The sequence below is a fragment of the Vidua macroura genome, chromosome 3, assembly GCF_024509145.1.
Source record: "Vidua macroura isolate BioBank_ID:100142 chromosome 3, ASM2450914v1, whole genome shotgun sequence".
In the NCBI taxonomy this organism is placed as follows: Eukaryota; Metazoa; Chordata; class Aves; order Passeriformes; family Viduidae; genus Vidua; species Vidua macroura.
Genome location: NC_071573.1, coordinates 70,628,352 through 70,872,144, shown reverse-complemented (window position 1 = coordinate 70,872,144; position 243,793 = coordinate 70,628,352). Strand labels below are relative to the sequence as shown.

Here is a 243,793-nt window from a genome sequence, read left to right as displayed (position 1 = left end):
CAATTGAAATCCCTCCATTTCAGCAAGCTGAGTATGAACACGAGTAGACAAGTGTGCAGCTTGATAACGCGCCCCCTTCATAGAGTCGGTTTTTTCACCTCGCCACCCAATTTCCATTGTAAGAGTCTCTCAGACCATCTCCTCTGATGGACAGTGCTCCACTCAGGGGAATTTGGACAGATACTCAGAACAGCAACGTTTTGGAGCGGAGTAATCTACAATAGAAGGAAGAGGAAGATAAGCGCATTGTTAGTTTCTGCTCATACGCAATCAAAGCAGACAAAGCATCCATCATCCTGTACAATATTAGTCTTTAAATATTCAGCTTTATCAGTTCCCCCATTCCTAATCCATCATTAACCACTCCATGAAGTCTCAGCTGATTAGCCCCACCTCTGCAGCTCAGCAAACCATTAACTATTTATTATTTGTATTTAATTGAACATCAGTAGCAGTAGAAAACTCCAATCAGACACATTTCAGAACCAGAACAAAGGAGATGGTCCCCTGCCTAAGGAATTCATGTTTTGGACAAGAATGAAGTGCAGCAAAGAGGAAGTGACAGCCATGTTGAACAAAGGCTTACCAATGTACCCTCTGTTAAATTCCGCACCCCACAGATTTCTAGATATTTTATGGATTTATTTTCAATGAGTTCCATCTCCTTATCCCTTAAAATCGGAGAAAATTATGTGATTTGGGAGGGTCCTGCAAGAAAAAAATGGTATTTTTTATGTTAGGTGAAAAATGGTTTAAAAAACTCTACCTAAATCATGGAACAGTTATCAGGTAGTGATAGAAACTACCGATTATAATCATAGGAAACTGGCAAACATACACAACATGCACATTTTATGGGGACTTAAATAAATAAATGGAAATGGATTTCTCAGTTAAAATGCTTACTTTTTGGGGATTAAATATATGTAATTTATAAGGTATTATTTATATTTTGCTGCTTTCTATTCACATGCATAATCAAAACATAGGTACAATTCTAAATGTTTTTTTTTTTCTGCTGGTAGTCCTGGGTATGGACACCTTTTTCTGTCTTTCTCTTTTTATTACTTAGACTGGAGGTGAAGGCTGGCTGCACATTTCCTCTGAAGTAAACTTTGTAGAAGAAATCAGTGTCTTTGTTACCTCCGCCTGGGTGGGTTTCTGTACCTTTCTATTTGTGAGTTCCCTTTGAAACATGCCTGAAAGATCGAGTTCCCAAGAAAGTCACTGCCCACTCCCCGAGCAGAGCTGCACAGCACGAGCACTCCGCACCAGAAACTCAGCACTGGCTTGTTGTTTACTGATCAACTTTAAAGCCCAGAGCACTGGAGGAAACAGTTATCTAAGGGACATCTCTACCTCTGTGCCCACGCTGCCTTCCTACCAGGTAGAGAGTAATGCCAGTCTGGGAACCAAACTCAATATGTGAAAGTGAACATGGATAATACAGAAAATGTTTTTTCAATTTGAGCTGGAAAACTCAAGTTAAAACCATTTGAATCCATCCTTGTAATTCAGTGTCTGAAGAAAATAATGCATTTTAAGTAGCACTGACTAAATGGCTTTGAGGAAATGAAAAAGCTATCCACCTATAATATACTGTGCGATCTATATGTTTTACCCCAGTCTAGGTAAACACTTCTGTTAAAAATAGGTATTTTCCAGTACTGTTCCCTCTGCCTTTGAATTTATCCTGATGTCAATCTGTTTGGAGACAAAGAATGATGACTCTCAGGGTACAAGGGGTGATGCATTTATATTTACTTAGCACTCAACTCACTTGCATCTGTTCTCCTTTTAATCCCTGTAATTAAAATGCCTGCCTGCCTCTTCAGTACACTCTAAAATAGTTCATATTTGGACATCACAGTAATCATAGTTACTGCTGCAGGAGGACAAGCACAGTTAAGTAACCTATGGAAGGGAAAACATAAGCTACTAATGCAAAATAGAATATGAGAGCATTGAGTCAGATGAAAGGAACATTTAAAGTAGTACAGCCTTCTCCCATAGAGCCAGAATGAAATTATTAAGGCAATAGGTGAGAAATGACGCAAATATGGAGAAATAAGTTCTGTGGTATGTCCACCCAACTTCCACCTGACTGCACTTTGAAGACTTCTTGATCCAGATGCTCTGTTGAGTCTATCATGTTTTATAAATGAAAATGGAGTGATTTCTCAGATCTCCCAAGTCTGGCATTTCCAAGCTCTTCTTTGAATCTGTTTGGACCTATTTCCCTCCAAACATCCTGTGGACACTGTGTTCCCCAGTTTTTTAAAATGTGTTATGTGGAAGAACTCCATTTAATTTATTTTAAGCTTCCTATTTGCAGTCAGAACCAATGAGGAATGCCCAAACTAGTCTAAAATAATCTTGAACAACATCTCCATCCATTTCTGTTTTATTAATTCCCCTCATCTACCTTCTTTCCTCTATAATGCCCTCTTTTTTTTTCCTAATTTCTGGAGGGTGTCACAAGCTCTAAAGGCATCTAATTTACAAATGCATGCCTATCACATACCAAAATTCAAATGATTGAAAGTACAGCAGTCCTTCAGAGGCAGAGTCTTCTGCAATGATGTCGCTTACTTGTAAGTTTAGTCTTAAACTTTGGCACCTCAGTTGCTTTCTGAGCTCTTGAATGACAGTGACCTGATTTTCAGAGGTGCTTAGCACCCACCAGGTCTTCAGGGGAGCTGCAGGCACTCCACAAACACAAAAGAACACTTTTATGCAAAGCATCTCCCTGACTCTGGGCACTCAAGTATTAAATTGTTACTCTAGATTCAGCTTCACAGTGTAGTGACACAGGAAATCACCAGCCCTGGAGTGAAATTAAGAGCCTTAGGACTGGCAGTACAACCCTTCTGGTGATTTAAGGTAAGTAGTACTCTTTATTTAAATATTACTAAATGTGAATCTTCCCATTTTTTTTTCAGGATCAGTGGCAAATGCTACAGAGGAGAATCATCCTACAGGTTTCATGTACTATAAATGTACCTATTTGCTATATCAGGAGTCCTGCTGGACCATCTGATTTTCAGCTTTGTATCTGTTTCCATAGTAAAGCACCAAAACTTCAACTTACATTTTCAGCTGCACAATCATCTAATAGATACACTTTCCATCTACCCTATAATTTTTTTTTCTTTCTCTGTTCCTGTCTTGGAACTTGTTCAGACCTATTCTCTAGCCAAAAGTGGGTGGGTTTTTTTCTCTTCAGTGTACTCCTCTTTGCATTTCTCTTTGCTTTCTCGCCACCTTTCTATGTGTCAGCCTTGTTCCACTTCTTCTCCCTGGTGGCATTCAGAACTCCTGCTACTTTCATACACTCTCACCATTTTAAGCTGCTTTCCCACATGCTGCCTTTCACGGAACACCTTCCATCCACTGATTTCCAAAGCACAGATGCTTGTTCGCTTTCCATGATGGCAACAACAGCTCTAAAGGAAACATATCGTTTCCCCTCCTGCAATTCACGCACAAATGCCTGGCATGTGCTGCCTGGAGAAAGCCTTTCAACTTTGAATTTCCTTGCTTTTGTGGAATCTGTGAAAAAGTCTGATAAATTAAAGCTTTGGCAGTTATTTCAAATAACTTTATTTGCAGCCAGCTGAGGTAAAATATGCCAAGGGTGCCATCCCCGTGTTCTTTCAAAGGTTATTGGTGTTTCATGAGGGAGCTCAAAGTCAAGCTGGTTCAAAGGGAGGCTCACATTTCATTTTTTTCCAAGAAGGGTAGCTTACATGTTCTAATGGTGACAGGACTGTCTTACAAGACATAAGAGCTGAGTTCTAGTTGAGGCCATGAGTCTCTTCCAATACATGTGTTTTGTCACTTTATCTCTCGCCTGATGATTTCTCATCTGTGAAGCAGCTGTAATATTAACTGTTAGTTGTAATATTAGTTAACAACAGACAAGAAGACCCCAACTAATCATATGAGTGGCAAGGTTTTGGTGTTGGCTTTGGACCTGGTTTTAGTGTTGTCAGTTTGGGCAAAGCCAGTGAACCTCAGTCTACAGCTCCTCTCAGCAGGGCTCAAGAGACACCAGCTGTGACACACAGCGTGCAGCAGGCAACTTCTCACATTGTCCCGAAGGCCGAAAGGAAGAAATAATACAGAGCCTTGGCTTTGCAAGCCGCTGCTGCCTGAGCTTGCAGGAACCACCGTGCACCTGGGGACCTCCAGTGATACTCAGAATAAACACCAGCATGGCAGGGTTTGCCGTGTGCGTGAGCAGGATTTCAGTGCATGCCAATGAAAATAAGCATGGCATTCCTGACCCTCTACATCCAGAAGCTGCCCAAAGCCGAAGTCTCATGGCACGCCTTTGCTGAGCTGTCTAGGTGGATGGAAGCTGTATGTAATTGTCTCCCATCTACACCTTCTGGTGACCTGAAAATGAATGGTGAGAACATGTCAATTCTGCTTTAACCAGTAGCACTGTGTAAAGAAATTGATAACTACACTTGACTTCAAGAATCTTGGTTGAAGAAGGATACAAATGCTGATCATATTTTAAGGCAAAAGATCCTGCCTATGTAGAGAAGGATTCTCAGGACTGTCTTTGAGCAAAATCTACTTATGGTAAGAGACATAGATTATTATCATTAATGTTACATGCATGATTTAATTAGGAAAAGCCACACAGTTCATGAAAACAAAATATTTCCAGCTAATAGTATTACTAATTACCTAAAAGATCATAAATCAAAACAAATTTAATAAGATGCAGGAGAAAAGGCTGACAAGAATCTCATGAATTTCAGCAAAGAAACATGAAATCCTGCACACAGATCAGACCAATATTTGTGGTAACAAAGCTGGGGAAGCAGCTAAAAAGCAGCTTTGCAGGGAAAGCCCTGGGGACCCTGGTATTCAACAATCTGAATATGAGCCAGCAGTGCAGCCTTGCAGCAAAGATTGCTGGGGTGCACTAGGAAAAGCACTGCTGGCAGGTTAATGGATGTGATCCTTCCTCTCTACTCAACTCTGGTGAGACACATCTGGACTGCTGGGCCAACATCTGAGCTCCACAATATAAGAGAGACATGGACACACTGGAACAAGGACAGTGGAAGGCCATGGAGATGATAAAGGGACTGAAGCATCTATGTTTGAGAGGCTGAGAGATTTGGGATTGTTTAGCAAGGAGAAAGCCCAGGGATACGGGGCCTATACATATATGATCAATGTGTATAAATACCCAAATGGAAGGAGGCAAGTAGAAAAGACAGAACCAGGCTTTTCTCAGTGAGAGGACAAGAGGCACAAATCAAAGTACACCAAATTCCATGTAAACATAAGAAAAAGCTTTTTTTTTTTTTACTATGAATGTGGTCAAACACTGGAAGAGGCAGCCCAGAGATGCTACGGAGCCTCCATACTTACTCAAGACATGACTGGACACAGCACCAACCTGTGAACAGGGAGGTTGGACTGTATGATCTCCAGAGGTCTCTTCCAATCCCAGCAAAAATTCTTTGATTTGCTAAATACATGCCCCATTCTAGTCCTGAATATATCTCTGTTATGCACGCCGAAGATACATTTGGATTTTTGACAGACTTTTCACCACATCAATGTGAAGGCATTGCCATTGTATATTAGGATGTGTAAAATTAATGTAAATATAACTGAGAAGACCAAGAGATTGAATCACGTGTCATGTAGGATTCTAGGGGACGCTGGCAGGAAAACAAGCATTGCAGTAGAAGAGTAATTGTCAAATAATGGTATGTCAAAGCTCAACTTTTACCAACTCTAAATCATTTAGTGTATATCAGTGTAGTTCCCTTGACATGTTTCTTTGGGTCCTGGAAAGAAATGAATAGCCCACTGTATCTTGTATATGCAATGCAGGGGATAATTTGGACAAAATTATGTAATGTTTTTGAAAACATGACAAGAAAATTAAGGATGAAGAAACTCCAGAATGACTTTATGAATGAAAAGAACCCGCAATTGCTTTCCATCCCTTGACAGATGTTACTTAAACTGACATACTATATCATACAACAAAGCTTACAGGGGATATACAGGATTATGAGAAAATGTATAAACCACTATCATTACTGTAAAAAAGTCTTTTATTCTACACAGAGAGACAAAAAGAGTAGGGATACTTTTTAGGAAGAACTTGATGTAGAGTATTGTACCAGTATTTTCAGGAATTAGCAAAATTAATCTATTAAAAAAGAAAAGAGTGAAGTTAAAAAGAAAGGAGAACTTTCTGCTGTATCCCAATCCCACACAATCTTTCCCCCTCTTCTCCTGCCTTTGTAGCATCTGGGAGACTTACCTATTTTTTAAAGTAAAACCAGGAAGACTCTCTCCTGCCTTCTTTGGTACAGAGAAGTAAAATAATTGGAAGGGGAGGAAACAGTCATTGTCAAGAAATGGTAGGTGAAGAAATGAATATGCCTTGGCTATAAACATTCTCAGTTCATCTTAGAGGGAGGTTTACAGCTTAGGATTGCTGCAGAGAGCACAAGCCTCCACCCCTCACTGGTTTTGCTTCTGACTTTGACAGTTCCCTGCATTTGATGTGTGTAAAAAACAGAGGCACTGCACACAGAGAGTTAGGAGGATGCCTCAGTACCTCAGTCCTTCTCCAAAGCAGCCTTTGGAGATCAGAATTTTAGGTGTCAACCCCAATGAAAGAAGAAACCCTCAAGAAAGTAGGGCTTAGTATATGCTCTTACCAACCTGTGTGACAAAGCAAGTAGAGCACAATTTTGGACCAGATGAAACTTCAAAAATTCACAAAATCTCTTTTTAAAAGATTAATTTCATTCTGAGGTACAGACCTTAGCTGTAATGAAGCTGCAAACCCATAGTTTGTCACAGCCAAGTTCAAGTCTGGTGTAATGTGTCTAAGTTTTTTGCACATCCATAGGTCCTTTATTTTTTTCTACTTGATTTTTGGCATTGCATTCAATATGAAAACATCACAGAAGGGTCACTGAATAACCAGAGTGGATAGATAGAGTATAGCAGTAGACAGATGATAAAGATTTTTCCCCACAGTCAATACTGGTGTCCGGGACATATTTTTTACTAATTTGTTTTTTAATGCATTGCTACCTTATAAAAAGGTTTAATATTGATTGATTTTTAATAGCATGGGTGTTCTCTTGTGCTAAAGACTTCTTCTTGCTTACTTTTGTTGTAAGGAACATGAGAAAATAAACAAGAAACAAAAAGGCATTTTAACAGGACACTTGGAAGTATTTAACAAAGAATCATAGAAACAAGTTAACTTTTCTTTCTGTTTATCAAATTATATGAGGATTCAGGCCAAAAGAGCAATTGTTATTAATAATTTAATAAGTTAAATAAAGTTTCTTCTTTTTTGCCAGAAGCTTCAAAAAGCATTAACAGTGTTAAAGCACTCTCTTGCCATTAATTCATACAGATTTGACACTGATACCCTAAAAAAAAAAAAAATTCATCAATATTAAAATATCTCCAAACATTTCCAGATCTTTGTATTTGGAAAGCTGCCACTACTCCCATTTCAACTGCCATACTGAGTCTGCTTTGCAAAAGCTACCTCTTGACATTTTGCAGAACAGCCTCTAATCGTCTAAGGAAGCTCTGGATTGAGATTAGTATCCACAGCAGAAAGGAATCTACAGACACTACTGTGTGCGAGTAATGCTGTGGGCGTTCGTCCAAGCTCAGGAACGAGTGGAATGTACCCCTTCTCCAAGGTATGGGTGAAAAAACATCACTGAAGTGGAAGTGGGGTTTGGGTGGAACTGAAGCAAGAGAGAAGCTCATATATATGTTTTCCATCTGTATGAAAATGACTGTCTACTTATTAAAAAATATATTGGGAGCCAATATTTTAATTATTCACTGCATTTATTTGCTTCTGATGGCATAAATAATCTATCATCTTAGCGTGCCAAACAAAAAGTTGGAGGAACATTTCCACTTCAAGTCAAAAAAAAAAAAAAAAAAAAAAAAAAAAAATAAACCAACGTAATGGAACTTTTCTGTGAACTCACATAATGAATTTCTTTGTTTAATTAAACACTTCAGCAAACCAAATACCTGAATTTAAATTGCTGTTTATTATGGCTTCCCCTCGGATACAGGTGAAAGACTGCATAGACATATGTTTTCCACGGTGACTGGCATTACCAAGCAACCTGATGGAGAGCTGACAACACCTGGCAAGCAGGGAATAATAAGGTAAATAAATTATCGGCAATATTAAGAGAACCCAGTTACGAGCCTCACCTTTACTTTGGCCTGAGACGTCTGGGGCTTTTACTTGGGGAAAAAAATAGAGACAACAGCATCCCTTTTTACCTTCAGCTTTCCTCCTGTGTGTGTGGGTGGGCGTGTGGGTTTATACGTGCATAATCGCACGCAGACTGGTGCTTAAACACATTTCTGTGTCCGAGGCTCCATGATGCGCTTCCCACCGTGCTGGGAAGGAGCGGGACAGGAGGGGGAGCTCTCGCCGCAGCCGCCGGGCGGGGATGCCGCTCCTCGGGCCGGGGGTGGCGGGGCCGCGGCCCCTTCGACCGCCCGCCGTCCCCGCCTCCCGCCGGGCAGCACCGTGGCTCCGGGGATGATCCCGCTTGTCCCGATTTTGCCTCTGAAAACCGGCACGATGTCTACAGAGTGCCCCCAGAGCGCCGTTCGCTTGTTGCTGCTGCCTTCTAAAACCTTTCGCTTTGAAGCCGTCGTGCTGCTTTACATATTTAGCAGCTGGAAAAATCAGGCCTGCTTGTTTATCTCATCCTCCCCAGCAGGAAAAAACAGAGAAGAAATAGCTCATTAATAATATTAAAGAGACTTCTGCATTAATAAAGGCCAAAATGAAGAACTTGAAGCAAAGTGTTTCCTTTGTGTTACCTAAGAAGCAGCTCTGGTATGTGGATACCTTTAAAAACATTTAAACATTAGTAAATAGGAGTATGAACAATAGAATATAAATTAAATCTGGGGTGATTTATTTTAGGCAACTCATTTATACATGTAATTTTATGAACGATACATATTTTTCAGAAGTCCAAATTACTGTGCTTGCAAAAAACCCAAGTGCAAATTCAGAGCTGGAAAAAAAATCTGTGATAGAACAAAAATAAGGAGCTTGGTAAAATGTGGAGCCTTGGGTATAGAGCATGTGCTTGAGCAACGGAAGGAAAAGCTCATGTTCTTGCCACAACTTAGAGACCACCCAAAGGCAAAATCCCATAGTTTCGTCCCAGTTTTAAAAGTGACCAAAAAACCAACCAGCTTCAAACCCTTGAACCATCATGACAGCAAGAGACTTTCTCTACTGCACTGTAGTTAGAGCACACTCTAAGAGATTGATTTTAAATCACCTTGGAAATTTCACAAGGAATTTGGTCTCATTAAACTCAGGAGTAAAATCTTCATGGATTCCCACACGATCAGGGTTTCATCTTTGGCTGCAAACTGCTCACAGGTACCACATGCCCCGGTATCTCTGTTTCCTAAAATAAATCTGAGCAGTTCTATCGATCCAATATGTCACCTTTATTCACCTGTTTAAGATGTTTGCAGAATCCATACTGAGAACTACAGAACCAGGATTCTTTACCAAAAATTCAGGTTTTTATACAAAAAATATGTGGTGCTGCCAGAGTTCAGTAAATGTGTTCAATGTTAGAGTGCCTGTAATGTAAATAGCAGATTTATTTTCTCCTAACTTTTTGGAGATGTTCAGATCAATGCCATTGTATGGCTGACAAATATGTGGCTTCCATAGATTCTGATATTCTGCCTCCCCTTATGAATTCACGAGTTACCACTAAAACCTGAAAGTGTTCCTTTTTGTTAGTCATTTCCCCACACTTAGTAACAAGCGGAATAATTAGATGGTTTCCAAAACTTATTTCGGTACCTCTGATGTGTGTCAGATAACATCTGAGCACTCTAAATGCATGAACTTCTGTGTTGACAGTTGATGGTCCTCCATATGCTGCCACTAGAACAACTTCCCAAGAATATGCAGTGTAATAACATGCAACATATAAAGGTAATAACAGCTCTAGAAGAGTAGGAATCATGACAGTTGCAGAAATAACCTGCTGTCAGATGGAGATATTATTATTAGGGCACAGAGAGGTAGAACTTTTGTATCCGTCCCAGTCCTACATTAAATACTGAGAAAAACAGGGTATGTTTTAAGACTGTGGCTTTCATCTGGTGGTTGACAAGGTACTAGGGGACTGGAGGTTCTTTTTAAAGAGCTTACCAGAAGTAGCTGAGAAAACGAGCCTACTGTCAGGAGAAATAAGTTCACATCTCCATTCAAAAGTATTCAGAAAAATACTGTGAAAAAACCCCAGCTGAATGCTTTTGGTGATCAAGAAGTGAGAATCAGCATTCAGAACTGGTAGCAAAAGGGGTGGGAAGTGCTTCAATTTGCAGCCAAACCTTCAGATGCTAGTCAGGGAAACCGGAATGACAGACTTGATCCTGAAGAAAATTCATTCTGGTCTACTCACTGTAACCTGCTGTAGTCACATCACCTAGGCTTGCAAATACTTTCTGCAAAGTATCTTCCAATATTAAAGGAAGTTCTGTTTATGCTGGGAGTTTGAGATTAATCTTTTTGTCAGATTGTCAACTCAAACCTGTTAAATTTATGCAGTGCTTAATGAAACAGTGTCAGGGCTTTATTACAATACACATAGTAAGTGTTGAGAAGTAGTCCTCTGATGTTTCACTGAACAAGAACCATTTAAGGCAATACTCTGTTTAGCAAGAAATTTTAAGGTTTTCCTTAAAACTCTTCCATCCTCTCTACAGAGGAACTAGCCATATGTCTAATACAAGAGCTAGTTTTGCCTTTTTCATTAGAATGACAATGTATCAGCAAGGTGGTGGCTGCTCAAAGCAGAATAGTTGTCTGAGGTTGGCTGGCTTTTTCTAGCCAAAGGTTTCAAAGAGCCATGTGAGGCTGTGTTTAAAAGAAACTTCCCCTTGTGCTGTCTGTCTTATTGTGTGAAAGAATACACTGAGATTCTGGGACTATCTCCTGTACTTAATGAGAGCTCAACTGTACTGATTTGTTTGTAATAGAATATGGTAAGGAAAACACAGAGGTGAGGTTGCTGCTGGTGGTAGTAGTGGTGAGGCACAGGAGGAGGGAAACCTCCCTACTAGGCACCATCCTTTGAAGGTTATCTGTAGTCAAAAGTTAGTTTCCACAAGTTTGAGAAATCACTGTATTTTAAATTCTACAAGCAAGAAAAAAAAAAAAAGTAAACCTTGCTTTCTTCTCATGCTTGCTGCTTGGTGGGTTTGAGCCCAGACCTTGTGCTCCTGGGGTGCGCAGAATGGACCAAGCCCACAGCATGAGCCCTGCTACAGCTGAACTCCTGCAACTTTTTGCTGTCAGCAGAGCCTTCTCGAGGTTCTCTGCGAGGTCCTGCTGCTCTGCGAAAAACAAACGACCAGGGCTGGGTTTTTTCCAATATCTATCTGCCTGATTCTTTTAGGCAGCGAGGGGAGTGGCAGCACCTTCGCCCGGCAGCGGCCGTGACCTTACCACTGCGGATGTGCTCTAGGATTTTACAGGCTCAGTCTGGTTGCTATCTCATCTTTTGATGCTCGATGCTCTAACAGCTGAGACTGTGCAAAATCCCCATTTCTTCTTATTCTTAAAGTCACGGAGGAAAATGTGCACCGTGTCTCTAGAAATCACTCTGACAGGCAGGCAGGCAAGGCTCATTTTAGTAACGAAACGAACAAAGTTGTGCTCAACTTTTCATGTAAAAAGTGCCAGTGATTTAAAGCTTCGGAAACAGAGAATGTAAATTAAATATTGTTGCACGCAAACCGAACTTGTCTTTGACAGGCTAAACAGAGATTTTTATGGGGAGCCTACTCATGCCCACACGGAACGCAGTTTATCTTTTCACTGTGGGTTTGGGTGTTTTTATAAAAACACGTATCATTTTAAGGTGTACCGCCGTTGTAATGAGAAACTCCGTACGATTACAATTTTGACTATCGGAACAATGGACACCCCCGTGCCGTAATGTGTTGTATCGGGTAATCAGGGACTGCCAGGAAAAGAGGGAAAGCAGAGCCTAGGAATAATCAATGTATCGCCCACAGTGTGTGCTGTAATCCGGCACCTCCTCGCTGAAGCGCGTCCCACCAAACCATTCATCCGCACCTCCCCGCTGCAGATAAAGGGAAAACCAGGAGTGATCAGGGGAAGAGCCTCGGCTGAAAGCGGCGGGGACGGGACGGGAGCGGACGGGACGGGAGCGCTCGGGACGGGACGGGACGGGACGGGTCGGCTGCGTAGGGGGCACAGGCCGGGCGGACCCCTCGGATGTTCGTGGGGGGCACCGGGCCCCCCTCCCCATCCCGGGCTGGGGGCGGGGGCGGGTGCGCACCGCCCCCTCCTCTCCGCCGCGCTCCGCTCCGCCCGGTGCTCGGCGCCTCCCCCCTCCCCGGCTCCCATGGCGGGCAGCGGCGGCCGATTCGGTGCCGGCAAGCCCCGCCCGCCGGCGGTCCGGGGCCGGCCTCCCCCTTCCCTCCGCCGCCCCCTCCGCGGCAGCCCGCCAGCAGCGCCACAGCAGGCGCGGGGCCGGCTCGCTCCGCGCTGCCTCCCGCCCGCCCGCCCCGCCGCTCCCATGCGGGCCGGCGGCGAGGCAGAAGATGGCTGACTCGCCGGGGCACCCGCGCCCCTGCCCGCCCGCGCCCCCCGCCCGCCCGCCGCCGCCGCCGCCGCCGCGCTCCCCCCGGGCCCTCCGCGGCGCCGCCTGCCACCACTGAGAGCCGCCGCCGCCGCCCCCCCGCGCCCCTCCCGGCCCCCCCAGAGCACCAGCAGCCATTTCATCTCCACCACCACCACCACCAAGTAGGCGCAAAAAATGGCAGAAATGGAGAAAGAAGGGAGACCTCCCGAAAATAAAAGGAGTAGGAAGCCGGCTCACCCGGTGAAGCGGGAGATCAACGAGGAGATGAAGGTAGGTGCCTGTGATAGGGACGGGACCGGGGTCCCCCCCCGCACCCCCCGCCTCCGAGCATGGAGATGAAATAAGAAAGGATCTCTTGTCATTTTTTTTTTTTTTGTAGGATGCACTGAATGTGTCTCAACTCCGCCTCCTGGGCTGCAAACAGAGACGAATTCACAGGCTGCAAATCCTGTTCATTGACCAGCTTTATTTATTTTTTAAAAATAACTCTCTCGTTGGGCTTTTAAGCTCCTCGGGTGCCAATGATGAGCCTCTTTTTTTTTTCCCCCTCTTTCTTTCTATAGCCACCCGCTCAGGTAGCTGCGAAGCCCTTAAAGTTAGGAAAGAAAGGGATCTCTTTTGAACGCTGTATTTCTGTCCTTTTTCAGTAGCCAGCTGCAACTGTGTAATTAAATTGTCAAAGTGAAACGTTGCGGTCTGAGCCGTGCATCAGTCAGGCGCTTCAGCGCGGAGACCCCTTTTCTCTCCTTGCCCCTTTCGCCTCCTCCTCTGCTGCACCGCTTCGCTCCGCGGCTCGCGGCAGCGCAGAGGTGTCGCTGGAAGGTGGCTTGTCCGAGGCTGCTTTTGATGGAAGTGTATTTACGCGCGGAGGGCTGTCCTGCTTGATAGGAACCGGTGCCGCTCCAGCTGTGCTCTGGCGGCCGCTCCAGATGTTGGGATGGCTGCGATGGCACAAACCCGCTATTTTGGAACTTCTTTTATCATTAGGTCGCTGTTACAGGCTGGACCGGTCCTATTTTTTGCGGCTGTGTTCCATGTCTGTTCCCTGTCTGTTTGTTTGATGTCTCTAATTCCCCAAAGTTGGTAACAATGTATTGCTAGACTTCAGCTGAACTTGTTGTTAAATGCGCAGATAAAGTGACTAAAACAGCATAGTCTGGCTGAGATAAAGCTGCCGAGATTTAATTTGAATATGTCATTTATTAAAAGGCTGTTTTTAAGTGGAAGACTGCCTGGAAAATGTCACTCGTTCACATAGTATGTATACTATATAGGCGAGTGTATAAATAAGCATGATGCGTAGTGAAAATATCTTTGCTTTCCGGAACATTGATCTCCCCATATAAAATTAAACGGGAATGCGCCATCCCCTCCCATCTCCCCTCTTTTGCACACCACTAATTTCGGTTAGGTGCCCTTTCCTGCCCAAGGCAGGCGTTCTTGCTCTTGCTGCCTGTGTAATGAGTGTGTACATGGTTCTGTGTGCACTTCAAGTGTAAATGTGGACAAGAGTAGTATTAGGGGCACAAATAAAATAATGTGTTGGTGCATCTCTTTGGAAACAAACTGTAGTAGCTTCAAGTCCAGAGGAGCTCCCGCTTTTTTTGTGAGATATGTGACACATCCTATTTTCGGAGAGGGCTCTGTGCAGCCACCGGAGAGTCATTGCTCATTGTAATCCCACATAGTTTTGAGGACTGCAGAGGTCTGTAGTACAGGGCATTGGCCCCTCAGAGCATCGCCTAATGTGATCTATATGGATTGCAGCTTTTAAGTTTCATAGGTTCTAGAATTACAAATTAGCTAATTTTAATCAAAACATGTGAAATGTTATCCTGGCTGGATATAAAGGCTGACTGTGCTGGATCCTCTGGGTTTGTTTTGTTTACTTTGGCTGCAGGCACACTCAGCGGTTTGGGAGATAGTTGTTCTTCTACAGTATAACAGATGTTTGTCTGAAAGGGTGAGGAAGAAACAAAAACAACATTGTGTGAAGGAGAAAAATTACACAATTTTAAACTAATGCTTTGGTATTAAGCACTAGCATTAGCCTTCATGTAGAAAGTTTCTCTTTTTTAATCATGGCTAACTGCTTAAGGTTAGGAACCTCAAGATTTCAGCTGACTTAAAAACTAAGAGTGTGTAGAAAGGACATTTTGAACCCATGTAATTTCTGGTTGAGAGTGAGACAGCTGATGGCAGAACCTTCCATAGCCCACCTTTCAGCATAAACTATGCTCTATGTGCTATGCATTTTTAGTAGGGCTGTTGGTTGCTATCATCTAAGAAGGGAAAAAAGAGGGAGGAGGCAAAAGAAGTAGTTTGAATTTTTGACTGGTTGAGAAAGTTAAAATCCTGTGGTGATCATTTACCCTTTTTCTTTACTGCTGAACTAAGACGTCTAGTTGTTCTTAATAAACCCGGAGAATACAATAATGTAACAAATTGGTTACAGTGTGCAAAATGTTTGCAGTGAAATGACAGAGGGAGCACAATGTGCCCTTGTGTAGGTTTGTATCTATAATGTTCAAACAGGCTGGCTGTTTCCCTTCATCTGAACTGCTTTCATCTGGACCAGTGTAAAATAAGCTCTGGTAAGTAATCACAGCAGAGCAGAAAGAAAGGAATGTATACAGCAATAGACAGCCTAAGCTGTAAAAACTGTAACCTGAGTATCAGCAGCAGATCAGATATCAAGGCTTTAAGGTAGGGGAAATGAAAGAGATGAAGGGGAGGAAAAGACGAGAGAGGGAATGGAAAAGTCAGCTTGGAAAGTAAAGGAGAAGTAGGAGGGCCCCCTCAGGGAAATTTGGCTCAGGGGTTAGGGAATTTTATCATGGTGTACAGTGACCTACTCAGGTTTCAGCCCACGTTGGATCAAATTGCGTCCCTTTGCTAGCAGAAAGAAAAAGGACTGGTGTATATGTGATTTCTTCCCCCCCCCCCCCCCCACTTTGGATAATAAAAAGGCCATTGGTACAAGTGTCTATTTTAAGTACAGTAAATTCAAGGCACTATGAATGAGCAATAATATTACCTCATCACAGAGACTTTCTTTGAGATTTGCTGTTTGATACAGTCAGATATTTACTCGAGAAGGATCACAACACCTAACTGCTTGCTTTAGTGTTTTCCAACAGTAGTGTCACAGCTTGGTTTTAACATGACTGGATGGATATTCAGGTTGCTCGCTCTTTCCTTATGCCAGATATTGAGTTACGTTTTTGTTATCTCTAACCTAATGTACACGATGGTAATAACAAATTTTAATTTGATACAATGTTGTGTGCAAAAAGTACATGACTCTGCACAGTTTTCTGATATTACGTTTCAATGAAAAATATATTCACGAGGAACTGTTTTGTTACACTGTGACCTTTACAGCCACTCTTTCGTATTTTCTAGTTGTATTTTCTTTTGTCCTCCTTCGGATGAGACTTTCCAGTTTTTCTTCCAGAGGTAGCATTCGCCTTGTGCCTTGGAGGAAAAGCAGATGGTTATTCTGAAATTCAGTTTGGTGCCATTTTCACTTGCTGATGAACAACAGAACACCTCATAAACCCAAACCTTTTGTCATCAGGGAACCTACTACTGTTTTAAGACCAAAATATCTGCAAAAGTTTAATTGATGAAAGCAGTTGTCTAGGCACAGTGGTGGATTCCCCCATCCATCCCTCCTTGCCTTATTTCCATTTGCCATCCTGCTGCCAGGAAGCAGTGCTGCTCAGGAGGAATAGCTAGGTGCTCTGCAATGCTGTGAGGTGAGGTTACATCCAGTACTGAATTGCACTGGAAGTTCTCCTGCACAGATGAGGCAATGTATCCATGTGTCTCTAGCAGTTGAAAGGTAAGCAATTAATTTGCGTTGTAATTTCACAGGGCTGCTCCATGTGCCCAAGGAGTTTGCTGTCCATAAATATTCTCAATAACTAATTTGTATCTAAAACTGGGCTTTGTTCCTGGTGCCTAGAGCTTAGGGCAGCCCCATCTGTTATCATTGAATAGTAAACTCATCAGAATATCTTTCAGTTTAGTGTTTAAATAGTCCCTGTTTGGCATTTGAAAGTACTACTGTCAGAAGGAGGAAAGCGGTGAAGCAGGCGTAGCAGCCCTGTGCCTGGAGCGAGCCAGTTTGCTCAGAGCGCTCGGAAGATTCCAAGGAAACTCCTCCCTTCTCTCCTGAAAAGCAAAAAATATCTTTGGGAAAGTAGAAAAACAGACAGACTTTATCAATTGCATTATTTCAGGAGACCAAGGTTTTTCTGTGGAGTATGTATGGAAGTTTTGTGGGATGGCTGCAGAGGGGTTGCCTGTCTGCACAGGGAGCCTCACCTGGCAGGGCATTGCAGAAATATGCTTCCCCAAACAAAGTGGGTTGTACAGAGCCAAACGTACATGGGAGGACAAAGGAAAGCAAAGCATAATGGAATTGCGCTTTCTGATAGTGTAAAGGTCTAATCACAGAATTCAGTATGGTGACAGCATAAACAAGCAAAGAATGTGAGGGCTGGGAAAAAAGATACAAGTTTGTATAGTGCCCCTAGAAACATTTTTATTTCCTTGATGCAGTGAAAGTGAAAAGTGAGTTTGTGGGGCTCTGCGCTGAGTAGGTTATGCAGGCAAGGAAATGGAGTGGAGCCACTATGCTTCCTCCCAGATCTGAAATAAACATTCAGCAGTAAAACCTAGAAGAAAATGAGTCTGACAGACTCATGCTCCCCTGTGTTTCCTGCCTCCATGTTTGCCAGGCCTCATTCGGTGAAGCCAGGTCTTGCCCCCTGTGAATAAGGTTCATAGAGAAGGAAAGTCAAGAGATCTAAGATGGAAAGACATGCATGGCATAGCTTGAGAATGTATTAATTAGCAAAGATTTGGAGAAATGATGCCTTGTAATGTAAAAAATCAAACTGTACGTGTACTGTTACGATGAAATGAATCCTGAAGTGGGAATAAACGTGATTATATTTTTACTGCCTAGCATATAAGTCAGACTCAGAAAGGAGGGAAACTGCAGTCTAGCGAGTCAACACACTCTTCTTCATCTTTCAGGGGAATAGGGAGCAAATTCAAGTAGAAATACCAATGAGCATAACAGTTAGTTATCCTGGCTCTTCCAGGAGGGAAGTAGTACAAGAATAGAGAAATCATACAGTTAAAACACACAAATTACACATTGCCCCACAGTGATGATAAGTGTTTTGGGATGTAGCAGTGGGCAAAAGCTGAATTGCCATCTATTGGGAAGGAAGGGCTTTGGCTGTGGTGTGTGACTGGGGCCACTGGAGCGTTTTCGGGCTGATTTCTTTGGCAGACATGAGCTGGTTGTGCCGCAGCCGTAGTGAGTGCTCAGGCAGTCAGCAGCTGTAATGGTGCTCTGTCAGCTAGGGAAGAGCAGGAGGTTTGGCTCCTGTGGGATGTTAACCAACTGCCTGGGTGCACTGGCAGCTGCAGAGGGGACTGGTGTTTCCACTGTGGTCTCAAAAGCTTGTCTGCTTGGTGCATGGTGTGACAGAATGAGCATGGAAGGACGTGGAACAGGATTTCTGTGGTTTTCTTCTCAGCTCTCATGCTGACCCATGCTGTGGGTGGCACCAGGGCTCCGTCTCTGTTTTCGTGCTGGGGACTGAGCATTGTCTCTGCACCTGGCTGAAGTTGGGCTCCATGCTGTACATTTGCAATGAAATCTATGGGTCCCTGCAGGGGGGCTCCTGTTGGGCTAAGGGTCCCAGCTTAGCAGTGTAATTGCTGACCTGAGATGTTATTGATTATGAGTAAGGTTTTCTCTCTATGCTAGTCTTTCACATCATCCCTTTGGCACATCTGTGGGGTTGGGGTGGCAGCCTCATCCTGCAGACACTCCACATCCTTTTGGGGAATGAGTCTGAAAGTAGGCATGGACTACCTTAATGCCTCTGCTGTCCTGTTCCTGCTGAAGCTTTGAATTGCAGCTCCTTGCACATCCTCCATCTGGTCATCCACACCTGCCTTCACATCTCCTCCGTGGTCTTTGGCAGCAGGTCTATTATCTTGCAATTCCTCTGGCTTCTGTCTGTCAGTGCTGCTTCTGCTTTCCTGCTCCAATGTTGAGTCCACATTCCTGCTTTTCTCAAGCCTCAGTGTTACAATCATCACCATTCCTTTCACTAAGCCTTTGACACTTGTATATCTTTCAGTGATGTTCTGTTCTGCATGTACAGGTTGTGTATTAACATGCTTTCTTCCTTTTCTTAGCTTCACCAAGGACTGGTCATTGTCTCTCTTATTTTTTTCTTTTTCTTCTTTCCCCCCTTCCCTGCATGCACACAGAGAAAAATTATCTAATCATTTGTGTTTTGGCTATTGCCACCAAACTGGTCTTTACAAATCCCGTCTTGTTACCATGTCTTGAATCCATGTGTTTTGTGTCTATCATTGAAATGGAAGAAGGGGAAATACATGAAAACAATGAATTAATAGTGGTGAGCTTCAGGGCAGTGGCTTCAGCATGATCTCAACTGTCAGGGTGTTAGACATCTCTGCAAATGGGTGTTGTAGTCAGGAGTCTGAGGGAAGGTGATGTTCTTTGGATACCCATCTATGCAATAGAGTCAGTGTGGAAAAAAAACATTTCTCAGGTTTGACACTCAGCTTGCTAAGGATGGGGTCATGCTTTCCGTTTGCTGTGAATAAAGTGTGGTGTAATGGAGCTCTGGCTGTTAGTCACTGAGAGAATGGTATTAAGGGTGACTTGCATCATTGTAGTAGGTAAGAAATTATGGAAGAAAATGGCTTAACTGTTTTCTTCTTTTATAATTTTTTTTAGATCCAAGCCACCCTTTTTTGGGAAATCGGTGTAAAAGGTGCTTACCTTTGTTATTGCTGGCATGCAACCTCATTGTACTCTCATTGAAGTTAGTAGAAAAGACTCCATTGATTTACTATTTTATAAAAGAGTCAGATCTCTGTGATGAGTGATTTTGAAATCCAGTGTATTTTTTGTCAGTATAACTTTTCATTTTGGTACATCACTTATCATGGATAGTTTAAATGAGACATGGCTTAAACTTGGTGCTATCACAAACCCAACCATCATTTTGACTACATTTCAAAGGGACAGATGCATGTATGAATTTTCAGGAAAAAACAAACATATGTACAACCTTGCTTATGTATTCCTTGACAAGTAATTAGAAATTATTCATTATCTGAGTTGATCAGCAGTGCAAATAGAACACAAAGCATCCACAGGAGGCAAATTTAGAGCTACTCAATTAATTTGGTTGCATGGGGTTTAAATCGGTAAGATTTTGTCTGTTGGTCTCTACCTTGCTAGATTAGTCTCTAGGGCTGTGTCTCCATAGTTGAAATTTAGCAAAGCAAGGGAAGCTGGCAGATCTTGCCTTTGGGACTCCATGGGCCCTTTCAGGTCATTTTGAGTGTGTTGCAGTGGTGAGATCTGACTCCCCAGGTCCAGGTCATTTTGTTATTGGTTTCCCATGGGTTACAAACAGGGTTGGTGCCTTTGGCCTCTTGAATGCTGGGAGAAAAGTTTTCTAAAAAGCTAAAAAAAAAACCCAAACCAAAACACTAATGAAGAACAACTTTCAGAAATTTTTTTCATTTTGCTAGTATTTAAAACACAACACTGCATCATTCAAATCACCTAAGTAGTTGTTAGCCACATTTGCACTGCATTGTACTCATTGAAAAGTGTAGTAGTGGCCTAATTCACGTATTATACTTATAATGCTGAGTCTAGAAGCAGAGTTGGGATGATGGAATATTTTTGAACAATCTGGGGCTGCACAGGACAGCCACAGAATTGTGACTTCCATCAGATGGTAAGGTGAAAATGCAGAGGGGAAAAAAGAAAAGGAAATGGATGCTTTAGGGGTCTGCTCTGGGGTTTTGTTTTGGGTTTTCTTTTCCTGAAATGTGTTTGTAGCATAATTGCACAGATGATACTCTTGGAAGAGTACAAATTGCTTGTGTTTATTGCTTATAGCTGCTTTAGAGCGCTCCTTGAGTGACAGGAACACCTATGTAATCTGGTGTGATGAATGAGCCAGGAGCAGTGCAGCGCTCCGAGGTTCTGGGACACAGCGCCTGCTGTAGCTTTGAATTCAAAAGCAATTATCATCTGATTAATTTTATTTATTTGTTTAAATGACTGGAGAATTGCTGTGTTCTATCATTAGACTTTCTACCACTCAAAAATTAAGCTAGAGCAGTTACTAGACAAAATCTGGCAACCTGCAAATTTGACATTCACCATTTGCTTTGAATTGGTGTTGTATTCTCCTTATTCCTTTGCCAGAGTCCTGGGAGGCAGTGCTTATCAGAAGCATTAATTTAGATGTCAAGATCTTGGAGGAATATGAAGTTTGGAATTTGTTCTAGAAGAGTGTTAATAAAAAAAATTGCAAAAACCAAATAGAAGGGCTCTGTGTGTGGCTTTTTTGTTTCAACTTATAGTTGTCATACTATAAACTGATCTTTGCCATTGCAATAATTTGTTAGCCGTTTTCCTTTGGTAGTTTCCTAAATCCATAATCTGTGGAGCTCTGTGGTGCTATTTGGTTTCAGAAAGCTTTGTTGCCTGGCTGCAGATTTCTTAACTTACTCCATTAAATCTCCTGGCCCAGTAATGAGCATTTTCTACAGAAATATTTTTGCCTCATGACCTAGAGGACATATTTTTAATAGAAATTGAGGGTTATGACAGTCATGTTCCATACTCTATATTTCCATACAAACATAAAATGTAACCACTCAGCCGCTTGGAAATTGCTTTGAAAATAAATATGGCAAAATTGAGAAAGGTTTTCTTAAACAAATATAAGAAACATTTGTATGAAAAATGATGGTAGAATGCTTTCACAGTGAAGAATCTTTAAGTGCTTCGACTATGCAAGGGCTTATAGCTGAGAAAAAACGTCTGCTGTGATTTTATTTGATTTGGTTCATGGGCACCTCAAGGAACTGTAATTGTGTCAGTGACCTGCTCCAGCTGAAAAGACTGTAACGCAGTAAGATTGATTAACTGCTGGCTGGAAAAAAAAAAATCCTGGTTTTCTGTTATTCTCTTGCTGCAGTCTTAAATGTTTTATGGCAACACAGACAAGTTTGTGTGAGGAATGTATGTTAAAATATTTCTGACATTGAATGTCAGAGCAAAAGTCATAAATAACTCTCCTTTTCATTTTCTTTAAATTACAGACATATGAGTCTCTGTCATAATTACATGTGCCAGTCGGAGATTTAAATGCGTTTCACTTTATGCACTTGAGTTATGAAATGAACATTAGTCTTTGAGGAGGTGGGCCAAACCTGACACTTCCTCATGTAGCACAGATATGGTTCGATTTATGCAGTCCTCCCTTCCTTCCAAATGGTTATTGATTACATAAATAAGTAGGTAATTTTTCTCTTTCAGAACTTTGCTGAAAACACTATGAATGAGCTCCTTGGCTGGTATGGTTATGATAAGGTAGAACTGAAAGATGGAGAAGATATTGAATTCAGGAACTACTCAGCAGATGGGGAAAGCCGCCAGCACATTTCTGTTCTCAAAGGTAACGAGACTTCATGTTTCTGTGTTCATGTAAAGAAGGATTAATAGCTCGACCTGTCTGATTGGTGTTGATTGCAAAGCATGTTCTGCTGCTTGTGTCTTGGTTGCTTTACATAAAAATACCTGAGAGTACCTTGTGGTACAGGGAAGCCCATAGGCTATGAGGAAAGTCACATAACAAATTAGCTGTTGGTCTATTGATATACTGTTATATATTCATATATATCTTCACAAATAATGCCTTTCATGTGTCAGTTGAAAGCCATGTGCCTGTGGTATCAATAAACTACTCACAACTGGAGAAAGGAAGGAGTACTTAGCAGGGTGGCCTTAAGGAACCCTTTTGCTTCCCATACTAAGGCTGGTTGGTCTACAACTTTTTAAAGTATTGAAAGATTTTAAACTGGAATAGTCACACATGTAGGAACAAGTGTGAATGCTCACAGAAGGCTTCTCATCCATGTTTGTACTATACTGTCTTCTGCACTGTGGTAGAAATTTTCCATAGATGAAATTTCTTTGAGACATTGCTGAATCTTTGTGATTCAAAATGTAAAGGGTGAGAGCCTTTTGGTTTGTTCGGTCATTCAGGTTTTGCCTTCTGACTCCTCAGTCTCAGGGAGTGGATAGGGGCTTGTCATCAGAGTAAGGAGAAAAGCAGAAAATTGCTGCATCTTTACTTATCCAACAGGAATTCCTCAAAGGTGAGGTAAAGAGAGGAGATCCCAACAGCTTTTATCCACTTGGAGTGCTACTTTTCACTGTGTTCGTGGGCAGCAATGTTTGGGTTTTCTTCCTGATAGCTAGCAGCAGCACTGTGTTCAGTGAGTGTTGCAATGAGTACTGACACCAGAGAGACCAGTGCTGAGGGACAGATGGCTAGAAAAAGGGGAAGAAATTAGAGGTAAGGTGAAACAACCTAACTGTGTTAAAATTGAATGTTTTCAGCTTGTTAGTACTATAACAACATTGGTGATCAATATTTATTTTTCATTGAAAACGTAATGTCATTAAGCTACCTTTGAAGAAACTTGTGCCTGTGTAGTAATGTACTTAATTTATTTCTGTTTTAATAAATACATCTTTTACTGAATGATTACTGACTCCAGCCTATGCTTGATGAAATTTGTGACATACTTTTTTAATAGGCACATGATACAAATCATACGTTTTATGTACCATAGATATTGAATGCCTGTGATAGGTAGAAATTTTTGGTGTGTGCTGTTTTTGGGAGGGGAAAAAGCACATTTCTTGTTCTGAGAGATGGGAGAAGAGGGAGTCCCATGGCTGAGATATATTAGAGAAATTCCTACAAATAAGAATCCTGAGGGGATTTGGAATTAAAGAATGAGAATAATAACTGTCATCATTTTATGCACACTTTACTGTGATTTCAATATTTTGTTCCTTTCTTTAAATTCCTGTCATTATTACTACTCATATTATTTATAGAGAATAGGAATTCTTTTATTCTTCAGTTTATGCTTCTTGTATTGGTGAAGTCACAGCACACTGAGTATGATCATGCAAACAGTAGAAATGAAGTACAAGAATAGGATGCCATTGACTAAATCAGGCATACTAAGGCTAAGCATGACAAAATAATCCTACCTTTTACCTTCTGCAAAAAGAAAGTGTGAGTTTGATTTTGAAAAAAGAATGGAGCACTTCTGAAGATTACTGGAAAGTATCAATTTCTTTAAAAGGGAAAATACTTGCGATTTTTGTGCACTATTCTTGTATTAGGGTTAGTAATTTAATGAAGAGATTGGTGAAAGTATGTAGGGCCATTTAAGAAATTTGTGTCATACTGTACAATGTGTTCTTTGTCTTTTACAGAAAATTCTTTGCCAAAACCAAAATTACCTGAGGACAGTGTTATTTCACCGTACAATATAAACCCAAGCTACCCAGGGCTTGCCACAGGAAATGGACTATCAGACTCACCAGCAGGGTCGAAGGATCATGGGAATGTACCTATTATTGTCCCATTAATTCCACCACCTTTCATAAAGCCACCAGCAGGTAAATCCTAATGAACATGTAAAAATGGTTACTGTTACTGAAAACATCCTGAGATCACTGGATCACAATGTCTTAGCAAGAGGGCTGATTTCAAAATGATTAAAATCCAGTCACAGATTACTTTAAAAATGAGTGGGAGAGTGGCTTTAATCACTTTAGTATTCTGGAAAAACTCCTACAAATGCAATGACAACAAACTTGCATTGCTTGTGACACTTCTTATGCTGGATTATGCTCTCAGCATTTGCTTTTAGAAAAAAATAATAAAGATTTTGTTCTGGTGAATAAAGCCTTTAACTAAATTAATGAAAGATTATTAAATTAAAAATAGTCTGCATGAAGGAAACAGTGAAAGAGACAAAGCCATCAAATCAGTATCGTGTCTTTATATCAGGTTAACAAGCTCATACTGGGAAAACTGTCTCTTGATTCCCATTGAAATCCCTGACCGCTGTCTCTCAAGGGTTTAATATGATTTTGACTCTACCCAGGAGACTGCACTGAGATGTTTTACATTTTCATTAGATTTTTATCAGGAGAGGTTTTCTAACATGCCATTCCTCAGAGTTTGCATGAAAAATGATTTATTCCCCTCTGCATGCTGCTTACTGTAATCTGTGGAAGGAGCTCTTACAGCTACACCAGGGTGATTAATTGTTCTGTTATTGTTTACTGCTCCACACAGTGTGAAAATTGGTGCATCCAGATAGGAGCAGGCTGAGTCCTGCTTCCGTGGACATCCCTGGGTGTTGTTGTGGTTGTTCTTGAGTGACCAAGGCACTGAGGAATACAGGGTGACATGCAACTCCTAGCCAAGAACATCAGTTCTCCACACACGGGGCTAAAGACGTGCCAGTGGGTGCCAGGGTGCTTCTGCAGATGCAGAACTGCTTGTAGGATCAGGTCCCAGGTCACCTCTGCCCTTCGTAACATTGTCTAAAGGTAGCTGCAATATATTGATTGATCCCAGAAAGTGTTTGCCTGTTGTTGGTTGTGTAATAGACTACAGTTGCCCCTCCTAAATTATTGTTATGCCATTGAGTTTTATCTCTAAAGAAGTATATAATATGCTATGAATAATTTTCAAATGTTACTCAATATGTGGTCCTTGCCAAAGACTTTCAATCTATTTTATACGATAGTTGCTAATTACCAAAGCTATTTGGGTCCATTCCTGCAGCCTTTACACAGCTAAAGATCTCAGGCCATATGGGCTGGATCCTCAGCTGTTGTTGATTTGGCCCTAAAGCTTTAATCAAGGGCTTGTGCCATCCCAAGCTATTTTCCCCTCCAATCTGAGTCACGAATGAATCCAGAATGCAGAATTTGTGGTATGTGAACACAAGGCTATAGCATGCATTGTGCAAATTGCCACAGTTGCTGGATTTTTATGACACCAAATAAGCAGGAGAAGATTGAACTATGAAGTAGAAAAACAAATTACTGCAACAGTAGTTAAGTGGACGCAAGGGAATTTTGGCCAAGTCAACTGCCTTCTGTTCTTTGCCTGTCCACCTACAACATATGATCCTGTGTTCAAGTGTACCCCTAAGGGTAATGTGTAGAGAGAGCTTATCATAAGTCTTTTCCACCTTTAGGTTTTTAATTAATTCATCAACAATGAATAATGTTGTTGTACCTGCACAGGAGATATGAATGTATAATCTCTGCCTCCTCCGACATGATTGGTAATGAGCACTAGATTACCATGACTTCTGAGCAGATGAATGTGTTTATCTCACCTTTGTTTTAGAGACCAAAGCTTGGGAGGATTAGAGGGGGAGGAGAATCACCACCTTTGTGGGATTTGCAATAAGCAAGGGTAGTAATGGTTTTGTTTTATCTTAGGGTGTTGGTGCCCTAGCCATGATCACCCTGAAGAGCCTGGCAAGAAACAACTGGTAGGAAAGGGAGTACAAAGGCTTCAGGAGAGCCAGTGTGCGAGGCAGTGGTCTTGGCACTGCACTTTGAGACCGTTTTGTGGGCACTACATCAAAGCAGAAAACTTCAGAGTGATACAAGGCCAGATAAGAGTAACTCTGGGGATGTGTTCTTGGAGTTCCTTGCAAGCATAGGGGGGATGACTTTGGAAACAGCACAAAGGTGCTTCTTTGACTTGAGCAGGCAAATGATTAGACTCACATCATTAATTAATAAGGTGAAGGTTGACATTTTCAGCATGGGGGACAGACAGGCTATGACTGATCTGCCACTAACACCAAAGTATTTATCCATGTTTGAGTAGATAAATGAAGTAAGGGGACAGAAGAGAGAGGCAGAAAGAGGTCAAGAGAAAGTTTCAAGGTTAAAATGCTGGGCAGAAAAAGGGATCTTTGCAGCATGTTTTGTGTGGACACACAAAGGGCAAAGCTACATTACAGGCCAGAGAGAACACCAGGTAGCAATGCACTGTAGTGACTGGGAGGCTAAGAATTAGGATGTGCCCAGAGCTTGTGAGTGGTGAGAAAAGGTTTTAGATATCGTACAGGAGTAAAATCTACAAGACTTCAATATAGCTCGAAAGGGAGTGCCCACAGGTGAAAATGATACCTAAATCATGAACCTGAAGGATGGGAAAAATGGTGCAGTCCATCCTTATTGAGCGAATAATATGGAGTGAGCACTCAGGGAGAAATTATTAAGACTTTAATTCTTGCTGTATTGATCTTGAACAGAAGGGTCAGCATGAGTAAAGAGGTGTCAGAGAGACAGGCTGAGGTATTCATTTGGACAGGAGTGTAATGGTCTGAAGAGGATAGCAGATCCATTGAATTATTAGTTGAATAATTTTGCTGATAAGATTCAATACAGGTAAGAGGAACAAGAGCAGAGCATGAGGGATGCTCACAAACCTGGAGAGAAACAAGAAGGATACTCTGCAACGTGCACTGACATAGCAATTGCAGAGGTAGAAAAGACACAGTCAGGAAGCCAAGGGAAACAAGATTTCTAGGAAGGCAAATACGATTCTTTATCAGAAACACATATCAGTTTGAAAAAGAGGAGGAAGGAGTGCTGATCCTAAACTGTCTAGGAAGCTGTCATTGAAGATTTCAGCAGATTAGGTTTCCTTGAGCATGCTGGAAAGCTTTGGACAAGTGTTCTGCTTGCATTCATATTTTGTATGACCAGGCTAAAACTTAATATAATAAAATTACCTTTTTTCTTCTCATACCTATTGGTTTGTTTTTTGGTTTTTTTTGTTTTTTTTTTTTTTTTTTAATTTGAAAACCAAATAATTTTGAGCAGTCTGGCTAAAATTTTATCTTCAAGCTGTTCAGATTTCTGATTTTGGAAAACATTAGGGTTCTACTAACCAAATAGAAACAGCTCCAATAAAGGCACTCTCTCCTTGCTATACCTCATAATTAAACCCAAAAAAGGTTGAGTTAAATGCATGAGCCCTATGTGGTGCACTGAGTATCTACAGGCTCAGGTTATGCTGTGTCACTGGAGGATGCTAAATCCAGTCATGGGAAGTGTCCACCAGGAGAATGCAAGTTACTCAGATGTGGAGGCTGTCTGCAAGAGCACTCCCCTGATCTGCAGCACCAGGCAGATAGACCACACTGGAACAGTGCCCAAATCAAACATCACTTTATAAGTCAGCATCGGCCATCCAACCTGCATCTAGAGGCATATAAGTAGTCAATGCAGCTTCCAGAGAATTGCTGTAAAGAGTCTCCTTGTGCCTAGTAAGAGTCCATCTTGCCCAGCCAGCTGGAAACTACATTTAGACTTCACTGCAGGTTCTGAGTGATCTTCAGGGTTAGTCTTGAGTACAGCCTATTGCAACAAAGTGATCCTAAGATTAGTTCTGCTTGCTGTTAGAAGGTTCTTATTTTCTGCACAGCAATGTAAAGAAGGCTGGTGGGGTTTTTTTTAATTTGCTTGTTTGTTTGTTTATTTTCCCAATTTAAAAGTTGCATAGAAATAGCGAGGAACAGAAATGCAATAGCCTGGAATGACCCAGAACTAAAAATCTCACCACAGTTGTGTGGGGTATATGGCCTTAGTATGTAGCATGCAAGCCTTCTGTTATTCTGCAGCCTTTAATGATAGAGTAAATTTGAGAGAGCACTTTGGGTGACTCTGCCCTTTTGCTCAGGCAAGTTTGGACAACTCTTGTTACCTGGGATGAAGGAAGGCTGAAATCAAGAGTAATCAAAGAAGAATGCAAAAAATTCTTGCAATGCAGGTGAGAACAAGCTGCCTCCTTCCCCTGGCACCTGCTGGAGGCTATGGTGTGTCAGTTTTCCCATTTCTTTGAGTGCTCTTTGATTTGTTTTATCTTGTGAGCCCCATGGCAGTGCCTTGGTAGGGGGGTACAGCTGCTGGTTGGTCTGTCCTTTGAGCATGAGGGTTGACAAAATCCTTCCCTTTCCTGCCTCCTCCTGTGATGCACGTGGTGCAAGTGATGCACAGAGTGTGCCGGCTGCTCTGAGCATCCCAAACAAGAACCGGCTTCCTGCGATGCTGTGCTGTGAAGGGAGGTCACTGCCAAGGGACACAGTAGAAGGGGAGGCAGAGAGCATGATGACATGCAGTTGACTGAGCTTTCCACAGAGAAATAAAGTACAAGGGAAAAATAATGCTCCCTCCCAAGGTTTTCAGAAGATACTGAGTACATTTGGAGAAGGAAAGGGGATGCAAATCCTACAACCCACAGATGAGTGTCTTAACATAATATTAAGTTCCAAATGATGACTGGAGTTGTACCAGAAGTTATCAGAAACTTGTGAAGCTAAAGGAGGACTAGGCTGGAGGAATGGTATCTGATGAGGCAAAATGTCTTAAAGGAGAAACATTTCCAGTGCTGACTTGTAAAATCAGCCTGTGACCTAGGCTGGCAAAGAAATATCAGATTCAAATACTAAAGTACATATTTAGTTATTTTATAGAAAGAAACCAGTGATTTTCTGTGTTACGGTTTAGCATCACTTTAGAATTAAAGTTTATAGGAGATTTTGTAAATACAAGTGCAGATGAGTAACTTTGTGCAACATATGTGAATAAGCAGAGTTCCTGCCCTACAAACATTCTGGAAGAGCGTGCTGTAACCTCTCTCAATATTTAAATTGCATTGGAGGAATCTGAAAGCATAAACAATGTTTTAAATGGCATTTAGCAGGCCACTAAAAATGAATTCCAAGATCATCTGTCAAAATTCACTGAGGAATTGGATCTGTGGCTACAGTAGCAAGAAGTTTGATTCCAGGCAGAACCAACTAGCAGTTTTCCTTAAGTGAAGACCACATTATTAGATCTAGTTAGCTCTGTATATGGAGGAGACTTTCATTTTACTGTGCTCTGGATCCCTCTTCAGTATTTCACAGATATCTTCTGGTTGCTGAACAGTGTTGCTATTTCTCTAACTGTAGGCTTTGCCCCCTGGTAAAGACCACTGCAACAAATCCCATAGTCACTACTCTTCAAATTATTTCTCTTGTTCTCAGTTTGAAACATCATCAAATTTACAGTGGTTATAGGGTTATTGCTGCCTGGGTTTTTAAATGCTGGTGGTTGCCAGGATGCCTGCCCTATCTAGCCCACTGTTGATGTCTTTTGCTCTCTGTGGAGGGCCAAGTGTTTCCTTTATGCTAAAAAGAAAATAATAATGTCCATGTATGCACCTTAATAACATGTATTCAAGTGTACAGGGAGTTCCCCCTCTGTTAGCTGAAATAGGTGCTTTTTTTGTTTGCATGTTTAAAACCTGCCTAAATGCCAGCTTTTGTGTTGTGCATTCAGTCCCTACTGAACTCTGCATAAGAATGTGCCTCAGCTCATGTATAGAAAACGTAGGCAGGCCGTGGTTCCCCAAAATGACTTTTGAAAAAGGGGCTGGGACATTTTGCTTTATTGGCAGAGTAATGAACTTGAAGAGACTGGTCCTTAAAAGGAAATGCATTGTAGAGGCTATGATATTTCCATAGTGATGGCTGCAGCAAGCTTTCTATTGTCTGGCCTATATTTTAATCTTCCTCTGGTAGTTATTTTTTTAAGGTGCTTTTTCTGCCTTAAGTTTGTCACGTGCCCTATTTGTTTAGGGGATCAGTGCTTAAGGTGATATCACAAGAGGATCTGCAGCAATGTCTCAGGAGTTTTGTTTCTTCACCTTTTTTAGTTTGAGATTAATTTGATAAGCATTTTGGGTGTAAGAAAATTGACAGCAATGGTGCTTCTGCCTTGCTTGGGATTAACAACCTCAGGAACTACTTGGGGATGAAAAATCTGAATACATGCTACTTGGTTTTCTTCAGTGGTGATCTGGGATTTCAGGAGCAGCAGGAGAGTAACTCAGAATTATCCAATTCTGAAATCCTGGCAGGTCCCAGTGGAAGCAGTGAGCCCTTACTGTTACTGCTGCAGATGCTCAAGTCAAGATCTTAAGTCTTTAAAAAGGAAGTTTTGCAGCTTTTCATTAGAAAGTAATAGTGAAAGCAGCTAAAATATTTAAAGATATATGTACACCAGTGGATTGAGCACAGTTCCCAGCTCAAAATAAAAGGGCTATTATAGCTTCCTACCCAAAAAACCTGAGATTGAAGCTGCCTGTTTGAGGGGGTGGGATGCAGCAAAGAGAAAAAGAGAAGAAAGTATTAGTGGAGAGACATGGCTTCTGATAGTGTGATAGAAGGAAACTCATGCCAGAGATGAGTTGGTTGGCTGGTAGACATGGAGGAGAGGTGGGATTCCAAAATATTTTTTTGTATCAGCTCATGGATATGACCACAGTCAAGGTACAGGTTTCAAAAAGGCTCACTCAGTCCGGGTGCCATACTTGAGATCTCAATCCCAAACGCTCCGTCCTCCTTGTCCTCCTTCTGCATAGCAGTACTGTGGTTGGGCAGCTTTGGGACAGATGTTATCTTCTTGCCAGAAGAGTTGACTATCTCCTGCTGTATTTTTATGCAAGGAAATATGGAAAATAAGGTTTTGAAGTACCTGCTGTTGAATCATCATAATAGGCAAGATTAGAGCTGTAGCTGCATTTCGTTTCACCCAGCTTTTTGAAGCTGGAGTTAAAATTGAAAATGCATCACAGTTCAAAACAGTAGAGTGTTGCAACCTAAAACTTAGTAAACTGATCAGGATTTAACTCCAGAATTGTAGGGATTTTAGGAACATTGTGCTAAACATCACAGATCATGCTGGTTTGCTTAGATGAAAAGACAGGATAGATTTACTCCATTGTACTCATTGCATTCCTTTGCTTCCCCCCACCTCTTTAAATTATGGCTCCATATAAGATCGATTAGTGTAAACTGCTGCTCATTGGGTTTAAGAGGAACAATTTTCTGCAGCTCCTTCACATGGGTTTGAAAGGAAAAAAATACCAAACATTCTGCTTAATTAAGACCTAAAGAGGCGGTGCAAACTTTTGATGATTAATTGAAGCATGCTTTAGACTGATGCATATTTAGTTATTATAATGTGATAATTTTATCTTGTTATACAAACTACTCCCTTTGGGAACATTATTTAACACCGCAAACACTCCGTGTTTATTGCATTGTTCATTATGAAAAATACACAGGATAAAAACCACAAGGAGATGTAACTGAACAGTATCTGTGTGGTGGGTGCAGGGAGTACTTCTTACACCTGTAATGACACAACCCAGAGGCAGAAAATCACAATATTGTAACTCCCACAATATCTCTCCCTGTGAAGAGTTGAGAACTCAGAGAAGTGGAGGCTGGAAATTTAGGTCTTGTGCAGTATGTAGAAAGAATTTATCTTTTTATCACCTGGACTAATTAGAGAGGACAGCAATATGCATGTTCTGCTGAAAGTCCTCCTGTTACTATTTAGTTGTGTCAGTCTCAGCTCCTCTTTGTCTCACCTGTAAGAGTGCCCATGCTACCTGTCATAAGTGTGAGAGATCTGAGAGCATGCTAAACACTTTGCAAAAGTAGGTGATAAAGTTGCAGGCCCAGATGGAGGGGGGAAAAAAAGCAATTATTAAGAAGTATTTTCTTTCGCTTCAATATTATCTGTGCCAGGACTTGCAAATGATATTTTTGTACTTTACAAACATGTGTCAGCATAGCTGTATGTGTCCTAAAAGTGATGGTGAATGATCTTAATCAGAAGAGCTGCTCCAGTGAGAGCTCACATGATGGATGTAGGCATGGTGTCAGGATGAGCTCATGTTACTTTAAGCAGATATGCTAAACTAAACTATCAGCAAAAGATTGACTATGAACAAAGGAGACCACTGCCGATGTAATAAACTGGTACAATTATTGTGGAGAAGCTTTCTTAGTGCAGTTCTAATCAGGAAAAGATTAGAATAAAGATTGAAGACAGATAACCAGTCTTAAACTACTGGATTTGAAATTTCCTGCTTCCTCTTATCTCCTAGCAGCAAGTTCTTCTAGCTGAGCGCTCTAGGAATAGGGATTTGATACATTTTCCTGGAAGCAGGGCAGGAATCTGGTAAAGTGATTTTTCAAAGAATTTGGCCTTGAAAAACAAAGGTCTGTGAAAAAGTGAGAGGAATTTTATCTTGAATGGAATGCAAGATACGAATTTCTGGTTTCAGATTATTCCAGCTTGTGTTTAGCAGATGACAGCACTTAAATCCCAAGACTGTGTCTTTTCTTATTTCACAAAGTCTTAATATATTGAGGCTATATTATTGCTTCTCACTGCTGCTAGAAATACATGAAGTAATACTTTCTGCCAATGCTGAAGTCCTGAATTTTGGTTGTTAAGCTTAATACACTGTAAGAAAACATGCCTATTAGTTCTTTTCACAAGGTCTGCTCAGATCCCTACCACAACCGGTATGAAGAAGGAAATCACACAGTCAGGTCTGGACCTTTATCAGTGTCCCCAGCTGTCATCCACGCCCATAGGGCACAGCTCTGTACTCTCCCAGGTACCAAGCATGGCTTCCTTTCTCTGCTGTTCTTAGCATCACTTGTAGCTGAAAGAAAGGATTTGATTTTAGACCAAGTTTTTCCTCCCACTGGGCTTGACCTGGTTGATGGTCCACAGAAATGTGATACTGGATGTTTTCTATTTCACCTGATGAACTGCATTACAAAAAGTTAAAGTTGCATCAAAAATTGACTTGGGCAAATGTACACCTGAGGGAGCAAAGATGACTTGAAAAGTGATGTATTAGTGTCCTGTCCCAGGAAATGTGTACTCTGAACCCCCTTCTAAAGTATTGTTATTTCCTGGCTGCTTCACATGACAATACTCAGTTAATCCTTTTGTAGCAGTGTTCCTGAGTCTATTAAATTGAAGAGGCATCTAGTTTTATTATTGCTGTTACCATGAAATGAAAAGAATTACGTTGTTTGATGACTAGAATGAGAAAGGAGTAGAATAGAGAAATAGTTTGAGTTCTTTGTATATAGCTAGACTATTTCCTTTCCTTTCCCCTTTCCTTCTTTCAAAATGATGACCATTTTGACTAATATTGATGATGCCTCCTGGATATTGCATATCACTTCCTGGAAGTGCATACAGTGGCTGGAAGTAGTAGTTTGTAGACCATTCTCTGCTATTTTTCTGACCATCAGATTTGTGGACCACAAGTGAAGCTATACTGCTTCAAAGGATTCTCTGTGAGGTGGTTGTGAAGTTCTGCTGGACGGGGCATGGCAAGACAGCAACCTGACACAGAAGGTCCCTCTCCTCTCCTCTCCTCTCCTCTCCTCTCCTCTCCTCTCCTCTCCTCTCCTCTCCTCTCCTCTCCTCTCCTCTCCTCTCCTCTCCTCTCCTCTCCTCTCCTCTCCTCTCCTCTCCTCTCCTCTCCTCTCCTCTCCTCTCCTCTCCTCTCCTCTCCTCTCCTCTCCTCTCCTCTCCTCTCCTCTCCTCTCCTCTCCTCTCCTCTCCTCTCCTCTCCTCTCCTCTCCTCTCCTCTCCTCTCCTCTCCTCTCCTCTCCTCTCCTCTCCTCTCCTCTCCTCTCCTCTCCTCTCCTCTCCTCTCCTCTCCTCTCCTCTCCTCTCCTCTCCTCTCCTCTCCTCTCCTCTCCTCTCCTCTCCTCTCCTCTCCTCTCCTCTCCTCTCCTCTCCTCTCCTCTCCTCTCCTCTCCTCTCCTCTCCAGGATGTATCTTAGAGGGTAGAAGGAGGTGGACTGAACCTGACTGTCCTGCATAACTGCCTGCAGAGAAGTGAATAATGTGGCTTTTCCATGTAAACAGCTGCTGCTGGTTGCCTGTGTAATTAGAAATAAGCAATTGTGTGGGTCTTTCTCATCATCTGTGGGAGACCGTTCATGCAAATTAGTGAACAGGAATTGAATGACAGCTGAGGTGTTTCCCCTGTCAATCACTCATGAAAGTCCCTGAGAATCCCAGTGGTGCATCTGTGTTTCCCCTTAAAAACTGTGCCCCAGACAAGCCAGCCTGCTTCAAAAAGAGCTACTTCAGCACCTACTTTGCCAATGAACTCTCTTTCAGCTGTGTAATATTCTTTTTTCATTTATGAGAGTTTCTCTCACCAGAAATGAAGGCTATTAGAAAGGTATCACTGGTAGATCTTCTCTTTTCTAGAGATAAAATGCTTCTTATCAGTAGGGGAATATATGTTACTGTTATCTGAAACAAGAGTCTGCTGTCTGGTTCCTTTGATTCAGAGGATCTTCTGTTGTCCTGGTACATTCAAAGGGGCAGGTTCAGACTGTAAGGAATTGGTTTATTATGGTGCAAAAGTAGCTGAATCAGGGTGCCTTTGTAAAAGATAAGTGCTTCAAATGACTCAGGACAAGAATGAGGGGAAGAGCTCTAGGTCAGTGCTAGAGTAGTTGGCACCCTGGACAAGGCCAGTTTGCAGAGAAAGCGGCGATGACCCCATGCAAAACCACCACAGCAGCACCCTGTGTGCCAGGCTGATGTTACAGCCAGCTCAGGGCAGGCTTTTTGACCCCAGAGATGGCTAGTGATAATTTTGGCCAAATTGTTTTGATTTCCCTTTGTGTTCAGTATATGAAGGTGCCTATAATACTGACAAATCCCACTCTAAAGGGTAAGTGATACAATACATTAAACACAAATCTGTGCTATAACTTGGCCTTAAATGTAGGTTTAAAGGTAGACAGTCTGATTAAAACTAAAAGGTCATTATTTTACATTGTAGAATTTTATTTGTAGCTGTAAATCATAACACAGTTTGTGGAAGGAAAAAAGTTATTAAACTGGCAGTATTTATTCCAATAAGGTGAGTAAAATGCAGCACATAGTTCTGAGTTATGATAGTCAGGGAAAGGAGCCAAATCACTCTGCTAAAAATTAGTTTGCCAATAATTTTACTGAACGATGACAGCGTAGCTTCAAAAACAAATCCTTTATAGGGAAATAGGATGGCTGCATGACAGAATCTCTAAGCTATGAATTCTCCACAGCTCATGGACCAGGAACTGCTTTAACAATTAGTCTCCAGAGATATTTTTTCCCAGAAGTTAGACAATGGCTGCTGTCTGTAACTGAAAGGTCACTGAGTATCATAAACTGGACATAAGAACTGAAGAATTCTGAATTTTAAGCCGGAAAGATTCCTGCTAACTTATTGACTTGATCTGTTTAGTAGGCTTAACTATTCACTGCTGTTGTCTGTGAAGCTGAGGTGGGAATGATGACCACAAAAGAATATTTACGTTTGTAAATAAGCTCTGTGGTATTTTTACATGGCAGAAGGCACACATGCCACATTTGTAACACATGTTAGAGAAGAGCTTGAAAGAGGCTTGCAAACTCTGCCTGAATTAAAATTTGACCAATGAGTATAATGATTGAAAAGCAACCTGGCAAATTTTGCCACAGTGCTGCGACTTCTGCCTTGTTCAAGTCTGTGTTTCTGTGACTGCTGAATTCATAAAAAAGCTCCCTGTTTTGTATGCTAGTCATTTCAAAATAATACAGAAAAGGGGTGTTTTATATTCCTTCTTATTTAGAAGAGGGCTCGTGTTAGAGACCTGCCTTGGTGCAGCATCTTCTGGCTGTGTTCTATCACCAGCTTGCTGAGCAGAGCATCTCAGGGACTCACTACAGCAGACTGTAAGTAACAAGAACATAACAGCAATAGCCACTAAACCTTCAGTCTTGGTTACTCATTTAATAAAGAGTTGTGCACTCTTAAGCGTGCTAAAAAAGTTCTTGAGATTTCCAGACATTTTCAGCAGTGCACAATTTTTGAAGCTAATAATCTTTTCCAGCCATTTTAGAAGCTTTGCCAGTCTGCTGAGTCTGGCTGGCACAGGTCAGCGGCTGCCTGAGGACAAAGCTGGTGATCACAGGCAGGCACAGTTCTGCTCTATGACAGTGAGGGAGTTAGCAATAAGATGAGCTGGTGCTGCTTGTATCTAAGAGTAAGTGTGCAGATGTCTGAGGAAGGTGTTTGCATCTCATGTAAACATTGTTCTTATATTTTTGTTGTAGAAGATGATGTGTCAAATGTACAAATAATGTGTGCCTGGTGCCAGAAAGTTGGAATCAAGCGCTATTCCCTGAGTATGGGAAGTGAAGTGAAATGCTTCTGCAGCGAGAAGTGCTTTGCAGCTTGCCGAAGAGCATATTTCAAGAGAAACAAGGTAAGAGAAATAAGGAAAGATGTAACCTACATAGACGTGGCTTTAATCAGGCCCAGCCTGAGTCTCATTTAGCATCTAATAGAAACTCTTTTCTTTTGTTTTCTCTGTTTCATCTAGTTCCACCACTCTCCATCTGTATTGTCTGTTGGACTGTCAGCCCTTTACTAACCTTCTTTCTTTCAGTTTCTCTCAGCTTGATACTTGGGTTTTGTGAGGGTCAGGAAATTTAAATACTAATAAGCATTAACATAAGACTCTGAATTTGGCCTTAGAGTCTCAGGATACTTCCTACACATACACAACTAAGAGGAATTATCAGAGAAATAGAGTAAGGTGGTGTATGACAGTGCCACCAAGTCCCATGGCACTGGGATCATGGCCAGTGGGTAAACACTTTTAGGGCCTAAGTCTCAGTCCTGTCACAATACTGGACATCTTTTCACTACTGCTAGTGAGCTCTAGTTTCATTCTTTAAAAGTATATAATTTTTAATAACTTGTCATTGCTACAAAATTCAGACCCTATACAGTTTTTGGGTTGGGGTAAGCAATGTTAGAACATCTAGAGTAACTTGAACACCCCTCCTACTCAATTTAAATTTAACTCCATCTAAAATTAGAAGCAATCCTAATATTGAATGTCTACAAAAATTGCTGTAATCACTGAAGCACAGTGCCTGAAGATGCCCTCTAGGTTACTTCAGCAGCTGTTTTTCTGCAGCAGAATTTGTAACATGTCATTTAAAGAAAAATAGAGCAGAAACACCTCAAATTTTTAGTTGTTAAAAAAGTAACTGTGTCCTTTTGGTGCTTAATAGTGTGAGCCTCTGGGTAACTTTATTGTCTTAGAAATGTTTATCATTCATAAAACTCTTTACATTTTGGCTTCCTAAATGATGCCATTTACCCTTATGCTTCAGGACATTCCAAGCCTGTCAAGTTCAAACTGACTTCAGAGCTCTAAATCTTGTCTTTTACATCTGTCATAATAATAAATAAGTACATATGGGTTCTAGACTCAGGATGCAATGTTATAGCAAATTAACCTCCTTTATAAGTTTGGGTCACATCATCCTGTCAAAAAAAAACCCAAAAAACAAAACAAAACTAAAAAAGCCCTGAAGAATTAGGTTGCAAAAATCAGTAGAGTGGAATTTTAGTGGCAGTCTTGGCGAATCAAGCTCATAGTGTCTACTGGAGCAGACAGGCAAGTAAAAGTCACATGAGTATTCTGTGAAGAGTGTTGTTTACATTCTTCTTGTCTAGAAAAAGTGTAGAGAAGGGAAATACATGCTCCTTAGATGCTCCCCATTTGAAAATAAATCTGCACAAATGTATGTGCATGTGCACATGTGCACTTCTGTCACATGCAGTTCTGTGTGCCTTACAATGTGCAAGGCACAGTCCAGGCCCTGTGGGCTGACAGGACACAGATCTCTGTCAGCTGGTGCTCCTGTGACTTCCAGTCATTAATTTACATGGATAAGATACTTCCTAGTAATGGAGGCATTGTCAGTGATCCTGGTTAGGTGGTCCTGTGTGTCCAGAACTGATGAGTAGCAGATAATTTGGGAAACTTTGGAGAGGCAGATGAAAGGACTTAGTGTATTCTTTCTCACCTACAGCTTAGATCCTGAAATAAGAGATTTAGATCTCCACTAAATGAAAATAAATGCATGTTAACATAATGTATAGGTGTACTTCAACCTTCCAGTAACCCATCAGTAGTAGAATTCAGTAATAGTTTATGACCATGAATTCAATCAGTGAGGCAGTATAAGAAAAAGTTCCCTTTTACCTGACTTGCTATTTATTACCCTTGTGCTTTATTGGAGGCCTCCTTGTCCTTGTATTATGAGAAAGGATGAATTAGAGCTTCACATTCTCCTTGGTTCCCTTTCCTACACCTCTGTGAACTACTTCTGGATATTTCCATCCAGAAAACTCTCTGTATTCATTATTTTGTATGTGTGTATAGACAGACAGACACACATATACGTATACAAATATATACACATATACATATACACATATATGTATAGAAACACAATAGATATTTCTAATATTTTCATATACCAGCATATCCCAGTGAAATGTCCTATTATTCACTAAAGAGGTTTCAAACTAACAAAATGTCATGTGGGAGGACTTGGCAAAACATGGTGAGAAAACATTATCATGTTGATTGGCTCTGCTTCAAAGCTAAGCCAGTGAGTTAAATTTTCTTTCTCTTTGGACCTGTGCAACTTGGAATTTCACAGGATCTGACTGAGCAGAGGAAATCTGTAGCTGCCCCTTGCATGTATGTTGATGGCATGAGATGATTCGGGACAGAATATTTAGGAAGTGCTGTCGTTAAATGAAGACAAGCACAGTAGAACTCAGCAGACCCTCACGCTTCTGGTTTTGCACTTCACCTGTTAGTAAAAGAGTGGAGTCTTGAGGAACAAGATCAAAAGAACCAGGATGCAATAGTTTCAGATTTAACTGCTGACCTTTGCTCTGTTACTGTTATTCCAACATCGTACCTGTCTTCTCGATGACTCTAATGCTTATTTATGTATTTTAAGGAGTTATGCCACTCTACACGTTCTCATTTTTCAAACAGAGGAGCAAAACAGTCACGTTTCACCTGCCTTATGCATGTTTTAAACAGCAGATCTCTGCCACAATATAGTGTTGTATTACATTAAATATGTACAGCTGCTGCATTTCTGGGAGCTGATAGGACTTTGTGGTCACTTTATTTAAAGCTTGAGTTTCCTAATGGATCACGTTAAGCAGTCTTCCCTCCCTCCACTAGATAAGAAGTGCTGTAATAAGTGCTTGCCTCGGATGATAGGAGTGTTTAAGCAGTAAAGAATTAGTCATCACTAATGCCTCAAAACAGCACTAAGTAATGCTGTGAATTATCCATCCCTGAATGACAGTTGCTGTGTTCAGAATGAGTACTTTTGTAATCATTCTAATAAAAAGATATTTTCCCATACACAGGGCAAATGCACACTACAGTGCTGCATGCCACAGATTCCCAACTTGGGGGAGGCTTGGCATGAGCCCACACTGAAGTGCCCTGAAAGTGCTCCACAAAGCCCCAGTTCAGCTGGGCACTGGCTGCTCCCAACTTCTAACTCCTTCTCAGTCCTTTCCTGCACTAGGTTTAGCAAGAGTAGCAACACACTGGAATAAGCTGGTGCCTTCCTGGCTTTGGGAGCTTTGAACCCAAGGAGTTAAGTCAGAGGTGCCCATCAGACTTTCCTGCTTTTTGTCCTGCTGGAATCTTGTCTATTTGTGCTCTGGAAGCTGGGCCTCTGTGTCCTCTGCATGCATGCATAGCCAGGTTTGTCAGGGAGCTTCATGCCTGGAATGGGAAGTTTGTAAGGAAGAAGTCTGGTGCAACCTTAAGTTGCTTTTCTTATAAGAAATGCAAATTTTGCTCCAGGTATTTTAAAGTCACGACCGTTTAAAATTATATGAGCTAGCAGCCATGCCTTGCAAGAATAGAAATATATGTGTTTTGAAATTATAAAGGCTCCCCCAACAGAATAAGCTTATCTAAATTATTAGTGATAAATGAACAAAAAATTGAGGCTTTTACCCCATTAAGCAAACCCCAAAGTATTTAGACGAGATCCAATTTAGAAAGAAACCTAAAAATAACATCACTGCCAACCCCAAACAAAAATAACCCAAATCTGCATTCCTGCTCCTGTTTGTCCAGTCAAATGCACATAATGAATATTGTATAATGACAACCTGTTGTGTATAAAAATACTGATTAAAAGGAACCATTTTCGGAAAAACTAGCATTTGGGACTAATGTTAGTACCCAAAGATATAAGATTTGGATGCTTCCTTCTTAGATTTAATTTTGTAGGCCAACTAATACAAAGTTAAGTACCAAAGAGTCATGTAAGGGCAAAAAGCACTAGACCACCAAGTTTCAGAATACGAAATTTAAAGGGAACGGTTGGACTCATAATTGGATCCAGTGAGTCTGAAGCTTGAAAAGATTAATTTTGAAATTAAGTTGTTTGACTCACTGGGTCAGAAAACAAATTTATTATGACCAAATAGCCAAACATAGAACTAGAACTGACTTCAAAGAGGCTATAAACTCTGTTCACAGATATATTAAAGAATAATTTACTTGATTTGACTAAGACTTTGGAGACATAGTGACTGCAAGGTTCTCAGGCAGTATTTTGTACCTGACCTTGTCCCTGCTTTGCACTGCATCCCAATTAGGAAGAAAGATAGATATTTTTGTTTACAGAGCAGTCCAATTTCATTCATACTAATAAACAAAAAGGCATAAATCAAAAAGTAAAAGTAAGCTATTCTTTAGCACCATGAAGATGTAAACAAGGATGACCCTTTTCTCCCTTTATAGTGATGAGCAACACTGTGTGTTAGTAGTGCAGACAAGGAGTGTGGTTTAGGGTCCTTTATCTCTGTGTGGCAAAAATGAATGTGAACTATCAAATGGAGCTGTAAGAAGTCATACACATTTATTTAGTTCTGAGTTCTGTTGCATTAGACAACTCCTCACATTTTCAAGCTATATTTAATGATGATAAAGAGCATGCAGTATCATATAGCTTTAGTGCTCTTGCTGCATAATTTTTTGGTTAATTAATATCTATCACGAAGCGATGATATGGACATTTAGATACAAACGCATACTATAAACTGGGAGTAAACAGCAGCTATCATTCCCCAGAATTATTACTGAGGATTGTCAGAGAAAGTTCTCTTGATTTCAAGCCTAATTGTGCAGCCTAACAGTGCATGAGAGATATTTAACAATCTCACTGTTAAGTCAATGAGTAATGGCAAAAAAAAAAAAATCTACTTTCATCTCTTTCTTATGCATCTGCAAAATTTAATTTGTAAAGTGATCATTATTCATTGAGATTCGGAAAATTGCTTAGAGCAACTTGATGCAAATAATGCCCTGACCAAAAAAAAAAAAAAAAAAGAAAAAAAAAAAAAAAAAAAGAAAGCTTAGCTGTTCCTTTAGATTCCCTTTCCATAGTTGAAACACATGGGGCTCTGAATAGAAAATCTATTTCTCCTAGAGATTTAACTTGCATTAGTCAGGTGTTCAGAAAGGTCAGTGCAGAGCAGGTGTCCCACCATCTTTGCATGCAGTTGCCCATATTTGGTTCCGTGGAGCTGTAGAGAAAAGCAGGATTCAATAAATGGTTCACAAAGTTGCTTCTGCTGCTGTGGGTTTGCGTAGAACGTGCGTGCGTGTATTTGTGTGTGCACATCTGCGTGTGTGCGCGCGCCTATTTGCCACAGCAGCCAATTGAAAAGGTTTCTTGCAAATGCTTGAAGGTAGAGGGGAAAAAGACAACAAACATCTCCATAGCTGTGATTGCTTTGTTGAGATATAAATGAGTGCTGATGAGTGAATGTAGATGAGACGCTGAGTCTGCAGGGGAAACAGCTCAAGCGTGGGGCACAATTGCAAACTTCTTTGAGGAACTGGCTGGAAAAGGAGGGATAAGGAAAATAACCTCATTCAGAAGATGTTTTTAAAGTTTGTGGAGGGTTGAAGGCTGCAGATAGTGACCAAGAATCTGGAACAGAGACTGAAATATTAAGAAAATCCTGAGCTGTGGCATTGGTCAGAAAGAAGATTGGCATCATTGTCTTGCTGTCATCAGTTGGCCTTGTTATTTACAGGATGCTAAACCCAGAGATCTCATAGAACTGCTTCCTTAAACCAGAGCTAGGATTTTTTTTGTGATTAGAAGAGGCAAATGAAATTCCAGATTAACCTACTGAGGCCATCAGTCAGAATATCTCACTGCTAACCCACAACAAAGCAAAATGTATTGCCATTGCTAACAATGAAATGGGCAGCAGCACCTGACTTATGCCACCAGTGACTTAATGAAGGGATCTGGCAGACCCAGCGTGCTTGTCAGTTTGCAAACTCAATGGACATTTTAATGTCCATCTGCTGCCGTTTAATACTATAAATTTGAATCAAATTCCCATTGTCTGAATTACTAGCAGGTATCCAATCCAATTAAAAGGCGTGTTCACTTTTAATTTTAACCACCGTGTCACATAACATCAGTCATGTTGCATTCTGGCTGCTTTGGTTATATCAAGATGAATATGCTAATTACAGCTGCCTCTTGTGGGGCAGGCATTTGATTCAAACAAAGCTACCAGTTTATGCATGGTGTCCTCACATCAGTTTTGGACAGCTTTAACGATTGCGCTTTTCCTTTTTCCCAGAAGCAAGTTTTGTTTACATACAGATGGTACAACAAAAACCACTAATTGTGTTAGGACTTGACTGGAAATGCTTTTAAGTTTCTTGCACACTGGGTGAATGCCGTTTAGAGCAGTGATTTGGATTTAAATAGATGTTCTGTCACCTTGGTATTGGAGAAGTGAAAGAAGTTTCTACCTGCAGAATGACTGCGGGAGAAATATGACCAGTAGCCATTTTTCTGGAGGTTACTAAAAAGCTTTTCTGAGGCTTTAAATCACTTAGGGTGAATTTTTGAAGGGGAGAGGAGGACACTAGAAGATAACAGACATTTTGCTCCTTTAAAATGTTTGGCAAGGTAGACTTCATCATCTGCATCCATGACATTTTTATATCACCAAGGGATTTTTGATTAAAGAGTTTAAATGAGTAACAACGATGTGTTCAGAAAATGAGCAGATATAATACACACCGGTGCTTACTTTACCTCTGAACCCCTTTGGTTCCAACCTATGTGAGCTAGCCAATTGCTCAAAAAAACATTGCTCTCCTCTGTTTCATGTCTCAGCTCCGGTTGCCTCAGATTAACCTTGGCTTTGTATGAAATTAGGCACCTTTCAGCTTCGTTTTTACATGCTCAACACAGAATGAGCATCAAGAACAGTCCTTGTTCTGACAAAAGCTTAGGGTAGATCTCCAAAGTGAATCTAATTTGCACAGACTATATTTGGTGCCACTCTTCCTTTTCCTAATGAACACATCAATCATTAATACTAATATGAGCTGGGCAAATAAAGAAATGCATATTAAATGTTTGTTCAAAAATATCATGACATTTGAATAAATGATTGCCTTAATGGCATCTGTTCATTTATCAGTCAGCTCATTAACTTAGGGAAATATTGAAAAGGAGGTTGAGTATTTTTTCACTCTATATATTTTTATTTGAAAACCAAAATTAAGCAAATATGGTTTTCAAAAATGTGTTTGGATTAGGAACAATGTTGTGAGCAACACCATTCGTACACACTTCTGAAAGGGTGTGTGGAATACAGAAATTGGAATTAACGGCATAGTTTAATGAGGCAAAATTCCACCCAGGCAGGATAGCATGGTGGGAAGTCTAATGTAAAAAACCTGAGGTGTCCAGCTGATGGTGGAAGGTAATTTCTAGTCCTAAAGTGTCTCAGATGACATTGCTGTCACATTTCGCAAGTGGCAAAGTAATTTGTGCAGGTGAGGCAGCAATTTGGTGGTGTTGTGACATTTCTTGTCAGCTGACAGTCTGTATTTAATCACTCTATTACACTCCCAGTGTGGCGACTTTCCTCTCCATCAGCCATAGAAATCTTGCAATAAATTCAAGGATGAAACTGAGTCAGACCAAGGGAGTAAATCATGTTGTCTATCTTTTTGGCCCCTTCTAGCCGGGAAAGTTTCATCCCTTTTAGCTTTGTTTGGAAATGTCTGCTGGTTTATGGGAAGACTGAAGAAACCCTTACACCCATTAACCTTGAGTCTGGCCTTGTGAGTTTAAATGAGGCTAGGAGAGGCCAAATGGATATAACTTATAATCTGCTGGATGAACAGGAAAATGTACTACTGGGGATTGTTAGTTGAAGTCAGTTTCTTGCCATAAATCAAGTTGTGCTCACTGTGCAGGCGTTAAACTTGATGGAAGAATGAGGTGGGTTTTATAGAGCAAAAGTCTGAAAATGTAAAATGTCTTTCCAGTAGAAAATTGTTTCTCCAGTAATATTTGATCATTTGATGACCAGATAAATTCAGTGACTGGCTGTGCTTTGTCAAAACTCCAAGCATTTACAGCTCACCTATTTGAATTTAAGTTGAAAGTAAACATATGTTGTGAGTTGTCAGACTTGATGAAACTTTGTATCTAAAATAAATGTACTCATCTGTTTAGTAATACTTAGAAACAGACATTTGATGGGTTCGGAGGTGGGGAGAATGTGTCTTCAGAGGTTTTTGGTTTATTTACTTTCCAGCCTAAGAAGCAGGAGGCCAGACCCTGTCTCTGTCACGCAGAGGGGCTGGTGGAGATGCTCAGGCAGGAGCCATTCCTTGGCTGGCATGCACAGGACGAGGGGGAGACGTGGCTCTGTTGCTGCCCATTTACTTCAGAAGCAGAGCAGAGCACCTCTCCAGCCTTTCTCTGGGCTTTGTGAGTGCAGGGCTGTTAGTGGGGCATGGTAGCCTGGTGCAGCTTTCCTGGGGAGCGTGGGAAACCACCGAGGACTCAGCATCTCCATTAGACTGGCCGAGTGCAGTGATTTCCCTCTTACCACATGGATGGATGCAGCACTGCAGTGTCCTGTGTGCCTGTGGCCCTTTGTTCCCTTGGAATTCAGAGTCTCAAATAAAAAGGGAAACCTGTTGAGTTAGAAATCAAACAACAACTCAGTCTCAATAATTCTTATTATTTTTAATTTAGCCCCAGGCTTTCAGAGTTGTGGTGCACAGTGCTACTAAAAATGAGGTGGAAGAGAGCTCCTAGAACTAGAAATATAAGTCCTAAAAGATTAATCTAGAGATTAAAACAGTGCACCAACATTTAAATATTTATGGGGAGAAAGGTTTGAATTATTTCATTGTGTAGTATTAATATAGTGGTTGACTTTGGCTATTGCTGAATGGTCCAGTCCCATGCCTCCTTTTGCAGAAGCAATTTATCAATATCACTGCCTTGATAAGGCAAGTCCCTATGAGTTTTAACTAATGTACAAGCATTAAAAGAACAAGTAGTTGCACTACTGACTTCAGTGTGTGAATGTGATAACTTCATCCTGAGGAAGAAGAACCAGGAGCTCTGAAAGAGGAGGTTCTAAAATACTGAGGAAAAGGGTTAAACAAGAGAAAGTTTAAAAGGGAAAAAAGAAGCATTGAATCTCTCTGGAGGCTATTTAAGAACACCATATTAGATGCACAGATGGTATGTATACCTCTGAGCAAGGAAAAGTAGAAAGGGGAGAGTAAATCTGGCATAGTTAAGTGAAGTGCATAAGCTTAAAGGGACACTGTCAACTTAAAAATCACACTTTTACTGGAAAATTTGCTACCTACTACTGTTACAAACAACACCTATGATTACTGTAACTGAAAGATGAGACAAAAAACTCCCTCTCCTTTTTTGTGTACTTTCTTTGGGCCTGATCCATATTCCATTGGCATCAGTGGGTGACATCCCACTGCTTGTAATTAGCTTTAGATCAGGCCCTCTGCATATTTGCCCTGTACATTGTGTACATGCAATTCAATTATTTTGCATCTGGTCTGTTTTCCTATTGTTTCTGTGGTTTTTCACACAGCAAGAGAGGAAAAAACCATTTTTTTCCAAATTGACAGTGTGATTGTTAAATGATGGAAATGCCACCAGGGTCCTAGGCATGCATGTAGCGAAAATACCAAATGTTTTGCCTTTTTAAGACAAAACACTTCCTTCAAAATATTCGAAAACATGGTCAATCAGTTATAGCTAAAGGTTCCTGAGGTGGAGTGCAGAAATTATCTGAAAGGTGCAGGTACCAGGCAGTATAGGAAGTATAGAAAAAGTGGCTCTGTAGAAAACAAAAAGGCACCTGTAAATCCTCTGTGCCTGTAAGCCATCCAGCCATGGCTCTGACCACTTCTGAAAAAGTGGAACAGCAGAGAAACTAAATTAAATTTCCTGTGTCCATCTTCACCACAGAGGATGATGAGGAAATTCCTGTCCCAAGGACACGATGCACAAGAAATCAGAATGTGGCCTTTTAACAGAAATTGAAGTCTCTTAGGATGAAGTTATGGAGCAACTTCAGCAACTCGAGAGCAGTAAATCACCAGGAGCAGATGGTGCTCAGCTGAGTGTTCCTAAGGAAATAAAAGTGTGAAGCAGCAGAGATATTGACAAGGATCTGCAATATATCATTAAAACCAGCAACTGTTCCTGAAAATTTGGAAGTCTTTTGTATGGTGCTTAAAAAAAACCAAAACAAAAACAAAAAAAGAAAAGGAGACATAAGGTTACTTTCTTCTTGAGCACAGGAAATGAGAGTTCCTAAATAATTTTTATTTATTTTGCTTAACAGCAGAATAAAGTAACTTCAGCTAGGCATGACCTGGCAGGCAGTAACACTGTAAAGAACAGCTGGGATATAATTTTTACACATAACAGCTTTTAGACAGAGATCTTTAGGTAGTTGTTTGGACTCGGGATCGTGTTTGCTGGATTAGATTAGTTGGTTTTGATGTGTTATTTGATGTCTATGGATAGGTTCATGCCCTCCATGGAAGCAGTGAATGCAGCATACCTCAGTCCACGTTTTCATAGGAAGCTGGACATTTAAATAAGAAACTGCTTGCATTGAAAAGGACTCAAGTTTCCTGCCAAAAGAAGAATTACTTTATAATGCTGAGGAGTGTTTTTATATGTGCTACACAAAATTTCAATTCCATTTTCTTGAGAAAAACGAATTGTTTTTTAGGAAAAAAATTGGATTTTCCAACAAAAGGCAGATACTCAATGCAAAAACCCCCTCAACCACATTCCTGTTTTCTGCAGTTATACCACATGGACAAGGAGTAGCAGACAAGTACAGAGGTTTTGCTCAGCAAACATGGCTAGTGTGTACACACGCACAGAAATCAGCTGAGGGAGGCAAATTAGAAGTTCTAATGGATTTGAAATTTAGTAAAGCACTTGAAATGGCATCTCATGAAATCTTACCCTCAGATTAATTCAAATTACTTTGGATATGAGCACAGTCAAGTGGCCTGAAAACAGGCTCAAGGAATAAAGTAAAGGGTGGTGATAAAGAGCAGCATATCAGGTTGTGGATAGAGAAGTGCCAGGGGGACTTTTGTGAGGTTGGTCTTGTTTCATATTTCATTAATGATCTCCAGGAGAGAACAGAGAACAAGTTCACAAACTCTGCAGCTGATACAGAGCTAGGAGGAGTTGCAGATACCAGACAGGACAGGAAATAATTCTCTGGAGGAATTCGAAATAATGAAAAAATCCAACTTGTACTTTTCCAAACATGAGATGTTATGTCTAGGGGGGCAAAAAAAAACAACATGAAAAAAATGTCTTAGGGGAATGAGTGAAGCTAGAGAACAGCCTGAAGCTGAGGATAGGAGAATTGGAGAAAGGCAGTAAGTTGGATGATGTGGATATAATGGTAGTTAAATGGGCAAGTGTCTGGGGTGGTGGAGTGTTGGGGAGGATAGTTGGGTGATTGCTGTAATGTGGATAGAGGAAGGAGTGGCAAGATTTAGAGAGAGTTTGGATATGCAGAGTTCAGTGATCAGAAGAGTCAAAGATGCTTTAGGGAAAATGTTAAGCCTGTAGAGAAGGAAGAGAGGGCTGGACCAGAGGTTCATCTTTTGCAGTTTTGATGTATAATACTTTGAGGTGTTAACACTTGTAACTGGGGCCTGAAATGAGTTTGCTAGGGACTGACTAAGCTGGGAAAAGCAAACACTAGTAAGCACAGTGGCTGGCACTGACAGGGAGATACATACACCATCCTCTGTGTATTTTCTGTCTCCTGCAGAAATGAAAGGATAGCATGCTCAGATTCAGCAGGAGCTATTACTTCCCAAAAGTACACGCCCCATTTTTAGACTCAACTGTTACAATTAAAGACCTGAGTGACAAGCCACTGAAATAAACATGAGTATTCTGTTTGGAGTAGCAGTTGAACTGGTACTAAAATTAAATGGTGTAGTTGCAGAGGTTTGATAAAACTGATCACTATTAGCAAAGTGTATAGCTAAACCAAGTGAAAGAGCAATAGGAACCAATATCATTCATGAGAGATGTTGCCTGCTGTGTCAGCCCCAGATGCATCCTATAACTGTGTAGGTTATAGGATATTTTTCATTCCTTCCTTCAGGTATTGGCTGTTGTCAGCTGCAATTTGCCAGATGAGATGAACAAATGGGCTGATCACTATGGCGAGACCCATCTTCCTAATCAGAGTTGTTGCACTGCTGGCATAGCAAGCATGAAGGGCTCTGTGACATAATCCAGATCCAAATTGATGTGTCCCATTTGGTTGGGCAAATACATAGCTGGTGTAAACAGGCATAGCTTTATTAAAATAAATGGGGCTGCTTGGATCAGCAGCAATTTTGGCCCAATGTAGGAATTGTAATAGCTCCATTTAGTTCTTACTGGGTCTGCAGGAGCAGTAGGTTTGGTATAGTCTTACTAGGGAGTTTTTTGTTAATATCACTCAAATGAAAATGTTTTGTCTCACTTTCAGTTATTCTCAAGCCTCTCTTAAAAATTTTCAGCCTTCATAATGCAGTTGTCAGGGTCACCACACTGCTCTTTTGGAGTATTTTGAAAATGTCAATATTTTCTAGTATTTGCTGTTGGTGAAAATATGGAAAGTGTAAAAGACTTCTTATAAAAAGACTAAAGCAGTATGTGAGGTTGTGTTCAATCTCACACAATAAAGGCTGTTTTTAAAGAGGGGTCATGTAGAGCTCTAATTCATTATATCTGGACATTTCAGCAAAAAATAATGTGTGGCAGCTTCACTATGCCTGACTTTTCCAAAGAACACAGTAGAGATATTACAGCATTTCACCTAGTTTGTAAGTTGTTTCCTAGAACTGATTTGTTATAGACAGCTTACAGCAAATGTGGTTATTTTGAGCTTTTAATTTCTTCAGCCTTGAATTTAAGTGTGAATAACTCAATACCAATTGCAGAGCAGAATATGCAATAGCTTGCTGAACACCAGTTTAAAAACAAAGGAAGTATTTTGGTCTTGTGAATGTCAGGGGCAATATTTCCACTAATGTCAGTAAGATGAGAACTGAATCACAAACTTCAAGCCAGTGGTGGCATTACAACAGGAAAAATGAGGAACTTGATATTTATGCTCTACAACTATAACTTTTTGCTGATAAAGCTGTATAAGTATTTTAAATTTAACCTAATTTATACGAAATAAAATAAAGCTCAGGTCTGCTGCAGTTAGGCTGGATAGCTCTTTATCCTCCAGTAGCCCAGGGCAGGGAGGTAATGCACATTTTTCTTCCTTTACCATTCTGCCTTATCCTTTCCCTTGCTTTATTAAATGGAACCTTTCTAGCCTTCACAATACAGCTACCAAACTTTCAACCTCTCTCTGGCTATGTCTTCCTACATTTCCTATTCTCTTTCTGCATTTTCATTGGTGAGGTTAGGATAAGGTATGGCATTTTCTGTTCCCTATTGTGTTCTCTATTTGCAGCATGTCTTATATTGTCTTAAGGATATTTTCTTAGGTTGCTTTTTTTCCATTGAAAGGTACTGAGGAGAGGAGATTCTCAGTTGTTTTTTTCTCTGTGCCCTTAATGGGGTTTAACTTACCACCCCATTAAACAGTCATTTATGTGCAATTGTGATTGCTGGAATGTAGGTTGCTATTATTAATCATCTTTCCATTCTTGCTGTTACGTTAATCATGTGAGGAGACATGGGCGTAAGTTTGGATCCAACAGGATGACAACTTCTCGTTCGTGGTGATCTGAAATTCAACCCGTGAAGCAAAGAATGACTTTTACAAGTCATTTTCATGTTTGCCAATTTTGAAAGCAGCTCTGTGCCATTTTGCAGTACTCCATGCTAATTATGACCCGTGTGGATTTAGGGATTTCATGAATAATACAAGAGAAGCAGGAGCAGTTGGGGAAAAAAAAAAAAAACCCACCCGGTTTCACATGTTGTTTGTGTCAGGGCTTGGTAATGGATTTACCCTCGAACACAGTCAGCACTAAGAAGACATTCTGGTTTGCAGGGCCTCACACTGTGCACGCAGGAGTCATTTCAGTTTTGCACGTGCGGCGCTCTGGCTGCTCTCCCTTTGTTTCCAAATCGCGCGTGCTCTGCCGCATACATGTGCCCTCCCATATTCCTACAGGAAATCTACTTTCACGCCCAGGAGGGAAAATGTCTAGCATGTTTTCTGCATGTTCCTTCGGGAAGCAGACGAGCAAAGAGGACAGTACAGCTGTAGACATTCTGCACGGAGATAATCAGTGCCCCAGCAGGAGCACCTTCTCCACACAGCTGTACAATTCCCTTTGCTCCCTAGAAGGCACTGCACCCTACGTGCAGTTTCCAAGCTACATTTAACACAATTGCCCATCAGCACTTAGGAAGCAGTTACCACAGAAACCCAGCAGAGACCAATTAGTCACATGATTAAATTAATTAAAATAACCCAGGGTATCTGCCATCTTGCTTCTTTCTGCTATGCATAGCACATGACCCAGGCAGAGATGTAATTGGGTAGCATTATTGTGCCTTTTAATCCTAGAATCATCTTCATACTGTACTGTAGGTGGTCTTTGATTTTTCCTTTTCCATGGGTCTACATAAATCCCCTCCCAGAGATCCGTCTTATTCCCCTGCTGCAGAGACGCTTTATTCGTTTTCTGGAAATCTGTGTTATTACACAAAAAAAATTCTCCAGCCCCCTCAATAAGCCAAGTAGTATCGAATTTACAAAACATCAGATTTAACAACAGCAAGATTTGTTATGTTTGGGATAAGAGGATTTGGAAACATTTTGAATTGCACAGCTAAGACTTTTGGAGGTCTTTAATGACAGCTCTAACAATACTTGCCAGGGAGAGCTCTGTAATATGTATTAGCACTTGACCTGAGAATTGTAAAGCACTAAGAAAAGACTGTATGTTGTGTCTTCATTTCACAAGTAATACTGTTACTGCAGTGGGGCGCATTTAAGTGGAACAAGCTGTCTGCCTTGTAATACTGCTTCCTGGGAAAGGCAGGCAGTTTGGTTTCCTCCCTCGTTTTTGAAACCTAGAAGTGCACAGTCATTTTCTAGCTTAGTAAATCGGTGCTTTGTCCTTGGTCGTTTGGCTGCCCTGATAATGGCATCCCCCGAATACCCATGTCAACTAGGGTTTTCTTCTATTGTGTCAGTGTCATACTTCTGCATGCACACAAATCATCTCTACCTGAAGCGGCATAAAACATAGAACATTGCAATTTCCATCTCATCAGAGATTTGCTGGTGGCTGCTCTGAAGTTACCTTGATCCATAGCACCAAAAGAAAAGAAAAATTAATACTATTTCTGGCCCCAGAGTAGAGAGCAGCTTGCCTCTCCAAAGCAGATTCCGTACAAACAGACTTGACAAAATAGCATGCATAAATTACACGGCTCTGATGCATTAATTCGTGCCTAACAGAGCAAGTGGCAACAACACTACATCTACAATGGGTGGGTATAAGATGGAAGAAATGAAGTCTGTGGGTTAATGTATAAATAATCAACTGTTACGGAATTTGCAAATATTATGGAAGAAAACTAGCAGGTTTTGCGTGTGCTGTATTGCTAAAGTGCCGTGCACAAACACATTTGCCAGGCTTAACTGGCTCTGAGTAGCCTGTCAGGAAGGATGTACACGTTTGGCAGTGCTTGGGCACAGATGCTCCAATATGAGATAGGGCCTGGTTGTGAGATGAGGTCTCTGTCTACCAGAGTAATGTCAGTGGCAAAAGTGAGCCTCCACTAAGTCATAGCAAACTTCCTGAGGTGAAACAAGCCTTGTGCCAGGTATAATGTGGGTCTGTGGCTTTATAGACATTTTCCCTAGCTGGCCAATCTCCCCTGAATCCAGGACACATGCATGCACAGACACAAATTACCAGGCATAAGTGACACCAGTGCTCTGAGTGTTTCCATTTTTCTTGTGTTTTACTTGTCATCATTTACATCATGCATCATGGGCTGCTGCAGTGTGCACAATACCTGTGGAAAAGTCGCTGTGTTTGATCTTGCCATTTTTGCAGTAAGTGACAATAGGAACTCTGGGAAAGAAATTCTTCATGGGATCACCGTTTTACACTGTAGTAGTCCCTCAGAAATTGGTTTAATTAGGTTTCCATAAAACTGAGGTTAGCTAGAGGCAAATCTGGTTGAAAGACTGTAGATGCTGCAGCCATGTGGTCTTGTTTCCAGAATTAAAAAAATGTCCCATAAATAAACTCATGAAAAGAATCATAATAAGAAAGCTTTCTGCTCTGTATTTAAAGTGCTTTTTCAAACAAATCTGCCTGCGAAGTTCTCAAAGCTTTTATTCCTTTATAATACAGAAGAAAAGTGGTTTTTTTTCAGACTAGAGTGAGGAAAAGTTTTGACTGTGTTTTCTTGTCATGCTACATAAAATACACATGTCTGAGAGCAGAAAACAGGCTCTCCTGCAACAGCTAAAGTGACAGCAAAGGCTGAGGTGGCTGTTTTGAAGTCTCCAATATAAATAGGAAGGGAAGGGGTTTTCTTTGATGTGCAGGAGCTCTGTGTTCTTAATACAATTTTCATGGTATGGTTTCTAGCTTTTCTCAGGGAACAGACAGGCCTCCTTACTCCTCTGAGTATTACAGAGGAGTGAGTAGTGATGGAAGTATGGGTCCCTCTCCCAGTTGTCCTTGGAGTGGGGTTCATAAATGAGAGAGCAGGGACTGAAGTGGGTCAGTACATATCTCTGTGCCATAGCTGCATTTGGGAGGGATGTGTTGACCTCTTCCTGAACCAGGAGACGGAGCAGTTCATAGGGACCTTTCTGAGGTACAGCCACTGCTGCTGGAATGGTCCCTCCAGGAGCAGACAGAGGTAGGGATTGCAGAAAAACAGAAGTACTGGAGACTAAAGGTCATATTGTTTTGATTGTGGAGGTATTGGGCAGGATCAGCAGGATTCCAGGCTTCCTTTGTAAAAAGGTGAAAAAAAATTATATTTGGCCTCCTTGAAATAAGAAAAAGGGAGGATATAAAAGGAAACTTGATAAAGTGCAAGCAATTTTGGAATAACTCTTGTGAGTGAATGGTCCAAACACACAGTGAATTGCATGTGAAAATAAATGAGAGCAAATCAAGATAGCAAAAGAATTTTGGTAAAATATTTTCTGCTTACCACAATAAGCAAAACAAAGAATAAAGAGCTGTATCATAACAATTTGATTTTCCTAGATGTTGTAAACACCTCATCTTCCAGGAAGTGTGATGGGGTTTACAGCTAGACATTCACATCTGGGAAAGTCAGGCCATCTTGAGCCTTTAGTTTGAAGGCAGGCTGAAGCGAGTAGGAAGCTTGAGCTGAGTGGCAGTAAGTGATAAGCATTTGGCTTACATGTTTTTAAACAGGAGGAATGGATAAAGCATGTACTCCTGAATAATTTATGTATGGATTTTTTTGTGTGGTAGAGGACACATAAGGTAGTCTTCAGAGCCTAAGTAAATAGTCTAATGGATTGCATGAGAAGGAGTGCCAATGGAAGAGAAATTCAGTGTTCTCTCAGTCAGGAAGAAGGTAATCTAGGTGACAGGAGGTTAATTTTGGGAGATTCCTTTTTGAAAGAAATCACTGCTGCTAGCTCAGAAAGAGCTGGTGAACCCACAGCAGTCCAGTATTCCAGAATTCATCTATTCCTAATCTCTCCACTCATTTGTATTCCTAAAATGGCTCTGACATTGAACTAGTTAGGGCAGAAATAACCTCCTGGAGGTCATCCAGGCATTTCCCTACAATGCAAGAGGGTTTGTTTAATTTAGTCGTAGTCTATGATCATAGTGTTACTAGATAAAAGCATATAAAAAGTAGTCTGAGAGACTGTAAGGAGGTACTTCTCTTTTGGTATGTTTCAATAGATTTCCTCAACTCCTTGACATTCAGAAAGTTTAAAAGAATAATGAAAAGTTCACAAACTTTCCCAGATTGTGTATAGAATTGTGGGGTTGAATTCTGGTCATTCTCATCAGTTTGTCTCGAGTGATTTCAATAGAGTAAGTTTGGGTTTTTTTTTGGAGCAGCTGTATTCACAAGTGGACCATGGCTTTAAGCATGTTAGTATGAAGGATGTTGCTGGTATTCTTGATTAGAAACAGCATACAATTTTGGATAAATGTCAGGTGAGAACTATCTAACTAAAAGCTGGGAACAGATTCCTAGTCATCTGGGATAAAGGAAGGTCCAGGTGATTCCAGTTTAGACATATTCAGCTTGTTCTGAGGCCATTTGGATAGGATCCAGTTTCCATATCCTCTATGGCTTGTATTATCATTCAAGCTTTATTTGAACTGGAGGAGGAGTCATTCTGCTGTGGTCTGTTTCTCAAGAATTGCTTTGTCTTAAGGCCCAACACTTTTTGCTTCTCTCAGAAGCATTTCCATTTGTCTTTATTTCCTGTACCCATCCATGTCTCCCTCCTGCCAACAGCTTCTGATTACTCCTTGGACTTTCCCTGTCTGTCATACCTGCTCTCTGTACCTGCCCTTATGGACCCCAGCACTTCTTACATGCCACAGACACCTACTGTGAATTCCACAGGAAATCACAGGAAAACTGTTTCTAAATCCCATATAACTAAGGCTTTCCCCCCCGCCTGGAAGCACTACCTTGTTTTTTAACCTGTATTTATACAAATTCCTTGTGCTAGGAAGCTATAGTAGCTGCGTACCTGTTATTGCCCTGATATTGCCAGTAGATTCCTAATACGATGGCAGCACAACATGGCTCTGCCTCAGGAGCTGACAGCCACTGCAGGTGGCAAGGGCCAAATGCCAAATAGGTAGTGCTTTTATATATGTGCTTTCAACAGATTCTTAGTGGTGTTATTGTTTTCTGTAGAAAAACAACTGGTCCCTGTGAGGAATAAATAGTCACTCATGGGAAAAGTTTATTTTATGAATGTGGTCTGTAGATTGTCATGCCCCTTTTGCTCTCCAGCTGTCCCTTTTGCTTCCCTCTGGTGCCAAGCACCATGGCTGTCCCTTTCACAACTTCTCCAGTCTAAATCCTGGCCCTTTGAAAGTCAAAGTTGAAACTCAGTTGGTTGCAGAAGGGCAGGACTTTAGCCCAGCCACTGAGCAGATGCCAGTCCCATGTTGCAGAGGGTGTGTGTGGCTCTCTCCTGGGATGAGGCAGCAGCATAAGCAGGCTGAGTTAAAGGAGAGCGTGCCAGCAAGAGCCAGAGGAGAGGCTGCGGACACTAAACCAGGATGTGTCTATGTTGTTATTGCTGCCTTTCTGAGCTGCTTACAACACTGCATGCTCCTCTGTCAATTCCACTCAGATTAAAAACCATGATGGAATGTTCCTTTTTGTGCTTCTGAATGGGAAATCAGAGATTACTTAGACACCTAATATGTATCTGAAAAGATAAGTGGTTTTTTTTTTCCCTCCTTTGAAGAGTATTGCAAAAAGAAACAGTTGTCATGAACTATCAATAAAATTGTTTCCTTCTCAAGAGAGTTTATTACCCTTCATCTTTCATTATCCTAAGATATTTACAGGTAGCATCTTCATTGAACATTCCTGCATGCTTATACAGGCACACAGTGCACAGATGCTTAGGAGACAGTCTCCTTAGTGCCCAAAAACAGGGTATTCTCATTTACTGTTTTCATTTCACTGCACCAAGCTGTGGAGCTGCAGCATAAGCAGCTTTGGACTTACTCAGACTGCGATATTCAGCGACACAGAGTTTTGACTGGTCACATTACGTGTCATGTTAAGAGCCTTTTGTCTCCATTCAAGCTTTCTGAAACAAGACAAATTATGATATTTTCCTGTTAATTTCTGTTAATTTCTTTCCTTAATGAGTTTCATTAAAATCAAAGCTTCTGGAAGACTGAGCCATGACAGCTGTCTAAAGACTGTTTCACTTGCTATGGGCTGTTTGGGCTGAATAATTATTTCAGCTTTGTGAGGATTATTTCTTTAAATAAGAACAATGATGCTCTGTTTGGGAAGAGGAAGAAATGCTTGGAGTGGTGCAGTATAATTTCATAGCTCTGTCTTGTAGTACTCGATGGCTTTAGGAATACCTGGGAAAATCACATCTCTCTCTGTCTGACATGTTTCTTAATGATTTCACTTAAGGATACAAAGGCAGCTATTTCAGCTGGCAAGAGAAAGAGGGTTTTGGCTTTTAATGAAGCAAATAAATTCTGCAAAAGAGAGAAGGGCTTATTCTTTGCTCTTGCATTGCTGTGAATGTGATCCAAGAAAGAAAGAAAAATCAAGTCTTTCTGGCTTACCATTCATAAAATATTCCTGTAAGTTGCAGGCAGGCCTGATATTTTGATAAGACAATGGCAAATATTTCAGTTCTTTTATATTACCAGCACTGTAAAATCTTAAAGATGCATAGTTCAGTCTCTTCGCTGAGCCTACCTTCTTTTTTTTTTTTTTTTTTGACATAGAAAATCTTAATTCAAGGGGTGGGAAGATGGGAATTTTACAGTAGTACACTACTTCCTGGTTTGAACTGGACACTCACCACCTGTTTTCATGAGCTGTTGCACCAAATTCCTTGTCAGAGTTGCAGAAAACCCGGCTGGTTTGACGGAGCTCGTGTTCCTATTGCGAATCTCAAATTTCAACACCCAAATAGTAGATTTTTGTTTAGGGAAAGTGAGCATATTCTGAGATTTAGGGACACCTTCTCAACTTCCTAAGTCCTTGTTCCCTGACCCCAGTTTCTAATCCTCTGTCCTTCCTGGTGCTGATTTTATCACATTACTCTTATTCCTTGAAGAATAGAGGCCAGTGACCTCTGCTTAAAATGAGATTGTAGTTAAGAAAGTGGTTATTTAGAAAAACAGCACCTTCTTGTTTAACAAAGAAATTCTGCGTGCTCTATGTGCTTCCTGTGTTGACCCAGATGGATTTTGTCCCTGTCAGTGTGCCTGGAGAATGACCAGATGCCTTCCCACCTCAGTAAGAATCATCAGGGTAATAATGGTCAAGAAAGCCTGACACACAGATTTTTTATTACCAGGAGTGAAAATCTTTGAAAGGACACAACATAATTTTTGAGTTATAGGTTGATTTTATAAGACAGACAGCAAAGCACAACCCTATCTGGCCTGAGAAAGCCACTGCCATAATGGAAAACAAAGCTGAGCGTATCTGATGTAGTAACTGTCAAAGGGGGAGTCTTTTGGAACTGGTCTGAGACGGCAGTCACTGCCTGATGGATACTCAGGACACAGTAGGGGTCAAAGTGTTTAAGGTAATTGTGAACTGGCCAGCTGACAGCTGAAGATCTGCAGTGAATTTGCAGCTTGGACAGTTTCACAGGGAGGAGCCTTTCCCACCAACAAACAGCTGCATATCAAGCAAAGGTGGGCTTCTGCCACTTTGTTTTCCTTTCTGATGGACAGCTGTAGCAGTCAGAGAGATGCATGCTCTCATCAGGGAAGGAAAGACACCCACAAGGGCACATGAAAGCCAGGTGGGTAGTCCTGCACCACATGAGCCCTTCCTCCATGGAACACCCATGAAGGGAGCCACCCCACAGGAACACCACATCTAGGCAGCCCTGATGCAGCTGGGCATTTGTAACCTATCATCATCACAGCTCTGGAATGAGGGAAAGTGTTTCCTTTGCTCCTTTTGCCAAGCCTGAAATTTCTGAAAGCACAGGACGAAATTAAGCAACTGATTTCCCTGAAAAAAAAAAAAAAACAACCAAAAATGGACCTTGCTTGCTTAACTTATACCAGGTCTTCTAAAATCCAAGCCCTGGTGACTTTCTTAGAGGTAATTGCATGAGCTCTTGACTCCAACACTGTTGTATAAATTCAGAACCACATCATAACCTTGTTCTGTCATGTTTTAATTACTGTTGGGACATACAGTATGGGAAATTTCAGCATGAAATTTCAGTTCCTCTTAAAACTTTCCTCTAATGAAAAATGTGAAATAAATGAAAGGAATGAATGAAAAATATTAGCATCATAAAATCAATCACAATTAAACACTTTTCCCAAGAGACATGCTGTCTTTCTAGTTAGTTGTTGGTTTGTTTTGCTTCAATTCAGTTCTTTGCCTCTCTGCCTTTACTGTTTCATGACATTTTACTGCAGAGACTTGATCTCCAACCATGAAAGCTATTTCAGATTTGCTGAGAACCCCACAGCTTCTGGGCCCTGGGAGCCTCTGGAATGAAAGCCTTTGAGTGCGTGATGGGCTTGGCTCTGCCGCTTTCTGCTCTGTGGCTAAAAGTAGCTGGCATAAAAATTTGCTGCTTTTCTTATTGAGTGGCAGCTTTTAGAAATCAGCCCTTCTCCTGCATGTTGCATGGAACAAACATAAAGGAGCTGGGTGCTTTGTTATCAGTGAATTGTAGTATGGTTTGTTTTGGAAAGAAATTTCAAGAACATCCAGTTCCAGCTCCCCTGCCATAGGCAGGGACACCTCCCACTAGACCAGGTTGCTCAGGGTCCAACTCCAACCTGGCCTTGAACACTTATGGTGATGGGGCATCAGTAGCTTCTCTGGGAAACCTGTGCCAGTGTCTCATCACTCTCATAGTGAAGAATTTCTTCCTAATACCCAATAAAAACCTCTCCTCTTTCAGTTTAAAGACAATCTCTCTTCGCATATGGAGAGGGGATACCCTTGGAGGGATGTTTCGAGTTTACAAAAGTGTTGGTCACTTTTTCACATTAATTGCCACTGTCCAATACCCAGCCTGGCAGACAAACTCCAGATTTCTGTGCTTTCAGCCTCAGTGGGTGAATCTGGAACCTAGTTAGTTTTAGCAGATATTGTGCATGGATGTCTATCTGCCTCTCAGTGATGCGAAAGCACTTAATTGAATGTAATCCATGAAAGATTTATTCTCCTGATCAGATTACTTGTGATTTTTGACTCATCAGATGCCAGCTGTTGCTTAAATCCATTCAGCCATCAAGCCTGTCAATTTTATTGTGAGTATTCCAGGTCTCTTCCCTGCCATGGCCTAGATATCTGTCTCCTATTAGTCTCTTTTGCATTTCAGTCAATCTAGAATAACATAGGTTTCCTGGTGTGTATGGGGATGAGCAAGGATGTGGGAAAAAAAAAGCAAGTTCATCTGATCTAGTTGATCCATCAAGGGTGGTTTAGAAACTCCTTTTCTGTAGAACTTCTGCTTCCTGAAGTGATCTGTCTACAGCAACAAGCACCTGGTGACCAAGAGGGATGAAAAATGATAGGAAAAGGAAATAAAAACCACATTGGTTTCTGTGAGCTCTTGCAACATTTGACACTGCTATGTGTGGCAGCTCCACCCTTTGTGAAGCAACTGTTGTAGCTGCTTCACAACAGTTGTAGTTTTAGGATGTTTAGGATGTTAATTAACTTTAAAGTTTCTAATTACTTCCTGTGAGTGATGGAACTAAATCTAGAGATTCATGTTCATACATGCATTTATGCACATAGTGAGGCTGTTGTATCTTTTCCTCAGAACTAGCTAAAAAGAAATGGCATATCTTGGCACAGCCAAGGTTTTTTCTTCTTTTCCATTACTACATTCTCCTTTCCATGTCCCAGAACTACATAAATGTTGCCACGTTCCACCTGTTACCAGGCAAGTGACTGACAGTAGCAAGAGACTGTGGTTTTGGGTTTATTATATTATATCATTATATTATTGAAGGTAATTTTGAAAGTCCTTTACAACTAGTAAAACTGTAGTATTAAAGTTTATAAAAAATGTGTCCAAGGCTAGTATTTTTTTTTTATCCCATTTTTAGTGAAGCATGTTTTAAAGGTCCTGCTCAGGATCTAGGCAAATTCATTTCTTAGTATCTCCAGCTGCCCTTTCCTTTCCTGTTCATATGTTTTAGGGAAAGTCTCTTAGTAGTTGGTAATATTCTAGCAAGCTCTCAGTCCAGAAGTGGTGTTTTCTAGGATACTCATTTGTAATTGTCTGAATTCCTCTGAGCAACACCGCATTCCTTAGATTGAGAGAGAAAGATTTAAACCCCTGCTGAAAGCCATCACAAGAGTGATGACATTTCTGGTTACTTCACGTATCTCTAGGAGTGCAATCTAAGTTGATTTCCTGGATGACCATGTAATTGAACTCAGAAATGCAGGTAAAACTGAAGAAAACTGGAAGTCAGAGTGAAATTTATTTCTGTTGTACTCATTATATGTGCACATTTTCCTGTGGATATTTGTGTGTTTCAAATCTAGTTGTCTCTTTTTGGCTCAAGTCAGGATATTCAAAGTTGTTGAATTTCAAGAGTGCTGAACTTCCTCACAACAGGCATAGATTCCTAGAATTTTTTTTGTGGTATGTACAGACAGCTGGAAGGCCAGAAAAGCTGTGACCTCCTGGCTTTCAAAAGCCCTTCAATGACAAACCTTTCCTAGAGCATGTATAAGAAGAAAAGCTAGTCTGTGTCCAGTACCATCAGGAGATAAACACCTGTGTTTTACCCTTCCTCCTCTCAGCCAAAGTGTGGCTGTGTTTGCTGTAAAAGTTAAATACAGCTCCCATCTCTGAAATCTCTTGCCATTCTCAGAAGCAATTTAATTACCCTTTTCTGGAGGGAGAAATGATAGCCCCAATTTCCATGGGTTACTTTCAAGGTTTGAAAACAGATCCAGAGTTCCTATTTCCAAAACCAATTCCTAGAGTTTGACTGCAGGGAGGCCTAAGTGTCTGAAACCTCCAGCTGAGGTCACCCTGCAGGCCAAACTCCTGGCTCCTTGCATTGAGGCCATGTCTGCTGGTTCCTTGGAGCTACTCTCATGTGGGAGTGCTTGTGCTGCTGTTGTTAATAGCTGATGAATGTGTCCTTCCAAAAGATATCACACTCCTCCTGGAATAGTGCATGGTTTTGACCTGCACATCACCCAGCTTGGTGACTTGTTCTGCAAAGAGTTATTTTTTTAAAAAAATTTTACCACATTTATTGAACCTCTACTTTTTCACATTGTGAGAAATAGTGGATTGTGAATGGATAGCTACTTTTGCTTGGGTAACAAAAATATGGGAGGTTTCTTTTTTTTTGTACCATAAAAATATAGCATACTACATAGACTACTATCACATCCATTGTCTCTCTTTTTTCTTTTTTTAAGTGGGTAAGTCCTTGTTATTGAATATCTTATGTAAGAGCTGTTCCAAAACTCTGCCTTTCAATGATACTATTTCCTCTAGTGCAGACCATGGCCAGGTTTTAAGGAGCAGTCTGTCATATATTTAAAATAACTTTTGAAAAAGAAAGTGTGGAGATGCAATTAAAGTCAATTGTTGAGAATGAACTAACATCAGCAGCGATTAGAGCTTGAGGCAAGAACTTGTTATTTTTCCCTTCCCTTGCTTCTCTTTTATTTTCATATATTTGATAGGAGGGGTGACAAAATGTCTAACAGGGCCTTAAATTGCTCTTTCTTGTCTGTCTTCCCCCCCAAAAGTGTGACAGTCATGTCCCCCTTCCCCTTTGCTATGGAGTAGCCAGGGTGTCGCTGTCAGGGCTAGGGAAGAAGGCAATGGGCACAGTGCAGTGTAAAAGCCACGGAACTGTGCTCCCACGAGACGAGGCAGACAGGCTAAAGCTGGCTGGGGGTTGTATTTCATCCCCTGTAGGGTCAGCACCTGGCTGCAGGACTCCTACAGTGCCATTTGGGCAGCCCCCAGGGGCAGCTGGGTCATGAGGTGCCATCATGACTGTGTCAGAGGAAGGAAGTCTCCTCACAGCTGAGGGACATGGCAGCAGCTAGATGAAAACTTCCTTTTGGGATGGCTTTCTCCCTCAGCTCCCATTGACAGGAGGGTTAAGCTCCCTTCTCCCTTGGAATCAGGTGGGGTCCTGCCTGAGAAAAAGAAGTTTCTGTGAGGAGCAGAACAGGGTGTGATTCCCCTGGTGAGTGCCTGTGGAATGCCAGTGTGCTCTCCCCACCATAAGGTGCTCTCCACATCCTGTGTCTCTCAAGGAAGCTGCTGGAGCCAGAGGCCCACCTGAGGAGTCAATATCACCCCAGGCAGTGGAGAGGCTGGAACAGGAGGAATTTTTTTCTCTAGCTGGGGAGCCCTCACAGCATCTCTGGGAAGCAACACAGGTCAGCCCTGAGAAATCCAGCACTCAGCTGCGTAAGGAATTCATTCCTATGGGATCAGGAAGCAAGTGTGATATCTCCAGTCATGGCTTTCTTATCAGGGCAGTTCCTCTTCGTCCTAAAAATGCCATCTCACCTGCATTTCCCTTCTCCGTTTTGCTTACTCACCACACTTCCTCTGCCTACACGTACATGCACGTATGGAGTCCGTCAGTAGGTAGGGAAGGAGATGTGCTACGATCTCACCTGACTCAGCACTTCACAGAGATATATGTAAAAAAATCCAGGAACCATGGACACACAGGCCAAACTCACTTATCAAACCTTTTACATGGCCATTCCCACTGCCCTCAGGGCAGGTCTGTACTTCTGGAAGGACTGGTAGCCCATTGCTCCTCAGATTCTCCTCAGGAGAGTGATACTGGTTGCTGCTGGAGACAAGCCTGAGCTAAGGTACCTTAGATTTGACCCAGTGTGGCCATTCTTACTCAGATTTAGATAGAGAGTCCCTGTTTCAAGGCTGTGCTGAAAAAAAGCATACCAGACATCTGCTTCAACCAGCACCTGAGTTTCCTACCCTGTGTTTCCATTACCTTCAGCCCAGTTTGTAGGGGGAGTAGGGAATGCAGGACTGATCCCAGCTTGAAAGCTGCTGTGCTGGGTGAAGAAGAGAGGCACAATTGCTTTTTGGCTCCTGCCCACACCCTGCTTGAATCCCTTCCTATCTCAGGCCGCCTGCAAGCACAGTGGGGCACCAGGGGGATGATTTGCCTGTTTGCTTCAGTCACTATCTGAAGCTGTGCACTGGGATTGGGAATCATTGTCCTAGAACAAACCAGCAATGCTACTTGTGACCCATGGCAGTGAAAGTCCAAAACATGAAGTCAGGGCTGACACTCCCTCTCTAACTTGAGCCACTGTGCTTTTCATCCCGATGCCAGGAGTTGTCAGCTGTAACTCCGTCTTTTTTTGGCTTGTGTCACAACCTAATAAGTTATAGGCCAGCTTCTCCTGTCGATGTTTTTGCTGCACAGAAGGCTTCACATTTTGTAAGCTTTTACAGCACAGCTGTGCTCAGAGATAAAACAGAATGTGTATACAGTACAGTATGCATTCAACTGATGCACTAGATTCTTCCCACCATATGTATGGAGTGGTGTGCATTTCACTCCGATACCTCACTGCCAAAACTGCCAGAAGCAAATAAACAAATGGCGGAAGAGAGACACCATATGAGGCAGTGCCAGGCACATGACCTAGACTTCCAGAAAGAGACCCAGGCTGCTTTTAAAGGATTATAGTGGACCATTTTTTTTAAGCCTCACCTTCCGCTGTGTGAAATGTTCTGCCAGTGTATGCAGGTTGTCAAAGAGCACTCACAGATTTCCCCTTCCTTCTAAGCAGCTGATGTTGCGGCTTCTTGTGCTCAATACTCATTTCACCTTTCTTCGATGCCAGTGATTCCCCATCAAGTTTCTAAACTGAGAGAGGGGAACAATGGAGATGTGCAAAGCACTCTAATTCTGGAAGGAATGCTACTCTAAAAAGACAGAACACATATAATTAGGATAATGAGATTAATAATATTAGTAGCAATTTAACGATTAATATATAAACAATGGGAGACAAATGGTTGTTCCAGCTCGTTCCCCACAAAAAAGTCACTAAGTTGCATTTCACAGCGTCGATGGTGAAGATGCCTGTAATAAACTGACACAAACATTAATTACATAGTTAGATGTAAGTAATTTCGATGGTAATTCTGTTCCTGGAACTCACACTCTGAATATGAAAAGACAATTCCTCAGCTTCTTTTCTCTCTGACCAAGCTGTTGCTAATGAAAAGATGATGGCCACCACCACAGTCCTCCTCCTGCTAGTAATACTGGGAAACACAGACAGATTTTCCTGTCTACTGGCCTCAATCTTATGTTAGGCTGAACATCTGTCACTACCCCAGTGGTTATCTTGCTAGCTCTAGCCTTTGCCTAAGCTTAATTTCACTCATCATTGTGTGAAGGGCAAGTAGGTGCTTTCTTCACTTTAGAGTATCTGTAGGCACAGATGGAAAAAGTGTACTAAGAACAACAGAGGTGAAGACCATTCGTGTGCTTTACAAAACCAATGCAAAGTGGTCTGGATGCAGGCAAGAGGATTGGGCCTTGAATTTTGATGGAATAAATTAGGGAATAGAAAATTATGTGAAGTTTTTCAGATAGCAGCAATATTTAGTAGAGTAAGAGTGTGCTTAAGGTGTTCATTTAGAGCTGGTTCTTCGCTTGATGCATTTGTATTTCCACGTAGAGGTAATAATTAGAGTACCAGTTTCCTCCAAGCCTTGCTGCCTCCTACTGCAATATACGCTGTGACCAAGACAGACACTCCACATCTCAGTCAAACAGTGGGGAACTTGTGGAGCTGTGCCAGTGGATGAGAGACCAAAGGCCACATTTCTGCAGGTTTCTCCAAACTCTTCTTAGGAACATCCTTTCAACTGAGCCCTAAACTGAGATGGATAAGTCTCTGTGCTGGAGACAGAAGAGGCAAGCGTTCAGTTCACAGCCTGGGAGTGCAGAAACATCAGGAGTGCTTTGCTCTCTGAGTATTGCAAAGCCTACCAGGCTGCCTAAATTCCAGCCCTTGAATGGAGGACCCAGGGGCACTCAGGGTGTGGGGGTGTGATTTTGGCAGTTCCCAGCTCTTCAGCTGTGGTACCAGTTTTGCAGAGGAGTGCCTATCTGCATCTTTTTTCTTCCCTGTTGAAGCAGTACCTCGGTTTTTGAGGAAAATGAGACACACCTGTGGCAGCAGACCCATTGCATAGGCCAACAGCTGGATTTCAGCAGGCCCAGCAACATGATGGGTGACACATTTGAGGTGACACTGAATAGTCCACAGAATAGTGAAGAAACATTAAAGAATGTCAGGGCTGTAAGCAAAGTTATTGGCTAAGTATCTGCAATATATATTGGCAAGTAGGAGCTATCTAAGGGGCAATCACATAAGAGCCTGGAATAAACACATGGAAGTTTTGAAAAGCTGACAGTGCCACCATGAAATGGTAGGGGTGGCATGTAAATACTCGTACATATGCCTGACGAGACATCAGTGCTAACTGGGAGTTTGCAGAGTCTGGTGAAGCCCTAAGGGATGCTTTTCAAGACAGGAGCTGAGAGTGAGAAGTTGAAAAGAGAATCATCGAATCATTAAGGTTGGAAAAGACCTTTAATGCCATCAAGTCCAACTGTCAAAATTTATCATCAAGTCCAACCATCAAAATCAGGATTTCAGGATTACATGGCAAAACATGCAGACTTTTGCTGTCTGGTAAGGGGCCAGGTGAGTCAGGGGCAGAGCCATTTGAGTGAATGCAGAAGAGATAAAAATGTGTTTCTTTCTGTTCCTTTTTCGAGTGGAAGCATCCCCATTTTTTAGTCTATCTTTAAAAGTCAAAGTAGTATATTTTTTTTTTTTCTGTAATAGCAATGCACAGAGTTGAAAAAAAAGTGTAGTCTGATAAAACTTGTGACCTGAAGTAAACTGCTGGGAACAGTTAGAATGGATTACTTTAGATTCAGAAACTTGGCCAAGGACCAACTTGCAGCCACTCCCTGTGGAAGATGGTAGTGAAGGAAGCTGGGAGGATGGAGGTGTTTTTCAGCACATTTCGTCTTATTGTCACAGAAAGGAGAACTCAGAATGGGACTTCTCAAATCCCAAGGCAAGTTGGGAAGATAAATTATAGTCAGTTGCTTCCATTGCCTAAAAAGATCTGTGTGCTCTGAGCTTTCTTGTGAATTTGAACAGTTTCCTGGTTTTAGACATGATATATGTTATTGGAATCCCTCCAAATGACAGAGGGTTGCAGTGGGCAGTTGAGAACATAGGCATGCCACTGTGATTAAGGAATGACTTTCTGCCAGTGTTGGGAGCAAGCTCAGAGGTGTTTGGGTTAGGTCCCATTTGTCAGTGGGAGCATGGCATCCCACATGGTCAAGACTTCTTCTTATTTAAAATAGAGTGGGAATCCCGGAAAAGGAGGGGTACCTCATTTGGACTATATCTGCCTAGTACTCTGTGAAATGTCTTTGAAAGTAAAACTTTGAATAAAAGCCTTGAAAAAAGGTGGCGGGAGATGAGGAAGAAGTACTGTACCTGGCGTTAGACTCAAAGGCAGTGGCGATATTGAGACCTCAGTTCCTGACCTCTACCTGAGCTGCTGGGAATTAAAATGAATGGTCCTCACCACTAGGCAGGTTTTGCTTTTTCCCTGCTTGTATGTGCCACTATCCCACCTTTTATTGCAGCCATTCATCATTGGCAGAAAGACTGGGAGATGATATTAAGGTTGTAGAATATGTCATTTGTATCAAAGCTTCCCCTCATTTCTTTTCACCCTCTACTTGCCTGTTCTCTTGCCTATATTCCGTTCCTGTTGGGTTTTGCCCCCCTCTCCGGACCAGTCATCCATTGGCCCAGCTCATAAATGATTGCTTTAATAATATTACAGTCCCTCCATTTTCATGTGTGAATGACCCAAGTGGCATGTGGCTTGTAACCGGACCAGGAAGAGATTTCTATTTTCACCCTTTAAAAGGCCACAGAAAATACAGAGAATAGGATCCTGCCTGTCTTGCAGTGGCCCCAGACAGGCATTTATGGCTGTGCAGTAGCTTGCAGACACTGCCTATTTGAGGGAAATCTTTACCAGCCAGACCTGGCCATTGTTTTTCCTTTTCTGCATTTATTCAAAGCTCGGAGCTGTTTATACACCACGAAGATGGGAATTGAAGAAAAAGAGTACATGTAGAATTCACCAGCTGTTTAAGTCTTATTGTTGCCTTCTGTATTGATCAAATCCCTTGCCTCTTAATTGGATATTGACTGTTGTGAGGCAAATAAGGCAAGCTGTCAGAGGAGGGAGGGATGGGGCACGAGGTTTGACTTAATGGTATGTTGATCATGACTAGTCTATAAAAGCCAGTGGGAGAGGAGTTCATTAAACCAGCCTGCAATTGCTTTAAAAAAATATGCTCTGAGTCAAGATGATTAATCATATATGTGACACTGTAATCAGAGAAAACTCGCATTGTTATTCTGGTATTTACAATGCAAAAACTTGAAATATGCAAATGCATTAACACAAATTCACCAGGGACAGCTATCTGTTTGGTCTGTGAGCCTTAGGTAACCCTACTAATATCTGACTTTTTTTTTTTTTTTCCTGGTGTTTGTTTGGGTTTTTTTCTTTTCTTTTCTTTTCTTTTTTTTTTTTTTTTTTTCCTCCTTGGTCTTGTGTTCTGTTCCCTGCTTCCCTGCTCCTCTGGCAGGCTCATTGGAAATGTGTGCTTGCCCTGAGCCCAAATCTGTCACCTGGACCAGGGAACCCATGTAGAAATGGCAGCAGGATGAGGGACACTTGAGCTTCCTGACAGTGAAACATGCAGAATATTTTGGAAATTGATTTTATCTCACAAATGATAATAATCAGAGAATGGGAAGAGAGGGGGAAAGCTTATGCTGGTGTGAGCTACCTGTTCCACAAATGGAAGCTACCAGCAAGTCTGCTGTGTATTTTCATATCTTTCCTGGCCATATTTTAGGCTGGGTATTGGATATGTTGCAATAACTGTCAGGCACGGTCCATTAGTGTCTCTGGATCAGGCCTGTCATGAATCAGGAGGGAGATTAGCAGGATAGGCTCACGTTTGTGAAGATCCCACACAGCAGTGACTTGTTGAAAAAACGTTCAAAGGGCCAATAAACAAAGTTTATTTCAAATTATTTCAACGTTGTGTGTTTGTTATTGTATTTATTCTTTGAGAATTTGGGAGTGGTTATAAAAAATGTATGATGTAAAGGTTTGTGCAGTTTGAAAAATTAGCTTTTGAGGGAGCCACCTGAACACTTGTCATATATCACCATGCCATGAACTGTCAGAGAAAGGGTAGTGCAGTCCTGTGGAAGGCAGGAATGCTGCCTGGGTATTGGCTGATAGAGAAAGGAAAAGGCCATAAGTCTGGAATGCAGTAGGAATATGAGGTTTAATGCAGAGTTTTCACTTGAGTGCTTTAGGCAGTTCCCTGCTTGAGCAACTGGATCGAGGCTGTACCACCTTCTCTTGCATGTGGGCTTGAGTCAGTTAACATCTCAAACCTTCTATTCCCCTTCCTGCAAAAATTAGAAAAGCAATCCAGGGCCACAGACACTGCTGTTTTTAATTCAGTTGCTCTGTCTGGATGTACTGGGAGACTGAAAGTGATCACCAGTTTTTTCTAGGTATATTATAACTCTGGTAGAAAGGGTCATAAATGTACAGTACGGCAAACTGTATAAAAAGAAAATCCTGGTTTTGCCTGGAAGGATGAAAAGTCCATCAGGAAATCAGGATTCTTCTACAAAGTATATGAAACAAAACTGGCAGAAGGGGAGGAAAAGCTTTATGGAATCCAGAAAGCTGAATGCATTTTTTAGTGGAAGTTTTAAGTGCAGTAGGATGGAAGTTATTACTTTAGCAGGCACTATAGTAGTACTGTTATTAGTAATTCCTTTTGATCCACTTATAATATTCCTTACATTATAATAGACTTTTCAGCTTGCATTTTAAACATAAACTGTAGAGAATTTTATACCATGAAATCCTGAGTGAAAAATTTAATACATGAAGCTGGACCATTCAGAGCCATAGCCTGTGGAAGACAAGCATTTAAAAAAAAGTAGAAGAGATCCTTAAATAACTGTTTTTCAGATTTGCAGGCACATTTGTTTGGATTTTTTAGTGTGCTTCAGTTATGCAAGAAAATGAACGTGACAGTCCTCAGTTGATTTGACAAGGATAATTTCAGAAACACTGCCCTATCATTCCACAGTTTGGCACCTTCTCCTTCTTTGTTGTAATGCATTTTTTCTGAGTTGGCTTTTCTCAGCAAAACTGCTTGTTTGTCAGGAGATTTTACATGTGTTCAGAAATGGATGATGAAGTGGTGTGGGCTGGGTTTGGTTAGAATAGCAGGTTTGACCTGGTGACTGTGTATTTTTGAAGTCAGGGAGTATTTCGTCTGTCAGCACAGTGGAGAGGTTTGCAGGATATTTAGAATTAGATATTTTCTCAGGGCTTAATCACACTGGCCAGACTGCTGCCTCCTGAAGTCTCTTCCACACCAAACCTTCTCCTAAACAGGAGGACTCAAAATGTTTTTCTAATCCCATCTGCCATTAGTGGTTTTGCATTCAGGTTTTGTATTTGCTTTTGAAATGGCAACAAAAATTTGAACAAAGGTTGGAATTTGGGTCTAGATTCATCACTGTCTTCGCTGGACATGTCACAGTGAGGCAAGAGCAGCTGTAAGCAAGAGCTGTGACAGCAACAGGGAGCCTTGTCAAGCTGAGGATACCTGCAGGGGATTGAACCTCAGGCTCTGCTTAGGGACTTGGTAGAGACATCTTTGCTCCTTCTTGGGGCCCATATAACTTCCCTCTGGGAAAGGGACTCCGCAGTTGTGGAGTCTCTACTGTAATGTATGGGAACCAGGAGCAGCTGAGTGCCAGAGAGACTTCAAGGAAGTCTGTGGAGACCCCAGGCAACAAAATGGCAACAAAAGCTGTCTGCTGCAGTACATCCCCTTCTCAGGAGCTGGGGAGAGCTGCATGTGCAGTCCCAAGGTTTGGCTTGTCATGGTGATGTTGTTCTGCTGGTTTCTATCCGCTGGTGCCTTCTTCCAGTATAAACACGGTCTCAGTTCCTAACTTGGGTGGAGATGTGCACGTGTGTGTTGGTACATGTGTTCATGTGGCATGTTTGGAGAGAGAGAAGAGGAGGCAACAAGTCAGCAAAAGCCCTTCTGGTTTTCCTTTGCATACTTAATAAAGAAGTTACAAGAGGGCATATTCCCAATTTCTTTTTAACTTTGTAGATCACCTCCAGTAGACAGATTGTCTCAGACCACTTCCCCTCCCCTTGGCGATCAAATAACATTCCTGTGGTGACTACAGCAGTTGCTTACATGGAAAAATAACATTAGGAAAGTATTTAATGTATTTTTAGCTGTCTTTAAATGCATTTTAGCAGCTGGAAACAAGGGGAGTTAGTAGCACGTGACCTGCAAGCTCTCCATAGACCACCACCAAGTGCACAACAAGTCACTGATGGTAAAGCTAACACAGGCTGGAAAATGTTGGGTAGGGTGGTCACCTCTAACCTTTACTGGTCACCAGAGGTCAGGCTAAAGGGATAACCTCAATTTTTGTGGGCTGTAAATAATAACTTGATAAACAACCAGCGTGATTTTAAGTCCTTTCTTTTGACTGATCTGAGTCTTGGGAGATTTTATGAAACCTTGTTTTGACATGTTTTCAAAATACCTGTGACTTTTCAAAAATCTTGAGAAGATTTTAGAGATTTGGAGTGGTGAAATATTACAACTGTAGAGATTAGTGAATAGAGTGCAGCTGAGAGAGGCAACAAGAAAATAAATACCGCTTATTCCATCAGTCTTTTATTCAGGAAAATCTTGAAATCCTTGTGAAGAGCAAACCTCTCATCAAACGTTAGTGGGAGCTTTTCCTGAGGGGAGACTTTCTCTGAGCTGAGGACTTGCTCATTCCTATAACTATGTGATTGCTGAACCAGGGAACATCCTCTCTGAACTGTCTTCCCTGGCCCTGTTCCATTCCCAGCACAGCACCCCCACCCAGGATCCTGATGTTGGGCTCCCCCACCATCCAGCCCACAGCAAGCATGTTCATATTTCTGGGAAAAATATACCCAGCAGGTGGAAGTTTAGTACTATTTTTACTATTGCTGGTACAGTGAATGTAAAGAGCATGATAATTGATTATCTGGGACAACAGAAATGCACAGGAACTAGAATTTCAAGGATTAGGGTCTCCCCGAGGATTTCCTTCGAGTTTCAGTGAAAGGAGAGATAACCTTTGTGGTGGAAACGGAAACAGAGCTTTCAGTTCCCATCTGCAGCCAGCCTCTGGAGACAATAGTATTAAGGGTGATGTGAATTTCCTCTGTTCATCACCACGGGACAGGAGCCCCGACACAATTATCTGCACTTCTATGGCAACCCTATTCAGCTCCTTGCAGCTTATTCTCTGTCCTACCAGGGACATTCAGCTAATGCCTGCTGCCTTTAACATATCTGGAGGTTAGATTCCCGTGTTTCATCTGTTTAAAAGGACATTTATGGAAATTAGGAGGCAATTTTATCCCAAGTAAGCAGACTAATATTCTGTCACTCTGCCTTACTCAAGTGACTGTTGCTCTTAATGTTAGGTGGTTTTGGTTAAGTGGCATTAAAGTTTTGTGGACTAAGCAGTAGGATTTTGTTGCAAATGCATTGTCCCATTTTAGTGGAAACTTTGCATTAACAAGTTCCATCTTAATAAATAATTTTGTTCAACCTGCCTTGTGACTTATACTATCATAAGATCCTGCCCTTAATATTAAAATGTAAGCACAGATTTCCTCTCCCAAGGCTAAAGCTGTATAAAAAGACTTGCACTGAAGCTAAGAAATCCTCTGTCTGGATCAAGATATATTTTCTCTGAGAATAAGGAGAAACAAATATCCACATATATTTGGAGAGGAGGAAATTCTGCTATAGATTGTTCTTCCTCCGTTGTGTTAAAAAAAGGAATCTTGACTGAATATATAGTCTGTTTCCAAACTATTGGCATCTTTCACAAATATAGGCTGGCTGGCTTACGAACAAATAGCACAGTTTCTGTAGCCAAAGATAGTTGTCATCATGCACTTATTAATGAGTACACATATCTCTGAACATCAAATGCTGTGCTATTTTCAGAGAGATCCTTTCAGATCCTGTTTTCTGGTTTGGGGTTTTTAAAATTTTTTTTCCATAGCCTCCTGCCATTTTCTTTCAAAGCTCAGCAGTAGAAAGCAGAGAAAAAAGGGACCTAGGAAAGGAGATGCTCTCATCTGTCCAGCTTCCCCACGTCAGGAGCTACTCCATGCATGTCATTCCTGGCAGATGTTTGCCTAATCTGCTCTTAAAAAACTCCAGTGATAGGGCTTTGACAGTGTCCTTAGGCAATCTGCTCCAGTGCTTTGCTGTACCTGTCATTAAGAAGGGCTTCCTGATATCTAACCTGCAATTAAAGGCCATGATTTCCCACACAACCCATCATCAGGCTGACCTTACAGCCAAACCACCTCCACCAAGTCAACTGCAGTTTCCTCACTAGATCATCTTTGCCAGCACCGCTCCTTGGGCAGTGTGCTCTACTCTGGCAGTAGTAGTGAGGTGGGGTGTGTGTGTGTGTGCCACTGGTCTTGTCAAGGGTCCAGCCCGGTGTCCCCAGCGGCTGGTGATGGGCCGGTTTCCCTCTTGGATCCCTTGCAGCTGACGGGAAGGCGGCTGTCTGCCAGTAGAGGGTATTGAATTAGGAGATTCGGTAGATCCCGGGAGAGGCACTGCCACTGTGAAGTTGCAGCAGTTTTGCACTGATAAAACTAACAGCGCTAACCATGGTTCCAGGCCTCAGAACATGAGCTGATGCCTTTTCTTGTCCTGGAACAAAATCTGCTGTGAGAGCAGTTGTCCCATATATTACATGTATGCAATCAATCACATCTAGCAGTTAGTACATATGTTTTTTGATGAGTGCATTCCTATAATGATTATAGCAGTATGAAAGCATTTTTTAAAAAGAGTGATCACAGATTTGGCTTGGGTTTTTTTGCAGTTGTTTTCTTTTGAACAATAGCATCCCATGGCAGCCAGGCCTGATGGCAAAGCTGTAGATGCCAACTTGCTGTGAGGGAGATGCTGGGGAGCTGAGGCAGTCACAAGGTGTGCAGCAGTGATTGAGAGTGGGTCAGTGTAGGCACAGATGCATCACAATATTACCATTGCAAGATAAATTCTGAGCCACTTTTTAAATATGCTTAGAATAGTGATGAACATTGTAAAAGTGTTTCCTTCTGCAAATTATTTACAACTGGAAGATGGTAGTAATGAATTAATGGAAAGATACTGGAGAATTAGTCCTGACTGCTCATAATAGATATTTTTTACAATGGAAACCAGCTAGCTAAATTAGGTGTATTTCTGCTGCCTGAGCAAATTATGGCAGTATGTAGCTAAACAGGTTTTGAGACTAGGAAATTTTAGCAACATCCAAAATTAAATAAAGCAAGATTCAGATGAGTAGGAGCAGGAGTATGTTGCTGTCAGCAGGGGTCAATAACCTTTGTGTAACTGGCAATTTTGGTGAGCAGGTCAAGTTCAGTGGGGTTTGTCTCTATATTTTGACAGATGCACTCCAAACACCCTGATATCCATTTCATTTTACAAGGTGTGTGCATGCACCAAGACAACGCTCCAGAGGGTCACTGGCAGGTTGCAATGTGCCAGCCATCACATGCACAATGTATTGCATGGTGCCAAGGTAAAATTTCAGGGGTCTGGGAGCACCAACAGTGTTCAGAACCCCACACAACACCTGTGCCCCACCAGTATCTCCCTAGCTGTCCCTCACTGACATCCCATTGGCATCTGTTTTCCCGAGCTGACAGTTCTGTTTCTATTTGTGCAAGGCATTTTTAAGGCATTCATCCCCTAGTTGTCTTCTAGATGACCTGGAAGAGCTTCAGTGAGTTGCCCATATTCCTTCAAGGAGGAAAGGAAAAGATTTATTTTCAAAATTTTGAGAATTTTGAGGTGTGTTTTTTTTTAGAAAGGCTGGTTAGATTTGAACTTTATATTCCAAGCAGCATGGAGGTAGATTTATTGTGTAAGAGAGCTTTTAGTTTCAAACTAATAATTGGAAGAATACATTTAAACCTTTGTCAATATAAAAGTGACTTCAGATGCTCAGGAATCCTCTTTCTTGTGGTTTTAAAGGAAAAACTTAAACATTTTCCATGCCACAACTATTGAGGGCATTGAAAGAAAATACCCAATAACTGTTAGGAAACATACAGAATAAACTTTTTTCTACTTCCCTGTTCTTGTAATCATCATCCATTTTTTAGGTGCTTCCCAAAATACACCTTTGGACAAATTTTGCACTGTTAAAAATGGCATTTTCTGTTGGGCAAACCAGAGGCCCGAGTCAAAGCCTGCTGGAGTCAAGGGGCTTTCATTGAGGTGCAGACCCTGCATGTTTTCCTAAAAATCGCCAGTGCTGTTAGCCCACGTCTCCCCTTCCCCACCCGTCTCCTCGGGGAGAGGCAGAAGCCTGTTTGAAGACAAACAAGTCGCAGAGCCTGCAAAGGTGTAAATGTCTTTCATAAATGCCAACGCTGAAAAGCCTGAGCGCCGGGCGTGTGACACGCGACGACAGGCAGCTCTCGCTGCGCGAGGGGCGAGCGATGTGCCAGCTCTCGCTGCCACAGGCGCTGAGGTGTGCCCGGATTGCACCTGGGCATCCCTGGGCACCCCTGCCCCGGGAGCACACACGGGCCAGCAGGAGGGACGGGCAGCAGAGCTGCCTGCTACTCGCCCTGCTGCCCCTGCCCGCACCCCTCGCCCCCGATCCGGTCACCCTGCCCCTGCCCTCCTCCTCTCCCCGGCTTCTTTGGGCAGGGGCTGATTTAAATAGGTTGGCAGGGAGCCAGGAGCTCATCATTTTAATGCAGTGTAAAATGGAATGTGCATAATTATATGCAAGCCATATGTGAGGGAGACAGCTCAGCTGTGAATTTTGGGAGGCTGTGAGAGGGAGAGAGTGAACAGTCAGGAATAAGATGAGATGGAGCGGAACGGAGTGCAAGTGTCACTCAAATGAACAGTGTAATGAGCGTATTGCTGACACTCCTCCTTTCACCTGCTTCTCCCTTTTGCTTTAACTCAAAAAGCAGAAAATGTAGAGATGAGAAGGGAAAAATACTATATGCAAGCAGGATTGCTAATGGCTCTGGTAATGTCTCCATTTAAACTTCAGCTTTCTTAATTAACAGTGTAGTTACAAATAACCAGTAACTTCTAATGCATCTTTGTCATTAAATATTTTGACCGCATTTGACTGAAGGATCATTGTTCTCACTCAATGATTACTCCTTTCAAGGCTTCACTTAAACATGGAGGGGGAATCCATTTATTTGTAATAGTATTAATGTAAATTATGAGTATGAAAGCTTTTATTTTTTTTTTTTTTTGGCCTTTCTGTTAAACTGAAAATACAAGTACATCATCTAGGGATTGCTTAAGCATGTCAAAAAGTTTAAATGAGTACATATGTAATGTAATCCTGAAAAATGCCATGGAGTAAATTGAAACCCTGAGTTACTCAGTTTCCAGCTCAAAGATTTCATTTTGGTTTTGTCTTTTGTTGTTCTAATTATTACTCCACAATGAATTTGCATGTTCAATCTAAGCTATGTAAGAAAACAGCATCCCAAGTTCTCATATCTAAAAGGTGTACTGACTATTTAAAGAAACTTTTTAATAATGTTGTATTTTGGGATTCCCGTCTGTTTTAATTATCTGAGCTGTTATGCTTTTAGCTATTTTTTTTCCTTCCATTATTTGTAAGTCCCTAAATAGGCCATTATATTTCCCTTCAGGCTAGAGATGAAGATGGACATGCTGAAAATTTTCCCCAGCAGCACTATGCTAAGGAAACTCCAAGACTTGCCTTCAAGAATAACTGCGAACTACTTGTAAGAATAACATACTTACAACAAGTCTAGATTGTTACTTTAGCACAGTGAAAACCGTTTTTTTTTTAAGGCTTTTGTTCATTATGACATACATTATGAAATATGATAGGTTTTTTTTTTTTTTTTACTGTTTTAGCATTCTAATGCTAGTTCTGCTATCCGTGAACAGTTTAAGATCTCAAATTGCTTGAAAAATATAATATATTTGATGTCAGCACGTGAATGGCCTTGTCTTGCACTGGTAAATCAGGGACAGCCATGCAGGGAATGGCTGGTGATGCACGGAAAGCCCCCCACCCCTTCCCCCAAAGCACCCCAAAACTCACTCTCCCATCCACCTCTTGCTCTGCCTTGTTTTCGGGTGACGGCGCTGCATTTTGTTCTGCTAACAGGCAGTCCTCCCTTCACAGCTTGCCTGTTCCTCCCCTTCATAGCTGCATGCAACCCAAAGCATCCTTTCCTTTCCTCTCCACTCCTCTCCATTCCTCTCCTCTGCTGTGGGGAAAGAGTGAAAGCCAGGAAAGCACTTACGGGGAGCCTGGAGTGTTTACAAGCCATAAGAGAGATGATATCAGCTGTGAAAGAATCTCTGTTCCAAGGCAGGGTTAATTTGCTGTTCATTTTAGCATTTGCAGCTAGACGAGATTAAAAGCAAGCAGGAATGCCTATTATATTTCTATTAAATGAATCTGTTGGGACCTAATGTTCTTGATTAGCTTGAGAAAATTAGTGCTCCACCATGAGTTTTTCTGTTTGCCTAAAGTAAACAGAGGATGAATTGTCATACATTTAAAAGAGATTCATGCATGGCTTTCGAAAAGGGAGGTTTAGATACATCCGTAGATCTCTCCCTTGCATTCCCCTTTCTTTCATCTGCACTTAAGTAAGATGTACCATTTGGCTAAATGGAAGTGTCTATGGAGAATTAGTACACGGGGTTTTACTTTGAAACAACATTTCTTTTTTTTCTCGTTGTAACCAGAGAAGAGGCGGGTGGCAGTGGAGGAGCAAGCTGTGTTTTATCTGCATTAGAGCCCGTGCCTGCCCCTCCCAGGAGGCAAGGCCAAGTGCTACTCTGGATGCCCCAGCTGCAGCAGGCACTGAAAGTCGAGCTGATGAGCCGATAACCCAGTGCCGAAGTTGGCCTCCAGGTTCAGTCAGCTGGCCAGAGAAGCCCGCACAGCTCAGGGCTGGTGGCCAGTCCCTGCTCCCCACGCTGGCCAGAGCGCAGAGCATCTTGGCCACACCTGGCACTACTGGGCTTGCGCTCTCCTACCCCACAAGTGTCCCCTGTGCTGAGCCAACCCTTGGTTAGATAAAGACAATGCTTTTCACAGCCACAGGTGTCACTTGGAAGGTTCAGTTTGTTAGCAGTATAATTGTCCCCAGCCAAAAGCAAGGTGACCTAGGAGATCTGGTCTTGGTTCCTCTTAAACCCTTTGCCAAGTTCCTGGTGGTTTCAGGGTTAGCAGTGTTATATCCTAAGGAGAGGGAACTAGACAAACACAAAGAGTGGTTCCCTGGTGTACTCATAATTCCGGTGCCAAATAAATGAAGCTCTTTCTTCAAGGCCATGCTTAATTACTGTGCTGCTAATCAGGCCTGACAAACAATCAGCACACCAAGATGCTCCCAAAGTCAGTAGGGCTTCTTGGTGCTGGAGAAACTTAGTAATAGAGACAACATGGATGTAATGTAATATTTCCATTGAAAATCTGCTTTATATTTAATGCAAGCCACCAATGAACTAATTAACCCACTTTGTGCTGTTAAAATCAAGCATTCTTTTAATGCCCAGTTGCTTATTCCTCTATTAATACACATTTAAGATTTTGCTTTATTATATCATGACTTTGTCTGGCAAAAGCTCAAGTCATCAAAGTTAGTCTTTCATGTGCTTTTTTGGACAAGTTTCAATTCTTGTTTAAGGAAGTAATAAAAGCAATTTGTTATAGTTTTATTTTTCCTATGCTATTGGAAACAAAATTGGCAGGGATGTAATCTGTACTCAATTAGTATGTGGAAAAAAATAGCAGGCAAATAATGAATATGTACCTCTGCTATCTTTAAAGATGTATTTTAGGAACTTTCAGTGAAAATATGATGTTGAGCCTAGGTGTGGGTGGTGGGGGAGCTAGTGTTATTTGTTGAAGGTTCTGTGTGTTTCACAGAGAAGTAGTGTTATTCCTTCTACATTTTACTTTATGGAAACAATGCTATATTAAAATGTGCTCAAATTTCAAAAGCTAAATTCACCAGAACTGGCCATCAAGAAACCTTCTTTCTCTTAAAGGCTAGTCAGTATTCCTTGAGAGACGAGGAAAAAAACTAAAACAAACATGAAAGAAAGGAGTGGGGACAGCTGATCCTCTAAAAAAATATTTTCCCAATGGTGAAAACTTACCCAGAATCTAACAGCACAAGTCAGATGCCGGCTGAGTGAAAAGACGAGATTTTTTAAATCAAAGAGAAACTGAAACTTGATTATGCTTTTGAGAATGAGGGAATCCTTGGAGTTTTCTTAGGGCAGTTCAGAGTAAATAGAGTAATAGTCTGTCAGGTAAAATTGGAGTTTTCAGCTCAAAAATGCTTTCTTTACTTTAGGGTTTAGCTGCCATTTTCCAGTGAGGCTTGTTTCGGCAAAGGCAGGCTCCTCAGTTTGGGAAATGCTCATGCTGGGAGAGTGCTGCCAGCCAGGATCCAGGGCTGGGTTGCTGCTGCTGGGTCTGCATGCCAGGGCTCTCCCACAGGAGCCAGGCTACACTGGCTGAATCTTAACATCCCAGGTCACAGGCACACACAGCAAGCTTTAACTCTTCAATACGTGGAGAGATTTTAAAGCATGGTAACATAGAGTATTACAAAAGTAACATGGAGTATTACAAATTGTGTGTTTTCTTCATTGCTTACACACCACAAGAACAGATGATTTGATGAGGTACAACTCAGCTTTTCTGTTTGTTTCTGGTCTTTTTGAATGTGAGCAAGTTTGATAAGAAATAGAAGGAAGAAAGGTATAATTTAGGCAGAGGAAATCCCTGAAGTGTGTTCAGTAGTTCTGCTCATTAAGAAAAGCCGTGGCAATTAAATATTTTGGTTAGTATAGAAAGCCATTTTGCAGTTATGGGATTAGAACAGGGTACTCATTTCCCAAGCTAAATCTATATATGTTGTGTCCTGGGATTTGTTGTAGGGCACGAAAACCAAAGTGGTTAAGATGCTCTAATCAATGAGCACATCAGATTTTCCTTGTGGACTTTACAGTATTATTGAGAATCATGTTGTTTTAAGTTTAGCTATCCATGCTAAATATTGGGAACTATATAAAAGAAATCTATTTTTAAAGAGCAAGGTCAGCATGCTGTCTTGGCCAGCCATCCATTCTTCTCCCATAGGCACTGCCTCAGGATTTTAATTTCTTATTCCATGAGTGGCTGGAAGCTTTTCTTTCAGGCACATCTCTTTGTTTCCAGAAGGAAAAGGCAGAATTTAGTCCCTGCTGTAAGCTGATTGTCAAGAAACAGCACAGTCCAGCTAATAGTGGATGGGATTAACTGCAGAGAAAGGGGAGGCTGGAGTGAAAAGGCCAGCAAGAAGCCCACAGCTCCAGCTCTAGCCAGATGAAATTCCTGAGCCATTGCCTAGAGAAAGGAAAAATCCATCTGGCACCTACCCAGGTTAGTCAGGGTAGGAAGAGTCATGCTTGGTTGCCTTTTAACAAAAGTGGGAAAGAAAAACCAGAAGTTCCTCCTTCCTCCCCCCATTTACTCAGAATATTGACTCAAGGTTTCAGATTGGCATGCTGCTGTATGAGGTAAGGAGGGTTTGATGGGTTAAGGAAATTAAACATCAGGTTGCTTTCCAGATAATTTGTTTATGGAGATGATGTGAGTACCACCCACTGCTATGGGATTATATGTAAAGCAAACAAATAACCAAACAAAACATAAATATCCTGGAAAAAAATTCACTTCCAGTCCTACACCCAGCTGAATCCATGATTTTCCTGCAGTAAAATCATGATCTTTTCATCTTTGAAATGAAAAAGTCTGTTCCTAGTAGTTCTGCTCTGAGAGGATAAATTTGTGAATGCAGTAGGAGATGAATTATAAGTCCTGGTGCTTGGAAGCTATTATGTAAAAGACTCAAAATAAAACATGCTTGCTATTGGATTTAATGCAAACTCACCTACGGGCAGTTATCTTTAATCATTGACAAAAAGAGGCAGAGAAAACTCTGAAAACACATCTACAATGGAAGCATGAAATGCAAAATGTTGTCTTATGAGCAAAAGGCCTTTGGGGAGGCTATGGCAAAGCTGTGGTGAGCCAGAGCTACAACTAATGCTTTGCTTGAAGTCGTGTCACTGTGCTCTGCTCCAGCACTAGAGGCAGAGTCAGGACAAATGGCATATGTGGGGCACCCAGACAGGGCAGTGGGGATGCAGGCAGGTTAACTGCACAATTATGGCACTGGAATGTGGGAAAGATTTCCTACCTACCAGACTAACAATGGAAAGTACGGAGAGTATTTGTGATCAGATGTGGCCAATAGGTTTTGCTGTTGTGGATGAGTTAAATGTAAATATGCATATTGGTATCCATTGAAGGCCATGACAGTTTTGGTTTCAGAAAGTGAGGCTTAAATTAATTTTTTTTAAGGTGCCTGACCTGCTTACTGTGCCCCAGTGTCAAGCAAAACCATTCCCTATTAGTGCCTCAGCAGCAGAAGAAAATACCTCTTAGTCCATTTAAAATCACAGTGCCTTCAAAAAAGGACTGAATTAGGGAGAAATAGCTTTGCTCATTCCGTCTCTTGCCTTTCCACCCTTTTTGTCTCTCCTGCTGTCTCCTTATTCCTAGCAGAGTGGAGAGGAAGAAGTGCACTTCCCCCTGTGCTTTTCCTGGCTCTTCCTTCACCCTCTTGGGTGCAAAGCAGCAGAGGGAGAGGGAGGGAAAGCACTTGCTTCATTCTGGCCAAGGACTGGGGATGTGCAGGGCTTTCAGCCTGAAAGCTGGAGCAGGAGGACTGCCCAGCAGCTCTGAGGGGGGCAGAGCCACATCAAGCCTGTCAGGTACAATCCTGTGGTCAGGAGGCAATTCTGCCACCTTGGAGGGGCAGAAGAGGAGAGGGGGAAGAGACCTGTGACACCTTGTGGAGTTCCAGATCGTAGAGCTACTGAACCTGATGAGAGCTTAAAACCTCCACAGCCATGTTTAAATTCTGTTTCAGCATCAATCAATGTTTGTCTCACCTCTGGTACAATTTTTTGGTGGTTTTCTGATGGATTTCATCAGTTTCTTGCTCAGTTTGCCACAGTCTGAGGGCAACTGGTACTCCTGCATCAGTTGCACTGTGGCATATGCAGTGATTCGAGCAGCTGACTGTGCAAAACCCCCAACAGCCATTGGAGAGCCCGCTGTTGGTTTCAGGGTCTTTGGATCAGGCACAGAGAGCTGTCAGAGTGGTGGTTATGGCCCTGGAACAAAAATATGGAGAAAAGCAATTGTAGCAGTGAATTGATATTGATGCTCTTAAAACCTCAGTAATCTTGGCCACATGAAATTCAACCTTTCTTGTGACTGAAATAACAGTGACGCTTAGGTCATATGGTAGATTAATCGCCTATAGTGTTTCATTTTAAAAAACTAAATTGTCCATGAGCAATGGCAGGATATTTTGAAACTAAACTCCCCAAAACCCCACTGAAAACCTTGCACTCTGTTTGTCTTCAAGTAAGGGCAACAAACCAGGAAAAATTATTCTAAATGTTTTTTTGTCCCTGATTGCCGCCAGGCTGAATGAAGGGCTAAGCGGTGCTCGCCTTATATGCATGTTCCTGTTGAGTGCTGTGTAAATGCACTGAAAAAAGGCAGCACTCAGACCATGGCCTATTTGCAGCCTTGGGGAGAGAGAGCCCTGACACCCAGCTCCAGCTGACCCTCCCTGCCTGCTGGCACAGGTAGGCACCACGGGGCACTGGGTGCCTTGGCATCTGTGCCGCGATCGGCATCCCGCTGGGACAACACGGGACCAAACACAGAGCTGCAGCCTGCCAGCCACCCCGCCACATGCTGTCCCCAGAAAATGATAGTCCCTGTGCCTGTCTGCACAGATCTATTTACTGGTTTGAACAAATGCAGCCACTGTCTTGCCCAGCACACAGGCTGTGTCCTTCTTGGCCCTGTTTTTTAATGATATGTTCTTCTATCCCACAATGGATTTGAAACCATTCCTCACATTATGGCAGCATGGACTGGACCTGGGAGGTTTTCTGGGCTGCAAGAGACTTTCTAGGGAGTCCTGAGAGATTGCCTTGGTCTTTCAGGCCTTCTGCTCCCCTTCCCCTGTCCTGCATCACCATGCTACTAAAGTATTAAGCTTTTATTTCTTAACTCACACCATGCTTAGGACTCCACAACCCCAGCAGGCCAGCTAACAGCTAATTTGAAGTGTAGAAAACATGATCTTGATTAATAATATCTAAGCCAAAGGCAGACATCAGAGACCTGTTGTAGGAACTAATAGAAAACAAAGCCCTGTCTTGGCAAGTCTGAGGTAGCAGATTTTCTGCTGGAAATAAGACCCAAACCTTGCTCCTTTTACACCCAGGGTTAGTGAGTGAGCAGGACCTACAGCACTAAGGAGGGCAAGGGATTCCCCATGGCTCCCGCCGAGGTGGGCAGGGGAGCGCCAGTCACCTTGAGAGGAGGGCAAGGCTCTGCCAGTTCCCAGCAGCACATAAAATACAAGGTATAAAATTCACAGGAGCATGAGGAAAGGGAAGAAGGAAGGGAAGGAAAAGAATAAAAGGATAAAATCTCCCCCATGGTCAGAGACGTGGCTTCCTCCCCAAGCAGGCTGGTACCACCAGGAGCTCTACATAATCCCATTTCTTCAATCCAGTGAACTGAATTGAATTAAGGAGGATGATTCAGGGCCCTAAAGAGATGGACTAAAAGCTGTGACAGTGAGAGGGGTGAGCAGCATGGGAACAGGGGCAATGGGAATGGGACAGATTGGGGAAAGACTGTGGCTATAGGCAGTGAGTGTTTGGCCTTCTGGAGCCAAGAGTGAGTCATATCCCCTTTCCCACAGCACCCACTTACATATAGGAAGCAACTTTGCCCCACTGCCTCTAATTTAGCATTTTCCTTCATTCCAATACAGGAGCATTATTTTAAGATGTCGCATTTGACACTTCGTGAGCACAAGCCTGCCTTTCCTCAAAAGGAGGCATGTTTTTTAATTTTTAACACCACTCATTATTATTTTGAAAGAGAAGCAAAATGCATTTGTTAAAAAGGAAAACAATTAAAATCCCATTACAGCTCCAAATCTGTCATCTTCCTTCCCAGGACAAGCATTCAAATTTTCATTAATAAATCTGCACTTACTGATGACCTCTGAATAATTTCTCTTGCCTTAATTTATCCTTACTGCAATACCTTGTTGTATTACTCTAGTTTTACTCTTTACTTTCCTTATCTGATATGTTTACTGAAGTTATAACTTTCATATTAAACCTGTTGTCACTAAAAAAATTGATTTTTCTTGAATATTAAAAAAAAGCCTCTTTCTTTAAACCACAGATTTAAACATGTAAAAAGTTAAAAAACGACTAGATGAAAATAATTAGCAGACTACTTCTTAATAATGATTTAAATAAATTTTGAAGTAAAAAAGCCTGGAAAAATTGTCAGCCATTCCCCCACCCAAACCTCTATAAATAAGGAAAAAAAAAAAGGGAATAAAAAAGAAAAAAAAAAAAAAAAAAGGAGGTTCACATCTCTTGGAAAGAAAACCAGTTGGGAATTGTGGCTTAGCTTTAGGAAACTGGCATTCATAACCTGTGTCAGGCACAGCATCACCAGCCAGGCAAAGGAGGGGATTGTCCTGCTCTTCTCTGCTTTGGTGCAGCCTCATCTCGAGTCTTGTGTGCAGTTTTGGGCACCACAATATTAAACTATCAGAGCGTCCAAAGGAGGCCAACAGAGATGGTGAAGGGCCTTGAGGGGAAGCCGTAGGAGGAGTGGCTGAGGTCACTTGGTCTGTTCAGCCTGGAGGAGACTGAGGGGAGACCTCATTGCAGTCTTCAACATCCTTGTGAGGGGAAGAGGATCAGCAGGCACTGATCTCTGTGGTGGCCAGTGACAGGGCCTGAGGGAATGGCCTAAAGTTGTGTCAGGGGAGGGTTAAGTTGGGTATCAGGAAAGGGCTCTTCCCCCAGAGTGTGGTTGGGCACTGGAACAGGTTCCGCAGGGAAGTTGTCACAGCACCAAGCCCGAGAGAGTTCAAGAACCATTTGGACAGCACTCTCAGGCACAGGGTGTGTTTTCTGGACCTGAGTTGGACTTGATATTCCTTGTGGGGTTCTGCCAACTCATCTTATTCTGTAATTCTGTGAAATTAAATTCAGTCAGTTTGTATAGAATGTTAAAGAATAAAGATATATCTTGTTCTAAAGGAAGTGAAGTGTGATAAATTAAAATTCACTGGAATTCCTTCTATATAAATTTGAAATAGAATTTCCCAAGTCATCACCCAAAGCTATAAATATTTTCTTCTTGGGGTCTGTGCAGGAGATGCAGATGGCTCAGTAGGGCCTGTGGGATACCCTGGCAGCTACCTAGGAGGAACCATCCCTTGCAACACATCTCACCACCACCACACCTGCAGCACGGTGTCAGGCCATAAAACTGGCTTTGGTCTCCAGGCGCTCAAGTTCTTTTTCACCTCTGACCCTGGCTCTCAGTCATGCAAGGTGTTCATTAGAATGGGTTTTACTGAGTCTGAACAGGTGCCTACATTAATGAGTGTGTCTCTGTGTAATGGTGCAGTTGGCTTACGCCTCATCTTGCTCATGTGTTGTCTTCCCCATTGAAAAGTGTTTGAAGGCTTTGATCCCTTGTAGAGCCAACATACAGCAGTAAGAGAGTAAGGTTTTGAAAATCAGGAGACTGTGCTCCTTTTATTTCTCAGAGTTAAGATCCAGCCACTGGGAAGGAGGGTTGAGAAGAGCTTGGCCACCATTCAGGTAGACTGCAGGGAGGTTTGGGGGCGCTCTGGTATATTAAGTGTCTGACTCCATTTCATTGGTAATCCCTGGGGCTGTGCAGAGCTTCCAGGAATGACACCCCAAGAAGGAAGATCAGTGCTACACATTTATCTGGGGAAGATATGAATGCTAGGAGCACATATCTCACAGCCCACTGTCTGTGGCAGACACTTTTTTTTACATCTCCGCAGTGACGTGTATTATATTGCTTTTGGGATGGGAAGAAAAACCCAAAATATAAATCCTGCATTTTATTATAGAAGTTAATACCAACAATTACATAAAATCTAATGAATTTCAGTTCTCACTTAATTGCTTCTGAGTAGTTCACTTAACTTATTATAAAGAAGCAAGGACATATTCATTTAACAAGCAGCAGCAGCCTTGGCCTAGCATCTGCCTACATTCTCTTTTCAATTAATCAATTATAGTCCAATGGTGTGTAATTACACATTAAAAAAGTTATTGGATATCACAGCATGACTGTCCCAGGGGGCTCATGAATACACTAATATAACACACCTGTAATGACCTGTTCTCATATCTGCAAATTGCTCCCATTTCTCTCTCTCTCTCTCTTGTTGCTAAATGAAGATGAAAGCAATTACCATTAACTTTTTGAGTCACATCTAGTCAATGAGAGAGAAAAAAGATCCCTACCAGCATTCATAATAAATCTGTCTGTTGGTACTCAGAATTTTAACTGTACCAGGCACCAGGCTGCAAGGCAGTAAATGTGCATCAGGATTGTAAAGGGCTGTGGGGATCCCAGGTTCATTCTGACCACATGCTACACCTGTAGACAAGAGACACAGGCAAGCAGGAAGGTCTGGTCAGATCACTTCCAGGCATAATTTGCCTGTCTTGGTTGGAATCAAACTGAACTCTGGAACTGATCCCTATGCAGTGGCTCTAAAATCTTTGCATAGCAACTAAGCCATGTTGCTGTTGTGTTGGGGTTTTTTTTTGAATGCGAGAAAGAACAAAATTTACTATGTAATGGCAGAAAGGCTTTGGTTGTGCGAGAGGATGCTGGCACCAGTGCTCTCTTATTAATGCATAGCAAATGAAACCAAGGAGAGACTCTTAATCTGCAGAATGGAGTCTGACAGATTCTGAATTGGTGATTCAGTCAACTAAAGGGTCCAAAAATGCTCTGTGAAAGTGAGCTTTTGATGGCTCCATAAGTCAAAAGGGGGATGATATCTATCAGCATTTTATAAATATTGTCTTGCACAGTGTGAATTTGATGTGCTGTTGTCTCTCACCCAGGAAAGAAGTCTGTTTCCTTACAAGAAGTTTTCTTGTTCTTGCTTTCATTTGCAGACTGGGGTCTTTCAGGTGGGTGTACATGCAGATAAAAGCACATCAGTATTTTAAGCACAGCTTTTTGCTTATAGTAATGTGAAATATTCCTATGCTGTACACCTTTCTCCAGTCTAGCCCTAACAATTTCAGTGAAATCTTCATTATGCCTGAGGTTGCTTCCCTCTTTGAAAACCATGCATGTCTCCTTGTGCCTGATGTCTTTCAGGATAACAGGATAATCCTGTGGGATTCAGGTGATCAGTTGTTGTTTTCAGTTGCATTCACAGTAATGTGATGGATGTTTCAGTCTGAGCTTCAGCTAGGTCAGCATTTCACTCTGGTTTTCACCAGTGCCACATTTCTTCCAGTTCCACAGCATCCTTTGGTTTAGGACATGGTTCCATTCACGTGCCTGGCTGTGGCATCTCAGTATTTGGCATCCGGGCTGGACTCTGTCTCTAGGTCCTGTCGTTAACAGAGGAAGACAAGCACTTGTAGAGTGGGAATTAGGTGTTGATTTAGGATTGGTCAAACCAATGTTTAGATGTGCCTGTATCTGCTCATTAACTAGATAAATGCCTTCCATATGACACCTACATTTTAGGTACTACAGTCATTGGCTGAGCTGCATATTCCTGCATGCTTGCAATGTCAATCTTGCATGTAGAGCCATTTAGAGGGACTGCTTGTATGCTTGGAAGTTAGGAATCTGCTAACTTATGTTTAGATGTCTAGTCTCCAGCTTTGAAATGGGGATGCTGTTATTTAATTCCCTTTGCATGGAGTTTAAAATTGAGATTAAAATGTTAGAAGTGCAAAATTATATCTTATTTAATGTTGTGTTATACTGCAAATAATGAACAACTGCATCCTCGGTATATGAAAAGTTCATTTATTATGAATTATTATCTGATGCAGGAGAAAACGGGTTCCAAGATTTACTTACAGGTATTTAAAAACAATTTGACTGCCCAGACATAGTAACTGAAGTAAGCAGAGCTGTGTGTGGATCCCCAAAAGTGATCAAAGTGTGCATGTGCACAATGTTCTCAAATTCTGCTCAATGCACAGCTTTGTTTATGCTTGGGACCAAAATTAAATTTTGTGGGGTTTTTGTTTTGGTTTTTTGTTTGTTTGTTTTGTTTTGTTTTGTTTTGGTTTTTTTTTGCTTTGCTTTGTTTTGTTTTAAACCAGTGCCTGAATAATCAGCTAAAAATGTTTGAAACAGAGAAAGGAACACAGTTATAGTCTAGAGCTTTAATACACAATACAATATTCAATTGTACAGGCTGGTTAAATATTCAACCTAAAATACCTGTCAGTTGCCTCTCCAGCTGTGTATTTTCTGTGTGTCTGATGGGGAGGAGGGTAGTATTTCACTGAGTTTTAAAAATTTGTTTTTAGCTCTAGTCTCCACAAGAAGCTGTAACTCTTTGCATGTCACTTTCCTAATTGAGCTATAAACTCTATATTGTACTAATACACTTTATTATGAGGAATAAACATACTTCTTCTAGACAGGCAGAGGAATAATTGACCACCTGTGGCCTGTCCCAAATGAACATTACTGCACATGACACTGAAATTAATGCCTCCTTAGTGAAGATGTGAAGCAGTCATTTTCTGCGAGTTTTTTAGTGGTTGGGAAGGTAACACATCCCAATACATTTCTGCTTCATAACAACATAGATTCCTGACTGCCAGGGCTAGAAGCACTTGGTGTTCACCTGGCTACTGCCCCCTCCTCTCCATGTCTTTGGCACTCAAGCAGCAGCTTCATTTGTTCAAAACATTAAGCAAAGAACCAGGTTCTGGCCCAAGCTAGGGATGCCTTTCATCACTCTGGCAATGGAAAGAAGCCTCAAAAGTTGGTGCATATGAAATGTACTTAGGTGGCCCCTTTCAGCTGCCAGAGTGGTGTAAAGGAGTCTCAAAGTTGTTGAGAATCTGTCTCAAACATAGGATTATGTAGTGCTGGAACATAGCACTAGGGACATTGTGCTGGTGTATCATTTTACCAAGCCATAAGGGCCAAAGGATTCTGGAAACTGAAATATTAAAGAGCTAAGAGATTGACTCCATAGATAAAAATGGTAAATGCGTCTCTTATCAGTTATTTTTCACTTTGTATTAATAAATCTCTGGGATGAGGGCTCATGTAAAATCACTGGATCCTTCCGGATCCAGCCTCTTCCTTAAACTGGAAGCATCTCGTGCCATGAGCAAAGCAAGCAGGTGAGGTTCTCAGGTGTGCTTGCACCTGCAGCATACAGGGCTTTTCCCAGAGCATGTGCCCAGGGAGGAATGGGGCCCTCAGCAGGGACAGGGGTTGCACAGGGCCAGGAGAACGTGTTCAGTTTTATCTTACGCGTATCCTATTTCTTCCTTTCCGAGATTGCGGGGGACTGTGTTGAGCAAGCACTGCTCTCCCCAGTGGCTATGCTTGCTGTATTGCCACAGGGCTCTGGCAATTGCCACTGCACTGTGTTCCTTCTTTGTCACCACACCATGCACATTTAATGAGGGGTTATAGCTCGTGTGCTTGCACAGTCCAGCAGTCCAGCTTTAGTTCCCTTTTTCCTCCAGCACAAACAAGGGCTGAAACTCTCCCCAGCAGAAAGGCATGGCCGAGGACCAGAGGAGTGCAAGCTGTCCAAAGTTCAAATGAGATTAGCTCAAGACCACTGTGGTCAGTGAAAGGAAAGGCTGCTGTTGTGCTCCTTGCATAAATGGAGATATTCATTTGCATTCATTATCAAAATCCTTTTGTTGAGATCTTGCTGAAATCTCAGTTGCCCTAAGTCACCAGACAGCTGCAGTGACCTCTGTGTGATGGCTTTTGTCTCTAATGCCACCCTGGTGAGATGTCTTCCTTTGGTATCTCTGAACTGCTGGTGGGAGCTGAGGTAGGGGCTAGGAAAACCACAGCAGCCTGCTTAGGAGCTGCAGTACCTTGCTCATGTATTTGGAAAGCAGGTTGTGCTTGTCTCCATGGAATTTATGATCTCACTACTCTTTGCCTCCAGTTCAGCTGTGTCAGTGTGAATTTTGGGAGAAGCCCCTGCGTAGAGGAGTGTGGCCCAATTTCCCCCCTGTGTTGTTAGAAAAACCTGCTGGAAACAAATCTGATTAACACAGCAGAGAAAATATTTCAGCTGTAAAATGTTGAGGATTGCCACTAGTGCAGGTTGTGTGCAGAAGGCAAAATGCCTTTTTGAAGGTTTGTGGACCAGTAGGAGCTGCAGTTCATGGTCTTTGCTGGCTGTTTTTGGTTCCTACCTGCCCAGCTCACAAAATCATGCGTGGCGTGGGCAACACACTTTTTATTTTCAGAGTGCCTTTCTGAGTGGCAGAGTGACAGCACATCATTTTATCATGGTGCACTGACACAGCAGGAGGTACCACATCCCTGATGTGCAAAGCCCTGGTCCTGCTCCAAAATCCATCCATGAAGGCAGATACAGCAGAAGGATGAGGTGCTGGGGGGATCTCCCAGTGCTCTTGGGGTTTGAAAACTGCAAAAAAGGCAAATCAAAAATAGCCTGGACCTTGTTGAACCTTCAGGAACTCCATGTAGCTCCATCTTAAAAGAAGGGTTTAGAGAGTGCTTGGGCTGTGGCTCTTGGAGGAAACCAGTAGTGTTTAGACTTCACATTTCATGTTTTCTCACTTCTGTTTATTTCCTGGGTGGCATTTGCTCCTTTCCATAGGTGTTAAGACAATGCCCAAATGAGTCCTGGGAGGAGCCCGAGTTAAGGCAGCTCACCCTGAATTTGAGACAGGTGCTTGATCTGAATATCTCTACAGTGAAACCTAGAAATGGAAAGGTTCTGTTAGTTCCTCCGGACGGTGCTTTGATTCTGAAGTGCATCTGTATTGTGCTGTGGGCTGGCACAGGGGCAAGAGAAAATCGCTCACTTTTCTGTAAATGGAGAAGCAATGATTATCATGATCTAGTCTGAGAGAAACCACTCTGCAGTCTCTGTAGTTTGTGCTGCCTTTTAGACCACATCACTCTTCAGTGAAGGCACTGGGGGCATTTTGAAGCTGGTGTCCCTTGCCTGCAAGCATGACAGAGAAAGAGAACAGCTGAGAGGAGATGAGAGAGAAAAGGGCACAGCCTTTTGGTGAGGGCAGGGAAGTGATTTCAGGTGTTTGTGACACCACATGAACCTTGTGTGGTTAGCCTCTTCCTAAGCATGATGTACCCTGGAGAATGGAGGAAATTGTAACAGGTAGAGATATGGTGGAAGGAGTGAGAGCTATCTGCAGATGTGGCATCTAAATAAATCCAAAGACAACACAACTATTTTTAGCAGAAGTGCAAACAGTGATAGATGCCACGGGGCTGCTGTCACTAAAATTTGTCTATAAGCAACATATTCATATTTAAACAAGTCAGCTTTGCACATTGAAATGAGCAAACACTGTCTCTGTGCTTGTTTGTTTGTTGTGCAGAAGCCATCAGCTTTCACTCCTTATCCCTTCACCATGGTGCTGATGCAGAGCCATGCTGAAGGATCATCTGTCTAGCTTATCTGCAAGGCCACAAAACATTTATATCTTTTATGGTATGATAGGCTGTTCTCATGCAGCAGTGGAAAATAGAAATTTGGGGCTGCCCTTGCAAAAGTACCATCTCCTGCACAACACTGCCATTCTGGTAAGCTCACTTGGCACAGTTTGTACAGCTAAGTGCATCCACTGTGAAACCTAACACTGGGATGCACGTGAATAAAATCACACAAAATCAGGAGAGGAGCAAGCATCAGAGAAGCCTTTGAACGCAGGGGGCAAACCAGCAAGGATGGAGTTCCTGCAGCTTCTCTCCTGCTTAGAGGGGGCCTCTGTCACCTCTGGTATAAGGCCTCCAGCTCACACCAACATTATACTTGGCCAATTATCTTATTTAGGTATCTCATATATATTTAGGTCTTGAAAAAGGTCAACCACAGAGCATGTCTGGGCAGGGGTTTTTGAAGCTGTAGAGCTGAAAGCTTTTCTTCTAGCATTGTTAGAAAATAATTGCTTGTGAATGTCCAGGGATTTGAATTTACATGTTGGAGCTCTGAAAAGGAGGGCAGGAAGGTTTAAAACATTATTGAAACAGCTCCTGCTGATGTTACACTCACTGCAGATGCTGAGCAGGGAACAGGTGGAGCTCATTGGTGGGCACGGCTGCTGCCCTTCACCTGCCTGGGTACCCTTGCACTGGGATTCCGTCTCCTGGGTGGCTTCTCTTGTGACTGTTTCCAGCACAGACAGCTCCTCTGCCCAATCTGGTAATTTATTGCAATTAACAGATTGCAATAAAAATGCAAGCTGGTACATTTTTATTGAAAGTGCAGTGAGGCAGGGATTGTCCCTGTCGGCTGAACTTTTCACTTAAGTACACCTGCTATTTTTCTATTTAAAATTATTTTTTACCTTTGTTTTTGGTTTCCTGCTACTTGCAATTTTTTCCTTAGGCTTCTCTTCCTCTACTGAATACCTCTCTTCCTCCATTACTTTATTTTGTTTCTTTCAATTTAACTGGCTTCTTCCAGTTCCATGACAAATCGTGTAACTTTTCTTTAAGCCCCCACTCGTTCCTGTAGTCTTTGGCTTGTAAGTGCTGTTAGCTGTGGAAAGTCCCCATCCCTAAATGTTGTAAGGCCCAGATATTACTAAATGTGAGCTTTGCTATCTAAAAGCCTGTCAGTTACCTGCCACAGCTCACAGCCTGATTTCTCAGTATGACCAAACTAGGTGGGTCTCTGAACACAAGCCCTGAGTTTTTTGCAAGGAAGATTGCCCCAGTACATGGTATTAGATCAGTCCTTAATGAGGTGCCTGTTCTTTCCTCAGCTCTGTTCCAGATATTCCCTGTGACCCCAGACAAGTCATTTTATCTCTCTTTGTCTCTGCTCCCATTCATAAAATGAACATAATTGCACTTCTGAAGCTCATGTGGAATTGCAACAATGAATTCCTCCTGCTTGCTTTGCCTTTACCTCATCCCTTTTGTCTGCACAATTGTCAGAGGGGATAAAACGCCACCGAATCCGGGTTAGCCATAGTTAGCACAAAGCTCCAAGCAGCTGGCCCGGCCACTCACCATATCCCAATAGCACTGACAGCAGAGAGCCAGATTTGTTACTGCACTCTTGTGTGCTTTGAGGAGCTTCCTATGCTCTCTCTGAATAGTGAAAAGAGACATTTCCAAGGCAGGGTGCTCAGGAGTGCATAGTGGTTGTTGCAGGACAAAGGATTAAAATGGCTCCCTTTGAGGGCTTGCTCCACAGGATCCTTAGCAGAAAGCATGGGGCCTTAGAAGAACCAGAAGGAGAGGGAGGGAGGCAAGGTGAACTGTCCAGCCTCTTTCCCTTATCCTCCCCTGTTTAGTTCTGTGACAATAGTAAAATAAAGGAATGCAAGGCAAAGGCATCCTTAAGGCTCTCATTGTTACCAAGTAATCCTAACAGCACTTTCTCTCATACACCTGCCTCTGAAGGCTAATATCATTTAATTATTGTGATGTTGCAAATGAAAGTGCCCACACACAAATTCAATATGGAATGCCAATTAAACACACACCACACTAAAATCAAGTGGTGTATTTTGGATTTGTCATCTGATTTAATGCCATTTAGCTCACATGCCTCAGAGAGTATCACCTGAGTCAGGAGCAGAGAACCAGCCCTGTGTGTGCAAAGCTTGCTCTTAAATCTATACTTCACAAGATAGCAGCAAGTGACATAAAACATCTGTTGTTAAAATACAACTGGGAGTGTAGTTTTGAAGCATTCTCTCCATCTTAGGCACGGAACACAAGGGAGGTATGAGTTTTGGTAGACAGATAGGTATCTCCAAAAGAAAGCAGTGCATGCAATACAATTCACATACGTAACATATGTCAAAAGGCCTTCAATGAAAATCCAAAGTAGGCAGGGAAGAAAACCCAGCCTGCAAAAGTTTAAATATGTTGGCCAAGTCAGCTAAGAACATCTACAAGCTTGGGCTTTTGTATCTGGGGGCATACCTGCCTACCAGGTAATAAATGGGGGGCAGGGAGGGGGGACCGGGGTGTTTCAATTTTTGGTTGCTTCCTAGTATTGCTTTTTTCAGTTCCAGTCAGTCAGCTTTGCATTTTGAGGTGAGCAGCACAGTGCCAGGGAGGCATCCTGCCTTGCTGTGCAGTCTGGACACATTTATCATGTTTTCCTACTCTTCCAACCTGTAAAGTCCTTCTTTGAATACTGTGCACTGCTCACCATGCAAGCAGCTCATTATCCCAGGCATTTCAAGACTAATTTATAGGACATTTGGCTAATTTGCATAAGCCATCCAGTACACAGAACATGTCTCCACAATAAAATAATATGCCAAAATCAGGATTTATGTGAAAACATGAATATGGGGGGGGGTGGGGAAACGGGACAGGAAGGGACACACACAACAACATTTTTAAGAAGCTGTTGTTAGCACTAATCTTTAAATGAATACCCCTGACAAAAAGTCACAGAATCCTGCCTGTCCACCTACTGTATGTGAAGCTCCCATATAATTTTCTGCTTTGAATCTTGCTCATCTTTTTATTAAGTAAGATGGGTTTTGATCCTTAAAACAGCATTGAAATATGAATACTTGGCGCTGTTGGCTTTGTCTAAAAACGAAACAAAATCCCCCAAACTGAATCCAAATTGAGGGCTGCACATTCAGCTATCACTGCAAGGATCCTCACACATCCACTGCTCTGATTATTACCTTGACACTGGAAACAGGAGGACTTGTAATCCTTGAAACAGCTGACATCTGAAACACTGATTCTTCCTGTGCTTTGAGTTAGTCGTTCCTTGATCTCTGTGCCTGGCATGCAAGCCTGGCTTTCACTGAAACCTGACCTCGTGGTCCCTTCTTCTGCAGCCCTGTTTGTCTTCTGCCATTCAGAAATGTGCAGCTTCTGTCCTCAGGACTCTGAATTAGAGCTGCACAGGTCAAAGGAGCAAACAGGAGACTTGTCATTATTGGATCCAACACCTGCCCTTGATTTAGGTGTCCTTGCATTGTTTTTTTATTTTTTAATAGCAATTACTAAGTAAGAAGGTTGCAAGGTACTTTTTAAGCAAACCTTTCCTCTCCAAGGTGACACAGGCATTCCGTGCTCTCTAATGCATGACTGCTTCACCTACACTACAGATGTTTTTGCTCCCTTCCTTGCAAAGCCAGCCTGGGATTTGAAAGTCAAGTTGGATTCTTTCTTCTCTCCCTAATATGTCTTCTGCCATTATGAGGCCTCTGAAGAGCAGATTAAGTCCATATTTAGCCCTGTGCAATCTAATTAACTTACAGAATAACTGTGCAGGTGTAACAGAGATCTCAGTTTGAAGGCAGCTTTGCTTCACTTATTATAATTGAAGGAACTGTTTGGCCATCAGCATTTCTATTAGTAGTAATGCTATTTGAAAAGGAAATAACTTAGTTTTGGGCTGAATTTGTAGGAATACCAGCTAGAATTGCATAAGTGAATGAATATATATCTGCATACTTGCAAATAGAGGCTAAATGGAGCTGGAAATTACACGTGTAATAAATGTGTAATCCTGATGCCATTGCTACAAATTCATTTCCCATAGCAGAGCTATGGTTTCAAGCACCTATTTCAGTGCTGTATTGTTTTGGAGGTTTCAACAATGTTGGTTATTCATTTTGGTGCTTCACATGTAGTTCCAGTTAGGTGAAACCTGCTGGGTGTTGAATGTCTGGTTCAGCTTGAACTAGAAGCAATTAGAAGGAAATAATGTGTTGAGGAAGACAAGGAATCTGGATAAAGATATTTTTTTTTTCCTGTTCTAGAGTCTGTTACTCTATTACATGTGTTATTGTAGGCTTTGAGATTAGTATTTTTCTTGATCAGACTGTACTACAGGTAACATGGAACTGACAGCATAATCTTGAACATAGTGATTATGTTCAATACAAAAAATATATGCAGTTTTTCATTTCACTTAAATCAGTTTTTAAGTTTTAAGTTTTTAAGTTTTTTATTCTAAGATGTAAGAAGCACATTTTTTTCCTCTGGGGATTTACAGTTTCTGTTAGTGTTTTGATTACTTGTGAATAATTTGGTAAAAAACCCCAGTGGTGTACAGCATCTAGGTTGGATTTGGCTTTTGACTGATTCCTAATAGCTGAAGTTACTGTATACAACAAAAACATTTGTAATGCTGTCAGACAGGAACAATCTCTCTTCTGCAACTTGACTCAAATTTGTTATGTGTATAGCTCCGTGAAGTTCACTAGATGTAAATACAGATTAATTATTTAAAAAGTAATAGGAATGAATGAGCTTCCAAACATGTAGTGTTTAATTATTTAAAACCTGTAATGGAATTTCAACCCTCATGCATACCTCAGATCTCTCGCTGTGCCTGGACAAGTGCCTGAGGTTAACTGGCATGTCCCCACCTCTTAGTCACATCCCCTCCAATAGCACAGGGTGATAAATGTGCCTGGTACGTGTGAAGATCAGCCAATATTCTCAGTCATGTCTAATGGTAAATACCCTGTATTAAACTCCATCTTCCTTTCCTTTCCCTGATACTGTGGTGCATCCTGCAATAAGCCACTCCATATACCATTCCATGTAACAGCATGTGTACAGGTGCACAGTTGTAATGAGCCACAGAGAACCAGATCCTAAAGTCAGAGTGTGAGCAAAGCCCCGCTTGATTTCTGATCCCAAAGCGTAGAAGGAACCCCGCAGGGATGCTGCACTTTGGTTGTTTGATGGTGGTGGATCAAGGCACTGGCTCTGTGTGACTGTACTGGACGTTGTACACACATGTGAGAGGACCTGATTCTGATTTCAAAACCCTCCTGCTCCAAGTAGGTTAGTCAGATCTGGGGAAGCCTTCTTCCAGTTGTAAAAGGAGAATCAAAGATACATACTGGAAATGAAGAACACAGATGCCTCCCACAGATGTCTCCCTCCTTTAGAGACTTGCTTGGTGTCCCTTCAGTCCTTTGACAGTGGATGGCCAGAGAGTTCTGCTGGGACCAGTTCAGAGCCTGAGTTAGGTTCCTGCTGTGATCCACCCTCCTGAGAGTCCTACGTCTATTCACAGACCCAAGCTAGGCAATCAAAGTTAATATCTAAAATTCTGCTATTTACATTATTTCACTGCCTGCCCTTTTCCTTGTCCAAAGTTACTCAGCAGTTTTTTCTTTGCAGAGAATGACTAATGCCAACCTGGCAAGTCCTATCTCAATGCTCTAGCTATGTAACCTTCCGTCTCTTACTGCTCAAAGTCACTGGATGAGGAGCACTTGACCCAGGATAGGTGTTAAAATAAATGTAAAGGAAAGCTCTTTAAAGAAAACAAACACTTGAGTTGCATTGAACAAATGCACAGTTAGGAGTCTTTGTATGTGATGGCTGCAGGTCTTCATTTGCCAGCCAGGTCTCAGCTGGTCCGATGGAGAATATTTCGAGTGGTGTTCTATCCTGTGAAATTGTTGTCAGAAGTGGTTTTGTGGGAAGACCTAGAGGAGGAAAAAGGCTGGAGAAAGCAAGACAGACTGGGTCCTCTTTGAGGAGGAATCTAAAGAGCAAATCATTCTTGAGAGCTTTGCAGGGTGATGGTTTAAATATGTTGATTTCTTTTGTCCTAGTGTGCTGCTTCCACATAGCTGCTTTGTCATGCATGTCATGCAAAGAGAAAATCATCTGCATGGTCTTGTAAGTATGAAAGGCTTTGGCATGATGCATTTACATAATAGAATCCGTGCAGTCGCAGTGTGCATCGTGCACCCAGGCAAGGAAGGAGTGCCATCTACAGTAACACAATGCATTGCTAAAGGGTCCTCTGTGATTGTGTTCTTTACTGAACCGTTCATCTGATGCCTTCTGCTGTAATGTACCCTCCTTGGTGAGAAATTAATCCTTTGTGCCAAATTCAACTCTCAGTTACATGATTCAAATTGAAAATCAACACTAGCTTCAGTGGAGTTAGCCCAGATTGATCCCAGGATTACTAAGAATAGATTTGATTTATGTAAATAGCTTAGTGTCAGGTACGTTCTAGTGCCAAACACTTTCCAAACAGAAGGATAAGTAAGACCTTTTCATTGGAATAGGAAGGATCATTTTTTCACTTTGATGCCTTACTTAGAAAGAAAGAGGTATCAATCAGCAAGGAAGAAGACACATTTTGCATTTCTTGAGAACCAGCAAATGTTTTGGGCCTGAGAAAAGCATCACAGTGGTCAAGCAGGGAGTGTGAAGAGCTGGTCCTCCCTCCCTCAGGTGTTGCACATAAGTAAAGCTGGTTGCTGCCCATCACCCTCACAGCTGTTGGCTCCTGTCAAAGGAAGCCTGGCTTCTTTGCAGGAATGTTCTTAGTAAAACAAGAGAGGCATTAGCAGAAGAAGACGACAAGGAAGTTTTCACACACATTAGTTCACCATATGTTTGGCTCTAGGCTGTAGTTTCAGACCTTTGTAACTCCTCATTTATTATTTTCAAGGTTAAAATTCTGAAAAACCATGGTTTCAGATAGCTAGGGACCATAATATTCATGGTAAATCCTACCTACCAGAAACAGAGTAATCTTTTTATTCTCCTCTCCTCTCCTCTCCTCTCCCCTCCTCTCCTCTCCTCTCCTCTCCCCTCCTCTCCTCTCCTCTCCTCTCCTCTCCTCTCCCCTCCTCTCCCCTCCCCTCCCCTCCCCTCCCCTCCCCTCCCCTCCCCTCCCCTCCCCTCCCCTCCCCTCCCCTCCCCTCCCCTCCCCTCCCCTCCCCTCCCCTCCCCTCCCTTTTCCTCTTTTCCCTGTTTGAGGGATGTGCAGACTGTTACAATCCCCATCTCTTCTGTTCCCTGGCCATTATTTCAGTCTTCCTTGCTCTGTATGGGAGTGACCAGGAGTAATACCAACAGTTGCTCAGAATAAGCTTCTCTCCACTGGTGATTTTGTGCTAATTAGGAGGGGGAAGGGGAGCTGGGTCTGTACCAATGGGCTCTGGGTTTCAGCCAGGATCAGTGCCTTGCAGCAAGAGAAAGTAGAGGACTCAGAATGTTTCCTCTGTGTGCGGCAGAGCAATTTGCCTTACTTGGCTTCGTCTTCTCCAGCCCCCAACTCCAGAGGAAATGGGAAAATGAATTCCACTCTCAGTGCCCAATCTGCAAGAGATGTGACATGTCTCAGTCCTGGGCTGAAACTGATGTGACACATGTTTCCCTGATGCAGGCAGGTTTTGGATCTGGCCCAGGGCTGTTCTAATCAAATGTGGTTTCCAGAGAGAGGGCTGCTTTTCAAACTGAGCATACTCTGGGACGCAGGGTGGTGTGTACCATTACCAGCAGCGAAACCAGCAGTTCTCAAAGTGTGAATCACACACATTCAAATCTCAAACACCTTTGACTCCCTTCAGAGTTCTGTAGCCTAAACCCAGCAACACCTCTCTTGGGAAGTTTTGTGGGTTTTTTTCATCCATTTTTACTAAGGGTCAAGTCAGTCTTCCCCTAATCAAGTCAATATTTCCCTATAGTTATCTTTTCAAGTTAGTGGTTGATGCAGTCCCTCTATGATTTTTGTATGTTTGAGAAAGGTGGGGAAACATGTAGGGATCTGTGTCAGGTAGACTGTGAGACCCAGCCAGTTCTGCTGCAGCCCGTGCTACAGTTATGTATGTGTTACAGCACCTACTACAGGGTCCTGGCCTCTAAAAATTATTGCAAGAGAAACATTACCATGTAATAATGAAAACTGAAGATCCCTGAGCTATGTAGATAGAGGGAAAACAAACACATACACAGACACACACACATATATATATGTATATATATGTTTCAAAGCACCCAGAGACTTGAATTCTGTAAGCTTCTTGCCTGTACAAGCGTAAATTGGAAGAAACAGCCCACCAGTCTGAGAGAGTTATGCCACTGTAAAATGGCAATGGTGTGAGGGAGAAATTGGACTTAGAACCCTTCATTACAAATAAGAGGTAATAAATAAAGATTTCCCGAGGTTTCAGATTGCACTCCTGCCTCCTATTCTATGGAATAATGAAATTTCAAATCTGGATTACAGTACTGTTCTCTAGATCCAGTAATATTACATTTAACTCTGAGTGATTTAATGACTGTTCAGTGGTGATTTTGGTTTCAGGTGAAGTAGTATTGGCCCCCAGCAATGCCTTAGGCTAAAAGCATCATATGTTAGCAAAAAACATTAACCTGCCCCTCAAACCTCCTCATTATTGCACTTATAGTTCTGTCAACCAATCTATGAGCTACTGGAGTATTAACAGAGGGGGGTTTATTGTTATTTTTATATTTTATTGAATATAAAAAGAAAATATACTGGGAAAAATACATGCAAGATATTACCAGATATAAATTCTAGCCAGATGGGTAATTTTCCACCTCACAATGTCTGCCATATTATGAGAATAAAGTTTTGATCAGAAAACAAGATGAGTTAACATGTTTATTCAGATACTGAATTAAAAAGTGAATTAATTAGAGAAGTAAATATTCATCTGGCTTCTGAAGTCATCTGCAGACTTGGTTACATGAGATTCCTAAGGGTGCAGATTTCTTATTTGGAAAGATTTTGGTCAATCATTGAGATACTGATTGAGTGTAGTAAAGTGCCCCTTTCATTTTTACCCTTAAGCTTTTCTTTGCTTAACAGCATCTATATTTCTCAAAAGAAGTTGATAGAAGAATTTGTAGTGTCAGTTGCTCCCTTTCTTTTCCCAGTTGCTGGGGCTGGATGCAGGGAATGCTGCAATGCCTAGTGCATACAGGCTCTCTTTCTCACTGCATTTGTTGGCAACTGCTCTGCAGAAGAAACCTTCTGAGGCTGATGTTTAGTCCAGTTCTCAAAAGGAGCAGCCCCTGTGTAGGAGTGAGGAGTTCCTGGCATGACAGAAGTGCCAGCCCTGTTGTCAGCCTGGGCACTGGTGGGACTCTGCAGCTTGGCTGTCTCAAGGATGGAGAAGCTGCTCTGCTGCCTCCTGTAGCTGAACATGCGGGAATGTAGACTATACAGAAAGTTCTCCAAGGTCATGGAGGTGAATGTCCTCTTGAGGAAAGAAATGCATTTCCTCTCTCTGAGGAAGAGAAAGGAGGGTATTTCCTAGTGCAACTTTCCCCAGCTGCCCCAAAGAGACACCAGGGCCTGGACACTCTGAGGAAGTATTTCTAAGCCCCAGAAATGTTTTTCCAGATGCTAGCTCTGATTTCTTTCTTACTGCTTCCTGAATATTCAAAGCCAACATTTCTTGTCCTGTTCTCAAGGTGTTTGCAATGCTTCCCCACTGCTGATATTTTGCACAGCTCTAGTGACAGCAGTTTGATGAAGTTAATTTGTATCATCTTTAGGAAGAAGTGAAGCTCCTGCTGGGGTGCTAACAGCTTAAGGATCATAAAGCAAAACTTCCTGTTGTGGAAAGGCATAGGCTGGAGTTCACCAAGACTCCCGGCTTCACCTACTTGATGTAGTTCTTGTTTCTGGCTGCTGAGTTGTTTCCCACCATCATCTCAGGAGCAGGGGAATTTGGGAATGAACATCATGAGAAGTGTTGGCCTGGAAATCAAGTGTTGAGCATCAAGAAGTCCAATACTTACATAATCCAAATTAAACTTCTTGACTGACCAGCAGATGTTTGCACCATTGCTCTGCCAAGCTGGCTTCTCATGCTGCCACCCATGAGCTTAGGGCCATGAAGAGCATGGTGGAGACACTCAGTTGACTCCACAGATCCCTCAAATTATGCTCACAAGGAAGATGGCTACAGACACAGTTGCATGGTCTCCTGTCAGACTAGATTAAGTCTGGAGGAGCAACTGTTTCTTGATCTTTCTGTGTGATGAGGCCTGATGAGAGTTCAGGATCTGAGTGTAGGACTTAATGGCTTGAACTGTGGTTTGCTGTGCCCCACAGACTCTTGCATGCTCAAAGGCCAATGCACTTGGTGTGGGATGAGGTTTCCAAGTATGGGAAGCCCATGGCATGCCCTTTTGAAAAGGGCATTCAGACTGAGGTGTTCTTTAGATGTTTCTGAAATGTGAGTCTTGGTGAGACAGACTGTCTGACCTATTGAGGGCATTAAACCCCCAGCTCTCTCTCCTGTTCTTACCCTCCATTTATCTTATGCATCACATTCATTTTATTTAGGACTTCTGTCACTGCTGCAGTGGTGGACTTAGCCAGTATTGAAACAGCCATGCAGACATGCCCTTTAATCCACTCTTGTATAGTACCCCTGTAAAAACCTTACATTAAAGATTTTAGATTTAAATGCTGCTATTGTCCCATTCTGTGTTATTTTAGCCAGGAACGTTTCTGGGGAGAAGAACTTCCCTCTTGGCAAGCCCCACCTCACACTACATTCATTTTCCCTAAAGTTTGGCCCACCATATTTTGGTCTTCACCAGTGGTTTTAGATCCAAAGTTCCTTCTGTGGTTTCAAAGCCTCAGACTGAAGGTGAAAACACAGAGCTCAGCTGTTTATATACAAAATCAAATATGTAGGCACTCTGATGAAATAAGACCCAACCTGGATTTCCACTGGGTATTAGCATAACTCACATTCATTCTTTTTGACTGGGAACATTAAAAAGCCCCCCAACACAAAGCAGCCCAAGGGCTTTGAAAAGCCCTATGTTTTAAATACCACAGATGACAACTGCAATGATTCAAAAAAGTGAATCAATTTATCATTAGCCATTAATTACCAAATAACTCTATTTTCTCCTTATGCTTCATGTAGCTTAGACTTTTGCATAATTAGGATGAAAAATGGAGACAGAGTGAGTCCTGCATTTAAATGACATAAAATCAGTATTCACTCAGAAAACTGGTAAAGATTTTTGAAAGGACAAGACGTTTAGCAGGGTAACATCAGGGAAAGAGCAAACAATCAGGCAGGCAAGCTTTGGTATCTTTTTAACAGAGAGAAACTTGTCACAGGACAGTTTTAAGTTGTAGGCAACTGCAGTGTTCTGTTTTGTCAACTGTTTTTACACAAAGCTCCAAACATTGTAAAAATCTGTTTTCCTTCACACCTAGCATCGCTATGAGCTATATTGTAACCACATTCACAGTGTGTTAGAGCCTGCCTCGGGGTTCCTTCGCAGCAGGTTTCAGCTGGAATGATTCTTTTTGTTTTTTATAATAATCACTCCATTCAAATGGAACAATCAGTATAAAAAAATTATCACAAGCCATCTTGGATAGAAAAATCTTGCCACAATAAACATGCTGAATGTTTTACAATAAGACATCAAAAATGGTGATCGAGGCTGGAAAACTGCTTAGAGCCACACTTAGGATTATGCCTGTTACAGTATTGCTTGACATTTGGTAGTGAAAGAGCATCAATTCCCAGTCATGACAGCTGAGGCAGGGACTTAGTCATAGTTGTCTTCAAAGCAGACACTGTGAACTGCCCTCCCCCTTCAGGGACAGTCTGTGTGCCTGCTGGGGACCCCCAGACAAAGCCCCCAGCCCCATGGGCCAGCACACGGCGGCTGCAGTGCTGGACATGCAGACCCTGCGCACTCTGCCCAGGCACTGGCTGTGCCCCAGGCTGCCTGGTCCTTCTCAGGAGGAAGCCTGAGCATGGGTGTTTTGGAGGAGGATCAAGCAGAGAAATGTGGGACACACCGGTGAGCGACAGCAGCTTCTGGCAAGGCTGCACCCACTCTGTCTCTTGGTGCTGGGCGCTGGCAGCTGAATACCTTTTGTGACAACTCAATTAGCTGTGAAAAAAGCACAACAGCATTAGGATATTATGCTGATTATTGCTTACCTCTCAAAGGAGTTTGTCATTTTCCATCATCTCTGGGTGGAACACATTACCCCTCTCTTCTTCATTCTGACTCCATTCTTCTGAGCATGGTTGTGTCCTTCTGCAAATCTTCACCTGCCCACCTTCTCAACTGGCATGGCAGTGTGCCTACCTTGCTCTTTTTCATATTTGTCTTTTTCTGAGTCAGGAAATGCTAAAAGGGAACTTTAATGCCTTGGAACAACCTGTGTGTCAAACAAATCAGTGTGTGTGCCAAGAACTGAGCAATGCCCTCAGAGCCCTCAGGGCTTTGGCTCCTGAGGGGGTGTTCCACAGCAGGTTACCCTCAGAAGGTGAGCAGAAGAGGAGGTGAAGATTGATACAGACCAAAACTGATGTTTGCAGGTCTCAGTCTGACCCAGAGCTCCACTGGGGCCACAGCTTCTCTGTGCTCACAAGTGTTGAAAACATTAACGCTTGAGGTACAGCTCTTGCACCAAAGTTTCTCTGTTCTTAATCAGGCAACAGACTGCAGAAATAGGGCCATTTGCAGGATTAGCATTGCAGGTGGGATCTCTGAGGGGATTACCTTTTAGGTGACCTGCTCTGAAGAGAAGCCTTGTTGATGGATAAATGGAGAAAAGAAGGGAGGCTGCAGATAGCCACATTTCCCAATAAGTTTGGGGAGCTGACAAGGACAGCAGAGAGAGGTTTCACACTCCTTTAAAGACAGTTAGGTATAGTCCTGCAGGACATACAGATGTAGGTTTCTTTCCTCCTAACTGACTGAATTTTCCCCTAGTGTCCTGCCGGGAGTGCTCCCAGCCTTCTGAGGGGGCCTGGGTCTCAAGGTGCCTGCTGCGGCCACTGCTGTGTGTTCTGCAGAGGGTGTGACTGAGCTGTGTGTTAGAACACTAGCTGTGACTCGTTTGGCTGTATACTAGAAACCTCTGTATTTGTGTTTCTAGCCACTTCCTAATTTCTAGATTTTTTCTGTATCCAATGTTTGGCTGGTAGGAGGGTGTGCAGGGGAGAGGCATTGTGTCCTTACCTTGTGGCTTTTGGGATGGAGTGGGAGCCTCTGCCTCCATGCCTTGCACATCCTGCCTGGGTGACAGTACTGGAAACTTCAGGGAACTTCCAAGACCCTTGCAGGACCAGTCTGGGCTAAAAGGAAAGGCAACCAGGGCCAGGACAGGATATAGGAAATGTGCAGTGGTGTTTGTGAAGTCAGAACATATGCCTGAACAGAGAGAGAGACAGCACTTGGATACCACAGTAAGAAAAGGAAGTAGGAACTACTCAGCAAAGTTGAATACATGGTTTTTATGCCAAGTGAGTCTTTGATAATCTTCAGCATCTGTTCAGCATCTTTGATTAAAGCCTGGTCCTCAGATGTGATTCATCCCTCCCTTGTGCAAGGTGTTCCCCAGTGGCATTGTCCTGAGCAAGGAGAGGAGCTTTGTCAGTCACCCTCTGGATCTGGAGAAGCTGAAAGTGGCATGTCTTTGCCTTAGTGACCACTTTCTGTCTTCTTGCTAAGCTTTACCATGGAGCTGTTAGTCGTCCAAAGCTCTGTGTAAGAGGCACAGGGTCTCTTTCATCGCAGAAGTGTTTTTTCCACTGCTACTTGTTCCTGGTTTCTCTAGGGCTGATGTAAATACCTCTACAAACAGGTTTTGCTAAGTGTATTTCTTAATGAAGTAGTGTCTGATACTAGATTATTCTTCAAAGGTTAGTGGTGGACTGCACCAATGTGTGAACTTTGTGCCTGCATTTGGCAGCCAATTGATTTAAGTATTAATTACATGGTGCCTAAAGTCCAAGTGTGGCCCTTTTAGGCACAGCAGGATCCTGTGTTGTGCCTGCAAGGCAGTCTCGTAGCCATGTCTGGACTCCCCTTTGGATGTTTCTATCAAAATAAAGATATGGATGCCAACAGGAATGGCTTTATTCCTGCTCTTTGTATTAGAGACATCTGAGCATTACGGGATCCCTCAGTCCTGGCTTCTTCAGTGTTCCCATATCAGGCACAAGTTGTGTTTCTGCTGATGCAGTGTCTTCTGAGTTGTCTCCTGGTGTAGATTGCTGTGTGTTTCACAGGAAAGCAGATAAATGATACCAAGTCATTGAGCTTATAAGTAGCATGCTGGCAACCCGCCACCAAAATATAAATACATTAAATGTACTGAAGGAATGTTCATTCTGTTGTTTAGCCTTGGATATGCCCCAGTTAGGTAAATTTAATCTTCTTGAGGGTTGTTGTGTTGCAGCTGAATGAGATAGGCCATTATCTTAATACTGATCTTTCTGTCATTCAGTATTCATGTTCTAGCATTCATGGTGTGAAGTGTGCTTGCTGCAGAGCAGTCCTAGAACTGTTTTCCAAAGGAGATGAAGGTGCATAGGGGATCTGTTAGCACCTTGCAAGTTTTGACCCTCTAGGTGTTTCTTCTGCAGCTCCTTCCAAAACCCCCATCTGTGCCTCTGCTGCTGTTGAGGTTGGGACAAAGCTCTTGATGACTCCAGGGTGAGCAGGGGCCAGTGTTAATCAACAGACCCAAAGCGACGGATTGCGTTAAAGATGAGACTCTTCATTGTTTTCCACTGGTGCTGGGTCAGACCCTCCAAATGTGATCCTACAGCATTAATGCTTGTGACTAATCCCACTGAAACCTAGGGAGCTGCTCCCATGTGTAAGCACTACCAAATCCAGTGTGCAGTGTCAATAAGCACTCTGCAACAGTTTAGCTCTTCTCTTGGTTGTACAACGAAAGGAAGGGATGAGGCAAGAAAAGGGAAGGAAAGGGAACACATGAGCAGAGAAATTCTGAGCTGAATTCTGATTGTGAAGAGCAGTGATGTTCCATACAGAATGCAAGTACTTAAAAAAAAATAAGACATCAGCTGTGTGTTCTACACATAAGAAAATGTTATTTTATTGAATGGAGAGATATATATGTTTTACCTATCACATCTGAACTAATCAGTGTAGGCTTTTAGAAGAAATCTGTAATTAGTCTGAGCACATCATTAGTTAGATGTAAAATGAATGATATTGCTCCATTTTATTACCTCTAGTGATATAGCCATTTGTATCATAAATTCATTGACCTCATCTTAAATGATCAATTCTGTAAGACAGACTTGATTCATTAATTCTTAAGTGACATTTTTTTCTCCTCCACTAATTTTCTTGTTGTTGTAGAGACTGTTTTTCTGCCTTTTAGTATGGTATTGTGAGGTGTCATATTACCTGAATATGAATCCCACATTTTTATACCTTTTTTCTTAACTAAGCAGCACAGACTGATTGCTTATGTATGTAAAAAGAATGAGAGAAAAAACAAAAGAAAATTATGAGATACATGAATATAGAAGATGGCCATTTTTCACTGATATTGTAACTTCAACACTTTGAGATATTGCATGAAATCAATGAGATAATTATTGAATATTTGGTCTATGCAGGGTATTCAGAGGAACAGGTTTGCTGCCTTTAATTTTTCTGGCTTTAATTAGTTTTATCTAGTGATAAAATATACAGAAGGGTCTGTGATCAATATGTGAGTGATGCAGAGTTTCTTGTTCCTCAGCAAATTATTGAAAACTGGAGAAATCAGTAGAGAATTTGCAAACAGGATTTCTAAATATTTTACCAAGGAAGAGAAAATATTTGTTTAGCCAGGAGAGACACAGGAGCCCACTGGAGATAAACAAATCAATACAACAATAATACAGTGGAGTGTTTCAGTGAATTTTTCAAATGCTGAGTAATAAAATTAAATTAGTAGAAAAGATGCCACAATTTTTTTGCGGGGCTGTATTTCCCTTTCAGTCCCTTTAATTAAGGTCATGGACGGGGCTCTTCCTAGAAAGATAAGGAGACTCATATTTCTCAGGCACTTCTTTGGCAGCAGGTTTACAAGGTGGTTTACTTCCTTGTCCCAAAGGAAGGGCAAGTCTTCACTGCAGCTGCATCTGGAGTCCTGCTCCATCTCTTTCTGCAGACACCTCTGAGGCCACTCTTCTCCTTGTCTTTCCACTGCAAATAGATGGTGATAGGCCATGGTGGGCTTCATCCTTCCTCAGCCTGCCTCAGGAGCTGTCTGGGAGCTCCTAGTATCTCTTTGTACAGCTCCTGGGGTACCTGTGGAGACCCTCTGCATCTTTGCCAGCCCTTAGGGCAAGAGCATACTCTGCAAGCAGAAGCAGGAGTGTGGTGGAGTGCATCCTGATTCCATACATGCAAAATAGATAGCATTTTGTGGCTACAGCAGTGAGCTCTTGCTCAGAAATTACTTTAAGGTAAATTCAGCAGCTCCACTGAGTTAAACAGTATCCTATTAACCTCATGGTGTAGACTCACAAATTCCTCTTTTGTCTCCTTTGAAAGTAGTGGCAAGCCAGAAAATTTCAGGAGGTTGATTATAGGATGGTTCCATCATATGTGCCGATGTGCCAGGTGGGTGGCAAAACCCACACCCATGCCAAATATACTGGATGGTTCGGTACCACTGCTGTGTGTTTGCAGTATTTGCAGCACAAGCTCCAGGGCTGTCTGTGATGGCCACTGAACCTTCCTGTGGGGAGCAGATGGGAGAGCTGATACCTGATAAAATCCAGGAGCTATTGGAAGTGGGATTGTCCCCTCTGCCCTGCTTGTTGCACTCCTGCTTTCCCATCTGCCCCACGCTTGGAGGGGATGCATGCGTCATGGCAGTGCAGGCATTTATCTCAACAGTTCTGTGTGTTTGACAGCCTTTTTGTGCACCTATTTTAGGGTGTGACACCATCACTGTGTGTTCAATGCAGGGCTAGACTTGTTTGCACCGGGAAATTTCCTTTCTTGCCACGAGGCACCATGCTGGAAATACAGCCTTGCTGATGCCACATGTGCCGAGCAGCGCCAGCAGCCCCTCTGCTTTATCTCATGGAGCACAATGTCTGTATGCCCAAGCTACAAATCTGGGTCCTGCATTCACAAACTTCAGGGCTGACTTAGGGGTTGCTGCTTCTCAACGGATTATTTAGCTTGATTTAAATGCTGGGATAAAAGAGAGGGAGTGTGTGCACATGTGTGTGTGTGAATGGGGAGGGGAGCAGGAAGGAAACAAACAGCGACCTGACAGGATAGCCAAAAGGTCCAGGAGTTAAATGGGCTAATAGCCATAGCACAGAGTTGTGTGTGTCTATACATTAAAGATATATTACTGAAAACTCAAGAATGTTGCCACTGTTTATATTAAAGGAAAGCTGAGAGTTAAATGAGATGGGTAATTAGATGCCCAGCATATGTTGTTTTGAATTGTTTATATGGCCAATAGTTATTAAAATTAATTATCCTTTTAATGCAGTCTTTTCACAACCATAGTCTTCTTTGGGGGTTTTTTGTGTATTTTTTCCTTTGTACAAAAGATAGAGTCATTTCAAAACAAGTTAATATGGGCTATTTGGAAAAGGCAGAGCAAACAATACCAGGATATATTATGACATGGTCATAGGCTCAACATGCTGATAGGAAGCACCAAAAATCTCTGTCAGTGGAGTATTTTGAGAACTAATGTAAATGACAAAAATGGAGGGGGTTTGTGTGTGTAAAATTCTGTCAAAAAAGTGAGGCACTGAAAAATCTGACATCTGTTTATCTGTTTATAGCTATGGCAAGATTACTCATATTAATTCTTGTTTAAAATGCCATATGAAGGAAAGGCATTTGTGCAAACAAGAGTCATATTTGAATTGTAGATCATGTCTTCACCATCTGTGAGAGCTGTTGGTGTTGCAAAATTAATGTGTTAATGAAATCACAATAATTTCTCTGAAGTAATGGATTCTGAAGCCTAGAATGACTATTTTTTGAACTTTGGTGTCTAGTGGTTTACAACTGGGAAAACCTTTCACAGCTTAATTAGTTCTGCGGCCTTATTTAAAAAAAAAAATTGGCTGTGCCCTTACCACACCAATAGCAACACAAAAAAAGGATTAAATGGAAAGCAGAGAAACAAAACAAAATTGAGCCTGCAATGCAAACTTTTTGCTGTAGTATTTGAAAAGTTGCTAAAAAGGTCCTTGCTTGCCAAGAAGTTTTACTCAAAGTGACTCGTACACAAGAGTGGGCAAACAACTCAGAAAATAATTCCAGCTTGCTGAAACATCACAAATTGGGACTATTCGAACCTTACACAAATATCCTGACTTTTTCCAAGATTCAGCTTGGAATGAAGGGCAAAGAATCAATGATGCTTTTTGCTTTGTGATGCCATTTTGAAATATCACACTCTTTCCAACTTATTATTTGATACCCTTAGTAGAATACTAAATGTTACTGTGTGCTGCAGTTTAGCAGAAAATGGTTTGTGTTCATTTCCTGCAATTTTCTGAGTCCTTTTCCAGTTCTCACAGTCCTTGTGTAGTATGGCATCTCAGATGGCACAGGCGTGCTTAGATTACCACCAAGGAGTAATCACAGCCATACTCATATGGACTTTGCATACTTACATATGCGTGTTATAACAGTTTATGCCAGCTGAGGATTCTTCTCTGTGCTTTGGGTTTAAGACATATAAGGCATCATATAAGGTAGAACTGAGATCATGAGAGCCAGAAAAGGGAGTGGCATTCACTTCATTAATATGTTGGAGGAAAAAAAAAAGGTGCAGTTTTCACAAATGTAACTTCTTTTTTTCCTGTTAGAAAAATAATGTATTTAGCAACTGAAAAATTACTTTTAAAATAACACTATGAAGAGAAGATTGCTTTTCTTACCTGATTTGATTTTATTACTGTGTTGTAGGTATGTGACTGGTGTAAGCACATAAGACACACAAAAGAGTATCTGGATTTTGGGGACGGGGAAAGAAGGCTTCAGTTCTGCAGTGCAAAATGTCTCAATCAGTACAAAATGGACATTTTCTACAAAGAGACACAGGCCAATCTTCCAGCTGGACTGTGCAGTACATTACATCCTCCAGTCGAAAATAAAGCAGAAGGCACTGGGGTGCAGCTGCTGACTCCAGATTCTTGGAATATACCGCTAGCAGATGCTCGGAGAAAAGCCCCATCCCCAGCGTCTGCAGCTGGCCAAATTCAAGGCCCTGGACCATCAGCGTCTACCACTGCCTCTCCGTCTGACACTGCCAACTGCTCTGTCACTAAAATCCCCACGCCAGTTCCCAAACCTATTCCCATCAGTGAGAATCCAAATATTCCACCAGTTTCTGTCCAGCCACCTGCTAGCATTGTGCCTCCAATTGGTGTCCCTCCTCGCAGTCCTCCCATGGTGATGACAAACCGTGGGCCAGTTCCTCTGCCCATATTCATGGAACAGCAAATTATGCAGCAAATCCGTCCACCATTTATTCGTGGGCCACCTCACCATGCCTCAAATCCTAACAGCCCTCTGTCCAATCCAATGATTCCTGGAATTGGTCCCCCACCAGGTGGTCCCAGGAATATGGGTCCCACCTCCAGCCCCATGCACAGGCCAATGCTTTCCCCCCATATCCATCCCCCCACAACACCTACCATGCCTGGGAATCCTCCTGGCTTGTTGCCGCCTCCCCCTCCCGGAGCTCCTTTGCCCAGCCTTCCCTTCCCCCCTGTCAGCATGATGCCAAATGGTCCTATGCCTATGCCACAGATGATGAACTTTGGATTGCCATCCCTTGCCCCACTGGTGCCACCCCCAACTCTACTAGTGCCATATCCTGTCATTGTCCCTTTGCCCGTTCCCATCCCCATTCCCATCCCCATCCCTCACATCAACGACTCCAAACCCCCCAATGGCTTCTCCAGCAATGGCGAAAGCTTCATTCCGAGTACCTCCAGCGAGACGCCTGGGGCAAAGCCAACCAATAGCTCTTCATCCCCTCGAGAGTCAAAGCAAGGATCATCCAAATCCTCTGACTCATCACCGAGCTGCTCAGGCCAGTCCCTTAATCAAGCGAAAGTGCTTCAGGAGCACAGTAAAAATGAAGTTGTTGATTTGACTGTCAGACCTAGTAGTCCAGCGAACAGTAAATTTGGTTTCCCCAGTGTGCTACAGGGTCCACAGGACGGTGTGATAGACCTAACAGTAGGCCACCGGTCTAGGCTGCACAATGTCATCCACAGGGCTCTACATGCCCAAGTGAAAGTTGAACGTGAACCTAACAGTGTTGTAAATTTGGCTTTTGGTAGCTCGGACAAAAGGAACTGCAGTGACTGCAGGGACAACTGCAGCCCGGTTGACTCAAAAACGTTACCGTGCAGTGACGGAGCTCACTGCTGTCCCGTCTCCTTGGCCTCTGGCACGCCAGGACTGGAAGCTGGCGCAGCGGTGTGCAACGTCATTGTGAATGGCACAAAGAGCACAGAGGGTTCCAAGAACCCGGAGCCGCCCCAGGAGCCGAAAAAGCCGCAGTCCCCGGAGGAGCTGGCGGTGAGCGAGCTGGAGTCCGTTAAGGAGAACAACTGTGCGTCGAACTGCCACCTTGAGGGAGATGCTGGCAAGAAGACTGGAGAGGAGCCCCTGGCTGGGGGAGACAAACAGGACCCAAACCTTAACAATCCAGCAGACGAGGACCATGCATATGCTTTGAGGATGCTGCCCAAGACAGGTTGCGTGATCCAGCCTGTGCCAAAACCAGCAGAAAAGACTGCTATTGCGCCGTGCATTATCTCAACGCCAATGCTCAGCACAGGGCCAGAGGATCTGGAGCCACCATTGAAAAGGAGGTGTCTCCGAATTCGAAATCAGAATAAGTAAAGGTTTGTGTAATCACTACTGCCTTCTGTGTGAATAGAATTAAGTATTTTCAGGTATGAGGTCAAACTCATCTGGATGTAGCCTTTATGAAACAGAAAGATACAAATTCCATTTATGAGCACTTTCAGAAAACTATTGTTATTTGTGTTGTAGTATTGTTTTTTGTGCTGTATTGCATCTGTACTTGTCAGTACTCCATTCATCAGCAGCCTCATTACACTTTTGCTCACAGAACATATCATGATGGTTCTGGCTGTGAAGTTATTGTGCTGTGTATGTCAAAGTCAGTGGTTTTCTGCCTAGAATATGGTACAGGTCTGGGCCATTAATCTGCTTACTTATTCCAGCTGAGTTACACAGCAACTCAAGCCTTCACGATGACTGAAATTGCCCTGCAGCATAGCATAGAGCTGGATGACCCAGCAGTTTCCTGCTCAGATCAATGGACTTAGCAAATGGCCACCTCCAACCATCTTACTTTGGTCTGCCTCCAGACTGCACCCTGGTTTTCCACTGAGCTGTTCTCTAGAGACTGAACTCCTCTCCATGAGCTTTCCTTTCTGGTGTATTGGTGCTTAGGGACTGCTGTCTATTTGGGACCTGCCCACTATAGCTTGTTGCAGCAAAACCTCTGCCTTGAGGCTTTACTGCCTTACCTGAGGTAAGTCTCCCACCTTAGAAAAGCAGCTGAGATTTGCCCCAGCCCTGTGCTTGCTATATGTTTGTGGCTCCTGGTAGGGCTGCAAAGCAAGGCGGAGATATGGGTAACTTCACCAACCCCCCATGGCTTGTCCAAGGACAGTGCTCCAGATGCAGAAACCTCTCATCCTTCGTTTCCAATTTCCAGCCTACTGAATCCCTCTGATAGTGTAGCATCTTTGTAAAACTTAATTTACTATGTGTCTGATGCTTGTAAAACTCTTAGTTTACTATGTGTCTGATGCTTCAAACCTGTGAGCGAGAAACTCTCTAACGAATCTTTCCTGTCTGACCATGCAAGAACAGCTCTGGCAGCCACTCTCGTACCACCTAAGCTGGGACAAAAGCCCCTCCGCAGCTACACACCCCACACTCACACAATCAGACCGGGTTTCCTCACTGGCTTGACCCCAGGTTTTCCATAGCAGAGTTCTTAGCTATCCCAAGCATTAAAATAATTTCATCATGGTGCAATAAATAAATAACAAAACAACAGCTTGAGCTGATGCCTTTGAGTAGGGATCCAGAACAAAGGAATCCTTGGGCTTTTTTACCTTGTATACCCTCACAGTCTAATCACAGGAAAGTCTGGGGGTTGTTGGGAGTGTCTGGTCCTTTGTCCTTTGTTATGGAAAGGATCAATGTCCATTCCCATCCTCTTGCATGGTGTTCAGGCTTGGGCTCCTGTCCCTCCCTGGAGATCAACCTGCAGCTGGCACTGCAGCTGCACACTGTGCTACCTGCACTGAATATGTTCCTTAACAAAACTAATGTAATGGGATTTATTTAGATTCACAAGCACGGAGAGCTTCTTTCAGGAAAAGGGGAAATGGTGGGTGTTGCAAGAAATCTGTTCGGCAGTAAAATACTGATGCTTTGCCAGATGTGGCTTGGTGACATGCCAGATTTCATTACAATCCGTGGAATATTCTGTAGCCTCCAGTAAATCCCTGTCCTTGGTAGCACAAATAGTGACTGCAGTGGTGTTTGGCACCTACAGCCACAGATAGCAGCAGCAGGCTGTGTAATCTGGGCCATTGCAGTATCTCCCTGCTCCATCAGTGTGGGCTAATTGCACCATCAAAGGTACATAGTGTAGCCAGGACTCCCTTCTCATTTGTTAACACTGTATTCCCTGTGCTGGTTGCAGGGCTGGAAACATCTCTTCCCTTGATCACCAACAGCATTTATTTACTTTCTTTGGTGGAACACAACCATTATTCTTTGCTCTCAGCATGTGCTGACACATATAAAAGATACACTAATAAAAAGAGGACAACTATCACGTTCTCAGTCTAGTAATCAGCATATACAGTAACTTTTAAGTCAAATTAATATTTAAATTCTTTACACACTCGTAGGTCCCATTAGTGGGGATCCCCCTACATGCCCCTGAGGTATGGAATGTATGTCCTCCAGCAGCAGTATCTTTATTGCAAACCCCAGTGTTACCTTTGGAGCTTGAAAGATTCCCTTCATAAATGTATGCATGCTTCTACCTAGGGGTAGTGATTTGATCTAGTGAGAAGGCCACTGTTTAGTTGTATCCTTTTTATTAAATTTTAGGAGAGCCATGGTTAACCCTTCTTTTCCCACCTCGCTGAAGCTCCTCATAGCTGCTTATTTCAAGACAGTGCTAGAAGACTTGCACATTTATGTGTTTACTCCGTAGTCAAAGACAGGCTGGTTCTCAGCATCTATTTCTGCGTGCCTGGACTATCCACGCTGCAGCCATGCTGCCTCTTCAAGGTCCCAGTCCCAAGAGGAGTTTAGTATCATTCAAAGCCAGAGCCTAAACCCTCAGAGAGAGTTCTGGCTTCACCCAGTTGTGTATTTTTGCCTGTTGACATGATTATTCATGACATCACTTCACAGATAGTATTTGAGCAAGAAAGTTGGCAAACTGAACAAGCTGCATTGGAAAGACAAGGATTCTTTATCATTCAGTTACTGTCCTCAGCCCTTTGTATTCTCTAAATGTTAATAACTGCCACTGTGATTATCCTCAGGAATAGCGATTTCCCCTTTCATCCTGAGTTTTTCATATTTCTTTGCCTCAGTGTAAGGGTTGTCTTACAGGAAACTTTTCAGGTTGCCAGGCAAGATTAATCTGACCCAATACAGACATCAGTAACAAAGATGCAGCTGAACTAATTGTCTAAACTCTCTTTAACGTAGAGAAGCAGGCACTTCAAAGAGACAGCTGAGCTCATCCCAGAGTCAACAGCTAAGACAGTTCAGATGAATTGTGCCCTAGGAGTGCCTATTTTTGCCTGTAATGAGGTAAACTTAGGGTGACTGGCACAGACCTAGAAGTCCACATAGACACTGGAAGTTAAGAAGCCCAGCCTAGGTGTCTGCCGTACCCCTGGGGCTTGTGCAGTAGCACAGCACAGCATGGTGATGGTTATTAGTCTTCATCCACCCCACCCCGTTCCTCCAGAAAAAGAAAAGTAGCCTCTGTGCAGAAGATATGGGACACCAGGGTCCTCATGTTCTCCAAGGGAAAGAGGATACTCCAAATCTGCAGAAGTAACCATCTCATTCCAGTGGGTACCTCAGTGAAATGTGGGTGGGTTTTGAGCATCTCAAGGCACGCACGAGTGATTTGTGCAGCTCTGATGATTGATTTGAGGTGAGGACTCTGTGGTTTCATGCAGAGCCCTTCTTTTGCTATTTCAGCATTGCTGGTCACAACCGGTCTAGGGGAGCAAAAGGGCTTTACCTTAGATTTCTGCCCTCCCTGCCTGTGAGAACTGAGCAGGGCTCAGAGCCTCTCTGTCTGTGCAGAGGGGGCAACAGGGAGAGGAGAGCATCAGTGTAGCCTCTTGCACCTGCAGCCCTGACCTCTGCCACGCCCATGGGTTAGTTCCTTCTGCCCAGGTCGGGAAGCAGGGAGATAAAACCCTTCTTCTGCAGTCCAGTTGTGGGGAGGATACCTTAAGAGAGACTCCAACCTCATAGAAATTCTAATAAATTAGAAAGAGGATAGAAGCTGCACGAACAAATGTGTTGATTTGGGCCTTGGAGGTTTGTATTGATAGCACTGGCCACACTAACCTGGGAGAAAAAAAGTCCAGACAGTTGTTTTTTTCTCTCTTGCTTCTCACCTACTTGAATTGGAAAATCTGAACATATTGCCATAATGTGCAACTTTTCCCGGATTTTATTTCCCATCAAATTGTGTGACAAGAAGGAAATTAGCCAAATATTTTTACGCTAGAGTCCTGGACAGACAGATTGAATTCATGTAACAGCAACATGGACTCTCTAAAAAGGAATCAGTGCAAGCGTGACCTTTTTGGGAAAGTTGCCAATTTCTGAATTATTTAATGTACCAATTACTTGATTATTGAAAGTGCTAATCAGCAACATAATCCTTGATGTTAAAGTTTAGTTTCTCCATCAGGATGTGGACTGTCAAGCTGTTCTAACTTGATGCAATTTGAAAAACTATCAAAAGATGTCTCAGTGCCAAAGTCCTGCTATGATAAAGGAATGAAGCTAGGAAGAGTATTCTGTTGAGTGTTATATTTTCAAGTTTGAGCAATGTGAGTTTCTAAAATTAGCAGTGTTAGTGTTGCCTGCCTACATGCTTTATGCCCTGGCGGGATCAGTTTTAACCCGCCAGCTTTGATGTCAATGTTTCCTAAAACAAAGAAATGAAAACACTGAGGTCTGCTTGGATTTAACATGATAGTTATGTTAAACTAAATGAGAAAATGAAGTGGCACATACTAAACCCACAACTAGCTTCTGTGTGTGCATATGTGTGTGTGTTGGGTAATCCTGTGTTGGGGACAGAGGGGTCAGGAAAGGAAGCAGTTCTTCTGCTTGTGAGAGCAGAATTTCTTCCAGAAGTAATGGAAATAATAGGTGTATGGCCACCTACAGAGCCAACCTGTATGTCCCAGGGTCAGCATCTGCTATGTGAAAGGCCCAAACCTTCAGCTGTCTAGTCCATGCATTGTACTCATAAAAATACACAGCATGCAGAACACTCCGTTCAGAGCAGAAGTTATATCCTACTTTGAGCTCCTCTGCCCATAATGGTCCAGCACAAGATTTCCTGCTGTGGTCTGGGTGTTCCTGAGGCAAGGGGCATAGCTATTAAGCTCCTTTTTTTTAACCTTAGAGATTTTATCTCTCATCTGTCACTGTGGTATCTATCTACCAACATCTTTCTTACCTCTGCCCCGCTTGCTATGATCAGGACAAAATTTGACCTTAAAGATATACTTGAATACAGTTTTTCTATATTTGAACACATTTCTATGCTAGTCATCTTTGTTGACATGGTACTACGGGCCAGAGCCTTAGCTAATTTTAACTGGATATAGTTCCACTGGTGCCAAACTAATTTAAATCAGCAGAGTAATTGGACTCATACACTTAACACCTACTCTTCTGCTTCAGAAGTTTTCCTTCACCTGGCTTCTTATGAGCCTACAGAAATTTTCCATTTATCCAGAAGGGGAGAGGAGAGACTTTTAACACCACAAAGCCTTAAACACATTTGCTTGGAACTGAAGCTTTGCCCTTGAGAGCTGCCTGACTCTAGCAGTGTGATCTTATGTTTCAAAATTGCCTGTATACCTTCTCAGGTGCATTAAATCAGAAAAAGGATTTCCCAGGGAAAAAAAAAAAAGGAAAGAAAAGAAAAAAAAAGGTTCTCAAAATAGTGAAGTATAAAATGACATACTTCCAGGGTAGCTTTCAGCTCCCACATCTTGCTGCCGGGGTGTGGGAGTGCTAACTTCCGTCTCAGTGGCAGTAAATAGCAGGCTCGTGGTACGCTGCCATAGATCACTGCACGCTCTTTGAATCAAAGGAGCAAGTGCTGATTTCTGATGGGCTCCTCCTGCTTTTCTATAAAACCTCCTGGGGTGCATGTTTCAAATATGAAATCTGATTCTTGAACTCAGTTTAGAAAATAACTACACCTGGTCTGATTTGTAAAGGTAATACGTATCTAGGACTGTTGGCAAACAAAACACACGACCAGAACTTGACAGCCAAAAAAGGCATAGCTCAATTGACAGACCCACAGAAATCTGAAGAACCTATGACACCTACAGACTGTAGTCTACCTGACAGCTCCCAGGACCTCAGACCACTGATTTCAGAGAAAATTTTGGTGCTTACTTGCCATTTTTAGTTTTAATTGTCTTATGAAATTAAAATAATTTGAACTGAAGTAAGCACCATGCATTCCCTAAGCTGGTACAACCCACATTCATATTGAAACAATGAGTTGCTCATAATTCTTTGCCAGGCTTTAAAGACTGATCAGGCACTGCCATATGTATAAGGTCTAAAATTCTCCCCTTATTTAAGTTGGTTCAAAGTGGGTTTGGCTGCACTGAAAAGTGTTAAGTGTGAAACAGCCCTATGGGGAGACTTGAGCTCTTCATCAGCCTGTCCTTGTGCTGTCAAGCTATCGAAGTCAGTGGTGTAGGGAAATTTTATGGGGGTGGGGAGGAAAGCACAACTCATAATTAAATACAGAGTCCCTAACAACAAAGACCACAGTAAAACAGACTCTTGTAAAAACACTTGTGAAAATATAATCTAGACATCGATTGCCTTGACATGCAGGGGCCAAGATGCTGGACGGTATGTGTCTGATTGCCACTGAAATCTGATGAGGAGCTAAGCACCTCACAGCCTTTGTGAAGCTTGACCCTGAAACACCATGGCCAACCTCAGTGCGGAGCAGTGAGCTCTGAACAACTGTGAGAAGCTTATAACTTACTTAACAGAATTACAAGCAATACCTGAAAGTGGGAAAGAAAGGAGCAAAACACTTCTGAGGACTGTGGTTGTAAAAAAGTTGGACATACACAAGCAATGAGCCATAGCTTTTAAGATAAAATTAAATTATTGTTTAAAAAAAACACAGTGGAAGATTGAAGCACAGTAGAAATAAAGCTCTTTAAGCAAGAAGTCGGGAGGAAATCAGACAGTGGCAAGCAAGACTTTCTGAAGTAATTTTTGTTTCCAGATTACTTGCTGTCTCCTGTTGGTCCCATAAAGGTAAGCATGTTTCTGGGTGCCTCCACTAGTCAAAGCCTCACAGCTGAGACCTACTAATCACGACCTTATTTACATTATTTTGTTAATGAGCTGCAGTGCACTCGCAGGACTGAAAGTTGTCTTTGGAAACATGTGTGATCATCTCGTGAGAGCCATGAATTGGAGTAACCTCTAACATTCTGCAGAACCCTCAACTATTTAATGTTTGCTTCTACCATGAAAATTACAGCTGATTAAATATCTGGGCTTAATCCTGCTCAGTACTGTGTGCACTCAGCGCTTGGTGCCTCTAATGCAAGTTGAAGGCCCTCGGCACGTTACAGATCGAGGTCCTGCCTCCGACTCCTTTGCGTGGCTTTGCTTCCCCAGACACAACTTTGGTATTTGAAGAGAATGGTATTCCTGTACAACATGTGTCTCAATTTGTAATGATATCCGCCCTGCAGCTGGCCTGCTTTTCCAAGTGTTTCTGAAACATTGCTGCCTTAAATTCGAGCCAACCTTCAATAACAAATTATCTAAAGGCAAGGAGGCTGAACTGCATTTGCTGAGAGGACACCCATACTCCCTGCTGTGCTCCATCTTCCAGTCCCAGTTTTGGACTTTCATGCTGTGTAATGTAATCATCTTCTATGAAGGCAGATATTAAAAAAAAAATTAAGAAATAAGGGGGTTTGGGACTGGGTAGTGTTGAGTGACATAACTATGGAATTCTGACCTCTCTGGAAAGATCTGTATCCCATCATCAGGTGATTGATATTGAAACCTATGGTTAAAGCAATTTTCAGCTATTTATTTGGAGCCCACGTGGTTAAGTGCAAAACTTTATGTTGTCTGCTTATGCTCCAAATATTTATAAAGTTTCATGAACCACTTGTGCTGCCACTTCTAAGTTCCTTATTCAAAAAGAGGAGAAAAAAAATCCTTTCCCACAGGAATGCTCCAATTGAGAGAATCTTGAACATGACTAGAAAGGATACATGACAAAGTCACTGAAAATTTGAATTCTGACCCTAAATTTGAAAGATCAGTTAAAATGCCAATTTAGTTTTATTTGAGGCAGTTTGCCAATTATTGCTGAAATGGTCATCTTGGTGGTAAAAGCATTGTTCCTGTCTTCTAGGGTTGAGAAATAGATAAAATCTAAAGCACTGTTTGGGCCCAAAGCAGGCTTTTCAGTGCCCAATTCAGTGCTGAGGATAAGGGAGATGCCCTAAGGTGCCTGACACTGTACTGAGGTCTATGCCAGGTCTCACCCACTTGCTCCTTATGTGTTCTGGATGAGCTTTTCCTCTTCTTTCTCCCACAAGATAATCCACATGACATTTTTGCCACCTGAGCATGCCCCCTTGCTTTTGGATGAGTCTGTATCTGCGCTTGTTTAGACTTGAAAAGAACCAGAACAAGAGCTGTGAAAACCAGGGAGAAACCCCATGAGGACAGTGCCAAGCACACAGTCCTGGATGGTTATGGACAATGGAGTTGTTCATGGGAAAATGTCGATTTCTTCCTGATACAGGATGTTGAAACTTTTCACTAAGAAGGTTCATTGCTGCTTCAGAAAGTTTTGTTATTGTAATTGTTATAATTTTGTGGCCCACAATGACATTTAAGGTTAAAAAGCCAGGCCTAGGTGTAGCCCAGGTGAGGATGAGAACTCTCTTAGGGAGGTACAGACTATGGCTCAGCAAGACACCCATCCTCACCATCCTCCTTACCACTACCAACAGTTAAACTGCCTTTCTCTGGCTATTTAACAAGGAAATTGAGAAGAATCTTAGAATAGTGGTTTAGGCCCACTGCTGAAATACAAGTTACTATTCTGATTCAGACAAAATCGGAGGTTTAAAGAAGGGTTATCACATCACAGTGGTTGCCTGTTTTCAGGAAAGGAGAGTAGAAACTGTCTGGATTTGGTTTACCTTCTATTTCAGTTTTTCAGTTTAGGTTTTTTTTTTGTTGTTGTTTGTTTGTTTGGTTCAGTTTGGTTTTTTGGTTTGGATTTTTTTTTGGGAGGTGTCTTGTGGTTGGGTTTTTTTTTTTGGGGGGGGGGGCAGGTTGGTTGCTTTTTGTTATTTTTTTAAAAAATACCTTGCAAAATGTCAACTTTATCCCCGCTTAGAATGGGAGAATTTGTTGAAAATGTGGCTGTTTTTTTTTCAGAGGAAAATCATATTTTCTGCCACATCAGCACACCAGTGGGGCAAAGCACACTACTTACAAGGCTGGCAAACACATTGATGCTGCACTAACTGGAGGAGACTGGGCTGCTTTGCTGTTGTGGAGATATACTCAATTACAATCAGGACTGGCCCTGGCAGGCTCTCCTGTAGGAGATTTCAATCTTCTGTAGAGATTGAAATCTCTACTTTCAATGTAGAGATTAGAAGTCCAAAACCATGATGGCATTTTCCTCTTTGCATGATCCATGTAGATACCTCAGAATGCCCCAAAATATAAACCAGAGACTGCCCTCCATCAGTAATAGCCTGGAGAAAATGGTGCAACAATTCATAGAGCTGGGAGTGTCTTTACCATTTCTTCTGCCTAGGTATAGAAAGCAAATCCCAGGGCTCTTCCCCAATGCATTCCCTAAAGTCACAATGTTTGCTCAGATTGCAGCTCATGTTTCAGTAGAAGGGAGAGCCTGAGTTCCACAGGTGACCCAAAGCTGAGGAGCATCTTTAGCTAGCAAGGTCAGAGCAGAAGGAAATCACTATCTTTGAAATCCAGCCTTGGTGCTTAAAGGACTTCGCTTGTTTTCCCATTTGAGCTAAATGTCCTCCCTGTCTTTTGCAATGTGGCATCCCTTCCGTTAGCTCATGGAGAGATAAATTATGGAGTATTCAAAGGGGAAGGTTTTAATGAAAAAGCTTGAACTGCTTTAAGAATTGTAAAAAAAAAAAAAAAATTAAAAAATTACAGAACTATTACAAGTAACAGATGATTCCTGAGTGTTTCCAGGGCTGAGCTTGCTCCCATGCTGACTTTAGCTGCACTCTTGTGGTTTATCTTCAGAGCGTTTCCCTGAGAAAATAATTGCAGTGCCTTTACTCTAGGGCCATGCATGTCCCGGATGAACCAGACCTCTTTTAGCACATCAGCATTCATTGTCTGGGTGAATTAAGTGCTACGCTAAATTATGGAAACTCTGCCATGCCAGTCCACATCAATGTTTGTTTCAGCCTTCCCCACCCAGTCTCTAATTTTTCCTGAACAATAAGATGTGAATCTGGAGACAGAAATGTTCAATGGGGCATAGAATGACAGGGAAGCAAACATGGAAAAAACTGTGTGTGTGTGTCTGGATGTGTGTATGAGACCAAAGCCATGTCAATGACATGCAGGACATAACTGGGGAGGACACTGTGGAAAAGCAGCTCTTTGTGGTGGCCATCAGGAGCATGCTGCCATGCTTGGCTCCTGGGGCAGTGCTGGGAGCAGATACACAGGGACCAGTGCTTGGGTGTGGGGGAACAGAAGAAGGACAGCTGAGCCACCTAGCTCCTCAGCATGGAGTGGCAGGGAAGTGGCAGGGAACACTTCCAGCATTTGGCTCTACCAGGGAGGACCAAGATTCCCACTACAGGACAAAGGGCTGTAGCTCTGCAACAGCACCTGGAAAGAGCTGGGTAACTGCAGAGAGGGAGCGAAGACTGGGGAGGCTTTGCCTGAGCTGCCAAATTAACCTGCCATTCTCTAATTCTGTGCTGCTCTGAGCACGGACTTAAATCCTTACATGTCAGGCATCAGCCAAAGAGGAAGCTCTGTGTGGGTGAGTGCAGCCTGTGTCACAGCTGCCGATTGCTCAGGTTTTGACTAACAGCCACACAGGGCACCAGTGCAGCTCTCACCTGTTGCATGGAAGCACTGCATCACTATCTGAGCCCACACAGATGAACCTCCAAACCACCTGCTTGAGCTGGGTCATCATCCAGTTGAGTTATTCTCGATCCCCCGACATTAACCATAGGGCAGAAACCTTCTTACTTGTTCTCTTTCCCTCATCTTTTCCATACTGTTTCCTGGGTTTGAACTACAGCCTGCCTCTAACTTCTAGGTGGTCTTCCAACCCAGGATCAGCCCAGCCCTACTTGACTTTGGAAAGCAAGCAAAACCCAGTGTGCTTACCTCAGCACAACTCACATAAGTTGCTTTACCCTGATGAAAATTCTTTTGTGGTCGATACAATTTTTCTATCTGATCAGCAATATTTGATGTGTGTTGAAGGCAGGTTCAGCTCGGGTGAAGAGCATATGTTGCTCTCCTAAAAAGTAATTTAGGTTTTTTGGGGGGAGATATAAATAGCTGACTTTATTGTGCTGGTCATGCACGCTAGTGTTGGCACGAGGTGTGTAGCATTGAGCTCCGAAGCAGTGATGACTAGCGTGTTCTCATTTCTTTATAGAACTTTGCATGCGATGCCTGATACGGATTTTTATTGTGTAACTTGATTGCTACAAAGATGCATTCATCAAACGCAATTGCTGCCATATGAGCCAGTCAACAGGGAAGGTCCTTCTCGCCGTTCTGCACACCCTGTTACACTGAGTCCATCTGCACCAGGGGAAAATAGACAGAACTTACACAGCTAGATGACTGCTCCAGGCAGAAAGCATCAAGAGCCACTTGAACTTCTTTATGCCTTCCCTCCCAAATCCCTTACTGGTCTGTGCTGTACCATGTACTATGAGATTGGTTAGTGAGGGATGGAAATTCATTTCTGTTGATGTATGGAAAGAGAGAGCAGTGAGAGGCTTCAGACATTACAGGTTTAATTTTCTCTGCTTCCCTTTTTACACTAAGATTTCAAGCCAAAAAATGTGACAGAAAGCAGTTGTGTACTTCACCTTAGTAGGTGGATACATCCCAATTCTCAGTGTAGTTCTTGTTCACAGCTCTCTGTACACACAAAGAAGCTCATCTCACTGGGCGCATTGCCTGAAAGCACAAACATTACTCCTTCACCTAGATATCATGGTCTCTATGCGATGGAAGTTTATGCTGGTCGACATATTCCATGTGCCTTCCAGTCTCTGCTGTAAGGAGGGTGGAGGTTTGGCAAGGGGATACAGGCACGTTGTTGAGAGGGATTGCAGAGGAGCCAGTGTGAAGGGGAGGTCGTGAAGCAGACTGAGAAGGAAAGTGTACCCCAGCATCAAAACTAAGGCTGATAAGTACTGCAGAGTTTCAGTCCAAATCTGTAGGGGACAGCAGATCCCATCCAAGGAGATAAAGTCCAAAGCTCACTGTGTAGGGAGGTGGAATCACTGCTAGGTAACTTACGTGGCCAGCTGACAAGGGACGTAGCAATGGTGAATCTCCCAGAATCCTCTAGAAACACTAAGACTCAGGAGCTTATAACTGCCAGGGTGTTGTTGAGAATTAACTGTAATTATATCAGCTTCCAGCTTTTTATCACAGGAATTCCTCCATGTTCCTTTCCAGGAACCTTGGGGGCTGTTTGTCCCAATGGCCCTTGAGGCACGAGGGGCCGGCGAGGCCGGAGCAGTGGGCTTGTGCCTCAGCCTGGCTGCCTGCCCAGCGTGAGGCTTTGTGGGGCATGAGCTCAGGCCGTGCCCAGCCTGCCTGCAATGAGCCTCCTGCTGCTCTCCCTGACCCCCTCTGCTTGTCTGCTTTGCAGGAGCGCTCACTGACAGGGTACCTTGCATGGAGAAAGGGAGCAGAGCAAACCACGTCACTCCACCGAATGACACCAGCTGGTCCGCTCACCACCCCCTCTGGCTGAAAGTCCAGCAAAGAAAGCAGCTTCCTGTCATGAAGTCCCCGAGGAAGTCTCGGTCCCACGGGTGCCTTTGACCCAGAAGACAGCACATCATAGATCCACACAGTGTGCTCAGCATTCCTGCGACCACCCCTCTTCTCCTCTCGGAATGCTTTTTCCTCTTTGTTTCTTGCTGGGGGGGATTTTTCACCCAGGTTTCAAAAACCGCATGGACCAACATAGGTACTTTTCCCTCACTGACTTTGAAGTTCAGATATTTGGGACTGGACAATGATACGGATTTTTTTTTAATTTTTTTTTCCTTTGAAAAACTGCTGTGGTTTTGCTGCTACACTAAGAATCGTGATTTGCATTGTATGGTTTTGGACCTATTCAAGTTTTGATGGGGGAAAGGGGTAATACTGGAGTAGCAACGCTTCAGAGTCATCTCTGTCCTACCCATGATGCACTTTTAAATGAAGAGTTAGAATATTTTATTGGCTAATATACTTTCCTTGTTATTTTTACAAAGGCCACCTTTATCCTTTCTAATGCCATATTTTCAGTGTTACACTTTTATGGCTTTTAATTTTTGATTTGACAGATGTAAGAAGCAGCATGAATAGTTTATACTGTGGTTTTTCAGAGACTGAATGCCAAGAGAACTCAGTAAATGTTTATTCTTCTCAGCTTTCTCTTTAAATTCCCCTAAATAGCGCCCCATTTGGGAACAGAGCAAGAGTGTTGAACTAAAGACCAAAATTCCCTCAAGGTGTAAAATAATCTGAGGGGAATATTTGCTGGGCGTCACGAAAGACTTGGATGAAATTTCAACCCTGATGGTTTTCAGTGATCCAGGAAGGCAGTGAGACAATCTCTCCATATGCATAGCCCTTTCATGATAATTAGAATGGTATGGACAAACCAATGAAAACAAGGGTAAAGTGAGAAAGATCCCCCATGATTCTGTTTCACTGTTTGCTTTCTCCTGTCATGGTTAAGAGAAATGTGCAATTTGATCCTCAATCAGTGGGTGGAGGATAACAGGGTAGAATTTACTTGTGTGCACTTGTACAGTTGTAGCCAAGAGTCCAAAAGTACACTAGAGCATGTTATACTGGCACTGAATTGGTAAGAGAGTTGTGGAGTATCCCATTCTGACAAATAAAAAGAAAAAAAAAAAAAAAGAAAAGAAAAAAAATACAAAAACCCATAAAAACCCCACAAAAAATCAAAAAGAAAGAAAAAAAAAACCTAAAAAAAAAATTCAGATCACCTTGTGATTCAGTGTAACTGTTTACTAACTCGAATAAAGCAATTGTTCACTCTTGAGTGTTCAGAGTACACCTTTTCTATAAGGCTGCTGCAGGGAAGAGAGGAGCAGTTTGCAGGAGCAGAGTCTCTGTGTCAGCGCTGTTGGGAGCAGGGCAGCAGAGTCAGTTGAACCAGAGCCTTGTAGTGATGGTGCACTATGAGCACTATGTATATACTGTATTTCTATATTTTCCTTTGTACAGATTCACTTAAGTCAAGCTACTGTTTTACAGGTGCTCCTTATTTATTAGAGCTGTGAAAGCTTGGAAATCACACCGGGCGAGTAAGCTCGCTTTTTAAAAAAAAAAACAAACAAACAAACAAAAACAACAAAAAAAAAGGGTGGGTGGGGGGAATCCAACAACTCCTGAGTCTAGGGAGAGAGCTCAAAGACATTTTGATGAAACATCTTCAAGAGAGCAAGAATCTGAAGCACCCTAAGCGTGCTCTGCTTTCCTTTCGTCTTGCAATGCTTTTCTCTCTCCCTGACTGGTGTCAGATTTATTAAAACAAAATAAATCTCCAAGAAAAAAAAATGCACTTAAACGTGCTGTTGTTTTATTTTTCTTTTTTTTCTCCTCTTTGTGCATGCAGTTATTAATTCCTATACCTGCCTGGTCACAGACAAGAAGATCCCTGAGTCTGAAGCCACATAAAAATATGTGTAAGTTGTTCTTGAAAGCTGTATCTATGTCCCTTCTATCTTCATGCCTCCCTTGACACTTCTCAGTTTCTGCAGTGTTTAAGGCATGGGGAGAAAAAACCCTGCACTTAGCACAGTGCAGTTAGGTCCTGATCTTGGAGAAGATCCCTGGATAGATGCAGTGGCTGCAGCTTCATTGATTTCGAGAGGATCTGTGCAAGCACAGTTTTCTCATGCTGCCTCTGGGGCAGTGTACAGAGAGTATTCTGCCTGCCTTTTGTGAGGATGGGGCTTTTCTGTGCATGAGCTCCCCCTGAAATCAGAGGTTCTTCAAAGGACCAAACTCCTCCCAAGTGCCCCCAGATCTCTGCCACAGCTATCTCACACAACAGCATTTGCTTCCCAGCTCTTGGCTAGCACAGCCAGCACTGCTGATGGAGGGCTTGGAAATGTCCGGTGAGTTCTGGAACGGTTTGACTGATTTCATTAACCACCCATGTAAGGCAAACAACAACAGCCTAAGCATGGCTGCTTGGAAGGGCATGTAGAGTAAAGCTTGTCTCCCTAGTAAACAGCTTGCTGCATCTCTATTTATTCATCTGAACTTGGCTGTAAAACGAAGGCCGTGTGTATTGATTTTGCTTTTGTCAGTGGTCCAGAATTGTTAGCACACATTTTCACTCTTCTGAAAAACAACAGACTCTTTAGAGAAATCTTTCTCTCTGGTGAACTGGTTTTCTTTTCCAGAAATGGAATCAGCTTGTCAAAAATCATCAGGGCAGCAGAGGTAGAGAAAGTGATCTAGGCTAGGGTTGGCTTCACATGTTTCCAGTGATCACAAACTTACCTTAGCTTTCCTGAGAATTTGCTCACCTTATACTTTCTTAACATCTTACCCCAAAATTCAGAATGTGAACAACTGCTTTGAACAGCTGAATCAGTTCATTGTTTGCTATTGAAAAAATATCTCCAGCTGCATACATGGGGAGAAATATCCAAGTATACATAAACCTTGAGGAAAATGCAGACCAAATGGTACAATACATTATTCAAGAGAAACCTGCTTTATTTCTGAGGCCAAATCTATCCTGTGTACGATGCCAACAAAATGAATGGAATTACACAAAGGATGTAGAGGTCTTTTGCAATTAGCAGGAACCCAGCAAACACTTGCAGATCGGTGCTCTCCTGCTGCTGACATTATTTATTGAGCACTAAGACCTAATAGCCAAGCCAAGCTCTTTCCTGGGGAACTTGCCATCAAGAAGCCAGACAAAGAAAATCCTGTGCACTGGGAGATACAGGGGAAGGTTCCTGTGTGCAACAGCCATCACTCCAGCTCTTATATGTGGTTTTGGGATGCAGAGACTGTCTCTATCAGCAGAGAGAGGCAGTTTTGCCTCGGGTCTCAGAGCAGCTGGCCGCGCGTGCATCCCTTCACACTGCCGGGGCAGAGGGGGAGTTAGCTGTGATCAAGCTGCATGGGCCCTTCTGCTAGCACTGAATTCTTGCTGTCAGCGAGAATTTTGCCCTTGTGATAAAAGGGGGTCTGCATACTGCAAGCACTCTGCATTAATTTCCTCCCCTGTTGTCTTAGATGATTTTGAGAGCTTTTTTTTTTTTCAGAACTACTACACATGACAGTTTTTTGAGTGGCCCAATTCTGTGAATAAGGATGTCCTTCAGAATGAAAACAATTTGTGCTTTTTTCCATGCTAAATTATAGAAATAAATTTGCTTTGTTCAAATAAGTGCTGTGAGCCAAATTTGCAAGGATGCTTATCCAAGTGAGATATCCCATTCTGAGGTCCATATTTGGACACTCAAATCAACACTCAGCCAAACACATGCATGAGGCATTTCAATGCCATTTGGAGTGTCCATATATAGAACTGGATGCCCAAACTTCATTGCCTTTGTTTTAAAAATAGACCTGGAATATAAAGGCATCATTTAATAATAACAACTATGACAAACATTCTGTGTGCAAACTAAGAGCAAATTTGCTGATGCTGGTTCAGGTTGATTCCCCTAGAATTGCTCTGGATTTACAGAGGTGTAACTCTGAAAAGAAGCAGTCTTTTAAGTTGTTTTGCCTTCCACTGTCACTGGAAGGTGACTTGATATTTGGAATCTGTGAGTAAGGAAAGGTGGTACTCGGTATTCACACGTGTGCAGCAGAGGGAGGGAGAATCCAGAATTGAGTTGAACCTGCTTCATACTGAACATAACATCTGAAATGTTTTTACGTGGGGAGAACAGCTTTTCATAGACTTACACACATTTTAGTTGTCATTTACGTGGTATTAAGCAAAGAAATGCATTGCTACCTTGAACAATACTGGGACATTTTGCACAAAACTTGGGAAGCACCAGCAAAACACAGAGAGCTGTGAAAAAGCACAGCAGAACAGCAGCTTCTGGCTGTTTGCTTACAGGAATGGTGGGAGCATGGCTCCTCAGAGGCGCAGTGGATGCTGACTGCAGGGCACTGCAGCACCCCCAAGGGGGGTAGGGTATCTGATACAGGGGTGCCCCTCAGCCTGACCTGTTGACCAGTCAAGACCTGCTGGGACTTGAAGTTCTGTGACGATATGAAGAACAGACCCGGCCACAAGGAAGAAGAAGAAAACAGTAACTTAGGCCACTGACACTATCTTTTCTCCAAGCTGTTCCCTGGTCTCTAAAGTATTACCTATCTGCTGGAGCAGGTGTGTCCCAGCCACTTCACCCACTGCCCTACTGAAGTAAGTTTTCCAAGGATACTCAAGATGCAGAGAGGCAGCCAAATGCCAAATGCCCAGGACCTTTCCTTACAAATGATGTAAACATCTAAAAGTTTTGTGTCCCTACATCAATAGTCCAGGCACATGACTGTCCCCAAAGAAGGGGCAGCCTCACTGTCGTGGTTTGACACGGAAGTGAATTTTTCAGAAAGTTAGGGTCAAAGCAATCAGTGGTCAGGTTTGGATATTGGCACCTGGAGTGACCACTGAAGGCATGGACACGCCTCTGAGAACACAGGGGGTTAAAAGCAAGAACTCCCAGGGGAACTGTCTCTTTGGTTCCGGTTGTCGGAGAGTGCAGACTCTCCCCTGCCCAGCCATGGGCTGGGTGAGGGAGGGGAAGCTATGTGGCCTGGTCGAGGTAGGCCAGGGGTGAAGGGACTGGAACCGGGCCGGCCCCTGCAGACAGAAGGGTGGAGAGAAACGGAGATGCCTTTGTTCCCCCCCACCCCAGAGGGAAAGAGACAGAGAGCCTGACAGCACCTGGAATTTGCCAGCAGAGGAGAAGGAGAAGTGCGGGTGGAAAGTGCTCAGCTGTGGGAATTGGAGTTCTGGGCAGAGATTTCAGTCTGGGGAGTCTGAGACTTTTAACCCTTTCCTGGGAAATTAAGGCTTTGTAAAATATTACTCCTCCTTGATTTGAAGTAGAAGAGAGACAGTCTTGGATCTGAGATGTTAGAAGTAGGAATTTTTAGGTGGGAGGAGATGATGGAGTGGCTTGTGGCTGGACTTTTCTTGATAGCCATAGACTGAACCAATTTCTCCTGCAACAGAGACTGCATTTTTAGGGGGATGCAATAGTGACCCAAGGAGACCTGCTTCAGCAAGTACCAGCACAGGAATGAGAGAACAGAGAAAAGCTGAGGAGGGTGTAGTGATGCCCTCTGTCCTCAGGAAGAGGATGATCTCTGTTCTTGAGACCCTCAGCCCCAGGGGAGGAGGAAATGGGGGGGACTGTTGTCCCAAAATGAGAAGCTGAACTGTTGTTTCTTTTGGCCCTTGGCAAAGCATCCTTAAAGGAGCCCTATGAGCAGTCTGCCCATGCACAGTGGTGAGAGCACTGTGACATGGAAAGGAGAATGTCACACTGGAAGATTTTCTTCATGTGGTTGCCATGTGTGACATGGAAACACAGAAGGGTAGCAATTGTGTTTCCTGGGGGTCTATGGTGCAAGAGAGACTCCTCTCTCCCTTGATGGAGTGAGTATTGATTATCTGAAGGGTGGCAACTTGATCAGGAATCCCGGGTGGTGTCTTACTGTGGTTTGTTGGAAATGGGTGGGGGGAGGAGGAGTGTTTTGGAGGGTCTTCATCCTGGATTTAGTGTGTGTGTCTTTTATAGCAGAAGTAGCTTAATAAAGTTTTTTTTTTTCCTTTCTTTATAAGCTTGGGCCTGTTCTGCTCTGTTCCCGATCGCATCTCACAGCATTTATTTTGGGAAGGTGTATTTTCATGGGGGGCGCTGGCATTGCGCCAGCATCAAACCATGACACTCACCTGCTCCTTATTGGAGCTCTCTGGCATCTGGGCAGCCCATACTGCAGGTGGAATCCTGCCCCAGATGGGAAAGAAAGCTTGGTTATTATTTGCTGATAAGATAGCTGAGGACAGAGATGTGTTGTGATTCCCAGCTCTCAGCAGGCCTGCTTTTGAAGGAGCTTGCTGGACCTATTTAGTAAAAGAAAAAGGCTTGAGGAAGGAGGAATGCTGCCTTCTTTTTCCAGAAGAGTGTGGTACTCTGGGAGTTTGCTGAAGGACCAGGAGACTCAGCTTCACTCCCCTTCTTCAGCCAAAGGAGTTGAGCCCACACAGGCACATGCAAAAGAAGTTGTTGAGAGAGGCTGTTATCCCTTCCCATGTCCCAAGCCAGAATCTATGTGACACAATCTGTCCTGGCTGGTCTACTGGGGCACAAGTTATGCCAAGAAAGGCAGGAGAGGTTCTCTTCATTTTGCAGGGAAGAGACACGAAGATGACATCCACAGTGCCACAACGAGGAAGCACAGTCCTCCAGTTAGTGCTTGAGGCTCTCTCCTGGAACAAGGGCATCTGCTCCTCCTCCCAAAAGGGCTTTAGAATTGCTGCTCTTACTGACCCATTACAGAGCCCACTTCTGAAGCAAAGGAAGCCTCCCCCAAGCCAGCTCCAGGAGTTCACTTCAGCATGCCACAGCCCTGCTGTCCTCCAGGCTTCCTGGGCCCTCAGCACAGCAGGACAGGGAGGGCAGGCAGCCAAAGAGCTCCCTGGGGCAGCAGCACTGGCAGTATCACCCGGGCAGCTTTGGAGTGGGGGAGTGTGCCAGGCTGGCAGGGCTGCTCTGACATATCTGCCCCACATGTGCTGGGTGACACTGGCCCTTTGCATTACCTGCCCTCTCCTGAGCACCTTGGGACAGAGATGTGGTTTCTCCTTCTTGCCAAAGGAGATTGACTTACTGCATACCAGTTGCTATCATGTCTTTGGCATGACAGGCGTTATGTGAAACGTAATATTTGGGACACACACACACAGGACTCGGGAGCAGCCTGCTGTATAATTCCCAGGTATCTCCCAAAACACACGGCTGAGCAGGCGCCCGAGCGCTGAAGCACAGCTGGATGCTGGGGAAAGCTCCCTGTTGCCTGCACACCTCACTAAAGGTCCAGCAGGATGATTTATGGGCAGGGTCAGGTAGAGGAGCTGACACAGACGGGTCAGAGAGGATGGGTGCCAGCCCACAGGCTTATTGTCAGTCGACATCCAGGGAATGAGGTGGGAAGAGGGGGGAGCATGAGTCGAATTCCTTAATAACATGAATTATAAAATCATTTCCTGTGTTAGGGGTTAGGAAAGAGAGCAGAGGACCCGGAGATCTTCCAAACAGAAAACAGCTTTTGTTAAGGCTTTTGGCCTAAGGAGTTTGAGGAGGATTGGGGGGGCGGTGGGAAGGGAAAGTGCTGGCACATTTTTGGCTGGAAGCCTCAGACAACATATTTTTTATTCTAGTCTTTATTTTTCAAAATAAAATCATGGCAAAGCAGCAACAAAGAGGGGGTAAGAGGGTGAAATTAGGAGGAACAATGTACCCCAAGTATTTCCCACTTCTTTCTGTCCCTGCCATTAAACACACAGGGTGTCCTTTATTATATACAGTAGCGGGATTAAGTCAGCAGCCCAAAGGCTAGGAATGCAACAAGATACTTCTATACTTATTGATCCCTTTTGCTTTTTTAGGGAGATTGTTTTCATGAAAGTTTAATTCACCTTTTCTAGCTTTTGAGTCTAACTGCCACACATTTTATCCCGCTTCTTTGTGAAATGCTAAATCCATCAGTAGGTTTTAGTTTTCCTGGTGTAACTTTTCAGAAACTGTATATCTGCATAGCAACCCCACTGCAGGCAGCTTATGTCACGGTATCACATGTCAGAAAGATGAAAAGAACTCCAAATCTGAGCTGCTCCACAAACTTATGTCCCCCATTCTCGGACATATATCTTCTGTACTTAATATAAGTGTCAGGAAGGCAACTTCAAGGCCAGAGAGGTGCAAAGTTTTATCTCGGAGATGACAAAAACAAAAAAAACCCAACCTCAATTGAGCCTTATGCGGACAGTCAAGTGAGAAACAAAGATTGTCTTTTTCCTCCTCTCCCCACTCCCCCTGACCCCCACCTCCCTGTGTCCCTGTTGTCTGCTTCCAACTGCAACCCGAGCCTGAATCCTGAGCCCAGTGTCCAGATTAGAGATTGTTGACTCAGATTTAGTGGTGAAACTTGAGCCAGGCCCTGTTGATGGCATAGCCTTGAAGGAGCAGGTTTACTTCAAGCCAAAAGAGAGATTACATGTCAGACGAGAGCCTGCCTTTTCTTTATCACAAACTTCCTGATCTCCCTCTGTCTTAATAGTGTGTGTGTGTCTCCCTGCCTTGTGCCCATTTTCAATTCCTTCTATAGGGTGTCATAAATCAGGAAATTAGCAAGTGTGTAGCTGCCCTTTGCCACAGGCAGAGACAATGGGCTTGCTGTGTTTTTAACCAGTGGGTAGCACTTAACATAATCAATGGAGAGCTACGTGCAGAAAGGATGAAAAATTTGGTCTCGGTCTGATCACTTACAGGGTATTTCTCATCACCCAGGCAAGCTGCTTTTATGAGAATATGACATGCCCTGGAAGCTTGCTCTCCATTTTGCAGGAGAGTCATTAAAAGAAATCATTACATGTTTTTTTTTGTTCCTTGGCACACACGCTGCTTTTCCTTGGCTTCTGATTTCATCCATCTTTCAGGCGCTTCGTGCCTTTAGTAATTTATGTGCAAGATTTTTCCAAACCTCCAAATGTTTTTCCATTTGGCAAACTGTGGAAGCCTCCACAGAATGTAACTGTAGAGTTTTCTTGTACTTCAAAACATGAGCCCTGTTAGCACAAAGATGCATCTAATACTTGTAATCCTGTACATAAAAGCTATAAATTCATCTAAGACAATCAAAGACATCATTCCTCCTTGTGAGTCTTTACCAGCCTTGTTGCTGTAACCCCTTACTTGATACATGGAAGGAGAATTTCTCTATGAGCATTGTTGTTTTCTTTAACTATAGTTTTTGGAACCTTTATGGTGCCATATGGAGAACTATTTTATTCTGCTGCTGGTAGCTTTCTCAGTACAGGCTATAAATTAGATAATTTTCCTTGTGTCTGATAGCCACACACTATCAGTCAGACACATTTGCTCTCAGGAAAATCCAGGAGAATTCTAAGGAAAGAGATAATCTTCCCACCATATAGAATCTAATGGAAATTTTTATTCCCTCCTCTAATACTTATAAGAGTTGATTAAAAAAAAGTACCATGTATTTCACTGTCCATTAAGCTCACAGGTTTGTAGACTGCTTTTTACAGAAGCCTCCTCACACTGGTCCTGTCCAGCCCCTGCCTTTTACAGGGATACGTGCTGGTGGATACCCCGGCCAGGCTTTTTAAGGGCTCCTAAGGGGATCAAGGACTCCTATGCATTTGGGGGAGACTTAAGGAGGTCTCTCAGCAGGGTAAGCATGGCCTCATGGAGCAGTTAGGCTGCCATGAGCTGCAATCTGGGCTGCTGTGGCTTTCTTCGGGAATACAAACCCAAAGGGAGATTCATTAAATGTTTTTGATAATGCAGTCCACTGAGTGACATCCCCAAAATAGCAGGGTATGTAACCACGAGAAAAGAGATCTTTTTTCAGCCATCCATGCTCCTGGGAAATTATCAGACACTGAGGAACAGGAACAGTATCCTTGCTTTTATTTGTTTATTTTCAAAATCCTTAAGTAGTTTACAAGGTTGCACTATAAAATACTTTCATTTGCTGGAAGTCCCAATTGGACTAAGTTCCTGAAAAAAGAGTCTGTTTTGCCAGTAGAAATTGGTCCAGTGCAGGCCTAATGTATTATTTACACAGAGTTGTGTTCCATCCTTGCCTTCTCGGCATGTACTGCCCTGCTTGACCTGGAAATAAATTCTCAGTGAGACTATAGAATAACTGTTGAGATAAGTAGCTTCAACAGTCTTTCGCCCAAACTCCTGCATCTAAACTGAATTTACATGGGAAGAACTTTATATGTTTCACTTAAGAAAGGACATCTCTGTTGTCTGCCAGTGCAAATCCTCCAGAATCAGTCTGAATTTACCCTGGCACAGGAGAGAGGTGAATCAGACCAGCAGCAGGGACTTCTTTTTTAAAGAAATGAGGCTGAACACTGAGAGCTTTGACAGTCCATTCCTGTCTTAGTGTCCGTCTGTGTCAATCCAAAGAAAGTGGAGGGAAGGGTCAGTGAAATTCTTCCAGGCAGCACTGCTGGGATGGAGAGCAGAGTTGGTCTCTTCTACGTCATTCCTCAGACTGCCAAACTATGATGACATTTCTCTGAGACACACGTGACATCCGCATTAACAGCTGAAGATGTCATTGCAATCTGAGCTATTACGGTGAATTTATCGCTGTTATATCACTTTAAAATAAACTATTCCCTTATTAAATCAAATTAAGGGTACTTTATCAGTGTGGGTGTGAGGCACATTTTCTTCTTGTAATTTCCTTCCTCTGAAGTGACTCTAGACTTTTGCTTATCTCACTGGGTTGATAAACTAGCATGCTCTATTGTCAACATGCATTAAAAAATACTGTCTAGCTGTTGAGGGAGAGAATGTGTGGAAAAGACCAAGGTCACCTGGGCACAAGTATGTGCTTTGCCCAGGCTATTAAGCTGCAGCATTTTACCATTTTCACAGCTCTTTTTTAAACCTAGTTTTTGTTTTTGACTGGCTGAGTGCTTTTCCTGCTCTCTCAAACTCCTCTGCATTGCATCCAGTTCACTCTTCCAGAACTGATTGACTAGTACAGCAGGTCACCACCCCTGCTGAAATCAGCCAACAAGCCGACCATAACCCCAGCAGATGTTTGTGGTTTATAGGCCAAATGAGAGCCCCACAGACCAGTGAAATACCAGCACCACAGATGTGGAACCTGGCCACTCGACACGAGCAACACAAAGCCCCGTCCTGCCCAGCCGGGCTGGGACTTCCAGAGGAGCAGAAGGTCTGAGAGACTAATTAGCCTGCAGAGCCAACACGCTGGCCTATGCTCCATCATTCTGATCGGCACAAAGTCCTTTAATGAAACGCCACATGAGTGAAGTCAGATGAGGCCCCTCTGTAACTTCACCTCGGAGTCTGGCAATCACCTGGGTTCATGATGTTCCCCAGAATGTGCCAGCCAGCTCTGCCAGGCTCTGCCACTCACCCCAGCTGGGCTGGGGATGGCCAGCCAGCCTCATTACCAGAGTCTGCACTGCTCCTGTACTCCAAATGAAAAGTGGGGACACAGAACCATGACACCTCCGGGAAAAAATGTATGTTGGGGTTTTTTTTCTTTTTTAGTTACAGACGCTGCTGGTAATTACTGAGGAAAAGAAAGACAAGCAGCTCTCAGCAGGATCCCAAAGGGATGAAGGATGGCACAGCCCCTGTTCAACCAACCTCTTTTGTGCAAAGCTTGTGCTATTCCTCTGATGAAAAAGCCAAGCCACGTTCTTGTGCTTTCTGACAGGAGAGACACAAATGATCTTTGTGGTTAATATTACCTCCCGAAATCTCCGAGGCGCCTTGCGGTGCAGATTGCCGCTGGAGCATCGGGAAGGTGTGATTCAAAGAGAAGGTAGGGGAGTAGCAGCAGCGCTGAGACCCACTGCCAGGCAGACACAGAGCCCGAGCCCGTGTCCTGCTGCCGCAACGGGCATTTCTCTACGTCCCAGTTCTGACGCCGAGCGATCTGAGCCAGCACGGAGCGGGGTGGCGGGGCTGCGGGGGCGGCAGGGATGCTCCCTGAGGATGAACGAACGAAGGAACGAAGGAGCGAACGAGCGAACGAAGGAACGAGCGAGCGAACGAGCGGCGTCCGAACGAGCGCGGCTCATCCCCGCCCGCCCCCGCCCGCCGCCCTCCGGCGCCGCCTGCCGGCCGCACCCGGGCACGGCGGGCTCCCGGCGGAGCTGCCCCGGGCGGCGGCGGCGGACCGGGATCGCCCCGCGTCCATCCCGCCGCCGCACCGGCCCCCGCTCCGGAGGGACCCGCGGCCGCCGCCTGGCGCTGCCCGCCGCCCGGGGCCGACGTGCGGGCTGGCAGCCACCAGGTGTCAGCCGCGCTCCGGGCAGGGGGCCCCGCCGCTGGCTGCGCCCGACGGCGGCTCCGCGGGGCGCGCAGCCGGAACCCGGGGACGGGTAGGAGCCCGTCGCCCCCTCCGCCGCTTCTTCCCGTGGAGTGATGGATGGCGAGCGACGCCTCTTGCAGCCTCTGCTCTCAGGATGGCTTGTAAGCCGTCAGATGTCACCCGTGGGTGACGCCCGGGGCTCTGCGGGGTCCTGCGGATATGAAAATCTCGGTGTTTAGGGTAGATCCATCGACGACGAGGAAGAACCTACTTGCATCAAAGGCATTGAGATCTCTGGGAGGTTTCAAGGAAGCGAAGAACTTCAGAAGGAATTAGAGACTCAAATGTTGTCAGAGTGTGAGTGGTTCAAGGGCAGAAGTGCCACCGTAGATCTCTGGGACCAGGACAGCCGTGTTTTGAACTGGCAGCGCCAGTCCACTGGCCCTGAAAAGTCATCACACCGAGGTTTGTGGGGCTGCAGGGTTTTACACCCGCTGCGGGCAGGTGCGTTCCTTGCAGGGCTGCTCTAATGGCACACTTGGTCTCCAAAGGAATGGCATTGTCAAGGTCCCTGCCATGGGACACCTCTCATTCCTGTAGGCAGTCCTGCAGGCTTCTCTTCTCCTTGATTCCCTGCTGGGAAGCCATCACACAGGATCTGGCAGCTCCAATAAACCTGGAGTCAGTGAGCTGGTGGATTTTGCCAACACGATCCAACGGTTCTTTGTAAAAATTGAGTGGCTCTGTTGGAGACCAGTATGCATCATATTTAAAATAAGTCTCCTTTTATTGGTAGGAGACAGGAAACAACAGAGTGATTAACTTATTCCTAATGTATGCATTTAACTCATGGAAACAGAGAAGTTGTTTGGTTGTTTTTTTTCTGCTTTGTGCACAGTTATTTATGACGTCTACTGAGGAGCCAGGTCCCAAAGCAGTGTTCCTTGTCTCCCAGGTAAAGAGCAGGAAACTGATTTCTCACCTGTTCTTCATTATGAACTCTTGAGTTCATTGCAGATTGACATTGGCTTCTACCGTGCATAAACTTACAGCCACCCTTCTGCAGGACTGCGAGCAGTCAAATGATGTCTCAGAAAATGCTTTGTCTGCACCTGGAAATGCAAACTCTGGAAGGGAAAGCAGAGCACATTTAAAAGGAAATGATCCCATTCTGTGATTGTATCTGATCCAAAGAATCCTTTAGACATGAGGATTTCTTGGATTAGCTCTGTTAATCCCACATGATGTCAAGATGATCTCTCCACGGCTCTCCTTTTGAGTTATGCTCGTAGAGCAGAGGATGAAGGCTGCTTCCCCCATGTATGGTCTGTTACAGCTAGAGAGCTGAGATGGTGTTTTTGGCAGGGGATAGCTCTGGACTGTGCTTCCATGTAACTGCTTTTATACTCTGTTCTCTAAAGTATTCAAGCACAGAGAATGCCTCACTGAAGAGGTTTCTTCTTCTCAAATAAAAAGGCATATGCAGATTTCCTGCAAATTATATTCCACAGGAACAAAAAACAAAACCAAAGAGGATATATAAAAATAAGCCTTCTTGTAGGATGCCCTAAGTCAGGTGGGGCGTGCAAGGCACCATAACCTTAAAGAGAGAAACTAATAGAAGAAATTTCACTTCAGGATCAGAATTAGCCTAAATTGGAGGTAGAAAGCAACTTGAAAGATAAAAAGAAACTAAAAATTAATATTTCTTCACGTCCAAAGAGTTATTGCTGTAAATGTGAACAGAAAAAAACAGTTATTTCCATAGTTCTAATAAAATTACAAAGGGGATGTAGATCTTTAAACAGTAGTTCCCACATAGACCTTTGAGATTTTATCTGAAAAAAATTCTGTAAACTGTCTGTAGCTTTAGCTGTACTGTTAATCCCCATCATTAAAATTAATTAACAAAACACTATCTTTAAAAAAAAGAAAAAAATAATTCATGAAATGGGATTCCCAGGCCAAATGGAATACTTTTCTGCACCATTTTTTAAATCCAGGAATCCTTTTTGAAAAAGTAGAGGAAAGATTTAGGGTGAAGAGCAGTGATGCTGTTTCTTTGAAATACTTTGCTGCCCCTGTCCTGCCCATGTCTTTGACAGTCCCTTTATTTTTATGGCTTTCCCCATTTTTCTGACTCAGAGGGGAAACAGACCCGATCTTGTTCAGCAGGCAACACTGGGGAAAATAATGCCGTGACCCCTAGGCCACCTATTTACAGATGTGTGCATCTTTATGGCTGTTTCTAGGGCAGGCTTCATCCCCTATAGAAGAAACCCTTCCTCAGCAGCTGTGGATAGCTTCAGAGTGTTGGAACAGAGCACAGCTAATGAATTGCCTGTTAATGCCCCATCCATGCTTATGACAGTTAGTAAAGGCACTGGTGACAAGGTAATTTTTAATAGGATGAGCAGTGTGTCAGAATACTAATAAGGCACTAAAAGAAGTGATTTCCAGGGCAGTCACCTCATTGCTCAAGTGAAAGAGGGGATAATTCCCTCCGGCCCTTTCCTCAGAGCTCCCAAGGACTGTCACCTATAACGATCCAAATGCCACAGCCTCTTCTGAACTACTACTTAATTGGGAGAGTACTTCAGAGAGAGAAAAAAAAAAAAAGAGACAGTCCTGCAAGACACCAAGTTTCCCAAACCTCACTGAGCTTAACTTAAGCCTTGCTTAAGAGTTCAGCTAGACTTGGAGGTCTCAGCTAGTTAAGGGTTAATTATTTGTATTGTCAAAATAGTCCCTGCCAGTGACTGAGCCCCTCAGGGTCACAGACTGTCTAGAAAATAGGAAAAAAACAATCCAAAGACCTTGTTGGCACAGAATAAGATAAATGCCAGCCCCTACATATAGACTGGCACAGGAACACTATATAATAGTCCATGCTGTGTTTGAGTTGGACCTGCTTTCCTGGACATAACTGTGGGGGAAATAAATGGGTACTGAGGATGGGTGGCAAAAACAGTTGGAAGCATGAAAAGGTTTACATGCAAAGGACAGGTGGATGGGTACATCTATCCTTGCAAGGAGAGAATCACAGAATAATGGCAAAGGAGGGGTAGGTTAAATAGTGCTACTTACCTTTCACAGCATGGAAAGAAATAAAGAAGTCAGTATGAGGATTTCTTAGCATTGCATATTAATCTGAGGATACCATTGCCATAGTACTTCAGAGGCAGAGGAAGTTTTAAAAGTTTACAGAAAGATAAACAGAGTTAGCTTTTCCAGAGCACAAGGCAGCTGTTAGCTGACAGAGACTGGCAAAACACCTGGGTATATCTGTGGGTTTTGCATCTTCTTCTGATGCTTCCACTGAGTGCCAGTCAGAGAGATGCTACACTCTGAAATGGACTTGGAGCTCCTAGACAATTCTGGCTTGGCTAAGGCAACCACTTGCACACGTAAGAACCAGACCAAGTCAATCCTTTGACGATACAATGGTAAACCCTGAAGATACACACGCTCAGTTGTTGGCATTTTGTGAGCTTTGTGCCCTTATTTTTCACCCATTGGTGCAGTAAATGCAGGGGCAAGATAAGATAATATTGGCATGGTTATTCCCTTGTGTGGTAGGGAAACCGTCATATCTTACCTGCTGGCAGGAAATGTATCAAGGACTACTCTGTAGAAAAATGCTGTCTGTTGTAGATCACTGGCTTAATAATGGAAAAGAAACACACTGAGCTCTCAGTCTGGAAAAGTTACTGCATTTTACTGCGAATGTGCCTGAAATACATTGCAAAAAATGTGTCCCGGTCAGATTTCTTTGGAAGAAACATTACAATCTTCACTTCTGCAAGGAACCCCACCAAAATCAATGAAACCATTCACTTTAAAAGCTTATTAATGTGAGAGCACGTTTACTTTACAGGAACCAGTGGCAAGAGTCCTGTCTTACCAAGCAAAGATTTATCTACCTCACAAGGATTTATTGCTCTGAAGCTAAGGTTGAAACATGTATATCTGTATATCCCTGTAATTACAGTATGTGTCCTTTCAATTGCTTCATATATCTTAGAGACTCTGAGTGGCCTGATAGCTGTATGTCAGCGAGATGTGAACTGTTCCTCTGAGAGCCTTTGTGCTTAAATGTAATGTTTTCCAAGCACTTGGCATCACTGATATCCCTGGTTTTAATAATTGTATCATCCTGGTCACAGGTAGGGTTGTTAAACAGTAGCCAGTCTGCCTTTTACAAATGATAACTGCTTTTTATTAATATTTTACATTTTCCTCTAACCTCTGCCAGCAGCCCCAGCTGTTTGTTCCAAAGCTCTCCTGGAAGCTTTTAGCCCTGACTTGGACTAGCTCTGCAAAAATCACTGTTGCTGTTTGGTTCATCCTGGGGGAGGAAGGGATTTGGAGGAGGAGGAGGAGGAAGGGAGGCAGAAATGAGCAGCGAAGCAGGGGAGGCAGCAGCCTTGCGTCAAGCAGCTTCTGACACAAGAGAAACTTTCTCCACCCATAGTAGATTTGCTGTTAGAGGATCCTTTACCCTTTCTTTCCCATACCTCAGTTACATTGGATGCAAAATCAACTGTTTTTCTGGCAATCCTCAAGCTGTGGGGCCAGAAACGTCCCTCTTTTAAGGGGACAGGATGAACAACACACAAACAATCATTGTTTTTTACTATATTCCTCCAAATCAGTGATCAATTGCATTTACAGAACAAAACTGGCAGCTGTCACCACAAGTCTGACATAATCCTGATTGATAGACACCAAAAAATCTGTGTATATCAATATAAACCAATACTCACCTGTCACCACCCAACCTGGCCTTCTATGTTTGCAGGGACAGGGCATTCACTACCTCTCTGGGCAACCTGTTCCAATATTTCACCAGTCTCATTATGAAACATTTTTTCCTTATATCTCATCTAAATCTATCTCTTTTTAGTTAAAAACCATTACTCCATGTCTTATTGCTACAGGCCCTGCTAAACCTGATGACAAAGTTTGTCCCCATCTCTTTCTTATAAGCCCTTTAGGTACTGGAATGTGCTCTAAGGTCTCCCTGGAGCCTTTTCTTCTCTGGCTGAGCAACCCCAAGTTTCTCAGCCCTCTCAGTCTTCATAGAGAAGGTGCTCCAGCACTCTAATAATTTTTGTGGTCCTCCTCTGAACTTGCTCCAATGATTCTATGTCCTTCCTTTGGAGACTTGGATGCAGCAGTCCAGGTGAGAGTCTCACAAGAGCAGAGTAAAGGGGCAGAATCCCCCTCCCCCAACCTCCTGGTCACAACTCTTTTGGTGCAGCTCAGAGCACAGTTGGGTTTCTGGGCTGTGAATGCACTCTGTTAGCTCATGTACTGCTTCTCAGCCACCAGAACCCCCAAGCCTTTCACCACAGGGCTGCTCTCAGTCATTTCCTCCCCCAGCCTGTATTGACACTGGGAGTTTTCCCAGCCCAGGTGCAGGACCTTGCAAAGTAATGAGGAAAACTCTTTCATTTGAATTCTTGAAGTTGAGCAGCACTGTAAAAGTCTGGGCCAAAAATTAATTATTTTAAGTGACAAGTACTAAATCAATATCTTGGTTTTACCTGAATGAGATTCTCACGTAACAGAGTTACAAGTGATGATGAGTAAAGTGCTGGTAGGGTTTTGCTCTCCCTGGAAGCCACTGGGATAGTGCTGTGGAATTTCAAGACCATACAGCTCATGTGGATTGCCAGTGGGGTATAATATGAGTTGGACTTTGATGATCCTTGTGGGATCTAATTCAGGATATTCTATGACTCTGTAACCTAGAACATTTTACTTCTACTTCTACATGTTGCAAACCAGGCAACAATGCAGAACACACCACGAACCTTTTTCAGAAACACCAGCCGGTCATCTAGAGCAAATGCAGAGGGCCAAGGGTGCCTACTCCCTGAACTGGATTGGATGGACATGGTGGAGCTCTGTTTCCTTGTCTGGGACTGCTGTGGACAGGCTGTGGTGGGAGAAGTTTTGGTGCAGCCTTTCCTGCTTGGCTGGGGTGCTGCACTGAGGCTCACGCTCTGACCTTGCAGAGTCAGGGGTGCCCTGTGAGGGAAGGCGAGCCAGGAGCCAAGAACTGTTGGTCTGAGTCTGCTGGGAGTCCAGCAGTTCAGCACACAACATCTCTGTCTCCTGTCAGGAGAGGCTGAGTGTCCTTTCCATGGAAACTTGGCGGGTGGTAGGATGGCAGGTCCAGGGAAGCTGGCCAGAACTGCACTGCTGGTGCTCAGGGATTACCAGACAGGATTTTTTTGCAAACCAGGAATGCAGAAAGCTCTTGTCCTGGGCAAGTCATTCTGGCCTCTCACCCCAAGGTGAAGGGAAATAAATCCTGGGCAGAAATAACATTCTGTTTTACAGATGCAAGCCCCTTCTTCCAATAAGGAACATGGCAGCTTGAGCAGCTCTCTCTGTCTTGGGGGTTCAGCCTGCCTGCAAACCACAGCAAGGTCAGAAAAGGCCCTTTTTGGGTTAATTCATCTATCCCAGCCTCACTTCAGGAAAGTTTTCATTAAGGCTGGAACGTTGGTGACAGCCATAACTAAGGCTGCCAAAGTTTTTTCCATTATGTTATATCTCCCTGTTTTCACTTTCTTGCAACTATCCAAAAGTTTCACCTAGAAGGTTGAAATTTTCCAGGCCTCCTCTCTAGCTGGAGGTGAAGGTTTTTGTGGAAAGTTGGAAAAAAATAAGAAGAGAGAGAAAAAATGGTTCTGCTCTTTTTGAAATGGCAACATCCAGGCAGAGGTCATAATTTAAGAGAACAAAATTTAATAAAAGCAAACAGTGCTATTGTGGACTCAGAAATTACTGACACTTTGAATTTTGGATAAATCTCCAAATATTTTTTTTAATATTAGAAGAATTTTTACTTTCCTTTTTTCCTACATCCTTTGCTTTTAGCTCAAGGCATCTTTAAGCAGTGCTGCCTGCCTTGTGCTGCTCAGCCTCCAGCTCCCTCTTCTCTCTATGCACAGTTCCAGGCTTGACACAGGCTCTGTGACTTGAGGCTCCTCTCAAACCCCTGAGTCAGATCCTGGATGGTTCCTGTGACCAGCAGGGCTCTTGCCTCAGTGCACATTTGCTCATTGCCTGAGGATAGGTCTGGTGAATTTGGGAAACCTCTGTTGTGCTGAACTCTGTGTTGTGGTGAGTGTTTAACTTGCAGAATTCTCTGTGTGGAGCTTTAATTTAAGCATCCGTTCTGAGCCAGAGGTGGGCTGCAGACTGTTAAACCACATGGCCACATAGCATGAAACTGTAGGTAATAAATTTACAATATAAAAATCAATTAACACGAATAGTGTTTTTATTTGCAGCAAATGTAGGTGCTGGATTTCACTGGTAAGCATGCAAAGCAGAGAAATCTGAAGCTAAGTAAAGTGTAGCAATTAATCATGCTTTCTAATTCAGTTTACTTCTTAAACTGGAGAGTCTCTTACTCAGATTGCTCATTTGAAATTGGCTCTGAGCTAAACAAGGGTTGCAGTTCTAGGTCCCTGCAGCTGGTCTGTGGAACTGTGCAGTTGGCTTGAAATGAACCAGTTCACATTTGAAAACCCCTACTTCACAGTTCTCTACAAAAGAAGCAACCAATCACCTCATTAACTACCAAAGGAAGCCCAGAGTGCACCATTTGTTCTAATGGAGGGTTTTTTTCTTCTAATATCACAGATTGCCTTGGAGATTTGCATACTCTTTTGGGTAGTTTTTCTCCGGAGAAGGCAGAAAACCACTGCTGGCCATGGCTACTGTTGATGCTTCTTGTTCACAGGCAGTAATAGGGCAGGGTTTGGCTGTGAAGGACCCTTCTCAGTTCCTGCTGATGAGGGATGGTAGAGCCAACAAAAACAGCCAAGTCAATAAAATCAAGACCAAGTTGAAATACTTCAAATTGGATACATAAAACACAGGAGACAGCTTCATGTGTGGAAATGGAAAATTAAGACCTGGAAATTTAAATAAAAAACACCCCCTTCCTGCCTTCCCCATCCCTGCAGTCAGCTCTGAGTTTGTTGTTTTCAGATGAAGGTTTTTCTTGCAACTCAGCTGGGCTAGTTGACTCTGTTAAATATGCAGGAGGAGATTTGTAAAGCATCCATTTCAGAACAGTACTCAAAACTCTATGATCTGACTTTCATGTTCCTGTCCCTGTACAAGATGCCCCTTCATTTGTGAGTGTGTGAAGGCTGAGATCTTCCTGAAGCTTGCTGAGAAGCATTACAGACTAGGGCTCATCTTCAACTTTATACCCTCATCCCAGAGTGGATGGGCTCTATTTGCTGAAGGAGGTACTTTATTTCAGTTAGGATTCACAGCCTTAAACCTCCTGGAACCAGAGGCAAAAGCATTTTTGTTCAGAAACCCAGAAAAGCCCAGTCCTTCCAAAAGACAATCTGGTAGCATAGAGGCTAGATGGCTTATTGTGGTGTGGAATCATAAATCATCATAAATTTACAGCCCCAGTGAAGGGTGTTATGATTTCTCTGTTTTGCATGCTAAACAGTGAGGTGATTAGAATCTGCACCTCCCAGGAGAAAGCTTTAAAACCCCCTGCCAGGTTACATAAGGCAAAAGGATGCTTATTTTGTGTACTTTGAAAGTAGGAGTAAGGTGGAGATTCTTATTTTAGTGTGGGCTTAGAAACCACTGCCTATGCTCTTAATCAAGTTAGGGTCTCCAGGACACTTTCCTGGTGAAGCATGTGGTCCTTAGGCACCTTTTGGTGGAAGTGACATTAAAAACAGCCCTGAGTATCACAGTTTGGGACATTTGTCCCTGAAATAGAAGTAGCTGTTCATGGCAATGGACACACAAGTCATAGTAACAGTGAGGCTGGCTGCTTCACAGAGAAAGGGTTTTGTGTCAGCATAGGACTTCATGGGTAAAACTTGAAGGATGTCAGCATCCCTGAGCCTCTACCCTCTGGCTGAGCTGTACAAACTAGACAAAGGGCTAGCAGGTAGGAGGTCAAAAGGAGCTAGACAGGGGGATAGTCAGGAAGTCAGGAAGCTGGAAAGAATTTCATGGGCATGGGTCCAACTGAAGCTCTTTCAGTGCAACACATGGAGGTAGCAGTTTGGGAAAGCTGAACATTTTGTCAATCAGGGTGCTTGGGAGAAACTTCAAATAGAAACCAGGTTCATCTCCTATCTCTGGGATGTGCAGTTTGATGTACATGGTGATCACTGCATTCATGTGTGTGTGTGTGTGTGTGTGTGTGTGTGTATAAATGTATGTATATATGTCTCTATATAAGACAACTTATACTACTTCACTGCACCTAATTTTAAGCTTGTGGCAGTTAAAACTTCAGGTGGATGCCAGCACCTGAGAAATACTGTCTAAAAATATTCATTCAGAGAAGAATTGTTGTTAAGTGCTGTGTGCAGGTTGGTGCACTGAGGTAAAACTGAATTAACTTGAAAGAGTTAACTTAATATTGAGCATCCTTGGCAATAGGAAGAGAAAACCTGAGAACTGCAGTGGAGGTCACTGGCCTCCACTGAGGCCACTTACAGCCTTCATGTTGTACAGCTGCAACAGAAAATGAGTTCCCAGCTTTCTAGACCTGTTTCCTGGAACTTGGATTCATGGCTGTCAGCATTTTCCAATTCAAGGCAGAAAACTCCTAGCTGACATTTTGTTTCCTAGACAGTGATATTGAAGGAGAGATCCACCTGGAAGGGGATTTTCTGGTGGAAAATACAAAGTTGTACTAGAAGAACCAAGCTGTTCTAAGTGAGGAGAGCAAGGGACAGGGAAGCAATGATTAATACAAGGTTAGCTGCTAAGTCAAGGAAGGATACAGAGGTGCAAGCAAAAGTGGGAAAATATGTGCAGAAAATGCAGAAAGTAGAGCACAGCCAAAAAATACAGAATTCCACCCAAAAGGAAGCTGTACATAGCTCTAAGAGAAAGCAGAAGATGTGTTAACAGAAATGAAAGTGAAGAGGAAAACACCAGACATCACCAGCCGGCATCATCTTGACTGAGAAATTCACAGGCAAGTTTTTCAGTGCCAAGAAAACACAGTGCCAGGGATTCAAAAGGCACTTTGGTATCAGACTCTGACCCTCTGGTCTTGAGCACTTCTTAACTTCTGACAGGCACTGCTTGCTGCAGTGAGGATATCATAGAGTGCACAACATATTTTGTATTTTCCTGGACCACATATGCTTCTCCTTCAAAACAACTGTTGTCTTTCAGCTTTTTCTCTGTGAGGGAAAAACTTTCCTTGAACCAAAGCACAATATTTTCTGTCTGCTGCCTGTACACTGTTACACCACCTCTCCTTCCCCAGGGGATCATGGCTTTTTTGCATGCTCTGTAGCTGCCCAGCAGCATTGGAAAAAAAGGGGGGTTTGGTTTCAAACACTAATGGGGAAAGAGAGGAGAAGAGGGGAACACCCCCATGAGCACCAACAGTGAGGGCTTCCTGCCTGCACCCACCCAAGCACAGGGGCTGAACATTGTGCTCAGCAGGCCAACCAACATCCACCAACCCTGAGTGGGACCATGCTCACTGCTGTGGGGTTGGCATGTGTCTTCCCTGTATGTGTGCACCCAGTCCTATGCAGAATTAGGAGTGCAGGGCAAAATCCTACTCTTACCAGCAGCCCAGTAAGTCTAAAGCTGCTGCTGAAAGTCATGGAGGGGTGTCAGTCAGTAGACACTTTCTTATGAAATAAGTGGAGAGCAAAAGTGAGGTTGCCGTGTCCCTGCAAACCTCATTTGGCACTGGAGGGAGGAGTTTTGCCTAAAGCAGCTGACTTTTGCATGACTGTCTCTGGAAATGTAGATAAAGAACACTTCACACTGGAAAAAAGCCCTGCTGTCGAGATAGCTATTGGCACTCTTCATCTTCCATTTCCAAGCAACAGGATGGGTTCTGAATTTGGCTGCGTCTGGGACGGGGAAAGCAGTACAAAAGGGACTGGTAATCAAGGAGTGCCTCCAGCTCTCTAACCATAATAAAACACATTTTTGTACTCTTCTTTGGACACTGATGGCAAAAATCCTACTCTCTTAGTAAGAGAGTTGAAATCTGGACTGATGATTGCATCAGTGGAAGGAAGCCAGGCTTGCAACGCTGTAAACGAGCAAAAGATCTGGATGACAATCAAGATGCAGCATTATAATGAAACTTTTCAGGTTGTTTTCTTTTTAATTTTGTCTTGTGACAGGAGCCAGCTCTGATTTCATTTGCATCAGGCTATGTTTGACTTTAGGATGCCTCTCATGCAGCAGCAGCATGCCTGAAATCAAAACTAAGCATCTATGGTTTCCATTCCCCTCCTAAATATAAATTTCAAGGTGGCAATAAATACCAAAACAAAAAAGATATGTAATTTTAGTGACAGTGGAGCAAATTGATGCAGAATGTGTGTGACATTTTTTCAATTTTCCTCTTGCTTTTCCTGATGGTGTTTTGTGCTAAACATTACATTTGCAGACGCAGAATTTAAAGAACACTTTATCTTCAGCACCGAGAAACATAACATGTAATTTGCAGCTTCAGCCAAGAGTGATGTCCTTATTAGTAATGGGAATTTACTGATTAACTGCTGTTAGCAAAACATCATCTTCAAACCCGTTAGTCTCAAACTGGCAGCCGCTCTGTCGGCAGGAGCTTTTTTTATTTCGTCTCGAGGGAGCTCTGTAGAAATATTTCTCATTTAAACAGCTTTAGCCTTGGCCTTTCAGTAATTTTTATGGTCTCCACTAATAGGTTAACAATTGGTTAAGAGCAACTATCAGCTTAATGTCAAGTCATTCACAGGGAAAAGTTCAAGGAGAGAAGTAACACTATTTCAAAAGAGGGCTTATTTTTGAACAAAGAGCTCCCATCAGTTTAAAAAGCCAGAAGGATAAAAATGAATGCAAGAGAGAAATGGAAAAATCAGCACTGGGGAGGAAAAGCCAGGGATGTGAGTGGGACCAGTAGAGGGGTGCCAGGGTTACTGGGTGGGGGGTGGAGGTGCACCAGAGTGCCCTGCGCTCTTCAGTGGCTGGCATGGTGTCACAGGGAGCGTGTGTGTGTTTGTGGGCTGGGGAGAGCTTATGCAGATTCAGTCACTGCTGCTTGCAGTTATTCATGGGTGCTGCAGGTCCCTGCAGTGATACCCTGGTTCAGAGAACCCTAGAAACCAGCACCATCTTCTTACAAACCCTATGGTTTGTAAGAAGAGTTTCTTCTCCCTTTGAGAGAGAAGAGACTTCCTTCACCAACCTGTCCCACTTTTTTTTTTTGTTTGTTTGTTTGTTTGCATGTTTGTTTCAGCATTTTGCTTACAATCCCTGTCTTTCCCATTTTCTCTCAGTCTCAAGCAGTACCACCAATTCCCAGTCTCTCATTTATGTCCAGGCTTTTGGCCATTCTCCTACCAGCTCATGCCTCAGACCCAGCTCTGCAACCCTGCTCAGGATACATCTTTCTCCTTCATGCTCTCTAGGCCCTAAAAGGGCACTGAGCAAGTTTTCAAAGGACATGTATGTTCTTGCTTTTGCTTCTGTGCCAGATGTCAAAGTGGCCTGTTCACAGCTGGGAAGGGAAGGCCTGCTCAGCCGTTGGTGGCACGAGTGCAATCAAGAAGGCATTGGCAGACAGAGTCCCATTGCTGGGGCATGAACAGGGCTTGTTTTTTCCTCCCAGAGCTCTCATACAGACAGATCTTGGAATTATTTACAGTGTTGCAAAAGTGCACAACATTGCCTCCAGAGTAAATCTTTGCTGAACTGGAGCTCTCCGATCCTTCTCCTGGTTGTGCAGAGTGAGGCAAGGGCATGGGAAGCAACTCCCATCCCCCGGCAGTTTTTTCCAGCTTAATAACTCATCTTGTCTGGACATAATTTTTAACCAGAAGTTTTCCTCACAATAGCAGCATATGAAAATCCTTCCCAGATGTGTTAATGTAGATTACCATGGCAAAGGCAGGCTTTCCTTCCAGAGATCTGAAAAACCTGGAACCACCCTGGCATATTGCACTCCCCTTTTGCCTGGTAATACCAGATAAACAGTCTGTGCAAAACATCATCACTTTCCATACCCCAGGTCTTGGACCACAGGTTCCTGACAGATGTGCAAGAGGCAGACAGCTGCATGAGCAAGCGACTCATACGGACTTGTATGGGGAGAGTCCTCATATGGGGAAGGACAGCCAAGCCCCTGTTGCCATCACACCAGGTAATCAGGGGAAGAAAAACAAAATAAAAATTTACATAATTGTTATAGAAAGCATCCAGATCTTTTGTTTGCTTTGCACTACCAGTTTTGTCAAATGGTGTTTTACTCTCTCCATATATATATGTATATATATGTATATATATATATATATATATATATATATATATATATATATATATATTCATCCATAGCCCAAAGTCGAAATCATGGTCTGTTTGCTGTGCAAGGCAGGAATGCTGATGTCTTATTTCCTTGTGTGATTCCTTGTGGAGCTAGGATGTGAGGTCCAGCTGGGATCTTTAGACAGAATAGTAAATGAAAGTGCCTCATGGCCTGTGTTATTCAGTGATCTTCAAGATCAATGCTGGCTTCCTGAAGTCCAGTCTACTCTGTACACTTCTAATAATCAAAGGAAGGAGCTTTCTCCCTCCCCCCACTATTTATTACAGACAGTATCTGAGCTTCAAACTGAGGCCACAGAGCCCTTTGCAGACACATAAACCAGGGATGAAGTTGAATTGCTTCACCTCAGAAACCAGGCTCTAAATGACTTCAGACAGCTTCTAAATATATTCAGTCAGAAGGAAAACTTTCTTATGGCTTTAAAGCCTGGAGATAAAAGAACTGTCTGGTGAAAAAAGCAAATTTCTTCTCGTCAGAAAAGCCAAAACGCTGCACTTGATTGTTTAAGGGCACAAGGGAAATACATGGCTTAGGTCAGGCTTGTTATATGAACTGGGACCTAATTCTGTGACTCACTCAGAATATGAGCATCTGTACCAGGCAGAGGAACCTCTGGCCATCAGCAGGAGTTGGCCCAGGGCCTCCTGTCAAATCTGCCAAGGCCTTTGGCCTCTCAGAACTGGGATATGTACTTTCCTGCTCTTTCTACTGTCCCTGGAACAGAAGCACAGCGACAAGCCACAACTGGGGATGAGCAGCAGCTGGTTTGCTGTATGTCTCACAAACCTTCATTTTGGTCTTAGCATGCAAAGACATAGCATAAGAAGAAACAGCTTTAAAACATTTTTTTAAAGTCTCCCTTAAATTCAGGATTCATAAAGAGAGTCCAGAATCAGTGAAATCAAGGGGTGTCCTGATTCATCTACTTTTTCTGTAACATTAGTTTTTGCACCTGATTTCTATCTGATTAGGGAGAGCAATAAGATAGGACCCAAAGACTATTATCCAGGGTCTGTACTCACTTTCACTGACATGGATGGCAAATTGACTTCAAGGGAAACTTCATCAGGCTGTAGATTTGATAGCATCATGGAGGAAAATGTAATTAAAGGGCAGAAAAGAGGGGAATCATCCAATGCAATGTATTTCTTGGATAGTTAGAGCTGACTCTATATAACAGGGAAAGCATTTCTTATTTTCTAGGGGAAGTTTTTTAATGGTATTTGAGCTGAGATTTTTTTGGCTGTTTTTCAGGCTTTTTATTGAGACATTGCTAGAGTATTCCACTAGCTGCCAGAGTATAAAGGGAGCAGACCAACCTTGAAATATTATGGTCTTGGGACAACTCTTGCTCTTGTTTTCTCCCCAGTGTAAATCCAGAATAACTGTAATGACTTCAGCTGAGCCACCTCAGATTTACATCAACACAAATGAGAGCAAGGCATGCCCATTCAGAGGCAGCCTGAGAGATTAGGCGTCTGCCTGTGTGTTGTACCCCTGCCTCAAATTGACACCCCAGCCTTAATTCAGTGGGGAATGGAAGAAACTGCTTGCCCTGCAAATGAGCATTGATGCTAATGTATCGCAGTGGGGATTTATCAAGAGGCTGGCACCTTAGTATCCATCTCTTATTTGCATAGAAGAGAAAGGTGAATAAATACATGAGATTAGTTCTGCACTGGGCAGGATAGGAGGTAATTCTGGCATTAGGAGAGCTGCAGGCTCAGCCTCAGGGAGTGTGGTAGGTAAAAGTGCTTTGTGTGTTGAACACAATGAACATTGCAGATGCATAAAGACTGAGCCCAGATCCTTATTTAAAAAATAAGGTTTATTGGAGAAAACATACATAGAACCAAGTAAATCCAATTCTTTATTAAAAAATACAGAAATAATTTTGCAATAGTAAAAGAAAGTACTGGCTTTTTCTATGAAACATAAATCTGAATTTTTAGGACCTTTTTACTTTATCACAGCCGGTCCCCTTCCACACTACATTCTTAAACATACTTCATCAAATTATGAAACCCAAGCAAAAGTCCGCTGTACAAAATTAAGAACATTTAAACCAGTAATACTCAGCTTATTTAAGATGCAAAGAGTATATAGCACACAGAACAGGCAATATACAGCTATACATTAAAACATGCCTCTAAATAGTGACAGAGAATCCACTGGTTGGAATAAGTTGCAGTTAATAAAGAACAATGTCTGAAGAAATAGAAAAAGAATCACAGTTTGACACTATATTTGGTAAGTGGCTGCACATGTATGGAAACACTGTACGTACTAAGAATGATTATATTGGACCCACCCATACAGAACATGCTAAAACAAGTTATTATTTGGCTCAGATGCATGAATATGTATGAGGTGTACACATGGTGGGCAGGTGCATATCTGTGTACACACATCAGACCAGTGCATACGTACACATAGAAAGGCACACACCGTCACAGCTGAAGACAAATGACTTCAAAAAAAACCTTTGAGGCAGGGTGAGAGCAATACTAATACACTGTTTGTCATAATCGAGCCACTCCTGGGACTCCAGACATTTAATTTACATGTTATCCCCACTTGTAAGTTCCACATTCATTTTACCTCAGCTCTCCCAGGTTTGCATATTGGCAAAGTGAATACAAAACTATCCAGTATAATGCCATGTTCACTGTTAGAGATGATTTACTGAGGGAAGATTTGATAGCTGAGAAACAGCAACGTATGAAAAGGTTTGTATTGTTTTTCCAGTAAGTGGAACTAAGGGGTAGATATCTTTTCCCTGACAATTGTTAGCATCATATGGTAATCCTGGCATAATTAACAATATATCCTGTATGTCACCTTCAGTAAGACTTTTTGGTCAAAAATGGAGAAAGCTCGTATTAAGAGCTGTAGGCATCAAAATCTACGTAGGCATCTAAGCAACCCAAATTGTTTATTATCTGCTGACAATAAGAGAAAAATAATGTTAAAATATGGTGATAAGTAAAATTAGTGGACAGCAGAGTGAATATTAGGCTTTCCAGAATCAGAAATTACCTATATTCAGCATGTAGTGTATTCAGCTTGAGACAAAGCTCAAGACTTATGGCAATGGTACAAATGCTCATGCTTGGCATTGACTGGCACAGAACTGCATTGCTGCATGGGGGCCTTGAAACTGCTCACAGGCTAAGATGCTTTCTTGTTCCTCATTGAAAGAAGCAAAACAAAACAGCGCTAAGGCAAAGAAGTGTAAAAGATGAATACAGAAACCCTGACTGTTCTCTCATCAGTGAGTGTGCCATGCCTTGCACTAATGCTGGCGGGGATAATCTGGATTTATACCGGCATCAGGAAAGAAGCAGTGAGGAAGATTTACATAGCAGGACATGCTCAAACACCCTGTAAAGCTGTGTGGTGCTATGGACTGGGGATAGGGGTGGGAGAACTCCAAGAGGAATTTCCAAGGGGGTGCTCAGGCAGCATCACTCCTGTCACAGCCCACGGGGCTGCTATTGACAATGCTGTACTGCCAGTATAAATAAAGAAATAAATAAATAAACATCACTGCTTTTTGCCAGCAGGAATAGAGTAGGAACCTGGTGACAGCAGCATAGTAGTGCCAAATAAAACCACACAGGACAATGAAAGGAGGGGGACAATCTGAGCCAAGGACTTTCAAAAGTCCTCAGCCTTATACACACCTCACACTGAGTCACAGAATCATAGAACAGAATCAGAGAATAGTTTGATTGAGTTGTCAGCATCATTCAAGCTCATAATCTTATCATGACAGCATATTTTTAATAAATAGGAAATCTAGTTATTTACATTCTGTTTTTAATATACAGTCTGGCAGGTGAAAGAACCCTGGTAAGCTACTGTATGTAAACTGATTTCTCTGTTATGAGAGCAGTCACTGATGAGAAACCTGTGCCATGTGCTGGACAAGATCCTGTTATCTCCTATGGGATTTGGATGAGAGCAGTCACAAATGTGTTTTTTCTAATGATGTGAGATGTGGAGATGTTGCGTCTATCAATAGTAAGTGGTATAAGCTGTAATAAATTTGGGAGTGTCAGAATGCAAGACTGTGAGTTTGAACTCTTGATTGTAACCAAATTGCTTGTCTAGTCAGGTTTTACTCTCTCTAGCAGATATTATATATGCTTGAAAAAATTAAAATATCATCCCTTGATGTGTGCTGCCTGTTACAAAATATCTACTCCTAAGGTTGTACAGTACCAGGAAAGAGCTGCCATTCAGCTTTCAAGGTTAGTAGATATATAAACAATTCCGGTGTTATAAAATATCTGCAAGATGTGATGAAAGATGCCCTACCTATATAGCTGCTGCAGAAACGGAGGCTTATCTAGCAAATTACAGAACATTAAAAATCAAAGCTAACACACTTTGAGCAATTAGCAATACAAAAACTGATAGCTGTACATACATCAAAAAAGCCCTGTACATGCTTCACTAGCTCTGGAAGCTGATGCTGAGGAGTTGGAAGTGAGCTCAGAGCAGCATTTAAAGAAAAAAATTAAAAAGTGTGAGCAGGAGTTGCTCTGCTTTGTGGCATGATTTAAGGTTGCCACTTTCCAGCTGGATATAAACTGTTCTGCTCTCATCCTTCCCACTGTTTGGAAACAGAGACCCAGAGCCAAGATCTGATCTCAATCCTACTGGTAGAAGTATGCATCCCCACAGAAGCTACAGCCATTACTCTAAACTCACACTTGTGTGCACCCATGCATGCTCTGCCCTGCATTATTGCACATATTTCAGTATGAAGGATGATGCTGTAAATATTGAAATGCCAGGTGCCACACAGATTTTTTCAATATAGGCTTACAAGCATGGCCTTCCCTCACTGCTGATTTTGTCCATCCCACCACCACTGTCCAGCTGGCCAATGTCACTTCTTCATCCAACTGGATGGCTCTTTCCTACCTTCTGTTGTCCTTATCATTGGCAATGAGCACCTCTTCTTTCCAACCAACTTTCTGATGCTGGCTGAAAGCAAACTGGACCTTCTCCAAGCTTGGGGAAGCAAGGCTGGTGGCTCTGTACACATCAGTGCTCACACCTGCCTAATGGTGTGCCATTCACAGGTCCAAGTCTGGTCCATGTGGCCATCAGCAACAGGGTGGGAGCCAGGGATTCATCCCAATGAGCAGTGTAACAGGGACTCTTCAGCACAAGCAGAATTTTAGCAGCTTGAATATCAATAGGCAGCACAGAAAAAGATGGAAGCTAGAGGGAGAAACTGCACTTATCCTTCATTAAAGTGCTGAGCCTTTAATGAGATATTTATTGCAAATAGTCATCAGCCAACTAGTTAAAGACCATTCTCAAGAAGTGCCTTTCATGCTGGTGAATGAAAGCAGCAGAAGAGTTTTTGTATGAGATAAAGAGTGTGTCAAAAAATGTACAGACAACCTAATTCAAAGATGTCAGTGCATGGTAGTCTGTCACAGAAGAACTGGTACAAGATTATCCTGAAAAGGGCACTTGATTGAAAGGAAAGAAAGGGTTGCAGAAAACTAGACAAAAAGAGAGGGAAAACGGAAGAACAGGGAAGAGCCAAAAGGTAGAGAAGGAGTTGTGGCAAGGGTGAAGGAGACACGTGCATAGTTACTGAGAGAGGGAAAGGAAGGAAAAGAAGCAATGCTGCAGGAATAGAACTGGGGAGAAAAAACTGAAACTACAGTGGGAAGATAGGAATGGAAATGGGTGGGAAGCTTCAGGGGAAAAAAACTAGATAACAGAGGAAGACTGAGGTGGAGAAGAATGAGTGCAGGGTGAAGGACTGTGACCTTTAAAGGCCCATTTGGGTGCTATTTTTCAGATTCATAAGGATGTAGTTAAGGGCTGTGTGAGGACACAGATGTGAACAGCACTGGGAGAAAAGCCAGAGGACAATGAGAGCAGAGGGTCTTGTGGGTAAGGCACCGGATTGCACCAGGAGGCTTGGGTTCAGATCCCTGGCTTCACCAAAGGCCAGGCTTAAGAGTGTTGGGAAGGAGGCAATGCTGTTCACCTTCATGGAATTTTTGCTTCATTTTTCTCAGTGTTCTGCCATTTTCCACTCACATCACTGTGGGAAATTCATGCCATTTACTTCTATTTGTTTTCAGCATTTATCTACAATAGGAAATGAAAACTGTCTCCAGGGAACCCTTCTCCTTAGGTTGTCTCTCTTGTCCTACGAAGCTGTCAAGTCTCCAAGGCAGGCTGAGCATCTCACAGTGTCCCTGCACAGCACTGGACACAATCCTGACATGTCATTGTGACACAAATACCGATGGCAAGTTTTGACAGCAGCAGCCAAACCAGCTTGCATTTAAATTTCAGTATTGTCAGAGGACAGGTCTATCAAATGAGATACAGATTTTGTTTACACTGATAAGAATGTGTAACAACTGTACTAAATTTGGAGTGTCAATAACTCTACTATATTTAACACTTCCATTTACAGGGTCAATGGAAGACTAAGAATCTAGGTTGGCTTCTTGTATGTCCATAGACAGAGTAAGCAAAAGATTTTTTACTACTAGGTTTCTGAGAGGCATAAAATTAAAAGCTAGGTATGTTGACCTGCTACACAGTTGTAGCTATAGCTGTTTTCTGAAGTTTTGTGCCACAAGATTAAAAAATAAAAAATTGGAAAAAAAGAGATGTTTGTCTTTAAATACTGACTCCTACCAAGCTGATCAGAAGCTTTCTGGATGCTACAGCATGTTAGAAAAGCCATGAAGAAGACAGATAGCTTTTAGAGACAGTCATTTGGTTTGAGTGGAACCTGGACGCACAGATCAATTCACTGCAGTGCCACTACAGCAAATGCTCAGGGCCATAAAACACATTACAGATCAGGAAACCATCAAAGTGAGGGATAATATTAATCACTAGTCTTTTACTGGCTTACATTCACTTCAATTCAGAAGTTCTTTTTCTCTCCTTCCATGTTTCAGCTGGAAGACACTGAAACCTGTGAAACTGCTCCACTCTGAAATGTCCTCATTCCTGTACCACTTGGACTTCAGAATTTTGCTATTCCCTACTCTTTTAGAGATGTCTGACAAAATGGAGTTGGTTTCACATATTTCACGTTCACAAAGGGCAGCATGATCCCTCATGTTTTATACAACACTAAGCAAAGACTCTGGGTAATAAAGACATGCTGTGCTATGCAGGGCAAGTTCAGTACAGGCAGGGCTGCCTGGAGACAGGGCATAGACTCCATGGGAACCCCAGTGAAGCTGGGGGCTTTCCTATTTTTAAAAGTCCCTCCTTCCTAGATGCTTTGTCCTTCTATTATTTTACTCACTTCACAGCCTGTCTGTGCAGCCAGGCAAGCCTCTCTGAGCAGCACACAGACATTCACACATTCTCCCCAAATGCTGCTTTTTGGCAGCTGCCTGTAGACCAAGAGGAGCAAGACTCTGTAGTCAGAGATGGAGTCTCTTCTGAAGTTCTTTGAGCTATTCCTGTCCGATTATGGCACTACCAAGAGACTTGACCATTTGAAGTATGATGAAGTGTGGTGGATGCTGAAGGAGCCAAAAGTTGTGGGTCACTGAGACTCATTTTGAAAAGTTTTATTTTTAAATTCCACCTCAGCCTTCACCTCAGGAACATGTGGAAATCTCCTGGTACAGTCATGTTCAAATCAGTGCAAGTTTCTGCCTAGTGGCACAGCTGAAATCCTCAGGGCATGGGCTTTGGTTTGCTCCAAAGTGGAAAACCCAAACCACCTTGCATGAAACTCATAGCTAAAATGCAAAGCTAACAGGAGAAGGTGTTGGGATCAGGTAGAAGTGCAGCTGGAAGAACTCTGTTCCAGTAAGCTAGCAGCTCTCCTGGGAGCAGGGGAGAGGGGGCTGGCCAGCAGCGGCTGTCTCTGCTCTTTATAAGAGAGGATGGAATAGCTTGTTAGGCTCTGGTTACTATGGGATATGGCTGAAGCTTGACCTGGGTTATGAGCCAAGCCCCAGTTTTATGAATTCAATAGAAAAACTTATGCAGACCTCAGAGGGATCTGGGTTTGGCCTAACATGCTTTATTTAGAGTCTTGAGTGAGGGAAACATTTTTCTTTAGATTACAGATGAAGGATTCTTGGGTTTCAGCTGAAGTCTTATGGTGGCAGTGTATTGCACACTCATATTTCTTTCTTTTTCTTTAATAAATCACTTTTCTCCTGAGCTTAGCCTCTGACCAAAACCTGTCTGCTTGAACTGCAATAAACCTGGCTGGTCAATGATATCTTTGCTGAAAGCAATCTGCTCCAACCACACTTTGCATGCACTGGCTGACCCCCAGGCTGCCACATCCCCCCAGTCTCGACCCCTCTTGCTCCAGGTACCTGGTGGGGAGCAGAGTCTTTGGGAATGAAGGGAGACAGAGCCTGTAAATACATCTTTCCGTAGCTGTACTTCTGAGGCATGGGGATTTGCTGGAGCTGGGGCCAGAATGAGCAAGCTGTGCTTGAGTCTATCGGATTTGTGAAGTACAGATGTGATAATTCCGCTGCAACCACAAAAGAATTTACAACAGGAAGTGTTGCAGCTGTTGCTTATTAGCATTAGTACAAATTATGTGAAGCAAATTGTTAGCAGTCATGTTTCCATGATATTTAACTCATGGCAGTGAATAAAAGTGATTTTTTCTCAAGGAAAATTTTAGATTTCCAAGGGAATCGAATTCCAATTGTCCATGAAGGGAGCATGGATTGGAGAACAGCATGCAACTACTTCAAGGCATCAGAGGCAATGTGTGCAGCTACATGCTTGCCTTCCCTGGTAAAGGTGTGTGAATTCAGGACCATATTTCTTGGTGAGAGAAGGAAAATCCCTGTGGCTCCACATGACCCAGTTGCCAGTGGTGAGGTGTAATGGTGTGTGGGTGTTGTGTTTTAACTCCACCTAAGCCAAAAATCAGCACATTATGCCCCATTATGGAGCTGCTGAGTAAAGTTCTGCCCACAGAAGCGCCTGCAAAGGGAAGGAGGATCTTGCTGACCTGCTGTTTCCCTGAATTTTTACCCTCAATGTGCTTGTTATGACTTTCTTCCCTAGCAACCCCAAGCCTGTTCATGTGGAAGCAGCCTGTGCCAGCAGAGAAGTTCCTTAACACAAGCTCAGGAAGGTGGATTTGGAGACAAAAGCCACACTGCAACAGCCTGAACATGGAACTGACTGAAGGTGCAGACTGAAATGTTGGAGTGCAACATTTCCTGTCTGACAGGAAAATCCCCCAGACCAAATCCCCGGGCATGACACCTGTCTCCAGCCAAACCAGTTTCAAACAGGGGAGCAGCTGGTTTTGGTCCTTCCATACCTGCTGCCTTGTTGGATCAGCCAGCAGCAGGTAGTCCTTTCAGGCACCTCCTCTGTCTCCCTCCTTGCTGCTTTGGGAAGAATGAGCAACTGGCCCTGTGGAAGGAAGCTGTAGTTCAGAGAGGGGAAGGACCTGAAAAGCATTTAATTTTAATTAATAAAGGGGGCATTTAATTCTTGCCTCCCTTTCCAGTGCTGAGCGAGGATCAGTTGTGTCCAGGCAGATGTCTGACCCTGGAGATGCTCCTCTGTGGGATGAGCTGAGGGGTCATTCACAGGCTGCTTGAGGGACCTGGGGGATCTCCCTTTTGGTGTCTTTCTTTCAAACAGAAGCTATTCAAATGAAAAGAGAGAGTAGGCAGGCAAATAAAGAAGGCACTAACTAATTAACTGAGAGGTTTGGGTATGTTTTGGGGCAGTAAGAGCTGACAGATTCCTCGCTGAGATTGTACACACCCAAACAGTGCAGCCAGTGATGGGGGCATGCTGCATCCCATGGGCAGGAATGAGCCATGGGGTGGCTGTGCCAGGGCGAGAGGAATGGAATGGCCACCCAGGGCTGCTGCAGTCAGGACCAGGCTTTGGAGGATGGTGTGTGCTCCTGCTGCTGATCCAGCAGTGGTGTTCTTTCTACACAAAAACCTTTATCAGCCATTTTCTTGTTGATTTACTAATTATTGCTGGTTTTGCTAATAATGTTCCATTTAATCTCTCACAGCCATCCGTTCTTTACAAAGGCATGAAGTGTAACTCATGAAGACTGCTGACAACCTATAGAAATCCAGCCATCAGTTTAAGGCCAATAACAGCCCAGAGTGATGCTTTACATGCCGGTCCCAAGGGTGCCTGCCTGCGTGAATCACACTGAGCAAAGCTGCTGATGCTGCAAAGGCTGCTGCACTCCTCAGCCTGCCAAGCAAGACAGCGTGCTCAGAGAGGAGGAGGCATTCCCAGAGGCATTTCTTGAAATGCAGTTAGGTCTGGCTGGGGAAGAAAGCATTTGCTGGTGCGAGAGAAGAGGCTGTGATGGCAGGTGGATGGGAAGCAATGAGGCTGGCCAAGGTTGGCAGCTGAGGCTGAGCTGGTCAGCCACAGAAGATCCAAGAAGATGGTCTGCCAGGGAGCAGTGGCTCTGTGTCCCCAGTACCCTGTAAGCACCACTCAAGCAAGGGAGGAATGGTCTCCAAGTCCTCGGACTTCCACTGCTTGCTTTTTTAAGAAAAAAAAAGAGTGAAATCTCACAAAGAATTGAAACTGCCTGGAGCAACAGAAGTGCCTTTGATCCAACTACAAGTGCTTAGAAGAAGAAAAGAGGCACATGTGTTGCTTTTAAAGGTATCACACATCCACCCACCTGTTGGGAACAGTTAAAAAATACAACTGGTCGGCTACAGTCTGAAGGGAGAGCTGTGAAAGGAATAGGAAGTGAAGAATTTTCTACAGGCGACGCTTAAAGCAGCAGCCAATGGAGAAGCAGCTGACATGCATGCTCTGGTTCTTTAGAGCCTCTTCTGAGGAGACGGCCTGACACCCTCAGCACAGCAGAGCTGCTTAATTACCTTCACTGACAAGACTTGAAAGATAAAAATTAGGTACAATTTCTATGTTACAGCAATTGCAATAATGTTTGTCTCCTAATTGCCTCTCAAGTGAAATAAAACAAAGCAACATCATGCAATAAGAAATTTTTGTCATAAGCATTACTTACATGTAAAAGGACTCCACTAACTGCCTCCCCTGTGAAAAACAGAACATGAAATATCATGGTCTGGACGGTCCTGATGTACTTACAAGTGTGATATCAAATGAAATGGTGCCACTGACTGTGTGCATCAGTTGCATACATGAAAACGATTTCAGCATGTTAAATCATGTGTATGAACATCATTTCCACCACGGAGTCTCTTCACACTGTGTTGGTATGATCAGCCCCCTCGGCTGTAACATCTGGAGTAGGGGCAGGGAGTGGAAGGAAGGGGTGAGACACAGAACAGGGATGAGACACAGAACAGAATCAGAATCATCCTTCTTGCCAAGGAAAATCTAGTTGTGTTTTTTTTCCCCCATTCTCAGAACAAAATGTGAAGCTACAGATCCTCCAGGAAAACACAATAAAATGCAAAATTATTCTTGGAACAAAAATGTTCCACTTCCAAAATGTCAAAATGATGTTTTGACACTACTGAAAGCTGTAGTTTCAGTTAAATAGAATTTAATGTTCGAAAGTGACATGCTTTTATGAAGAGTTTTGATTTTGACAAAGTGGGATTTTCCTGCATTGAAGCCATCTGATAAAGTGTAACCAGCTCTGATTACCGATATATTGCAGCAAGGTGGGGTTTTAAGTGAAGGAATTAAAATCCCATTTTGAAAAATGGGGAGAAGTTAACTAAGTTTGTAATTATGAGGAAAAATATTGTTTGAGGAGTCTCTGAAGGAGATATTACTAATACAGAGAGATTTTTATATGTTTTGGGAATGTAACAGTGAAAAATTAATGGTACAGGTTTGCTGTTGATGGAATGTCACCTCTGCCTCAACCAGACAGCTGACCAAAGAGATTTCCATTCTTTATACCACAGACACAAAGTGATGTAGATGGGTGTTGTATTACAAGCATTGGCACGTTTAAGGGTTCCCTATATTACGTCACTTAATGACATATATGACTTTTCATTTAACACAGTTGTTCAGCTATTCCTATTTAGGGTATTTCAGCATGCAGACAGGATTTGCTGAAAGCTGGTCACTCCTGTAAAGATCCAATCCTGCAAACTTATGACAAGTTTTTTAAATTAGGAGACCAGTCCCCAGGAGTTTAGTGAAAGTTTTGTAGGATATGGTTTCTCCTATTTTTAAGGATTTCCAGGAGTAGGCCTTTGAACAGGTATCATTTCGTAGGAGTTCTAGTCTAGCAACATGCATCAAGTTGAATTTTATTTCATGAGGTATTTTTGGCAACATTCTTTTCTACATAAACAGGGTCAAACAATCTTGCATACTATCCAGGACCCTGTTTCTCAATAAAGTTTAGTTAACTAGCTCTAAAATCACCTGCATGACTTACAAACACTTGCTACCTCTCCCTGTCATGCACTAGGGGTTTGAACTGTATGGATGTGTCCCTTCATAGTCATCCTTTGTGGATGAAAACAAGGACATACTCATTCCACAGATTCATACACATTCCTCAGCCTGAGACCTGTTTCGTCTCCCTCAGTTACACGGAGTGTCAGTAAGCACCTTTTATATTTGTGTAAGAGGCAGAAGTGAATTTTTAACTCACTTGAGACAGAAAGTCCAACACATCTGTCTGTGTACTGAAAGCCACCGCGCAATCAGGAACCAACCCTACAGCATTTGTCCTGGGCCTGCGCGAGGTGCGGGTCCTTGTGCGGAACAATCCCACCCGGCTTCCTCGTTTTTTTAAAGATGCAAACAAAAACAAACGCAGAAATTCAGATTTTTCTTGGAGTGCCACAAAGTGTGCGCCAGACTGAGGCGGCTCAGGGAACGGAGCTGACAGCTGTGCACGCCAGACACCGTGGGAGCCATCCACCCCCTCTTCGGTGTGACGGAAACATCCTGTCAGAAACACTCTCTGCATTCGGGCTCTTCTTGAATGAATTATCTGTAAACGGTGACGGGAGCATCCTGCTGGGAGCCTGTGATTCCTTGGCGGTATTTACGGACGTGTTCGATAGGAGAGTCATGACGGTCAAAGCTCATCGGACGCAAAGCGCCGCAGCATCAGAGCTCCAGCCGCAAGTCTGCTAGGGCTGCTCCCTCTAGCGGGAAAAAACTACTTTAACTGGGGAAAAAGCCTTCCCCTCCTTCTTTTTAAAATTATTTCTTCTTCTTCCCCCCGCTTTTCTTTGTTCTTGTTTGTTTGTCTGTTTATTTGTTTAAGTGAATAATTCAAGTTTTCCGGATAGTGCAAGACACGGGGCAGTTCCCATGAGACAAAAGGTGACCAAACGCTGCACTTTTCCAGCCCTTGAGCATGGAGAGTGGAGCTGGTGCCCAGGCAATGCAGGTCAGCGATTTCTCCCCAGAGGTGGCAAGTGAGGGACTCTTGATTTGTCTTCTAGTAGTCCTATGAATATGCTGTAGCTGTGTTTGGTTTTAATTTCCCACTTCTGGTTACAAAAATAGGACGTACTATAATCATAATAATATTAATGATACAAAATAATTATTGTAATTATATATTTTTTTGCAAATTATTAACACAAAGCAGCCCAAAAAAGATCCCACTGGATTAAAAAAAGTGACAACACACAAATGTTAAAAAAGACAAAGTCTTTGATAAAAAAGAAGGAAAAGCAATCTGCAAATGAATGCATTTCTGTAAGGCAAGGTGTTACCTTTAGTCTTCCATCTAAATTTAGCTCAGATTCTGTTGTTTAAGAAATTACTAGAATTTGGTTTGCTTGAGCTTATCAATGTGGTAACACAGTTTCAGCGCTGGTCCCAATTTCAGCCCCAGGTATTTCATGATCATGTCGCTTTTCAGCAGTAACAAAGCATTGCCATCAATTTCCTGGTTTCAAAAGAGAGGAAGAAAATCAAAATGTGTTAAGCCCCCTTTAAAGTGCTGTGTCCTGACACACTAAACTAATGTGAATTAGAAACAGCATGTCATTTAGGGTAGAGCTACATTAAATGTCATGCATCTTGAAATTTCATTTAAAAAAATGAAATCTGAGGTGTGATAGTAGGAAGCCATAAAGGAAGGTTTAGTTAAACACTACTTTTTATTCTTCAAGGAACTATAAGATTAGTTTAGGTTTTCAATTTATTTTGCAATTAAAAGTAGATTTTTTTTAAAATCAGGGTTGCTCTAAGTGCAATTCTGAGAAAAGCCAGTCAGCCTTGAGAGAGAGGTATGAATGATGGAGACAGCAAAGGACGTAGCCATATTAAACTGCTAATAGAACATCTCTGGATCTCAGTTTCAGTTTTGTCCCCAGTTTTGTTTCACATATCTCCAGTACACTGATACCCAGTGATGCAACTATATGGTATACGTGCATGTGCATATATATATATATAAAACGATACAATATATAAAAAATATAAAATGTTATTATTATTTTTATTTTTATTATTAAATTTGTTAAATTTATTATTAAATTTGTTAAATTTTAATTTAACTCTCATGTAAGTGGAGGAAATTGCCACCAAGCTCAGCTGTTTATCCCAGAGCTGTTGGCTTGAAAACCTTTCCAAATTACGAAGTACTACTGCAAAAGAAGCCTGAGCCCACAGAGAAACACACTCTCCTTTACTATGGGCTATAGAACACAGATGCTTTCAGCTATACTGTTCTTCCTTGGACCCAAAGCCTGTCTGGTTTTTCCTGACTCTATCAGTGGATCTGCCAAAAAATACTACCTGTCCCCACAGCTTCCTGCACATTTACACACTTGGAGTGTCAGAGCTGAAACATCAGAAGTGCCACGTGTGTGTGCATACACATACACAGATACACACGCACACCAATGCTGTCTGTACTGTGTTCTGTGGTTTTGATGGTCAGATCTTTCCACTTTGATCTATTGCCTACTTATTAAGCAACGCTATGGATCCTAATTCGCCCTGATCATTATTATTCCATTCACTAGGTGATTTATCTGATGAGCAGTTAAGGTCACTTTCTGATTAACTCAATCAATTAATGCTCCTCATTTTGCAACCCCCACTCTATCCATAATAGAAACTCTCTCCACCTCCTCGCTCTCCTTGCCATTATTTTAAGGAAGCTAATGTAAAATAAGAATAAGTGTTACATATAATTACTATTTGCCTAAGAAATAAAATAAGAACTCCTTTAACTGAGATGCCATAGGGTAAAAACTCTGTCAAGGGTCAGGTGTGGAGGCAGCTGCTTCTAAATGTTGATTTCAGCATTTTATGATTTCCATTATTATTACTGTGTAGGTGTCAAGATTAAACTCCATGACAATAGTATGCCAGAGGGAGCATTCATATCCAATTAAATATCCCATATTAGCCATTTCCCTGTGCAGATTCTTGGCTTGACTTCTTTACAGTATTACTGTGTCAGCCCTTTTAAAAATAATTTTTAAAAAGAAGACTTTGATAACATGGTTCCCGCATGTACATTAGCCCCAGCAGAAGATCTTGAACCAGGTCTGGAACTGGTAACGTTCAGTGCCATCAGGGCCACCTTTCCCCTCCTCTGTTTCCTTTCCCCCTATCTTTCTACCACGCCTTTCCTGCTGATGGAGATTCCACGGGATCTCACACAGTGCTGCTACGAGGTCCCTGGTCAGGCCAGCGGCTCCTTTCTGTGAGACCAAGAGCTCTATCAGTGATGAGCTCAGCTGTCCTTGGCACACAGATGTGCTCAGGGAGCAGGGAACAGCCGATGGGAGCTGCAGAAAATATCTCAGTCTTTGGTGGACACTCTCAGGAGCTACCTGTAACAGAGCTCCTCGGGTATCTTGGCAAGAAGCAAAGCTTCTGCTCCTGGTGGGAAGAGCAGACAGAGCCAGGACATTCTGCAGCTCCTTTTGGGGCAGTGAAGGATGTGGGCTGCAGGCTGGAAGAGCTGGCTCTGAGGACTGAGATCAGCACCCAAATGGCCTAGTAGAGCAGTAGCAAAGCACACTGCCCATGTTCAGGATACATCCTCCAGCTGTTTTCTTCCTGCTGGTCCCAACAGCCTCTCTCTCCCAGCTCAGATGAGCTGATTGCCAAAGCAACTGTTTCAAGTGGTAGCTGGGCCTTGTCAATGACAGTAAGTGCTTCTAAGTAAATTATGCACCTGCTCCATAGAAAGATTGAACATACAGGAAGATATGGCTGAGGTTAATGGACTAATCACTTGTCTCTCACCCCTGGGGTCTTTGTGCTAATCCAGATGAGGTTTGAAGGCTGAAAAATTGCAGGGATATATATAACTCAAAGGTGTAATTGAATTGAGTTGTGTGGCAATCATACCCAGGTTCTCATACCTATGGCATATTATTTTACAAGGAAACCAATGATAAGTAGAGCCCATGGGTGCTGGGTGTGCGACAAAGGATGACAGGGAAAGTCTTTAGTGGCAATTTAGCTTGATCTCTTTGGTCACAGAGCAGCTGCAGTATCATGGCATTCCCTGGTGCAGCTGGCCCATGACTGCCTGGAGCATTCCCAGGCCCTGCTGCTACATAAAAGCATACTTTGCTACAAATGGAAACTAGACAAAATTAGTGCTTTTGCACTTTCCATATTTACAATACAAACTTTAAAACTTGGGTTTTTTTTCCTTTGGGATATACCTGTATGCCTCAGACTGTGCCAATTCTCACTCTCTGGCATGAAGATTTTTCTCTTTCTTTGATATTGTAAGCAACTAATTTTATAGTAAGTTCCTTCAAGTCTGAAGGTGGCTTGTTTGCCACATGACCAGTATAGGCCATGCTTCCATTATCAGCTAATAAGGCAGAAGGCAGGAAAAGCAGGCCAGCACCTAACCTGTTCCTGCAGATTTGGCCCTACATCGCTGTGTGTGTTGTTGCTCTCATCCCACAGGCCTGTCTACAGAATGGCAGATGGCCTCAATACCTTCCTAGGGTGAGCAGACACCAGGGCCTGTGTTCATTTTCAGCTGCTCCTCATCCACCTCCTCTCCTGTATCTGGAAACCCTGAAGGCAGAGTGGAGCTGGAAGTCCATTTGCCTCCCTCAGCTCCTGTCTGCAGCTCCACAGCCCCACTTGTCTCTGCTGGCATAGGGTCAAGGAGTGATCAAGCCCTCTTGTTGTCTCTGCAGCACTGGGGGTGCTGGTCAGCACTAAGGGCTGGGGAGCAATTCTCATTTACACCTAGGTCCAGGCACTTACATGAAAACTTATGACCTCCAGCTGAACACAAACAAGTCACTTCTAGGGTAAAATCTATTTTTCATAGCCAGACTGCATTGATTATGGAGACATGGAGAAGGCAACAAATGCTAATAGATACATTGGTGTCAGCTCCATATACAGCAGCAGAACAAGATCAGACAAGTTTACTGTCTTCCCTTTACTAATTAAGGATAATAAAATTTCCATCACTGGAGGTTATCCTTACTATCATATCCTCTAGGGAGTCAGTAGGTCTGTTAAATTTGGTTATGTAATTACATAATACTGAGGGGAAAAAGATTAAAATATTGGCTGGTTTGGGTTTCTCCTGCTAAATATCTAGAGACATATAAAAATGCTCTTCAGAGAAGAATAATATATATCCTGTGAAAAAAAAATGTCATTGAAATGAGGCTTTTTTTGTGCCAATCTGACAATGAAAAATGAGCACCAGATCCTCAGTGCTTTCTCTAAGGCTTGGCATAGAAACAATTTATGCTGGAGTAGCTGGGAACAAACAGTGAGCATTTTCTAAAGACACTGTTATGGTTTCCCCATTGACGTAGAAATGAATAGAGTAGCATAACATAGCACAAAATAGAGTGGAATGGAATGGAATGGAATGGAACGGAATAGGATAGGATAGAATAGAATAGAATAGAATAGAATAGAATAGAATAGAATAGAATAGAATAGAATAGAATAGAATAGAATAGAATAGAATAGGAAAGTCTTCAGTTGGAAGTGACCTACAATGATCTAGTCCAACTGCCAGAGCAACTCAGGGCTGACCAAATGACGTGTGTTATTAGGGGCACTTTCCAAAAGCCTCTTAAACACTGACAAGCCTGGGGCATCGTCCACCTTTTCACAAAGCCCATCCTGATGTTTAACCACCATCTCAAGGGATAAGTGAAATTTCTTTAGCCCAAACCCTCCAGAGGCATTGCCAGGCTCTGCATTCAACCCGGTTGAGGAAGCCCAAGGCATTTGAGGGGCTATGTGTGAAGTGCTGGCTGTCTCTTGTGACTTAAATTTCCTAGATGTGGTAAGAGTAGCCTTCTACATACGTGTTTTCTGAAGAGCTCCACGTGAGGGCCTAAAGCTTGAGGGTCTGCATCCTTCACAAACCAAACAACATCATCCACCGTCCAGGTCAAAGGATTCTTGCTTGATGGCCGAGCTGCATCTTCTCGTTCAGGTGAAGGACTTGAGGCTATTGGTACAAAAAGCCCACAACAGTGCATTACAATGGCATGCAGAGGTTTCCTCAGGTTGTGATTGTGAGCGTGCAGGGCTTTGGCAGCCTCACTGCAGCACTGGACATTGTATCTGTGCATGCAAGTACTGGCCTGAGATGGTGGCATAGGGAAAAAAGGGGACTTGCAGAAGTTTCCAATCTGACTGCTTATTGGAAGACATGATCCCAGCTGGTGAATTGTGTTAAAAAACATTAAACCCTTCGGTCCCTGCTAAGGAAGGAAAAATGTGCCAGCTGCCAGGCTCTTAAACCAAGCTGCCCCTGCTGTCTGATCTGCAGCAACAGGTATCTTGGCTCAAGAAGACACTACCTTCACACCTAGAGAGAAGATTCTTCAGCACTAAACAAAGGAGTTTGCCATTGAATGTGAAAGCTAGAGGATAAAATCAGGATTTAGCAAATAAGGTTTTTTAATTTGCATTCAGATATTCAAACTTCTTTTAGAGCTTAGCAGAAGGTTTTCAGTCTGTGTCTTCCTAATCTTAGTCTCTCACAAAGCTGATGGTCCCCAGTGAATGCCAATTTGAAAAGTTACTAAAACATGTGAAGATGAACATTGCACATGTGACTTTTTAATGGTATAACCCCTCAATGATTTAAGGTGACTTCAGCTTGCCATAGCTTTAAATCAAGTGAATAAAGGCACATAGGAATGAAAGTGCATTTATGTTTTTATTCTTAGTCTCTGCAGAATTATAAATCTCAGTCTCCACCTGAATATAATTTGTGCCCCCACTTATGCTGCTTCTTTACAACAAGGACTATATTATGCTAGGTTACAGGAAAGCTGTTTCCATTTGTTTATATCCACACCAAGCAAACTTTGCATTAGCAGGCAGCAGCACACAGATGCATTAAGTGTTACTTGCTCACATCTGCTCATCTCTTTCTGTCAAGGCCCAGTTTTTAATGAGAGAAGTGCAAATGGAAAGCAAGTATACTATACAGAATACCAGAAATCAAACAGAAGAGTGCGCGTAGAGGGACATCACAGACACCTAAACTAGAGCCTGGGAGTGCCCCAAGTAGCCAAGAGACAATCCTAACTGCTGAGGAGAGAAGGGATGAGCTCTCCAGAGAAATACTGAGTTTATAAAGACAGATGAGATGTGTGAGAATCCCCACGCATGACTCCAAACATTCTAATGTGTGTGAGTAAATGTGCTGGGTGGGTTCAGGGCTTGTGTAGATTGTCATTCCATTGACTTCAATAGAGCTTTGGTGATTTATATTAGCTGAGACTCTGCCCATATACACCCAATAATGTGTTTATGTGCGTATTATTTGTCCCTTTTCCCTTGCCACCATGCTCATCTTACAGTATAATGTAACGAGGTGTATTTGCAGTTACTCAGAATGAACTCCAGAAAGCAGCAGTGCTATGAGTGTGCAAATCTGGTTGATGGTTTTTATAATGAGATGAGATGTAAATATCATGATAATTGCACTCTCATTTGCTAAGTCACTGTTCTGGATACAAAGGACAAGGAACAGCCGCAGGTCCTTTTAATTAGACAGCAAGGACCGGTGTTTGTATGGACTCAGGTGACCCTGGGCTCTGCTCACAGAATAAATGCAATACACAACGGTACAGACACCATCTGGAGCCTTTGGCATGAAACAATGAAGACAGAGAGTGCAAAACAGAACAGGGTAATCTTGGCCAACCCCTGGATCATCAGTAACAATGAGGAATTCTGTCAGGGACAGGTGGGAGAACTGAGACTTGTCTTGGAGACACAGGGGTATTTCTCCCCTTCATGATCTGTCAATGGTTTGGATGCGAGCTGATGTGTGGAGGCACCGGGCACCACATCACCTCAAACCAAAGGTCAGGAAAAAGACCATGCTTTTGCAATCTAGTCAGAAAATAGAGGGAGGAGAGAAAGGCTTGGCTGTGACCAAAAGACTGCAGAAGTTTCTCTGCTACTGCTATAACATGGTCGGGGAAATGTGCCACTACTGAGGAGCATGTTTTTTCCCTTAGATTTGTATAAATGTAAGGAAAGCCCAGAGGACTTAGCCTGGGATTTACACCAGCCACAGAAAGGGCAGCCTGCAGCCCACTGACTCCTGCCTGCAACCTGACCAGGAAAGGGCAAAGGGGAGCAGAGAGCCCCAAGTGCAGCTGGGAGCCTTCATAGGTATTGGAAGTATCTGTAATAAAAGGAAGGGGAATGAGAAGAAAAGGTTGAAATGACAGGAGGAATCTATTCACTCCTTTGCAATCTAGCAATCAATAGCATAAATGTGATTTCTGAAAGACAAATATATAAATGACCTTTCTAAAGAGACTGCATGGCTAGAACTCTTCCAAACCCTATCAAGTGAAGATAACCCTTTCAAATCCATGCCTGAGGGATAGTATAATATCATAATATACAAACAAGAATTATGTGCCAATATTAATTCTTCAAATACTTTTTTGTCTTTATTTATATACCTAGTATCAAGGTTTAGATTCTCTGCTGCTTTTTCATGAATTAAGGTGTGTTAATTTACTTGTGCGAAAGGACCTACCTTTAAATGTTACTAATAAAACTGAGATACCCCCAGTTTGCAGCAAAAGATCAGGTTTTAGCTGATGAGTCTGGAAACAATCTGGTTTTCCATATATTTTATAATTTATTTTGTTGATTGATTTATTTGGCTTTCTAACATTGTAGTTTACCCATCTGAGTGTAATTTCTCAATTTACAAAAGAAAAGAAACTCCATGCTTTTGTGTAGAAACCTTTGTGGTGGCTACACAAAGGCATGGGGTTTCTTTCAATAGCATCACTTTGGTGAAAGATTATATGAAGCACAAAAGTGTTTGATGGCAGCAGGGCAAGTACTATACATTCTTTTCATATCTGAAGGTATTCACACTTAACCTAAGAATTAGATAAATGAGGAAGTCTCATGTCTCCTGGGTATCCTATGCCATCCTGTCATCAGAATTAATCAAGATGATAATGAATACTCAGATTACAAAGAGATGGGAGTGCTTGCGACCAATAATTATTTTTAGAGATCATAATCTAGGTCAAATCCAATTTCCTGTTTTTGACAGGTGGCAAAAATTTGTCAAATTAATGGAATGAGATATGGAAATTTAGGTAATCAGAGGGAAGCACTTTCCCCTCCTTCCTCAAACGATATTGGGGAAGGACAGTGAAGAGGTTCCTCTGCAGGGGAATGTCTTGAGGCATCCCAGTCAAGACACTGCCCATACAGGAACAGCTGGAATTACCAGGTCAGTGGCAAAAGCTGAGTGAAGCTGAGGGAAAGAGGTGGCCTGGCTCAGCCTGAGTTTTCACCCCACACTTTTCTCTGCCATTCATCTCTAACCTCTGGACCCTCCTGAGAAGGAGAATGGCGACAGAGCCAACAGCCAAATGGCTGCAGAGGCATGACAAGGAAATAAAATGCTAAAATGGAATTAAACCTGCAAAAGAAGGAAAGACAAATAACAGACTCCCTAAATATGTTCTTGGCAAACAAACTGAGCTCAGAGGGAGTACAGTCATTGATAGATAAGAGTGGAAAGGGAGTGACAGATGAACTTTAATATTGCTGCAGGCCTAAATGATTTCTTTGCCTCAGGGGAAGGGGGTGGGAATGAAATTTTAAAAGGTTCTCTCTGATTGCACTGGAGCAGATAATAAGGAGCAGCAGATCTACTGAAACTAAGCAGAAGTAGCAGACTCTCCAAAGGTACAGAGAAATGGGAAATATTAAAAAAAAAAAACAAACCACTCCCCACTGTAAACAAGAAAAGGAAGAAGACTTTAAGATACTTTCCTAAAAATCTAGGGCACACCAAGCAGGAGAAGAAGAGGTGCGTCAGGCAAGCAGACGTCTGGGAGAACGCAGCTACAGGATATTTGGGGCGGGGCAGGGTGTTGACAAGCCATGGTCAGCAGAGAGCTCTGCAAGGATCAGGCTCAGCGCATCTGTTTGCACTGGCCGGCGCTGGCAGGACATGTCGGGCACCACCTGCCTGGTGTCCTCCGCCTTGCAATGCGTCCCAGCAGAGTCCCTGTCCCAGCAGTGTGGCAGCCGCTCCCACTGACAGCGTGGCACGCACCGTGCGGGGACGCAACCTCGCAGGTGCTCCTGCTGCAGGAGCAGCCCAGCATCCGGCTGCATGAGACGTGGCCGCGGACATTAAATATTTATCCGGGCTTTTCTTGCTTTGCCTCTCCTTTGTAGGGGAGACAAAAAGGCAGCTCAAAACTTTCAGACTGAAATGTCCCCAAAAATTAGCAGGCAGGCTGTATTTGCTGAGGCAGTGCTGAGGCTCACAATGTCATCAGCAGCTCCTTTGCCTTGGGGCGGCGCTGGATCTGCCCCCCAGCGAGCTGCTTGCAGCATTATTCTGGAAAAAGAGAAATTTCTACTCCCGTGCCCCCAAATGTTTTCAGAAAATACATGCACTAATAAGCAGGACTACCCCTTTAACAAAGACCCTCAGGTGATAATAATTAACTGCTAATACTGGATAATAAAATCTCCATAAAAATAACAAGCTACAGGGCAAGGTTAAGGTTATTATATTGTGGTTGAACACACAATTCTTCATACTTGGGATAAAGGTTTTGTCTGTTATGTAAGCAGGCTTGGAAAGGTTTATGATGTCCTTGACTATTCCTTCCCTAATTTAAAAGCTTCAATTTGGCAAATGATGACAGGAAAGTGCATGTTTATCTGTTTGCAGCCCCAACTGGCTTTCTGAAATGAGGGGTTTTTTTACATCTTTTTTTTCAGAATTTTTTAGTGTAATCAAGGAGAATTAGGCATCAAGCTTCCGATTGCATTAATGAGAGCTTTGAGGTTTAATCTCATCCATTCCGCTTGAAAGACATGTTCTGCTATGCACTGAGATATGTTTTATGATTATGGCTTTTTCCATGATATTTGCCCACCGTGATAAATGAGGCAAGCTATTTTTCAAAACTATCCATAAATAAACAGGAATGGTTTGAGGTTTCAGAGATAAATTCTTCCTCTTTTTAATGAGCCTGTCTCTGCCTCTTAAGTATACAAACTGAAGAGGATAAGAACAGAGACCGACATGCTCCACTTACTCATCTTTGCTTACTTATGATTCAGCAACATATAAATTATGCCTAGAAAGAAGAAAAACACATGCACAGATTGTTAGGGACCTTGGCAGCAAACCCTGTATGGGTTTGCATGTGCCTCTGTGGTAGACCATAATCTACAATGGGTGATACCAGGACTAATAAATGCCTAAAAATTAGGAAAAGTCCAACAATATAAGTGAATCCAAAACCATTTTAATGATGGTCACTGCATATATTTCTGTTTTAGAAAGCCTTTACTGTTGAGCTGGCCAAATGACCCAGAGACCTCAGAGGAACTAGGCTATGCAAGTGTCAAATGATTGTCACATAAAAACTACTGAGCTGTTTTGAGATGAGTTCTGTTAATCCCAGGTAGTATATATAGCAGTTTCAAGTCACTTGTGACTGCTTTAGAGGTGGTCATGTCATGGATGCCTGGTTCAAAAGCAATCTCTCCCTCTTTGCTCCTCAAAGTGCTTTTAATGGTTTTAAGCCAGAGGAGTAAAGGAATCTGTAAAGCCTATTGCACGACCACTCAATGACTTTTTTGTTGATTCAGTTCTGGAAAAAAACATGAGCCTTATTTCAGCCTTCCATTTTGTAAAGACTGTGGATTTTGTGGGAAGTCATGAAAAGAGAGATGGAGGTTTCTCCTGAAGCTTAGCTTCCTGCTCGGCACTACGTGGACGTTTCACAAAACATTGGCCAAGACTGAGAAACAGTGACATTCAAAGTCTAAAACAAAAAGGGAGAGCAATGCAGCTTAAGCTTAAGAAGCTCTGATTTTAAGCTTCAATCCCTTGAACATAGTTTCTGTCCCCTGATACCCAGGGTTTTCTCCACATAACACATTCTTATGCACAGAAGTTCTGTGTATTCTGAAAATTCACAAAGTATTCAGTCAGCCACCAAGTGATCCAGAGGAAAAAAAAAAATCTGTGAAGGGTTACTGTGCATGAATCTACCACCTCTGGTTGTGGAAATCTTTGTGTCACAAAATTTGAACACCATCTCTGCATTTACCCCTTTCCTTGGGGCATGGTGCTGTTTCCTGCTGGAGACAAGATGTGTGGCTAGACAGACCTTTGCTCTGAACTGCCCTGGCTCTTCATGTGTGCTACAAAGAGACAATGACTGATCCCAAGAAGAATGATCAAGATTTTTAAGGCAAGTAAGTATCACGATTGTTAAATCTTGGCTCCTCACAGCTGCCAACTATAAAGCTTGGTTGAAAGGGTCCCAGTTCTGCTAGGATGCTCTAAGGAATTGGTGGGAGAGGGGTAAATGAATCCTCTGTACAGTGAGCCTCTTGTCCTTCCAGTACTTGATTATGCCAGTCTGAGAGGTACTGAACAAGATCTGAAAGAAAATGGCTTTTCATTTCATTTTCTTTGTAACTAGGGCCACTAGTTCCTAGTAACAAACTTTTACAAGCTGTTTGCAGTGCATGTCTGCATTATCCACTTTACTTTGAGTAAAGTTGACTCTGTAAGTAAAGAATGAGATAATTATGAGAACCAAACACTTATCGGTGGTCTCTATAATAGCCTAACACAGGGCTAAACCAGGAAAGCAAGTGTGTAAAAATAATAGCAAAGTCAGTGATAGCTTTGGGTGGGTATTGAATCTCTAAGAAGGCAAACTTAGATAAACAAATAAATACGCGGATAAAATTTTGTAATACATCTTTTGGAAGATTAATGTTCTAAAATATTAAATAGTGAAATTTCAGGAACAAGAAGTAATACAGATGTTGGGGAGGTGAGGAATGTGAAAGAATTAAGTAAAGATTAAGCAAAGGATACTAGAAAGAGGCTCTGGAATGGCTTCCAAGCCAGAATATGCAGAATCAATTGAAGTTTCCAAGGGAAATGCAAGGGCAAAAAGACAGTGTAATGAGATAATGGTAGACAAAGGGACTAGGGGAACCAGTAATTTTCTGCAAATATATCAAGATTAAAAAAAAATAGTACTAGAGTGGCAGTAGATTCCATTAATAAATGAGGAAGGGAAAAATTAATGACTTTAAAATGGCTGAGACATTCAACTCCTTTGTTAGAACTCCTTTCATCAGAATGAAAAATGCATACATGAAGTTTGAATAATTAGTAAGGGGTGAAGACACTGTTGGCATCACTACTGATAAAGACCTGTTGACTGAAAATTTGGAAAATGCAAACAAAGTTAACTGAAGTTCAGTGAATTAGCTAACCCGTCTGATGAACTTGGGTAATTTCTAGAGGAAAAAAAATCATGGCCACTAGGAACTGTAGTGGATGAGTAGAGCAACTGCCCCAGCAAATGGTAACTGAACAAAAATACAAAGAAAAGGAAGAAGAATCATTGAATGCAGTGGTTTCCATGGCATTTCTTGAATTTGCTGATAAACTTCTTGTGACTTTGCTTCCTGAAGAATAAAAGAGCCTTAAGCAATGAGCTGAATGATTTTTAAAAGCATATGTTTTGTTGAGGAGTCTTTTTCAAGCAAAAGCTGGCTTGGTATGTAATTAAAGGGGCAGGATGGGCACAGAGCTAGGAAGCAAAACCTTTGGCTAAAATGCTTTGAGGTAGGCACTAATATTTGGGTTTGCTTTGCATCACATCTTGTACACAGCTGGTGTCACACAAATAACAGGTACCTTCCTGTGGGCAGTATAAATCTTTGGGAGGAATGCTTTATATATTAATGTCTATACATCTGAGCTGATAATAGCAGGGGTGATTGCCACACAATTATACGTAATACACGTGTTTACATAACAACAGCATTAGAAAACCTTCACTTTTTTACTTAATGGTGAACAGACTGATTTTGTGTTTAGGTTATTTTTTCCCCTTCTATAGGTTTCCCCTTCTGTAGGTTATTATTTCCCCTTCTAAATGGAAGTAGGAGAAGTCTGGATGGATTCCAGAACCACCTTACTAGTTTTCTTGTGAATTTGGGAATGAGTTAAGACTCCAGCACAGCACCAGCATAGCAGCACGCATTACTAAATGGAAGATGTTACATTACCACTTCTGTTTCCTTCAAGATACGCCCCATTCCTTGTTGGGCTGGAGGCCTGATGCCGCAGGCCAGTAGATGAGGACCCCCCTGAAGACATCTGGGCAGGACGATGGCTACAGGAGGAAGAGGAGCCTCCAGCAGGGTGTCCATCTGCAGGACTCTGACGCACGGTGTACATGGAGCCCATGGAGCCCAAGGCAGCATCGGCAGGATCCGCACTGTACTGCTTCCTGTTTGGAGCATCAGCCAGGTAGTCCTCAGGTATAACTGTCTCTGCTCAGGAAGACCAGACACAAAACAAACATCAGTAAAACAGAAATTTTTTAATCAACCCTTGAAAAAAATTTTTTTTTAGCCAAAATTCCCATTTTTTTGTGACAAAGCGTAACTCCGTTATCAACTTGTGACAAAGTGTAACTTCGTTATCAACTTTCTGTACAGACAGCTGGCCCCAGGAGAGATCCTTGCTGAGAATTAATAAACAGTGAAAGGAAACACAACCATTCGAAGTCAGTAGAGTCACAAGAGGGAAACCATGGCTTGATATGAGTTATCTGTGTCAGCTTACAGTATTATTTTCTGTAAAATCCTGGGTCACTTAGCCCAGGTCCAATTGGACACATGGCGCTCCTGAAATACACTGAGACTAGAGGACTGAAAGGAAGGAGGCAGAGGAGGACAACAGGACAGGCAGTTTGTTAGGCTCAAAATGCCTGACAGCCTGTAGGAAGGAGTGAAGGTAATAAACCAAAGCATTCTGGCTGCAATTACCAAAATTAATCAGAAGCATCCTCAGCTGCAGACATCCATCAGGCCCGGTATCCTGCAAGGATACAGGCTTGATGACTGATGAGCACACCCAAGGTTTTTCATGGACAGTTATGTTTGAGTCACTTGGACCTGACTCAGGTTCAAATGTGCCAACATCACAGACAACTGCAAACCATTGCTATGATGATTCCTGTCCTCTCCATGGAAATTTTCACACTATGTAGGAGCTAAATACCTTGCTTTTCAGATTCCTGGAAATAAACCAAATTTTGCACTTCAAGACCTGTTTTGGAGACTTACACTCCCCTATGCTTGTCTAACACACAGGCATGAGGCAGGTCTAGCTCCAGGTTCTGCAGCATGTAGGCATTTTTTGCCATTTTCCCTCAGACTTAGGCTCAGATTTGTCACTGACACTTCCATGCCTCTGTCACTGTCTTCCTCCTCCAGTTCCTCATATCCATGTCTTTCCTATTTGCCTTTCTTTTGTCTTCACAAAAGATGGCCACAGGTATTCCTCCTCCTTTTTCCCACTGCTATACTCCCTACAAAACCAGCCCTCCTGTCACCCAGCCCCAGTATCACTACTGGGGTACAAGCAGAGCCTTTGGAAACCTCTATGAGATCCCAACCTTCACAGAACCCTGCTGGCAACCTGCACTTTAGAGATTCCACTCCCACTGGGTGTTGACACCTGGCAGGCAGGGAGCCCCTAGATTAGAGAAGTGCCTTCCATTGCCTCATGACATTTTTCTGAGCTGTTGAAAAGGCCACTTTCCTCCAGAGACATCTGAGTAGGGTGAAATTTCCCCCATGGTGTCACACATCAGCTTCCTGGCCTGAGCAACACTCTCCTCCTGATGTGTTATGCAGCCTTATTGAGTAAGAAGAAGAATTTATGTTGTAATTTATTCACTAAGACACAAACTCCATTGCTAAAAGATGTTGAGGCTCTATATAACAGAGTATTCCTTTTAATTTACATTTTCACTCTTTTCCTTAGGAAAAAACCAAACAACATTAATTACTTGGCAGCTGTGTACAGTAGTTGATGTTAAATGAACATGACTTATCTTGACAACTCAAATACTCAAGTCTCAGGGTCTGGGTGTCGAGGTGACTCCGAGACTTATTCTTTGGCTGTGTGGGCTGGGAAAAAGTCCTTTTTTCCCAGCCCACACAGCCAAAGAATAAGTCTGGATATGTAGGGTTGGCTTTTCAAGGTTGTTTATTTTCTTTTATCTATAACATTCTTTCTCTGACCTGCTGAGCTCTGTCTAGCAAGTCGGCCATGGTATTCTGTCTGCCCTCTTGGGCAGTGTTTACATTTTATACCAAAACCAGCGTGTACTATATTTACAGTAATGTGCCAATATTTATCATTTATGTTAGAAGTGTGTCTCTATCTTAAACCAATAGAAAAGTGTCATCATCACACCAAGACATGGAGGACAAGAAAGAAGAAGATCAGGACATACCCAAATCCCTCCATCCTGTCCCCTTGAACCCCATTCTAAAAAGCCCCAAAATTCTACTTTTTCACCCTGTGTTAATTCAACTACTACACTACTCAAACCCTTGTGGCTTGTAATTCCTCATACAAAGTTGGCAGTTTTTTCCACGGCCTAAAATCAAAGCCATAGGTGTTTTTGACTTCATGCCAAGGTCTCCGAGCCCCCTGACAGGGTCTCGAGAGAGCCAGGGCAGCCAGAGGGGTGTCCTGGACTCCCACACTCAGGAGTTGTGCCATGCCATCATCTTGGCTTGTGTGTCAGGCCACAGCACAGATTTTTGTTACATTGTTCTATTTTATTGCTTCTTTTAAAATTTTGTCCCATTCAGGGCCAAGGCTGGACTCGCCATAAGGCAACCATCAAACCTGAAGGAAAGCTGCAAATGTGAAATTTTCTCGCTTTTGGGCATTTGTCTTTGCAACTGCAAGTAACTTTCCTTTAGCAAAGTTTTTTTCCCTTAGATGATTTGGATTCTTACAGCATGCATTCAGGTGTCCTGCTGCTTTCTGCCAGGAATTTCTGAGCTTGATTCTCATACAAATACAGATAGGGTGTAATCCAATTGAATTCAAGGGAGTTCAGATAATGTTCACATAAGAGAAATGGGAATCAGACACTGTGCACCTTTCCCCCTAACCTCCAACAGATGCCAAAATTGTATAGCGATTGAGCTAAATACCTTGCTTTTCAAACTCCTCCCAATAAACCAAAGAAAATCCAATCAAGCCTCCTTATTCAAAGGAATTTAATTACTGTGTAGAACACTTGCAATAAAAGCCTCTTATGCATAAAGAAGATGGCTCTTTCTGCAGCATCCTGCCTGCACTGCATGGAATAATTATGCCTCTTGTGAATCATTACCTCTTTATTCCAGGAAAAGAATGCTCTTTTAATATGATTACAATATGAAGAAGACATAGACTATCAAAACAACAAACAGCACATTAAAAGAGCCCTGCTAAATAAACAGCATATAGCTTTTATTGCCATGGATGTAAATTACTCCAAAATTTTTGAGCAGACACCAGGGATTTTTTTGATGGATGTCAGACTGTCTCAACAGTCTGTGTGAAATAAAACATGTACAGATATAATCTCCATGTGGAAAGACACCCATGAATTGTGTACGAGACTACAACAAGGAGCCAATCTCTGTCAGATGTGTTCCTAACTTTGCTTAAGACTCTTTTCTTGATCTAGAGCAATTTAGTCCAGATCTCTGCTTTGGGCTCCAAAATGGGAGTAATGATGCCTATGGCCATGGAACAAGCTGGAGCCTCCATTCTTTACGTATGAAACATCCCCCTGTGGGAGGTGCTCTGAGAATTTGAAAAGTCATAGTAATATCTTCATTGGACCAAGGGGAGCAGGGATCGTCTCAAGTGACCCACTGCCCAAAAACTAAGAAACCCTGTGGAAGCTTTTGTGTTCCTATTTTTCCAGCTCTCTGTTAGATTGCACCACAGAGAAGCTGCATGACTTAAGGTTCCACTGATGAATTAAAAAAAAAAAAAAAAAAAAGTCCATTAAAAAATATGCATTTTGTAAGTTCCCAGAAGGCTTTGTAAAGTGTATAGCCATCACAGCTTCTAATCCCACTTTGGCCAATTAGGAAAAAAACACCATTTTTGAGACAATAGAAGAAAATATAAGCCTCTATTGGGGTTGAAAATGCAACAGTTCATAAATCTGTAGCTTAGCCCTTCTGTATTCTGACTCACTTTCATATTTTATTTTGTAGGTAGTCAGTTCCACATATTAGTGAGAAACTAATACACAATGCTTTAAAGCAGGATTTATGAGAAGGCTGTTTCGAGCTTTTGCTCTGAGCACAGTAGTCTCCGTCACAACTGCTCACCACCCTGAGATGCTTAAGCCATTTTGGCAGTTTTCCTTTCCATGAATGGTCCACAATCAGCTGGATTGAAAAGCCCAAGGCTGTTACATCCAGCACACCTTAAAATGCAACAAAGGAGCGAAAAAAGCATCAGTTGCCTTCCCAATTAAAAAATGTGCATTTCTTCAGTTGAGCTTCTTAAAAGTAGCAGTTGGTAAGATTCCTAGCCAAAATCCTGAAGATTGGTCAGCTGAGAGTTAAAAGAGCCTGAGAATCTGCAGTTAACATCCCACCTCTGCTGCAAACCCCTGGAGTGACCTTGGTCAGGTTATCTGTCACCTCTGGATGACAGTTCTCCATTAGGATGAAGAAAAACACTTGTTTTGTCTCTCACATGTGTAAAATGTTGAGTTCTTTGCCCCAGCAGTACTCATTTGCCACTGCAGACTGCCACGTGGACGCATGCTGCATGTGTGAATGCAGAACACAAACACTGGGCCTTTGGTAACATCTGGGAATAGAGACACTCCAGAAAAACAAAAGAATTTACTCTCATTGTACATTAGGAAAGCAAATGAAAATCAATTTCAAGTCAAGCAGGAAATGAAGAATAGTATATACACAGGAAAGATGATCCCTAGCTGACCTTTTCCTGAGCAGATCTAATCTCCTACTTTTTCTTCTACATCTTAAAAAAACCCCAAACTTAGTTTGTTAGAATCTCTCCTACAGGCAAAATCTCCTTGTACACTCCAGAGACACTCTATTCTGCCTTCTCTGCTCCCAGGCCAAACATATCTTGCACCGCTTTCCTCACCTGCTGCTGCTCCCACATCACTGCTCATGGTATATTTTTCTCTCCCTTTACCTTTCTAAGGCTCCATTCCCTTATACCCCCACATGCTTCTACCTTTGTTCTTCCCTGTCACCTCTTCCTACATCTCTTCTGCCATTTTGCCACTATCTTGACTTTGTTCTAACACTACTTTCCCGCACCTACTTTTCCTACCCTTTTCCCATTTTGCCAGTTATTTCCCTATCTCTCTTTTCTATTTTCCCTCCTCCCACACATATGATTTTCATAGACATTTTCTCCCCAGGCTGTTCCCCTTCCACCCATCTCACACTTTCATTGATCCAGATTTCCCTTTCCTGACACTCCCATGCCTTTTTCTGGGTTCATCCCCAGATTGCTTCTTGGACAGCAGAGCCCAAGGTCAGGGCAGTGAAGTGGGACCAGAGTCCCTTTTCCTAGTAAACAGCCATATCCTGCACAGCCATGATGTGGCTGCATCTGGGAGAAGGCTGCCTGGGCCACTGCTGGAAACCCACACACCCTGCTCTGAGCATGCTGGACACTGATCCCCAAGCCAGGGAGGTCCTCTTTTACATACCAGTAGCTTCCCGGTACAATTGCCCTTCCTTCTAGGACAACACTTTAATGTCATTTCATAACCTTTTACTTTACCACCTGCAAGGCTCAATCATTTGTATTTGCTTTAATTGAATTCCCCATTAACTTCTTTTCCTCACAGTCAATACAGATTTATTTCTATCTTTCTTTTCTCTGCCCCCAATATTCCTTTTTTTGTGTCATCTCCCATTCGTCATATCATTTAGTGATGGGCTTTGCCCCCTGACCCTTCCCTGTACCTTTTAAAGTGCTACCATATATTGTCTATAATGGGTTGACCAGATGTGAACTCCATATTTTAAGCAGCATGATATCATAGCTTCCTCAGACCTCTCCTTTCTCCCAGCCAGGGACAGCCTTTTTTCATCTCCCAGTCATTTTGAGAGGAGCCAGCTACAGTGTCAAAATCCTGTCGAGAGGCTCCTTCTTTGTATGGTTTTATCTTTGCCTGTATTTTATAGTTCCTGAGCCTGGCTCCTGCTCCCAACACAAGGATGGCATTTGCCCTATCAGGGAGGTGGGAGGGGTGAGGGAGGAGTGGGGGAGGGGACAGTTTTAAGCAGCAGCTTAGAAACCCTGCATCTCAGCCTTCATGAAAGGAAAAATAGAAGTGGGGAAACACAAAAAGCAAATGCTGAAATGCAGGAGGAAATCCTTCAGATGAGTTTAACCATCAGCTCAATCTAGCGAAAGCCAGAGAGGGAGAGAGCAGAAAGGTATAAACAGTATTTAAGATTGTGAAAGATATGCCTTAGCTCTGAACTGCTCTCTTCTGTTTTAAATATAAACTCTTGAAAGGTTTTAAAAGATTTTTTTCTGTTCTTTCCAAACAGCATCACATATTTCAGTCCAGTCAGGAATGTACCACAGCCCTTATCTTCCCTGCAGTTTGAGCCTGCATGCATCTATCTAAAGATAAGAGTCTCCTGTGATAGATTAAGACTTTCCAGCTCTGGCTGCTGTGATTTACTCTGGGATTACAGCACCAGCCTATCCCTTTTAGCTCCATTGCCCATCCAGACATGCAGCACAATGAAAATATGATGTCACCCCTTAGCAGATGTTTCTGTACCATGTCAGCACCACTCTCTGGTGCATGCATCTGCCCCCTACACAGCTGGGCAAGGACCAGGCCTTTTCCACAGCAGCCCAGGTTTTGCCAGGGTTTGGCTGGACAAGGAAGACAGTACGGGGAGTGACATCTGGTTTGTGGCAGCAGAGTCAAGATGCTCGCTGCCTACCAAGGCAGAGTGGCATGGAGATACTTCCCCAGGGAGTCTCAGCATCCCTGAGGCTGCTGCAGAGAGGCAGTGAGAGAGCAGGCAGCCCAGGGCATCCGCCAACAGCGGGCCAGGGCTGTCACGCCTGTGGTTTTTAGTCTATGGGAGAACATTTGCATGGGTTATAGGAACACACAGTTACATCCACAGGGGAAAAAAGGGAGGCTTAATAGTCAGTCAGAACAGGAAAATGTAAATATGCGTAATTCACTTGTGAATGCAGATATTATGAACACTGAAACTATGGTCACACTATGGAGATAAAACCTGAAATGAATTCTCCAGGGTTTAGTCTGAGGCTTTACTGCACCATGTATCATCTAGCTGTGTCCTAGCTGCTAAAAAATATTTTGCAGTAACTGAAATGCTGAGCCCCCCAAGGAGAAGCTGCCAGTCAGTTAACATCAAGAATCTAAATTTTTTTAGAGAATTTTCCAAAATCCAATGTTGTCCTGATTAGGTCTTCAGCATAAGCAATTTTTTTTTTCATTATTTAAACAATTTCCCTTGAGTGTTTGCAACCCAGACAACAGCCACATTGTGCTTAATGCAGTAGAACTAGGGAACGAGACCAGCTGGGAACAGATCAACGGGGTTTTATTGTCCAAACTGAATAAAAAGGTAGAGTAAATTCAAATGCTAGCTGCTGACAAATATATTAGCTTTAATAAAAAAAGATGCTCATGTGAATAAATAACCCATTGAGGAATTTTTTCCATTTTCAAAGTGCTTGGGGAGGATTGAGTAAATGTATTTTGTTACAATAGAGAGGTTTTAGTCCTATGTTACAGCACAGGCAAATTGTTTAGGCACACGCAGGAGTGAAGGCAAAGGGATTTCAATGACACAGGGATCTAGGCTGTAGTAAAAGTCTTCCTTTGGTCTCTTCCACCTGATTTCAGACCTGCTCCTCCTCTCTCTTCCCTTCTCCCTTGCCTTTATGTTATACCAAAGTGTACATCATGAAAAGAAGATTTATCAGGGTTGTATAGTTTTGTGTCTTAGCACAGCAATGGTTCTGCGATGGCAGAGGGAGATGGGAGAGGCTGCGATCGATCTTTTCTGTTTCCAGCTTCTAGCAGGAGCTAGAGGGGTTTTTCTGTCAAGGTAGTTTATAATGCACTCTGTATCCCTATAAATCAGCATTGATAGAAGTCACAAAAAAGCTGTATACAGAATAGACTAGATGAAAATTACTGTGTTATTTGAAAATTTCAAGGTATTATATACTGGGATTCTCTGCAAATACTTAGTGCATTTCTGTTTTGCTGCCACCATGATTAATGTCCCTTAATTATTTAAAATATATAAATTTAAAATATTTAAAATATATAAAATTGCTTAGTACTGGCTTAAAATATTTAGCAGTATTTTTTTTATTGTTTGAAAACAAATAATTTGAGATACAAGAAGTGAGATGTCTACAGCAAAATGCAGTGACTGCAAAATAAGCTGTGTTTGCTCATTAATAATTATAATAATCTCATCCAGAAATTAGGTAGAATAGTACATATAAAGCATGAGCCTGTGCACGTGTTTGTATGCAAGTATAAGATCTTTTATAAAGTCTTTGCTTCATTTCTCCCTGCCCAGTGCTGCTGCTCTGCTGAACTTTCTGATATTTCTTCTACCATATAAGTACAACATATATGAGCCCTGAAGTCTTAGTTCCCCTTCACAAAACCTTTCTTTTCCTGTCTTCTCTGCTTCTGCTTCTGCCATCTCTGGCTGACCTCAATCCCGGCAGCTAGGAACTCACCAATTCCCCTTTGTTGAGCCTTTTTATCCCCTCCTCTTTCCATGATCCTACAGAGCAGTTTCCCCCCACATCACTGTGCTGCACAGTGCCATGCTGCTGGGGATCTGGGCTTACCCTGGGACCCCATCCTAGGACTCATCCCCAGCCTCACTGCATTTTCCTTAAATCTGGCTTCTCTGATGAAGACCATCCAGCCACTGCCACCTTTTTGTTTAAGTCACTTCTGTAACCTTTTCTCTTCCATGAAGAAACTCACCATAAAGTACCTGATTCCCTTCCCCAAGCCACCAGTTGCAGCTTATTTTCAGTCAGAGGATGTACTTCTCTTGCCCAGCTGCTGGTGGTGCAACTCCTTGCCTTGCTCACTGCTGTCCATGGCCAGCACAAAGACCAAACTACATGTTACCACCAACAATTTGCTTCTGGTACTCTCTTAATTGCTTTAATCCCCTGCTTTGCACTCATTTTGCCAACAGATTAATGTTCTTTAGGCAGATGCTGCGTATTACTACTTTCCAAAAGGCATTTTGATGTTCTCTGTATAATTACTGCAAACAAATAAATCCTAAGGAGCTGGGGAGTGCTGTTGATTAAACAGTGGCCAAGACTTTTCAAGGAAAAACAGTGGATGTTTCATTTCCATGGAAATGCCACTGTGCATGGGTTTCCATTTGTTTTGTAGTGAACTGGGAAAGGATAGAAAGAAACAGAAGGTAGATAAAGACAGATAAGGGAGGGATGACGATAAAAGGCTAAAAAAGAGAGCAACATGAGGAATGTGAAAAACTGAGCTGAAAAACTGAAGAACACCCAAGCAAAAATCAGTAATGCCCTGGGAATAAAATTCTGAATCTTGTTTGAAACCTGTCATATTGAAACAGCCTAAATACCAGATTCCCTTTCCCCACTCTCAGCTGTCTCTGCTTCCTGCCATGGAGGTGCAAGCCCAGGCATTGCCATAGGCACCACATACCAGGCAGCCCCAGAAGCAAGGGCTTTCTCATCCAGATTCACGAGCAGAAGTTCCCCTTTCTTCCAAAACCTTTCTTGTTTTACTTAATAAGTGCAAGTGGATCTTGAGGTTCACCTTTTTTCACACTCACATCTTTGAAAAACCAGGTGAGTCATATTGATTTATGCTTGCAGCACTTGCATAGGTTTCCCATCACCAGTTCTGGCTTGTGGCCTGCTCATCTGACTGCTTGAAATACTGGTATATTGGATCACAGGTATTTGGATCAATATTTTAAAAGTTTAGTTGAAAATTCCTGTTTCAACTTTAACTTAAGCTATTTAAAATAAAAGCCTGGACTACTTCAGATATCTCTTAAAGGAATCATATAGCTCTAGGGAAAGGTCTTAACCAGCTAAAACAAAGTTAAAGCTAAACCTGGAGCTAAAACAGAGTAACAATCACATAATTTACCTGACTAGGGCTCTGAAAGTGTCCGTACTTCCTCCACATGACTGCTTGTAAAGCTTGAATTAAATGCATATACCCAGGGGTATTTCTTCTGTACTGGATATGATCTCATCCATCATGCTTCATGCATTTATGCCCATCATTTAATCCACTTTCCTTATGCATACCCTTTGATATGGAGAAATAAAGCATCCTTAAATTCTGTCTCATAGCTTGGCTCTCTTTTCTAACCTCCATGGCTGCAGTCCAGGCAATATCCAGCACTGTGGGTGTCTGTGCCACAGCACTGAGCACATCTTGGGCTGAAGGACAAAAAGGCCTTTGGGCTTTTCCTTAGTCACTGCTGAGAGCAGAGTGCCTGCCCCACCAGGGGTAGCTTTTCAAAAGGGATGAGCTTCCTTGCAGTCCCTCAAGTCAGTGAAGGGAAAACAGCTCAGCAGAATGTGGGAAGGAGGATCTCCCTGGGGCTGGCTGCTGAAGACATGTCTGCTTACAGCTTCATTGCTTAGCATCCACAAAGAGATACAATTTCATAAACTTAAAGGAAAAGAGGGTCTTCATTTGTGAATTAGCAAACAATAATCTCACAACTTAAAGGTCAGAAAGTTCAATTTATTCAATTCTGCCAATTCTATAGAGTCCAGGCAAAATGCATCACAGCTGAATTTTCTCTCTTCCATCCATCTCTTATTTTTCTTCCTGCCAGGATTTGCTCCTTAGTGTACATTTTATTAGTTTCTTCCAATCTAGCCTGAAAGGGTGTGAATGCTAAAGCCTCTGCTACCACGCTCATGAAACCCCTCCACAGGAGCACTGGCTGACTCTCTTTTCTTCCAACCCCCTGCCTTTACTTCCTTTGGACCATCCTAAACCGTTCCTGTCCCTGCTCTGGGCTGCAACATGCAGCTCCAGCTCCAGGTGCCTCTCCTTCAGCTCTGCCACAGAGTTACCACCCTGGACACCTCATTTCAGGAAGCCAGTCCTTGGGATGCTGCTCCAGCTGCAAACAGGACCTTAGCACCAGGGAGGGAGGGAGGGAGGGAGGCAGGCAGGCAGGCAGGCAGGCAGGAAGGAAGGCAGGCAGGAAGACAGGAAGGCAGGCAGGAAGGCAGGAAGGCAGGCAGGAAGGCAGGAAGGAAGGAAGGCAGGAAGGAAGGAAGGCAGGAAGGAAGGCAGGAAGGCAGGAAGGCAGGCAGGAAGAAAGGCAGGAAGGCAGGCAGGAAGGCAGGCAGGAAGGCAGGCAGGAAGGCAGGCAGGAAGGAAGGAAGGCAGGAAGGCAGGAAGGAAGGCAGGAAGGAAGGCAGGAAGGCAGGGAAGGCAGGAAGGCAGGAAGGCAGGAAGGCAGGCAGGAAGGCAGGCAGGAAGGCAGGAAGGCAGGAAGGAAGGCAGGAAGGCAGGCAGGCAGGCAGGAAGGAAGGCAGGCAGGAAGGCAGGCAGGAAGGCAGGCAGGAAGGCAGGCAGGAAGGCAGGAAGGCAGGAAGGCAGGAAGGCAGGAAGGAAGGAAGGAAGGAAGGAAGGAGGGAAGGAGGGAAGGAGGGAAGGAGGGAAGGAGGGAAGGAAGGCAGTTCGGAAGGAAGGAAGGCAGTTCGGAAGGAAGGCAGTTCGGAAGGAAGGAAGGCAGTTCGGAAGGAAGGAAGGCAGTTCGGAAGGAAGGAAGGAAGGCAGTTCGGAAGGAAGGAAGGAAGGAAGGAAGGAAGGAAGGAAGGAAGGAAGGAAGGAAGGAAGGAAGGAAGGAAGGAAGGAAGGAAGGAAGGAAGGAAGGAAGGAAGGAAGGAAGGAAGGAAGGAAGGAAGGAAGGAAGGAAGGAAGGAAGGAAGGAAGGAAGGAAGGAAGGAAGGAAGGAGCAAGAGAAAGAAGGAAAGAAAGAGAAAGAACGAAAGAAAGAATGGATGAAGAAGAAAGAAAGAAAAAAGAGAAAGAAAGAACGAAAAAGAAAGAAAAGAAAGGAGGGAAGGAGGGAAGGAGGGAAGGAAGGAGGGAAGGAAGGAGGGAAGGAAAGAGGGAAGGAGGGAAGGAGGGAAGGAGGGAAGGAGGGAAGGAGGGAAGGAAGGAAGGAAGGAAGGAAGGAAGGAAGGAAGGAAGGAAGGAAGGAAGGAAGGAAGGAAGGAAGGAAGGAAGGAAGGAAGGAAGGAAGGAAGGAAGGAAGGAAGGAAGGAAGGAAGGAAGGAAGGAAGGAAGGAAGGAAGGAAGGAAGGAAGGAAGGAAGGAAGGAAGGAAGGAAGGAAGGAAGGAAGGAAGGAAGGAAGGAAGGAAGGAGAAAGAAAGAGAGAGAAGGAAAGAAAAAGAAGGAACGAAAGAAAGAACGAATGAAAAAGAAAGAAAGAAAAAAGAGAAAGAAAGAACGAAAACGAAAGAAAAAGGAAGGAAGGAAGGAAGGAAGGAAGGAAGGAAGGAAGGAAGGAAGGAAGGAAGGAAGGAAGGAAGGAAGGAAGGAAGGAAGGAAGGAAGGAAGGAAGGAAGGAAGGAAGGAAGGAAGGAAGGAAGGAAGGAAGGAAGGAAGGAAGGAAGGAAGGAAGGAAGGAAGGAAGGAAGGAAGGAAGGAAGGAAGGAAGGAAGGAAGGAAGGAAGGAAGGAAGGAAGGAAGGAAGGAAGGAAGGAAGGAAGGAAGGAAGGAAGGACGAAAAAGAAAGAACGAAGGAAAGAAAGAACGAAAGAACGAAAAAGAAAGAACGACGGAAAGAAAGAACGAAAGAACGAAAACGAAAGAACGATGGAAGGAAAGAAAGAATGAAGGAACGAGTAAGAAAGAACGACGGAAAGAAAGAAAGAACGAAGGAACGAAAAAAAAAAGAACGACGGAGAGAAAGAAAGAAGGAAGGAACGAGTAAGAAAGAACGACGGAAAGAAAGAAGGAAGGAACGAAAAAAAAAGAACGACGGAGAGAAAGAAAGAACGAAGGAACGAGTAAGAAAGAACGACGGAAAGAAAGAAAGAACGAAGGAACAAAAAAAAAGAACGACGGAAAGAAAGAAAGAACGAAGGAGCGAGTAAAAAAGAACGACGGAAAGAAAGAAAGAACGAAGGAACGAAAAAAAAAGAACGACGGAGAGAAAGAAAGAACGAAGGAACGAAAACAAAAGCACGACGGAGAGAAAGAACGAAGGAACGAAAAAAAAAGAACGACGGAGAGAAAGAAAGAACGAAGGAACGAGTAAGAAAGAACGACGGAGAGAAAGAACGAAGGAACAAAAAAAAAGAACGACGGAGAGAAAGAAAGAACGAAGGAACGAAAAAAAAAGAACGACGGAAAGAAAGAACGAAGGAACGAAAAAAAAGAACGACGGAGAGAAAGAAAGAACGAAGAAACGAGTAAGAAAGAACGACGGAAAGAAAGAAAGAACGAAGGAACGAAAAAAAAAGAACGACGGAGAGAAAGAAAGAACGAAGGAACGAGTAAGAAAGAACGACGGAAAGAAAGAACGAAGGAACGAGTAAGAAAGAACGACGGAGAGAAAGAAAGAACGAAGGAAGGAAAAAAAAGAACGACGGAAAGAAAGAAAGAACGAAGGAACGAGTAAGAAAGAACGACGGAGAGAAAGAAAGAACGAAGGAACGAAAAAAAAGAACGACGGAAAGAAAGAAAGAAGGAAGGAACGAGTAAGAAAGAACGACGGAGAGAAAGAAAGAACGAAGGAACGAAAAAAAAAGAACGACGGAAAGAAAGAAAGAAGGAAGGAACGAGTAAGAAAGAACGACGGAGAGAAAGAAAGAACGAAGGAACGAAAAAAAAAGAACGACGGAGAGAAAGATAGAACGAAGGAACGAGTAAGAAAGAAGGACGGAGAGAAAGAAATAACGAAGGAACGAAAAAAAAAGAACGACGGAGAGAAAGAAAGAACGAAGGAACGAGTAAGAAAGAACGACGGAGAGAAAGAAAGAAGGAAGGAACGAGTAAGAAAGAACGACGGAAAGAAAGAAAGAACGAAGGAACGAAAAAAAAAGAACGAAGGAGAGAAAGAAAGAACGAAGGAACGAAAAAAAAGAACGACGGAGAGAAAGAAAGAAGGAAGGAACGAGTAAGAAAGAACGACGGAAAGAAAGAAGGAAGGAACGAAAAAAAAAGAACGACGGAGAGAAAGAAAGAAGGAAGGAACGAGTAAGAAAGAACGACGGAAAGAAAGAAAGAACGAAGGAACAAAAAAAAAGAACGACGGAAAGAAAGAAAGAACGAAGGAGCGAGTAAAAAAGAACGACGGAAAGAAAGAAAGAACGAAGGAACGAAAAAAAAAGAACGACGGAGAGAAAGAAAGAACGAAGGAACGAAAACAAAAGCACGACGGAGAGAAAGAACGAAGGAACGAAAAAAAAAGAACGACGGAGAGAAAGAAAGAACGAAGGAACGAGTAAGAAAGAACGACGGAGAGAAAGAACGAAGGAACGAAAAAAAAAGAACGACGGAGAGAAAGAAAGAACGAAGGAACGAAAACAAAAGCACGACGGAGAGAAAGAACGAAGGAACGAAAAAAAAAGAACGACGGAGAGAAAGAAAGAACGAAGGAACGAGTAAGAAAGAACGAAGGAGAGAAAGAACGAAGGAACGAAAAAAAAAGAACGACGGAGAGAAAGAAAGAACGAAGGAACGAAAAAAAAAGAACGACGGAAAGAAAGAACGAAGGAACGAAAAAAAAGAACGACGGAGAGAAAGAAAGAACGAAGGAACGAGTAAGAAAGAACGACGGAAAGAAAGAAAGAACGAAGGAACGAAAAAAAAAGAACGACGGAGAGAAAGAAAGAACGAAGGAACGAGTAAGAAAGAACGACGGAAAGAAAGAACGAAGGAACGAGTAAGAAAGAACGACGGAGAGAAAGAAAGAACGAAGGAACGAAAAAAAAAGAACGACGGAAAGAAAGAAAGAACGAAGGAACGAGTAAAAAAGAACGACGGAGAGAAAGAAAGAACGAAGGAACGAGTAAAAAACAACGACGGAGAGAAAGAAAGAACGAAGGAACGAAAAAAAAAGAACGACGGAAAGAAAGAAAGAAGGAAGGAACGAGTAAGAAAGAACGACGGAGAGAAAGAAAGAACGAAGGAACGAAAAAAAAAGAACGACGGAAAGAAAGAAAGAAGGAAGGAACGAGTAAGAAAGAACGACGGAGAGAAAGAAAGAAGGAAGGAACGAGTAAGAAAGAACGACGGAGAGAAAGAAAGAACGAAGGAACGAAAAAAAAGAACGACGGAGAGAAAGAAAGAACGAAGGAACGAGTAAGAAAGAACGACGGAGAGAAAGAAAGAACGAAGGAACGAAAAAAAAGAACGACGGAAAGAAAGAAAGAAGGAAGGAACGAGTAAGAAAGAACGACGGAGAGAAAGAAAGAAGGAAGGAACGAAAAAAAAAGAACGACGGAAAGAAAGAAAGAACGAAGGAACGAGTAAGAAAGAACGACGGAGAGAAAGAAATAACGAAGGAACGAAAAAAAAAGAACGACGGAGAGAAAGAAAGAACGAAGGAACGAGTAAGAAAGAACGACGGAGAGAAAGAAAGAAGGAAGGAACGAGTAAGAAAGAACGACGGAAAGAAAGAAAGAACGAAGGAACGAAAAAAAAAGAACGAAGGAGAGAAAGAAAGAACGAAGGAACGAAAAAAAAAGAACGACGGAGAGAAAGAAAGAATGAAGGAACGAGTAAGAAAGAACGACGGAAAGAAAGAAGGAAGGAACGAAAAAAAAAGAACGACGGAGAGAAAGAAAGAACGAAGGAACGAGTAAAAAACAACGACGGAGAGAAAGAAAGAACGAAGGAACGACAAAAAAAGAACGACGGAGAGAAAGAAAGAACGAAGGAACGAGTAAAAAACAACGACGGAGAGAAAGAAAGAACGAAGGAACGAAAAAAAAAGAACGACGGACAGAAAGAAAGAAGGAAGGAACAAAAAAAAAGAAGGACGGAGAGAAAGAAAGAAGGAAGGAACGAGTAAGAAAGAACGACGGAAAGAAAGAAAGAAGGAAGGAACGAAAAAAAAAGAACGACGGAGAGAAAGAAAGAACGAAGGAACGAGTAAAAAACAACGACGGAGAGAAAGAAAGAACGAAGGAACGACAAAAAAAGAACGACGGAGAGAAAGAAAGAACGAAGGAACGAGTAAGAAAGAACGACGGAAAGAAAGAAAGAACGAAGGAACGAAAAAAAAAGAACGACGGAGAGAAAGAAAGAATGAAGGAACGAGTAAGAAAGAACGACGGAAAGAAAGAAGGAAGGAACGAAAAAAAAAGAACGACGGAAAGAAAGAAAGAACGAAGGAACGAGTAAAAAACAACGACGGAGAGAAAGAAAGAACGAAGGAACGACAAAAAAAGAACGACGGAGAGAAAGAAAGAACGAAGGAACGAGTAAAAAACAACGACGGAGAGAAAGAAAGAACGAAGGAACGAAAAAAAAAGAACGACGGACAGAAAGAAAGAAGGAAGGAACAAAAAAAAAGAACGACGGAGAGAAAGAAAGAAGGAAGGAACGAGTAAGAAAGAACGACGGAAAGAAAGAAAGAAGGAAGGAACGAAAAAAAAAGAACGACGGAGAGAAAGAAAGAACGAAGGAACGAGTAAAAAACAACGACGGAGAGAAAGAAAGAACGAAGGAACGACAAAAAAAGAACGACGGAGAGAAAGAAAGAACGAAGGAACGAGTAAGAAAGAACGACGGAAAGAAAGAAAGAAGGAAGGAACAAAAAAAAAGAACGACGGAGAGAAAGAAAGAAGGAAGGAACGAGTAAGAAAGAACGACGGAAAGAAAGAAAGAAGGAAGGAACGAAAAAAAAGAACGACGGAGAGAAAGAAAGAACGAAGGAACGAGTAAAAAACAACGACGGAGAGAAAGAAAGAACGAAGGAACGACAAAAAAAGAATGACGGAGAGAAAGAAAGAACGAAGGAACGAGTAAGAAAGAACGACGGAAAGAAAGAAAGAACGAAGGAACGAAAAAAAAAGAACGACTGAGAGAAAGAAAGAAGGAAGGAACAAAAAAAAAGAACGACGGAGAGAAAGAAAGAACGAAGGAACGAGTAAGAAAGAACGACGGAAAGAAAGAAGGAAGGAACGAAAAAAAAAGAACGACGGAGAGAAAGAAAGAACGAAGGAACGAGTAAAAAGAACGACGGAAAGAAAGAAAGAACGAAGGAACGAAAAAAAAAGAACGACGGAAAGAAAGAAAGAACGAAGGAACGAAAAAAAAAAGAACGACGGAGAGAAAGAAAGAACGAAGGAACGAGTAAAAAACAATGACGGAGAGAAAGAAAGAACGAAGGAACGAAAAAAAAAGAACGACGGAAAGAAAGAAAGAACGAAGGAACAAAAAAAAAGAACGACGGAGAGAAAGAAAGAAGGAAGGAACGAGTAAGAAAGAACGACGGAAAGAAAGAACGAAGGAACGAAAAAAAAAGAACGACGGAGAGAAAGAAAGAACGAAGGAACGAGTAAGAAAGAACGATGAAAAGAAAGAAAGAACGAAGGAACGAAAAAAAAAGAACGACGGAGAGAAAGAAAGAACGAAGGAACGAAAAAAAAAGAACGACGGAGAGAAAGAAAGAAGGAAGGAACGAGTAAGAAAGAACGACGGAGAGAAAGAAAGAAGGAAGGAACGAAGAAAAAAGAACGACGGAGAGAAAGAAAGAAGGAAGGAACGAAAAAATAAGAACGACGGAGAGAAAGAAAGAACGAAGGAACGAGTAAGAAAGAACGACGGAAAGAAAGAAAGAACGAAGGAACGAAAAAAAAAGAACGACGGAGAGAAAGAACGAAGGAACGAAAAAAAAAGAACGACGGAGAGAAAGAACGAAGGAAGGAACGAGTAAGAAAGAACGACGGAGAGAAAGAAAGAAGGAAAGAACGAAGAAAAAAGAACGACGGAGAGAAAGAAAGAAGGAAGGAACGAAAAAAAAAGAACGACGGAGAGAAAGAAAGAACGAAGGAACGAGTAAGAAAGAACGACGGAAAGAAAGAAAGAACGAAGGAACGAAAAAAAAAGAACGACGGAGAGAAAGAAAGAACGAAGGAACGAGTAAGAAAGAACGACGGAAAGAAAGAAGGAAGGAACGAAAAAAAAAGAACGACGGAAAGAAAGAACGATGGAACGAAAAAAAAAGAACGACGGAGAGAAAGAAAGAACGAAGGAACGAAAAAAAAGAACGACGGAGAGAAAGAAAGAAGGAACGAAAAAAAAAAGAACGACGGAGAGAAAGAAAGAACGAAGGAACGAGTAAGAAAGAACGACGGAGAGAAAGAAAGAACGAAGGAACAAAAAAAAGAACGACGGAGAGAAAGAAAGAACGAAGGAACGAAAAAAAAAGAACGACGGAAAGAAAGAAAGAACGAAGGAACGAGTAAGAAAGAACTACGGAAAGAAAGAAGGAAGGAACGAAAAAAAAGAACGACGGAAAGAAAGAAAGAAGGAAGGAACGAGTAAGAAAGAACGATGGAAAGAAAGAAAGGAAGAACGAAAAAGAAAGACAGAAAAACAAGAGAAAGAAAGAACGAAAAAGAATGAAAAACGAAGAGAAGGAAGGAAGGAAGGAAGGAAGGAAGGAAGGAAGGAAGGAAGGAAGGAAGGAAGGAAGGAAGGAAGGAAGGAAGGAAGGAAGGAAGGAAGGAAGGAAGGAAGGAAGGAAGGAAGGAAGGAAGGACGAAAAAGAAAGAACGACGGAAAGAAAGAAAGAACGAAGGAGCGAGTAAGAAAGAACCACGGAAAGAAAGAAAGAAGGAAGGAACGAGTAAGAAAGAACGACGGAGAGAAAGAAAGAAGGAAGGAACGAAAAAAAAAGACCGACGGAGAGAAAGAAAGAACGAAGGAACGACTAAGAAAGAACGACGGAAAGAAAGAAGGAAGGAAGGAACGAGTAAGAAAGAACGACGGAGAGAAAGAAAGAAGGAAGGAACGAAAAAAAAAGAACGACGGAGAGAAAGAAAGAACGAAGGAACGAAAAAAAAAGAACGACGGAGAGAAAGAAAGAACGAAGGAACGAGTAAGAAAGAACGACGGAAAGAAAGAAGGAAGGAACAAAAAAAAAGAACGACGGAGAGAAAGAAAGAACGAAGGAACGAGTAAGAAAGAACGACGGAGAGAAAGAAAGAACGAAGGAACGAAAAAAAAAGAACGACGGAGAGAAAGAAAGAAGGAAGGAACGAAAAAAAAGAACGACGGAGAGAAAGAAAGAACGAAGGAACGAGTAAGAAAGAACGACGGAGAGAAAGAAAGAACGAAGGAACGAAAAAAAAAGAACGACGGAGAGAAAGAAAGAAGGAAGGAACGAAAAAAAAAGAACGACGGAGAGAAAGAAAGAACGAAGGAACGAGTAAGAAAGAACGACGGAGAGAAAGAAAGAACGAAGGAACAAAAAAAAAGAACGACGGAGAGAAAGAAAGAAGGAAGGAACGAGTAAGAAAGAACGACGGAGAGAAAGAAAGAACGAAGGAACGAAAAAAAAAGAACGACGGAGAGAAAGAAAGAAGGAAGGAACGAAAAAAAAAGAACGACGGAGAGAAAGAAAGAACGAAGGAACGAGTAAGAAAGAACGACGGAAAGAAAGAAAGAACGAAGGAACGAAAAAAAAAGAACGACGGAGAGAAAGAAATAACGAAGGAACGAAAAAAAAAGAACTACGGAGAGAAAGAAAGAAGGAAGGAACGAGTAAGAAAGAACGACGGAGAGAAAGAAAGAACGAAGGAACGAGTAAAAAACAACGACGGAGAGAAAGAAAGAAGGAAGGAACAAAAAAAAAAGAACGACGGAGAGAAAGAAAGAACGAAGGAACGAGTAAGAAAGAACGACGGAAAGAAAGAAAGAACGAAGGAACGAAAAAAAAAGAACGACCGAGAGAAAGAAAGAAGGAAGGAACGAGTAAGAAAGAACGATGGAAAGAAAGAAGGAAGGAACGAAAAAAAAAGAACGACGGAGAGAAAGAAATAACGAAGGAACGAAAAAAAAGAACGACGGAGAGAAAGAAAGAAGGAAGGAACGAGTAAGAAAGAACGACGGAGAGAAAGAAAGAACGAAGGAACGAGTAAAAAACAACGACGGAGAGAAAGAAAGAAGGAAGGAACAAAAAAAAAAGAACGACGGAGAGAAAGAAAGAACGAAGGAACGAGTAAGAAAGAACGACGGAAAGAAAGAAAGAACGAAGGAACGAAAAAAAAAGAACGACGGAGAGAAAGAAAGAACGAAGGAACGAGTAAGAAAGAACGACGGAAAGAAAGAACGAAGGAACGAAAAAAAAAGAACGACGGAGAGAAAGAAAGAACGAAGGAACGAAAAAAAAAGAACGACGGAGAGAAAGAAAGAAGGAAGGAACGAGTAAGAAAGAACGACGGAGAGAAAGAAAGAAGGAAGTAACGAGTAAGAAAGAACGACGGAAAGAAAGAAAGAACGAAGGAACGAAAACAAAAGAACGACGGAGAGAAAGAAAGAAGGAAGGAACGAGTAAGAAAGAACGACGGAAAGAAAGAACGAAGGAACGAAAAAAAAAGAACGACGGAGAGAAAGAAAGAACGAAGGAACGAAAAAAAAAGAACGACGGAGAGAAAGAAAGAACGAAGGAACGAGTAAGAAAGAACGACGGAGAGAAAGAAAGAACGAAGGAACGAAAAAAAAAGAACGACGGAGAGAAAGAAAGAACGAAGGAACGAGTAAGAAAGAACGACGGAGAGAAAGAAAGAACAAAGGAACGAAAAAAAAAGAACGACGGAGAGAAAGAAAGAAGGAAGTAACGAGTAAGAAAGAACGACGGAAAGAAAGAAAGAACGAAGGAACGAAAACAAAAGAACGACGGAGAGAAAGAAAGAAGGAAGGAACGAGTAAGAAAGAACGACGGAAAGAAAGAACGAAGGAACGAAAAAAAAAGAACGACGGAGAGAAAGAAAGAACGAAGGAACGAAAAAAAAAGAACGACGGAGAGAAAGAAAGAACGAAGGAACGAGTAAGAAAGAACGACGGAGAGAAAGAAAGAACGAAGGAACGAAAAAAAAAGAACGACGGAGAGAAAGAAAGAACGAAGGAACGAGTAAGAAAGAACGACGGAGAGAAAGAAAGAACAAAGGAACGAAAAAAAAAGAACGACGGAGAGAAAGAAAGAAGGAAGGAACGAGTAAGAAAGAACGACGGAGAGAAAGAAAGAACGAAGGAACGAAAAAAAAAGAACGACGGAGAGAAAGAAAGAAGGAAGGAACGAAAAAAAAAGAACGACGGAGAGAAAGAAAGAAGGAAGGAACGAGTAAGAAAGAACGACGGAAAGAAAGAAGGAAGGAACGAAAAAAAAAGAACGACGGAGAGAAAGAAAGAAGGAAGGAACGAAAAAAAAAGAACGACGGAGAGAAAGAAAGAAGGAAGGAACGAGTAAGAAAGAACGACGGAGAGAAAGAAAGAACGAAGGAACGAGTAAGAAAGAACGACGGAGAGAAAGAAAGAAGGAAGGAACGAGTAAGAAAGAACGACGGAGAGAAAGAAAGAAGGAAGGAACGAGTAAGAAAGAACGACGGAAAGAAAGAAAGAACGAAGGAACGAAAAAAAAAGAACGACGGAGAGAAAGAAATAACGAAGGAACGAAAAAAAAAGAACGACGGAGAGAAAGAAAGAACGAAGGAACGAGTAAGAAAGAACGACAGAAAGAAAGAAAGAACGAAGGAACGAAAAAAAAAGAACGACGGAGAGAAAGAAATAACGAAGGAACGAGTAAAAAACAACGACGGAGGGAAAGAAAGAACGAAGGAACGAAAAAAAAAGAACGACGGAAAGAAAGAAAGAAGGAAGGAACGAGTAAGAAAGAACGACGGAGAGAAAGAAAGAAGGAAGGAACGAGTAAGAAAGAACGACGGAAAGAAAGAAAGAACGAAGGAACGAAAAAAAAAGAACGACGGAGAGAAAGAAAGAACGAAGGAACGAAAAAAAAAGAACGACGGAAAGAAAGAAGGAAGGAACGAAAAAAAAGAACGACGGAGAGAAAGAAAGAAGGAAGGAACGAGTAAAAAACAACGACGGAAAGAAAGAAAGAACGAAGGAACGACAAAAAAAGAACGACGGAGAGAAAGAAAGAACGAAGGAACGAGTAAGAAAGAACGACGGAAAGAAAGAAAGAACGAAGGAACGAAAAAAAAAGAACGACGGAGAGAAAGAAAGAAGGAAGGAACAAAAAAAAAGAACGACGGAGAGAAAGAAAGAAGGAAGGAACGAGTAAAAAACAACGACGGAGAGAAAGAAATAACGAAGGAACGAAAAAAAAAGAACGACGGAGAGAAAGAAAGAAGGAAGGAACGAGTAAGAAAGAACGACGGAGAGAAAGAAAGAACGAAGGAACGAGTAAAAAAGAACGACGGAAAGAAAGAAAGAACGAAGGAACGAAAAAAAAGAACGACGGAAAGAAAGAAAGAAGGAAGGAACGAGTAAGAAAGAACGACGGAGAGAAAGAAAGAAGGAAGGAACGAGTAAGAAAGAACGACGGAAAGAAAGAAAGAACGAAGGAACGAAAAAAAAAGAACGACGGAGAGAAAGAAAGAACGAAGGAACGAAAAAAAAAGAACGACGGAAAGAAAGAAGGAAGGAACGAAAAAAAAGAACGACGGAGAGAAAGAAAGAAGGAAGGAACGAGTAAAAAACAACGACGGAAAGAAAGAAAGAACGAAGGAACGACAAAAAAAGAACGACGGAGAGAAAGAAAGAACGAAGGAACGAGTAAGAAAGAACGACGGAAAGAAAGAAAGAACGAAGGAACGAAAAAAAAAGAACGACGGAGAGAAAGAAAGAAGGAAGGAACAAAAAAAAAGAACGACGGAGAGAAAGAAAGAAGGAAGGAACGAGTAAGAAAGAACGACGGAAAGAAAGAAAGAACGAAGGAACGAAAAAAAAGAACGACGGAGAGAAAGAAAGAAGGAAGGAACGAAAAAAAAAGAACGACGGAGAGAAAGAAAGAACGAAGGAACGAGTAAGAAAGAACGACGGAGAGAAAGAAAGAACGAAGGAACGAAAAAAAAAGAACGACGGAAAGAAAGAAAGAACGAACGAAAAAAAAAGAACGACGGAGAGAAAGAAAGAACGAAGGAACGAGTAAAAAACAACGACGGAGAGAAAGAAATAACGAAGGAACGAAAAAAAAAGAACGACGGAGAGAAAGAAAGAAGGAAGGAACGAGTAAGAAAGAACGACGGAGAGAAAGAAAGAACGAAGGAACGAGTAAAAAAGAACGACGGAAAGAAAGAAAGAACGAAGGAACGAAAAAAAAGAACGACGGAAAGAAAGAAAGAACGAAGGAACGAGTAAAAAACAACCACGGAGAGAAAGAAATAACGAAGGAACGAAAAAAAAAGAACGACGGAGAGAAAGAAAGAAGGAAGGAACGAAAAAAAAGAACGACGGAGAGAAAGAAAGAACGAAGGAACGAGTAAAAAACAACGACGGAGAGAAAGAAATAACGAAGGAACGAAAAAAAAAGAACGACGGAGAGAAAGAAAGAACGAAGGAACGAGTAAAAAACAACGACGGAGAGAAAGAAATAACGAAGGAACGAAAAAAAAGAACGACGGAGAGAAAGAAAGAAGGAAGGAACGAGTAAGAAAGAACGACGGAGAGAAAGAAAGAACGAAGGAACGAGTAAAAAAGAACGACGGAAAGAAAGAAAGAACGAAGAAACGAAAAAAAAGAACGATGGAAAGAAAGAAGGAAGGAACGAAAAAAAAAGAACGACGGAGAGAAAGAAAGAACGAAGGAACGAGTTAAAAACAACGACGGAGAGAAAGAAAGAACGAAGGAACGAAAAAAAAAGAACGACGGAAAGAAAGAAGGAAGGAACGAAAAAAAAAGAACGACGGAGAGAAAGAAAGAACGAAGGAACGAGTAAGAAAGAACGATGGAAAGAAAGAAAGAACGAAGGAACGAAAAAAAAAGAACGACGGAGAGAAAGAAAGAACGAAGGAACGAAAAAAAAAGAACGACGGAGAGAAAGAAAGAAGGAAGGAACGAGTAAGAAAGAACGACGGAGAGAAAGAAAGAAGGAAGGAACGAAAAAAAAAGAACGACGGAGAGAAAGAAAGAACGAAGGAACGAGTAAGAAAGAACGACGGAAAGAAAGAAGGAACGAAGGAACGAAAAAAAAAGAACGACGGAAAGAAAGAAAGAACGAAGGAACGAAAAAAAAAGAACGACGGAGAGAAAGAAAGAAGGAAGGAACGAGTAAGAAAGAACGACGGAGAGAAAGAAAGAAGGAAGGAACGAAAAAAAAAGAACGACGGAGAGAAAGAAAGAACGAAGGAACGAGTAAGAAAGAACGACGGAAAGAAAGAAGGAACGAAGGAACGAAAAAAAAAGAACGACGGAAAGAAAGAAAGAACGAAGGAACGAAAAAAAAAGAACGACGGAGAGAAAGAAAGAACGAAGGAACGAGTAAAAAACAACGACGGAGAGAAAGAAAGAACGAAGGAACGAAAAAAAAAGAACGACGGGAAGAAAGAAAGAACGAAGGAACGAGTAAGAAAGAACTACGGAAAGAAAGAAGGAAGGAACGAAAAAAAAAGAACGACGGAAAGAAAGAAAGAACGAAGGAACGAAAAAAAAAGAACGACGGAGAGAAAGAAAGAAGGAAGGAACGAGTAAGAAAGAACGACGGAGAGAAAGAAAGAACGAAGGAACGAGTAAAAAACAACGACGGAGAGAAAGAAAGAACGAAGGAACGAAAAAAAAAGAACGACGGAGAGAAAGAAAGAAGGAAGGAACGAAAAAAAAAGAACGACGGAGAGAAAGAAAGAACGAAGGAACGAGTAAAAAACAACGACGGAGAGAAAGAAAGAACGAAGGAACGAAAAAAAAGAACGACGGAAAGAAAGAAAGAACGAAGGAACGAAAAAAAAAGAACGACGGAGAGAAAGAAAGAAGGAAGGAACGAGTAAGAAAGAACGACAGAAAGAAAGAAGGAAGGAACGAAAAAAAAAGAACGACGGAGAGAAAGAAAGAACGAAGGAACGAGTAAGAAAGAACGATGGAAAGAAAGAAAGAACGAAGGAACGAAAAAAAAAGAACGACGGGAAGAAAGAAAGAACGAAGGAACAAAAAAAAAAGAACGACGGAGAGAAAGAAAGAAGGAAGGAACGAGTAAGAAAGAACGACGGAGAGAAAGAAAGAACGAAGGAACGAAAAAAAAAGAACGACGGAGAGAAAGAAAGAACGAAGGAACGAGTAAGAAAGAACGACGGAAAGAAAGAAGGAACGAAGGAACGAAAAAAAAAGAACGACGGAGAGAAAGAAAGAACGAAGGAACGAGTAAGAAAGAACGACGGAAAGAAAGAAAGAACGAAGGAACGAAAAAAAAGAACGACGGAGAGAAAGAAAGAACGAAGGAACGAGTAAAAAACAACGACGGAGAGAAAGAAAGAACGAAGGAACGAAAAAAAAAGAACGACGGAAAGAAAGAAAGAACGAAGGAACGAGTAAGAAAGAACTACGGAAAGAAAGAAGGAAGGAACGAAAAAAAAAGAACGACGGAAAGAAAGAAAGAACGAAGGAACGAAAAAAAAAGAACGACGGAGAGAAAGAAAGAAGGAAGGAACGAGTAAGAAAGAACGACGGAGAGAAAGAAAGAACGAAGGAACGAGTAAAAAAGAACGACGGAAAGAAAGAAAGAACGAAGGAACGAAAAAAAAAGAACGACGGAGAGAAAGAAAGAAGGAAGGAACGAGTAAGAAAGAACGACAGAAAGAAAGAAGGAAGGAACGAAAAAAAAGAACGACGGAGAGAAAGAAAGAACGAAGGAACGAGTAAGAAAGAACGATGGAAAGAAAGAAAGAACGAAGGAACGAAAAAAAAAGAACGACGGGAAGAAAGAAAGAACGAAGGAACAAAAAAAAAAGAACGACGGAGAGAAAGAAAGAAGGAAGGAACGAGTAAGAAAGAACGACGGAGAGAAAGAAAGAAGGAAGGAACGAAAAAAAAAGAACGACGGAGAGAAAGAAAGAACGAAGGAACGAGTAAGAAAGAACGACGGAAAGAAAGAAGGAACGAAGGAACGAAAAAAAAAGAACGACGGAAAGAAAGAAAGAACGAAGGAACGAAAAAAAAAGAACGACGGAGAGAAAGAAAGAACGAAGGAACGAGTAAAAAACAACGACGGAGAGAAAGAAAGAACGAAGGAACGAGTAAAAAACAACGACGGAAAGAAAGAAAGAACGAAGGAACGAGTAAGAAAGAACTACGGAAAGAAAGAAGGAAGGAACGAAAAAAAAAGAACGACGGAAAGAAAGAAAGAACGAAGGAACGAAAAAAAAAGAACGACGGAGAGAAAGAAAGAAGGAAGGAACGAGTAAGAAAGAACGACGGAGAGAAAGAAAGAACGAAGGAACGAGTAAAAAACAACGACGGAGAGAAAGAAAGAACGAAGGAACGAAAAAAAAAAGAACGACGGAAAGAAAGAAAGAACGAAGGAACGAGTAAGAAAGAACGACGGAAAGAAAGAAGGAAGGAACGAAAAAAAAGAACGACGGAAAGAAAGAAAGAACGAAGGAACGAAAAAAAAAGAACGACGGAGAGAAAGAAAGAACGAAGGAACGAGTAAGAAAGAACGACGGAAAGAAAGAAGGAAGGAACGAAAAAAAAAGAACGACGGAAAGAAAGAAAGAACGAAGGAACGAAAAAAAAAGAACGACGGTGAGAAAGAAAGAACGAAGGAACGAGTAAGAAAGAACGACGGAAAGAAAGAAGGAAGGAACGAAAAAAAAAGAACGACGGAAAGAAAGAAAGAACGAAGGAACGAAAAGAAAAGAACGACGGAGAGAAAGAAAGAAGAAAAAAGAACGACGGAGAGAAAGAAAGAAGGAAGGAACGAAAAAAAAAGAACGACGGAGAGAAAGAAAGAAGGAAGGAACGAAAAAAAAAGAACGACGGAGAGAAAGAAAGAACGAAGGAACGAAAAAAAAAGAAAGAAAAACAAGAGAAAGAAAGAACGAAAAAGAATGAAAAACGAAGAGAAGGAAGGAAGGAAGGAAGGAAGGAAGGAAGGAAGGAAGGAAGGAAGGAAGGAAGGAAGGAAGGAAGGAAGGAAGGAAGGAAGGAAGGAAGGAAGGAAGGAAGGAAGGAAGGAAGGAAGGAAGGAAGGAAGGAAGGAAGGAAGGACGAAAAAGAAAGAACGAAAGAACGAAAAAGAAAGAACGACGGAAAGAAAGAAAGAACGAAGGAGCGAGTAAGAAAGAACGACGGAGAGAAAGAAATAACGAAGGAACGACAAAAAAAGAACGACGGAGAGAAAGAAAGAAGGAAGGAACGAGTAAGAAAGAACGACGGAGAGAAAGAAAGAACGAAGGAACGAGTAAAAAACAACGACGGAGAGAAAGAAAGAAGGAAGGAACGAGTAAGAAAGAACGACGGAGAGAAAGAAAGAAGGAAGGAACGAGTAAGAAACAACGACGGAAAGAAAGAAAGAACGAAGGAACGAAAAAAAAAGAACGACGGAAAGAAAGAAAGAACGAAGGAACGAAAAAAAAGAACGACGGAAAGAAAGAAGGAAGGAACGAAAAAAAAAGAACGACGGAGAGAAAGAAAGAACGAAGGAACGAGTAAAAAACAACGACGGAGAGAAAGAAAGAACGAAGGAACGACAAAAAAAGAACGACGGAGAGAAAGAAAGAACGAAGGAACGAGTAAGAAAGAACGACGGAGAGAAAGAAAGAACGAAGGAACGAAAAAAAAAGAACGACGGAGAGAAAGAAATAACGAAGGAACGAAAAAAAAAGAACGACGGAGAGAAAGAAAGAACGAAGGAACGAGTAAAAAAGAACGACGGAAAGAAAGAAAGAACGAAGGAACGAAAAAAAAAGAACGACGGAAAGAAAGAACGAAGGAACGAGTAAAAAACAACGACGGAGTGAAAGAAAGAACGAAGGAATGAAAAAAAAAGAACGACGGAAAGAAAGAAAGAACGAAGGAATGAAAAAAAAAGAACGACGGAGAGAAAGAAAGAAGGAAGGAACGAGTAAGAAAGAACGACGGAAAGAAAGAAGGAAGGAACGAAAAAAAAAGAACGACGGAGAGAAAGAAAGAACGAAGGAACGAAAAAAAAAGAACGACGGAGAGAAAGAAAGAACGAAGGAACGAGTAAGAAAGAACGACGGAAAGAAAGAAAGAACGAAGGAACGAAAAAAAAAAGAACGACGGAGAGAAAGAAAGAACGAAGGAACGAAAAAAAAGAACGACGGAAAGAAAGAAAGAACGAAGGAACGAGTAAGAAAGAACTACGGAAAGAAAGAAGGAAGGAACGAAAAAAAAAGAACGACGGAAAGAAAGAAAGAATGAAGGAACAAAAAAAAAGAACGACGGAAAGAAAGAAAGAACGAAGGAACGAGTAAGAAAGAACTACGGAAAGAAAGAAGTAAGGAACGAAAAAAAAAGAACGACGGAGAGAAAGAAAGAACGAAGGAACGAGTAAAAAACAACGACGGAGAGAAAGAAAGAACGAAGGAACGACAAAAAAAGAACGACGGAGAGAAAGAAAGAACGAAGGAACGAGTAAGAAAGAACGATGGAGAGAAAGAAAGAAGGAAGGAACGAGTAAGAAAGAACGACGGAAAGAAAGAAAGGAAGAACGAAAAAGAAAGACAGAAAAACAAGAGAAAGAAAGAACGAAAAAGAATGAAAAACGAAGAGAAGGAAGGAAGGAAGGAAGGAAGGAAGGAAGGAAGGAAGGAAGGAAGGAAGGAAGGAGGGAAGGAAGGAGGGAAGGAAGGAGGGAAGGAAGGAGGGAAGGAAGGAGGGAAGGAAGGAGGGAAGGAAGGAAGGAAGGAAGGAAGGAAGGAAGGAAGGAAGGAAGGAAGGAAGGAAGGAAGGAAGGAAGGAAGGAAGGAAGGAAGGAAGGAAGGAAGGAAGGAAGGAAGGAAGGAAGGAAGGAAGGAGGAAGGAAGGAAGGAAGGAAGGAAGGAAGGAAGGAAGGAAGGAAGGAAGGAAGGAAGGAAGGAAGGAAGGAAGGCCATCCCAGCCTTTCTCAACTGTACTGCAGGCTATGCCATCAATCCAAAAGCCCCAAAGACCAAATAAACTTTTTATATTATACTTTGTTGTGGCTGGATGTCTCTACTCCCTCTTTAAGAGTGACCTTAATGTTTTATTTATTGTTTAAAGGATAATGATCATGGTAGAGGAATATATGAGGCAATAAATGGCCTTTGCAGGTAATTAAATGCTGAAGCTATTGATAGCCATAAAAGCCATTTATTCTGAGTGTGCTGAGAAGCCAGGAGCACTGTTCCTCATAGCATGCAACAAGACAAGATTAAAGAAGCCATGGTACTAGAAACGGGAGAGACAACATTTTTCTTACCCTCTCAGGGCTTGAAATTTCTGAGCTGCTGTGTATTTGGTGCTTGCAACAGAAAATATTGCTTGTAATAATATGTGTTTTTTTTATGATATTATTCTTTTTTTCCCTAGCTGTTTTAGAAGGGCTTTGCACATGTTGGCAAGAATTATTGCCCTCCTTTGACACATACTCAAATAAAGGCACAGCAGGGAAGAGTGGCTTGCCTACATAGTCAATGGGAAAATCTCTTATAAAAATCCAGTTCCCAGGCCAGTGTCTTGCCTACTTAGTCACACTCCTATTGTGCATTGCTATTGTGCTTGTCATACCAGCTTTTGTGGATAGGAAGAGCCCACCTTCCTACAGACAGAGGCACTAGCATCCTGCTGTGCTTCTGCTCCATATAGATCCCTACTTCCAGCCAGTGCCACAAGAAGAGAAGCTGCTCTCCTGCGGGCAGTGGTAGGGAACTCCATATGGTTCCAAATTTGACTTGGCCATGGGGAGAACAGCAAGGCTAGGGACCTTATTCACAGACCTTCCCGTCTTCCCCTGTGATAAGAATAATACAGGGTGGCCACTGAAGTTCTTGCATAAAGTTTTGCTGCAGCCACATACAGCCAAGCTCTATGTGGAGATATCAACTGTCTAACAGAACAAAATAGCCAAAACCCAAGGTTTGGGACAGAAAGAGCAAGGAAAGGATTGACTGAAAAGGAAAGTGGATGTTTATCAAACTTAATGCTTCCCACATCAGAGAAACTTCTTCCATTTCTGTGCCTACCATCAGGTTAGCCAGAAGTTTTTTAGCAAACATGGTTTCCTCTGAAGAATAATCTAATATCTCATAGGTGCATGTCAGCAGTATGTAGATGTCCTAGAAATGCACCTTTCACATGCTCCCATCCTCCATTAGCTGAGCATGAGACAAATGAAATCTGAACACAGAGTGGAGGCACTTTACAGGATCTCTGTTGCCTTCCCATCATTTAGCCCCTGCCCCATTCTACAGGGTTTTCTGCACAGGTCACCCAGGTCTTGCCATCATTTTAGCTCAAACTGCTCTGCCACTCCCATGGAAAATTTTGGGGTGCAGGTCCAGAGGTGCTTTGAACCCAGGTGCTGTGGTGGCAGGTAACATCTCAGGATTTGCTGTAATGCAGACCAGAAGCTGGGCATTTCCCAGAAGACCTGGGAATCACCCCACAGCTGCTCCCCAAAAATCAGTCTCAGGAGCCAGAAAGTCCCTTCACAGCTGAGAAAGAGCCCTGGGGAATGTCCCATGTGAGGCATGAGACAGGTGAGGGGCCTTGGCAAGGCAGGCAGAGCGTGGGGCTCAGGTGCAAGGAGGGTAATGCATAGCCAACAAGGCTCATTGCAGAGGCCAGCTCTAGGCACAGCCTGATGAGTGTGCACTTCCTAGGCATGTAAAACATAGTTGTAAGTGATATATGCATATGTCAACAAATCCCACCTGGCCTGTACACAGCCATTAGCATCTGGCAGCTTGCTGTGAGCGCAGGTGAGTTATGGTTTAGGGGCATGTGCTTTGGGGCAAGGTTAAAAGGTGACTCCTGTGTGGGGTAAGTGGATTAATATGACTGGACACGATGCCGGCTTCTCCTCTCCCTTCTGACGGTGTAAATCAAGAGTAACTGCACCAAAGTCAATACATGGATTAGATTCATTGGTGCAAAGGGGCTGAAAAGCACATGATTTTAAAAGAAAGGACATCTTGATTACAAGATGGGGAACAGAAACAATGAAAAATGTGGCTGCTTTGCGTGGCTTCCTGTGGTGCTTTTTTATGGCCCTGCTCTTTCCATGTGAGCTTTATCCCAACAGGTGCCCTCACAGACCCGTCTGCAGCAGAGCTCCTACGGCCCTCCTTGTCACTGCACTGTGGGGAAACCCTGTCTGTGCTCTGTGCAGCAGAGGAACCCCCATGCTCACCTTGCTGCAGAGAAATGCTGGCTCCTGGGGGGATGGAAGGAGATTTAGGCAATGCAGCACTAAAAATACACTCAGTGCCTCAATCCAACCTAGCCTCAAACACTTCCAGAGATGGAGCGCTCACAGCTTCATCTGGGCAACCTCTTTCAGTCCCTCACCACTCTCAAAGTAAAGAATTTCTTCCTCATGGCTAATCTAAACCTACCTGACTAGCCCAGGCTGCCCAGCCCATGCTGCTTCTGAGGGCCTGTTGATTGCACACACACACACACCCCCACAGTGGGAGACCCAGGAAAGAAGCCTTGCCTACACCCACATCTTTTGTCTAGTCTGAGGGAAAATTAATGTTTAGCCCATCCTTAGTGTGTCTGGGGAGATCCAGTGAGGATGGTGTCAGGGACGGCTGTGTTGGAATTTTGTGGGGATGGAGATGCTCAGAGTGTAACAGCAACTGTAAAAACTCTGGTTTTGTGGAATTGCCTTCTCTCACACACAGCCCTGCCGTGAGAAAGTAAATGCAAATGTACATGCAAATTAAAATGCAAATGCAAACGCAAATGCCAGGCCTCCTGGGCTGCACTCGCTCAGTGCTACAGAAATCCTTTGACCTCTCAGAAGCATTCAGCTTGCTGAGAATGTCCTAGTGGAGAGGAAAAAAAAATACTGCTTTTCAGTCTGTGCTCCTACCTGTCTTCCCCTATGTGTTATAGAGTGGCAGTTGGATTTCTTTGTACAAAAAGATGATTTTTACACTGTGTGCACAGCCCTCTCCCAGCTTTGGTGAGCAAAGCACACACTGAGGGTATTCTTGGTGAACAAGTGATTCAAAAAACACGATTGTGGACACTAAAACATCTTTCTCTCATCTGCCAGCATGTATCTGCCATTAAATTGAATGCATGAAAGACAGTGTTCTCCCCAAACACCCACAGCGTTGTTAATAGAAGAAAAGGAAAAATAATTTAAGTCAGGAGAAAGGCTGCAGGTGAAATGAAGGCTCATGCCCATAATTTACATCTTTCTTTTTTTTCTAAACTAGCTTTTGCAATGCCACTCTAAGGCCCCAGGGCAGCTTTCCAGCCTCTGATTGCGGATGGGGCTGCAGGCGTGTCCCAGCTCCGTGGGGGCTGTGCAGGGCCAGCACCCTGTCCCAGAATACAAACGAGAAGGAAGCTCAGAACTACCATCCATCTGGGAGCTCAGTGCTGCCCAGGGCAGGTGCTCCTCAGGATCACCACCATCCTCACATGCATCTGCCTCACACCACAGCTCCTCCAGGCTTTGCCCCACATGGTCAAGCACTTAAGACAGGGATCTTGCTGGTCCTGGAGGGTTTTAAGCAAGGAGAAACATCACTGCAAGTAGCAAAGTAAACCACTTAGCAGTTACAGCTCATAAAATACCTAAGGGTGGAGGTGGCAGATTGGGATCCAGGCTGTCTGAGCTACAGCTAATAATAATTACCTTAGGTTTGTGCTACCATAACATGCTGGCCCAAAATTTCTGTGCTGGTGCACCTCAACACGGTGGTTCTCACTCAAACACCTCCTCTATAGGCACTGGGAAAATACCACAGGTAAGCTCACTGCCTCCCTCTGGAAGGGTCTGACAGGGGCCTGCAGTTCCCTATCATACACAGCACAGCACCAAAGGGAGACAGGTATTTCTTCAGCTCGATTACATCTTGAGCCCAGGGTGATCAAGCAGCCTACCTGCCTCCATCCGCCTGTTTTCATACCCCTCGGGGCTTTCCGGCACGGCGCTGTACTGCTGGAAAGGCTGGTTGCTGAAGAGATTGTCACACAGGAGGCTGCGACAGAGCTTCTTCAGGAAGCGCAGGACATACCCGATGCTGTTCACCACCAGCAGGGTCTGGAGATGCTGCTTCCCCTCAAAAGAAGCTGAAACTGGAAAGCGAAACAGGAGCAATTCAATATCTGTGGATGCATGGCAGAAGGGAGAATGAGAGCAGGGGAAATAATTTTACTCAAGTATTTGCATGTCTTAAAATATTTTGCAAAATTACCCTGCCTGAGGCACATAACAAACTGGAGGAGCTTAAGGAGCTGAGTTTGTGTGATCCAGATCACCTTCCCCCTGGAGAGCTGAAAGATGCTGACTGGCATGGCCAGCAGTGCAAGATTTTCTAACATATGCATCCACCTGAAAATTGTGTTGTGTGATTAGAAGGAGGCAATCATGATACCCTGGTCTAAGGAAGGGGAAAGAAAGTGATGTGCAGTGATCACCAATAGTGATGGGTAGGCTGACTTCAGCAGTACCCAAGGTTTTAAAAGATAATGGGGACATAAGAATTAAAGGCATGGTTGTGAATGAACAAAAGGTACCAGGATTGTACTGAAGAGAGAGGTAACAGCTTCATCGTTGATTTTTAGTTACTGAGATAACTGCACTTATAGGCAAGGGAATGTTGTGGTCCATCCAGAATTCAGTAAAGTATGAGAAATCTTCCACTAAATTGGAAATGATTGCATATGAGAGGTGGGTCAAGAAATGGCAACAGGGTCTGCTGGCAGGAGACCCCAAGTTCCAGAGAGAAACCAGCAGCAGTCTGTGCTGGCACAAAGAGATTTTGTGGATGCTGTAATCTGGCAGACATCATCAATGGAGAAAAGGCGTAGGAGATTGCACAGAAAGGGTTGACTGATTTTGTCTTCCATGATAGTAAAAATGAGTAAAAAAAGTCTGGAAAATAAACACATAAAATGTTTAGAAATCCACAACTCTTTGAAGAGGCTCAAAACAACCTGGTGGGACAAGAAATGATAATGCAAATTTACCAGATGCCCATAAAACAGCAAGGTGATGCAGTCATGAAAAACTCAAATATATTTCCAGAAGGTGTGGAACAAAACACTTCCCAGAGAGAAAATGGAGTATTAAATCTGCTATACAAAGTTCTGGAGGAACCTGATATGGATTGATGGGCATCATTCTGGTCATACAGGCTGAAGAAGGGTGAATTCACACTTCCAGAAGTGCACAGGCAGACCGTGTTGATGTTTGGGGAATGGAAATTTTCCCTGTGGCACTGCAGCCACCACCATCCTGCTGTGTGGGACTGTGGCAAGACACTTGCACTCCTTCCACTGATGCAGTGATCTTCTTAACCTGAAAGGAACTGTGTATTTCAGCCTAGCAGGATGAGGGTGTCTCTCTTAGAAATACATCTAAGAGTAAGAACAGGGCAATTAAAATTCCTGTGTAAACCTGTCAGGGGCCATACTTAGCCAGGAATCAAAAAAAGAGCATAAGGTCCCAACCACGGAGGGGTGGAGGGGTCAAAACAGACCCACCAAGATCAGTTGTAGCAAGGCACGTTCAATTTCAACAGGTTTGCAGGGAGGACAGCATGGTATGGCTGCCTGAACTCTTCCACCTGGAAGGTTCTTTCGAAATCCTACCTTCTCCCATCACTACTAACAAGAAAAAATTGCAACATTAGACTTATAATTTTGGGGATAACTTCAGAGATTTCCTGTTGGCCTGAGCTGCTGTGAGGGATCATGCTTCACAGCTGGTTGAGCATCTGTGAGCGAAGCCATGGGAAGATTGGAAAGCCCCTGACAAAACTCATCTGCACTGCTGGGAGTGAGGTGCAATTGCAGAGCCACGCCATGACTAGGAGGCCATTCACCCCTCTTTGATGAATCGAAGAACCATGAAATTGGGAGAAATGTTGACCAGGTGCTTTTAGTACAGGTGAAGCTGAAGCTGAGCCAGCTCAGAGGAGCTAAGACCAAGGATTTTGGCAGGCTTGGTGCATAATATGACTCTCCTGATTGTAATGAAAATCATATATGCAGCACAGAACTAGGCAAAAATGAAACTTTGCACTGAATTAATTCGGTCTTGTGTTTCTGTTAACAAGTCTGAGAGTATTTTTGGTGTCCCTTAGGGAAGGCACACCTGTGATTACAGAGAACGTGGGGAGAGGGAAGAAGCGAGATTTATATGCTGCACAGAGGGCCAGAGCTTGGGCTCCCACACAGGAAGGTCCCAGTGGCACAGCTGAGCATCTGCAGTCCCTGAAAAACTGATTGGACTTGCAATCCTTGGCTTTGTGTTCGTGCCTGACTCATCTGCAGCAGCTCATTGGAGAGTGCTGTTCCCATGTTCCCATCATTGTTTCATTCCCACTGCATCCCCATATGCCAAAAAAAATGTTGTGACACAAAACTCTTGCTGTGATAGAAGAAAAGTTCACGTTCACACTGAGAACCAGGCGAGGGGATTCATTGTGGGACATGGGAGGTTCATCAGGACACAGCAAAAAGTGCCACTGCGGGAAGACGAGGAGCTGCTGGGAAGTTCCCCTTGGTCTTTGATTCTCTCTGATGTATTTGTGTAGACTGTGTGCAGTCCTGCTGCATGGGGAATTGCCATGGGACTTTTGCAATTCCTGCAGCGGAGAGCAGGTTTGGCTCATGAACTGCAGGCAGGGGACACACCAACAGCTAAACTCCATAAAAGTTGTCCTTTCGTGAAACACAGAATCATAGAGTTATAGAAAGATTTTGGCTGGAAGGGACCTTTACAGGTCACTTAGTCCAACCCTCCTGCAATGACCAGGGACATCTTCAGCTAGCTCAGATTGCTCCAATACCCGTCCAACCTGACCTTGAATATATCTGAGTTTGGGGTATCCACCACTACTCTGGGCAACCTGTTCCAGAGTTTTTGCCACCCTCATCACATGAGGCATGCATGTGTACTTGTGGTGATAATGTGAGTCATGGGCAGCTGGCGTTGCTGCCCATGCTTGAACAGCTGCATGAAAACAGTTGTCAGCCCTAGCCTCAGCACTGTTCCAAAGAGTGGCAAGAGGCAGACTCTAGGGTGCTTGTTCCTCACCTGAATCACCACTGCAATACCCCTTACCAGCATTCTTTCATCTGACACCGAGGTAATTCCTGCAGCAGCTCATTTTACAAAGGCGTAAGTGATATTCAAAGCTGGCTGCCATCCCACTGATGGGAATGGGACATCCAGGGCAGTCAGGGTTAGGGAATATGTTAAGACTTCAAGCACTTCCCTAGTGCCACAAACCCCTTACAAGGATGCTTTACCTGACACCATCTCGCCTCCATAGCCCTGTCTGATGAGGGAGAAGACCACCTTTTGCTGGAGTGCACAGTCGATGCAGGCTTGCACTGCTTGCTGCAGGGCTGCCGACGGCCGCTCCGGGCCAAAGTGCTCTGGCAGCTGCTGCACCTTTTTTCTGTCAAGGTACGGCCCCAGGTTCGCTTGTTTGTTGACATAAATGCAGACTGTAGACATAAAATCCAAACAAGATTATTACAAAACAGGCCTGGGAGCATCCTAGGAAATGCTAACATTCTACATTCCTATTCATTTCCCAAGTTCTTCCTTCAGTGGTGAATTGCTGGCATTTGTGATGGCAGAGCCAAGTCTTCCTTGCACTAATGACCCATTGCCAGAGCAAAGAAAGCCAAGTTTGGGTCTAGCTCAGTGTCACAGGCTAGGATAAGCTACACACATCTAAAAAAGCTCCTATATGTGCCTAGGGTCTGCTGTCTTGAGTCTACCTTGTCCATGCAACTTGTGACCAGAAAAATGTTCTGGGAGTGCAGAACAGTGACTAGCAGCAGTGACTTCACAGCAAGGAGGGAATGCCAGCCTGAGTTGTGTTTTCAGATTGTTTATTTTTTTTTCCCTCTGTTTTTAGCCTGGTTTGTTGAGAGCTGCTGTGAGATGCACTGCTCTGAGATGACTTTCAGAAAGCCTTTGGATCCTTGCTTCTTCTAACTCAGCTGTAATTTCTGGAGGGTTATGCTGCACAGTGCCATGGCAGAAATCTGGTCTTTGGGAGCTTCCTAACCCTCCATGTCCAACCTAACACTCTACAAACTACATCAAGTTGAGGGAAACTTGTACATGGTGTGCAGTGCTATATTTTGGGACTGCAACAATGTGACTGCGCTGCACAGGGGTCCGTGAGGGAGTCCACCCCAGCCTCTCCACAGCCAAGCTCTCCATGCCTCCTCTCATAAGCTGCAAAGACAGTTTTTCTACATGCCATCAGGCCTGCCAGCAATAGCCCAAAAAAATGAGTGTTCTCCTCACTACCATGAACTTATTTTAAGCTTGGCTGAGACTAACTGCATCTCAGGGGAAGCAGGGATAGCTCTGGGTAACTAAGGGCAACTAAGACACAGCCTAAAGTCAGGCTAAAGTGAGACATATTATAATAGCTGGCTGAGTGTGCTTGAGCTGTCATCTCTCAAACAATATAACATTATCTTCTGACAGAAATCAGATATGTGACAAAAAAAACCCATCAAGCAGAGTAGAGGACATGATGACAGCTGTATAAAGTTGGAAATAATTTACAGTTTGCACCACCATAATGAAAATCTAGTGCAACTGTCACAGTGCACTCTGCTCCCCTACCTTGCAGGGACCAGCAGAAGGGGCTCAAGCAGTACATCCAGGGTAAACAGGAGGATAATAGCAATCATACTTATCATTACACTGCTTCACACCTCCCAAGTGTCAAACAAACAAAGGGATAGTGCACTGAAAATACATCAACAGTATGTAGGAATTGCAGGGGGATGTCAGAGTGCAGCTTTCCGAGAGTGCCACACCTTGACAAATCTGTAGAATGTGGCTTCTGTGTGACAATCCACTGGTTTTGTCGGGGCTCAGCTGTGGGAAGGACTCTGCAGCTTGCAGGCAATGTGCTGAGTCCCCCACTGCAGAGCCAGGGTCCCTACAGTCCTTCTGAAGCAGAGAGGGAGGTGAAAGCTGGCTTGAGCTTCCCTTCACCTCTTGCCAGCCCCGCTCTGGTGGGAACCTGCACACACTGTTGGGAGGGTGCTGGGAGGAAAGGTGCCAGTGGCATGAGGATGGGCAGACAATGGTGTGGGGCACTGCCTGAAATTACCCATTCAGCCCCTGCCTTTGCAGTCACCCTGGTGATATGGCAGGGCTGGTGGACTGTGCCTCCCTGTCCCACTCCAAAAGCAGCCCTGGGCACAACCTGTCAGGGCACTTCCATCCACTCAGCTGGTGTTTGCCAATTGCTTTGCAGACTTTGTGTGTGAAGGGATAAACGAGAATAAAATATATTATTGTCATTGTTGCTGGGTTTAGTATCATTCTGCCACCAGAGCAGATGGAAAACTTCTCCTCTGTGCATCCCAGCTAAGAAATAATGGGATTTGTGTGTTGTGTTTAGGTTCTAATGTTATTTAATCCATTTCTCTGCTGAAATCTCAGGGTAAATCAGCTGTCTTGTTGATTTTATTCTCATTTACATCAGTCTAAAAGCCTTGACCTATTTTACTTCTGGTAATATAAACAAAAAGAAGGAGTAAGGCTGTGTTTTCTGACTACATTTGGAAATGACCATGCCTGCTGCTGTGATAAGGCATTGGGGTTTTTGTGCTGGTAGCCCTGCCAACAGGCAGACCATGGTTCCTCCATTCTTCTCCCCACAGCTGTAACAGATGCTTCACGTTCACACAGGGATTTAGGTTGGTCATTGCAACATATTAGCTGGGGTGAAAATGTTAGGTATAAAATGGAGCATTTATGGGGTTTTGATGTTCACATTTCAAGAGCAATGGGACTGACATCTCCACTAAACTCAACACACGGCAGTCAAAATACAATCTTGCAGGATAACTCTGCTCCTTGTCACTGGTCTCTAGACCAATCTGCAAACACCCCATTTCCATGAGCTCCCCTTGTTCTGGAAAGCCCAGCATCTGGCTGTGACATCTGGCTGTCGTCTCGTGGCTCCTGCTCACCCCTGGGTCAAGGAGCACTTGAGGCTGAGTACCTGTGAGAGCCTGTGGGGTGTCCGAGTTGGGTACCGTAGCTGCATCCTGGGGGATTGAGCTAATATCCGGCTCCGGTGTGCTTCTCGGCGGAGAGATTGCTAAAGGAGTCATCAGGACACGAGATTTCAGCTGCAAAAAATAATGAAAGTATACACAAGATATTCCAATTTTATGCTATGTATGTCACGCCCCATGAACTCCCCCTCATTAGCAATCTGCTATTGCATCACTTTCTCCAGGCCAGAAGATTCATCCTGATCCCACGAGGATACTGGAGCCTGAAGCCTGACTGATTTGCTGCAGACAGCAACGCCTTAAGCTACAGGATGCAAATATTATGCCACCCACTGGGTAGTTATTTACACCTGAGCAAATTGAGCCTAACACTCCAACAAATCAGTGAAATGGCATTTTACGACCCATTTCATGTGGGTGTAAACAATGCTTCACAACTCAGAAACATGGGGTCTTTAACTGCATCATAATTTAGGGCTAAATTCTGCTCTTGGTTGCAGGGCTGTAAATCTTGTATAAATCCAGTGGCACCAAGAGGCCACTCTGGGCTGACACCCATGTAAATAAGCTCACACTGTGGTCTGGTCCAGATTGTATTATTACCAGCTAGTAAATACAAACTGCACTGTTGCACCCAGTGATCTTTGCTACCTGCAGCCCAGCTTGGAGAAGAGAAGCAGGATGTGAATTTATGGTGCAATATCACTATGTCTTTATGCTGCTGGTACCTGGCAACATTTCACCAGTCAAATGATGATCAGGTGCTCATATTTAAAAAGGACTGATGTGATGGATGTGACCTGAAGGTACCATTTTTGTTTTTCCTTTTGCTAAGAAGAGAAGTAGGGGGAAAGCAGAAAGCCAAGCACACAGCTTGCTGGTTTATATATTTACATATCCTACACCAAAATGTTCTTCTGACAGGTATTTATTTCCTTTTGTTGTTTTTCAGTGAACAATGTACAAAGTATATTTTAGGTAGACATGAAGTCAGACAAGTGCCTGCAAACCAAACCTTGAGCAATCCCTGATGGAGAGTAGAATGGATGGAGAGATGGAGAGTTGTTTTGGATGAAGATTTTTGTTGTCCGTGACTATGAATTACAAATGTCTAAAATAATTGTCACTGTTTCAGCATAATGGCAAAACTAGAAAGCTGGGGAAAGGAGAGGGAAGTACGTAGGACTTAGGGACATCTAAGTGACTTTTTACCTCCCCTGGGGCAGTGAGTTTTTACCTCCCCCTTTTGTTTTCAGTCTGAAGAAGGGAAAAAAAAATCAAAAAGTGCACCTGAGACAAGCTGTGGATTTGACCTTCTGCCGTATGGCAGTTGTAGAGTATGAGGGACCCTGAGCTGGCCCCTGGTTAGTGCCATTTCTCACTTGCCTTTGTTGTCCTGTTTTTGTAGAGTTGTATTGCCTTCAGATTGGGATCAAGAAAGACCAGCAACAAAGTGCTGTCAGTTTGTTTTCACAGAATCACTGACTATGCTGAGCTGGAAAGGACCGACAAGGATCATCAAGGCCCTGCACAGGACCATCCCCAAGAGTCACACCCTGTGCCTGAGAGCATTGTCCAAATCCTTTTGAACTCTGTCAGGCTTGGTGCTGTGACAACTTCCCTGGGGAGCCTGTTCCAGTGCCCAACCACCCTCTGGGTGAAGAACCTTTTCCTAATATCCAACCTAACTCTTCTCTGACACAACTTCAGGCTATTCCCTCAGGTCCTGTTGCTGCTCACCACAGAGAAGAGATCAGTATTTGCCCCTCTTTTTCCCCTCATGAGGAAGTTGCAGACTTCAATGAGGTCCCCCCTCAGTCTCCTCCAGGCTGAACAGACCAAGTGACCTCAGCTGCTCCTCATATGGCTTCACCTCAAGGCCCTTCACCATCTTTGTTGTCCTCCTTTAGATGCTTTTGAATAGTTTACTATCTTTCTTATATTGTGGCACTCAAAACTGCCCCCAGCACTCGAGATGAGTCCACCCCAGTGCAGAGCAGAGCAGAGCAGGACAATCTCCCTTGCCTGGCTGGCGATGCTGAGCCTGATACCCCCAGGACACCACTGGCCCTCCTGGCTGCCAGGGCACTGCTGGCTCACATTCCACCTGCCACTGACCAGCACCTCCAGGTCCCTTTCCACAGCACTGCTTTCCAGCCTCTCATTGCCCAGTCTGTCTGTGTATCCATGCCAGGTGCAGAATCAGGCACTTTCCCTCCTTGAACTTCATATGGTTGGTGATTTCCCAGTCCTCTGATTTGCCAAGGTCTCTCTGCTGGGCCTCCCTGCCCTCAAGGGAATCAACAGCTCCTCCCAGTTTTGTATCATCTGTGACCTCGCTTAGTATCCCTTCCAGTCCTGCATCCAAGTCATTTATGAAGATGTTGAAGAGCACAGGGCTGAAGATAGAGCCCTGTGGAACCCCATCAGTGACAGGTCACCAATCCAATGTCACCCCATTCCCTAAAACCCTTTGTGCCTGAGTGGTGAGCCAGTTGCTCACCCATGGCATGATGTGTTTATCCAGCTGTGTGCCTGACATTTTGTCCAGAAGGATACTGTGACAGTATCAAAACCTTTACTGAATGGGAAGAGAACAGACTTTCAAAAATCAAGGTCTCCATCCAGTTTGGGATTTATTCTATGTAAGAAGGTGAGAAGCAGAATGATTTATTACATTCTGTAGCAATATGTCAATTATTCACTTTTCTGTGGCAAAGTGGGCTGGCAAAGTGAAACTTTGGGTAGCCCCTATGTTAGGCCTCTGGGTTTGTTTTTGATCACATATGTATATATACACATATACAAAGAATATATATATATATATACATATGTGCATTTGTACACACTCTATATTTATTATATAAAATAGGTATATTTATAGAGAGATGTGCAGATATAGAATCACAAAACCATTTAGGTTGGAAAAGACTGCTAAGATCATCGAGTCCAATCATTCCCTAACATTGCCAGGACTACTATACTATGTCCCTAAACACCTACATTTCTTTTGAACACTTCCAGGGACATGATTCCACCATTTCCTTTGTTCCAATGCTTGAACACCCTTTTAGTGAAGAAATTTTTCCAAATATACCATCTACACCTCCCCTAGCACAACTTGAGGCCATTTCCCTTTTCCCTGTTGCTGGTTGTCAGGGAGAAGAGACCGACCCCACTGGCTACACTCTCGTGTCAGGTGGCTGTAGAGATTGAAAAGGTCTCCCCCAAACCTCCTTTTCTCCAGGCTAAACAACCCCAGCTCCCTCAACTGCTCCTCATAGTACTCCTCCAGACTCTTCACTGGCTTTGCTGTCCTCCTCTGGTCAGGTTCTAGCAATACTTGTATTCTCTCACTCTTACATTTCTCTATATAGATATTATTTTTGAGACAGTACACCTGACAAATTCTGCTTCACTTGTGTGTTGGCTCCTTAATATCCTTACTGACTCACATTCCTCTGGTCCCAACAGAGGCACAAAAGTCCCATCTTCAGCCCCTGAGCCTCGTGAGTGTGTGCTGCCCCACCAACACTGTGCAGTGCCTCACCAGCATCATCAGACATTTTCCCCTCCTAGATCTTGGAGGCCCAGTGCCAGGGCTCACCCCCAGATTGGGGTGACCCTGAAAGATGGAAAAGTCTCTCCTCCAACCTGTGCCTTCAAAGAAAGACTCAGTAGTCTTTAGTCGGTCTCAAGTTAGTTTATTGTATGTTATCTAAAAGATTTTCTTCCTGAACTGCTGTGGTCTTTCAGCAGGTCAGACACAGGCACACACACATACACTGACACACTCTCTCCAACACACTCTGACTCTGCCAGGGGGCTGGTGCCATCTTTTATATCACACATTACGTGTTAAATGTTTATAGTTTTTCCCCAATGCCTATCACCTATATTGAATGGTGACTTTCTACTCTAAACCAATCTGTGAGTGCCAACACCACCAAGAACATGGAGGTTAGGAAGGAGAAAGAAGGAGGACAAGGCACGCCCAAATCCCTCCATCTTAGAACTTCTGACCCCCATGTACAAAACTCAGACCCCTCTGTACAAGGCCTAAAACCCCCCTGTACAGCACTCAAAGATTCTTCCTTTCACTTTGTGACTACTTCTACTATAATATCTAAACTTTTGTGATTTCTTGTTCTTCCTGCAAGGTTGGTAAATTGTTCCATGGATCAGATTCAAAGCCACAGGGGTTTCTGGCTGCATGCCAGGGTCTCAAATGCTTCTGACCTGGGCCCAGAACATCCAAGAGTGTCCGAGGGACATTCTGGGTTCCGACAGCCCAGGCAGGATTATTTTCAAGAGTGAATAAACAGAGGGCAAGGCTTGTATAAACTCTGTAGTGTGGAAGCCTCTTTCTTTGTGGAAACTCCCCTGTTTTAGTGAACAATTTACTGCAAAATTAATTGCAATAAAATGTGCTCTACAGCCTCTGGGTACAGGTAAATGCCATTTTATTAGGGGTAGTAGAGAACTGGCCTTTGTTAGATCAAAATAAAACAATGCCTGATTAGTGTAAGAGACAGTACACTAAGCAAACAACAGCTTAGCTACCTCCTGGCCACTGAAACCCTGAGTAGTCCCTGAATATAATGAAGGGTAAATCTCAAAGTATTCCATTTAAAGATGTCTTTTCTTGGACTGAGTCTTCTCTACTGAAAAGCTAACTCAACCAACCAGCTGACTGACTGAGAGCTTGCCAGTAGAAAGCACATATGTGTGGAAGTCAAAAAAAGCAGTGAAGAAGAGAGAAAGAGAAAGAGAAAAAGAGACAGAGGAAATCTGTCAGAGCACATTGGGAAATCCTTGTGGTAAGGCATTGGAATCAGCTTTTGAATATCAAATGTCATGAGTTTTAATGTGCACAGCATGAGATGCAAAAGTGGTTGCTTTAAAACAAGATCTACAACCAACCCCCTACTCTTAGGGACTTGCTACCATGGAATTGAGATCAGAGAAAGCTGATCAGGGATTTTGGGTAGGAAATAAGTTTGTCTACTTTATCAAAGTCACCACGCATTAGATGCAGAGAGAGTGGGCTTTTGTGCCACTGATGCTGGCTACAAGTTTGTTTGAATTTGCGGTGGCTGGGGATGGGGAGGACTCTGCTAAGTCCTGGAGTTTTTATTGCAATTTGCACACCTCCTCAGAGAAGCCAGTATTCATCTAACTGGTATTTATGTCATTCCCCACCAAAAAAAATGAAAGAGGGTGAAGAACATTTGCCAGGCAACTTTTTTTTTCTTTCTGAAGGTCTCTGCAAGCTTGTATAAAAAAATACATGGGAAACTAACACGATGAACCACAATACAATCTTTCCCTGCAGTTTTCTTAAACCACTTAGATGCAGGTTCTCATTTTTATTGCTCCCTTCCCCTGTACCAGTTGTCCCTTGTCCTGAAAAAACAATTGCTTGAAAAGGCTGGGATTCACCCCATTCCCATGGGCATTTGTTCTTCCAGACAGGAGGGCAGGGACACCTCCCGGCAATGAGACCTTTTGCTGCTGGAGAGAGAACCATCTCCAGCCCCTGCAACTGTGCACTAAGGTGAGTGTCTGAGCCAGCCTGGTCCTGCCACATGGACTTCTGATGGCTGGACAGAAGGTTGTCATTAAACATACACCAGGGAAGCACAGAGCTTCTGAGCACATGTTTTGGGGTCCGTGGCTCTGTGCATTTGGCTGTGAGTGAAGAGACTCAGCAGAACACAAGCCCAGCCACTGAGGGTGAGAGGGGAGGCCAGCTGGCAAAGGCAAACACAGTCCAAGGTCTTCCCCACCTTTTCTTCTTGTGTCGTGCAATAACTTTCTTCTGCACAGCAAATGGTGCAAGCCAGCCTGCACACAGCCTCCTACCTCCCATCAGCGTTTCACAGTGAATGAGGCGGGTAACCTTGACAGGAGCATATACAACCTTGAAATCCAAGGCTGTATCATAGGACAGGTGAATAAACAGGACACTTTAAGGTTGTCTGTGCAATCTCATTCCCAGTGTGTCCGAGTCCTGACTGCTTATTTGTCATCATTAATACTGACTTCTAGGGCAGCAGGGTAACCTATGCCCCGTAATGGAAACTGTCACTCCACACGTGTGACTCTCGCTGCCCACCCCACCTGGCTGATCTGGGCTGGTGCCACCTCCCCAGCTGGGAGCTGCACTGGTTGCACAGAGGGACAAACTGCCCTCGAGCTGCTCAAAGGGTGCCATGGCTTTGTTGCCCTCTGGGGGGGACATGATGGTCTGTGCTGCAGTGCTGCCCCATGCACATGTCCCTCCAATGTCCTCTAACAGGGCGAATCCCTGCAGGGTGCTAACAAACCCTTCCCTTGTACAGGCTTTCTAGGCAGCTCTTCAGGGCTGCTCTCACTCACAGCCAGAGAAATAAAACCCATCCATGGACTAACTTCCCCCCAGGCTGCCAGAATAGGCTTTTTCCCAGAGATTTAGACAATCAGAAGGAATATTGTATTTTGGGGAAATGTAACATTTTATGGCAAATAGCTCCACATAAGGTACAAAACAGTTTTTGGAAAAACAGCTGATGAAATTTTATAGCCAAAGCTGTGAGAAAATAAACAGGATAGCAAGGAAAAGACTTTTCTTGGTGATGAAGTGTGATGAAATGTCATTTCAGGAAGACATAGATATTTGCTTTACTATCAATGAAAACAGGCAATGGGTCACCTGTCTATAAAGAGCATGTGATTGAAAGTGTCTGTTATTCACATCTTGGTCAAAATAAATTTAAATCTAGGCTGTAAATTCCTAGTTTCTTAAAAATTCAGAAGTATTTTTCCATCTGTTCTGTAACAATTCAGCTCTCTGGCTGCTATAAAGAATTTGGTTGTCTGCCATTTGGGCAGGGAGTAATTTTTTAAAATGCATTTAAGTCTTGTGGTATTGGAAAGTCAAACAATTACCAAGCTAATTAAATCAAGCTAGAGTTCCCCATCAAACATTGTAATTTTTGACTCACGCTGGGGAAGTGCTTTGGATGGAGAGGGGTTCACTTCAGCTGAGCACACAGTGTACGAAGGCACCTCACGGAAAACATTGCTTCGGTGTACAAATTCTACAGCGCAAATCAACCAGGCCAGATGCCATGGGTGCTGCAGCTCATCAATGTCAGCTCCATCCACCTAAGCCATTGGTTACAAAAGAATGCCTTTTTATGTGCCACACTTGCCAAGAAAGAGCCTCATCTCAGATCCACTGCCAAAGGAGGGGTGCTACTGCCACCTCACTAAGTGCCTGGCGACAAAGAGGAGGAGCGTGTGGTACCCAGCCAGGGATAAAATGTCCCTTTGGAAGAAGTGGGGGACAGAGCAATCAAATGCTCGGCCACATAGGTCCAAAGCACAGTATTACTGCAGCATTTCCAGGAATTTAGGTCTACCACTTCTCCCATTTATATATATGTGGTGATCGGTGAAAGCCTTTTTTCCAGGTGAAGGGGAATTTGGGATAGAACAGAATATATTCCCCAGCTTTTTTTTTTTTTTTTTTTTTTTTTTTCAAATTACAAATGACATGTAAATGCATGAGCAAGAACTGGGGGTCACCAAGAGAAGCAGGAACAGAAGGGACAGGGTCTGAAAAACCCTGCATACCTAGTCATTGTGGTATTTGGCGAATCATTCAATCTCAAACCTCAAAGAACCAATTTCAGCACATTTTTAAAGTATTATTGTCCAGACTGGATGGTTTTGATCTGAAGAGTCTGCAAGTCACCCACTTTACTGATAATAACTAAATTACTTGAAATAAATATAATAAACAATAAACTTGAAATAAGAAATACGTCAAGTAGAGCAATTCAGATGTTTCCATCCTGGAGTTTTATCCTGATGTGGAATTGAAAGAATAAAAAGTATTTCCATATCCCACATTTTACAAAACACTTGAATATTTGGCCCAGTCTTAGCTTGGAGCTCTATTTTGGACTACTGTTAGACAGAGGTTAGGGGATGGGAAGAAGAAGGTCCGGCAGGAGGTGAAAAGGAGGGAAAGGTAAAGATGAGGGTAGCCTGCTCTAGATTCAACTCAAATCCAAGGATCACAGCAATCAAACAATTGGTCCCTGTGTCCAGAGCTCAGCCAGCAGCAATATGCATGGGACGTTGTTGCCTCCTATGAAGCAGGAGAGACCCATGGAAGAGCCAGGCAACACCTCGGACAAGACCTTCTCCAGGGAAGGCTGGGTCAGCCTTCTGCATACCCTGATTGTTTTATTCACTTTTCTGTCTTGAAACCACAAACTCAAGCAGCTCTGATTTTCCAACAGTCAGCAATTTGCCCTCCTTGTGTAACACTCTGCATGTCTGTACCAGTGTCCATTCAAAACAAGGAACAGGCATGGCAAACATGTACAGTGCCCTGAGCTGGCTGGGGACAGAGATGAAGAGATTAACAGAGCAATCTGCTGAACACAAGACCCCTTACTAAACTGTAGCCCAATTTCACTCCCCAGAACAAATTCTCCTTCCCTCAGCATCACAGTCCCATTTTTGCCTGGTGTGGGGCATCACAGTGGCACTGCTCCCACTGGTGCTGAGCCCACTGCAAGTGTGTGGTGTGGTGTGCTCCAGCCCAGCAGCAGCATCGGAAGGGCTTAAGGCACTAAGGGTTCCTGGCTTTCTTTACTTCTGCCTTTGCCCCAGGGTTGCACAGAGAGCTGGGCAGGAGCAGACTAATGAAGTGAAATACAATTCTTTTCCTCAAATGCCCCTCTTTTCTTTTTTCCTTTGCAAAGTAGCTTCCCCTCCCCCCCCTTTATTTCCTCTCTTCTCTATTCCTTTCCTTCTCTGTTCAATTTGTTTAATTTCTAATCACTGTTAGTGAGAGAGAGGAAAGTGACAAATGAAAAACCCTTCCCCGAAGGTGTGCAGCCTTCCCACACAACACTGTGGAAAACATTTTCAAATAGACCAAATTAAAATAACTTTAACCTTTGGGAAAATATACATAGTGGGGTTCTTGTGATGTCCTGTGCAGGACCAGGAGCTGGACTCAATGATCCTGATGGGTCCCCTTCAACTAAGAATACTCTATGATTCTGTGATTTTTTTCATCAGCTAAGGTAGAAGATAAATAATCTTCTCTTTTGATTTTTTATTCTTTGCATTGCTCTGCCCCAGACTTGCACAACTCTTCCTCTGTTCCTGCATTTCAGCTGAAATTCTAGAAGAAAAAGTATGAAGACCTACAGGAAGTGGACAAGGAATGTGAAAGTCACGCGTCTACCTTGTGCCCAGGTTTTCTCCCTCTCTTCTTTGGGATCTTCATGACTGGCAGAGCAGTGGCTGGTGCTGAGAAGAGGTTGTGAACAGCCATTTTGATGGGCGCTGGCTGGAGCGGCGGCCGCCCTCGCTTCTTCCCTGCCGTCCTGGGGGACTGCATCTCCCCAGCAGCCAGGCTCGGGTCCAGGCACGGTGGGTGGCTCATCTGCCCTAAGGAGACAAATAAAAAAAAAAAAAAAGCAAACCAACTCTTTATTTAATTTTCATTTTAGTTTTTTTTTTAAATGTTGTAATTTTCCCTCTTACTGTTGCTCACAAAGCAGCAAGAAACAGACCACAGATGTATGACCCTGGGTGGGATTCACCTGACCAAAGCCTTATCTTCATCTGACCACAAAACTCTTATCTTTCCCCTTTCCCCCTCCTGGCCATGAATACAGTAGAGGGAGTTGCTTAGGTGGTGAGGCTTCTATTGCAGATGTCCAATAGGTGAATCCCACAACCTTGGGGATACCACCTCAGCCCTGCATCCTGCAGTTAAGTGTGATGAAGGCTTGATCTTGCAGCCATCAGTCAGAGGGGGTTTGGAGTAGATGATCTCCTAAAGTCCCTGCCAACCTGATTTTTTTTTCACAAATTCCGTGGCACTGCCTCACCTCAGAAGTACTACCAATACCAAAATGGACTTCTCTCCTCTTCACCCACAGCACTCCTGGGTGGGGAGGCTGGGTTGGGCATGAGGCTGCCAGCACGAGGTAGCCACGTTAGAGAGTAATTGCCAAACGTTTCCTCTCTGCAATTTTATAACATCTGTTACCACCCATGTTAGTAGTGGGCTTTTGGATGTACTCCATTAGCACACTGACTTCACCACAACTCCATGCAGCTGCTGAAGTTGAGCAGGGGTAATGGAGTGGAATCTGGTCCATTTTCCTCTGCCCAGATTTTAATAAAGAAAATAAATATACAGCTATACACACAATACCAAGGGAATATATGGCATCCTTCACAGCTTCTAGTTAGGGTCACCTATGAACAAAGGTTAATTTTAAAAAAAGCAGATGTAGCAATATGTTTCCAAATGTACTTTTGTCCAGGTATTTGATTTCCTGCATATGGGCAGAATAGTATCCCCAGTCCTGCCTGCATGCATTGCTAGACACCAAGGTCCAAGCAATTCTCATACTTTTATGATAAACCTTGCAATGTTGTCAAAATTGTGCTCCCTCAGGCCAGTGATAATGGAAGACTCCCTGTTTCCTGGGTTTTTTTTTCCACAGAGCAGGCTCATTGTTCTCTCAGCTTCAGAGAAAACCTAAAGATGCAGTTCAAGAGCATTCTCTACATAAAGCAAATAAAGGTTTGTTTATTACTACAAACAACTACAATTTTTTACAAAACCTATAAACTATAAAGTCTACACATTTCTCAGAGGACTTCAAATTTCACAATTTCAGAACCCAGTGTGATCAGAGCTGATGTTGCTGGGAATGAAATCAGGATTGCTCACTTACATAGTGGGAAGGGTACCACTTGACAGGGGCCTCTGGTGACAAGTATCTGCAGCTGGAGGCTTCTTTGTTTCAAAGGTAAGCATATTATGCCTAGTTAAAACTCTGTAAGTGTGACTAACCAAAAAGAAACTACTTTTATGGTATTATCCAGGCTGTAGTTTACACAATCTCCTGTATGATAAAAAAATAGAGGTCCTCCAATAAATGCATTTATTTGCAATATCTTAAAACCTGTGTGTTTTCAATAAAGCTAGGGGTATCTGCTCTGTTCAGATAGATCCATTATATATGATGGGACTTCTAGATCGATTATAACATTTCTAGTTTTCAACCCCACCTGCCTAAAACTCTCAAGCAAATACTGAATGTCAAACATCAGAGCAGAGCAAATTTGCAGTGCCTGATTTACCATATTGTCCAGAGTCACTGTGGTTGCACTCACTCTCCAGGCATGCTCAGCCAGCTTGGGAACCCCATGAAAGCCTGCCATGGGGCTCTGATTTTTACCAAAGAAAAGTCTCCTGACTGCAGAGAGTGTCCTTTCAGGGTTAAAATCATCAGGCTTGCCACAGCAGGAGTTAAATGGAAAGGCCCAGTTTATCCTGAACATCACTGCTTTCCTTCTGTCTTCAGCAGTGTTCATTTTCCTCCCTGTAGTGCTTTCTGACAGACACCCTCAGTGTCTCTTCCACCTCCCAAAACAAAACATTCCCAGGATCTTACATTACAGGCTGTCTGTAGGCAGGGAGTTCAGCAGGGAAAAGAAATGCAACAATTACACTGGATTTGGCACCAAAACACACTGAAAGCCCAGTGCTGCAGGCTCTGCATTTTCGTCTGCTTTAAACAAAACCTGGCAAGATAAACCTTTGCAGCAGAGCTCAGTGGAGGCTGAGGAAGACAAATCCAGCCCAGATTTGCTCCCTGCTTGAGGAAGGGAGTGGTTCCTGCAGGAGGGACCACTGGTGGCCATGGGGCTGTGAGAGAGAGGCTGTGCACCTGCACAGAACACCACACTGCATTGTCTGTATCATATTCTCCTCTGATGGTAAAAGTAGCTGACGGCACCCCAGAAACTCTGAGTTATCAACCCCCAAAACAAGATGTACTGACCAGAGCATCTCTTTGTCTGAAATGTTACTTTCTTTTGCAACTGGTGAAGTATTAAATACATGCTGCTCAGGGAAACACATTAAATTTTAACTATCACAGTTTTTTGTGCTGTTTCTGCACTCCCAATACTTGTGACACTGCTTTGGCAAAACCTCTTAGAGCTCCTCACCACATGTGCTGACACACAAGACCCAGATGCACTGTGCACAAAAGGATCTCAGTGTAACATACTTGATTTGATACAGCAAAGACATTGTCAACTTCAGTATACAAGCTGTTGTAATTACATTTTATTACAAGCCCAACCGTGACTTGATTCTCCTTCCCTGTGTGCCTAGGGAAACGTGAGTGCTTTTGGTGGCATTTATTGTCGTGCTGCTGCAGATCCTGTGAGGCAAAGGTGCTCCCCAGCAGCAGGGAAGGGCAGCAAAAACACAAAAACTGCTTCTGCCTGACAGTGAGAGGTCACAGCAAGACCTTCTCTGACAGCCAGGAGGAAGTTCTTGGGCCGGATGGAAAAGCATGCAGTAAAATTGCAGTTGGCCAAAGAGGTCAGAGGGACACAGGGGCTTGTCTTACTGCCCCCCAGCAAAGTCAGGGTGTTACCTTGGAATGACTTTCCTAGGGCAGCTCTGACTACTGCCACAGCCTGGGTTTGACCCACAACTCAGTGCTGGAAAGATTGGTGAGTTCAAGGCAAGTTATGAGAGTTTGATGAGATTTAAGGGCAAATTCAAGGAAGCAAATTACAGGCTGCTAACAAAGGCATCGCCTCAGTTCAGGAAGGCACTGTAGTACAAATAGCTGGGGAGAATGCTATAGGAGGGAAATCAGTGTATGTTTGCCCTGTCCTTGTACTTTTCCAAATGCACTAGCTTTTGGATGCCCAAGGATGGTGCAGCTTCAGTCTGACCTGGGTCTATCATATTTCTATTCTTAGTTTAAAAATAACAGCAGGAAACTGCATTTATGGCTTCTCATCACTTAATGCAGGGCTAGGCACAGGGTAACCTCTCCTGACTTGTCTCTCAAACACTGTCATTTGGAAATACAATTTCTAACCCTGCCTTCCACATTGCCCCATCAGGTCCCAGGGAGGAGGCAGCAGGGAAACACCTCTCCCCACCTTGACATCCAGGCAAGCACTGCAGGAAGGGTGAAGTCTCATTCCGTCCGGCAGCACAGGTTCAGCTGTGACTTCAGAGGATCCTGAGGAGCACCCTGTGTACAGCAGTCTGCCCCATGGGATGCCAGGGGTGGGGAGAAAACATTCCCTAGGCCAAAGCTGGTGAGCTGTAGGATGTTTCTAACAGCCCGTGCTTTGCACCATCCACCCCTTGCACCACGTGTTGGTGTGTATGCTGCACAATTAGCAATGCAGACTACCGTGCTGGAAGCTACAGCTGAGAGCAGAGGGAGCTACGGTGCATTTCCTCCCAAGCTGAGTGTTTTTGATGGACTGCAAAGATCCATTCTTAATAAAAATAAATGTCTGCAATAAATGCAGCTTGTAACCTGCACTCCAATAACTGCAAGGACTGAAGGTAAAAACACCACATTAAATTTTACATCGGTAATTCCACAGGATGATAATTTAAACTTGGTTTATACCAGGTCTCATGCAAACCCGTGCCTGGACAGGCACAGGGATGACACATAGGGAAGGAACAAGCAATTCCTGCTGTAAACCAAAGGAACCTGCAGGGGTGCAGTCAAGTAGAAAATGTGCCCGTTCCTCAGCAGCTGAAGGAGATTGCTCTTCTCTCCCCTATACCCATTGCTCCCAGATGCAGAAAGACTCTGACCTGTCAGCATTTGCAGCCCTGCCTCCAGCTCTTGACTCCTACAGAGCTTAGTGTCTCACTGATCTACATACCCAACAGTGGTATGTGGAACGTGGAAAAGAGATAAACTTCTTGTGATCTTGTCTGTCTTTTCTTCAGATGTTCAGGAAAGCATATTTGTGGGGGAATATCACATTGTTAAACAAGAGGGAGGGGATACCTTTCAGTCAGTAACATGACTATTTTCCCCTCTTTCTCTGTGCACAGCAGGGCGGTCCTTTGACTGTGACCACTCAGAGATGATGGTCTGAGGAGTAGGTGAGAAAAAAGAAAAGCATTGTCAGATCTGGAAGCCAAGCTTTAAACCTGCCTGCTCCTCCTGGGGAGTATTCAGGGACATGAGACATTACACATCTCTTCATCGTGAATACCAAAGCAGCACCACAGAGTACATGAAAGGTAAGAGTTTCAGTGAAGCAGACAGTAGGAATTTTTGCTAATAAAAGCATTGAGCCAATATTCTCTGCATGTCTGTATGTGATTGCCTAATGACCTCTCATGGTGAACACCCATTTCACCATTGCTCAAAGAAAGGTCAGGATAATTTTTATCTGTGGCACAAAGTTCTTTTACAGTAATTTGCAAACCACTTCTCTTTTCTTGCCTATTGCTTTGGGGATTGAAATGACAAGCTACTTCTCTGAGGGACTCTTTTGCTCATTTTGACCCCAGGAAGAGTATTTCTATATAGAACTCTTGAGACTGTCTAGCCAACTGCATATAAGTAAACAGGCCTATTTTCCCAAATCAGTCATTCAAGAAAAAACCCGAACACGAATACCTGTGCTAGCTGTGGGAACCAAAATTTGGATTCATCCCACCTAATTTCAAACCCCAGTTTATCTTCACCTCATTATAGTTGCCCCTGGTCATTTTAACGTGATACCCTGTGTCACATCTGCCAGAATATCTCACACGCTTCGAGTCATCTAAGGTAGCACTACATGACTATTTCGGACAACCAGACTTAGTAACAGCCACTGTTACTAAGTGCCTACATTCAAACACTTGGACACAGGTGTCTCCATGGGTACTGGATGTCTGATGTCCCATGGAGTCAGGACAGATGTGGCCAGTATGGTTGAAGGCGTGGGGATGTGCCCAGATATAAATGCTTGAAGGTGTCCAGATATAAATGTAGTTTGTGGTGGCTTCAGTGGCTCTAGGGTCCACTGATCAGGTCCAGTTTGTCCCTTCCTTGCAGACATCTGCATTTAGGTGTCTTAAACCAAAATTTGTCTTGTTTCTGAAAGTTAGGTTTGACTTATCTATTTTATACCCGACACTAGGGTGGAGTTTATCATGTCCTAGGTGTACTTCCTTCTTCTGATTATAAAATGAGTCTGGAAAAACTAACTCTTGTGAATCCTGCACTTGGTTGCTCATGCATATGTACAGTGGCCAGTTCTGTGCTGTCCTGTGTTCCTGGTTAATAGTACATTATACTGCAGAGGAAAGAATTGCCATTTTGGAAGTGAAAACTCAAGTTTTCTGGGTAAGAAAGATGAGATTCCTGGGCTTGTTTCAGCCTCCTTGTCAGGTTGCAAGTTAGGAACTTACTATCCTTTCAGTGTCTCACTTCTCCCACATGTCCCACAGAGTCCTCTCCAGGGGCCAGAAGACACTCAAAGCAACTTTCCTGGGACAAGGCCACTGATTGCAGGATCCAGGCTCCTCACACTCCCATCACCCATACCCAACCACTGCCACATGTTGTTTCTCAAGGAAAAGTGAGAAAAATATTTCAGTACCTCTCATTTGAATAAATTAATATGTTCCCCCCATGGTTCCTTGAGTAGTTTGGGGTTTTTTTTTTTGCCACCTATTTTATGGTTTAGACATTTTCAGAAGCAGTTTAGAAAAGCTGAAGAAAATGCAAACACATTTTCTTCTTGAAGGCACTCCCAAGAAGATTGATCCTGAGGTATTCAAAGAGATACTTGCAAGTTTTCCCTACATGGAGCAGTGCTACAGTGAAGAGTGTACACAGATACAAGAGGGGTGAATATGTTTATGTTCAGGACTGTAAAAACATGGATTTCTAATGAGCTGTAGTCTCTTGTTGGAAGTGGTAGCCCCATATCGTCATCTCCTTGCAGCACAGAAGAAATTTAACTCTCCTTGATAGAACTGAAAGTAGTTGCAGCATCCAAAACAACATTCAGTGGCATCTGTCACTGCATAGACTTTGTGTACCTTGCCCTGAAGCCACCATGTCAGCCAGGGACACTGTGGGAGATGACAGTTTTCCTTCAGTGACATCGCTTTGTACCTGAGGTATGCGTGGCAAAAAGTTGGTTCATTTATTTAATCTACTTTTCTGCAGAATAAGAGTTCATGTATTCACAAAATCATGCTCTCCTTCACTCCTCATATGGCTTTTGTTGCTTTGTTTCAAACAGACCTGATGGAGCACAAAAGCAAGAGGTGCAAAGGCTTAATGGTGGAAATGTGGAAAAAACAGTTGTGAGAGACCCCAGTTGTGCTCTTTCAAGACAATGAGAGCAGAATACACAATATAAAAGTTTTGATGCTGGGAAAAGAATCTTGTGAGACCTGACACCCTCTCAGACACCAGAATCAGGCAGTTACAGGTCACCAATGTCACCAGTCTATAGAAAACCAAGCATCCTTGTCTCCTCTGCTCAGGAAACTACCTGAGGCTGTTCCTATAAATGCTGTGATTGACTTTGTGCCTGCCCCATGGGAGCTGAAGGAGGTGCAGCAGCCAGTCTGGGCATGGGTGGCACTCTGCTGGTTGGCTTTCACATCTTGGAAAATGGCACATTTCTCTTTGCAGGAGATTTCAGGCCTTTCCACCTCCATGCCTCCAGCCTGTGCTGAAGGTTACCCTGCAACAGCAATTCTATAGCGCTTCATTAAATAATTTGCCAGAGGATCCAAATCAAACAGAGTTAAAGCAAGGAAAAACCCTTTTACCTTTGCAAACGTGTCTCAGTGCAGCAGAAACCCACCTGTGTGTCTGCCACAGGTGCTTTGCTGGCTGCTCCAGGCTCAGGAGTAGCAGAAGGGGTCCTGCAGCAGGCTTGCTCTTCAGGTACTGAGAGCAGGTCCTGGTATCTTCAGTCGCTGCATTGAGGTGGGAAAGGACTGGGCAGCATGCAAGCAGTGTCTCTGCTGTATCCTGCCCTCTTCTCCCTCTCACCATCTGGGTGCCTTAATGAAAAGACAGGGAACTGGTAGAAAAAAACACAGGATTCTTCAAAATCCAGACAAAAATTGTTGATGGTGTCTGCACCTTTTGTTGCTACTAAGAGCAAAAGAAAGGGAAAATGGTTCCCAGTGTCTTCTTAGAGCCTGATTTTTTTTTTTTTAAAGTTAAATTCATCAGCAATGACAGTGCTGTCCTTGAGGAGGTGTTCTTTTGAAGGATAGCACCCTGGTGACAGCAGGTAGAGCAGTAGCTGCATGGCCCTTCTCACTCAGGTTTGCTTAATGAGCCAGAAGAACTTGAAAACCCTGGCGAGAATGGGACCCCCAGGAACAGCCGAGGCCAGCCTCGCCTCCTGATCTTACCTTTCTTCATTTGGCCTGACATTTTTGTTGCAGATGTGTAGCCTGTAGCAGGGAGTTGGAAGGATGAAACTTTATGGGGAGTGAGTGAGTACAGGCAGAGCACCGAAGGAAAGATGTGAAAAATGGATGAGCGAGGCCATGTGAGTGGCAAGGGTCACTCTGCAGAGGCGGTGAAGGAAAATGTGCACAAAGAAGGGACAAAGCAAAGGCAATTCCTTCCTTCCCTCTCTATCTTATGTGGAGCTAGTGGCCCCACTTCTGATATTGCAGAGAAGCAAGAACAAACACAGTGGACTTGGTGTCCAGCCTTGGCAAACTGCAGGCGTGGGTGGGGTTCCACTCGCAGACCTTTGCCTCAGGCTCTGGTTTACCATTTGCAAGACAAGGTCCCAGAAAAACAACTTGGATCCCTCCCCTCACTGTCCTGAGACCTCCTGCCTCAGCTTATGTGTATGCACAGGTGTCATTTTATTTTGTTAAAAAGACCCTCTTAAAATCCCCTGTCCTGAAATCCTGAGGGTGGTAAAATGGGCTGCTGGGGGACCTGTCCAGGAGCCATGCAAAACTCCCTCTGGGATCTTGGAGAGGCAGGATGGAGAGCAAAGGCCAAGGACTGAGTATTATAACTTTGGTATTTATTATATAAGTAGATGCTCCTGCAGACTTCCAAGCTCTGCTTGCCAGGCCTTCCTATCAGGCTTCCTCCACTTCATTTCCTCACCTCCCCTGCCTCATCTGAGCATCCTCCCCTTGGTGCTGACAGGCTGCAAAGTCTCTAAAGGAGATAGGTGCTCTCCCCCACTGCCTCCACAGCCATTATTCTCCTGCTTAGGTGGCTCATGAGACCCTGCATCCTTCCCCAGCATCCCTCTGGATGTGGGGATATGTAATGGAGGGCTGCTCCCTTTCCAGGCTGCAGTCAGCCTCCACCTGCTTCTCTGCCACCCTGCCTGTGACCATCAGCAGCCTGGGGCCGAGTGGACTTCCCAGTGACTGGGAGGACTGTAACACAGAGTACACCGTTCCTCTCTCCCTGACCTACCAGCTGTGATTTCCAGCACCAAGATCCTCAAGTTTCAGTTTTCCCAACTCAAACCCCTAGTGCTGGAGGTGCAAAGATGCCCAGTATGTCTGACAGTCTGACATTAATTAATTGATTAATTAATTATATGGCACTGCGGCTGTGATTCTAAACCAGCAATTTAATTTAAACTGGTCTGATCCCTGAAATCATCTGTAATTAACAGAAAGAATCCCTAGAACAGAAACTGGAGTCAAGTTGAAAAACTCCCTGTCTTCCCCAGATTCAGGTTAATAAGAAATATAAGCAAACTTTATATGGTAAAAGAGAAAATTGTCATGATGAACAGCTTGAGATGGTCTGGATATTTTGTGTTGGTATTTATTGCCTCCTGTGCTACTCTCAGAGTTTCATTATGGCTTACACCCTGCCATCCTGAGCTACCTTGCCAAGTACATTTCTAATACAGAGACAGCCCCTGTCCTGACTACAGATGCCATCATTCCCCACCTTTCTTGAGCCCACAATATGGATAAAATATCCATTTTTCCTTCTTTTCCAGATTATATCTACTACATGAAATCACCAGGGCTAATGTGCCTCTTTTAGGAAAAAGATGTGGAATTGATCCCTCTTTCCCACAGAAATATGCTTTGCAGGCAGTCTGAGCCCTGAAGAAGCAGTCCACTGCTTCTCCAATTGCACACAAATGATATCCCAGCAGCATGCTGGGGAACCCTGGGGTGCTTGGCTGCCATGCCCTGCCCCCCTGCTCCTGCACCAGTCCATGTGCTGCCTCCCATTCCACCACCAGTAACAGCCAGCCCACGACTCCAGGAGGGTTTTTCGTGCATACCAGAGCTGATGTGCCTACCACAGATATCTGCCCCAAGAAATAAATTAGCCCCCTAAATCTGAAGAACTGATATTACAAAAGTCAGTAGGGAAATATCTTCTTTTGGACAGAGGGCAGAAATTTCACACATTTCTCACATAAAGTTAACTTTATTCCTTAGGGATCTGATGCACTTTTTTATTACATTTTGAGAAATAATACTTATAAAAGATTCATCGTTTTCTGGCATAAACTGGAGTAGCTCTTATGTTTCTGTCTTTAGAGATTTCAGGGACCACAGATTCTGAAGATGCTGAAAGCTTCCACTTCCACACATGAGAGATACATTTATATTCAAATCACATTTTAACATTTTAATTGGACAGCATGAATAAGAGGATATTAATTTAATAATTAAGTTCAGGAATAAGAAAAGCATGTGCATTACTACCTGGAGCCTGCTGCATTAACCTGGACTGTTTGAGAACCCGATGGTCACCCCAGTGCTTCCCACTCCAGCAGAAAAGCTCTGGTACCTCAGCAATCACAAAGCAGGCTGGCAGAGGGTAGTGGGGAAGTTTTAGACCATCAGCTGTGATTTTTTTGCTGGTACACCCCTTTTGGGAAGGCGAGTTCTGGCTACTCGCAGGCTTGCTGTCTGCCTGGACGCTGGATCTGTCTTTTGGGAAGGCTGCCGGTGGCTCTCAAAGTGCAGATTAGATACATCTGGAATAAAAGTGTGCTGGGAAACTGCAAAGTATTTCAGACCTAAGACTGAACCATGGGAATATCATGCAGCAAGTTTGAAAGGAGCAGCTCACTGTGACTGGGGAGCAAAACTTTGCTAACTGAGCCTGATTGTTAAAGGACAGGCACTCTAAAGTTCACCCCTGTTTGACTATATCTGTAATTCATTTTCTAAATAAATATATAACCTTGACTTTTCAGAACTGTTTTGATCCATTTCCTTCTCCAACTAACCACCATTTTCTGTTTTCTCAATGATTTTTACATTGTGTTTGGCAACAACCCTGTTTTCATCACCTAGAAACTCAATATTCAGAGCAAAACCTCTCCAGCTGGCTCATGTGTCAGAGTCTGCATACCTTCAGCAATAGAATCTGAAAAATTGTACTGATTAAATGTCTGCTTTTGCTGCTATTTAAAAAAACACACCCCAGATGAAAGGTCCCTCTGAATGAATTTTCAGTTGGTTTGTGCTTGCAAGGGCCTGTCAGTAGAAGGCATATTTCCAAACCTGATCTGAGGGCAACTAACAGAAAGCTTTCAGACATTTTATGGAACCAGAGTTTGGCCCCTGTGTAATTCTGACAGTGGCTGGTGAGAGCAAACACAGAGCACCAGCAGAAGGCATATGTGCTTCTGCTGTACAGCTTAAACCTCTGCAACAGGGCTCTGTGGGACCAGAGAGGAACTTGCATTACATACTCAGATCCTGCACACAGAGATTTTTTCCCCACCACATGTTGAATTGTTTACTGGTGCTCAAGGTGTCACTGTTTTCATATTTTCTATGTCTGTATCACAGAATTGGCAAGAGATTTCTAGAATGGCAATGTCTTCCATTCCTGGCTACATTTCTTCTTATTAATTGGGATAACAACTTAGGTAGCAAAGACAACTCCTGGATATACCAGGGGCTGCCAAGGAAGAAATGCCTTCATGCACAGACTGAGGCACACAGCAGCCTGAGACTGACAGCAGGCACCCACGGCAGCATATTCTGATGGACCACAGAGGTTTCTGTGCTCAGTGGCAGCAGGGGCTCTGGGAGCTGCTCAGTGTCTCAGGGCTGTCCCACTGTATGGAGCACCAGAGGAGCGACACAGAGAATGATTGGTGGCACCTGCCTTCCCTCAGGGAGACCTCCCTCCATCACCTGCCAAGCACAGTGGGCACTTGGTGAGAAAGGCTCAGGGTGCCTGTACAAACCCTGGCCAGAAGGGTGGACTGTTCTTTTCCCCCATCACCTGAATCCCCTTAATCAAAAGCCTTCATAAAGCCCCTCTATGCCCCAGGCACACTGCTCCGATGCAAAGTTATTTTAAAATTGTTCGATAAAATATTTCAGCTTTTAACCTCTTTCTTCTACCAGTGAGAAAGCACAAATGAATATGAGACAAATGAAATATCTGCAGGTCATAGTTCATTCTGCCTGCCCCTCTGTAGGGGATGGTCACACTGGATGGAGGTAAGTCATCCTTTTTATTGTTTGTGTGTGTGACCACATCACTTATGAACAGATTATAAGCTCTTTGCAGCAGTGTTTGAGACAACTAGTATGTATCTCTTAATTCAATCTCTGTGATATTGCAGAGGAAATGAAAAGGCAGATTGAAAAGCTTCTTGTGTCTCTCTTGAAAATCCAAACCGGTCTCTAAATGTGGATCATGTATGTTTCAGATGCCCACAGCAGAACAGGCAAAGTGTCCCACTGCAAACTCCTCCCTCTGCACCTTAAAGTCCAAAATCAGATTTACTCCCTTGTGGTGTAATTCACACAGGATCCAATACATCAATGTCATCACCCCCCATTTTTTTTTTGTCGGAAGCTGTTTTCTTTACTCAGAGTTCATCCTATTTTCCTTGCAAGTTTCTTTTCTCCCTTATCAGGAGGCTGTGGCCCGGTGCTGTCCATAGTACATGATGACTAAAGCCTCCTGAGTACCAGGAAGAATTTCAGACTTTATTTGTTTAATTTTCCTCCCACTTTCCTCTAATTTTATGTCCCCTTATGGAGCACAGTCTCCTGGCCTTTCCAGCCCATTTTTTCTCTTCTGATGTTTAAAGGCACCTGCATTAACCAACCTGAGCAGCCCCCTCTAGTAATCATAGGCAGCATGACCAGAGTGTCAGGCTTTTCACTGTCCCAAAATTAGCATAAGAAACTGGCATATGGACTGTGACTTTAGGCAAATGTGACCTTTTCAGTGGCTGACTTTATTTATTTATTCTGCTGCCATTTATTTCTGTGTTAAAAAACAAACAAATAAACAGAAAAGTCAAGGATGTAGTGCACTGTCTCCTGGACCTACTAACAATAAATAATTACAATACCTCTGACTAGCAACACTTCTTCATGGAACAGTAATTAAGATTGCAGTCACAGCCTGGGACACAGGCTGAGTACACAGCGAGACCATCGTTAGCATTTCCAGTTCCTCTGCACCTTCATTTAGCTGGTAAAGGGCCAGACATGAGTGTCCCCATGGTTGTACATGTCTCTGCATGCTAGCCCTGATGGGAGAAATAACTGAGTGGCACACATGGCCCTGTTTGCCATTGGACCTGTACATCACAGGTTTCAATAACCTCACATTATTTCAGGGAAAACCAGCTCATGTGAGGTCTTAAAGCACACAGATGGGCATCCATGGCAATTTTTTCCTGCTCTGGAAAGCTCTTTCCCTTTCTGGCCTCAGGGACCATTTCCCTTGGCACAGCCTTCCACAGTGTTTGCTGTCAGCTGCACTCTTTGAGTCGTGCTCTGAGTCCCCCTGAGCGTACCTGAGAGGGGCTGGAGCCTCACTTCTTTCTTCTCCCAGCTCCCTTCCTGCCCTGAAGCTTTCACCCAGGCAGGAGGATGGGCTTCTCTGTGCTCATCATCCCCTCCCGTATGTCCCTCTGCATGAGACCTCTGTATCTGCAGAGCTAGATATTAATGAGTTTGAGAGAACACACCAGCTTCCAAATTAATTAGCATAAATCACCCACCAGAAGTCTCAATCAATCCTGCTCTCCCCATTTCAGAGAGGGGGATATTCCTGTGTGCTTACCTCCACATCACATACCCCAACCTCCCTTCATTTTCTCCTCATCATATGGCAGCTTACTGCCTACCCAGGTAAAGAAATACTATAGCATATAGTCATAGAAATATTTAGGTTGGAAAAGATCTCAGAGGTCATTGAGTCCAACTGCTAACCCAGCACTGCCAAGTCCACCACTAAACATCAGCCCTTCCCTGGACAGACCCTCTTGCTCCACGTGTTCCAAGCTCACAGAGATACAAAAGCCCTGGCACAAGGTTAATGGTAGCTCGCCTGAGCAGATCTTTCTTTTTGACAAAGACAGATCCCTGAGTTTTTGCCATCTCAGCATCGGTCTCTGCTGTCGGCAGAGGCTGCCACCGCTAAGCATGTAAAAATAATGTGTAAAGAAAAAAACCACAAATCATGATTTGTGCAATATTGTCTCCCAGTTCAATAATCTCATTTAATTAGAAATCAAAGGCAACAACCACGGCAGGTAAATTTAATATATTGAAGACTGAAGGAATTTCACTATCTCTAATAATCTTGTTAAGAAAAATGTCCCTGAAGTTGCAGGTTTCTCCCAGGTGTCTCTCCCATTACTACACAGCTCTATCCCAAACTAACCATCACAGAGGACTGGCACAGGCCACCAGTACATTTTTGTGTCTGCTGCAGGGTGCCCTAACACACCCAAGCTCACGAGTGCAGGTGTAGAAGGAACACAAGCCTGTGGTCACGCAGGGTCAGGAGCAGGCTGAAACAGTGACACTGTGGACAGTCCTATCAGCCTAATCACTTGATTCTTTTTCATTCCAGAGCAAATTTACCTTCATCTAGTCAGCTGTGAACAAGAGAAGAGCCACATTTTCTGGTTTTTAGCATCACTCAAGAAACCCACGTTCTGAGAGGCAAGGATATTTGCACAGGCTTAACTTCAGTGACCTGATGCCATTACAGCAATCCCAAGAGAAACACAACATGTTAACCTGTGTCCAAAGGTTTTTAGCTGAGCTGAGGGCACAGCAGGACTTGCACCCCCCAGGCACACTGCTGACTTTAACACATATGGAAAAGGTGGAAAAAAGCCATGCAGAGGAGGAACAAGTTTTTTTCCCCAGAGAACACCCTACCCTTCCTGTAGCCTCCACAGTGAGGCAGGACCAGTCTACCAGCCCTGGGGTCTCCAGGCAGGTGGCAACAAAGCTCCCAGTGTGCAGGGGGACATGCATTTTTGTGGGAAGGGAGACATACTACATCACACACGTGGGTAGAGCCCAGCCGTGCTGCTCACTGACCTGCATGAATGGGCCTTCCCAGCTGAGTGAGTGAAGGCGGGAGAGCCAAGCCTGACAAAATCAGAAGGAACAATGCAACCCCTCCCGAAAGATAGCAGCATTGGGGCACACAGCAGAGCCTTTGGCTGGGAAACAGGGAGCACTCCCAGCCACACTGGGAGCTCAACAGAGACAGAGGAACCCATCTTCTCCTAGCTTTTGCATCCCACCGAGCAGAACTGCCCTCACTCCCATGTGGAATACCCATTCAGCCAGGACTTAACTTCTGTGTCTCATTGAAGTCTGAGGGACTGCAACCACCTCCAAATGTGTGCCAGCTCAGAGGTGACACAACAACCTACACAAGCAGCATACTCTCCTTCCCACATTTTAAGGAAAACTGCTCATATATCAGCACCAGCGCGGTGTTTTAGATTGCTAAGCATCCTCTTGAATAACTAAACAGCAGTGAGTAATATGTGTTTACATACATTATGGTCTATTCCCCCAGTGGAAGGCGATTTGTGCAGATAACTTCCATTAATGTTAAAGGGAGTCATTCACATAAATCCTTGGCACATTAATGGCCCACGAGCCTCCTCTGTGTAGTAGTTCGTGCTGCTGCATTTAGCGAGCGCGATATAAGCATGGCCAACTTAATATGCAAATAAATTCAAGTATTTACTGAGCCATAAGAGATAGTTACTAGGCACATCTCATTCATCGTTTACAGGGAAATAGATGGAGGTTGACAGATTAAATTGGGAGATAAATGCAACAAACATTTTTTTAAGGCAACAAGGTACTGAGTCTCCACATATACATAAATAATGATCATAAACAATTTCTTGAATACATCCCCTCTTCTATTTGTTTTTACTCTGTGAGTGTCTTTACTACACATCTGCACTGAAGCGCTATTTGTTGCATTGTTGTTGCCTGACAGTGGCACAGAGTCCCTTCTGTCCCTCAGGGATAGAGGAGGGCCATGCACCATCCCTGCTCACTCACTCACCACCTCCTTGGCAGCTGCACAAGCTGCAGGAAGGGAACATTCTCAGCTTGAAAAGATGGGCCACCCACCACAACTCCCTTTTTCCCAGTGCCAAAATGTGAGCCCTTCCTCTACTGGTACCTGGTGCAGGAAAGAGACGTGAGACTTTTTGTGCCGTTTCTGCTCACAGATATTCTCTTGAGAATCTGCATTTGCAAAACAAGAGCCCTCACCAGGTCTGTATTTTTCTGAGGCAGAAAACAAATATCTTCTATGGGAAACAGATCTTAAAAAGTGCATCAGATACAGTATTACTGAAGTCCTCCTTCAGTTTCCTCTGCATGATTTTTAAGATGCCATGTCAAATGGATATGTCCTCCACAAGATATTTCTTCCTGGGGGAAATGAATGAAGTAACACTGATTCACTTCATTCTTTCTGATGGAGAACAAAGAAAAATTCTCTATCTCTATTGCCCAGTTAATAGGAAAGTGCACATACAAGCTCATAGAAATATACAGATACATATATTTAAAGGCCTTATCTACCATTAGACTCCACAGCATCTGCTGGGCTGCAATCCTATTGATGATGTGGAGTCACCAACAAACCCCTGAAGTGATCCTGGAGTCCCTGTGTTGACTCTGGGCTGGTGTATCTACCCAAGCTTTAGAGTACAGCAATGAGTGTGTGCAGGCATTTCCCTGCAGAGCCAGAGCCCAGCACAGTGGCAGCTCAGCCCAAAATCAAAAACTTTAGCAGAGACAAAAGAAAACCTCCCAGTTTCTCAGGTTCTTTAATATGGAAACCCTACTTGCAATGTTGCCCTTTGGATTTGTCCTTAGCTAAAACCCCAGAGCTCTCTTTTGCCCTGTTCAATGCCTGCCTCTCCTTTCAAGATCTCTTCTGAGTGCCACCTCTGTCTGGGTTTGAAGACCTCTCCCAAACCTTTACTCCTGCCTCCAGTCATATTTCTTCCCCCAGGTCCCAATGGCTACAAACCACTGATGTGTACTTTGGAAATCAGATCATTTTACACACTGATTCTAAAAGAGAGAAAGCAGAAAGCAGCTTGGGCCCCCTTGCTGCCTCCCCAGAAGAGCCTCCACAGCTGCTTGCAAGGTGCAGTGCTGATCTCATGGCTCAGGTCTGCCCATTCTGCCCCATATTCAGGCTGCTCTGTGGGGCCAGGGAGAAGCAGGTACCCAAGAGATGACTTTGGCAAGGGGACAGGAGGTGGCAATAGGACACTCAGCAAGCAAGACCAGTCATGATCCCTCATTTCCACCTTTCCTTTCTCTTGCCTTGACCGACTGAGCGGTTGAGTGACACATTCCTTCTATGAGTTTATAGAGTGCCTAAACACTCACTGGAGCCTCTCAGGATGACAACTACCATAATTCTCAATAAATCTGCCTGTGGTGCACGACAAGGTCTTGGATTAAAAACCTACCTGTCTATGGTGTCCTTCCTGGCAGGCAGGCAGGAAGAAATCATTGTGGGCCAATGCTGCTTACAGGCTTTCAGGCCAACAAAGACTTATGCTGCATTTTGGGGACATGGTGGTTTACATGTTACTCACAGTTAGCTCTTTCACTGAAACCTCAGGTGTGTGACACCTGCAGGAAGATGGGCTGAAGCAAGAAAGCATCTCATACCTTCCCTGCACCTCCCACCAAGTAAAACACGATGCATCTTGTGGTACCTCCCTCACACCATTGACACACAAGTGGAAGCATGGAGAGATGGAGGCAAGCACCATGAAAAGATGTTTACACAACAGAGAGGCAGGGCAGCTCTCAGAGACCCATCCCTCAGCAAAAGGCAGCATGGATGGGCTCACAACGCTGCTCGTGTCCGAGGAGCATCACAGAGAAACACGGCTGCTTTTTCAAACTACTGGAGATCACTGGGGATGCCACAAGGAATCGCCCATCACTGCACATGCCGTGGGATTAACTTTCTGTAGTTCTCCTTGTGAAAGCAAGGCTTGCACGGGGGCCAGCAGAAGTCCAGCCACTGAGCAGCTGCTACTCTCTGACACCCTGGGTTGAAATGGGAGCAGTGTACAGGACTAAACCCTGCTTCAGGTGCAGCACCAGTTCCAGCTACCAAGGAAAGCGTATCTCTACCAGCAGGTGTCTGGGGTAGAGCTGCAGGTGGCCTTAGCCAGCTGCCCACCTCCTGAGCCACAACCTCGGAGCAGCAGCATGCTGGCAGGAAGGCGGGCAGTGCCTGCGTGCCAGGGCAGGGTTAACAGAGGGGTGAGACCTTGACCTCCCCTTCCTGTGCCAAGTGCAGCTCCTTCCCTGCTGCTCCAGCTGCAGCAGAGCTGTGAGGGCACCCAGCATCTGCATGTGGGGCAGGT

General features: G+C 43.0%; 2 protein-coding genes across 2 annotated transcripts; one reads left to right on the top strand and one right to left on the bottom strand.

The window, feature by feature from the left end:
* The first annotated feature begins 12,788 nt into the window (after positions 1–12,788).
* Positions 12,789–124,943, top strand: SOBP (sine oculis binding protein homolog). Its single transcript, XM_053974326.1, has 7 exons — positions 12,789–12,983; positions 22,129–22,267; positions 24,109–24,294; positions 36,694–36,845; positions 76,487–76,582; positions 110,524–112,478; positions 124,856–124,943. Exons 1-6 carry the CDS (start codon positions 12,888–12,890, stop codon positions 112,474–112,476), a joined length of 2,622 nt encoding a protein of 873 aa, XP_053830301.1. The 5' UTR covers positions 12,789–12,887; the 3' UTR covers positions 112,477–112,478; positions 124,856–124,943.
* A 39,358-nt stretch (positions 124,944–164,301) lies between these two features.
* On the bottom strand, positions 164,302–225,722 carry SCML4 (Scm polycomb group protein like 4). Its single transcript, XM_053973886.1, has 7 exons — positions 225,522–225,722; positions 216,253–216,382; positions 213,512–213,712; positions 210,134–210,328; positions 177,230–177,496; positions 168,955–169,100; positions 164,302–164,570 (listed from the first exon to the last, which is right to left on the bottom strand). Exons 1-7 carry the CDS (start codon positions 225,720–225,722, stop codon positions 164,445–164,447), a joined length of 1,266 nt encoding a protein of 421 aa, XP_053829861.1. The 3' UTR covers positions 164,302–164,444.
* Between the last annotated feature and the right edge of the window lie 18,071 nt (positions 225,723–243,793).

Coding starts and splice junctions, on each gene's coding strand:
- SOBP (XM_053974326.1), top strand. CDS start 12,888: ATGGCAGAAATGGAGAAAGAAGGGAGACCTCCCGAAAATAAAAGGAGT. Junction 12,984..22,128: donor AGATCAACGAGGAGATGAAG/GTAGGTGCCTGT, acceptor TTTCTCTTTCAG/AACTTTGCTGAAAACACTAT. Junction 24,295..36,693: donor TTTCATAAAGCCACCAGCAG/GTAAATCCTAAT, acceptor TTTTTGTTGTAG/AAGATGATGTGTCAAATGTA.
- SCML4 (XM_053973886.1), bottom strand. CDS start 225,722: ATGAGCCACCCACCGTGCCTGGACCCGAGCCTGGCTGCTGGGGAGATG. Junction 177,497..210,133: donor AAACAGGCGGATGGAGGCAG/GTAGGCTGCTTG, acceptor CTTCCTGAGCAG/AGACAGTTATACCTGAGGAC. Junction 164,571..168,954: donor TGGAGCTCTTCAGAAAACAC/GTATGTAGAAGG, acceptor TTTTGAAACCAG/GAAATTGATGGCAATGCTTT.